Source organism: Cupressus sempervirens, chromosome 5 (genome assembly GCF_028749045.1).
Source record: "Cupressus sempervirens isolate cs-2001-9-10 chromosome 5, ASM2874904v1, whole genome shotgun sequence".
In the NCBI taxonomy this organism is placed as follows: Eukaryota; Viridiplantae; Streptophyta; class Pinopsida; order Cupressales; family Cupressaceae; genus Cupressus; species Cupressus sempervirens.
This window is the reverse complement of record NC_143122.1, coordinates 585,332,388-585,620,745: the sequence shown is the minus strand read 5'-3', so window position 1 is coordinate 585,620,745 and position 288,358 is coordinate 585,332,388. Positions and strand designations below refer to the sequence as shown.

At 34.1% G+C, this 288,358-nt stretch overlaps 1 pseudogene; it reads left to right on the top strand.

The window, feature by feature from the left end:
- Window positions 1-151,771: 151,771 nt before the first annotated feature.
- On the top strand, window positions 151,772-286,395 carry LOC149557285 (uncharacterized; annotated as a pseudogene).
- The last annotated feature ends 1,963 nt before the right edge of the window (window positions 286,396-288,358 follow it).

Below are 288,358 nucleotides of genomic sequence, written 5' to 3'. Positions count from 1 at the left end.
GTATGATTTGTGGAATGGTATGGCTTTAGTTGGTGGTTTTTTTTCACATTCTCAACTTTTGCAAAAACATGAATTTTATGTTATTTTTGAGGCTATGAAGAAATCTATAGATACTTGCAATTTTATTTATTTGAAGCATACTCTGCTATCTGATCCAAGATTAATGGGTGTGCAATTGGTGGAAAGAGTTAAGTTAGTGGGCCTGGCCATGATTGTATTGCAAAAGGATTCTAATGTTTCAAAATTCATACAGTCGAATGCACCGTCAAAAAATTTACAGCCAATTGAATAGAGTTTTTGGGATTTAATTGGTGTGATTAACTATGATAGGCTTGTAGATAGTTCAAAATTTTGATTTTTCTTGGGAATTATTTTAGGTGGATTTGGATTTTATGTTCATGGTCTAGTGCTTGTTTGGGTAGGATTGAAAGGCAACATTTCTAAAGGTCCCTTTCAAGTTATGTCACCATCAACTCGTGTTATCTCTTATATGTTGCAGCTTTAATGTCTAAGTACTTCATGCCAAAGCTATTGTATCCAAATTTTGTAGAAGTTTAGATTTGGTTATCTTTAGGGGTATACTATTGGGTGATAACCCTTTGTAATTGCTTGCTCATAATATATAAATATATGTAAACATTAGGGATGATGCTAGGTTTTTCCACTAATTCATTCCCAGTTGACCTCTTTGAATCAGATTAATAAATATTATAGTGGCTAGAAACTTTTGCCTAAAAAATAAAAATAAAAAGTAGTGTTCCTACTCCTTCCATTCTTGCAATAGGGGAAATTTTTTTCCCATAGTCTAGTCCTTCTTATGCATAACCTTTGTAGACTAGTCTAGCCTTGTTTCTTGTTATCTCACCATTCTCATCAAGTTTGTTTCTAAAGACCCATTTGGTACCAATTACACTCTTATCAGCTAGTCTAGGAACTAGGGTCTAAGTTTTTTTCTTCTCAATTTGATCTATCGACTCTTTCATAGCTTTGTGTCAATTATCATCTTATAGTGCATCTTTTACTATTTTTGGTTCAATCTTGCTCAGTAGACATGATTCATTCTTTAGTCTATTTCTTGTCATTGGTCTAGCTTTCTTGTCACCAATTATTTGTTTTGTAAGGTGATGTCTTCTCACATACCTGGATAGTCTTGGTTCTTTCCTTCTTTCCATGTTTGGTGCTTCAACTTCAAAGTCACTTCACAAATCACTATCTAGTATTTCATTATCTCTTCCATGTGTACTTATTTTAAAATTAGAATGTGCATTTTCTCCATTTTGCAACTTAGCTTCTGAATGCAGCTCGACATTCATTGGTTGTGACTCAGCTAAACTAAAATTTGTTGTTGATTCCCAACTTTATTGGCAGCTTCATCTTCAATGGACATTCCTTCATAGAAGTATACAAAAGATCTATAATCATCTGGTTTCTTGGATTCATCAACTTGGACCTCTACATGCTCATCAAAACTTACATTTGAACTCTCTATAATCTTATTAGTGTTAGTATTCAAACACTTATATGCTTTAATTTTAGTGGAGTATCCAAGGAATATGCCTTCATCACTCTTTGCATCAAGCTTTCCATTTTGATTATCTTTAAGAATATAGTATTTGCAACCAAACACTTTGAAATGTTTTACATTAGGTGAGTGACAATACCATTGTATGCCTAAAATGTGGGCACACTTCTATGAGTCATTATATCCAAGATTTCTCAAAAGTGAGGTCTCGAATGGCAACTCATAGCTCTCTATTCATGGAGTGCAAGGGTTTGCAATGGAGGCCCTTAGTTTGACCTAGTTCAAGCCCATGCAAGTACACCATGAAATGAGAGATTCAAAGAGGAAAAGCAAGAGTGCTAGTCTCAATGATCATCACATATTTATGAAAATGAAGATGCAAGCTAATCTAAATGATAACAATGAAAAACAAAGAAAGATCTAATCTATGAATGCAACATCTAAGCTAACATGAAAATTAAAGTATGGATCATGATGATGGAAGCCATGCATGCAAGAGAGAATGAGACCAGAAGATAAAAGTTCTCCACAAAAACTTTAATATTCAAAACTCCCAAGAAAGTCATGTTATTTGTACCCTTTTTGGTCATGAGTCATCTCGTTATGGTGTCATTTACTCATACATTCATGATGGAATTATAACTGAAACCTTTAATCAATTTGATCATAAAAACCTTATTCAAAATGCCTCATGCCATTCCCTTATCTCTGGTGATTTGTATAGGAAGGGTCTAGATGGAACACTTCTTAGATGCTTAGAAAAGGATGAATCGAATCAAGCATTAGTTGACATCCATGAGGGTATCTATGGGGGACATTCTAATGGTCTTCCCATGGCTTGAAGATTTCTTAGGGCAGGATACTATTGGCCCACAATGCAGATTGATGTAGTAGCTTTTGCAAAGTCATGTGAAAAATGTCAAAAAAATGGTAACCTGATACATAATCCAAGTAGGGAGCTCATTCCTTCTATTTATCATTGGTCATTTCAGCGTTGGGCCTTTGATCTTGTTGGGAAAATTCATCCCAACTCATCATCTAGATGCAAGTTTATTATCACTGCCATTGATTATTTCACGAAATGGGTAGAAGCTGTCCCACTTTCTGTTGCCTCGGGTAAGGTAGTTTCTCTATTTATTTTGAATCATATTATCTGTAGATATCGAGTGCCTTTTGAGATTATCACTGATAATGGAGGTCAGTTTAAAAATAAGGAACTTAAGAAACTCTGTAAGAAGTTCAAGATAAAACAACATTGGTCCTCTATTTATTTCCCGCAAGGAAATGGTCAAGCAGAAGCATCAAAAAAACCATTCTTAAAATCTTGCATAGAACAGTTCATAAGAATGGTAGAGATTGGCATTGACAAATAAATCTAGCTTTGTGGGCCTATAGAACGAGTATTCTCACTCCTACTAGGGCTACTCCTTTTTCCCTTACATATGGGGCTAAAGCAGTGTTACCTTTAGAGGTTGAGATTCCTTCACTTAGAGTTTCCCTCAAAGGTCTAGTTTTAGATAAAGACTACCATTCCATGAAACTTCAAGAGTTAGAACTTCTAGATGAGAAATAAAAAGCATCATTTGACCATATGAGGGTCTATCAAAAGTGTATGTTGAAAGCATTTAACAAAAAGGTTCACCCTAGAGAGTTCCAAGTGGGAGATCTTGTCCTATTTGTGAATCATAAGAATCAATAGAATAGAGATCAAAAGGGTAAGTTTGAACCTAATTGGCTTGGACCTTACATTATCATAGTAGCTTTTTGTTTTGGTGCTTATTTGCTATTTACAATAGAGGGAGAGGAGCTCCCTGATCCTATAAATGTCTTGCACTTGAAGAAGTTCTATCCATAATGCCCATTCTATCTAGGGGCATCTTTGTATATATTTATTGATTCCGAAAAAATGAAAAAAGATGATATATTTTAAAAATTAAAAAAAAATTGATATATTTCAAAAATCCAAAAAAATGATATATTGTGAAAATTTTGAACATTGAAAAATGTCTTCAAAAAAATGATCATCTTAGTGACAACCTAGCAATAGGTGCTTTGATGTACCTCCAAAAAAAATTATATATTCCAAAAATCAAGAAAAATTCAAAAGTTCAAAAAAAAAAAAACTAATAAATAGAAAAAGTTCCTTGGTGAAAACTTCGAAATAGGCGCCTTGGTAGCAAAAAATACAAAAAAATATAAAAAGTCCTGAAAAAAATAAAAAATAAAAAATATCCAAGTGGGGAAAACTTGAAAATGGGTGCTACTTGAGGCTTTTGCACCCTTATTTCTTAGCGCATGTCCTCGATACTCAGTCTTTCTCCAACATGCCTTGTCCTTGTTGCCTTGGTTTGGAATTGGTCTTTGTCTAGGGGGCATAACTATGTTAGCTTTGATCTCTTGGATGTGTTAGTCTTTAGGACACCTCACAAATGGTGTTTTTCAACACCATCCCAATTGTATTTTTCAATACAATTGTTGAAATCAAGTGTTTTTCAACACTTATTGGTTTGGTCTTACCCAGTATCATCATGTGATCTTCCCTTCCTAAAAGCATTTGATCCTTATCCTCAGAACTTAGTATCAGTTAACACACTTAAATTTTAAACGCAACACTTAATGCCTGACTTATGCCATGATTTTTTCTTTGTGTGCTGTCTATTATTGATTTTTGTTGAGTGTCCTTGTCTGATAAGTCTCTCTATGATGCATCACTAGAGGACTTGGGGCATGGGACATGTTTTTATTTGTTTTTTTCTTGCAGGCGTGGTCTTGAAACTCTAGAGTGTCTCTTGTTGTCCCCTCAGAACACTTAGGAGATTTGAGGCATCATCCTTGATTGTTTTTGCATAACCGTTCTTATGGTCATCTTGGCATCCATGCCTTGATGTGAACATGGTTTTGCTACATTCAATTGGGTAAGCTAACATTGAAGTCATCTTGACCTTTATATCTTTGATGCTTATGTTAGAATCTTTCCACATTCCAATCTGATATAAATTACATTCATATCTCTATAGTTGCACTTGTGACTAGTGTTGATTGTGTGATTTTGCAATGCCCATTAATAATGGCCCAATGATGAAAATAAGTTCTTTTACATTCTCTAATGAATGATGAACACAAAAATCCTATGTTACAGTTGCTATTTTTCAAGTACACCTTTCCATTTTCATGTAGCTTGCATTATTAGACTTCATGTTAGTTTGCATTTTTAGGTTGCATTATGAGTTTGAGAGGGTTCACCCTTCATCTTTATTGTGTACTTTTAATCAACTATGGTCATGTTTTGATCTTCATTTCCTTATCCTCTTTCATGATCTCAATCAAAATTTCTATCTTAAACAGTTGATTGATTTTGGGGCATTTTATTTTCTTCTTTCTATTTCTTTCTATATCTTTCAAACTTTTATCTTCCATTTTCTTTTTCACCACTTCTTTTCTTCTAAATCACCTTTGGGGAATAATATTTCATGCTTGATGGTCTACCTTGGTTCTATGATTCTTATATCTTTCATCTTACATCAAGAATCTTATCTTTTGTTCAATTTGATCAAATTTATCAATTTGTTATTTCTCCTCTATCTCATTTCAATTTCGATCACAAGGGGGCAGTAATTATCAAATTCAATCTTTGATTCAATTTTATCAATTTTATCCTTGACTTTTTCGAGTCAAAATTTATTTGTATTCTTTTTCCTGATGTGTTCCTGATTCAACCCCACATTTGGGTTGTTTTGTGATCCCAAATTGACCTCACACTTCAATTTCTTTCTTTGACTACATGTGTTCCCAAATCGATCACACATTAGTCAAAGAGGGGCACCAAAAATGTGTGCCTAAAATGTGGGTACTCTTCTATGAGTCATTATATTCAAGATTTCTCAAAAATGAGGTCTCAAATGGTGACTCATAGCTCCCTATTCATGGAGTGTAGGTGTTTGTAATGAAGGCCCTTAGTCTGACTTAATTTGTGCCCATGCAAGTACACCACAAGACAAGAGATTCAATGATCTAATATGCATGCAAATGGAAATGAAAAACTAATCTAAATGATAACAATGCAAAACAATGCAAGAAATGAAATCTAATCTATGAAAAGAAATAACAATGCAGATCTAATCTATGAAAGCAAGATCTAATGTATCAATGCAAGATCTAAGCTAACATGAAAATCAAAGTATGGATCATGATGATGGAAGCCATGCATGCAAGAGAGAATGAGACAAGAAAATAGAAGTTCTCCACAAAAGCTTTAATATTCAAAACTCCTTCTTCACATATCACTCTCCAAACTTGCAACATAACAATAGCATAATGATGAGTGTCTCCAAAATGAGGAGAGGGCTCTCCCTTATAAAGAAGATTGGATGATCTAGATTGAGAGGAAAAAGATTTAATCAAGAGTGGAGAAATAATGATCCATGTGAAATAAAGATCCACCAATGAGAAAAGTGGAGTGGTTGAGAAGAAAGTGGAGAGAGGATGAAGATAAGTCCCATATTAAGTGTAGATAAAATATTTATTTAATTTTTTTATTTGTTTGAACTCCTTTTTCATCAAAAAGAGATTTAAGTGGGATATTTTATTTAATTAAAAGGGAGAAAGTTCTTTTAATTAAATAGAAAATATTTAATTAAATTAAAAGAGGGGTTTTTCTCTTAATTAATTAAATGTAGATGAATTATTTAATTAAAAGAGAGGTTTTCTTTTAATTAAATGGGAACTTATTTTATTTAATTAAAAGAGAGCAAGTTCTTTTAATTAAATAATACTTAGGATAAAATGATCAACCTTAGAAATTTAAAATTGATTTGAATTGATTTAATAAAATATTGCAAACCATTGATTCAAGAAATTTGATAATTGATAAATTAAATAATGGGGCCCATAGTCTAGGTGACCATTTTAGGGTGCATACATTTACCCCTCTTTGACTAATGTGTGATTGATTTGGGAACACATGTAGTCAAAGAAAGAAATTGAAGTGTGAGATCTTTTTAGGATCACAAAACAACCCAAATGTGTGGTCTAATCGCAAACACATCAGGACAAAGAATACAAATAAATTTTGACTTGAAAAAGTCAAGGATAAAATTAATAAAAATAAATCAAAGATTGAATTTGATAATTACTGCCCCCTTGTGATCGAAATCATAATGAGATAGAGGAGAAACAATGAATTGATAAATTTGATCAATTCAAACAAAAGATAAGGTTCTTGATGTAAGATGAAAGATATAAGAATCATAGAACCAAGGAAGATCATCAAGCATGAAATATTATGCCCCAAAGGTGATTTAAAATAAAAGAAGTGGGGAAAAAGAAAATGGAAGATAGAAGTTTGAAAGATATAGAAAGAAATAGAAAGATGAAAAGAAAATGCCCCAAAATCAATCAACTATTTAAGATAGAAATTTCTATTAAGATCATGAAAGAAGATAAGGAAATGAAGATCAAAACATGACCATAGTTGATTAAAAGTCCACAATAAAGATGAATGAAGAACCCTATCAAACTCATAACGCAACCTAAAAATGCAAACTAACATGAAGCCTAAAAATGCAAGCTACATGAAAATGCAATGGTGTACTTGCAAAAGAGAAACTGTAACATAGGATTTTGTGTTCATCATTCATTAGAGAATGTAAAAGAACTTATTTTCATCATTGGGCCATTATTAATAGACATAAAAAAATCACACAATTATCAATAGTCACAAGTGCAACTATGAAGATATGAATGTAATTTAGATCGGATTGGAATGTGGAAAGATTCTAACATAAGAATCAAAGACATAAAGGTCAAGATGACTTCTATGTTAGCTTACCCAATTTAATGTAGCAAAACCATGCTCACATCAAGGCATAGATGCCAAGATGACCATAAGAATGGTTGTGCAAAAACAATCAAGGATGATGCCTCAAATCTCCTAAGTGTTTCAAGGGGACAATAAGAGACAATCTAAAGTTTGAAGACCACACCCACAAGCAAAAAAAAAATAAAAACATGCCCCATGCCCCAAGTCCTCTAGTGATGCATCATGGAGAGACTTATCAGACATGGACACTCAAAAAAAATAAAAAATAGTTAGTACACAAAGAAAAAATCATGACATAAGTCAAGCATTAAGTGTTGCATTTAAAATTTAAGTGTGTTAACTGATACTAAGTTTTGAGAATAAGTATCAAATGCTTGCAGGAAGGGAAGATCACATGATGATACTGGGTAAGACCAAACCAATAAGTGTTGAAAAAAACTCGATGTGAACTATTGTATTGAAAAATACAATTGGGGTGGTGTTGAAAAACACCGTTTGCGAGGTGTCCTAAAGACTAACACATCCAAGAGACCAAAGCTAACATAGTTATGCCCCCTAGAAAAAGACTAATTTCAAACCAAGGCAACAAGGACAAGGGATAATGGAGAAAGGCTAACTATCAAGGACATGCGCTAAGAAATAGGGGTGAAAAGGCCTCAAGTAGCACCCGTTTCCAAGTTTTCACCACTTGGATTTTTTTATTTTTTATTTTTTTCAGGACTTTTTATAATTTTTTTGTATTTTTTGCTACCAAGGTGCCTGTTTCCAGGTTTTCACCAAGGCACTTTTTCTTTTATTTTTTTTCATTTTTTGAACTTTTGAATTTTTTGTATTTTTGGAATATATAATTTTTTTTTGAGATACATTAAAGCATCTATTTCTAGGTTGTCACTAAAATGATCATTTTTTCAGGACATTTTTCAATGTTTAGAATTTTAACAATATATTATTTTTTTGGATTTTTGAAATATATCAATTTTAAAATTTTTTTTTTGAAATATATCATTTTTTTGTATTTTTTCAAGATCAATAAATATATATAAATAATATACAATGCCCCAAAACAAAAACAAGGACCAAACTCTCAAGCATGATCACATCGTGCAGTCCCAATGTTTAGCAAGGTAGAGGACATGATGGAGCAACACGCTGATGAATATTATGGATAAGGAAGGAGTGTATGAAGCAAGTGAAAGTGATCTTCAAGGATTGACTCCTCAGGAGTACCCAAGCTAGGGAAAAATAGTCATGTAAAGAACATTTGGACAAGAAATGAAAGGCCAGTATAGGATAATTCAAGAAAGCATAATGTAAAAGTGGGAAAGATGCAATCTAAAGGAGTAGACATGTAAAGAGACTTCATAGCATCGTATTTTACTCTATTTTATTAGATCAAGATCAAAGGGGTAAATATTTCAAATGGGAAAAGGGTAGCAAAAGACTAGAACAAATGGAGGAAAATATATATAAAGGCTAAACATGAAAGGAATGAAAACAAGATCATCATAAGATAGCTCACAAAATAGCCAAATGTTTGTCTATAGGTCAACATTGTCAAGATCAAAGAGAGAAGATGAAATGGATGAAAGATGTAGAAAAACTACGCATGATGCCCAATTGTTAGGTTTTCATCATGGTACTTATCCAAGATGCCACAAGGGAGTGGTTTTCACCATAGGATGAATTTATTTCTCTTACTTTTGCTACCAAGGTGCCTAATTACTAGGTTTTCACCAAGGCACATTTTCAAAATTTTCATTTTTTTTTCTTTCTTTTTTTTTTCAATTTTTTCAATTTTTTTGAAGTTTTTTGGAATAAGTCAAACTTTTGAGATAATGCTCCTTGAAATTTTAAACCATGACATGCAAAGGAGTTGAAATGATATGCTCAAAGATGCTGATAGGGAAAGGAAGAGGTAAGACAAAAATGGAAGATATGGCTTTATGGAAAGTGAGTAATATTGGAAGATGGAAATGAAGGAAAGATCAACATCAACACACACCTTGAAGGGTGGTGAAAGGATGAAGAAAATGTGAATGAAGGAATATGGTGAGTGGATAGATGAGGTTGCAATTCAAGCACATGGAATGGAAGAATTCTTATGGAAGAAGATGAAGTGGACCTATTTGAAAGCTTGAATGTCAACTTCAATTGTTGTTCAACATTAGACTCTCTCAAGAGAGAATTTGGAATCCATATAGCCATAGGCATCTTTTTCATTTCTTTTTGATGACTTAGAGATAATATCTTCAATGATGGATTTTGGAACCCATACTTGTCTTATAATTTTTTTCTTAGATATCTCTTTTGATTTTATGCCTCCATGTCAATTAGAGGAGACATGGTGTTCTTCTTTTTTATATGAATTCTTGAATTGCTTCTTTTTATTGTATTGAACATTTAGGTTACTTCCAAAAGACTTGGGACTTGTGGAAGAAGAAGGATTATATGCCTGGTTTAGGTGAGTGGGTGGATGAAAAGGATTCAAGGATATGTGTCTATGTTGATCTTGAGGATAGATAGGAGTAGAAGGGACATAAGGACCAAGGATGGATGATGAATTGAGAGAGTTGAGAGGGGAAAGTGAAGGGACATAAGGAACCAAGATGGAAGGAATACATGAAGAATTTAGTATTGATGGGGGAGGTCCAAGGATGGATGTGGAAGATGCAAAAGGGTAATCAATAAGTTCATTAACATCTATATAACAATCAAGGGTGAGCATTAGGATTTCCAATAGGATCATGAACATCTTGAATAGGAGCAACTTCTTTGATAGGAGTACTTGAATCTTGAGAAGACTTAGGAAGAGTAGAAAATGGAATAGAACATGGTGTGGTAGAACAAGAAGATGGAAGACTTTGATCTTGACAAGGATCTTTGGATAACATAAGCATAGAATTGTTCTCTTGATTTTCAATAAGCTCAACATTGGAAGTAACAACATAATTTTTAATAACCTTAATGGAAGTATCATCTTTGGAAGGAGCAAGTGTACTAATGTCATTTTTATTATCAATAATCTCAATGGTGCAAGCAGTATCTTGATCTTGTTTAGGAGAAGACTTAAGACATGGTGGAATGAATGAGAAATGGCATAAGGGATCAAAAGAACCACGAAATGTATCAGAGACATCATGAAAATAATTGGATGACATGGAGACTTCTTGATTTTGATCTTTCTTTATATTCTGTTCTTTATCATTTTTAGAGTCCTCTTGACATGAAGCCACTCCTAAGGAGAAGGAAGCATGTTGGAATCGTATGGAAGACTTTGGAATAGATGATGAAGGACTAGCTAAAGTAGGCATTATAGTGCATGAAGGCTTAGGATCTTTAGGTTTAGCATTATCAAAAGTATTTGCAGCTAAGTGAAGGTTAGCTTGAGTTTCTTTAAGAAGTAGCCATTGAGGATAACTATAGGGAACTGCATGAAAAACATTAGGATCTTTATTGGATTAAGGATTTGTAGAATATTTGAGAGACTTAGAATCTTTAGGAGATTTATGGATAGTGGAGGAAGTAGAAGGTGGAAGAGAACCATCATGAGACAAAGGTTCAACATTAACATGATCTTGCTCAAGAGTGTAATCTTTATTTTCAACATGATGATTTTGAGAAGGAAAACTCTTGTGGCATTGATGTTTTATTTCAGCTATAAAAAATGCTTTCTCTTCTTCAAAAAATGCAAATTTATCATTTAGGTATTGTTCAAAAAATTTATCAATATTATTTTCAATATTTGAGTCATATAGATTACCATCAATATCTATATGTGACTCATCCCCTTTAAGCACAAGCATAGGACTAGGAGGACTTTTAGGATGCATAGGAATATAATAGTCATTGTCATCATAATCATTTTCAATATAGGCATTATAGATAGGCATATCACAAGACTTTTCATATTGTTCATTATGGTCTATCTCAATAAGAGGAATACGATTCTTGGTAGACGTAGAAGAAGAATGATATTGTGAAGAAGAGGTAGGTGAAGACCTACATGAATGATATTTAGAAGAATCATCATAAGACTTGGAATATGAAGAATAAGAATGAGAATGATATTTAGAAGAATCATGATAAGACTTAGAGGATGAAGAATGTGAATGATATTTAGAAGAATCATGATAAGACTTAGAAGGTGAAGAATGTGAATGATATTTAGAAGAATCATGATAAGTCTTAGAAGATGAAGAATGTGAAGGATATTTAGAAGAATCATGATAAGACTTAGAAGATGAAGAATTTGAAGGATATTTAGAAGAATTGTGATAAAACTTAAAAGATGAAGAATTTGAATGATATTTAAAAGAATCATAGTCAGACTTGGAAGATAAGGAATATTTGGAAGAAGGATATTGTGATTTGATCTTGCACATGATCCTAGAAAAGGTGTCTGATTTATCCACTTTTTAAATAATTTTTGTTGCAATGTCAACATCCATGTATCTATTGGAGTGACAACACTTCTCAAATTCAAGAAGGAGGTGGATTTCATCTGAGCTCAAATAAGGATCCCTAAAAAGATATCCAAGATCCATGGTTCTAGAAGAAGAAGAATCAAGCATGAAAGAAGAGAAAGAATGAATAGAAGAAGGTAGACTATATGATAATAAGAGGAAAATAATCAAGAAGACATGAAGAAGAGGAAGAATGGAAATGAGAGATTAGAAATACATGGAAGTTGAAGAAGAAAGAAGATCAAGAGTCATTTTGGGAAATTTGATATCATTTGAATGTTGAACAACATCAATAGCACTTGTAATCAACATGAAAGAAAAGATACTAGTTGATAGGATAACCCTAAGAAATTTTGGTACCAAAATAGGACATTAAAAGCTCTCACTTGTCAAAAAGAGATGTGATAAGATAGAATTTTACAATAGGAATAAATCAGCATTTTCATAGAAGTGCCCACAACTTTGGGTGAATACCCTAGCACATATGGACTAGGAGGATGATTTACCTAAATTATAAATAATTAAAATTTATTTTTTTATAAAAGTGAATGGAAAAGAGATTACTAAGACTCTCCAAGTGTAATATCAAAGGATCCAAGTGTATATCTTTCTCAACAAGGATGGTTTCTAATTCACCAACTCCAAACAAGATCTGTTGTGAAATCAATGACTACTAATTCAAGAGGTCAAAGAACAATAACCTAAGATGCAAAAAGGCTTCTAACAATGGGGTAAGTAGCCTAATCCAAATAGGATCAATCTAGGGAGACTATAAATAATAGGATAACAAAGTTATTTGATAGTAAAGTCTCAAGTCAAGAACTTAGATTTTATTTATTTTAAATGTCCAACTAGATGTATCAATAGATTCTTAATCATGAACCAAACATGCAAGATAGAAATCAGGGATTTCAAGAAAATATCTTCAAACAATGAGCAAGGGACAAAGCAACCTTGCACATGAATTAGAATAGTGTCATAATAGAAATCTAATCCCTAAAATCACTACTGTGTATGTTCTCAAAGTGGTTTTCAATCATGCACATAGTCCTAGAAAAGAAAATTTTGTAGCACTATGGTTCTTAGTCATGTTCAACTCTGCAGCTTTTGCAATCTAGAGTGAGAAAAATCCAATCCTGGTGGACCAAGATTTTGACATATTCTGAGAATTTAATCAATCAAAGATACTAAGGAGATCTGGCAGCCCAACAAAAGACTACACCTGTGAGGATTTCTCCCACAAGGACATTTATATAGCAATTGCTACTACCATATCAAAAATGGCTATTACTGCTTGAGGTACCATCAACATGGTTGACCCAATAAAGGGAATGTCCACTTTGGTTTAACCCTCTCTAACCAAGGTAGACTCACAAAGTTCTACTACATGGAGACTTGGTTTGGATTCAAGGGCTCCAAGTTTTTGATGTGCCCAAAAGAGAATAGAGCATACTCCTCCAGCCTCTTCACCTTATCCAAACATAGCAAACAAGATTATTTGACATGCTAATTTGAAATCAGCTCACCAACTATTTAGAAAACCCAAAAACAAACACCACCAATCTTAAAAGAGAAAAGACTAATTGATGTTGAGGACAAATCCAAGCAGAATAGTGAAATAATAACAAATATCCTTCCCTACCTACAAGGAGATCTATCATCAAGAGGAGCTCCACATGTAAAGTAAGTGAATGAAGCTCAATCTCTCAAGATCTCTCAAATAGTGTTCATAGGGCCTAATTACTATGTGAAGCAAAAATACATGAAAGCAAATCTAGATCCAATTTTAAAGCTCCAAATGAAGTGTGAATCTATGAAAGCATATAAAAACACTTAAGCTAAACACATGAGATGTTCATTTTGTTGGGTGATGCAATCATAAGCCTCAAGAGCAATACCTGCCACATATATACCAAGAAGCTCCCACTGCAAAAGATAATGTCAAATCTATAACCAATCCACTCAACAAATTTCAAAGAAGTGAATCCATGTAGCATCAAGGACATCCACAATACATAAACTGATATCCTACAAGAACAACTCTCATAACAAGTCTCCAATGCTCTCCCAAGTTTACCACAACCAACAAAGGAAAGAGAAAGAAATAACCATGTCATCTCTCACATGACATACATGAGAACAAACCAGTGATCACAATCTCTAACCAATGTCAAATCCAATGTAGGCAAAACTAAACATCCAAGAAGATAACCAAGACCAGAGAAACCATGCAAACCATAACCTGTGTCATGTCCTTCTACACACACCTCTAGATGTAAACTGTGCAAGTATGATCTCCTCCATAAAACCCCAACAAGAAGCCTCAACAACACCCAAACCATACCATATAACTAATCATGGATGTAAGCCTCTCACAAGAAGATCAAACTCAATGAAACCATTCCTAAACCAAGGAATAACCATTCCTAATCCAAGGAAAATGCCCAATATAAAACAATCTCCCAAAATCAACCAGAATAATAACATATGCACATGGAGATAACCAATGCTAAACCATCTCTCAAATGAACCCTCCAAAACTAACTCATGTACCATAGCTCAAGATCCATATCCATGAAAGACAAGCATAAATATAATGCAACTGAGAGAAAATAATGGGCTATACCTCTCAAGTAGCAAACTGCCGAGTAGACCAAGAGTGGAGAATGAGAATGCTCATCAAGATACCCAAGTCTCCAACCAAGACTCTTTTAAGAACAATCTCCTCTCAAGTCCAATCAGGTGACTACCCCTCAGACTTTCTACTGAAACCATCAACCATCCCAACAAATACTTCTCTAATCTAAGAGAAATCAGCGTCACCACCGTCTCTAAGTATCCATAAGCACCTATAACCAATCAATCCATGCCAACTCCAAATGCAACATAGCAATATCATGAAGTATCCAGCTTATGATCAGTGTACTCAATACCAAGAAACTAAACCAAGATCAATGTCAAAGTTCCAACCATGGCCTCAGGAACATAAACATGACAACATGATCTTACCATCTCAACTAAAGAGATAACATGCTCCATATGAACACACCATAACATGTCACAACTCTAAACACGTATCAAGAGTATACCATGACATAATAATAAAACCATCCTCACACCAAGGATAACATGCCAAATAAAAGCATAAACCACACCTTTGGCAAGAACCCTGTGAGTCCTCAAGATGCAACCATCTCCACACACCATGAAGAAAACCATCTCCACACACCATGAAGATAACAAGTGCACCGTGCAAATGTCAAAGACGCTTCTACAGCAACAGGATCTAAGACAAACCTCCAACATCTACAAACACTCAATGTATCAATGCCAACAACTCCCACTCAACCGTGGTACCAAGTCACCTATGGCATCATAAAATCCATCTCCTACTTGAAGATCCAAACCAAACTAGGAACTAATCCTGCACTGTCACCCCATCACTGTCACAAGCTCTCACTAAACCGTGTCTCTAAGCTATCCATGACATCATGATGAAAATACCATCCTATAACCATGAGAATCAACCAAGGCATCAAACCATCAAAGAAATCAAAGTGCACATCATGAGCTCCTCAAAAGAAACTAAATAACCATGATCCTCAACCAAGAAGATATACCACCATAACTGATCAGAAATCCAAGCTAATGAACATCAAGGATGTACTTGTATATCCAATCATGGCATGCCAAAATCCATGGCACCATGATCACATCCATGAATCAAGCATCTGGCTCTCAATATGTCCAACCTGTCAGCATAGTCAACTACAATCCTCTGCCATGACTGTACCTGGTAACAACATCTCATCCCTTCTATATGAAGAAAATAGTAAATCATGTGACTTAGGGGATAGACAACCCAAATACAAGCCACCAATCTGAATATGCATCAATAATGAAAGATCAATGGGCAAAGACAACCCATAACCAAGCTATAAATGCAACTTGTAAGTATGGACTACTTACAACACTGCACACCTTGTAAACCCAACAAGTCATCATGCATATCCAAACCAAACACTGATAACCATATCATCATGAGACCAATCTGAAATATGAACTGAGAATACAATGACATCAAATCTTAAATCTCCAATGCCATAAAATCACAATGTTACCATAGTTAAAATATACCTATAAACTATTCAGATCAATATATCAACAAATAAATCATGCCAAACTTGCACCAAATCTAAACCAATTTGTAGAGCTCTCCAAGAGCTTTTCGTTGACTACTCGAAGTCCAAAATCTGACTCCATATGCCCAAGTTATGCCCTAATCCGTGCTTAAAATAAATAACATCTGACTTTAGGGCTCTTAAAACCTGACAAAATTTTAAAATCATAGAACCAAACCTACACCATCTTGTAGTACTCTGAATTAGCTTTCTAACGCTTATAAGAACTCTGAAATCCGATATTCTAAGAGAAAGTTATGGCCATTTTACTAAGACAGTCTTTTTACCATTTTCAGTATGATTTTTCATTTTTTATTATTTTTCAGTGACGAAAATTTCGACGGGATTAAATTTGACGGCCATCATGGGCTGAAACCAAAAAACTCTTTCATTTCCTCTTAACATGGCCAAACTAGGGCATAGTATATATCAAAATTTATGGAAATGTCGACTCGGATCTAATGGTGAGGTCTGTTTTTGCCCAGGAGGTCATTTCTGCATGCTACCCCCCAAAACCTTCATTTAAATGAAACATCCGAAAAAATATTTTTGTCCAACAATTTCACATGCCCAAATATTTTAACATCCCATCATAATAGCAAATCCAAAGTCCTCAGATCTGCAATAATTATTCATATATCTTGCCCCTTTTTTTTGTCCTCTCATGCATTCCCATGGATTCAATCTAGGGTTACAATAATAAAAACCATAGCTCTGATACCACTTGTAAGGAAACTTGGCAATAAAGAATATAATTATTTCCACATAACCCATAATAGATCTAAAATAAACATGGAATTAAAATCCACATGCAAAAGAATAGAAAACATACCCAAAAAATTGTGACACAAGATATACCCTGGGAAACCCTCATTGAGGGAAAAAACCCAGCGTCCAAAAGCATCCATCATCATGTATTACTTAGCAAAAATACCATTTCCATACAACCATGGAAGCCTTCACGGCCATAGCCACAACCGAGCAAACTATGTGAACAAGCATGAATCCACACATCCCATGTCATGCTTTCAACCTTCAAAAATGCTCCCTTGGCTAACCTGTCAAGCCTTGTCCCGCTTGACTCTTGCCTTTTGTCTTCTCCTTGTCACTTTTTTTCACTCTATACAACAACTACCCTTGTGGCTGCTTATATAGTAGCAAGTCCCACAAAACCACTAAGTGGTATTACATAAACCATGTGCTAAAACCATGTGCTACCTAACCCACTGACCCCACATTTAATATTGGGCATTTAATTCTTTTCCCCAATATTAAATAATTACATAAAATATTATCACAATGTTACAATACAACTCATCAAGAATATTCTATGGGAATCTTTACATGTTGCACGTCCATCTAGGTACAACATTACATAATAAAAATAATAATAAAATAACAATATTATGCAATGTGTGCAACACCCATTATCTCAACACATTTTAGTTCCAAATATAAATAATTTAGAGTTCAAATAAAATACCTAGTAATCCTTGCAATGTGTCTTTTCTTTTTTGTACCTTTTGTTTACGCTTGAGGGCTTGCTTGCAACGAACAAAGCGACAAACAAAACAAGCAAACACAAGATATGCAATATATGTCCAACTCATGAAAACTAGGGTTAGCTCTAAAAATTTGAATTTTAAGACTGATAATAATCAGTAACCCAAATAAAATCCCACATCATGCATTGATTCATTGTAAAAATGAAATGCAAACTATTCATTAAATGCCTTTTTTTTTCAATTGATTTTTTAACCTAGTCATAAAGATTGGATCTAAATGATATGAATTCGGATTCAAAAGTCAAAATATAGAAAAGTAACCCCAATAAAATTTTAGAGGGCTTTCTAAAAATGCAAGAATTTTGAAAAAATCTTTTAATTTGTGCCCTAGGGAGTCATTTTATCAAAATAGACCAGTTTTTATAAATTGAAATATTGACCCCTAATATGACCTCTAAAATCAAAACACAAAAAACAAACTCTATTTAAAATTTAGAGAGATTTTTGAAACTATAATTTTTTTCTAAAAATGTGCTAATTTATTCCCAAAAATGAATTTTTACGAAAAATCAAGGAAATATCATAAAAAGTAAAAAGTGTTTCGAAAAATCCTGAAAATTGGACCAAAGATTTTCGGATATATCTTCACCTTCAAAAAAAAAATTTAGATCAAAATACCTAGCCATTTGAAAGATATGATTAAATATTTCAAATCTAGGGTTTCTTTGAGTCTACAAATAGATATGGATAAAAACCAGCAAGAAAAGGTGAGTTGCCCCACGATGGGCACCAAAAATGTATGACTAAAATGTGGGCACACCTCTATGAGTCATTATATTCAAGATTTCTCAAAAATGAGGTATCGAATGGCAACTCATAGCTCCCTATTCATGGAGTGCAGGGGTTTGTAATGAAGGCCCTCAGTCTAACCTAGTTTGTGCCCATGAAAGTACACCACGAAACAAGAGATTCAATGATCTAATATGCATGAAAATGGAAATGAAAAACTAATCTAAATGATAGCAATGCAAAACAATGCAAGAAATGAAATCTAATCTATGAAAAGAAATAACAATGCAAATCTAATCTATGAAAACAAGATCTAATCTATCAATGCAAGATCTAAGCTAACATGAAAATCAAAGTATGGATCATGATAATGGAAGCCATGCATGCAAGAGAGAATGAGACAAGAAGATAGAAGTTCTTCACAAAATCTTTAATATTTAAAACTCCTTCTTCAAAAATCACTCTCCAAACCTGCAACATAACAATAGCATAATAATGGGTGTCTCCAAAATGAGGAGAGGGCTCTCCCTTATAAAGAAGATTGGATGATCTAGATTGAGAGGAAAAATATTTCATCAAGGGTGGATAAATAATGATCCATGTGAAATAAAGATCCACCAATGAGAAAAGTGGAGTGGTTGAGAAGAAAGTGGAGAGAGGATGAAGATAAGTCCCATATTAGGTGTAGATAAAAGATTTATTTAATTTTTTTATTTATTTTAACTCCTTTTTCATCAAAAAGAGATTTAAGTGGGATATTTTATTTAATTAAAAGGGAGCAAGTTCTTTTAATTAAATAAGAAATATTTAATTAAATTAAAAGAGGGGTTTTTCTCTTAATTAATTAAATATAAATGAATTATTTAATTAAAAAAGAGGTTTTCTTTTAATTAAACAGAGACTTGTTTTATTTAATTAAAAGAGAGAAAGTTCTTTTAATTAAATAAGACTTAGGATAAAATGATCAACCTTAGAAATAAAACAAATTGAATTTGATCAAGAAAATTGATTTGAATTGATTTAATAAAATATTACAAACCATTGATTCAAGAACTTTGATAATTGATAAATTAAATAATGGGGCCCATAGTCTAGGCAACCATTTTAGGGTGCATACAACCATAATTCAAAAGGTGTTGCATTTGTTCCTTTGTTAACTTGTACTCAATTTAGGGTGTAAATAATAGTACTTACAACTTCTCTCTAGTACTTCTAAGAAACATTTTTCTCTATCATTAATATTCTGGCACAGTCTATCACTAATATATTCCTTCTTTCTACAATCTCATTCTATAGGAGAGTTCTTGGTGCTGATGTTTGGCTTTTGATACCTTTATCATTGGAAACTATCTCAAATTATTTTGATGTAAACTCTCCTCCTTTGTTTGATCTTAGGCACTTTAGACTCTTTCCTATTTCCTTCTCAACCCTAGCCAAATACCACTTAAACATTTGAAATGCATTAGATTTTTTCTTCAAGAATGTGGTAGCCATCATCCTAGAATAGTCATTCAAAAATAGCATTATGTATCTATCTCCTTGGTAGGTTTGCACTTCTATTGGGCCCCATAAGTCAGTATGCACTAACTCTAGTACTTCTTTGGAAGTGTAGTCTTTGTTTTTGAAACTTGACTTGGTCATCTTTCCTAGTTGACATTTTTGCACATTGTATTTTCAAACTTCTTTAGCTTAGGAAAACCTTTGACATTCTTCTTTTTGTTGATGCTAATCAAATTGTCAAAGTTAACATGACATAGCTTTTTATGCCATAACCAAACATCATCAAGTCTAACAATAAGACAAGTTGCATCTTCCATATCTAGGTAAAATAGATTACTCCTATTTTGTTCACCTTTTCCTATTAGATTTCCATCAGTATCATAGATTTTGGCAATTTTGTTTCCAAATTCTACTCTGCAGCCTATATTGCCTAATTGTGATACACTCGACAAATTTTAGTTCAATCCTTCAACATAGTATGCATTATCACATGAAATTTTCTCTGTAAGTTTAATAGAATCTTTTCCTTTGATTTAGCATGGAGGATCATTTTCAAATCTAACACTATTTCCATCATACCAGGTAAAGGTAATAAACTTTCTTTTGTCTCTTGTCATGTAATGTGAGCATTCACTATCTATGATCCACTTGAAATTCTTGTTCACACTGATTACCAATTTTTTTGCCTCATCTTTATTTCATTCATCCTTCATGGCTACATAGACTACCTCATCATCATTTTTAGTAGAATCTTCTTCAACAATGTATCACCTTTTTCCTTTGTCCTTGTAATCTCTGCTATCATCTTCTCTTTTGTTCTTGTACTTGTTTCCTTCTTTTTAGTTCTTCTTCTATGTACACCTTGCAGCAATATGCCCTACTTTATTGCAATTAAAACAAATGATAAGAAGCTTACCTTTAAATTTACCTTTGCCTCTATGAAATCTTCTAACCAATAATGCTTCCAATTGTTTCACATCTTCCTCATTTGTGATGTTGTCATTGGATGCATGTTTTCCTTTTCTACTCTTCTTCTTTGATTTTACCTCCTCAGTATCTTTCAATGATAGCTTAGCCTTAAAAGAAGATTCAAGATTCTCAAGTCTATAGTTATCATAATTGGACAAATCAAAAATAGTGAGTCTCCCTACTATTCCTTCAAAAGTTAATTGATTTCTTGGGACTCACCTTAGCTCTTAGATGGTTGAAACTCTAATAGCATAATAGGGAGAAAGTTTCTTAAGTATTTTAAATTAACAGTATCATCTTCCAAATGACCACCCAAATTTCTTATTGCACTTGCCACTTCTTTCATTCTGGAGGCATATTGAGCAACATTCTTACCTTCCTCCATTTTTATGTCATCAAAATTTCCTCTAAGGATTTCTCTCTTTGATCTTTGAACATTCTAATCTCCCCCATAGATATTTGATAGGGATTTCCACATCTTGAATGTAGAATCATCCTTTGATGTCATCAAATTCAACATAGTTGATTGTAGAGGCAATCTCCATCATTTCTTGATTATCCTCTTTCCTTTTCTTGAAATCATCTATAGTAAGGGCTCTAGTTGGATCTACATGTTCCACTCCAATTGAGGTTTTTGCATATTCACCTATTGATCCAAGGTGTAATTCCATTAAGCTTTTCCATGCAACCAAGTTATCTCTATTGAAATTGGGAACTTCTCTCTTGGACATCTTGATCTTCTTGCTTCTAGTACCTTGAAACTAAATCAACAGATGGCTCTGATACCAATTGTTAGAAATGCTTTAGAATAATTGAGAGGGGGGAGGAAAATTAATTATTCAAGGTCAAAATGTCCAATTAAAACTTTTTAATCAAGTAAAGTGAGCCTATTAAACTATTCATGCATTCAAGCTTAAACTTTCCTACTTAGCAAGTTACTATAAATCAACATTCAAGCATAACACATAAAAGATCAACACATAACATAGTGATTTATGTGTAAAACCAATTTGGGAAAAACCACTAGTAACATGCTACTCAATTCCCACTCTTCTGAAGTGATGCCCTATGAAAGGCCTGCCTTATTAAAGGCTATAACACACTATTAAATGTAACATGGTTAAAGGATTTTAAAAATCTTGTTAGAAGTGCACCTAGTTAGAGGACTTTAGAACATTCACTTGGAATGTCACCCTATTAAAAGATTTACAACTAGTTGTAAAAAAACCTTAGTCCATAGAATTTCTACCCTAACTGATACAATTATTAGAGAGTAACCATAAGGGATTTTGACCTGATTACAATTCACAACTTATCTTGCAGATTTTATATTACAATTTAGCTCATAACATTTCTTGGCTTATAGTCTTTGCAGCTCTGATAGCTTGTCCTCCTTTCAAACTTTATCTCCTTGAGTCTCCATGCTTGTTATACCAGTGCAATCTCTATATGATCACTTATCAAAGCAAAGTCTTTGTGCTTTGTTCTTCCTTCTCCTTGACGCCTTCTCCTTGACACCCTTCAACCACTTCAAAATTTGGCATTCCAACAACCCTAGTTGCTTGGCCTATGAATCTTTAAATAGAAGTCTAGAATTGGTTTTCCCGCTCGATTCTTCCCTCCTTTAATTCTATTTTGAATGGATTAAGTAGGATTCATTGAATCTAACCCACATCTTTTTCCTTCTAGAAAAATCATGAAGAATCCTCTTGAATTCACTCAAAAGTGGTTTACATAAAATTCTATGCCACCAGCTCATCATCCTTATCCTCCATCTAGTTCACAAAATTCATGGCAACAAACTTGTTAGCTAAGATTTGGAAAATCTTTGACTTTTCCAATAATGCAACAAGTTAGCACTATTGAAATTCTAGTGCTTGACACCTATTACTTTTCTCGGCACTTAAATATGCTTGACTCCTTCTATATCACTTGGCACACACTAAATTTTTATTTTCTCAGTACTAATTGAGAATCTACTTGGCTAGAACTAGCTTGCTCAGCACTCACTAATGAACTTAGTTAAGCTTTGTAGAAAACCTTGTTACAAATTACTCTTCCAATGTTTCTAAGTGTGACCAACCTCTATATCTTCAACTATGTTATCAATACATCATTTTACCATTTCTTTAATTGATCCTTTCTCTTCATTACAAAACCATAAATCAACCTTTCCCTTAGGTACTCTTGTTACATCTTGTTGGTTAAATCCTCTTCATCAATCAACTAAGTGGAAGTACATGGATCTTATAAGAAATTGTCATTCTAGAAAATAGTAGGTTTGACATCAATGACAAAAAAATGATTAAAAGAACTCTTCAACAACAATCTTCTTTCTTTCAAAAAATCTCCCTCTTTGATAGTATTCATTTCAATCAAATTTCTAACATCCCTTGCTCTTCCTTTTCCTCTTTCCCAATCCAACCTACATGACACCAAAACAAAAATCAATTGCAAAAATCCAAAGCTAAAGATCCAAAACAAAAAATGGATGCATCAAGCCATGGAAGAGAAGAAGAACCTAAAATAATGGAATTCCTTAGCTATAGGCCTAGGACTCAACATATGTCAATTGATCTGCACAAAGCCAAAATGGGAAAAGTTCGAATACTCACAGGAAAATTTTTGAATGTATTACTTGACGTGCAAATGAAACCCTAATTTTTCTACTGCCCACACTCATATCTTTAGTAATATAATACAATAAAATATTTTGGTCAAAAATTTTGGTACAAAAATAAGTGCAAATGTTCTAGTGAATGGATTTTACAACTTTGCAACTTAATTTTTTTGGAATATAATCTTATAGCACACGAATTTAAAAGCTTAACTTAGGGATATAGACATTTATATGTATAACCAAAGTTTTAGCATGTCCTTTTTCAAACTTGTAAACCAAAACCCTAATGACACTAAAAAATATTATCGTCTAAGTAAAATGAAGTTATCATTTTCTCTTTGGAACTGATGATAACCTATGAAACCTTAATCATCAAAAACTTACATCTTTTAGATTTTTAGAAGAGATCAAAATTTTAAATTTAGTGAAAATATAGGCTATCAGTGACTCTATCTAGGGATAATGAATAGCTAGAATTCTTGTAAGAATCTAGAATTTCTAGAAGAGTAGACCACCTTCTTGGTAAAACATGACAACATTTAGAGAGAAATGCCTGACAAGGGAGGGAGACAGAAAGAATAAACAAAAATAATAAGGTTGTACAAGTTTTATAGAATATACAAAACCCTAAACTAATATTCATGGAATTTTTTTACCTTTAATAGAAGTACTACTTCAAGAATTATCCATGAACTAGAAATTCAAGAATATCTTCAAATAGTTCTTTTATGAAATAGGAATCATTGCCCTAGTTCTCATGAATCAAATATGGAACTAACCAAATAGGATAACTTTTTTGATCTTTGTGTTTATCTTCTTGCCTAGCATTCCAAAGAAACACCAGATCCTCTAGTTTAAGTTTTCTTTCTATTGTCTTCTTGTCAAATAAGTGCTTCACCTAGACCTACAACTTAACATTTCCAGGAGAAGCATGTCTCCTAGTTTCATCCAGTTGTACAATATCATCCGTACTTATGGACATTTCATCAATGGTATCTTCATCATGTTTTTGGACAAAAATTTACATCCCACTTTAACTATTTTAGGGAAATATAGCTTTTATTCGATATACTAAATCAAATGGTGCACACCTTATGGCCTTATTTATTGTTACACTTTCTAGTAGGGATTGCTTCTACCCATTTTGTGAAATAATGAGTTGCTACCAAAATCCAAGAATGTCCTCCACTCAATTTATTTTCAATTTCACTTATAAGATAAATTTCCCATTGTTGAAATGGTGTTTGCACCTCTACTAGTCTCAATGGTAGATTACTAGAGAATTTAGTTTACCCGTGAAACTCTGACAAACATCACATGTTCTTACAAGCTCATGCATATCCTTAAAAATAGCAGTCCATGAAAATCCTTCTCTAATAACCTTATGAAATCTTGTCTTAACCATGTAGTGGCCTCCACATATTCCACCATGCATCTCATTCAAGATTATTATTGAATGTTCTTCATCAATACACTTAACTAGCACACCCTTCATATCTCTCTACCATATTTCCCTCTAATGATAACATACCTAATAGCTTGAAATTTTAAGGCTCTCTTCTTATTATCACTCAAATCTAGTGGAGATTTCATATATTTTAAGTAAAATTGTATTCCTTTGTACTAATCATAGGCATCCATGTCACATATTTCACTTTTACAATCATCATTAAGCCAGTTTATTTGGTTTCCTTAAAAATTAGCTTCTACCATTAGCTTAACAAGTCCATGCCCTCTTACCAAATTGGTAATTTTGATATCTATGCTAAATTACTTGATCCTATTGATCTATCTACATCTTCTCCCTAAGACTTTTTGTTGCAAGAATATATCTTTCACTACAGTGCTACAAAAGAAATCACGGTGGCTCCCATTAAATAACATGCAAATTCTTTTATAGCCTTAACCAATGCATAAGCCTATTTTTATGTTAATATCATACTTTAACTCTATAGCCTACAAAGACTTACTAAGAAAAGCCACAGGTTGTTCAAATCCATCTTCGCTCTTCTATAACAAAATTCCAGCAACATCATGAAATGAGGCAAAAGAGAAAAATATGGATTGTATTGGAATAATTAGGAGCCCTTAAGATAGGAGCATCCTTTATTGAATGCTTTATCTTTTGAAAATCCCTACTTGGTTCATCATCCCATTTGATTTCACAACCTTTCTTTAACATCTTCAAAATGGGTCTACTTAGCAAAATTTGTAACAAATCTCTTGAGAAAATCAATCTTCCTAAAGAAATATTGGTTACCTTTCACATTCTTAGGGTTCCAATAGCCTCTACCCTCTCTGGGTCTATCCCTATTCCTTTGTTTCCAAAAAAATGACCTAATAATATACCTTTAGTGATTCCAAAAGCACATTTTCTTGGGTTCAAAGAAATGTAATATTCAATATCTCTAGTAAATACCTTTGCTAGATGTATACAGTGGTCATTCTCTTTCTTTGAATATGTTGTTATATCATCTTGGTATACCAAGAGAAACTTGTCAATGATATCTACAAAATCCACATCCATGGCTCTCTAGAAAGTAGCACTACCATTGGTCCAACCAAACGACATGCTACTATAGATATATGTTCCCAAGTTGTTGTAAATGTAGTCTTGTACTATTTTGATTCTTTGAAAACCACCTAATTGTACCCAGAGAAACCATCCATCATGGGTATCAATTAAGATCTAGTGATTATCTACAAAATAGCTTCCATATTAGGAAAACCATAATTATACTTTAGTGAAGAGATGCTCAAATTTCTAAAATCAGCACATAATCTTATGTCACCATTTTTCTTTCTCACAAGAACCAAATTTGACACCCAAGAAGAATTTCCAATTGGCTTCATGATCCTTGCATCCATCAACTTTATCAACTCTTCTTACATTTTTGGTGTTGGAGTTAGATTGATGGTCCTCTATTTCTGTCTAAAACGTCTAGCACCTTCTTTCAATGGGATTTCATGCTGGAAGAGATCCTCTCTATAGGCCTTTAAATTATCATATGATTGGGCAAGTACATGTTTGTATTTCTTCAATAAATAAATCAAAATCTTCCTCATCTTAGGAGATAGCTTCCTTCCTATATACACCTTCTTAGGTTCTTCTTTGGTTCCAAGGTTTATCTCTTCTAAATCATTTGCATCATGCTCTTTATAATTTGTTCTAGATCTATCACAGTTGTCAAAAATAGTTTCTAACAAAACCAATCCCTTAGGAATCTTTTCTCTTTTCAATTCAACAAGTTCTTCACCTAAAATGGTATACTTGCGATTTATTATTTCCAGAAGTGTTGCATAATCAATCTCTTGTCACCATAGCTTTAGCAATTTACATACTAAACACCATGGAGAATCATCTCTCATGTTAATAAAGTCCTTTTGAATGGTATTGAGGGTATTTTTCTCACTAGTATTCTTTGCAAGAGGAACAATAGGTTTCCAATCCTTCTATTGGGTATTGTAGGGATAGTTTTACATCCTATTTTGTTTGTTGAAATTGTTGAACTATGATTTATCACTAGTATTTTTCATTAATAATATTTCTAGTTGGATGATTTATATTGTTCAACAAGTTCAAAATTTGATCCATCTTATCCTCTGCCTTCTTATTTGCAATAAGCTTATTACTTTCCTTTTTGTTGTTGTGATGGTTAAAAAGTTTTGGACCATCTCTTCATCCTAGCTTTCTAGAAGCTTTCCTATTATTCTCAATATTTAGATATATTCTGAAAGCATCTATTAATTCTTTAGGATGTTTATCCCTCAAGATGTAAACCATCTTACAATCAAAAGCATTCAAATATGTTGTAAGATAGACACTTTCCTCAAATCTCATCACTTGGAACAACTTGTACATTCCCTTTTCAAATATGACATTAGGATGAAATCTAGATTCATTTTATTTTTTCTTTAAATAATTGAATTCATTCAATGGTTATGTGGAGGATCATGGTGTACCAAAAAGTAGTGATGCAAAAAAAGGTAATCCTGAGATGCCTCAAAGCATTTCAAAATCTATTAAAACCTTTTTCCCGCTCATCCTGATACTAAACAAAAACAATTAATACCTTAATAAGACCTACTACATCTTTTGATACCAAACATATATGGTCAACTTTAAAAACATCTCAAAAATGTGTTTGTGGCCTATTCTTGTGTGCTTTTTACTTCAAACATGTAGCTGATGACTTTTTCTTTCACAAAAATTTGATGAAATGAAAAGGATTTCTTAATAATGGTTTTAGTTTTCCATAAATGTATGGTTTGTCAAATTACAGGTTCAGTAAATAATTATTACTTATTTTCTAATGAAATTATGTATAAAGTGTTGATTGACACACTACTTGAAAAACAGCTATAACATTCAAATGGTATACATTTTTGAAATCCAAAAGATGCATCACATTCGAAGCTTATTCTACTATAACAAAAAATTTATAAAAAAAAAAAAATTGCAAAGTTTTGAATTAGTTAAGGTGGCTAGAGACAAGAAATTTTTTTTTCCAAAAATACTAATGTACAAAATTAATAATAATTTATTTATTTAAAATAAAAATGCACAAAAATATGTGTCAAATCTAGGCATGAGTCTACTTCTATCTAGAATATTATTTTAAAATGGTATCATTTTATTTTGATTAAGGTAGCCAGATAGATGTGTACTTATTTTTTTTTTGTACTATTACATTAAAATTTAAAATTTTGACCAATAATTTTTATTTTTTCTCATAAGAGCTAGTAGTTTAGAAACTAAATTCAATTTCCTAGAGATTCTTTTCTCTTAGCTTTTTGATACACAGCGTATAACAAATAGAAAATTTCATGTTAACTTGACATAACCCTGATTTGTTAATTTTTTATTGTCACTTAAGAAAATAGTTTGGTTGACTGTGATCTTGTACATACCCCAATATAAAACTAGCATTAGTATTATCCCCATATTTCTCCTTGAAACACTTTTCAAAATCATCCCAAGAACTAATATTGTCCTTAGGTAATCTCCTATACCAATCCCTAGCATCTTCTATGAGAGAATGTACATAAAACTTCATAAACACATATTCATGTTTAACTTCATAATCATTCAACATGTCTTTAATTTTTCTAAGGCATTCTTCACAACTGATAGCATTATTTCCTAAAAAATTAGCATCCTTATCTCTCAAATCATTTGGGACAGGGTTTGGATGACTAGGGATCCATAGGAAAGACATTTGTTTATATATTTTCATATAAATAGGTTTCTTTGTGAAACCTACTATGCTTGTAGAACTAGGTCCAACAACTTGACTTAAACATTCATTTTTCCTAGCTGCCCCTAGCTTTTTGCACTATTATGGTAGAAGAAGAAGATGGGCCAGATTGAGAAGTAGTGACATTTCTCATTGTAGGACCATGAGGAGTACTAGAAGGCATTCTTAATGAAGGATGACCCTAACTTGTATTCAAACCAAAGGCAGATTTTAGAAATTCAATTGTGTTCTTCATTTATGTTGATTAAGCTTCATTCTCCACCTTGTCAAGTTCTTTACCAAAATCTTCAGACTCCTTATCCTTTTCCAATTCTAAATGTATATTAGACATGGTAGGGGCATTTTTGGGTACAACAATTGGTTCATTTATCATAACACCAGTTACCTTTTTCTTACCCTTATCAATAGCTTTGTTGGTAAGATCTGTTATATTACCATCAATTTTATCCCCAATGGGTTTATATGGATGGATGTATACAAGCACAAGACCCCCATTCTCTTGTATAGTTCACTCACACTCTTCAACTTTAAATTTAATTTCCCCAATATTTTTAAAAATATCTAAATGTAAAGAAGTAGACTTATCTTCAAACTTCTTATTTTATTCTTTTAATGAAACCATTCTTCTAAGAAGGTTTTCTTTCTCAATCAAAGAATTCATAGTAATTTTCTCTTTCTCCTTTTCCAAATGTATGATTTTGGTATCTTCTTCAACAACTTTCTTCCTAAGTGCTTCTACTTCTATTAGTACTATTAGCCATTTTTTCCCTTCTACCAAAAAAACTGAACACTTGAGTGGCAAATATGTCTAATGGTTAATTGAACTTTTCAAATTTGAATTATCTTGCATACCTTAAAGGAATGAAAAAGCCTTGGTATTTTCCTTATATCCCTTAGTTTTTTAAGACTACTACATTTTCATGTTATATCTTATAAACATTCCAAGTTGGGGCAGCATGATTACTTCTTCATCACCTAGTCATAGGTTGTTAACACTTAATACTCAAATAGGCCGTGAAGGTGTGAAATGGTTAAATCTTTAGTTAGTGCATCTTTAGAGAATTTCATGCTAGCTATTAGTAACTATTTGTGAGGATGTGAGAGGCATAGACATCTTCTGTTGACTTTTTCTCGACCGTTAGATCTTATTGGATCAACGGCTAGCATATGCACACTTTTTGAAAGTGTATCATCTTTAGCCACTACATGGAAATGAAAAGCTGCTGTGTGGACTTGTGTGGAAATGATGATGCCTAATTGGTCAAAAGTGTAGATTATGTCAAATTTCTTCTACCTTTCTCGATCATCAGATCTTGTTGGATTGATAGTTGACATATGGGTTCTTTCAAAAGGTGTAGAATGTTTAACCAATCCAAGATTATGCTACTTGGACATATTTCACATGTGGCACATTCTAGGAAGGATTGAAGCTTAATAGGAAATGGTAAGACCAATTTTCTAATGAATTTCATAGATTAATTGATCAAGCTAAAGTGTTTTCATTTGACATGTCTCTTTCAAAGTAGCTAATGATATTCAAGTGGTAATGTTGTGATCATCCTTTGGATTGCATAGTCATAATGGATTAAGGGGTGATCATGGTTAATGCCTCAATACAATGAATGCCAAGTTGTTCATTGGTTTTCAAGGTTAATTTTTTACTTTAGGTAAGTTGCAATAGTGCGTATATGGAATAAAAGGTGTTCCAAAGTTTGAATAGTTGCACCATTGCGAGGCATGAAATGTTAATGGTTAATCTATTTTTGAAGGAATTATTGTCACAAAATCTTGCACCCTTACCTAAAGTTATAACCTAAAAGAAACCTTCTGAAACATAGAAACAATATTTAACTTGTGGGACTTGAACAACTAGTTTGAGTCTTTGGAGAAGGTTGGTTTTCTTACTATCAGGGTGAACCTAACTAGTTCTTTAGAGGAAAAGGGAGAAGAAATTCATGAAAGAAAACTACCTATTCTAATCTAAGAGAAGGTGATACACCAAATAATATGTTAAACCTTATCTCTGGCTAATAATGCATAGTTCATCAATATAACCTCAAAATATATAGATTCAATTATTGCAAAAGCTTTTCAACAATATGTTGTTTGGAAACCAAAAGAATTCTATAAGGAAGAGATTTCATTCTATATCATTCCAAGGACAAGTAGATACAATCATATAGTTAAAAAATAAAGGCAATAGATTAACACAAGGCAAGAAGGTATTGCATAGTATATTAATGGAAGAATGAGATACAATGGAGGAGTATATTAACTCAAGGTCAAAGAAAATTATAGTACTAGAGAATAGAATTCAATGCTATAGAATTATAGAAAGGATGAACCCTTGGAAAAGGTCCAAACCTTTTTTTATAGTTCAAGAATAACTAAGAAAATTCTACTAGAAGCCAAAATCAACCAATGTCATTAAGGTTGTAGAGAAAACTTATTGCAAATACAAAGAGATTTGATCAGATGCACACCCATATATAGAAATCTAATCCCTATGCACATATTCAAACTTGGAAGGGATAGAAACAATGGCCATAACTAAAAGATTGGGTAGATAGATAACCCAAAGTAGCAAGAGGACATAAAATAAATTCACTAGGAATGGGAAACACAAAATAATAGATGTAAATGATCAAGAAGATTGGTCTGGTCATCAAAGAGTCACTTGTTATGTGTTTTTAGTCATTGCTAAATCAAATATGTTAGCAAGTCACACAAAATCAATTGTCCAATCTACCATGTGGCCCAATGATATTAAAAGATTTTTTTAGCTCACCCCAACATTCAAACTTACATTGATCCATGCCTTTTCCCTAGTTGTAGCTTCACAACCTTTATCTTCATTATCCATCTTAACTTGAAAAGCCATGACACCATCAACTAAATGCTATCAAAATTCTATAACTTGACATCACATTATTCCTTTAAATATTGTGACTTTGCAACTGAATGATTTTAACCCTTCTAACTATGTGATGATGTGAGATCAAAGAATTGCCTTGGTTGCATCCTCATAGCCTAAAATTGACATAGCATAAAATTCCTATGACCTTGCAAAATATGAACTTATCTGTCTATTGGATGTATTACTGCATCATCTCAACTTAAAATTTGACCTCACTACTTCACCCTACAATGATATTGGGATAATGATATTGTGACATGCGAAATGGTGGGCTAGGTATATGTGTTCCCTTTATTGCTTGGTCACTTGAGTTAAGGTCTTACTTAGGGTTTAAGTTGTGAAGTAGAAAATGCCTTAATTCATGGCTTTGCATGGTTAAATTGTTAACTCATGGTTTGGGTTATGGGACCATGAATGCCTTCATCACATAATTTTTGGGGTTTATAGCCAGTGAAGGAATCAAGTTGTAAAGTAATGATATACATGGAAACACATCATTGCAAGGTTAAGTAGTGATCTTAAACTTTAAGTTGCAATGTTGTGGTAATACATCTAATAGATAGTTAAGTTCATTTTCACAAGCTTGCAAGCATTTTATGCTATCTCAATTTTAGGTTATGAGGATGCAACTAGGAAAATTCAATGATCTTGCATCATCACATGGTTAGAAGGTTTTTAAGCCTAAACTACACTGATGATGAAAAGGGTTAAAATCATGTAGTCAAAAGGTCATGACAATTAAGTGAATAATGTGTTGTTAAACTATGAAATGATGATAAATAGTTAGTTTGATGGTGTCACATCTTTGTAAGGTTAAAATGGCCAATGAAGATAAAAGTGGTGAAGTTGAGACTAAGGTAAATGCATGAGTCAACATAAGTTTAAATGTTGGGGTGAGCTGAAAAAATGTTTTAATATCATTGGGCAATGTGGTAGGTTGGAGAATTGATTTTGTTTGACTTGCTAACATATCTAATTTTGAAATGATAAAAAACACATAACTAGTGGCTCTTTAATGGCCAGTTTGATTTTCTTGATTCTCTACAACTACTATTTTGTATTCCCCATGCCTAGTGAATGTATCTTATGTCCTCCTACTAATTTTGGTTATTATCTACCCAATATTTCAATTATAGCCACTATTTCTATCCCTTCCAAGGTTGAATATGTGTATAAGGATCAAAATTCTACATATGGGTGTGCACCTGATCAAATCTCTTGAGATTTGCAATCATTGTTCCATGCAACCTTAACAGCAATGGTTGGATTTTGGCTTGTGGTAGAAGTTTCTTAGTTACACTTAAACTATAAAAGTATGTTTTGGACCCTTTCCAAGGGTTGATCTTTTCTCAAATTCCATAGCATTGTATTATATGCTCTATGATGGGGACACAACCCAAGAACAGAATGGAACCAACAGAAAGGGAAAATTATATTAACTGAGAAAATAAGCTAGTACAAATAGTGCAGAGAAAATAAACTTCAAAACATGCCCTAAGGCTTACAATAGCATAAATCTGGAGAATATTTCTCCTTTTAGCACCCCCTCTCAAACTCCACTCCGAACTGCCTTTTACAATGCCAGAAATCTCCTTAAATAGACCCCAGAGGGTTAAGGACTAGGAGTACATTCTAGAAAGTGCTAGTAGGTATCCACCGATGAAATAGAAGGTTTCGAAAGCTGCGTTAGAAGTTGGTGCAAATCTAGAAGAATCCAAAAACGGTAACCGAACTTTCGGGAGGCATAACTTTTCAACCGTAGCTCCGATTGACGAACCGTTTACATTTTCAAAAAGCTCTCGAAGTGCTCTATAGCCCTATGGACAAGCTTTGCTCATCCCCCATTTTTGACCCTTTTCGAGGTCATTTAATGCCCAAAACCTGACTTTGAATCATTCTTAGGAGGTCTCCAAAACTCGAAAAACTGCAATAACTTTCAAACCGTGGGGCCTATTGACCTGATTCCTTTTCTAGAATGCTCTAAATCATGATTACATTCATCTGGATAATTCACACCTTCTAGTTTACCAAAATGATGGCCCAAATACATGCTCCTATTTTTTTGGGGGATTTTCAAATGCACTGATAGTTGAACTATGAGAGTTGGAACCTTTATTTGAGCCAAATGGGTATCCAAAAAAGTAAAGACATGAAACAGAAACTAAGTCTAAGTACATTTTTTGGGTGACATAGGATTGCCCTTATACCTCTAGATGCTCCTGCATCACTCTACTACTATAATTTTCTTTTCCTCTAAGTTAACATGTACTCCTCTATCATATCTCTTTCTTTCATTAATATATTGTGCAATACCTGCTTTCCTTGTGCTAATATATTGTCTTTATTTTTCAACTATATGATTGTATCTACTTGGCATTGAACAATATAGATTGATTTCTCTTCCTTATAGCATTATTTTGGTTCCTAATATACATATATTTGTTGAGTTAAGCAAGGATTGAATTTGTATATTTTCAAGTTATATTGATGAACTATGCATTCTTAAGCATGTTGTAATGTGGAGCCTAATTAGACTTAGATGTTTATTCGATGCAATTTTCCTCCAGATTATTTCTTCCTTATATTGTAAAAGGAATCAACTACTATTTTTCTATTATTCTAGCCCTAATTTTGTAAGGGGAAAAAGCTTGTATAAAAAGGCTTAGGGTTAGGGATTTCATTATGAATGTTGATATTGTGGCTTCTATCAATGGTATTGAGCTATAAGGGATTATAGATTGTAATTAAGTTGTCATCACTAGATAATAATAATATTAGACTTGGTATTGGTGGATGTTTCCTAGGGATTGGGTGAGCCATGTTGAATCTTGGTGTCTTGTGTTCTCTTTCATTCAATCTACTATTTTTTGGTATTGGTTATATTTTCATGTAACTATTATTTTTGTCTAAGGTTAATCCTAATAAGTGGTATCAAAGCCAAAAAGTTGTCATTTTTTATTTAGTTAGACTATCATCTTTTTTTTTTGTGATCCTTTGCAGAAAGGTCTCATGCTTGAGTGGGACCAATGGCAGATGCGAATAAGCTAAGGGTTGACAAGTTTAATAGGTAGAACTTTCAATTATGGAAAATGAAAATGGGGGACTATCTTTATTAGAAGGATTTATGGAAGCCATTGGAAAGAAAATCCAAGAATTAGGGATCTATGACAAATGACAACTAGGATCTTTTCGAAAGAAAGGCACTTGGAAGCATTTAATTATGCCTAGCACCATTCATAGCATTTAATATTATAAAAAGAGAAGACAATAGAAGAATTGATGCAAACCATAGCAAAACTATATGAAAAACCATTGGCATCGAACAAGGAATTTCTCATGAAGTGTTTACTTAATATGGAAATTGCAAAAGGTGGATCTATTGTAGATCATTGAAATGAGTTTAATACAATTACTAGCCAATTATCTTCTATGGGTATCAATTTTTATGAAGAAATTAGGGTTCTCTTGATTTTATGTGCTTTTCCTAAAGCATAGAATGGCTTGGTAATGACTATGAGTAATTATGTTTCTAGATCTAGTACCCTAAAATATGATGATTTGATTAGTTTGAATGCACAAAGTAGAGGTAAAATGACTAAGAGGAAATAATTTTGGAAATCATGGAAAATCAAGAGAAAAGTCAAAGGGGAAGAGGTTTCAATGTAGAGGACTAAGAGATTGTTGGTACTATGAGAAATCTAGGCATAAGAAGAAAGATTGTTGGACTCGAAAGAATAATGAAGGAGATAAACCAAAAGGGAACAAGGAGGAAAATGTGGTAAGTAAAAAATCTAAAGAGGATGCTTTGCCCCAATCTTTAGAAAGTTTTTATTATTCATGGATTTTAGATTCTGGTGCTTCATTTCATGCTACACCTCATAAAGGTTATTTCATTGATTATGTCCAAGGGGATTTTGGGCTTGTTTATTTGGGGTATAATGAACCCTATCAAATTGTTGGAAAGGGAAAAATAAGATTAAGTTGCAGAATGGGAATCATCAGCTACTACATGATGTAAGACATGTTCCAAGGCTGAGTAGGAATTCAATTTTAATTGAGAAACTCAGTGATGAGGGTTGTGTAGTTACTTTTAATGATAAAAATTTGAAGGTTGCAAAAGGTTCTCTTGTAGTAGTAAAAGGTGTGAAAATAGGAACCTTACATCTTTGTACATGTCATATTGTTCCTTCTACTTTGATTGTTTCACTCAGAAACCATTACTATAGTTGAGCAGGGAGAACAAATAGCTATTGTAGATTATAATACAATGTTGTGGCACAATAGACTTGGGCACATGAGTGAGAAAGGAATGAAATTACTTCATTGAAAGAATGTTTTACTATGTTTGAAATGTGTTAATATGGATTTCTATGAAAGTTGTGTGTATGGAAAACAAAAGAGAGTGAGTTTTGTGAAGATTGGGAAGGAAAATAAAAGTGAGAGATTACAACTTGTGCATATAGACATATGGGGACCAACTCAAGTATCTTCCATTGATGGCTCTCATTATTATGTTACATTTATTGATGATGCAACTAGAAATATATGGATTTATTTTCTTAGATAGAAATCTAATGTATTTCAAACTTTTAAGAAACAAAAATGCTTGGTTGAAAATGAGACTAGAAAGAAATTAAAATGTCCTAGATCTAATAATGGTGGTGAGTATTGCAGTCATGAATTTGAAGAGTATTTCTCTTCTAATGGTATTTATAGATAGAAAACTATTCAAAGGACTCCATAGGAAAATGGAGTGGTTGAACAAATGAACAAGACTATAATGGAGCGTACAACAAGCATGAGGTTGAATGTAGGGTTTCCCGTAAACATGTGAGTGGAGGTTGTTAATACTACTTTATATTTGATTAATAGAGCTCCCTCTACACCTTTGGGTTGTGATACTCTAGAAGAAGCATGGAATAGTAAGAAGGCAAGTTTTTTATTTTTTCAGAATCTTTGGTTCAGAAGCATTTGCTCATATAGATTCTAAAAATAGAACCAAGTTAGAAGCTAATCTGAAGAAATGTATATTTGTAGGATATAGCATTAATGAATTTGGTTATAGGCTTTGGGATTTTGAAATTCATAAAATTATAAGTACGGATGTCATATTCAATGAGAAGGTGTTGTACAAAGATCTATTGCAGCAACATGAGAAGAAATATAAATGATTATGTAGTGCTAGATGATACTCTAAAAGTTGATGTTCCAACAATTCCTCATGATGTGCAACAATTGCAACAACAAATACCACACACTCCGCTGAATGTTAGATAGTCAACAAGGATGATTAAACCTTTGAAAATATTTGCTCCTTCCTTGTATTCTATTTTACTTACTAATGATGGTGAACCTAAATGTTATGATGAAGTTGTGTAGGTGGATACAAAGATTCAATGAGAGTCTACAATGAAAGAAAAAATTGACTCTTTGTTGAAAATGGGATTTATGCAAGTTGTCTATAGGTAAAAAGGCTTTACAAATTAAGTGGGTCTATAGGTTGAAAGAAGAGGATGGAAGTAAGAAAAAATTTAAAGCCATGTTAGTTGTAAAAGGATTTGGAAAGAAAAAAGGCATCAATTTAATGAGATATTCTCTTTTATTGTTAAAATGACTTCTATTCATACTATTTAAAGTATTGTGGCCATTGAAGATCTAAATTTGGAGTAGCTTGATGTTAAAATAGCCTTCCTTCATTGTGATTTGGATTAAGAGATATATATGGCTCAACCATAGGGATTTGAGGTAAAGGTAAGGAAAAATTACTGTGCAAATTGAAGAAAATTTCATATGGCATGAAGCAAACACCTCGACAATGGTATCTGAAATCTGATAGTTTTATGCATGAACATATATATAGCAGGTGTCATTCAGATTTTTTTTTTATTTTAAGAGGTTGGATGATGAAAACTACATTATTTTATATTTATATGTTGATGATATGCTTGTAGTTGTGTCTAGCATGGATTATATTAAGGGGTTGAAATGCCAATTAGCACACACATTTGCTATGAAGGATTTGGGGGCATAAAAAAAAAATCCTTGGTATGAAGATTTGCAAAGATAAGAAGAAAAATAAATTGAAATTATCATAGGCTAATTATATTGAGAAGGTGTTGCAACATTTCTCTATAGAGAAAGCTAAAGTTGTTAGCACACCTTTACCTAGTTATTTGAAGTTGACTAAGGAGATGTGTCCTGGAAAATAAGAAGAGAAGAAAAATATGTCTAAGGTACCTTATACTTCAGCTGTAGTAAGCTTGATGTATGCTATGGTATGTACTAGGCTACATATTGCACATGCAGTGAGAGTTGTTAGTAGGTATATGAGTCATCTAGGGCTTGAGCATTGCAATATAATTAAATGGATTCTCGAATATTTGAGAGGAACATCCAATAAGTGTTTACACTTTGAGGGCTCTACAACTAATTTACAAGGCTATGTTTCCTTAGATTTGGTAGGGGATATTGACACTAGGTGGAGTACTATAGGTTATGTATTTATTATTGGTGGTGCAACTGTGAGCTGGGTTTCTAGGTTACAAAAGGTTATTGCTTTATCCACTATAGAGGTAGATTATGTTGCTACTACAAAGGAAGCTAAGGAGATGATATGGCTTTAGTTCTTCTTGGTAGAATTTGGTCACCCTTAGAATGATAATTATTTGTTTACAGATAGTCAAAGTGTCATTCATCTTGTAAAGAATTCAGCTTTGCATTCAAAGTCAAAACACATACCATTATACCATTTCATTCGGTCAATTTTGGATGATTGATAGTTAAAGCTGGAGAAGATACATACAAATGATAATCCTATAGATATTTTTACAAAGGTTGTGACAAGGGAGAAGCTAAATTCCTCTTCAACTTCAATTGGTCTTCTAGACTGGATAGAATAAAAGAAAAATAGAGTCCATGGTGGTTTGATATTATAGTGGGAGCTACCAGTTTAGCAGTACTATTATTAGTCTCCAAGTGGGTGGTTATTATTGTGGAGTCTGATTAGTCTCCAAGTGGAATTTTGTTGTGGTGTGGAGCCTAATCAGACTCAAAGGTTTATTCAACACGATTTTCCTCTAGATTATTTCTATGTGGGTTTAGGGGCAGAGCCCCCAAGATGGAGTCAAGGGGCAATGCCCCTTTAGGGTCTTGGGGTAGTGCCTCATGTGCACTTCCTATCATAGTACATGGTGGGTCAAGGGGTAACACCCTCATAGGGGGTCTTCAAGGGTAATTCCCTCGAAGATAAAAAATCCCTTATATTGTAAAAGGCATCGACTACTTTTTTCTATTATTCTAGCCCTAATTTGTAAGTGGCAAAAGCTTGTATAAAAAAGCTTAGGGTTAGGGATTTCATTATGAATGGTGATATTTTAGCTTCTTGTGTTAGTATTAAGCTATAAGGGATTATCAATTGTAATCAAGTTGTAATCATCAGATAATAATAATATTGGAATTTTTGTTGGTGGACATAGCCCAAGGATTGGGTGAACCACCTTAAATCTTGGTGTCTTGTGTCCTCTTTTATGTGATCTACTATTTTCTGGTATTGGTTATATTTGCATGTAACAATTATTTATGTCTAAGGTTAATCCTAACAAAGTAGAGATAAGGTTGCACATAGTCTTTGTTGTATCACCTATTAGATTAGAATGCATTGTTTTATTCCATGCATTACTTCTCCCTTTTCCTCTCAAGAACTAGTTAGTTACATCCTAATATTAAGGAAACTGACCTTCTCTTGAGGCTCAATCTTTTTGTTTAAGTCCCACAACTTGAAGATTATTTCCATGTTTCATAAGGTTGCCTTTAGTGAAAAACTTTAGGCAAGGGTGTAAGCTTTTGTGACAACAGTTTTTGGCATGCTCGATGGCACTAATATTGATGCATTCTATGTTTACTAGTGTCAAAGAAGATAAATTCAAATATATGCTCTAGAGATAGTGTTTCTCTTAGTGTCTCAAGCCTTCAAGAGGTTCATTTTACAAGTACTTTGCAACACTACTCTACTAATACATCTAGTTTCAGACTAAAGTTGTTTTGATTCATGCCCAAGGCTCACACAAGAGAATCTTCTAGAGGTAACTTCCAATATATTGAGCTTTCATTCTCAAACCCCAGAAAGAAAAAAGATAGTCAATCTATCACCAGTCAGGAGTACTAAAGATGTACATACACCTACAAGATCCATCTCTACCCCTGCTACTATTAGATCACAACCTAGAATACCATCTTCCCATATAAATAGATCACTTATTTATATGGCTAGAGTTAATGATTTTTCCACCTTAAATGGTGGAAGTCCCCTCCAATTAGCTCAAAGACATGATATTCTAGTTTCTACGCTTAAAAGTATACCTAAATTTACCAGTAAAACCTCCATTTCTCCCTTAGAACACATTCAAGAATTTTCAACTATCTGCAACATACATGGTGTTGTAGAAGATGACATTGTTGTTAGGTTGCTAGCTTCATCTTTGAAAGAGAAGGCCATATAGTGGTATAGAGGTTTGGCTCCAAACTCTATTACTGATTGGGATGGGTTAGGAGATGGGTTTTCTAAACACTTTGAAGATAAGAGTGATCATCTATCACTCTTGAAGAAGCTAACAAGTATCAAGAGGGAACCCTAGGCATACTTGACTAATTTTAATTATAGATTTTAGAAAACATGGGATAGAATACCCAATGTAGTTATTCCTTCTTTTGGTAATTCTTTCTTGTATTATCTTACAAGCTTTAATAGTGATATTGCTACCACTCTACAACTCATGGGAGGAGGCACTTTGCCTAATGCCTATGCAACTTCTATGAGGGAAAATAATATATTGATACAAGGAGAAAAATTAGCTCCAAGGCCTCCAAAACCTTTCTTCCTATATATCCCCAATCATTGGCCCACAGTAGCCTCTATCCCTACTTCCTCTACAAGCCAACATCTTTCTCTAGCCCTAGTAGCTTCCAAATCTTCTAGTGAGTATGCAGAGTTGAGAGATATGATGCAATCCTTGATGTTGAGTAATCAAAAATTGGAAGACCAGGGCTCAAAGATAGGAAAGAAATTGTAGGATCAAGAAAAGAAGTTGGAGGACAATTTCTCAATAGTCTAGAACATAAGAAACAATGTAGTGGCCTTGGAAAGGTAGCAAACTAAAAATGTTAGGCCTCCCCAACATCATTTTCAAAACCCCACATATAATAGGTCTATTGGAAATATCTCTTTCACAAATATAAACCCAAATCTAGTGAAGATGTTAGTTCCTAGAAATAATCTTGCTTAGGACCAAGACTTTTTTCCCTCATACAATTATTCATATAGTCATTGCATGTGCCAAAAAGTAGAATCATACCTAACTTTAACCACTCAAGACCAAGAATTAGGACAACAATATAATTCCCTTGTGCTACTAATATTTTCCATTTGTAGTACCAAGGTGATTATTCTTTCATGAACCATTAACGAGGAAAATATTGCCATAGTTATCAGGATGCTATAGCTCACAACACCAAAAGGAAGAGAAGAGCTATTGAGGATGTTATCCCTTGTCCACCTAATCAAGATTCAACTTTAGGAGTTTCTCCTCATGCTCCAATAATGAATACATAACCAAGTGTAGCTACCCAACATTAGCAAGACACAAATAGAGGGAAGCCCAATAAATCTCAGCTTGCTCATGTTCAGTCATTTTCCCTTGCAGTCCTTATAGCTCCAATCAAAGTAGTTGGTATTCCTCTTAGAATTGTGGATCAAATGAAGAGGACCAATTTTATTGTCCCTGTGTCAGATGTTGTTACTACTATACCATCACAAAGGGTTCTACTACAATAGGAGCCAGAAACCATGAGGGTGGAAGATTGGTAACCTACTTCAAAAGATGCTATAAGAATAGTGTAGCCAAGAAAAGATGGAGAATAAAGTAAGAAAAGAAGACCTCTTCCTTTCTATGTATCTTTAATCATCAGAGATAAACTAGTTCATAATTGCATGATTAATTCAAGGGATAGTAGTTATGTAATGCCTAGGTGTGTAGCTAACCTCATGGGTATCAAATATGAGCCAATGATTAGAGATGTGTTCCAGTTATATGGAAGCTCTATCAAGATAGTAGGAATCTTGAAAAATGTAGAAATGGCATTGCCTATTTGCCCTAGTTTTACTATTATAGAAGATATATCAGTAGTTTAGGTCAAACCACATTTTTCAATCTATCCTTCTAGAGACATTACTACACAAGTAGGTGGCTATATTTCATGTGATTGGTCTTACATATTTTTTAGAACAAGGTATGGAACAAAATCTTCCATAAGAGAAGAGCCTCTAGCCCTCAATTATATAGAGACCAATACTCCAAGTCCCATCAATATGGAATGCACTATCCATGAGATAGATGATAAAGACATGGCCCAAGATCCTGCTACTTCTTTGGTAGAAGTGTCTGACTATCACTTGGATGAGTAGGCCACTGCTTATAAATCTGACCTAGTGCAAGAGGCTAGGGAGGCAAGTCTTGGAACCTATTGCATTCTTGAGGAAGATGCTTCTATTCCAAATCTCATGAGGATAAAAGAAAATACAAGTGGATTTTGGAGTTTGTTCTTTGATGGATCAAGGAATAAAAATGTTTCAGGTGCTGGTGTCATGCTTATTTCCCTGAATTGGAGAAATATTATTTCTTGTATAGACTCCAATTTAGTTATGCCAATAATGTGTTAGAATATGAAGCACTAATTTAGGGCCATCAATTGGCACAAATGAGAGGCATTCAATCTTTGAAGGTATATGGGTACAGTGAGTTGGTTGTTCATCAAGTTAGAAATCAAAATATTACAAATTAAAACATTCTCAAATCATGAAAGCATATGATATGGGATTTTCTTGAGAGCTTTCAAGCATTCAACATCTAGAGGATAATTAGAAGAGGAAATAAACATGCTAATAGGCTCACAAAAATTTCTCCTTCTTATGATTTACTGGAGCATGTTTAGGTTGAAAAGGAGCAACACATCAGAGTTGTTGTAAGGCCTACAATCCTAGACAACAATACCAATTGGCATGTTTTTTTACTCGATGTGAAAATTGTCAATTTTCTACAAAGTAAGGTAGAATTCTTAGAGAGGAACCAATCCCAATTACAAGGCTATTATGGTGATCAAATCATTAACCTTAGCTCTAACAAGTTTCCCAAGGGTTTAATCACCTTGGAGAGTATCTTCAATATTGATGATTAGGCTAGGAGCAAAAGTATTAATTTGGTTGCCAAAAAAGATGATCACATACCAGTTGTTGTTGTTAAGGGGAGGACTCTCAATATGGGAGAGGTATATTCTAAAATTGAATAAGAAAATTTTGTTCATCTATCTCAGGAGTTTTATGGTATATTTTCTTGGACATATGATGATTTAAATGGTTTTGACCCAAGTTTATATTTGAATGATAATGCCAAACCTATTAGAAAAAAACAAAGGCCAATATAATTTTTTCTATTAAGCATTCCTCTTGGGTAGCTAACCGTGTTCCTATCAGGAAGAGGAGTGGGGAGATTAGACTATGTGTAGATTTTAGAGATCTGAACAAGTTCTCTCTCAAATATCACCATCTTCTCCTTTATGTGGAACATATATTATCCAGAGTTAGTGGTGCAAAAATATGTTATTTCTTGGATGGGTTTTTAGGTTACAACCAAGTATGTTAGAAGCAATAGTCCACAAAGTTAACTGGCTAGGGGGGGGCGGGGTGGTGGTCTATTATCCATCAATTAAAACACTTGTTTTGTTCGAAAAAAGTTAACTATTCAACCAAAGTAAATAGAAACCATACAAAGATGTACATAAAAAATTACACCAGATATGTTGACTACGGAAACCCTTGATCAGAGGGAAAACCCTAGTGGGAATGATGCCCATAAGATAATGTAATAATATGAATATTCCTTGTTAGAGGATGGAACCTATTAGGAGTCTATAAGAATATTTAGTATCATAAGTCCATATTAGGAGACTTTGAATCCTTGTTAGGAGATTCCAACCCTATTAACAGTTGTGCCAACTATGTTAGGAGTTGTAGTACAATGTATGCAAGAAGAGCCCACTACCAAAACATGCAATTTCAACTACAAGAAGAGCTCATTGCTCAAACAAATAGTTTACTAGTATTTCCTTCTTTCCTTGTTCTTTCCTCTATCCTATCAATTGAACCAATCTCTATTAGACCTTGTAGACTAGGTCACAAACCTCAAATCCAAATACCAAACCATGGATTTCTTAGCAAAATCTTGGCAATGAAGATTCCTTCACTTCTACACTACTCTACTCAACTTCACATTTCACACTCTCTACTACTTTCCAAACGTTCAGAATTCACATGTGCATGCCATGATAAAGGAAAATATCCTTCCTTTAGACCAAGTTCGTTAAACAATTCTTTGAGTTGACTATTAGTCCTACTAAATTAATTATTATAAGACGACATTAAGAATGCATTACACTTAGCAATAACACAAATCTTCTGCCTTGCAACTTGTAAAAAATTTCATATATGCAAAATTATGATGAGTGAGATTACCCACATCATCCTCAACATGTCTTCTCCATGTCCTCAAACTTGATCCTCAAGTTATGAACTTTGTTAAGAGATATAACAAGTTTACTAGAACATGCCTCTGTAAACTCTATCTTAGAACATATATCACCAAAACTTACATAACTTCTTCTAGTCTTATCTTTTTGCTTCTAATGTTAACTACATATGCCAAATACTTAGAAGTATCTCCCATAACCTTGGCTGGTTATCATGCTCAACTTGTCATCTGTATCAACTTGATCTTTGTGTTGGTCTTATGTCAGATACCATAAAAGACATCAAACATACTATTTTGACATCAATGGAAAACTCATTCATGAATGTAACATATCATCATCAAACCAATCTTTCAAAAATCTCTCCAATCTTCCAACAATCTCCACCTTTGGCATTGATGGCAACATAGATGAAAAAAATCTAGATCCAAGAATACCAATGAAAGATAGTCAATCTTCAAATTCTTTTCATTAATCATACTCCCCCATTGATATACCTCAATGTGCTCTATACCAAACTGTTATTCTACATATTGTGCTTATGCCAAACATCTTCCTCAACATACTACCAAACTTCTATTCTTAGCATAATACTTCTCCCCATTTAGCACAATGTTTTTCATGCCAAACTTATCCCCCATTAACATCAATGTCAATGGTTTCTGGAACCAATATCTCTACATCAAACTCTATATCCAATTGATACTTATTCAACTCAGATGCCCAAATACATTGTTTACAATAATATCAATCAAGAGTCCTAGATGACTCTATCCATCACAGATCCTTCCCCATATAGGAAGCATCAACATCTAGTCTAGAAAAAAATGGTGCTTTGTTAGCCTAGACTAATGCATTCTTGGATATTATAATCTAATGTAGGAAGGGACATAACCCTAAGCATACCTCAAAAATACTCAAAAGTCTCTTTGGGAAGAGGCTTAGTGAATATATCTACAATCTTCTCTTTTGTGCTTACATACTCTAATTTGATTTCTTTTTCTGCAACTTTTTCTCTCAACATATGATACTTAATAGAAATGTGCTTTGTCTTTGAATGCAACACTAGATTCTTAGACATATTTAATATGCTGGTGTTGTCACAATGTATAACAATAGGTTCATTGATTTTTGTCCTTATATCCTTCAGCATCTGTTTCATCCAAATGACTTGATTAAAATCATTTGCTGCTACAACATACTCTACTTCTTCTATACTTTGATATGTGCAATCCTACTTCTTGCTTAACCATAAAACCAATCTTCTTCCAAGAAATAAGGCTTCTCCTCTAGTGCTTTTTTTGTCATCCATATTGCCTATACAATCTACATTGGTATAAGCACTTAGAGTAAAGTCATTAGCTTTGTCATACCATAATCCAAATTTTGAAGTTCTTTTCAAATATCTAAATATCCTTTTTACTACTACATTAAGTGCTTCTCTAGGATCATCTTGGAATGTTGCAACAATTCCAACTACATTTTCTATATCCAACCTTGTGTAAGTTAGATATTGCAATATTGCAATCATAGATTTGTGCTTCTTCTGCTCAATAGTACGTGTCTCATCCTTTGTAGATAACTTGTGTCCAGTTACCATAGGTGTTCCAATATGTTTAAATGTTTCCAAAGAAAATATTTTTCATAAATCCTTTATGTATTTAGTCTATGAAATAAAAATTCCTTCTTTATTCTGTACTATCTACTTTCCTAGGAAATATTTCATTTCTACTATCATATTTATTTCAAATTCTTTCTTCATTTCTTCTATAATTTTTTTTCTTTCTTCATCATTGCCTCAAAATATAATGTCATCAACAAATATTACAAAAATCATCAAACCATCATCAATTTCTTTCCAATACAAGTTGCTATCTACCATACCTTTTCTATATCTGAGCTTTGTCAAATATTTGTCTAACCTTGCATGCTAGGTTATGGGCACTTGCTTAAATCCATACAATGATTTCCTTAGTTTGGATACAATATTCTTGTCATCTATTAGAGGATATCCTTCAGGCTACTCAATGTATACCACTTCTTCAAGTTCTCCATTCAGAAATGTTGACTTGACATCCATCTAATATACTTTGAATTTCTTTTGTGTTGCATAGGCTAAAAATAGTCTTATTGCTTCTATTGTAGGCACTAGAGCATAAGTCTCCTCATAATCTATCCCTTCTTGCTATGAGTAACCTTTTCATACCAATTTTTCTTTATTTCTTACAACTTCTCTTTGTTCATTCATCTTTTTCTTGAATAACCATTTGGTTCCTATCACATTCTTGTTTCTTGGTCTAGGGATCAATTCCCATGTTCCATTCTTTTCTATCTGATCCAATTGCTCTTTCATGGCTTATTTCTAGTAATCATCTTTGCATGCTTCATCTACATTTTTTGGTTCAACTTGAGATATCAAGCATAGTTCTTCATTTACTTTGCTTCTTATCATCACACCTTTTTCTTTGCTTCTAATGATGTGTTCAAATGGGTGATTCTTTATGATGTTCTTTCCTAAATTAGGAGTTTCTATCTCAACTCTTGGTTCTCCTTCATTCTAAAAATCATTGTTATTCTCAAGAAATATTTCATCATTTCTTGGCTTAGTAACAACATCATCATTTGAATTGTAATAAACTATTCTCTCTTGTATTCTAAACTTCTCTTCAATTCTCACATTTGTAGTTTCCATAATAGTCTTAGCTGTCTAATTATAATATCTTTAAGCCTTTCTTTTTAATGAATAACCAAGAAACATACCTTCATCACTTCTAGCATCAAAATTACCAATATCATCATCTCTCTTTGTGTAACACTTAATTCCAAATATTATGAAATACCTACCTATAGGTGAGTGACCAAATCACAATTTATAGGGTGTCTTGTTTGTATCCTTTGTGAGTTGTACTCTATTCATAGTGTATACTACTATATTCACAACTTCTCTCCAAAATGCCTTGGATACATCTTTCTTTGCCAACATAGCTCTTATAGCTTCAATAATATAGTTGTTCCTTCTTTCTACAATGTCATTTTATTCATGGGTTCTTAGAGTTGATAGTTTTCTTTTAATTCCATTTTCTTCAAAACATGTTAAACTCATTTGAAGTAAATTCTCCTCCTCTATCTAATCTTAAACATTTAATCTTCATACAAGATTCATTCTTAACTCTATTTTTGAATATCTTAAACTTGTCAAATGCCTTAGATTTCTCTTTAAGAAATGCAACCCACATCATTCTAGAAAAATCATCAACTAGAATCATAAGATACATTTCACCATAAAATCCTCTAGTCTTTGTAGGACCACTAAGATCTATGTGTACAATCTCTGACTTCACTGTAGTGGTAAACCTTTTTCTAGGAAAACAAGTTTTCTTATGTTTTTCCAAAACACACTCCTTGCAAATTATGTTAGTAGGATTTTCAATATTGGGTAAATCTCTAACAAAAAATATTCTACTTGTCCTCACAATATTATCAAAGTTCATATGATAGAATCTCTTATGCCATAACCAACCATCATCTACCTTTGCAACCAAGTATGTCATTTTAGTAGGATTCAACTAAAATACATTACCTCTAGATTTAATTCCTATTCCAATTAACTTTACATCTTTATCTTTGATCACACATGTCTTTTCTGAGAATTGTAATTGATAAAATTTATCTACTAGTTGTCCAATAGTCAAAATATTTTTCTTTAAACCATCAACAAAGTATACATCCTTAGTATTAGTTTTACCATCAAGAGTTATAGATCCAATACCTTTTACTTGGCATGCAACATTGTTTTCAACTCTAACAATTCCTCCATCCTAACTTTTGAAGTCAACAAACTTGTTCATGTCACCAGTCATATGATGTGAGCAACTACTATCAATTATCCAAGTAGATTTCTTCTCAACCTGTGATACCAAAGCTACCTTCTCTAGAATTTCTTCTTTAGTTGCCACAAATCCAATTTCATCATCAGTAGTGCTCAATTTCTTGTTCATTAGAATCATAATCTTTATTTGTATACAAACAATCTCTATCTTTTCTAGGTTATGAATTCCCTTATACTTTTTCTCCCTTTTAGGACACTTAGATGCATAATGACCATATTCATCACAAGTTCAACATCTAAAGATTTTATTACCTCCTTTTTTTATTCTTACCACAAGGGCTACTACTTCATCGATATTTGTGTCTTCTTTGGATCTATTGTTGCTAGCAAAATCTCCTCTAGTACTTGTGCTCCTTGATAGATTAGGTTGAATACTTAAGGCACTAAAAGTTATCTCTATTTTAGTCAATTCTTGGGACTATCTAAGTTCATTCTAAACTCCTTCAAGTAATCCAAGCAATGTTTATTTTGTGAAATCTTTTGTGCATGATACCAATAACTGTATCATTTGAACTGTTAACTTGAATGGTGGTATTAGAGTCTTACATCTATATGTTCTTACAGATTCATCTTCCATCATCTTGGCATCTTGAAATGCACAAATCCAATTTTTTAGCCTCAACTTCTTAGAGTTTTCATCACCTTCAAAACTATTTTCCAAAGCTTTCCAAATAAAATGTGAAGTAGCAAGTGATTTTACTGGATTGTACTCAATTTTAGGAAGTGCAGTCAATAGTACTTCTCTAGCTCTCATGTCACATATTAAAAATATCTCTTTCTACCTTGATGCAAGTTTCCAAGTCCTTTTCTTCAATGATTGTCTTCACTATTTCTGTCAAGATTTAATATCCCAAACCAATACACAAAAAATTTAGCTTCATCTTTTCTTTCCAACTATTATAATTTGTTCCATGAAACTTCAGACTATCTTTCTTGAACATGTTCACCATGGATCTCATAAAGTTGTTAAAAAATTTCTTCAAGGACTTGAAGCTTTGATACCAATTGTTAGAAGCAATAGACCATCAAGATAACTAAGAGGGGGCAGGGGTGAATCTATTATCCAACAACTAAAACATTTATCTTCTTCAAACAAACTTAACCATTCAACCAAAGTAAATAGCAACCTTACAAAGATGTGCATAAATAATTACACTAGATATGTTGACTAGGGAAACCCTTGATTAGAGGGAAAACCCTAGAGGGAATGATGAGCACAAGATAATGTACTAATATGAATATTCCTTGTTAGAGGGTGAGACCTATGAGGACTCTATTACAACACTTAGTACAATGATTCATTGTTAGGAGACTATAAATCCCTGTTAGGAGATTCCAACCATGTTAAGAGTTGTACCAACCTTATTAGGAGTTGTAGTACAATGAATGCAAGAAGATCCCACTATCCAAACATGCAATTTCAACTACAAGAAGAGCTCACTACTCAAATAAATGGTTTTCTATTATTTTCTTCTTGCCTATCAATTGGACCAATCACTATTAGACCTTGTAGACTAGGTCACAAACCTAAAATCCAAATACCAAACCCTAGATTGCTCATAAAAATGTCAACAATGAAGTTTCCTTCTCTTCTGTACCATTTCTCTCAACTTTTCATTTCACACTCTCAGTTATTTTCTAAACATCCAAAATTCACATATGTCCATGCAATGATAAAGGAAAATATCTTCTACTTCTAACATTAACTGCAAATGCTAGATACTACGAAGTATCTCCCATAACCTCTAGTGGTTATCATGCTCAATTAGTCATTTGTATCAACTTGATCTTTGCACTGTTCTTCTATTAGATACCATAGAAGACATCAAACATTCTATATTGACATCAATGATAAAATTAGTCATGAAAGAAACATATCATCACCAAACCAATCTTCCGACAATCTCTCCAATCTTTGAACAAAGTATTGGTTCAAGAGTCTAATAGATATAAGACAACTTTTAAAACTAAGTGGGGAACCTATGTGTGTAGTAAAATTCCCTTTGGGTTAACTAATGTAGGTGCCACCTTCCAAAAGGAAATGGAGATGGCTTCCAAGAATATTCTTGAAATATTTGTGGTGGTCTACCTTGATAATATCATAGTATATTTAAAGAAAGTGATAGACCATTCTGGCCATCTAAAGAAATTTTTTATCAAGTGTGGAGAATATGGTGTATCCCTAAACCCATGTAAGTGTGTGTTTTCCACTAATGAAGGGAAATTTATAGGACATTATTTTTCCAAGGATTTTCTAACCATCAATCAAGAGAGAATGAAGCCAATACTTGCTCTTTCACCTCCTAGTCATAAGAAAGAGTAGCATAGCTTCCTTGGTAGAATTTTCTTTGTGAGAAGGTTTATCCCTAATCTTGCTACAATGGTCAAGAATCTCACAACCATGCTAAATAAGAACATGGTGTTCACCTAGACAAGTGATGAAAGAGCAATTTTTGAAGAGACCAAGGCATCAATAGGATTAGTTGCCACCCTTATCGACCCCAATTTTGATAAGGACTTCATTTTCTACACCCTAGGGAGTCGAGCATCTCAAAAATTTTGACTCAATTAAATGATACAAATGAAGAACAACCTATATATTTTTTAGTGAAGGGCTAAAGGACTATGAGGATAAATATAGCTATGTTGAAAAGTAAGCTCTTGCAATCATAAGAGCTCTAAATAAATTTAGGCATCTTTTGTCTCACAAGAAAGTCCAACTATTGGTCCCTGATGCAAGTGTAAAGGACTTCCTCCTTAGAAAGGATATCAATGAGAAGAGAGTTGGGTGGATAACCAAGCTCATGGAATATGATGTTGATATCCAAATCACAAAGCTTTTTAGGGAAGAAGAGTTTTGTAGACATATAATTTCATCTTAGGAGATGATTGAGGAGGTTACACTAGTATTGATAGATGATAAACCCATAGGAGATGAAAATCTAAACAATTGGATGCAATACATGACAACCTTCTTGTTAGGAGAAGGATATCAACAAGGGTTAAGCAAGACCAAAAGAAGATAATACATATTACAATCATCCCTTTTTTCCTAGTGGATGTGATTCTATTTAAGAAGGATCTAAATGGGGCCTTTCTAAGATGTATCAACCTAATCAAACAAATTGGATAGTTAAATAATTTCATGATGGCCCTGATGGTGGCCAATTCTCATCTAGAACAATAGCTATGAAGGTTATGGGACCCAATTATTATTGCCCAGGTCTCTTCCATGACTATTATAGTTATATAAGAAAATGCAAGAAGTGTGCTTTCTCTTCAGGGAAAGAGAGATTAGAAGTTCTTCCCATGCTTCCTATTTAGGTTGATCAACTATTTTCCCAATGGGGGATAGATTTTATTGGTCTAATCAATCCACTTTCTAGCTTTGATCAAAAGTGGATATTAGCTGCAACTAATTATTTTATAAGGTGGATAGAAGAAGTAGCCTTGAAAGATTCCATAGAAGCCTCAATAGTGGAATTCCTTAATTGAATTGTTACTAGGTTTGTTACTCCTTCAAAAATACTATTAAACAATTCTAAGTCCTTTGTTGGGGCCCATATTTTCTCTTGGGTAGTTGATTATGGAAAATATTTGAGTACATCCTCAAATTACTATCCCAAAGGAAATGAATTGGTCGAGTCCTCTAATAAGAAATTTATTAGAATCATGAAGAGGAAATTTGAAGACAACAAAACGTGTTGGCATTTGAAACTAAGAACAATCCTTTGGGCTGATAGAATCACTCATAAGAGGGCTATTGGGAATTCTCCTTTCATGTTAGTTTATGGAAGGGAAGAAAGACTTCCTTTCTCACTTGAGCTTCTTTCCATAGAGTTAGCTCATTAATTGGAGCTAACTCAAGTTGATGCCATGACTATTAGAATGGAAGAATTAATGGAATTAGAAGAGAAAAGGCATCAAGCTATGAAGAGTCTTCAAATATATCAATAGTACATCAAGAGACATTTTGACAAAAAAGAAAAAGTAAGGGTTTTCATAGAGGGAGACCTTGCCCTCAAGTGGGATGCAAGTAGAGACAAGACAAGCATGCATTCCAAGTTTGATGCTATATGAAGTCACCCTTATGTTATCACCAGTTGCAAAGAGGCCAATGCCTTCCAATTATCCAGGCCTAATGGTGATGTTCTGCCCATTCCAATTAATGGAATTTACCTCAAATCCTAGTTCTAGAGAGGGTTAGGGTTTTCTATACATATTAAGTAGTAATTATTTTTTGTAATAGGTATATGAACACATATCCTTTCTTCTGGAGATCGCATATTTTTAGTTTGCAATTACAGAGGAGGTGGATTTTTCTTTTGTTTTGTAGTAGCAGAGGTTGCAGTTCTTCAATTTTTTAGTTTTTTTTGTGTGTCTATAGCCCAATGGATTCTTAAGGCCACTAATCTCATGCCTAATAGGCTGGCATCCCCCTTGAGTCACCAAAATTGTTAGCCATTTTTGTCCTCTCACCAAAAAGTTTGAATTCTTGAGTGACAAATATGTCTAACGGTCAATTGACCTTTTGAAATTTGAATTACCCTACATATCTTAAATCCTTAGTCTTGTCCTTATATCCCTAATTTTTCCAAGAACTATTATATTTTCATGTTATATCTTATGAACATTTCAAGTTGTGATCATGTGATTACTCCTTCATTGCCCACTCACAAAGTATTAGCACTTAACACTCAAGTAGACCACAAAGGTGTGAACTGGTGAAATCTTCAGTCAGCACCTCTTTGGAGAATTTCATGCTAGGTATCTGTAATTATTTGTGAGGATGAAAGAGGCATAGACACCCTCTAATGAGTTTTTCACAACCATCAAATCCTATTCAATTAATGGTTGTCATATGCACACTTTCTTAAAGTGCATGATCTTTAGCCATTACAAAGAAATGATGGGCTGCCACATGGAGTGGGCTAGAGCAAGTATGTGGGATGAAAAATGGATGTATTAGAGGGAATTCAATGATGATGCCCAATTGGTCAAAAGAACAGACTATGTCAAATTTTTCTACCTTTCGTCAGATCTTGTTGGATTGATAGTCGGCACATGCACAACTTTTGAAGGTGCAAAATGTTTAACCAATGAGGGATTATGCTAGTTGGACATGTCTACTTAAGGGCCTAGATGGTGGATTAGGATTAGAAGAAGGAAAACTTAGGGGATGACATGTGGCATATTCTAGGAAGGATCAAAGCTCAGTAGGAAATGGTGGGACAAGTTTTCAAATGAATTACATATATTAATTGATAAAACTAATATGTTTTCATTCGACATATCTCTTTTGAAGGAGAAAATGATATTCAAATAGTGATTTTGAGATCCTCCTTTGGATAGCACAATCATAATGAATTAATGGGTAATCATGGTTAAGGCCATGACATAGTGAATACCTTTGTTTGTTGGTTTGCAGAGTTAAATTTTCAACTCTAGGTTAAAGTGTGTATAGTGCGTATATGTATTGCAAGGTATTCGAAAGTTTCAATGGTCAAATAATTTAAAGGCATGAAATGTTAATGGTTAATCTAATTTCTAAGGAATCATTTATTGGATAATGCAAAAAAATTTAGTTGAAGGATTCTTTTGAAAAGATTTAAAAACCTCAAGTTACAGAAGTCAAGGGCAACTTTCAATTTAATCTCAATCATCAGATTTTGTTAGATTGATAGCTAATGTATGTGCACTTTTGGAAGGTGCAAGGTATTTAACCAAAGTGGGATAATGATATAGTGACACATGAAATGGTAGGCCAGGGATATGAGTTACATTCATTGCTTGGTCGCTAGAGTTAAGTTCTTACTCAAGGTTTTAGTTGCAAAGTAGAAAATACCTTCATTCACAACTTTTCAAGGTTAAATCATTAACCCATGGTTAAGGTGATGGGGACACAAACACCTCCATCACATTATTAGTGAGGCTTATGCCCAATTAAGGAATTAAGTTGTGAAGAAACAATATGCATGGAAACACATCATCACAAGGTTAAGTCGTGAGGCTAAATTTTAAGTTGCAATATTGTGGTAATACATCGAATAGATAGTTAAATTCATTTTTGAAAGGTCACATGCATTTTATGCTATGTCAATTTTAGGCTATGAGGATTTGACAAAGGTAATTCACTGATCTTACATCATTGTGTGGTTAGAAGGATGGTATGCCTAAACCATGGTGATGGTGCAAAGGGTTAAAATCATGTATTTAATTAAGAGAATAACATGATGTCAAGATGTGAAATGGTGATAAAAAGTTAGTTTGATGGTGTCACAACTTTGCAAGGTTAAAATGGCTAATGAAGATAAAGGTGGTGAAACTGCGACTAAGGAAAAGGCATCAGTCAACATAAGTTTGAATATGGAGGTTAGGTGACAAATTTTTTTAATATCATTGGTCCATGTTAAAGGTTGGATAGTTGATTTTGTTTGACTTGCTGACATATCTGATTTAGCAATAGTAAAAAATACATAATCAATAGCTCTTTAATGGCTAGATAGATCTTCTTCATTGTTTGCAACTACTATTTTGTGTTCCCCATGCCTGGTGAATGTATCTTATGTCCTCCTATTGCTTTGGGTTATCTATCTACCCAATCCTTTAGTTATGGCCATCATTTCTATTCCTTCAAAGGTTCAATATGCACATAGGGATCAAATTTTTGCATATGGTTATGCACCTGATCAGATTTCTTTAGAGTTATAGTGATTGTTCTCTGCAACCTTAATGGAAGTGGTTAAATTTTGGCTTCCAATAGAAGTTTCTTAGTTATGCTTGAACTCTAAAAGAAATTTTTGGACCCTTTCCAAGGGTTGATCATTTCTTTGATTCTATAGTATTGTATTATATGGTTTGCTATAGTAATTTCCTTTTCCTTTGAGTTAATATGCTCCTTTATTGAATCTCTTTCTTCCATTAATGTATTGTACAACACCTTCTAGCCTTGTGTTAATGTATTGTCTTTATTTTTCAACTGTCTAATTGTATCTATTTAGTTTTTGAATGATATAGAGTGAAGTCTCTTCCTTATAGAATTCTTTTTTTTTCTTATTGTACATATAATTGTTGAGTTAAACAAGGATTGAATCTATATATTTCAAAGTTACATTTATGACTTGTGCATTCTTAAGGAAAGATAAGGTTGAACATACTATTTATTATATCACCTTCTCTTAGATTAGAATAGGTAGTTTTCTTTCATGCATTCCTTCTCCCTATTCCTCTCAAGAACTAGTTAGGTGCATCTTGATAGTAAGGAAATTGGCCTTCTTCGAAGATTCAATCTCATTGTTCAAGTCCAACAACTTGGAGATTGTTTCCATGTTTTGTAGGGTTTCCTTTAGGTTAAAAATTTAGGTAAGGGTGCAAGATTTTGTGACAATAAGTAGATCATCATGGTCTATAATTGTTGTCTTTTATTTCGTGAGATCACTTTGGTCGATGATATTTCTCTCAATAAGGAACATGTGTAGGGTGAGATCTACTTGACTAAACACTCATAGATCTCACATGCTAATTTAATCCTCCTAAATCACCTGATCTAAAGGCATTATCTCCCATGGATGATAGCATTTTATTTTGGTAAACTTTTTCCTTTTGTTGAAAAAATGTTGTAAAGAGCCCACCCAGAAGCCTCATATTCTCAAACTCAGAACTATGGGATGAGATTTCCTTTTCCACTATAGGTTGCTAATGGGGATTATCTATAAGCTTTCACATATGAATAGACTCTCCTTTCTCCTTAGGCCAATTTTTCCTACCATTATTTGTTGTTATGTGGAGCCTAATCAAACTCAAAGGCTTATTTGGCATGGTTTCCCTCCAGATAATTTCTATGGTGGTTTGAGGGTAGTACCCCCAAGACAGGGTCAAGGATCAGCTCCACAACAAGGTCTTGGGGCAGCACCCTAGGTGTGCTCATTGTCATAGTACAAGGTGGGGTCTAGAGGAAAAAAAGCTTGTATAAAAAGGCTTAATGTTAGGGATCTTCATAAGGTGTGATGCCAAAATTGGTTCTTGTGGTAGTATTGATCTGTAAGGGATAACAGATTGTAATTAGGTTGTAATCATTGGACCATAATAATATTGGACTTGTTGGTGGATGTAGCCTAGGGATTGGGTGAACCATGCTAAATCTTAGTGTCTTGTATTCTCTTTTATGTGATCTATTTTCTAGTATTGGTTATATTTACATGTAACTATTATTTCAATCAGTGGTTGATCTTAACAAGTGGTATTAGAGCTATTTAGTCCTCATTTTTTTTAGCCAAACCGTCATAATTTTAAAAAAATAAAAATTTAGCAATCCTCTATAGGAATTTCTCATAGTCGAGTGGAAGTCTCATAGTTGAGTGGGAGCAATGGCAGACGAGGGTAAGCTAAAGGTGGAGAAGTTTAATGGGTAGAACTTTTGGTTATAGAAGATGCAAATGAAGGACTATCTTTATCAGAAGGATTTATGGAAGCTATTGGAAGGAAAATCAAAGAAACAAGGAACTATGTTTGATGAGGACTGGGAGATTTTAGATAGAAAGGCAATTGGAAGAATTCAATTATGCTTTGCACCATTAGTGACATTTAACATTACAAAAATGAAGATGATGGAAACCATAGCGAAATTGTATGAAAAGCCCTTGGCTTCAAAAAAGGTATTTCTCATAAAGTGTTTATTTAATATGAAAATGGTAGAATGTGGATCTATTGTAAATCAATTAAATAAGTTTAATACTATTACTAGTTAGTTATCTTCAATGGGTATTAATTTTGATGAAGAAATTAGAGCTCTCTTGATTTTATGTTCTTTGCCTAAAAGCTAGAATGGCTTGGTAATGGCTATGAGTAATCGTATTTTTGGATCTAATACCCTAAAATTTGATGATGTGATCAATGTTATTTTGAGTGAGGAAACTCATAAGAAATCCTCAGGTGGATCTACAACAGGAAGTGTTGTGAATGCACAAAGTAGAGCTAGAATTATTGAGAGAAGAAATAATTCTATAAATCATGGGAAATCAAGAGGAAAGTCAAAGGGGAAGAGGTCTAAATCCAAAAGATTGAGAGATTTTTGGTACTGTGGTAAAACAAGGCATAAGAAGAAATACTACTAGACTCAAAAGAACAATGAGAGAGATAAACTAGAAGGGAACAAGGAGGCAAATGTGGTGAGTAACAAATCCCAAGAGGATTCTTTGATTTTGTCTTTAGAAAGTGTTGATGATTCATAAGTTTTAGATTCTAGTGCTTCATTTCATGCTACACCTCATAGAGGTTATTTCATTGATTATGTCCAAGAGGATTTTGGGCTTGTTTATTTGGGGGATAATGAACCTTTTCATATCATTGGAAAGGGAAAGTTAAGATTATGTTTCAAAATGAGAATCATTGGCTCTTACATGAGGTAAGACATGTTCCAAGGCTAAGTAGGAATTTAATTTTATTTGGGTAATTTAGTGATGAGGGATGCATAGTTACTTTTAATGATAAAAATTGGAAGGTTTCAAAAGGTTCCCTCATAGTACCAAAAGGTGTGAAAGTAGGAACCTTATATCTTTGTATAGATTATATTTTTTTGTCTACTTTGATTGTTTTAGAGAAAAATGAATGTTTAGGAATCGTTGTTGCAATTGAGCAAGGATAAAAAATAGTTGCTATAGCTTTGATACAGGGCTATTGCACAATAGACTTGTACACATGAGTGAAAAAGGTATGAAAGTACTACATTCAAATAAAGTTTTACCAAGTTTGAAATGTGTCAATATGGATTTTTGTGAAAGTTGTGTGTATGGAAAAGAAAAGAGAGTAAGTTTTGTGAAGACCGGGAAGGAAAATAAAAGTGAGAAATTAGAGCTTGCACATACAGATTTATGGAGACTAGCTCAAGTATCTTTGTTAGTTGCTCTCATTATTATGTTACATTTATTGATGATGCAACTAGAAAAGTATGGGTTTATTTCCTTAGACATAAATCTGATGTTTTTCAAACTTTTAAGAAATGGAAATGCTTGGTTGAAAATGAGAATGGAAAGAAATTAAAATTTCTCAGATTTAATAATGTTGGTCTCAGATTGGTTTTGAGGATTGAGTGTCAACACACTTAACCAATTTTTAAGATGATGTTGATTATAACATAGAAGCCGAGCTACCATGTATGTTGAGCTAGAGAATTTATTAGGTGCTGAGTGAACTTCAAATGCTGAGTCACTATAAGATGTTGAGAAAAGTTCAAGTGTAGATTGATAAGTGATGCTAAGTCGCTATAAGGTGTCAAGCAAACTATAGATGCCAACCAAAACAAAATTGCTACAGGAGCTAAGTGAGATAGAATTTCTATATGTGCCAAGTATCAACAATTAGTAAGTGTTGAGTAACTCAGAATCCTCATCTAATTTTGTGCCTTTACAAACTCATATGTAAACCATTTTTTGAGAAGAATTAGGATGAATCTTGAAGGATCTTGAAGATAAGATCAAATCTTTTGCATTACCTATGTACTCAGCATGCCACCAATAAGAAAAATGGAGAAGTCATGCAACCACTAGGAAAAGTGCAAGAATTGAGTGAGAAATGAAGAGTAAATATTGATCTTAGAGTCAAACCTTACCCTAAGTCTTTGAAGCCTTTAAAAGGAGGATGAAACCCCATTATATATGTGCATGTGAGACGTGTATTGGTAAATTACAGTGAAGTGTAGATGGGTGTAAAGACCTAGAGAAGAGAAGAGCAACATTACACAATTCAGTTGATTGAGAACATAGTATCAAATTTTCAAAGAGTGACATATTAGATCAAGTAAGGATCAGAATAGATAGAGCAAAATGAGTATCTAGAATCAGTAGTTAGGGATTGGAAGTCATTAGGTAAAGAGATTGTACCATACATTCTAACAATTGTATTGTGAGAATGGAAATCCTATGTTGATAGGTTGGCTTAGCAGCTATATTGGTTTAGCAACCATATTGTAGATCCTTTAACTAGGTCACTTTTAATAGGGTGTAAAGTCTTTAATAGGATAGGCATTTCATAAGGTAGACCATTGGAAGTGGTCAAACTTTGTAACTTTGAATAGTTACATATGTTGTAGTGATACTTTGTGGGTGTCATCCCCGCCCTACTTGTACCTTCTCCTTTTGGAGGGTTTCTGGGTTACCAAATCTTGTGTTATCTATTTTCATGCATGTATTTACTTTCATGTTTATTAGATGAATTAGATGCATGTGAATATTTTTAGTTAAAAGGTTTTGAAATGCTTATTGTTAGTTACTTATGATTCAACCCCCCTCTTAGAAGTAAATCTTTCCACCTATGAATTCCAACAATTGGTATTAGAGCCAAGTTCTCACAAGAAGGAGCCTTATATATTGAAGTAAAGATCTAGAAATGGAAGCCTAGAAACTTGGGAAGATCATAGAGAATCAGGAAATTGATATACAACTTGCTTTACATGCTTTGGAAGAAGTTAGAGAAGAATTGGGAAAATCCTTAAAGAGAAGAAGAGAGATTGCCATAGCTAAGAATAATACACAATACAAGGAGATTGAAACCTTAAAAATATTTACAAATGGAGATTCCAAAGAGTTTTATGCAACAATAGTAGACTTAATGGAGAAAAATAGAGCTCAAATAGAAGAAATAAGAATACTCAACCTTGAACAAGAGTCACAAGCCATGATGCTTTGTGAGATGACTGAATAGAAGAAAAGAGCCTTTGAAGATAAGGCTATGCTAGAAGATGACAAGGGAAATCTTGCCAACATAATAGAAGAAAAATCAATTAATCTTACAAGAATTTCAAACATGCAACTAGACACCCTAAGCTAGATGATGAATGCACATCATGAACTGAATGTCAAAGACATTGAGATCTCTACACTGAATATGCAAAATGAACAACTACAAAATGACCTAAAAAGAGAAAAGGAGATTATAGAGAGCTTCAAGAAACCTAATGAATCCATTAAGTACTTTGAGAAACTATTGAAATCACCAAGGGCTTGCAATGATACTTCGGGACTAGGATACACCAACACTGAATAAGGAGAGTCATTCAAGACTATAGAAGAAAGGAGTAACAAAGGTAAGAAAACTAAACCTACTTGTCATTTTTGTGGTAAAAAGGGACATACCTCTAATATATGTAGGAGTAAGAATGCTCATCAAAATGACAAACCCAAGAATGTAAGTCATTATCATAAGTGCAACAAGCAAGGGCATCAAGCACATAACTATAGGACTAAGACTATAAGAACACCAAGATTTAAAGGACACTACTACAATTGCAAGAAGTATTGTCATAGAGCTTTTTAATGTAGATCAAAGCTTGTGTGGATACCTAATCAACCAACAAGAGGAAATAACCATGGACATGACTACAATTTCCACTATAACACTAGGTATAGCTGTCATTACTATCAAGAATATGGATACATTCCTAAAAATTACATAAGGAAACATTTTAGAGGAAACTATAGTAGATGACTGAGTCAAACCACATGTTTTAGTTACTTCAAGACTGGTCATATAAGCAAGAATTGCCCAACAAGGTCAAAGGGACCAACTCAAAGAACAAAAAAGGTAAAGAGAAGGTAGATGTTGAACACATCAAAGGAGTAATGAATAAGACATGGAAGAAGAAAGATGAGTGCAGCACATCAAATGAATGGATCACTTCACCTAATAGGTCAAGTGGTCACACTTCATCAAAATAAGCAAACATAAGGCATGAGGGACTGATTTACAAACCTTTATCATACATTAGTTCCTAAATAAGAAAATCCTAAAAGGAAGATATGAGCATGATTAGAGATGCAAAGTTAAAATTTCAAGATTTCATTAGTGTTATCAAATTTCCCTTAGATGCCAAGTAAAGGATACTCCTGTGGAAGCTGAGTGGTGGAAAGCCAATGGAAGTTGAGTGGATAGTTGTAAACACACTAAGCATTAAATGCAATGAAAATAGTGTATATGATCATGTTTTTAATCATTTTTCTTCATCACAAATGAAGAGAAAAGATCAAAATGAGTGCAGAGTGACCTCATAGTAGAGAATCTAGTGTTTAATAAGATCTCAACAACATTTCAACACAATTTCATCAATTCCAAGGTATTTATGTTTGTGCCGAGCTATGCAGTTTCATATTCTCTTTGTGTGCAAACCCTAGATCACATAAATAGCTTCTAGCTCTAGGAAAACTCATGAGAAGAAACCATTTGAGGTCCAACTATTGTCTAATGAAGTGAAACAACCTAATTTTTGCCAAATACTAGAAGTAGCATATAAAAATGATCTAGCTAGAGCCCTATCTATTGTACCCCCTAAGGTAGTTATGGTTCAAGACATTAGGAGATGTTAAAATTGTAAGATTGGAGCCATAGGAGACATGGAAATGAGGGAAGCATATCAAAAATTGTTTGAAAATGGAGTGTTGAAAGAAGAATACCATGTTGTTGAAAAGAAGGGTTGGAAATGAGGCCTAGAATTCCCTGTGGACAATATTCAAGACTGAATGGATTAGGCTAGTGCTTAAAAAAATCCATGATGGAATCTTATGTCTAGAGGATGGTCTAATGAAAATCACAAAGAGAATTGTACATAGAGTGATAGGGTACCCAACCCTAGTTCGTCCAAAGATCATTAGGAATGATTATAAGGAGGCAATTGAGAAAAATACTAGTGATTAGTGGAACAAGAGAGGGATGAAAATTGATACCATTCAAGGCCCTCTTGTTGACTTTGTTGTTAGGGTTATTGCACACAAATTCTACTAATCCAAAAAACTTAATAGTGTGCCTTGCATTGCAGTGGATGTAGGCTACAAATTGGTGAAAAAGGATCATACTTATGATCTTACAGAACTGCAACTACAACAAATTAATGAAAATTTAGCTGCAATCAGGATAACCAAGGGAGCCCAATGCAAATTTAGTGCTATTTTGATTTGTATATTCTTTTATGTGCAGAATGAGTTCCCTTCCTTTGTTAAAGTAGCGTGGAAAGAAAATAGGTCAATAATAGCTCAAGTTAATGAATACATAGAGGAGATGTGAGCTAATTTTGAGACTCTTATGACTAGCTATTTTGAAGACTTCAAGAATAAAATGAAGCAAAGGATAAGAATTCTAGTTTCTTTGGTAGAGAAACATGTAAATGATGTATGTTTCCTTGTAGATATTGACTATATATATATATATACAAACTACCATACCAAGAGTGAGATGGTTAAGAACTCTTGGCTATGAAATACATATAGATGAAGCATTAGTAGCAATAACAACATTATTAGTTGAAGAAGTGGACAAGAGTGCACCACATTTTTGAACCTATGATGTGTTCAGGTAAAAAGTGGATATGGAGTTGAAGACTACCTCCACATTGAAGAAGAAAGATACACTTGTTAAGAAGTTAAAGTCCAAATTTGGTGAAGGCATGGCAAAAGAAGAAGAAGGTGAAGAAGCTAATGATGATGAAGAGGAACAAGGTTAGGAACCACTTGCTTTAACCCAAGGTATGGGGGAGGATGCTAAAGAAGAGGAAGCTACTAAGTAGGAAGCACCTAAGGCTGAGCCAAAGAAAAGAAAGGCACAAAAATAGCTAGTTGCACAGCCAAATGGGAAGAAAAAGGAAACAAAGCCAAGCCCAGCCAAGCCAACTACAAGGGCAGGTACTAGGGCAACAACCCAAGTGGCAAAAGAATAGGAGAAGAAAAAACCAACAGAGCAAGGAGGGCCTAAAAAACCAAAGAAGAGAAGAAAATATGTTGCACCCCTTGAATCAGATGAAAAAAGATAGAGTTTGATGAAGATCAATTCAGATTGGTAAGACATTCTACCAAGTCTAAATTGGAAAGTGTTTGCAATAACATTAGAGATAATGTAGATCTAACTAGTCTAAAGACCATTGATTTTAACAATTTGTCAAGGGAACAATAAACATAGTGGAAAAGTCCATCTACATTATGATGGCTAAGTTCAAGACCACCCCACTTGAACTAGACAATTCAATTTCAAAGGAGGTAAGCTCCATTGTAGAGAATAAATGACATTACTACCTTTAAATGGAAAAGGAAATAAGGGAGTCTACATTGGCTTATGTAATGATAGACCTAAGTAAAGGTCAAATAACTAAGGCTAGTAAGAAACATGAGAGAAAATTTGCATCCAAATACAAATCATTTAGAATTTTGTAGAATCAAATTGAAGATGTTGTGCAAAAGTCCACATAGATGTGGAAATTAATTTATGGATTGACTATAGTAAAGGAAGGGTAGGAAGAAACCTTTGAAGGGAGAAATGATGAAGAAGAAGAGGAAAATGAGAAATAGGAGGAAGTAGAGAAAGAAAAGTAAGAGGAAACAATGGAGAAGACACAAGGTGAAGAGGCAATATGTGAAGAGCACCAGCCAGAACAGAGTGTCCAAGATGTCCAACTACCACAACCAAGTCCTCCACATACAACACCTACAAAAACTATAATTTTCAAGGATGTTCCTAACACCTCAGGTAAGAATATCAATCCATTGACTATAGAGGATCTCAAAAAGATCCTTCACCAAACCACACTGCAATCAAAACTATGCACAAATCCTATTTTGGTGAGTGTGGAAGAGTTACAGAAGGTTGTAGCAGAGATCACTAGGGAGAAGGTGAAAACACAAGAACTACCTTCACAACCTCCCATAGCTATAGAAGATCAACTAGAAGAGCAAGAAGCACAAGATAGAACTGCTAAGGTTGATCATATAGTCATAGTAACAACAACTACCAAGGAGGCAATAAAGGAACAAATAGGACAAGATGTTCCTACAACACAAATCCAAGGTGCACCTCCTCAAATCATCATTATTGTTGAAGGTAGTAGAGAGGAAGAGAAAGAAGAGGATAAAACCCCTAAGGAATAGGAGGCAATATAGACATTGGTAAAGTTGCCTACCTCAGGGACTCCTACCAAAGATACAAGCATTGATGCAGTACCACTACAAATTTTAGCACTAGGCTCAAGCTCCACCAAGGTTGCAAGGGTACTTCACTATGGAGACCCTACACTTGATGAGGAAATAGTCATACCTACTTATGACTCTAGGAAAATGAACCTAGCATAGATAAATGAAGTGTTAGAGGCACTGGAGAGAAGGAAAAAACAAGAGATACTCATAAATGAGTATAGACAGAATCAAGAACTTGTGGAAATCAAAGATATATTCCTTGATGCATTTAGCTTGCCAGTACCTAATGAAACACAAGCCATCATAGAGAAATTGTCCAACATAGTGGACCAGGTGCAAAATGAAGACCTTGACACATATGTTAAGTTATTAGAATGGTCTAAAAAGAAGTTTCAAATGAAAGTTAATGAGAAAATATCAAGTGAAATAGAACTTTCAAAAGTTGAATTGGCTAAGAAGGTTGATAAAGTCAAAATAGTTCTTGAGAATATATTCTCGTTGTACTCTAAATTGTGTGACTCATCATATTTCACACAAGAAACTAACCAAATGATTCTGAGCTTGGAATGAAATCTTAATATTTCTACCACAAAGCTACCCAAAGATCTAGCTCAAAGTAAGAAGCATTTTGCAACTATGCTTCACACCTAGAAAGAGTTAGATGTATTAATAGTAGAAGAGGCCAATGTCAAGGAAAATTTGATAGAGGTTCAATGAGCCATTACCCCACATTTAGAAGTAACCCAAAAGGAAATGGCCTATGTAGAAAATGTTCTAAATAAAGACCCTAATCTTTCTACTACATCTCGTAGCATAGAAAACCATCTAGCACAAATCAAATAGTTTATTAAATTATGATACTTTATTTCCTTAAATAAGTCCCCTAGACTTGACATGATCAAATAGGTTATTTTATTTAAATTTTAGATTTCATCTATTTAGGTTCTAGTGTACATTCCTCATAGTAGAATAATTAACCATTGAAAATAGTATATTATTTTAATAAGAGCTCTTGAGGAGCTAGAGTCCCTGCCTTTGTGTAAAATATGTTTTAGATTTCTATATTGAAAGTCTCTACGGATCTATAAATAGATAGCTAGTAAATATTATATTTATAAAATCATATTATTAATAACACAATGTCAATATTAAGACTTTAACAAATATCATATAACAAGAAATTTACCATTCAATTAAGACACTAAATGATCTAAAGAAATTTAGAAGTACTCCACAAGGAAATGGCCTATGTAGAAAATGTTCTAAAGAAAGACCCTAATCTTTCTACACTAGAAGGCCTAGTACATCTCACAGTAGAGACAACCATCCAACACAAATCACTAGAAATTTCTTTAGACAAATTGGATTCTTCTTTGAAGATGATCATTGAGGTAAAAAAAACATTTTTGGCTAAATATTCAATTCAGTCTTAGGACACTTTGACATAAGTGTCAAAAAGGGAGAGATATTTATTATTGAATGGGGGAGATGTAAATAAAAAGGGGGAGAAATTACATTTTACATTCTTTGAAGAAGGTAATAAAGAATGGTAATGAAGATTATCCAAAGGGGGAGATATTCAAATTTTGAAGAAGTAATAAGGGAATATAGCCAAAAGGATGCAAAAACTGCAAGAAGATGTAAAAGGGGGAGTAGAAACAAAGTCATTGTACAATCAAAGTAGATACAGAGAATAGACAAGGAAAAGAGTATCAAATACATCAGCATGAGACAAATTCATCACAAGAATATTTGGTTACAGGAATGGAATTTTGGTTATAGACTTGGTACATCAACTCAGGGGGAGTTACAAGATTTTGAGGTATACAAATTTTTGAAAGTCTGGTACTTATACTGAATAGAATGTGTAGTACACTCAAATATATCAAATTCATAATGCTTAGTTAAGTGTTTTTGCCACTCATGTCAAAGGGGGAGATTGTTGGTCTCAGATTGGTTTTGACAATTGAGTGTCAACACACTTAACCAATTCTTAAGATAATGTCGAGTATAATATAGAAACTAAGCTACAATGTGTGCCAAGCTAGAGAATTCAATAGGTGCTAAGTGAACTTCAGATGCTAAGTCATTAGAAGTTGCTGAGCAAAGTTCAAGTGCTAAGTGATAAGTGATGCTGAGTCACTATAAGGTGCCTAGCAAAGTATAGATGCTGAGCGAAATAGAATTGCTATAGGAGTTGAGTGAGATAGAATTTCTATATGTGCCAAGCATCAGCAATTAGTAAGTACTGAGTAACCTAGAATTAGCATATGAGTTTGTGCCTTCACAAAATCAGATGTAAACTATTTTTTGAGATGATTTAGGATGATTCTCAAAGGATCTTGAAGATAAGATTGAATCTTTTGCATTACCTATGTAATCAACATGCAACCAATAAGAAAAATGGAGAAGGTATGCAACCAATAGGAAAAGTGTAAGAATTGAGTAGGAAATAAAGAGGAAATATTGATCGTAGATTCATACCTAAGCCTAAGTCTCTAAAGCCTTCGAAAGGAGGATAAAACCCCATTGTATTTGAATGTGTGGGAAGCGTATGGGTGAATTATAGAAAATTGTAGAAGGGCATAAATACTTAGAGAAGATTAAAGTAGCATTGTAGAATCCAGTTGATTGAGAACAGAGTATCAGAGTTTCAAAGAGTAACATATCAGATCAAGCAAGGATTAGAATAGATGGAGTAAAACAAGGATCTAGAATCAACAATTAGGTATTGTAAGTCATCAAGTCAAGACATTCTACCATACATTCTAAGCATTTTATTGTGAGAATGGGAATCCTATGTTGATAGGTTGGCTTAGTAGCTATATTAGTTTAGCAACCATATTGTAGATCCTTAATAGGATTGTAAATCCTTTAACAGGGTAACATTCTAAGTGAATGTTTGTAAATCCTTTAACCAAGTCACTTTTAATAGGGTGTAAAGTCTTTAAATGATAGGCCTTTAATAGGGCAAACCATTGGAAGTGGTCAAACTTTGTAACCTTGAACAGTTACATATTGCTACAGTGATACTTTGTGGGTGTCATCCACACCCCAGTTTTACCTTCTCATTTTGGAGGGTTTCTTGGTTACTAAATCTTGTTTTATCTATTTTCATACATGTCTTTACTTGCATGTTTATTAGATGAATTAGATGCATGTGAATGTTTTTAGTTAAAAGGTTTTGAAATGGTTAAAGTTAGTTACTTCAGATTCACCCCCCCTCTTAGAAGTAAATCTTCCCACCTATAAATTCCAACATATTGTAGTCATGAATTTAAAGATTATTTCTCTGCTAATGGTATTTTTAGATAGAAAACTATTCTAAGGACTCTACAAGAAAATGGAGTGGTTGAACACATGTATAAGACTATAATGGAGCACATAAGAAGCATGAGGCTGCATGTAGGGTTGCTATATTTGATTAATAGAGGTCCCTTTACTCCTTTGGGCTTTGGTATTCTAGAGGAAGCATGGAATGGTAAGAAGGTGAGTTATTCTTTTCTTAGAACCTTTGGTTGTGAAGCATTTTCTCACGTATATTTTGAAAATAGAACCAAGCTGGAATCTAAGTCAAAGAAAGGTGTATTTGTTGGATATGGAATTAATGAATTTGGTTATAGGCTTTGGGAATCTAAAAATCATAAAATTGTAAGAAGTAGGGATGTCATATTCAAGGAGAAAATGTTGTACAAAGACCTATTACATCAACATGAAAAGAAAAAAGATGATTATGTAGTGTTGGATGATACTCCAAAAGCTGATGTTCTAGTAGTTCCTCATAATGTGCAACAACTACAACAACAAATACCACACACCCCAATTCAGGTTAGAAGATCAACAAAGATCAATAGACCTCTAGAAAGATTCTCTCCTTCCTTGTATTCTATTTTTTCTACTAATGCTAGTGAACCTAAATGTTATGATGAAGTTGTGCAAGTGGATCAAAGATTCAGTGGGAGTCTACAATGAAAGAAGAAATGGAATCTTTTCTGAAAAATAAGACATGGGATCTATGCATGTTGCCTATAGGTAAAAAGACATTATAGAATAAGTGGATTTACATGACGAAAGAAGAGGATGGAGATAAGAAATGATTTAAAGCCAGGTTAGTTGTAAAAGGATTTGAATAGAAAAAAGGAATTGATTTTGATGAGATATTCTCTTCTATTATTAAAATGACTTATATTCATACTATTTTTAAGTATTGTGGATACGGAAGATTTTCATTTAGAGCAGCTTGATGTTAAAATAACCTTGCTTCATGGTGATTTGGATGAAGAGATATATATGGTACAAGCACAAGGATTTGATATCAAAAGTAAGGAGAACTTAGTGTGCAAATTGAAGAAAAGTTTATATGGCTTGAAACAAGCACCTCGAAAATGATATAAGAAATTTGATAGGTTTATACATGAGCATGGATATAGTAGGTGTCATTTTGATCATTGTGTTTATTTTGAGAGGTTGGATGATGATAGCTACATTATTTTATGTTTATATGTTAATGATATGCTTGTAGCTAGGTCTAACATGGATCACATTAAGGGGTTGAAATGCCAATTAGCACATGCATTTGCTATGAAGGATTTGGGGGAAGAAAAATAAATCCTTGGTATGAAGATTTGTAGAGATAGGAAGAATAGGAAATTGACATTATCTTAGGCTAATTATATTGAGAAGGTGTTGCAACGTTTCTCTATGGAGAAAGCTAAAGTTTTCAACACACCTTTATGTGGTCATTTGAAGTTGACTAAGAAGATGTGTCCCAATACAAGAAGAGGAGGTTAAGATGTCTAAGGTACCTTATGCTTCACCTATAGGAATATTGATGTATGCTATGGTATGTACAAGGCCAGGCATTGCACATGCAAGAGGAGTTGTTAGCATTGTACCATTTGAAAATTATAGTTACAATTGATAAAGTTATATACCTTTGCTTCAGAGAGCTCAAATAATGGAAATAAAGTATTTCCAAAGGTGCAAGCTCAACTCCCCCCCACCGCACCCCCCCTTCCCTATGTGGATGATGTTGTCAAGTAAAGGATAGTTAAATACATACATATATACATGGTTAAGTACTACCTAACTATGTCCAAGGTGTCTGTACACTAAAGGCATACTCCACATACTAGGCTTCCTACTTACCCATATACATGGGATCAAGACCCTTGAACTACTCATCGTAACAAACATGTAGTTTTGGTTTCTAATTGTTTTGATGTAGTTTTATTACTATAACCACTAGTGATATTTACTCACCTAATACAACTATTTTCCATCATACACCAAATTAGGAAAATAAGGAAATTTTCTATAATTACAATCATGTAATACCATAGTGCATGGTTTAGAGGTAATGTCATTGTGGCAGTGAGAATAACTTCAGTGAAGAGTTGAGTGGAAGGAGTGTAAGTTGGCTTGTCACTTAGCATGGGTTAAATGAGTTTTATTTTTTTATTATTTGGAACCACTTCAAACACCTATGCTAGAGTTACACCATAATGTGAAGTTGATTTTAGATATTAAAAAAAAAATGACATAAATCATTCCCAATATTATATACACACATAAATCTTTTTGTTGTGCTATGATCTCTCTATTTGTATACATATATATATATATATATATATATATATATATATATATATATATATATATATATATATATATATATATATATATATATATATATATATATATATATATATATATATATATATATATATATATATATATATATATATATATATATATATATATATATATATATACATACAACAATCAGAAGGACACAACAACAAAATCCTAGATCTCCACTGATCTCCATAATCCACAAGAAACTTTTTTTGCAATTTTAGAAGGTCAATAGTTAGAGTTTTGTGTAGAAAACAAATACAATTTTAAGATCTCCTTACAGTTTTATAGTAGGTACATGCTTATATTATGAAAATTTGTATTTTTGCTTCCTAGAAAAGGTGCTAATTAGTTTGAGGTGTGTAAGTTAAACTTGAATTACTTTTGTTTTTTTTTGTGTCTTCTGGTTACCCTAATTTGTGCTTAGGGTTTTAATTGAAATGGAGTCTCCTTCCTAATCCCCATAGTGGAAAACCCTAATTTTTGTTGTGTAGAAGGGGTATAGGATGGAGATGAATGTTTTAGTTTTTATGTTCAAAAAACCCACTTGCTTGGAGAACCTAGTTCACAGGAAAGTAATTAGAGATAATGTAAGAGATGAAGCCACCTCATATGTTTTAAACAGATGCCAAATTGCATATTCATATAGTTCCCTATAGTCAAAATTCTTATGAAAGGATGAATTGCAAGACCAATTAGTTACAATGATAGATTCCTTATATAACAATTAGAAATGAAAACACATTAAATTTTCCTTCTTAGATCTCTTGAAAGTGTTGTCTTGCTTGGGGAATAAACAATTTGGTCTTCTTAGCTTTTTGTGACAACCCATACACATATCTTGTGTCTTTTTAACATCTTTGATTGTGTGATGAAAAAAATAATGAACTTTATGCCTTGAGTCCACAATATATATCTCATGTGTACCACTATCAACTTGAGCACAAACATAGTAAGACTCAACCATGTTATTGAGTTCATGTGAAATGGATGCTACCTCATGATCAAAACTATTTTTACAAAAAATAGAATAAATGCCATGCCTTGGTTACATGTTTTCAACATATGTAATGGGCTAGGACATGATTTTAATTTGATCCATTTTCTAATTGATGTGAAGTCTCAATGGTGTACTATGTGCCTCGTCTTGATCCAAGGTTTTTTTAATTATTTAGGGATACCACATGATGATTGATTTTTACATTAATTTTGATGAGTTATATTTCACAATTTATGAATGATTATCATAAAGTAAAATTATCATGTTAGGAAGACAATAAAAAATTTAATAAAAAACCTGATAATCCAAAAGATAGAGTCATAACAAGGGCAAAAGAAATGATCATGATTCCAATTATACATCTAAAGGAGGTTTGAATATTCACAAAATAGAATAGTGGCTTACTGGTTGGCTAAGAAATGAGATACTAGCATTTGTGTTCAGATTAAATGTCACAAGTAAGGTTTTTTTTGTAATCTCAGGAAATTGTTTTATAGAATTCTATGTTCTCTTCACCATTAGACATCCAATTTCCAAGAGAGGTTCCAAATTTCCTTTGTCATCTCATATTGTAAATAATTGTAGCCTTTGTCTCTCTAGATTTTGTGTTTAAATAGGCCACATTTCAATACCATATTTTTATAGTTTGTAACTTTCCATTTGAAGGAGTTGATAATGCTATTTTTTCTTCCATTTAAAGATATTTAAGTTTTATAAAGGTCTCTTACATATGTGCATAGGTTAAAAATAGGTTGCTACATTGGTTTAATGGGTAGTGCATGTTAGTATTCTCTTTTATTGGAGTCATCCAAGTGAATTTATTTTTTAACAATGTCCTATGTATTTGGAAAAATTATTTATCTTGAAGGCTTAGTGTGTCATTTACTCAAAGATATTATAAATATTTTTTTTTGTTTTGTGCCTGTATTGGCTCAGATCACTTTCCTCTAACCTTTGCAAGAAAACCTTTTTCTAGAAAGGTTAACAACCCCTTAAAGTTTGAAATAATGTGGTTGGCTCATATAAATCTTGAAAAATTCATACATGAATGGTGAAACATTAAACTTGAAGGAACAAATATGTTCAAAGTGGAAAAGAAACATGGACATGTAAAAGAAAGGATCAAAATTTGGAATAAGGAAGTCATTGGAGACATATTCTAAATGAAAGTAGAACCAAAAATGATCTTAAAATTATGTAGGATCAAATTTTAGAAGAGGGCTACACAAATTTTTTAATAAATTATGGGAATAACATTCTAGTCAGGTATGCTATTATAACATCTATAGAGTAAATATTCTAAAGGAAAAGATCAACAAATTTATGGTTGAAGGCCAATGATAGAAATATTGAATATTTCCATATGATATCTCTTAAGAATAAGGTAAAAAATAGAATAAATATCATTCAACATGACAAAGAAAAGTTAGATAAGGATCAAGATATCAAGGAAGAAAAGGTGGGGTATTTTGCTAATCTTCTATTGATTGATAATAATTTGAACTCTCTTGATCAAAATGATCTTATCACATATATTCCTTCTAGAATTGATGATATTTTGAATAAATCTCTTAGTTATATCCTATCATCCAAATTAATTAAGGAAGCAACCTTCTCATTTCAAGGAGAGAAGTCCCTTGGGTTGGGTGCTTTCCCTATTCTCTTTCTCTACAATTTTTGGTATATTATTTCTAAGAAAATCTCTAATTTTGTCAAAGAATTATTTGGCACTCAATCTCTACTAAATGACATGAATTGTACATTTATTCTCCTTATCTAGAATCAACCAAGACCTAATTTTGTTGACCGATTTAACACAATTATCCTTTGTAACTTTTTATAGAATATTATTTCTACAATCCTAACTTTAAGGTTCTTCGCTCTTCTCCCTAAAATTAGCTATGTTGATGAAATTGGTTTTGTTGTTAGAAGAAAAAATTGGGATTCAATAATTACTATCCATGAGAACATCTACTCACTAGAAGTCTCAAACAAACAAGGTCTTTTAATGAAATTGGATATTTCAAAATCTTGTGATAGACAAAGTTTTAAAGGTTTTTGGTTTCAGATAGAAATTCATTAAATTGTTTTTCTCTACTTCATCTACTATTGTGCTGGTGAATGACATGTCTTCTAATTTCTTCAAAGCTTTATGTAGTATCAAAAAAGGTAACACCATTTATCCTATCTTCTTTTATATCATGTTGGAACCTTTCGGCAGATGTATTGGAAGATTTACTAAGGATGGACAGATTTAGGGTCTTCAATATATATTTTTTTTTTTCCGTTATTCCCGCAAGAAATTTTTTGATGACACTATCATGATGTGAATGGATTTTGTCAAAGAGGCAAAAAAATTAAGATTTCTCTTTCTTCTTATACTTAATTCTATGAGCCAAGTTATCAATTGGACAAAAACTATCATTTTCTTCAACAATAATCCAGAAGAGAGACAAAAACAAATATCTAAAATCCTTGATTGTAAGATATATTTCTTCCCTTTTCCTATCTTGGTCCCCAATTAGGGATCAAGCCTTTTAATTCTTTTTGGAATTAAATTATTGATGAAATTAATAGCAATTTGACTAGTTAGAAAGGAACCCTTTTAAGTCAAGCCAGGAAAATCCAAATTTTGAAGTCTATTCACCACAATATGTATGTGTATGCATAAAGAATTTTCTCGATTCTTCCTCAGTATGCTAAGATAATTTAAAAATCTAAGGGAATTTTCTTTGGATGGACATGAAGGAGAAGGTTCTTTCTTGTTAGTGTCTTAGGAAAATACATGCCAACCAATTAAGAATTGATATATTGGCATCAACACTACCAAAATGATAAACAAATCTCTTCTCTTTGAACAAATTTAGAGAATATTTGAAGAGGAAAAAGAATGGAACTCTTTAATTAAGAAAAGATATGTCTTTGCAGCTCCTAACTTTGAGGATTACCTCTATTTAGATGTTTGGATTTATGGTTGCTAGATCTAGAATAGTATCCACAGAGATAAGAACATGTTATGTAAGGAAAAATATGGAATCTTGGTAATGGAAGGAGGTTCAAGTTTAGGAATGATAGTTGGATTTGGATAATCCTATTTTTGAAGATCTTATCTTCTTCCAACATGCAAAAAAATGCAAGAACTTACTAGGGATTGAAGTTAGAAACTACTAGAGAAACAATGAATGAATTATACTTAAGGATGTGAATCCTAGTCTTCCTCTTATTAACTAAAATCCAAATTCCTATTTTACCAGATTAAGTCTTAATCATAATATGTTCTGCAATCACAATTTTGATGGAAGTTTCTTTGTTTCCTCTATTTTATCTATCAATATTAAAGACATTGAGAGTTAATTTTGGTCTAAAGCTTGGATTAACTCTCTAATTCCTAAAATAAATATCTTTTACTAGTTGTAATTCCAAAATAAGTTATTGACTACTAAAAATTTATTCAAGGAAGACTTTAATCTTCATAATCTATCATGGGCAATATATATGATTTTGTCATTTTTTTGAATCAAATATGTTTGGAATCCTATTCTTTAGCCCAATTGGCCTTATGTGGGAAAATATTACTTACTTTTACCTTAATGAAATTCATGAATCCTTTTCATGAGTTTTCTATGTCTGCTCATTGCTCGGGATGCTTTGTTCAACAATCTTGGAATAACATTTTAAACCACATTAAAGGTACTATAGTGTCTCATTTGATTTGTTGAATCAATTTTCACATTTTAAGGTAAGTTTACATTTCAAGCCTCAAGGTCATTTTAATTAAGGAAATTTAGATCTTTTCTAGTCTTAGGTCTAAAAAATTTCATGGTCTCCTTTATATTTCATGGTCTAACAGATTCTGTCAACTGCAAGCCTATTAGATTTTTTCATTCATGTAAATATCATGAAAGTTTATAGCCAATCCCTAGAGTTTGGTGAACCATCATTAGTTTTATTATTTATTTCAAAACCCAAATCTATCATTATAGGCATTTTAATATATTCTAATAATAGTTATATGCCAAAGAGATTCAACCTCATTCAAGGGTATCTCTAATGGCTAGTCTATAAAGACACTAGAGATGTGGATAAATAATGGAAATTTGGTTCCTTATCAAGTGAGATTTCACTCAATAGACCTCTTGATGGGATTTTTGGTCTATGGGAAAATTCAATTTTTGAGAAGCTAGGCATAGCCTATAGCTAGGTAAATAAGATATGAAGGATAGAACCTTTAGCTTGGGCTTCCAAATAGCATGATTCATGAAATAATAATTTCCTCCTAGATAATGTGACAAATGTACTTAAGAATATACAAGAGTACAAGATGGAGAAAAAATGAACTTGGTTGAAAAAAAGATAAGCCTTGCAAATTATTTTCTAAAAACCCTTACCTTCAATGATGCTATAAAATTCTTTGTGAAGATTCCCTCCCTCCCACACTTTTCCATGTAAAATAATAAAGTTTGACTTTTTTTTGTTCATATCCCCAACAACATCAAAATTTTGATGCTAAACTTAGCTGGCATGAAAATTTTGACTTTATTGGGATCATATTTTAAAAAATAAAATTTGACAAGCCAAATTGTCCAGCCATCAAGAATTTTGGTAAAAAATGACCCCTAAATGCACTAGAGTCCTAATAATGTGTTTTTTACCTATTTTTGTGTATTTTTTTACTTCAAACATGTAGATGACAACTTTATTTTCACCAAAATTTGATAGAATGACAAGTGTTTCTTAAGAATGTTCTTAGCTTTCCATAAATGTAAGCTTTGTCAAATTACAAGTTTAGTAAGCAATTATTATTTATTTTCTAATGGAGTTAAGTATAAAGTGTTGACTATCACTCTACTTGAAAAACAATTGTAACTTTCAAATCATACAACATTTTGGAAATCCAAAAGATGCATCACATTTTATGTTTCTTCTATTATAAGGAAAATTAAAGGAAAATTAAATTTTGTAGATTTTTGAATTAGTTAATGTTGTCAGACACAAGTTTTTTATTCCAAAAATACTAAAGTAGAAAATTAATAATTATTTATTTATTTAGATTAAAAATACCCAAATTAACATGTCACATCTAGGCATTAGTCTACTTATTATATCTAGAATATAATAAAAAAATATTATCATTTAAATTTTATTAAGGTGGTCATAAATATGTTTACTTCTTATTTTGTCCTAAAAATTTTGTACTATTGCATTAACATTCAAAGATTTGACCAAACAATTTATATTTTTATTTGGATAAGGCCTAATGGTTTAGAAACTCAATTCAATTTCCTAGGGATTATTTTCACTCAACTTTTTGATATAAAGTTTATAACAAGTAGAAAAGTACATGATAAGTCAAGATAACTCTAATTTGTCAATTTTTTTTTATGACTAGTCCTTTTCTATTAATAAATAATATACTAAGACTATAATTCACAAAAAGGGCCAGGGGATACAATATCACCTCCTGAGAGTTCACATGGCTGAAGCCAAAAATATTAACTATTCATAAAAAAAAACATATAAAGGCTCAGGTTGCTAAAGCAGTGCCTACTAAGGGAGGTGGCTCATCTTATCATGGAAACACGAATCATCCTTAGGATTGGGAGGTACACAATGAATAATCTAGCCATTAGCACCATTAGTGGCTTGGTCAACATCCTTCATATTAGATCAGGGAGGTGAAATGACCAATTCCAAGTGAAAAGGCCATTTCCTAGAAACTACTCACTAAGTGCTATGAGGAGGAGCCAAGGACTAGCTAGTACCACCATGGAGTGGGAACACTGAGTGGCACCTCCATCCATCATCACCACCACTAAGAAAGTAGTGACAAAATTTTTGGGAATGTAGAGTATGCGAGTGGTAGCTTGAAGAGTTGTGCCTCTAGCGGTGGCCTCTAGATGTTGAGGTATCAACCAAGGCATCTAGAGGTACCTTGGCAATAGTACAAGGGGCATTGCCTTGGAGAAGCTCTTGAAGGTGGGCCACCTCCAAGGCCACCTTGTTTACCTATAGTTGAATCTGCACGATTACATTATTACAAATGCACAATTTAGTGTACATAGCAATATTAATATCAAGAAAAAATGTGAGTGAAAAGAACAACATTTCTATCTTTCTATAGAGTGAAGAAAATCTCCATCCTAAAGTTATGCCAAATCTGGGTAAATTTTTTAGGGATCCTAGCGAAATCACCCAAAATAGCCATGTGCCAAGAAAAGGGTTTAGGTCAAAATGAAATTAAAAAATCATGAATCTAGTTGCAATAATTTTGAGTGCATCTAAAAAACTAGAAAATATGTAGGAAGGACTCTAGTTGGCCACGTAAAGGACACCTAGGATCTGGAACCCCAATATGCTTGATCTAAGACCCAAGGGGAAGACCTTGAAAAATTAGGCACCAAGAAAAATGGGCAATCTTGGGTTCTATAATAGCACTAAAAATAGTGTCAAAGCACTTTGTCCATTGAGAAAGAGAAGTTTACAAATGCCATCTCTGATTGAGCATATCCACCATCGATAGATGCGGAGAAAGACATCTATAATCCAGCCTTAGTTTGTAACTAGTGAAATGAGTGGCAAGATACCACTTCCAATCAATCCACCAAGGTCTGATAGACTGAATACCCACTTTATGAATTAAGTTCCCTAGAGTTGCACAAAGCAATAAGTCAAATTTTTTCCAATCTAAATGGGCAAGACAACACCAGACTTCCATATCTTTCCAAGATCTGAAACTCATGGAAACCCTAGAGAAAATATCTTTAGGAGTCTTGATGCCTCATTTGAAAAAATGCAAAGCACTAGCACCTTGATTCTTAGCAAGAGGAGTACCCTAGATGGCAAACATGGGAGACCACCAAATGTTCTACTTGTTTGAAGAGATTCCATCACAAACCTAATCACCAAATCAGTTCCAAGCTTTCCATATGCTTTTGATAACAAAAGAGCCCTATATGAGCATGGATTCTCACATGATGAGAAGGGTGTGAAAGCCAATCCCCTTCCATATAGGCCCATCAATGAGAAATCTGGAAGAAATGCAATGCCTAACCAAAAGCTTCAAGGCTTCATCTCTAGCAATGGCATGAATAATCTATTTAGCACATAGAGCAAGGCCTTGCTTCTATGTGGAGAGAAGATCAAGGCCTCCAGACTCTTTGGAGACTACAAAAATCCCAAGCAACTCTATGAAAGCCATGATGATCAAAACTAGAGGCCTAGAGAAAATCATGGAGCAATCCCTCTAATTTCTAATAGGAGGCTTTTGTAGGAGCTCAACAAGAAGAATAATAGACATGTGTAGCTGCAAGGACTTTCAATAAAATTTTGAATTTTCCTGCAAGAGAAATTAGTTTTGTAAGCCAATAATCCAACTCCTAATTAATCTTGGCAAGCACTACATTCCACAGATCCACTATTGATGCTTGAAAGGAAAAATGAATGCCTAGAAAGTGGAAGATCTCCTTGTGAGCTACCCATTTCCATTCAAATTGGTTCATCCAAGATGGTGCTAAAAAAAAAGACTGGTGATAATAGAGCACTTTATGCCACTGAATAGCAAAGCTAGAGGCTTGACAAAAAGTGTCAAGACAATTTAAGGCATTATTGATGTTTTTTCATCCTCCAAAAGAGTGAGAAAGGAATCATCAACAAAATTACCATTGACCAACTTGAAAGAGGATTCTAGCAAACAAATGCCTTGAACCAAACTAGAAGACATAGAGTGGGATAGCAAATAGCCAAAACCTTCAGTGGCAAGAACATAAAGTGCTAGAGCTAGAGGAAAACCTTGCCTAAAAGCTCAAAGGCATTAGATTGGGAGCTATTGATGGTAATGTAAGAATTAAGATTTCTAAAAAGCATCTTCACTGACTAGAGAAAATTGGGACCAAAACCAAGAGCTTGGACCATAGCTAAAATGAAAGGTCATTCAATGTAGTCATAGGCTTTTGCAAAATAAATTTTCAAAAAAATAACCAGCTACTTGGACTTGTGAGCCAACTCCATTCCTTCCTAGATAGCAATAATGTTGTCAAGAATATATCTGGACTTGATAATTCTAGTTTTCTCAAGCCACACAATTAAAGACAAGAGGTGGCTAATTTTGAGAGAAATTTCCTTAGAAATAATCTTACATGACACATTCAAAAGGGTAATAGGAAACCAATTGCAAATATCCTCTAGATCTTTGGCTTTAGGTATGAATTTAATGTTTCATTTGTTGATAATAGCTCCTAGACTTTAGAATGATAGGCTTCAAGATAAACTTTATGTAGATTAGGACTGATATATTCCTAGAGGTTTTTGTAAAATTAATAAGGGAACCCATCACACCCAAGGGACTTATCATCTGCCATGGACAAAACCACCTCTTTAAAGTCTTAAAGGGTAAGAAGTTACTCACAAAAAGCATGTTGCTCAACTACTAGGCAGTTTGGAGTGTTGGTCTGACTTTTTATGTAGTAAAAATTTTCAGTTAAATCATAGAAAAGTCAAATGTTCTATGCCTAAGTGAAACATAGGGTTTTGGATAAACCATCTATAAGAAATAATCGCCATATAAACCCTATATCATCTCTATTCATAAATTTTCGGGCGCAAAATTTTGAATTTTCAAAAGGGACGAATATGCTGTCATATTCCTTTTCCTTTCTCCCGGGTTACCTTTCTTCCTATTTGTCCCAACCGTTGGATCCGATTAGATCTACCATTGGCTTTACCTCGCTATTGAGAGTTGCATGCTCATTAAGTATAGCGAGATAACGAGTATTGAGTATTTTAAGTGGTGGGACCATAAAGTGAAGATGCGGCGATCGGAGATTTGCTTATGAAATGTTTTATTGTGCAGGTACACTTTGCAATTCACCATCCAAAAAAAAACAAAGGATAGGGACCCACTAGAATATCTGACATCAAAGCCGGAATGTTGATTTTTCTGGAAGTTCCGCCACCTCGCTATCGGAAAATTCAGACACTTCACCGTTAGCGAAGTAGCAAGGCCACGTAAAAATCTGAAAATGATGACATTGCATCTTGCTTGTATCATAATTACACCAGGTGGCATGACCAGTCATAAATACCGTTGTCAGAATCAGTTTTAATTAACAGAAGTAATTACTGGGTAACCCTTGCATTTTCCAGCACGGAATCCTTTTAAGTGCCGGAGCTCGCTACCTCGCTATCGGAAAATTCAAGTGCTTCACCGTTAGCGAGTTAGCGAGGCCCTGTAAAATGGCAAAAGATCGGTAAGATCTTTGATGACGTGTAATGACAGATGACTATGATAAATTTTGACATGTGCCAACTATGCAAAGATCCAATTCTCATTAATACCTATCTGACTGAATGTACAAGAAATCTTGAACGTCAGCTTGAAGTGGATCAACGGAGCTCGCTACCTCGCTATGAAGAGTTGCAAGGGAGATAATTATAGTGACATAGCGAGTTGGGCCTGCCGCCTTCTTTCTTAAGAAGCCCTGTAGCGTATCTTTCGATCATTTCTTGATCTGATCAACGATTGTCGCCGCTTCGCCATGGCAAGGTGCTTGTTCTTTATGCATAACGAAGTAGCGACATGCTGACACATGTTCTCCGTCGTCAGTGGGTCTAAATATAAGCACCATCAAAAGAAAGAATTCTATACGTGGCAAGTTCTCATTGGGTAAAATAACTGACATGGCAAATATAACTCCTAGTTGTTCTCTCTGTACCACATGATCGTAGGATCTTTGAAGATCGACGGTGCAGTTTTAAATGAAAAATGTAGTGCCACTCTCTGTATTAATTAGACAAGAAAGCTTCATCCATGAGGAAAAACAGAGTATAATACAGAGAGATTTCATCAGTTTCATTTCACGCGAGAAAATATTTGAAGCCATTCTTGTGCAAAAGCCATTACTGAAAGAAAAGCGTGCCAAGGTTTGATAAAAAAAAAATTGTCAAGTTGTTTGTTCGCAAAAAATTTGCAGGAATACAGAGGAAAATTGAGACAGAATTCAAGTAAGTAAAACTACCATCATCTTCGTGAGCTTTTAAGTTTTAAAAAGATAGCCCAAGATGCCTCCTAAGAAGGGATTTACAGGTGCAATAAACTACCTGGATAGAAATGTGCATGATGATTTGCTTGAGTTACTTCCTGAATCTACTATAGAAACGGTGCAAGTTAAGAGGTTAACCTCACTGAACCCTAGGCTAAGGATAGCTGATGGATTGTATGATAAGGGTAATTGGGTCCGGGATGCTCAAACTTCTCAAACTAGTTTGAGTTTATTCAAAAAATGGTTTGCGGAAAGGAAGTTATATGCCCCTCATGCCAATATATGGAATTTTGATCTTGGGAAGCTTGTTGTCCCCAGTGTGTTTATGGATTTTGACCTGCTTGAAGCTATAGCAAAAAATTATGACCAAGCCACTAAGGTAGTGAGAAGAATGGATGGTGAGGCTTTAGTTACCATCAGTCCCGAGGAGATTAGGAAGGTTTTCAGTCTGGGACCCCTCAACATGTATCATGTGCCCATTAATTTGATAGATTTAGAAAAAGAATATATATCCAAGAGGGATGTAGTTAGACAGGGTGCACTGAAAGCCCACATAGGCCGGATTGGAGGCCTCCCAACCATAACATCATCTTCTAAAGAACCATTCAAGAAATCATGCTTTAATGCTAGGGCAGTGGAGATATATAGGACCCTGTGCAGAGTCTTCGGAGAGGGCAAAGAAGATTTTATTCTGGTGAGCTTCATGTATATGATCACCCAAATCTCCTCTTTTGGTGTGGAAATAATTTTTGATTTTGCATCTTACTTGGCAAATGAGATTTACCAGGGATTGGTGGGGATTGCACAGGGAAAGGTGGAAAAGGTTTGGGGTCAGTATTCCTTATTGATGCATATGTTTCTTTTTAAAGGGGCCACTTATTTTGGTAAAGAAATGGTTTTAAATAGAGAACAAGAAGGGGAGGCACTGCCAATCCAATTATGGAGTGCAGACATGACCTGGGAAGCAAAAAATGCTAGCTTCGTTAGATTTGATAGGCACTTTGCCTCCAAACTAAGGTGCCTCATATTGAGTGATAATCCCAGAATCCCTAAGGCATTAATGCACCTCGTTAGGCCTATGGACAAAACCCATAATCTAAAAGTTTCACATAATTGGGGAGATATTATCCCATATTCAGTCTCAACTGTCATCAGGGTCTATGGATTCAAAGGAACACCCCATGTGTTACCCTATCAGGTACCTTTAAAGGTAGGGATAGCTGAATTTTTGTGGCAGTTGGGAGGAGTGGAGGAGGCCTTTTTGCACAAAAGGGGGACAGGATCAATTTTTTCTACTTGTACTATAGCCCACCAGTTTGTGATAACTAAAGAAGGGTGGGTCTTTCTCCATAAAATTTTGGATCAATATAAGATGGCAGTGTCTCACTCTCATTTTTGTGATACAGAAGGTTTCTTTAACTCTGCCCTTAGATTTAGAATCAAGCTTCAACCAGTTCAGCATGAATTCTATTTTCCTGAAGATATAATAAGAAATGAATACTCTCTCCATGAGCAAGAAATAAAGAAAGAAAAATGGAGAGTCTATTCAAAAGTTTTGGAATTCATTAATTGTTTTGACAAAGATTTCAGTCCTCTTAGTAATGCTGCAACCAATGCAGATAAAATACATAAGCTCATGAGTACTTTCTCTGAGATAATGGAAGTAATGAATGAGAAGAAACAATATTTTATTAATTCTTTTCCAGATAAAGCCAGAGAAATTATGAGAAAATTGGGTTTCACCCCCAACATGGGAATAGGTCCACTGATGGTACGAAAGAAGACAGGATATACTATTGTTCGACAGCAGGTGCCCGTTGTACATAAAGAAAAATAGATAGTTGAATCCACTAGCACTGTCCTAGAAGAAAGACCCCCTAAACCTTCTCCCAAAAGAAGAAGAATAATAAGGGAGGAAGAATCCCCTGATGAAAGTTACTCACCTTCTCAAACCCCAATAAGAATTGAGGAAGAACAACTCACCAATGAGCAATTCGAACAAATGGGGTCACAAGGAGAAATTTTTGTTACACAAGCAGAAATTGATGAAGGGAACCCCCAGGAACCCCCTGTGCCAAGTTTTGAATTAACTATAGCAGATTTTAGAGGAAGGGAATTGGACCCTATTTTGGAACAAGCCAGTCAGCATTATTTATCTGATAACAATTTTGTAAGATCTAGGGCTTTCCATCAGTTTGCGTGGAGGGTAAACATGCACATTTTTGAGCAAAGGTGTAAGAATATGAAAACAGAACATCCAGAAATGGATGAGACCTCCATTCAAAATCTAATAAAGGAAAAAATGGTGCAAGAGTTCCAAAATATAAACCCTGATGAGGGAAGACAGATGGTAAAAAATGCTAATGTTTTATTATTGCCCAATTGGGACATTGCTGACGCATTAATTTTTAATTCTGTTTCAAATAATTTAGGACTCCAGGATCCAAATAAAGAGGAATTCTTGGGTACAACATTCAGCAATGATCAAGCTGCCCTTGTTATGTGGTCCCTGAGAAGAGGATCCAGAACTACTTCATCACAGCCTGATGATTCAGGATTAACAGGGAGTATCATTGTAAGGAGAGTTGCTGATACTTCAAATGTACAGGCAGCCCACATGAATGTGGATTATTCTAAATTTGCCTTGGCTACTGCGGAAAGAGAAGAGAGGGAAATGATTGATATGCATAATAAATATGAAATAGTGGTGGATGCCTATAACCAAGAGGTAAAAAGGAGAATTGAGTTAGAAAACAAGGTATCTCAATTAAAAAAGAAAAATGGAAAAAGGAAATGGATGAATTATTCGATAACAGAATAACAAACATCATCAGTGAGACTGGCCATTGGTTTTGGGCAAAGACAAATGAGGAGCTGGTAAAAATACAATTATATTACGCTGATATGAGAAAAGAATTTGATGATTTAGCGAAAAATGCCAATTCTTTAATAAAGATACAAAGAGAAACCCTAAGTTTTGATTGGCCAGATGATGATACTCTTAACAAATGGAAAAATCAGTTTAGTGAGCAGATGTCAGGAGACGATGACAAAGAAGATGTAAGAGTAATAGTTACTTTTGTAATCAGCAATGATGACATAGAAAATCCCCAGGTTAAAGTGAGTTTGCATGTAACAGAAGATGATACATCACTTACAGACCTTATGGGTATGTACTCTGAAGATGAAGAATGATTGTGAGATCAGATCATAACAACCAAGAAGCATAACAGAAAGGGACCCGCCAAGAATTGTTGTTGTAATTAACCTTTCTGTTATTCTTGTTTTTGTTTTTCTAAAGAAGGACACCTGTCACCTTCTTTAGCCTAAAGCTTGTTGCATCTCACATTATTTAAGTGAGATCCCAAGGCTAAAGAAGGGTCCGAATTTGGTTTTTACTAAGTATTGTGCTTAGTTCTGTTTTTGGTCCAAACATTTTGGGAAGGAAATTTATAGTATACTTTTCTCTCAAAATTTCTGAGATATAGATGAATGTAGAAAGAACTGTGCTTCTTCTCTGAAGGTCTTTCTAGGTCTATTGTAAAGGATATACCATTTTCAAAGGAAATGAATACAAATTATGAACTATCCCCATATCTGTTCTTTTTTGAATTTTGTCTCCTTTTAAATACTTAGCTACCTTGATGTTGTGTGAGTAAAAGCTTATGCAATTGATTGCAATATAGTAAGGCTGTACATCCATTTGTTATTGTTGTTAATTCAATGGATTAAATAAAGGCTCTGGTGAATGTGATGAGGTTGCTTGGGTGTTAATAAGGATTTCTGAATGATAAATTCTGGTAAGAATTGCTGATGAAAATTTGTTGCAAAGCAACAAATTAGATCTAAGAATTTATTTGACTCTGAAACCCCAATGGATTAGGCACTGATCGAAAGTATTTCAGCCAAAAGAGAAGTATATTATGACTGGCTTTTTCAAAGTACATCATAAAATCAATTTTTACTTATATTTCCTGTAAGATATTCAAAGTTGGCCAGCACTTGCCTGCATGGATTGTTTTAGCTTCATTTAGCCATTGCTGTTGGAAACATCTGCAGAGCTATAGAAGATTTCTTGGCCATATCTGTTCAAGGGATGTGTTTATCAATTCAATAAGATTTACGTATATGTTTGAGGATTTAGAGATGAGAATCAAAATGAAACTAAGAATAATTCTCATACAATTGTTCCATCTTTGAACCATCCCCGGGTACACCCGCCCTGGTTTTTACAGAGCCAAAAGAGTAAAAAACCGTCTAAAGTTTTGTTGGAGTTGGGTCCTAGTACTTTGCATATGCAAGTGATAATGAGAATTGGCTATTCTTTAGGTTGTGTATGTACTGATATCTAGGTATTAAGCCTTTTGTCACCTAGTAGTTTTAGCACTGTTAACATCATAATAAAACACCAACATGGAGTAACATAAATACACTTTCAGAGAGCTTCCTCCTAAGCAGCTGAGTTTCCCTACAAAGAAAAAATCTTCTCATAGTGATGAAAAAATGCTTATAGGATGTCAAGGAGACTAGAGAGAATAGAAGTACCTTGTTTTATTTTTTTAATCCCAAAATTGGTATGATGGGCTCGAAGAGCCTAGAAGAACTCCTTCGAAGATTTATTGCCAACCTCCAACCAATAGAGGTGAGCTTTGATTTGGGTTCCATGAATGGCATAATTATCTATAACCTATTTTTCATGGAAAATTTTAGCAATTTGAATTCACAAATCAACATCAAAAGGGTTAAGGGTGAGAGCCTTATAAGCTTTTTTGAGTGTAGAAGTAGTGGATTCATAAACCACTTTCTAAAAACTGCTATCATCCATAGATGTGTAGAAAATGAGTGGTTCTAGTAATGGCATCATTCCACCCTTGAATCTACCCTATTTGGGAATGTGGATGTGGCTCCAAATTCTAGACATGTGTATGAGCAATAGTGGAAGCATGCATTAGCACAGATGTGTTGAGGAAGAATTGTGACATGCCAACTTTCTAGATAGTTGTTTGCCATGAAATGGAAAAATAAATGGGATAGTGGTTAGATAATGTCGCATCTAGTAAGGGAATGATAGGTAAATCTCAATCCTTAAAAAAAGAGAAAAAATATTATGTAGTAATCATGGCACGATCGAGGTAGTTTAAAATGCAATCAGAGCCAACTCAAAAGTTGGACCACGTGTGCCAAAACCCCCTATGTTGGTGGTAGTTAGTATTGGGATTAAAAAGGCCCAATTTATTGTGCATGTAGTACTAGGCTTCCCTTTCCCCAACTATCCATCAAAAAGGAAAAATTCCATCTTTGTTAGAGGCCAACTCAACCATATTGAAGTCATCACAAATAACCCAAGTAGCTAGAGGTAAGTTGTCAACTAACCTGCCCCACAATTGAGATTTTTCCACAAGATCATTGGGAGCATAAACATTAATCACTCTAAAAGAATGATTGTTAATGGAAAGGAAAAGCCAAATGCTTATGTTCATGTAGTCAAAACTGTGCAAAATAATAGTAGAATGAAGATGAGGTGACAAAAGGGTAACAACATCACCTTTGCTAGCATCGTGTTGAGAGGAAAACATAATGCCATCTAGCCAAATGATGCGACATGTAGAAGAAAGCATGAAACTAGAGATCTTAACTTCTTGCATATAGAGAAAATGTAATTTTCCAAGTCTATGATAGGTGTCCTTAATAGAGTACTTTTTGGAGAGTGTTGGGGCTCAAAATTGTAGCCCAAATTTTGATCACTATTCAAGAATTAGAGCCCTATAAATGCTTTTCATGAGTTTGTACCCTGCTGTACCTTTGAGCCCTGTGAGGTGTTTCATTTTTCTAACACCCTTCTTTGAGTGCATCTACCTATCCCATGAAGTCAAATTGAGATTTTGAGCCATTTTGTGAAGTCCTATTTTGAGCAAGTGTCAAATCTATAATTTTTGCTTGTGTTAAACAGTGACAGGAGGCTATGTTTGTGATTGAATATCTTGCACCCAAAAATGTTTCATGAATGAACACTTTGGGAATGTCTAGTGTCCATACCCAAGAACCTATATTTCAGATTTTAAGTCATTTTGAGTTCATTTGACTAGGTTTTGAATCCCTCAAAGTTGGTCATTTACTGTTTCGTGCATTTGTGTAGTTGTTCACATTTCTGGGAAGCCTTGTTTGACATGTAATAACTTTGACTTAGTTGACCAAAATTCTGAAATTCCTTTTGTGTTACATTGTAAAGTTCAAAGACTTGTTATGTTTCAAGTTTTAGCTTATGACAAATCTGTTTGATCAGTTTTCAAATGTGATTCCAAATGCAATTTATAACTTTTTATTGGTGTTAGCATTTGAAGATTTGTTAGAACCCTTGTTCATGATGTCATATTTTGAAATCCATGATAGGTGAAGTGAAATGGATAGTACCACTATTTTTTCCTCTAAAAATACTCCAAGTGTGTCAGTTTGCAAGTCATAACGAATCCGTCTGCACACTTTTCTAGGTCAATTCCATTTGCAAAAAAATGTTTTTCTGCTATTGCTTCTAGTTAGCAAATCCAAGTAGCCTACTTTGACTGATCACCATTTGCACCCTAGTATTTCTCATGAGCCCAAATCCCATATTTATATTCGCCTCATGACAGAGAACCAATGCCTCGAGTTTCATTTTCCCAAGTGTCAGTTTATCCAGTTTCTAAAGTTGATTGTAAACTCAATTTGGTGCTTTCTAACATGTTTTCTTGCAGGAAGTTCTGAAAGGTCAACTTTGACAATGAATATCTTTTAACCTTGAATTCATCATGAGATGAGATTTGACATAGTAGGAGTGTGCTGAACAAAGAATCAGTGTGCCAGTTTTCAAAGCCTAGTCAGAGGTTCGGATCAGTTTTTCAAGGCCAGTCAAAGGACCTATTAGTACAAAGTGATAGTTTGCAAATTAGTGGTAAAATGGGGTTCAATTGATTAATCAATGGTCGAACTTGGTATTAATCATTTTGAGATGTTCTGAAGGTCAATTTGAGTATCAGTTGTTTGGAAATGATTTTTTTTTAGCCGAACCCACTTTGGGTCCTGACTGATTCCATCAAATCAAAAATTTGTTGTGAAGGACAAAATGACTAAAGGGTATCTTCCAAATGAGTTTTATGCCAGAGCATTTTAGCTTACAACTTTAGATGGTTAGATTATCCATCATTGTGGCTTGTTCCCATTTCAAAGAAGTTCAATAAAATGATGCTTCTCCATCCATGTCTACTATTATGCAAAGAATTATATCCTATAGTGACATTCATGGGCTAATAAGTTTCATGGAATTATGATTATCAGATGATCTATAACTCTACTAATTTCAACCACTCAAATCAGAGAAATGAAGACCAAATGTGCAATAAGATTTTGAGGTCATATTGTATCAGTAATTGAATGATAGGTCTTATTTAGCTTATCTTATGATTTTTCTATCTTGTAATGGTGACTCTATCCTAGGCAACATGTCATCCTTAAACTGTGTTTTGAAATTGATAAAGTCCCTTTAAAAGAACCACCACCCATGACATGTTTAAGATAGAAAAACCCACACTAAATATCAGGGAACTCACAGATTATTTAGAAGAAGCTGAGCATCAGAGGTAACCCATGATGGAGCATAGTGGAGGCAGAACCAAAAGAGATCATACATGTTTGAAACATGAACCAAGCTATTTGGAATGAATAAAGAGCCACCATGCACTAGAAGAAGTGAAGTCGCAACAAAAATTGCAAAGATAGGAGAGGCAATGTGGTAGCAGGCCATGCATAAAAAAGAGATCCAACATCTTGAGTAGAGGATGTCCAGTATATTTTAAAGCATCCACAAACAAAAAAAAGGGGACAACCCATGTACAAAAAAGGTAGGGGCAGCCAAAGGACCACGTGGTCATTAAAGACCCATGCAAATAAAAAATGCCTCACAAATTGAATAAGAGTAGAGCTTCACCCAATAGCTAAAAAGCAGAGCATCAATGCAAATGAGAAGGGAAAGTCAAAGAGCTCATGAAGAAAAAGCCACTTCAGCTATAGCATAATTCAAAGCATACTTGATTCAAAAGCAATAATAAGATGTCAAATTAAGATGGAGCAATGGCTTAAGGGAATAGCCTTTTGTATGAGAAGATGCTATTAAAGATGGGTAGCTGCCAAGAAATGAAGACCCCAGTCCCCACTTTAAAAGAGTTAGAGCATAAACAGAGGAATACGACCACGAAAGAAGGCATGGGTCCCCAGAGTAGTGTTATGTGGAAATCCATCAATAGTTTTTATTCCACATTCACTATGGGAGGGAAATTTTGAGCCTTTAAATACAATAACAGTCACATGATAAGTTGTGTTAAAGACACACACTTTTAAAGGAAGCTTCTTGCGCAGTGGGTCCCATGGTCAGTTGGCCTATTGGATGTAGTTAGAAACAAATTTTGAACAGACACGTAGTGAAAGTTGAAGATCTCAACAAGTATGAAGATGCCAAAAAAGTTAGAAAACCTGGCTAGTCACTACCTCGCTAGCCAAAAAATCCAAAGGTTTATGGCGAGTAACATAGTGAGTCACTGGAAAACTTCAAAACCTAATGAGACAGCAATAGGTCTGTGTGGTGATGATGTGGCACCATTAGTAATCTAGTGAATGACATATGGTGAAGTAGGTGATGATGTGGCAAGATCATAGATAGAGGAAGGAGATTGTGCCATGTGGCAGATCCAAAAGTCCTCGCTATCTAGCCAAGGATAAGTTGCTCACACAATAACATGGTGACATAGTGAGGGTAGAGGTGTTGATAACACGTGGCAGCGAGTCTCGATAGCGCTGACATGGCAGATGCAAGTTTTGACCAATAACAGAGTGCCATGTGGCAATGAGGTAGCGATGATGAGGTAGGTGTTGATTAGGCAATGACTGGGTGATGAAGGAGCAACCAGGTAGCCAATTAGGGGTTGCCACATGGTAGCCCGCGTGGCACCTAGTTGGCCCGGTGAGGAAGAAGGAAAAAATTGAAGAATAAAAAAATATTTTTAATTATTTTTTCAAAAGCATGTGCATGTTCATCACTAAAAAATGCAAAAGTGGGCATATTTTCTAAAGTATAAACTTTAGAGTTTTTAAAATTTTGAATTTTAAAATTGCAAACTAGAGTTTCATACCAGGGGGACATTTTTTCAAATTGATATTCTAGAGGATTCTGGTAGGTAAAATATGTGCTCCAATATAACACTAGAATTGGAATGAGACAAACTTTCTGAATCTAAAGTCATTTTTTGCATAGGTCCTCACTGGTTCACACTATAGACCAATTTGTAAAATTTGGGGCATTGGCAGCAGAACAAGAAAATTTGATCACTGATTATCAAAAATGGTCATGAGGTAGATATAAAGGCTTGGTGAAATTTAAAAGTGAGGAAAATCAATTTTAATCAGTTTTCTTGTATTCTTGAGGCCATTTCAACTGATTTTTACCTTTTACCTTGAGCTCACTTTTACCTCAGAATCAGTTATGATCTTTCATCATGATGTTTCTGAGATATTTGATGCCTCTGAAAGAAAATTTAAAAAGGGATCTGATAGGTAGTTGAGGAGAGAGATTAAAGAGGGTGTTTTCATGGCAAAGAGATTGAATTTCATGTGGACAGATGTCAATTGTAGATTCAATCTAGGAATTCCTTCCTCTATATCAATCTCATTCTTTCTCATTTTTTTGGTTCTCGTTTCTAAGAAGAAAAAGTTCATTGTTGTGAGACCATTGGTTCTAGTATTTTGACATGTTTCCTTGACTGTGACACCATTCTTTAGCATAATTCTCTCATGTGAACAACAATAGTGCAGATAATACAACAAGTTCTGATATGTTAGGTTTTTTCATATTTTAATTTTATGCATCTAAATGTATAGTTTCAAGGAAATGAATACATATGAGTAATAATTTCACTAGTTTCTATTCTCACAGAAGTTTGCACCCTTGTCCAAAGTTTTTACCTAAGGACAACCTTGTGAAACATGGAAACAACCTCCAAACTATGGGACTTGAACTATGAGGTTGAGTCTCTGAACAAGGCCAACTTCCTTTACTATCAGGGTGCACCTAACTACTCTTGGAGATGAAAAGGGAGAAGTAATACATGAAAGAAAATATACCTATTCTAATCGAAGGGGGTGATGCACAAAAATAGAGTGTTCAAACCAATCTCTACCCATACATGCACTATTGAACCATCATAACACGAAAAGATATACACATTTAGACTTGCTTTAATCTAACAATTGCATGCAGATCAAAAAACCCAAATGAATGACACAAGGAAAGAGAGGATTCACTTATATACCATTCATAGGCCAAAAGAGATATAGTCATGCAAGATTGCAGATCTCTACAATACACCAATGAGAGACAAATATTTCTTGCACTTTACATCAATGGCTGAAGGAGATAAGGCAGAATGTCATACAATTTAGAGGCAAAGGGAATTTACACTAAAGTTGTAGAGCAATATCAGAGAAGTCAGAGAAGGGTCAACCTTAACAAAATCTACAAAAATTGACTTTATAGCTTAGGCATAACTGAGATATTTTCCAACTAAAATTACTCTACAACCACTACCATTAAGTCCTATAGAGAATAATCATGTAGATCTAGGGAAAATCTAACCTCGGCATAGACATAAATGCAATAAAATCTTATCTTTGTTGAAATAGGGCCTTGAGAAGATAGAAACAGTGCCATTAAATAGTTTTGACCAAGTAGATGGATCAACTAGGGGGTGGAGTATTCTCTCGCATTCACTGAGTTTAGCATTCATCCAAGAGTGGTTGGCATTGATCACATGGATTAGATTGCGCAACAAAACTTGATTTCCCTCATTTCTAGCTCATGAATCAGCAGGGTCAGCAAGTCAACTAAGCTCTGCCACCAAGATGAGCCACATGGACCAATGATCTTCTTTTGTTTTGCTACTCTCCAAAGTCTCCCTACAGTTGATCATATTTCCATAACTAACTATGCCACCTCCTCAGAACCCTGACCGTGGAGGTCTCCCAACTGCCAACTCCTCTAACTATTAATGTGAATTGCAGTGTTATCTTCCTGGGCCCACAAGGACACATGTTTCTAAATCACTATCTCACTATACATATCCTCTGAGAAAATATTCATGGCAAGATAGTGACAGTCATCGATTTGAGACCAAATCAAAGATGGAGAAACTGCACAGAGTACCCTGAAGAAGTGGTGGGTCTATACTCACTATGTCACTATGAGTAAACAACTTGCAACTTTCCATAGCAAGATAGTGATCATCATTGATTCAAGATCGATCATGTGGAAGACATTTGATGGATCACTAAAGAGAAATATGGTGGGTCCCTTGTCACTATGTCACTATAGTTAAAGATTGATCATTTCCTCATAGAAACATAACAAGAAATGTTGATCTACCACCATCTAACTGCCCTAAAGGTACACCCAACCTGTCAGTCTACCAACCAATAGGAACTTAGCCTTTTTCAACCTGTTTGGTATATCTTCACTTTTTTGGTTCGCCAAGGGAAAAAGGACCCACAATAAATGTGGCAAATGCTCGCTACCTTGCTATACATAACTTTTGAGCACCTTTCCATAGTGAGTGAGTGAGTGCTATTGATTTTGCTTGATCTAACAATCATGAAAGACTTTCCATATTACTGCACTTTGCCCTTAATACTTTTGGCCAAATGAACCTACTCAGCACAACCTAGCATCCAACTGGCACCACTTTCCTTGACTTTTCCATGTTTTTAATTTTTAGATATATCGCTACCTCGCTATCGAAAAAAATCACAAACTTCCTGGTAGCAATATAGCGAGCTCTGATGGAGTCAAAAATTTTGACTTACAAATGCTAAGCAAGATGCCATTGTGTCTTGCATTTCACGGCACCTCATTATGTCACTAATGGTGAGATGCCTGAGTTTTTTGATAGCAAGATAGCAAGTGCCAAAAAACTTTTAATTTAGGTGATGTCTCTTGGCTGTTTCCACTGGGTCCCTCTCCTATTTTGATAGTACTTGCACATGGCTAGAAAGTTAGCCAAAAAAGAAATCCTAACCACCACTCCTTCACATTTTGGTCCTGCTTTATATAATTCTTAGTACTCGCTATGTCGCTATTGGAAACAACCTCACAACTTTTCATAGTGAGGTAGTGACATTCATTGATCTCACAAGATCTGATGGTAGGGAGAGTTGTGGCCAACAGAAAAAAATCATAAGGTTTTAATCATTTAATTTGGTATTTCCTAGGCATTAAAATAATACAAAATATTGAAGGTGACCATTGGGTGGCGCAAGCATTTAAATTCAAATTTTGGCAGGGGGGGCAAAAATAGTAATAGTTTCATTCTGGTTCTTGTCTCCTGTCTCAGAAATCTGTAAGTCTTATGTGGTCTTGGAACAAAGATCTAAGATCCATTTGCATCCCCTTAAGGTTGTATGTTTGATGTATTTTTCTACTAGGCCAAAGGGCCAAGTAAATGCTTGATATGTTTAACAAGGTTACTGGTTACCTGAGAAGGATATTTTGTGAGAATGAGATTTGAATGAACACCGATGTTTGAATCACAAGGTGATTAGATAGATCTGATGTCTCGGTATGCAAAATATGTCCTAATGTCACAAATGTATGTTTTGAATTCATGGAATTGCCCAATGGATTATGCACTGATCGGTTATACGATAACTTGTTATACTGCTGCATATTTGAGGTTGTGTTGAATCAACATCATTAATCAAATGTTTCCCCTTTCATGTTGAAAGGTATTCAAAGTTTAACCTGCACTTAGCTTGCCAGTTTCATGAGTCATATCATTAGCTATTTCATGCTTATGAAGTACTAGTTAAGTATAGAAGATTTAGGGGTTTTTATTTATTATTCTGGATTCTGATTATGCTCATTGCACTAGTCACATAATTTGATCCTAAGAGGTTCACCCACCTAGGTTTTGCAGAGCCTAAAGCGAAGGAGTGTAGCCTTATAGTTGGCCCTGGTTCTTCGTGAATTGTGTCTATTATTGGAGATAGCCACCCATAGATGCAATCTTACCCTATATACTTGGTTATTAAAACACTATTAAATCAGGAGTCAACAGAGAGTTCTATGAGACCTCGCACATTCTTTGATAAAAAAATTAGGAAAATTCTTCCATATCATTCTTATCCTCAAAAGAGGAGTAACTATTTTCCAAGAAGGTAGAACCTAGGTTAAACCCAGAAGGAAAATAGTCTAGACTAATGGCGCTTTGTTTCTCCTCTAGTTTCTCAACACTTCTAGGAGGACTACAAGAATGTCGTACATTCTGAGTTGCTCTAGAAGAAGCACCAAGAGGGGTATGGATAAAAACTATGGCATTATCCCTAGTGGCTTCCTTAATCCCCTATGAAATGGTAGGGTTTGAAACCTATGAAATGTTAGGGTTTGGTTTCAAAAAAATTACTTGCATCCCTAAAGTGACTGGGGTTTGCACTCCTATTGAAATAGGAGGAACCAAAATGATTGTTGCATATGACTATTTAGGAGCCAAGAGAGCCTTGCCCTTGCACCCAATAGTAGTCCATTCTTCTTTTTTCCCTTCTGCTAGTTTGGCAGGAACCTCTTTAAGCGGGGGTTTAACCCTAGGTATAACGAAAGGGAAATTGCTAGCCTTGTGTTTTGCTAACTATTACCTATAGAAAGTGTTAGGTAGGATCAAATAAAGCACCTTTTAAGAAAAGGTTTGAGCCCCAGTCTATGTTTCCATAGCATCCTTAAGATCCTTAGAAAGATCAACCTCAATGAAAATGTGTTTTCTAAGGGTGAGCATAGAAAAATTTCTCATGTCCCTTTGTGATAACTTTACTAAGAGTATTGGAAATGGACAAGGGTAAACCTGGGAACTCTACCTACACAAGAACCATAAGTTTTTTTTTCATCAGAGACAATGAAGTCTCTTGACCACCTTTGAAAAACAATTAGGGAGGAACAAACAAACCAAGGACAATTACTAAAAACCATGTCTGCCTACGATGTGTTGGCTAAGAGAAATAAAAAAATTTGGTAAGGTTTTGCATAGCATCAAGTTGGACTCCATGAGGAGTCTAGCTCCTATTAGCCCATTCTTGGAGCAGAGCTTTAGGAGGAGTACTACCCACAAAATACCCTATCAAGGTATGTTGTTCTAACCAATCACAAGCAACATCAAATTCTTGCAAAGGAAGGATAATATCAAGATTACCTCATGAAACCTTTGAGAAAAATTTGTGAGGACATTTTTTCAATGGAGGCATCATGACTTTTTGAAGTAGCAACATGAACACTAGTATCAACAACTTGGTCAGCACTGGTTGGGGCCATTATAAGATACCCTAAAAACTCCCATAGTAATTGTAGTTTGATAAGTAGAAATAATAGAAGGAAAGTTTAGATAGAGAACCATACACAAGAAAACTTAAAGATTGCATGAAACCCTACTAGAGTGAAAAAAACCCTTTTGTGCTCATTTTAGGTATACTTTGGCTCGATTTGTCATTTTTCAATGTCACTTAAGAGCATAGTTTGGTTAACCATAATCCTGCACATACCTAGTGAGTAGTGGTAGAACTTGAAGTTTCACATTTTCTCCCTTCTGAGAAGCAACATTTTCAATATGCATCACATTGATTATGTGTGTCACAAAGTCATATTTTGCATTATGGTATGAATCCTAGATGTTTAGGGCCATGATGTAGATATAGCCAAGAGCATTCATCATGCCATATAGTCCAATAACATTATCAACTCCAAACACACTATATTGGAATCATCTACTAAAAAATTCTAGAGGCATGAAGTCTTATCCTTCTTTGGAAGCTCACCCTTATCCTTCTTGGTCTTGGAGGCCTTTGCATAACCTTCCCGCTGAAGAAATTTTTTTGATTTATGAAAGTCACATTCATTTTCTCCTATTCAATAGTCCTTTTCATTGGTCCTCCAAGGTTGAATACTTCAATAAAAGTTTCTTTATCCAATTTTCATAATATACTCATGTCTTTCCTATGAACCCATGAGTGCTAGGATTATAAGACTTTATCAAGGCTTTTACTAGGCCCACATCCACTATTACCTCTAGCATAATTAAATTTTCCAAGTTTTTAATCCAAGGGTTATAGATTTATGGTTTCTCAACTCTTCTATGATAGAAATATTAGAATAGATCATTTCCTTTGGTTTTTGGCATAGTGGCATCCTAAAAAAATTGTATGCATCCTTAAAAATGTGGAAGTTCATTATTTCCACATGGGATGATCTTGTGAGAAAATACACCCATTCCAAGGTATACAAGTTGGCTAATTTTTAGGTTGATCAACACTTAGAGAATTTTCTTCCACATTGACTTGAGTGATCATCTATCCCTCTTGTTGCATCATCTATCCTTAATTCAACTACTTTAAATACTATTTATGCAACTAAATTTTTTGAAAAGTCTTAAAGAAACTTTGCTCTCAATCTTATTTTCTTTGAATTCTACGAATGTCATAATTGGAAATTTATTGCATCAGCTCTTTATTAGCAATTGAGCATGAGAACATCATTTATGGTGTATTTAAGTTAGCATATATGAAAATTCTTAAAATCCCCAAATGTGTCACAGTCTTGGATTACAATGATTGTACCAAAATCCTTTTAAAATATTTCTTGCACTTTTACAGAGAGTACCTATCCTTTTAATCATCATGAGGTTTCAATAATCACTTTCATCTTAAAATCTTATTTTTTAACCATGCAAATACTATAGATTGTTTGGCTATTTGTAGCTTCAGAAATATTATTTACCATTTGATTCTTTTGCCTATGACCATGCAAATCCCTTGGCTGCTACTACATGGGGTACCCTTATTCTTAACCATTTAAGCTAGTGACCAAACAATAACTACTTCCAAAGCCTTGTCATTACTTTGTAGCTTCTTTTCTACTCCATGCACTTAACCATGTGATTGAATGACTTCATAAATATTAGCATCTTCTTAACTACATCACATGGTCACACTTCAATCTTAACTTTATAACTTGTTTCTCCTGACCATGTGAAACCATTTAAAATTGAAAAGTCTCTTTGATGCTACCTTTTCTCTTTTTTTAAGATATTAACTACATGGTCATGCCATCAAACAACTATTTATGGACTCTTAACTATTTCACAAGCTCACCCCTTCCATTTTTAAGTTTGGATTCTAGTTTGTCTTCTTAAGCCTCTGACCTTGTGATAAAAAGATCTTTCAAAGGTTACAATTCCTTTTCACCAATTCAAAACCCTTCCTTTAATTGCACCTCTTAAATGTTAGACTATACAATCACAAAATTCACAAGGTTGTGAGTTCATTTTTCCTTTTACCTCTTAACTGCATGATTGCAAAACCAAGCATTTCTTTCCTCCTTGTTAGCACTTTTTCCAAATTTTAGTCTAATTTTATTATATGTATGCTAACCATGTGACCTTTTGAACAAAAATATATTTCACACTTATAACTGCATTGCCTAGTCACAATTAATATCTCGTGTTGTCACTTAAGCCTTCTAACCTTGTGATCAAGTATTTTGACCATCTACATTGACTATTGCTCTCTTTTTCCATTATCTTAGGATACTATACTTTTAAGGCTCCAACCATGTGATTATAGCTTGTCACTAATTTACTCCATCTTTTTAACTAGTGTGATAAGAAATTCTCCTTAGAATCCTCCACTTTTCAAATCTTTTAAATTTTAAGAGGGTTACAACTAAGTGATAACCTCCCTTCATAAAATTCTAACATCACTTTTAATAGCACAACCATGCAACTAATGCCTCCCTAACCATTTCACTCATTCACTACTTAGAATGGCCTTTTGCACAAACCAATATGACCAAGCAATCAAAGGGATTGCTAACTATTTCTTGCAATCACAACATAAAGATGCTAAGAGACAAATCAACTAACAACCATGTGATCACCTTGGTCACATGGTTACACCTTGACAAGTTTCAAAGGTCTTTTATAAGGGCTAAAACATATTATTAAATATAATGAGGATTTATAAATAAAACAAGGACATAGATTATCAACTAGGGTTTTTCTAAGGTAACTTTACACATAAAAATTTAAACCTTGATTGCACAAAGGAAAAAAATAGATTTGCACACCAAGATATTTTAGGATCCTAATAAAGTGAAAAACTAGGCCCATAGTGGCTCTATCTAGGGATAATGGATAGCCAACAACCATATAAGGATTCAAAATTTAAGTTTGAAAATACCACACACATATGTACATGATTTACAATTTTTACACAAACATAAACTACTATTCATGGAAAGAAAAGTACCTTCAACAGGAGCACTTCTTAGGAATTTTTCATGAACTAGAGATTCAAGCATATATCCTATTAAATCTTTCAAGATATATAAATCTACACCCCACGTGGACTCTATCAAGTATGGATCAAGCCAAAATAGATAAAACTTTCCATGTTTTCCTTTGTCTTCAATCCTTGCATTCCAAAGCAATACCAAATCATCATGTTTAGACATTATTGCTACTATCAACTTGTCATATAAGGCTTCACTTGAGTCTACAACTTAGCATTTCTAACAGAAGCCTCTATCCTAGTTTCATCCAATTTCATAATATCATCCATCCTAATATGTATTTCATAAATAATATCTTCATCATATTATTGTACAAACTTGAACATCCTTCTTAAATTGGTTTGGGAAATCCAACTTATATTATATATATATTAGATCAAATGGTGCGCATCCTATGTCCTTTATTGTTCCCATATCAACACATAGTGCCAATGGTAATTTAGAATCTGAACCCTTCTTGTTCTGACATAAGATCCTTTTAAGGATCTTTATTAGACCCTTATTACTTAATTTAGCCTGTCCATTTCCTTGTGGGTGGTATGGTGATGAAGTGGATCTAGAAGTGTCATATTTTTCAAGGAGAGATTTATGTTCTTCATATTTGAGACACATTTATTTATCTATGAATATTTTCTAGGGACAACCAAACCTAACAATAATGTTGTTTAGGATAAAGTCCAATAGTACTTTCCTAGTAGATTTTCTACTAGTGACTACTTCTACCCATCTTGTGAAGTAATTAGTAACTATCATAATCTAGGAATGTCTCCTACTTGATTTATTTTCAATTTCACCTATAAAATGAATTTCCCATGGTTGAAAGGTATCTTGAACATCTACTAGTGTTAATGGTAAATTACAAGAGAATTTTAGTTTACTAGTGAACCTCTGACAAGCATAATATTTTCTTACAAGCTCATATACAAAGACCAAGCCACAAAAATCTTACTCCAATCACCTTATGAGTTGTTTTCTTAGCCATGTAGTGGCCTCCACATACTCCACCATGCATTTCATTCAAGCTTGTTATTGAATGTTCTTCATCAACACACTTAAGTATCACACATTTCATATTTATCCATCATAACTACCCACTTAAAATAATATATCTAATAGATTTTAAATTTAGTGCTTTCTTCTGATTATCACTCAGCCTTGATGGAGATTTCATATATTGTAAGTAAAATATTACTTCCTTATACCAATCATAGATGTTCATCTCACACAGTTCACTTCTATAGTCATCATTAAGCTAGTTTATTTAATTTTTAGAAAAATTAGCTTCTCCCATCAACTTAGGAAGTCCATGTCCTATTACCAACTTGGTAATTTTGATATCAATGTTAAATTATTGGATCCTATTGATCCATTAAAATCTTCTCCCTAACACTTCTTGTTGCGAGAAGATATCTTTCACTATAGTGCTACAAAAGCAATCATAGTGAAGCCCATTAAATAGTTGAAAGTTCATCTTACCAATTCATTTTTGTCCCTTTCTTAAGAATTTTTGAAATAGGCCCACTAATCTTAGCAAAAATTTTTACAAACCTTCATAAGAAATTGACTTGACCATAGAAAGATTGTATACCTTTTAAATTTTTTGGGTCTAGTACCTGATCTATTTCTTCTACCCTTTCTAGATTAATCTTAACTCCATGTCTGGATACTATATGATCAATAAATTTTCCCTTTGTTACTCCAAAGGTACATTTCTTTGTATTTAATGAAACTCCATACTCCAAATCTTTTACAAAAAATTCTCTAGAAGCCTATAGTGATCTTCAGCTTTTGTGGAATAAGTTGTCAAATCATCTTGGTAAAAAACAATGAATTTATCTATTTTCTCTTTAGAAGAAACATCCATGGCTCTCTAGAATGTAGCTCCTTCATTAATTAGGCCAAAAGGCATCTAAACATATACATATGCTCCCTAAGGATTTTTAAAGGCTATCTTGAACTGCTCCTTCTCATCAATGAACACTTGGTTGTTTTTGGAAAAACCATCCATCATGGACATTAGTTTAGGACCATTTAATTACTACGACATGGCTTCAATGTTTGGCAGACCATAATTATCTTTTAGGGAAGCAATATTAAAATTTGTGAAGTTTGCACACAACCTAATGTCACCATTTTTCTCTCTAACTAGCATTAGATTAGACACCCATAAAGAATGTCTAATGTGCTTAATAATCCCCCAGCCTGATCTTCATAAGCTCTTCTTGTATGTTGGGGTCTAATGTGGGGTTAATAGGTCTTTTCTTTTGTCTAAAAGGTTTGACATTCTCTTTTAGGGGACCATGCAAAAACAAGCCTAAATTTCCTTAACAGGTAAACTAGGAACTTTCTTATTGAAGGAGAAAGAATCTTACCTTGATACATACTACCTCAAATTTGGTGATATGTCCACATGTTCAGGAAAAACCTTAACTCTGATACAACCTAACGTACTACAATGCCAAAAAATCCCTAAAGGAGATTTCCTAGCCCCCAACATGTAACCACGTAGTGGAAGAATAAATAATAACACAAGTATTTAGATCCAAACTAATGCCAATTCTTATAATATAATCATAAGATGTACATCCAACATTCTCTATTGTAATGGCTTATGGGTTATAGTCAAATACATAAATAATTACAATAGTAATTCTGCAAGAGGCCTGAAGATTCAATCCCAACTCTAGCTAGTCAAAATCTACACTCTAGTTGAAACCTCCAAGGAAGATCTCAAATTCTACTCACAAGCCCACCAATAAATCTCCTTGTTTTCCAAGTCATAGCTACTAGCCCTTCTCAAACTTTATCCAAGATCCAAGTGTAAACTGCCTCACATTTGACACTCTATTCACACACTTTGAAAATCTTTTATCACTCCACTACTCCATCTTCCATGCTCTTCTCCAAGCTACATAATAATCACAATCCTATTGTAAATTGCCTCACATTTAGTGATCTATCCATAGACTAAGGAAAAAATTGCTCTCCAACTAGTCCCCACACTCACTCCTCCTCCCAATGAATGAATAATGATAGACAAAGCCATCTACTTATACCAAACCAAACCACAAGTTAGCCACTAGCAACTTACATTAAATAAACCCTCAAGCCACAATTCGGTTTAGAAAGTTACATTAAATAAACATTGTAGCCAAAAGTTACATTTAATAATGCCACCTATTAAATGTCTTTCCCCTCTTTTCTCCATTTTTAAATTTATTTTAAATTTATTTCTTCTAATTTTCATCACCTTCTCTCTCCTCCACAATTAAATTTTTTTTTTCAAAAAAAAATGATTTTGCCATTTATTTTTTGATGTAAGATGCACTTGGATCAGACTCCCCAAGTAGATGGAAAAGTGTGTCCCACACTTTGATGCCAAAAGAAATATCTGCAACCATTTTCATCTTCAACAAAGGCTTCAACTCCATCAGGTACAATGAAGCCAATCTACACATCATCCTAATCTACATCCATCTATCAAATAGTAGATTCTTGAATATCGAATCAGCATACTCACTCCCAAGAAAAAATTGAACATAATGCTTCATTAGAAAACCCTCATCCACATTAGCAACTAGGGAATCCACACTAGCAACAAAAAACTCCATATCAAAATCAATATGTAACCCCTCAACAACATATGCCAAACTCTCAATGCCAACTATCTCCTTTCTCACAACAAGATGCTCTACAAAATACAAGTCACCATCAATAACAACTAGATCATCCACAACCAAGTGCTCTATAATCTCCATGTCAGACTCAACCAACTAATCATGCATCTAGATCTATATCCATCTATCAAACAATAGAATCTCAACTATGCAATCACCATGCTCACTCCCAAGAACAAACTGAACATAATGCTTCATCAAAAAACCGTCATCCACATTAACAACTAGTGAATCCACACCAACAAAAAAAATCTCCATATTAGAAGCAATATCTAACCCCTCAACAACTTATGCAAAACTCTCAACACCAACCATTTCATTTCTCACAACAAGATGCTCTACAACATACAAGTCACCACCAATAGCAACCATATCATCCATGATTGAGTGGTCTTCAATCTCCATGTCAGACTCAACCAACTAATCATGCATCAAGATCTACATGCATCTATCAAATAGTAGAATCTCAACTATCCAATCACCATGGTCACTCTTAGGAGAACAATGAAAATAATGCTTCATCAAAAAACCCTCATCCACATTACCAACTAGTGAATCCACACTAGTAACAAAAAAATCCATATCAGAAGCAATATGTAACCCCTCAACAACATATGCCAAACTCTCAACACCAACCATCTCATTTCTCACAACAAGATGCTCTAAAACATACAAGGCATCACCAATAGCAACTAGATCATCCATGACTAAGTGCTCTATAATCTCCATGTCAGACTCAAGCAATTGATCAAGTATCTAGATCTGCATCCATCTATTAAATAATAGAATCTCAACTATCCAATCAGCATCCTCACTCCCAAGAACAAACTTGACATGATGCTTCATCAAAAAACCCTCATCCATGTTAGCAACTAGTGAATCCACACCAGAAGCAATATGTAACCCCTCAATAACATATGCCAAACTCTCAACATCAACCATTTTCTCACAAAAAGATGCTCTAAAACATACAAGTCACCATCAATGGCAACTAGATCATCCATGATTCAGTGCTCTGCAATCTCCATGTCAAACTCAACCAACTGATCATAAAAACCAATCTCCATCCCAACATTAACAAGATTAGGAATATTCTTAGCAATAACCTCAAGTTGCTTTATAGGTTTTGTATCAAACTCCACAAAATGATCAACAAAAAAAAATTCTTCCACCTCAACCTTGTGATGTTATCTTCTCTCTCAAACAAGTCTCTTAACTAACCAGACAACTCTCTTTTGGATTGGTAGAATCCAACTCTAGTGCTATACAACTTCCTTCTATTTTTCAACTCTTTTAGAAAAATAAGAATCCACAATAGTGTCTAGATGATCTATTGTCTCATTAACCCTCCTCTCCACTATATCACAAAGATTCATAATCATCCCAGGGTCCAATAATCTCAAATCCATCTTCCAAGATTTTTGTAAATCCTTTACAATAAATCATCAACAATTCAATCTTAAAAAACATGAACAACCTTCCATTTTTGTAACCATAGATCCATTGATGCGTCCTCCCAAGGTCCTAGTGCAAACTACCTCCACTTTGGTGATCTATCTATACACTCAGGAACAACCTATTCTCTAATACCACTTGACATAGTGCAAGGAAAAAGAATCCCCAAAGGAGATATCCCAGCCCCCAACAAATAACCACACAATGGAAGAATAAATAATAAAATTGATATTTAGTTTTACAAATTCTTTAGAATAACTGAGAGAGGGAGGGGGGGGGTGTGAATCAATTATTCAAACTCCAAATCTCCAATATAAGCTTTTTACCAAGTTTAGTGAGCCCATTCAACCATTCATTCATCCAAGCTTTAACATTCCTATTTAGTAAGTTACTATAAATCAATATGCAATCATAACACATAAAAGATCAACACATAACACAGTGATTTACATGGAAATCCAATTTGGGAAAAACCACTAGTAACATGCTACTCAATTTTCACTCTTCTAAAGTGATGCCCTATGAAAGGCCTACCCTATTAAAGGCTTACAACACACTATTAAATGTGACCTTGTTAGAGGATTTATCCAATCTATTAGAAGTAGGGCTTGGTTAGAGGACTTTAGAACATTCACTTGAAATGCCACCTTGTTAAAGGATTTACAAATCGCTATTAGGCCAACATAAGTCCATAGGATCTTCTTTCTATCCCAACTAATATAATTGCTAGAGAGTAACAATTACGAGTTTTGACTTGATTACAACATACAACTCAACTTCTAGATTTTAGATCACCATTCAACTCATATCTTTGCCTAGCTGTCAGTCTTTGCAACTCTTGACAACTTTCCCTCCTTTTAATCTTAGTCTCCTTGATTCTCCATGCTCAATGTACTAGTGCAATCATCTCTTCTTGACCACTTGTAGAAGCAGAGTCTCTATCCTCTATTCTTCCTTTGCCTAGATGTCTTCTCCTTAACACCCTTCTAACCACTTCATAATTTGGCACTCCAACAACTCTTGCTCCTTGGTCTATGACTCCTTAAATAGAAGTCTTAGAGTTACTTTTCCCACTTGATTCTTCCCTCCTTTAATTTCAATTCGCATGGATTAGGTAGGATTCACTATATCTAACCCATATTATGTTTCTTCTAGAAACATCATGAAGAATCCTCTTGAATTCACTCTAAAATAGTTTACATACAATTCTATGCCACCAACCTATCATCCTTATCCTCAAAATGGTTCAAAAAATTCTAGGTAAAAACTATGTTAGCTTAGATTTGGCGAATCTTTGATTTTTCAAATAATGTAGCAGCTCGACACTATTGAAATCCTAATGCTTGACACTCTTTGCACCTAAAGTTCACTCGACACCAACTAAGATTTTTTGATGCTCAACACCTAATACTTTGCTTGGCACTTGAACTTCACTTAGCACCTAAAGATCACTTGACACACTAGATTTTCCTTTTGCTCAGCTCCAACTAAGAATTTTCTTGGCTTCAACTAGCTTGCTCGACACCCACTAATGAACTTAGTTTAAGCTTTGTAGTCAACCTTGTTACACCTTATACTTCTAATGTTTCTAAGTGTTACCAACCTCTATATCTTTGAGTATGTTATCAATACATCATTTAACCATTGTCTTAACTAATCCTAGCACTTCATTATGACATCATAACTCAACCTTTCCCTTAGGTGCTCTTGTTACATCTTGTTGATCAAATCCTCTTTGTCATTGATGGCAAGCCAAACTCATCAACCATCAGACTAAACTATTCAACCAAATGCTAACTAGATTAGAACAATAAGTCAAATGCAAAAAGGTAATTGTGTAACCATCAATTTTCACATCTCCCTCTCTTGATCTACTCTCTTCATTTCTTTACTTATATTTCCCTCTTAGCTGTTGTATCTTTTCTTACATTCTCTCCCTCTATATGCATTGCTCATCTTCTATTATTTTCTATTCTAATTAGTTTCTTCATCTTCTCCCTTAATCTTTTGATCAAATCTTTTATCCATTGAATGTTGTTAATTATTTTATGCTCTTTATCCTATTGTTGATCAATTTCTCACTACTTCTACCTTTTTAACAACAATTCCAAAGACATACTGTTACAACATCTTAATATGCAAGTGTAGAATTTGTAGGCTCTTTCAATTTCTCCCTCTATCACCTTGCTTGTGACTGATTTGTAACTTCAACACTTCAATTACTTTAAGCATGAATCCTAAACTAGGTATCCTTTGCATCAATGTGTAATATTTTAGCAATCAACTCATTTGATGCAGTGGAGTCTTGCCTTTTCTTAAGTAGCCTTGGCTAGGGGTATCACCCTTGACTTACCTCTAAGATACTCAAAAGCATGTTTAGGTAGTGCTTTTTTGAATATGCTAGCAATTTGTTCCTTTGAGCTTACATATTCCATCTTCACTTGTTTATCTTCCACCAATTCTCTTACATAGTGATACTTGATTGCAATATGCTTAGTTTTAGCATGCATTACAAGGTTCTTTGCTATGTTGATAGCAGTTGTATTATAGCAATAATGTATCATAGGCTCATTTACCTCTTCCTTCATACCTTGCAACAAATGTTTGATCTATACAATATTGGTGCAATTTATAGTAGTTGCAACATATTCAGCTTATATTGTGGACTATAAGGTACAACTTTTCTTTTTACTAGTCCATATAATTAATCTTTTTCCCAATAAAAGTGATCCTCCACTAGTGCTTTTTCTATCATCAATATTTTCTCCCCAATCTGCATCAGTGTACGCTCTCAGTTCAAAATTTTCACTCCTCTTGTAGTAAAAACCAAAGTCATCAATTCCTTTTAGATACCTTAGTATTCTCTTCACTGCCATCAGGTGATTTTCTCTTGGATTTTTAGAAAATCTTGCCACTATTACAACAACTAATGCAATGCCTAGTCTACTATGTATGACATATTGCAACATTCCAATAATTGATCTATACATTGTCTGATTCTAACTAGTTTTGAGTCTTCTAATCCAAATGTTTTGAGTATCTCCTTGATGTATTTTTATTGGGTCACAAATATGCCATGCTTCAATTGATGTACTTGCAATCCAACAAAGAATTTGATTTCTCCAAACATTGACATCTCAAACTCATGCTTCATTTGATCAGCAAAATCTTTGCATAGAGCATCTTTTCCTCCAAATATTATATCATTAACAAAGATTTATGATATAAAAATATCTTTACCTTTTTCAACCTTGATATACAAGTTGTTGTTGTCATCTATTCTCTCAAATCCTATCTTCACAATTTATTTATGTAGTCTCTCATACCATGCTCTACGAGCTTTCTTCAAGCCATAAAGTACCTTATGCAATTTGCAAACCATATGTTTGTGCTTGTAATCAACAAATCCCTCTAGTTGTTCTATATAGACTTTCTATTCTAGTATACCATTTAGAAAAGAAGACTTGATATCCATTTGGTAGACTTTGAAACCTTTCTATGCAACATATGCATGCAGTGTTTTTACTCCTTCCATTCTTACATAGGGGCAAATGTTTTCCCATAATCTAGTCCTTCTTCTTGTGCATAGCCTTTGCAAAATAATCTAGCTTTGTTTCTTGTTATCTCACCATTCTCATCAAGTTTGTTCCTAAACACCCATTTGGCATTAATTACATTCTTATCAATTGGTCTAGTAACTAATGTCCATATTTTGTTCATCTCAATTTGGTCTATCACTTCTTCCATAGCTTTATACCAATCATCATCTTGTAGTGCATCCTTCACTATTTTGGGCTCAACCTTGCTCAGAAAACATGATTCATTCCTTATTCTTTTCCTTGTCATTGCTTTGGCATCCTTGTCATGAATGATTTGATCTATAGGGTGATGTCTTCTTACATACTTGGCTAATCTTGGTTTTGTCCTTCTTTCCATGCTTGATCCTTTAGCTTCAGAGTTATTTTTCTCTTCTCCATCTAGTATTTCATCATTTCTTTCATGTTTACTATTCTTAGAATTAGAATGTGCATTTTCTACATTCTACAACTTGTCTTCTGAATGCAACTTGACATTCTCTAGCTGTGATTTGGCTGATATTGAAATTTGTTATTGATTCCCAACTTAATTGGCAGTGCTATCTTCAACAGTCACTCCTTCATAGAACTATACAAAAGATCTATAATCTTTTGATTGTTTAGTTCCATCAACCTAAACTTCTACATGCTCATCAAAATTTACATTTTCACTCTCCACAATCTTATTAGTGTTAGTATTAAAACACTTGTATGTTTTGCTTCTAGTGGAGTAACCAAGGAATATTCCTTCATCACTTTTTGCATTAAACTTTCCATTTATAGTGTCTTTAAGAATGTAGCATTTACAACTAAAGACTTTGAAATGTTTTACATTAGGTTAGTGACCATACCATAGTTCAAAAGGTGTTGCATTTGTACCTTTCTTGACTTGGACTCTATTCAATGTGTAGACTATAGTATTTACAACTTCTCTCCAGTACTTTAGAGCAACATTTTTCTCCATCATCAAGGTTCTTATATAGACTATTACTAAGCTATTCCTTTTTTTAAAAATACCATTCTGAGGTGGAGTCCTTGGTGTTGATGTTTTCCTTTTGATACCTTTATTATTGCAGAATATCTCAAATTCTTTTGATGTAAACTAACCTCCTCTATCTGACCTTAGGCATTTCAGATTCTTCCCTGTTTCCTTCTCAACTCTGGCCAAATATCACTTGAACATTTTAAATGCATTAGATTTTTTCTTGAAGAACATAGCAATCATCATCTTGGAATAGTCATCTACAAATAGCATTATGTATCTATCTCCTAGGTAACTTTGCACTTCTATTGGACCACATAAGTCTATATGGACTAGCTCTAGTACTTCTTTGGAAGTGTATGTTTTGCTTTTGAAACTAGAATTGGTCATCTTCCCTAGTTGACATTGTTTGCACATTTTGTTTTTAGGTTTATTCAGTTTGGACAACCCTCTAACCTTCTTCTTTTTGCTGATGCTAATTAGATTGTCAAAGTTAACATGACACAATCTTTTATGCCATAACCACACATCATCAATTCTAACAATAAGACAAGTTGCATCTTCCATATCTAGGTAAAACAGATTACTCTTAGATTTTTTACCTTTTCCTATTAGATTTCCATTAATTTCATAGATCTTGGCAGTTTTGTTTCCAAACTCTACTTTGCAACCTACATTGCCTAACTATGATACACTCAACAAGTTGTAGTTCAATCCTTCAACATAATATGTATTATCACATGAAATTTTCTTGGTAAGTTTAATTGAACCTTTTCCTTTGATTTGACATGGAGCATCATTACCAAATCTAACACTATTTCCATCATATTTAGTAAAGGTAATGAACTTACTCATATCTCGTGTCATGTGATGTGAGCATCCATTGTCTATGATCCACTTGTCATTCTTGTTCACACTAGTAACCAATGTTGTTGCTTCATCTTCATCTTTATCTGATTGATCCTTCATGGTCACATAGACTACATCATCATTCTCATCAAAATCTTCTTCAACAATGTAGTATCTTTTTCTTTTTTACTTGTAATCCCTGCTATCATCTTCTCTCTTGTTCTTGTACTTGTTTCCTTCTTTTTAATTCTTCTTCTATGTACACCTTGTAGCAATATGACCTACTTCATTGCAATTAAAAAATATGATAGGGAGCTTACCTTTAAATTTTCCTTTGCGTCTATGGAATCTCCTAGCCAATAGTGCTTCTAACTATTCAACATCTTCCTCATCTATGCTGCTATCACTAGATGCATGTTTTTCTTCTCTTTTTTTCTTGTTTGATGTCTCCTCATTAGTGTCTTTTATTGTTATCTTGGCCTTGAAAGAAGATTCAAGGTTCTTAGGTCTGTAGTTGTCAAAATTAGACAATTCAAATGGAGTAAGTCTTCCCACTATACCTTCAAAGGTTACTGTGTTTCCTTGTATACACCTTAGCTCTTGGATGGCTGAAACTCTAATAGCATAGATAGGGAGCAAAGTTCTTAAGTATTTTTTGTTGATAGTTTCTTCTTCCAATTGACCACCTAGACTTCTTATTGCACTTACCACTTCTTTCATTCTAGCAACATATTGAGCAGCATTTTCACCTTCCTCCATTTTCATGTCATCAAACTTTCTCTGAGGATTTCTCTCTTTGCTCTTTAGACATTATGTTTCCTCCATATATATCTATTAGGGATTTTTACATCTTGAGTGTAATGTCACTGTTGGCACTCAAAATTACAGCCCTAATTTTGAGCACTATCGAGAAATTAAGCCCTATGAAAGCTTTTTGGTGCCTATCTACCCGACTGTCGGTCTGAAGCCCAAAAGGTATTTACTATTTCTAATACCTTATATTCAGCCTCTTTATGTGGTTTTTGAAGTTAAATTGAGTTTCTGAGTCATTTGATGAAGTCCTGTTTTCAAGCATTTGTTAAATTTGCAATTATGCCCTAGTGCCAAACAGCAACAGGAGGTTGTGTTTGTTAATGAATATGTCGCACCCAAAAATGTGTCATGACTTGCCACTTTGAGATTATCTAGTGTCCATACCCAAGAACCTATGTTTCAGATTTTGAGTCATTTTGAGTTCGTTTGACTAGGTTTTGAATCCCTCGAAGTTGGTCAGTTACTATTTTAATGCTTTTCTGCTCTGCACCTAATTTTGGGAAGCCCTGTTTGACGTGTTATAACTTTTGACCAGTTTACTTAAATGTTGAAATTCCTGTTGTGTTGTATTGTAGATGTCAAAGACCTCCTATGTTTCAATTTTTAAGTCTTGACGAATTCGTTTGATCAGTTTTTGAACGTGATTGCAAATGCAATTTGTAACATTTTATTGGTGTCAGCATTTGCAGATTGATCAGTAGCCCTATTCGGGATTCTATATCTTTTAATCCATGGTTGGAAAGATCGAATGAATTGTACCACTATGTTTTTCTCTAAAAATATTACAAGTGTGCAAATTTTTAGAACTTGACGAATCTGTCTTCACACTATACCAGGTCAATTCCATTCACAAAAAATGCTTTCTGTCAATGTTTCTAGTTTGCAAAATTCCAAGTAACCCACTTTGAATGTCTGCCATTTGCGTCCTATTATTCGTCATGAGCCCAAATCAAACAGTTATACTTTCCTCATGGCAATCTACTTGTGTCCCAATTTTTAGAACCTCATGTGCCCATTCGTCCAGTTTTTTAGGTCATTTCCAAATGCAATTTCCAGCTTTCTGACTTGTTTAATTGCAGGTAATTTCAAGTGAGCAACTTCAGAGGTCGATATCTTTTGACCCTGATGTCGTCATGTGATGAGATTAGACAGACCTATTGAATGTGTCAAAGAGAGCAAGGATCCTGAGTCTCAAAGCTCTGTCAGATGTTTGAATTAGTTTTCAAAGCCAGGTAGCAGGCCTCCTGACAGAGATTTCATAGTGATGCGAAAATGATTAAAATGTGTTTTCAGTTGATGTTTCAGTGCTCAAATTTTATTCTAATCAGTTTGAGATGCTTAGTTGATCATTTTTCCCATTAGTTGTTCGGAAACAAAATTTTTTTTAGCCAGACCCACTTTGGGGCCGGACTGATTCCTTCAGACTAGTCCGAGTGTTATGGCATTAGGGAGATGCATTTTGTTATAATCAGAGGGGCATTGTTTGAATGGAAAGCATCTATGTTGTAGAGAGATATTATATAAATGAGAAAGAAGGCGTGATGCTTTATTCTTCTCCCAACTCATTGCCATACTAGGCTTGCCCATTCCTTGGTCTCTCCTATCAATACATAAAGAATCCTTGCACCACTTACAGGTCAGGGTCATTTAAAAGTGCAGATAGTTTTCCCTATAGATCTAATATTAATGTGAACATTGAAGTAGAGGATGCCATATGTGAGAGAGCAATCGTAGTGAAGGTAAAACTTAATTTGAAAACAAGTCAAGTTAGCAGCAAGCAAATGAAGAGACCACGCCAAAATATTGAAAGGCATGCAATTGAAAGTGAAGCCCATGCATTCTAATCAAAAGATAAACCACAGATCAATTTAAAAGGATTCCATGTAAATCACAAAGATTGTGCATGGTTAACAAAGAAGTCGCCAATAACCAAATTAAGTAGCTCATGCATTGAAAATGCAATCAAACAGATAAAACTGGGAACTGAGCCTCTACTGTAGCACCATACATAGCATGATGGGAGGTGTGCTAAGGTAGAAGTACCATATCGCACAACAGGCAAAAAAGATCTTTTCCGTGCATGCCAAAGTAAAAAAAATGCAAGACGAGCTTCTTCAATTTTTTTTAATTAGAGAGGAGCCATTTCTGGGCCGAGGTGGCAGTCATTAAATAGGGGCATTCACATTTTTTGAAGAAAGGAGGATGGTCTTTAAAACTCGGCCCATGAGAATTCCTTCCAACTAGTGTCATGAGATCAAGGCTCTAAGATGAAGTGTTATGTGCTGAATTTTAACGTGAATACACTAGTTGACCATATGTAAAGAACGCTGGCATGTGAAGAATATATGAAAAAGCCAAGTCTACGTAGGATAAAATGAATGACTCTACAGAGGAAGGTGACCCATGGACAGACTTGCTTGGCGTTGGAAAAGTATATGTATATGCCATTATCGTTAATGGCAATTTTCATATGATGGAAGGGTTTTTGAAAGTAATCAATTGCTTTTTCTACTGCTTTAAAGGCATCTGATTCTCATTGAACTCCTCCTCCTTTCAAAATTAATCATCACTTTTATGTGATAAACAATAGAGGATGACATCCATTCTAACATGAAATTATAGTCTGAGGAATCATCCAAGAAAAAGGTAGGATGATTGAAAGTTTCACTCCATAAATTGAGTTATCTGCAATAGGCACCATATAGCTAAGATGAAGCTATTCTTCCAAGGAGTAAAGCCTGCAACTAGAAATTGCCCAGTGCAGTATAAAGCATAGTAGCAGATTCAATGCAGGGGACTCACACATAAAAAAATTGCAGTCAACGTATCAAATGACCATGTACTCAAATAGCAAGAAGAACCTTGCGACAGTCCAGAGAAATCCACTCCAACAAAAGAGATCACCCACACATCAGTTGAGATCACGCTAAGGTGAAGACGATAGTGTCATTGACCATGCTAATTAGAGAAAGGGTTTTAAAAATTTTTGTCCCACATGTACTATGGTGGGGAGTATTCAGTTGTTCAAATACTCCGACGCTTCCTTTTTAACTTGTCTTGAGACAAAAGGCCTTTTGTGAAGGCAACCACATGCCGTTGACCCCCAATCTAACCCAAAAGGTGTTGACGTCAGCTAGATTCAAAAAAAGCACAATTTTGAAGGCAAATGCAATTAAAATTGATGATGTCAGCACAATCAAAAAATCCAAGAATCTGGCACCTCGCTACTTCGCCAGCCGAAAAATCTTGGCAACTCCAGCTAGCAAGATAGCAAGGTTGCCGAAAAGACGTAAAAATCTAGTGAGTTCCAAAGTGTTACGAGGGTTCAATAGCAGTGCTGTCAGTGAATTAGATGTTGACAAGTGGTAGTGACAGAGTGATTGGGTAGTGATGTGGTGGGCAAATGGAAGAAGCACATCAGATTGGGCCATGTGGCAGATCTGACGGTCCTTGTTACCTCGCTAAGGCAAACTTGCTCACCGATTAATATAGCGAAGTAGTGAGTGTGATGTGGCATCCATGTAGCATGTTGATGTGGCAGTGAGCTAAACCAATCAGAAGCTGACACATGTCAAGAGTGGTTAACATGGTTTGACCCGAATAGAAAGTGGTGGGGAATTTGTGAGCTTCCAAATTTTAATATTTTACTATTTCTTCCTCAAAACTGACATGCAAGACTTTTTTTTAATAAAGTTTGAACTTCTGATATAGTTTTAACTTTTGAAAGTTCATACATTTGTGAAATATTGTCATAGAGACATTAGCAGAGGCTTGAACTTCAAAGGGCTATATCTGGGTCAAGTTTTGCCCAAAATAGATGCTCTAATATACCACCAGAACTGGGAAGAGCTGAATTTTCTGATTTTGAGGTTGGTTCTTGCACAGGTGCCTCCTAGCTTGAGTTATAGCCAAAAGCATAAATTTAGGGGTTTTTCTCAATGGAACGGGTAAAAAACTAAAAATCCAATTAGGGGATCAGTAAAAATTGGTAAGAATGCGGTTGGAGTTCACATCTCTCACATTCACTCAATTTAACCCAATTTTTACCAAGTATTTCAAGGGGTAAATCAGATATTGTGGTGACTCAGCAATGTTGCATCATTTCAACAGAGATATTGTGCAAGTCAGTAACAGAAATGATGAAACAAGATTAGATTAGAATGAGAGATGGAAGAGACAGGTTTTCCAGTTGTAGGAGATTGAATTCCAAGTGGACACTTGTCATTCTAAAATCAGATCTGAGAATTCATCTAGAATATATCATTCTTTCTTTCTATCATTGTGAGGGTTCCAGTCTTTGGAGAAAAACTAGTCACTATTGAGATACCAGATTTTGGATCTAGTTTTGATATGTTCCCATACTGTGATACCACATATTTCTTCAGCAATTTCTCTGGTGTGAACAGTAGTAGGAAGATAAATACAAATAGTTCAGATCTGTTAGGTTGTTTCATGTCTTTCATTTCATGCATATGATTGTATATTTTCAAGGAAATAATGCAAAGAGCAGAAGATAATTAAGTTTCAGTTGAATCTTGTCTCAAGTCTCATTGAATTTCATTGTTTTACGATCTCTGAACAAAGAGTTTATGTCATAGTTGCAGTCCCCTAAGACTGTATGTTGTTTCATTGTTGCTGATAGTTCAAGGAATTGTGTAAATGCTTCATAGAAATCAATAGGTTTGCAGATTTATTAAGGAGGATATCAGGTAAGAACGAGATTTTAAACTAAACATAGATGTCTATTTACAAGTTAAATAGATAGATCTATATTTGAAGGTACACACATGTCTCAGATATTCATATGTATGTTTGTGATCCATGAATTTTCCCAATGGACTAGGCACTGATCAGCTATAGGGTCATTACTTTCTCACTGCTGCATATCTGAGGGTTGTTGAAATCAATATCAAAAATCAAACACTTTTCCCCTTTCATGTTGAAGAGCTATCATAGAATGCCCTCACTCAGTTTATGAATAATATAGGTTTGCACCTAGCTATTGTAGAATTTGTGTTGTTTCATAAGCCATTAGGAGATATTAGGGGTTTCAATCTGCTCATTAGATTCAGTGTATGCTTTGACAATTGGTACCATATAAAGAATCTACAAGTCTACCCGCCTAGGTTTTGCAGAGCCTGAAGTAGAAGAAGGGTCATGCCTTATAGTTGTCCTGGTGTCTAAATGGATGTGTTGATAATGGGAGTTAGCTACCCCTAGATGTGTCATATTCTCATTAGGGTAACTGGAAACGGGTAACATTTTCAAACACCAACAGTAACAATCTTTGATGTCATTATATTTTGCATAGTTGAGTATAGAGGCAATATGTAGCATTGCTTGATTGTGCTCCTTCCTTTTGCTCAAATCATATGTAGTAAGAGGTCTAGTTGGATTTACATTTTCTATTCTAATTGAGGTTTGTGCATAGTCACCAATTGATCCAAGGTGCAATTTCATCAGACTCTGTCATGCAACAAAATTGTCTTTGTTGAACTTGGGAACGTCCCTCTTGGACTTCTTAATCTTCCTACTTCTAGTACCTTGAAACTAAATTAGTAGATGGCTTTGATACCAATTGTTAGAAATGCTTTAGAATAACTGAGGGGGTGGGGGAGTGGTGAATCAATTATTCAACGTCAAAATGTCTAATTCAAAATTTTTACCAAGTGTAGCAAGCCCATTCAACCATTCATTCATCTAAGCTTTAACAATCATATTCAACAAGTTACTGTAAATCAGCATGCAATCATAACACATAAAAGATCAATACATAACATAGTGATTTATGTGGAAACCCAATTTGGGAAAAACCACCAGTAACATGCTACTCAATTCTCACTCTTCTAAAGTGATCCCCTATGAAAGACCTACCTTATCAAAGGCTTATAACACACTGTTAAATGTAACCTTGTTAGAGCATTTATCCACACTCTTAGAAGTGGTCTTGGTTAGAGGACTTTAGAATATTCACTTGGATTGCCACCTTATTAAAAGATTTAAAAATGGCTATTAGGCAAACCTATGTCCATAGGATTTTTCTTCTATCCTAACTGATACAATTGCTAGAGTGTAACAATTATGGGTTTTGACTTGATTATAGCATACAACTCAACTTGCAAATTTTAGATCACCATTTAGCTCATATCTTTGCCTTACTTTTAGTCTTTGCAACTCTTGATAGCTTGCCCTCCTTTCAATCTTAGTCTGCTAGAGTCTCCATGCTCAATGTACCAATGCCATCATCTCTTCTTGACCACTTGTAGAAGCAGAGTCTCTGTGCTCTATTCTTCCTTCATCTAGATGTCTTCTCCTTGACACCCTTCTAACCACTTCATAATTTGGTACTCTAGCAGCTCTTGTTTCTTGGTCTATGACTCCTTAAATAGAAGTCTTAGAGTTCTTTTTCCCACTTGATTCTTCCCTCCTTTAATTTCAATTTGCATGGATTAGGTAGGATTCATTGTATCTAACCCATATTATGTTTCTTCTAGAAACATCATGAAGGATCCTTCTAAATTCACTCAAAAATGGTTTACATAGAATTTTGTGCCACCAACCTATCATCCTTATCCTCCAAATAATTCACAAAATTCTAGGTAACAACTATGTCAGCTCAGATTTGGCAAATTTTCAATTTTTCAAATAATGCAATAGCTTGGCACCATTGAAATCTTGATGCTTGACACATACTGTGTTACTCAGCACCAACTTTGATTTTACTGATGCTTGACGCCTAAAGTTCACTTGGCACCAACTAAGATTTTCTAATGGTTGACACCTGCTACTTTTCTCAGCACTTGCACTTCACTCAACACCTGAAGATCACTTAGCACACACTAGATTTTCCTTTTGCTCAGCTCCAACTAAAAATTTTCTTAGCTTCAACAAGCTTGCTTGGCACCCATTGATGAACTTAGTTTAAGCTTTGCAGTCAACCTTGTTACAACTTATACTTCTAATGTTTCTAAGTGTGACTAGCCTCTATATCTTTTATGTCATCAATACATCATTTAACCATTGTATTAACTGATCCTTGCACTTCATTATGACATCATAACTCAACCTTTCCCTAGGTGTACTTGTTACATCTTGTTGATCAAATCCTCTTCATCAATCAACTAAGTTATAGTACTTAGATCTTATAAGCAATTGTCATTCCTACAAATAGCAGGTTTGACATAAATGATAAAACAATGATTGAAAACATTCTTTTAACAAAAAACTTCCTTCTTTGTAACAATCTCCCTCTTTGATCTTCAACAATGATCTTTTCAATCAGATTTTCAACAATTTAGCTCCAAAATAATGCCAATTCTTATAATATAATCATAAGATTTATATCCAACATACCTAGCTCTAAAGCCTTCCAGGTTATAGCCAAATACATAAGCAATTACAATAATATTCTATAAGATCCCTCAAGATCCAATCCCAACTCTAGCTAGTCTGGATCTACACACTGGTAGAAACCTCCAAGGAAGATCTCAAATGTGCTTGCAAGCCCACCAAGCAATCTCCTTGTTTTCCAAGCCACAGCTACTAGCCCTTCTCAAACTTTATCCAACATCCAAGTGTAAAGTGCCTCATATTTGGTGCTCTATCCACACACTCTAAAAATCTTCCCTCTTTTAGTTACTCCATCTTCCATGCTATTCTCCAAGCTAGATGATAATCATAATCCTATTGTAAATTGCCTCACATTCGGTGCTCTATCTATAGACTTAGAAAAAAATTTCTCTCTAGCTACTCTCTGTACTCACTTCTCCTCTCAATGAATGAATAATGACAAGAAAAGGCCTTCGATTTATACCAAACCAAACCACAAGTCAGCCACTAGTAAGTTATATTAAATAAACCCTCTAGCCATAAGCTACATTTAATAATGCCACCTATTAAATGCCTTTTCTCTTTCTTCTCCATTTTTAAATTTATTTTAAATTTGTCTTCTATTTTTTGTCAGTTTCTCTCTCCTCCATAAATTTTAAATTTTTTTTCCTCTTATTATTTTTTTTTCGGAAAAAAAAAAAAACAAAAACAAAAATATTTCCCCCTTTGTTTTCTGATGCAAGATGTTCCTGCATCAAAGTGTTGCAATATAGTTCCTAGCTATGGTATTTCTCTTGATTTAGGAGAAAATTCAAAATGTCTTTATCATGCTCAATACTTGCTAGTTCTTTATGCTATCAGGAATGGATGGTTTTTTCTGCATATCAATCTTTCATTAGGCTTAATGGCTACATTAGCTAGCAAATCAGCCAGTTTATTATTAGTTCTATCCATCCAAGAAATCCTAGAAGCATCAAATACTTCAATCTAATCCCAAATAACATTCATGCACTCTTTTAACCTCTTGTTCTTGGATAAATATGTCTCCTTAATTTGAGTACAACTAATTATGAATCACCAATATCATCCAATTTCTTGATATCTTGACTTGTTCCAACCTTAACCCAAATAAAAGTGCCTCATAATCTGCTAAGTGATTAGTATAAGTAAAATTTAGGGTAAATGAATATCTAAACATATTTTTCTCTAGATATATAAAGACTACTCTATCCTCTAACCCATCTTTAGAACTATCCCCATCAAAATACATAGTCCAATGATTCTAAGAATCTAGAAATTTTATTGCTTCCTATAAAACTAATGGGACCATCTCTTCAACTTCCTAAATGGTGATTTCAGATCTATAAGGATACACTTTTGTGTCTAAAAAATAAGTACAATCTATATCAATGTTATCTTCAAGCATGTGGATAATCCTTGGCTATCTATCAACTTTGATGGCTTTATCTCCTATGTGAAATGTCACAAAAGACAAGTCACATTGTAGGCTACTTCCCATTGCAATGCTCCATTTTCTTGAGAGAAACATTCCATATTGTGAAGGAATATAGACTACTAAGATAGTCAAAGTTAGGTCAACATCAAGATAGGCAACTAGTTTGAAAGGCAAGACATTAATTGTATCTATGATAGGGAATTCTCTAGCATCCATAGCTCTACATATACCCTTCTTTGTATCCACTTTCAAACCAAGAGCTTCCATGATTTTAAATAGAATGACTATATTTGTGGATCCTAAATCAATCATGCAGTTCTTCAAGGAATTTCCATTTATAATTAGGCTAAGGAAGAAAGGGACTATGTTTTCTATATAGGCTATAGAATAACTATCCAAATACATCTAAATTGTTTAGGACATGACTCCTTTGTCTTCCTTATATTTTACTACAAGTGGTACCTGCTACCTTACTGATGACTTTTTATCAATAAGATTACTATTTCCAATCCCTCCTAACCAAGAAAGGCTTTACTCTTATGTTCCTCTATCCTAAATTTTTTTGAGAAAGGAACTTTAATAGTAATTTGTGATAACATACCAATCATTTCAAGAAGATCATAAACAAAAGGTTTAAATGGATTACCTTTTGTTGCTTGTATATGAGTTATAGGCTCCTCCACTTGTCTGACACTATCAAGACTTTACTTCTTTTCTTCTGTGTTCATCTTCACTACCTCTACACCTTGAACTTGCACCTTCTATTTAGGTTCTCACTTTTTTTTCCTTAGTGTCTTTGATCTTGATTATTACTCAGTTCTCTTTTGGTTTATTATCATCATGCATCTTATGAGTTATATCGTTGATGAAAATACAAAAGGCTTTTCCAAAAGTATTGTTTACTATCTTATTTCTAAGGTTATATGTACTATGAAATTGGGCCACCATCTTTGTAGTTATTCTATTAATTTCTTCTTTGGATGGTTTCCTCAAATTCATATGTTCAACATCTAATATCATTTTTCATATCCTATTGTGAGTGCTAATTATGGCCTAATGTAATTAACCATACTTCAACACGATCATTATATGTAGAATGTATTAGAAATATTGGTGGAGCAAGTGAGAACGGAGGGATGAATCAATTACCACTAAAATAAATCCTAGATCACTTAGATGTCAATACAAATAAGATATGTATTTTGTTGTAACTCAACAAACACACGTGCACTAGGATTACACTAAAAAATTTTGAAACTCGATGAATACTAAAATATCCCGATAACTACTTAACATGAAAATCTTTAAGATATTATCTATGATTAATCCTACTTAACTTAGTTTCATACATAAATTAAATAGAATGAACACAATTGAAACCAAGATTTAATGTGGAAACCCAATTTGGGAAAAACCATCAATTGTAACTAGTTACTAATTTTCACTCTTCTGAAGTGAGCCCTATTAGGAGCCAACCTTGTTAAAGGTTAGAAAACACACTATTAGGTGTGACCCTATTAAAGGATTTAATCACCCTATTAGGAGTGACCTTGTTAGAGGTTTTTAGACAATTCAATCTAGAAATTCCACCTTGTTAGAGGATTTACAACAACTCAATTAAGGGATTTAGATCACTGCTACAATGGTTAGAAAGTAACAATAAGATGACCTAATTTCTAATGCAACTAAATTGGTGATTATAGATCTCAATTCTAGCTTGTATGTACTTGATCCTTCCTGATTGAATGTATCTTTTAAGCTCAACAAGGATATTTTTCTTGTCCTTCCAATTCTCTTCCTCTAAGCATCATTAAATCTTCTATTTTGTTCTACTCATTCAATCCTCAACTTGACCTTATATTTATATATTACATATTATCAACTTGGCTTGGATACAACATAGAATAATAAATATTCATCTCCTTAGTTGACTATAATGAACAAATAATTCAATTGAAATCAATATGCCAGAACAAGGAAATCCTTCGTTAGCCAACCTTGCTTAATAGACAATAACTAAGAAATGATTTTCCTATCTTAACCAAGTGAACTCAGGTAATACTGCATATTCAAAAAGTTCCTTTGGTAACCAAGTTAGTTCGGTTAACACTTGTTGTATCCAACATTTCCTTCATTAACTGAGTGAGCTTGGTTAACATTTAACTTCTACAAACTTTTCTTTCATGATTAAGTGAACTCAGTAGAGAATATCTTCTAAACTAGTCTAACTCTGAAATTCTCAACAAACACATAAAATAGTCTTTATTGCTCAAGTGAGCTCAGCATACACTAAATAAGAATGATACGTAACATCAAAGACAATACAAAATTAATAAAATTTTTTCAAAAATCTCCCTATTTAGCATTGATGAAAACACAACATATCATAATACAATGAAATTTAAGAGAAAGAATAAAGTAAGGAACATATCCTTAGTTTCATTCTGATTCTCATCCATGAGAACTGCCTCTGTCAATTTTAAATCCCTCTGCCTTTAGTTTCTCCCTTTCTTTTCAACATATTCTTCTAATAATAAACTTTCCTTCTTTGATATTAGACCAAGTTCTCCTTCTTCAACATCTCCCTCTTTGTCATCTCTTTAAGTGATAAAAAATTTGTGAGTTATGACAACAAACTTCTCCTTGTTTGACATCTTATGTCAAAGACAATATCTAGTGAATATCAATATACCTCATGTACTGATTCATTTTCAATGTACCTTTGTCAATACTACACCAATTGACTAATCTTCAACATGTTCTAGTTGACACATCACTAAACTTCATTTAGTGAGTTTCAAGTAGGGGAATGCCCCTAACTTAACTCTTAGATAAAAAAAATTCATCCGTAGGTAATGTCTTAGTGAATATATCTACAATATGATCTTTAGTATTCACATATTACATTATTACCTCTTTATCTTGTACCAATTCTCTCAAAAAATGATATTTTATAGAAATGTGCTTGGTTTCGGTATGCATCACATGATTCTTTGATATATTAATTGCACTAGTGTTATCAGAGAATATAACCACTAGATCCTTGATTTCTATATTCATACCTACCAATAGTTTCTTGAACCAAACAATATTTAAACAATTAATTATTGTTGCCACATATTGTGCCGTTGCTATGGACTAATAAATACAATTATGTTTCTTACATGTCAAAGAAACTAGTATTTTATCAAGAAATAATGTTCCACAACTTCTACTCTTTCTATCATCAACACTTCCTGCCTAATTAGTATCAATGAATGCTTTCAAATCTAAGTTGCCTCCTCTTTTGTACCATAAATGACATTCTTTAGGACCTTTTAGACACCTCATGATTCTCTTGATAGTCATCATGTTATTTTCTTTGGGATTTACTAAGAATCTTGCTACCATACCAACTACTAATGCAATATTAAGCTTTGTATGCACTACTTACTACAATTTTTCAATCATTGATTTGTATATGGTATGGTCTAGTTCTTTGAAATCATCATTTTTAGAAATCTTATGTCTAGTAGACATAGGTGTTCCAACTAGTTTTGATTCTTCCATTCCAAACATATTTAGTGTCTCCTCGATATATTTGGATTGAGTAATGTAGATACCATTTTTCTTCTGTTGGATCTATAATCCAACAAAGAGTTTTATCGCTCCAAACATATACATCTAAAAAAAATTTCTCATCTCTTCTAAAAATTCCTTGGATAATTCATCATTTCCTATAAATAAAGTGTCATCCACAAATATTTTTGCCAGCACAATCTTCTTGTCTAGTCCTTCTTTGATATATAGACTACCATTAGCATTTCTTCTTTGAAAACCAATCTTTATCAAATAGTTATGAAGTCTTTCATACCAAGCTCTAAGAGCTTTCTTGAGACGATACAACACTATTTTATTTGCATACCATATTTCATTTCCTAGGATCTACAAATCTTTCAGGTTGTTTAATATAAACTTCCTCAATAAGAATTCCTTTCAAGAATGTAGATTTTACATCCATTTGATAAACTTTAAATCCTTTGTGTGCTACATATGCTAGTAAGGTTCTAAAACCTTCTAATCTTGCAATAGGAGAAAAAGTCTCACCATAATCAATACCATTTCCTTGAGAATAACCTTTACATACTAACCTTGCTTTGTTCCTTGAGACTTTTCCTTCTTTATTTTTCTTATTTTTGAATACCCTCTTTGTGTCAATTACATTTTTATCCTTAGGTCTTGGAACATGTGACAAAGTCTTATTCTTCTCTATCTATCTATTTCTTAATTCATAGATTCAATCCTACATTCATTATCCAAAGCATCTTTAATATTTTGAGGTTCAAATTCAGCAAGAAAATATGTAACTTTCAATTTGTTTATTGGCATTGTTCCATTTGACTTGCCTCTAATGCTCTGATCAAGTGCATGGTGCTTTTTGACATATCTTGCTAACAAAAGTACTTTACAGTTAGAATTTATTCTACTAACTACTTCATGATCTTCTATATCAAGTTTGGATCCCATTGTCTATGACTTAGGTCTATCGGACTCAGTTTTCTCTTGTAGTAGCTTAGTAGCTCTTGACTATGACTCAAGTCCTATAGACTATGAATTGGGTTGCAATAGTTGCAACTTGGTAGCTTTTGGAGATTTTGGGGACTTGGGAGGTGAGAGTTGGATATAATTGCCTAATTGTGTATTGTCTTTGATGTTACACAAATTGCATATAAGTTGTCAGTCAGTGCTTACCAAGCTCACTTAGTCAACTAGATAGTTTTCTTTGTCTACTGAGAATTCTTGAAGATTACTCTTTGAGGACAATATCTACCGAGCTCACTTGGGCATCAAAAGAATTCAGGCAAGAAACAATGTTAACTAAGATCTCATTGTTAGTGAAGGAAATTGGATAGAGTTAGTGTTCACTAAGTTCACTCGGTTGCCAAAGGGTATTTGCAAATTTGCAGTGTTAACGAAATTTTTGTTGCTTAACACAAGAAATCATCTCAGATTCAGTGTTTATCGAGCAGGGTCATCCAATGAAGGATCTTGTTGTTTTGACATAAGAAGCTTAATTATTTTGTTTCTAGACAACTATGGTGATGATTATTGGTTATTGTGATTTGTAATTTAGTTGGCTTGGTAATCTAGATGATATAAATGAGAGGTCAAGTTGAGATTTTATTATGTATGAGAAATTTGCCAATTGAATTGAGAAAGAAAGAGTAAGAATGAACCTGAAGGATAAGCAGGTATCCTTTTGGAGTAGAAGGATCTTTACCATTTACATATTGCAATATTACCTCTTTATCTTGTACCAATTCTCTCAAAAAATGATATTTTATAGCAATGTTCTTGGTTTTGGTATGCATCTCATGATTCCTTGATATATTAATTTCACTAGTGTTATTAGATAATATAACCACTGGATCCTTGATTTCTATATTCATACCTACCAACAGTTTCTTGAACCAAATAATATTTGAAAAATTAATTGTTGTTGTCACATATTGTGCCTCTACTATGGACTAATAAATACAATTATGTTTCTGACATGTCTAAGACACTTGTATTTTACCAAGAAAGAATGTTCCACCACCTGTACTCTTATTGTCATCAACACTTCCTGCCTAATTAGTATCCATGAATGCTTTCAAATCCAAGTTGCCTCCTCTTTTGTACCATAAATGACATTCTTTAGGACCTTTCAGATACCTCCTAATACTCTTGATTGTCATCATGTTATTTTCTTTAGGATTTACTAAGAATCCTGCTACCATACCAAATACTAATGCAATATTAAGCTTTATGTGCACTACTTGCTACAATTTTTCAATCATTCATCTATATCTGGTATGGTCTAGTTCTTCAAAATCATCATTTCTATAAAGCTTATGTCTATTAGACATAGGTGTTCCAACTAGTTTTGATTCTTCCATTCAAAACATCTTTAGTATCTCCTTGATATATTTGGATTGAGTAATGTAGATACCATTTTTCTTCTGTTGGATCTGCAATCTAACAAAGATTTTTATCTCTCCAAACATAGACATCTAAAAAAAAATTCTCATCTCTTCTAAAAATTCCTTGCATAATTCATCATTTCCTATAAATAAAGTGTCACACTTAAACATTTCTGCCAATACAATCTTCTTGTCTAGTCCTTCTTTGATATACAGACTACCATTAGCATTTATTCTTTGAAAACCAATCTTTATCAAATAGTTATGAAGTCTATCATACCAAGATCTATGAGCTTTCTTGAGAAGATACAACAATCTATTTTATTTGTAGACCATATCTCATTTCCTAGGATCTACAAATCCTTCAAGTTGTTCAATATAGACTTTCCCAATTACAATTCCTTTCAAGAATGCAGATTTTACATCCATTTGATAAATTTTAAATCCTCTATGTGCTGCATATGTTAGTAAATTCCTAAAACCTTCTAATCTTGCAATTGGAGCAAAGGTTTCACCATAATCAATACCTTCTTCTTGAGAATAACCTTTACATACTAACCTTGCTTTGTTCCTTGAGACTTTTCCTTCTTTATTTTGCTTGTTTTTGAATACCCTCTTTGTGCCAATTACATTTTAATCCTTAGGTATTGGAACATGAGTCCAAGTTTTATTCTTCTCTATCCATTCTATTTCTTCATTCATAGATTCAATCCTACATTCATTATCCAATGCTTCTTTAATATTTCTAGGTTCAAATTCAGCAAGAAAACATGTACCTTTCAATTTTTTTATTGCCATTGTTCCATTTGACTTGCCTCTAATGCTCTGATTAGATGCATGGTGCTTTCTGACATACCTTGCTAACACAAGTATTTTAGATTTATAATTTATTCTACTAAATACTTCATGATCTTCTATATCAAGCTTGGGTCCCATTGTCTTTGACTTAGGTCCATTAGACTCAATTTTCTCTCACACTAGCTTAGTAGCTTTTAATTGTGACTCAGGTCCTATAGACTATGAATTGGGTTTAATAGTTGCAACTTGGTAGCTTTTGGAGATTTTGGGGACTTGGGAGGTGAGAGTTGGATACAATTTCCTAATTGTGTGTTGTCTTTGATGTTACACAAATCTCATATCAGTTGTTAGTCAATGCTTATTGAGTTCACTTAGTCAACTAGATAGTTTTCTTTGTCTACTAAGCATTCCTAAAGATTACTCTTTGAAGATAGTATCTACCGAGCTCACTCGAGCATCAAAAGAATTTAGGCAAGAAATAGTGTTAACTAAGTTCTCATGGTTAGTGAAGGAAATTGGATAGAATCAGTGTTCACCGAGTTCACTCATATGCCAAAGGGTATTTGCAAGTTTGTAGTTTTAACCAAGCTTTTTTTGCTTAACATAGGAAATCATCTCATAACCAGTTTTTATTGAGTAGGGTCATCCAATGAACGATCTTTTTATTTTGACATAAGAAGCTTAATTATTTTATTTCTAGCTAATTATGGTGATGATTATTGGTTATTGTAATTTGTAATTGAGCTGAGTTGACAATCTAGATGATATAAATGAAACGTCAAGTTGAGATTTTAGTATGTATGTGAAATTTGTCGATTGAATTGAGAAAGAAAGAGTAAGAAGGAACCTAAAGGATAAGTAGGTATCCTTATGGAGTAAAAAGGTATTATTCGATTAAGAAGGATCAAGTATGAAGCAGAATAGAGATCTATAATCAGCAATTTAGTTGCATCACAATCAAGTCATTTCATTGTTACTCTCTAACCATTGTATCGGTGTTCTAAAATCTCTTAACAAAGTTGGTTTCATAGCCAATTGTAAATCCTCTAACAAGGTGATAGTTGCATTGAATTGTTTTAAGACATCTTGCAAGGCTACTTCTTACAAAGTGATTAAATCCTCTAACTAGGTCACACCTAATAGTGTGTTTTATAACCCTTAACTAGGTTTGCTCCTAATAGGGCTCACTTCATAAGAGTGAAAATAGTAACTAGTTACATTAGTGATTTTTCTCATATTGGTTTTTCACATTAAATATTAGTGTCTCATGTGTTCATTTTATTTCTCTAATGCTTGCAAATTAATCACTATGAATGTTTAAGATCAAATAAAAGTAAATCACTCTACATTTACTGAGTTACAACATTTTTGTTTATACCAAATAAAAAAAATTTTGGTGCTTGTAGGAAAGGTTTCCAAGACCTAAGCTAAAGATCAAGATGTCTTACAAGAGAGAAATTTCAAAGCTTAATAGAGACAACTTTCTAGTATGGCAGGGACTAATGAGACTTCATCTAGCTTCTATTAGTAATTTAGTCTTGAAATACCTTGATGAAGAATACACAATTCCAACTAGTACATTCTCTATTAGAGACATTGCTGAGAAAAAGAACCATAACACCATGATGATTGATATTGCATCTACTCTTAGCTATGATGAATTTGATGATATCGAGGACTACAAAACTACATTTGGTATGTGGAACAAGCTAAAGGACATCTATGGTGGTGATGAAAATGTGAGGAGATCCAAAGCAAAAAGCCTTAGAGGACAGTTTGATCAAATGAGAATGAGAGAAGATGAAAATGTTGCCAAATATGTGGACAGAATCAAAGCTAGTGTCAGTGTAATTAAAGCATCTGGAGGAGAAATCAAGGACAAAAATATTGTAAGTAAAGTTCTTAGAACATTACTTCCTATCTATGCAATTAGAGTATCTTCTATTCAAGAAAAGAGGTGTGAGCCAAATCATGAGATAACTTTAGATAAATTAGTAGGAAGATTGACAAGTTTTGAGCTAGACAACTATGAAAATTATATTCCAGCTTCGGAGAATATTGAATCTGCATTTGAGGCCAAATTTTTACTTAAGGAGAAAGGAAAGAAAATAAGGGACATTAAGTTAGAAAGTGAAGAAGAATCAGAGGAAATTTCTAATAGTGATCTTGAAGTTTTTGAAGCTTTACTTGCAAGGAAATATTCTAGAGGTAGAGGAAAATACAAAGGTAAAGTTCTCTTAATCTATTTTTCATGTAAAAAAATTGGTCATATTGTTGCCAAGTGCCCAAACAAAGAAAGCATGGATGAGAAGAAAAGTCACAAGTGCAATGACAAGAAGGATTTCAAAAATCAAAGATGAATCTGATGAAGAAGAAGGTAAGATTGCACTTATCTCTTATTTCAGTAAAAATGAACACATGGATCATAGACAATGGATAATCACATCATATGACTGGAGACAAAACAAAGTTTGAACACTTTAAAGACTATAATGGTGGTAGTGTAAGGAATGGAAACAATGAACCTTTTTGCATAAAAGGGAAAGGCCGAATCTCATTAACCAAAGAACTTGTATGTGGGTGATCTCACAATAATGGGTTCCACTTTTTGACCAATTTTGACACTGAAATCAATATTTTTGCAACAAACGTCACGTTCAAGTGACTATATCTCCAAAACTATAAATAATTTCAAGATGACATAAACTAGTGATTTTGAGTACTTTGTTCCTACTTTGTAACCATATTTTTTAATATAAAGAAAAAAATTTATTTATTTCAAATTTTTTTATCTCCTCCGAAAAGTGGTACATATTAAAATTCAATATTTTAAAAAGTGATAGTCCGTTTGACACACATAAATTTTTTTCTAGAAATGATAATGAAGTAATTCTTTTGATGTTAGATTTGTAACATCAATATCTAGAGGATGCATTTGGTTTGATTTATTTTAGTTGAATATTGTATAGTTTATGAAGTTTTGAAGTGACATGAATCGTAATTTAGACATACATTCTGTTTGACACAGATAATTTGAAGTCAATTTATCATAAACCATTTTTTTTTTTTTTGAATAGAAAGGTATCTCAATAAGCCAGTGTCTCCATATTTTTCAAAAAAATTTTGACCTAATTTACTAATTTTCTCGAGGTGTCAAAGTTGGTTGATGTTCAATCGGTAATGAACCTATAATGAGTTAAACTCATATTTGAAAGTCTTAATGATTAAATTATGTATTAAAATTATAGTCATTAGAAAGCTTGCTCCAAGCAGCACATTTTGACATTTTTTAATTTTACAATAGGAGATCATTCTCCTGCAATTATGGCAGTCAAAAGAGCAAAAACGAAAAAAGAAAAAAAAAGGTTAAAATTTTTGTAATTTTGCATGTTCGTGCGAACATGGCGTTCGCGCTAACACGTTTACCATGTTCGCACGAATGTATGTTCACGAAAACATGCAAATCATGTTTGTGCGAACATATTTATCACATATGTTCGTGTGAACATACGAAATATGTTCGCGCGAACATGATTAAAAAAAAAAGTTCACGCAAACATATGGTAAACTCAATTTCTCATTTTTCAATTTTTTTCATTTTTGTTCGTCCCACTAAAGTGGAACCCATTATTGTGGGTTCAACCATGTGACAATGCCTATTGGGTTGAAGGACTAAAACATAATCTGTTGAATGTGGCACAACTGATTGACATTGGATTCAAGGTGGAATTCATGCATGGCAAGAGAAGACTATTGAATGACAAAGGTGATCTAATTGGATTAGGCAAACAAACAAGAGGTAACCTATTTCATCTTGATCTTGGTGATTGTTCATGTTTTATTTCTCAAATAGAAGAAATTTGGTTATGGCATAGAAGATTATGTCATGTAAACTTTGATAATATAGTCAAGATAATAAAATTCAGAAAAGTCAGAGGTATTCCTAGTTTGAAGAAACCAGATGTTGGTTTATGCAAGAATTGTCAAATTGGCAAAATGAGAAAGACTAGTTTGAAAAGAAAAAATTATTAGTCTAAAGATGTCTTGGAAATTGTGCATACTAACCTATGTGGACCCATTGGAATAGAAAGCTATAGTGGAGAAAAATTCTTTATTCTTTTTGTTGATGACTATTCCAGAATAATGATTGCTATATATCTTAGAGAGAAGTTGGAAGCATTTGAGAAATTCAAATGATCTAGCAAGAATAGAAAAGGAAGAAGGGAAAAGATTGAAATGCTTAAGATCAAACAAATGTGGTGAATTCATCTCCAATGAATTCAATAAATTTTGCATTGAAAGAGGAATCAAAAGATGAGTATCAACCCTTGGTGCTCCTGAGTAGAGTGGAATAGCTAAAAGAAGAAACAGATCCATCATGGATTGTGCAAGACTCTAATGACTGAAAAGAATGTTTCTATCAAATACTAGAATGAAACTATCAGCACTACAGTTCATACTTTGAACAAAGTACAATTGAAGACGGACTCATATAAAACTTTCTATGAATTATGGTATGGCTATAAACCCAATGTAAGTTACCTAAAAGTATTTGGAAGAAAATGCTATATGTTAAAAGAGTCTAGAAAAGGAATGTTTGATGTAAAAAGTGATGAAAGTATATTCTTAGGATATTCTTGTAGAAGTAAGGCATATAGATGTTTGAATTTGTCTACTCATAAAATCATAGAAAGTACACATGTGAGAATTGACGAGTTTGCAGAAAGGACTAAACAAGAAAGAAAAAAGGAGCCAAAAGATTACAGGAGATTTTTCTACATCCAACCTGATACATTACTAGACACATCTATCAATAAGGATGCTTCTACTACCAATTCTTCCTTAGTTACAAAGTTGTAAGAAGTTCAAACTGAGTCACAGTGACCTGAGTCACATTCTAAAGCTAGTAAGCCAATGGCTACTAAGTTTAAGCAACCAAAGTTAGAAGATGAAATTCAAAATGAAGATAGTACAATTCATTTAAAAGGTAAAGAACTTGTATTGGCCAAATATGTCAGAAGGCATCATGCACCTAATTAAATTATTGGAGATAAATTAGAAGGTACTATGACAAGAAGTAAGCTAAAAGGTACATGTTTACTTGCTAATTTTGAACCTAGAAATGTTAAAGATGCATTGTAAAATGAAAGTTGGATTGAGGCTATGAATGAAGAAATAGAAAAAATAGAGAAGAGAAAAACTTGGACTCTTGTTTGCAGGCCTAAAGATAAAAATGTGATTGCAAAAAAATGGCTATTTAGAAATAAGTTTAATGAAGATGGACAAGTTTTAAGAAACAAAGCAAGATTGGTGTGTAAAGGTTATTCTCAAGAAGAAGGAATTGATTATGGTGAGACTTTTGCTCCTATTGCAAGATTAGAAGGTGTTAGGACTCTACTTGCATATGTTGCTCATAGAGGATTTAAAGTTTATCAAATGGATGTTAAATTCATATTTCTCAATGGTATTCTCAATGAAGAAGTCTACATTGAGCAACTAGAAGGTTTTGTTGATCTAAACAAAAAGGACATGGTCTACAAATTACACAAAGCACTGTATGGTCTAAAACAAGATCCTAGAGCATGGTATGAAAGGTTACACAACTACCTTATACAAATTGGTTTTCAAAGAACTAATGATAATAGTAGTTTGCACATCAAGGAAGGACCAAATAACAAGATTCTATTGGCAAAAATATTTGTAGATGACACTCGATTTATAGGGAATGATGATCTATGCAAAGAATTTTTACAACAAATGAACAAAGAGTTTGGAATGTCCATGTTTAGTGAGATAAAAAAATTTATTGGACTTTAGATATAGCAAAGCAAGAATGGTATCTACATTACTCAATTAAGTATATAAAAGAGATACTCAAGAAATTTGGAATGGAAGATTCTAAACTAGTTGGAACCCCCATGTGTACTAGACTAAAGCTTACCAAAGATGATGATTCAAAAGTGGTAGATCAAACCTTATATAGATCAATGATTGAAAAATTATTGTATGTAGTTCATACAAAGCCTAATATTGCTTTAGTAGCTGGGATAGTGGCAAGATTCTCAGCTAAACCTAGAGAAAATTAGATGATGGAAATCAAAAGAATTTTGAGATTTATGAAAGGTATAGAAGACTATCTCTTATGGTACAAACTTGGAGGAAACTTAGACCTAAAGATATTCACTGATGCTGATTGGGCTAGAAATTTTGATGACAAAAAGAGTACAAGTGGTGGAGCATTCTTTCTTGGTAAAAGATTGGTATCTTGGACAAGCAAAAAGAAAAACTACACATCCCAATCTACATCAGAAGTAGAATATGTTGTAGTAGCAATGAATTGTTCTAATATTGTTTGGTTTAAATAGTTGTTGGAAGGCATGAAGGTTGAGATCAAAGAACCAGTTGTCATCTATTGTGATAACACTAGCACAATTAACATATCAAAGAACCCAATGATGTATTCCAAAACTAAACACATTGCCATAAAATATCATTTTGTCAGAGAATTGGTGTAGGATAAAGAAATTAGATTAGAATATGTTCACACAAAAGAATATATTGTAGACATATTCACTAAGTCATTACCTAAGGATGCATTCTTGTATCTAAGAGGTAAGCTAGGGGTCATTCTCCTATCTAAAGCTCACTAAATAAAGTTTTAGTGATGCGTCAATAGGAACTAAGTTGAAGATCAATTAGTTGAAGTAGCATAGTCAAAGAAAATATTACATATGAATTAGTACTCAAGGTACATTGATACTAATTTGGTATGTGTTGTCTTTGGCATGTGTTTTCAAAGAGGGAGAAGATTATTGTCATATCTTTCTGAAATTTGTTTATATCTTTGTAAGGGAGAAGTATATTATCATAGAAGTTATGTAATTCCTACATAGAGGGAGATTACTACATGAAAGAAGAAGGTTTTTTTTGGTAAAAATATGAGAGGGAGAAACTTTCTATTAGAGGAAGTCTTGTTTTCAAATTTCATTGTGCTATGACATGTTGTGTTGCTATCAATGCCAAAGATAGAGATTTTTGGATACAATTGCCTAATTGTGTGTTGTCTTTGATGTTACACAAATTCCATATCAGTTGTTAGTCAATGCTTACCAAGCTCACTTGGTTAGCTAGATATTTTTCTTTTTCTACTTAGTGTTCCTAAAGCTCACTCTGTGAAGATAGTATCTACCGAGCTCACTTGGGTGTCAAAAGAATTTAGGTAGAAAATAGTGTTAACTGAGTTCTCACGGTTAGCAAAGGAAATTGGATAGATTCAATGTTCACCAAGTTCACTTAGTTTCCAAAGGATATTTGTAGGTTTGTAGTATAAACCAAGCTTGTGTTGGTTAACATAGGAAATCGTCTTAGAACCAATGTTTGCTAAGAAAGGTCATCCAATGAAGGATCTTGTTGTTTTGACATAATAAGCTTAATTATTTTTGTTTCTAACTGATCATGGTGATGATTATTGGTTATTTCAATTTGTAATTGACCCAACTTGGAAATCTGGATGATATAAATGAAAGGTCAAGTTGAGATTTTAGTATGTATGCAAAATGTGCTAATTGAATTGAGAAAGAAAGAGTAAGAGAAAACTTGAAGGATAAGCAAGCATCCTTGTGGAGCAAAAATGTGTTATTCAATCAAGGACCATGTATGAAGTAGAATAAAGATTTTTAATCAGCAATTCAATTGCATCACAATCAAGTCATTTCATTGTTACTCTCTAACCATTGTAGCAGTGATCTAAAATCTCTTAATAGAGTTGGTTTAATAGACAATTTTAAATCCTCTAATAGGTTGATAGTTCCATTAAATTTTTTAAAGACCGCTTGCAAGGCCACTCCTTGTAGGGTGATTAAATACCCCTAACAAGGTCATACCTAATAGTGTATTTTGTAACCTTTAACCAAGTTGGCTCCTAACAGGGCTCACTTCAAAAGAGTGAAAAGAGTAACTAGTTACGTTGGTGGTTTTTCCCATATTGAGTTTCCACATTAAATCCTAGTGTCTCATGTGTTCATGTTATTTCTCTTATGCTTGAAAATTAATTAGTCTGAATGTTTAAGATCAACTAAAAGTAAAACACTCTGCATTTACCTAGTTATCACATTTTTGTGTATACTAAATAATAACAACAATCAATTTTATTTAACATCTAAGGGATCTATGATATATTTTAGTCTTAACTAATTCACCCCTCCCCTCTTAGTTACTCCTTCTATATTTCCAATAGTGAGGCCTCTTGAATTTCAAATATAGTTGGCATTCTATCAAGTTCATAGTAAACAAATCTTCTATAATCCTCTGGTTCTCTACTACTTTTGTCTTCACTATTTTCTGCAAATTTATCAATTCTCAAATGTGTACATTCTATGATCTTATGAGTAGTTAGATTCAAAAAATTGTGTGCTTTACTTCTATAGGAGCATCTTAGGAATATGCCTTCATCACCTTTGACATCAAATTTACCTTTCTTAGATATAATATTTGCTACCAAATACTTTCAAGTAACTTACATTGGGTTTGTAGCCATACCATAGTTCATAAGGAGTTTGATTTAAATGTTTCTTAAACTATACTTATTCAAGGTATGCACTATAGTATTGATTTCTTCCTTCTAGTATTTGACTATAACACTCTTTTCTATCATTAAGGTTCTTGCATGATCCATGATAGATCTATTCCTTCTTTTAGATATACTGCTCTACTAAGGTGTACCAGGGGTTTATACTTTTCTTTTAATTCATTTTTCAATTCAAAATTCATTGAACTAATTAGAAAAGAATTCACCACCTCTATATAATCTCAAACATTTTAGTTTATTTCCAATTTCTTTCTCTACTCTTGCGAAATACCACTGAAACTTTTCCAAAGCTTTAGATTTTTCTTTTAGATAAATTATAATCATCTTTCTAGATTAATCATCAACAAATAGAATAAAATACTTATCTCCATTGTAACTCTCTTTTCCAATAGGTCCACTTAGGTCTATATGAACCAACTCCAAGACTTCTTATTTATAGTTCTTTCTTTTGAATCTAGTCTTTCCCATCTTTCCAATTTGACAATTTTTACATAGACCCATATCAGGTTTCCTCAAACTAGGAATTTCTCTTACTCTTCTATTTTTTCTTATCTTCACTAGATTATCAAAGTTCATATGAAATAATCTTTTATTCCATAACCAACTTTCTTCTACTTGAGTAATAAAACTTGAACTTTCACTTAAATCTACATAGAATAGATTACATTTAGTCTGTTTGCCACACCCAACCATATTTCCTTTTTCACCTAGTATTTTGGTCTTCCCATTCTTGAATTCTATCTTGAATCCAATTTTATTCAAATATGCCACACTCAATATAATATGCTTTAGTCCTTCAACCTAGTAAGCATTGTCACATCTAAGTTCATTGGTTATTGAGATACAAAGTTTTCCATTTATGCAACAAGGTTCATTGTTTCAAAATATCAAGCTACCACCATCATAATGTTCCATGTGTTCAAATTTTGATTTATCATGAGTCATATGATGTGAGTAGCCACTATCAATATTGCATTTATCATTTTTCCTAACATGAGAGATAAGTGTCATTTTATCTTCATCATTAGATTCATCTTTTATAGCAATATATACCATTTCATCATCTTCATTACTATATAAATCTTTTTTTATGAATATATATTTCTTACCTTTGTCCTTGTAGTATTTGTAATTTTTGAATTCCTTTTTGCCTGTGAATTTGATGTGTTTCTTTTCATCTTTGAATTCTTAGTTTGGGTACCTAGGGGCATTGTGTCCAACTTCTTCACAAGGGAAATAGATTAAAGGAATTTTACCTTTATACTTTCCTTTGTCTTTGGGATACCTTCTTGCATGTAATGTTTTAATGGCTTCAAGATCATTGTCAAAAGTGTCTTCCTCTTTACTTTCAGATTGTTTGCTTGTAGACATTTTGGATTTCTTCTTGAGTGATACCTTGGCTTCAAATGCAGACACAAGATTGGTAGAACTGGGAATATATTTATCATGGCTATCTAGTTTAAATGTTTTCAACCTTCCAACTAGTGTATCAAATTTTATCTTACTATTTGGATAGGATCTCATTTCTTGAATAGCAAACACTCTAATTTCATCAATAGGAAGAAGGGTTCTAAGTACCTTTCTTACCACTATTACACTTGGAAAAATAAGAGGAGTAACTAAGAGAGGAGGGGTATTAGTTACTACTAAAATAAATCTATGATACCTTAGATGTTAGTACAAAAAATTAAACTAAAAACTAAATACTGCTGAAGTTTGATAAAAACATATAGAATGATGCAACTTAGTAATAACTGAATGAGCTTGATAAATGCTTAACATATAAAATTTAGATGTTATCTATGATTACCATTACTTTAACTTAGTTACAAACACATAAAATAAAATAGCATGAACACATTTGACACCAAGATTTAATGTGGAAACCCAATTTGGGAAAAACCACCAATTGCAACTAGTTACTATTTTTCTCTCTTTTGAAGTGAGCCCTGTTAGTAGCTAACCCTATTAAAGGTTACAAAACACATTGTTAGGAGAGACCTTGTTAGAGTATTTAATCACTTTTTTAGGAGTGGCCTTGTTAGATATCTTTAGACAATTTAATAGAACTGCCACCTTGTTAGAGAATATACAACACTAGTACATTTGAGACCATTTTTCGACCATTAATGGTCAAAATTTTGACCCAATTTTTGACCAAACTTCAACCAACTTCGAGCAACCCATTGGTTGGAATTTTTTTGGTCAAAATTTTGACCAATACGTTGGTCGAAAAACCTCGATTGCCATGTGCAAGTTCTAACAGGAATTGGTCAAAATTTTGACCAATAGAGGTAGAAATTTCCACCAATGAAAGTCAAAAATTTTGACTAAGAAAGGTAGAAATTTTGACCAACGAGGGTTAAAAATTTTCATGGATTAAGGTAGAAATTTTGACCAATGAAGGTCAAAAATTTTGACCAGTGAAGGTCAAAAATTTCGACCAATGAAGGTAGAAATTTTGACCAACCAAGGCCAAAAAAGTTTAACCAAAAAAGGTAGAAATTTCAACCAATAAAGGTCAAAAATTTTGACCAATGAAGGTAGAAATTTCTACCAACAGATAGGTGTAAATTTTTTTCAGGCATTCTATAAAACAATCACGTCTTGTGTATGATATGACATTTTGCATGCATATTGCACTCTCTCATCCGGCTGATGATGGATTACAGAGAGTGATTTGAAACCATGATGCTAAAATAAACTCACAATCAAATCCAAAATGAACTTGTATTAAAAATGGATTGTGGAAATCTGATATTGTTAATTTTGCATGCATGTCTACTAGGACAAATATATGTTTAAGTTGTGATTGTCCTGGTAGACATGCATGCAATTTTACCAATATCAAATTTCCACAATCCATTTGTAGTGCATGTTCATTTTGGATTTGATTGTGTGTTTTTTAGCATCATGGTTTCAGATTACTCTACGTAATCCATCATTAGCCGGATGAGAGAGAGTGTAGGATACATGCAAAATGTCATATCATATGCAAGACATGTGACTATTTTATAGAATGCCTAAAAAAAAATTTACTAGTGAGTTGGTCAAAATTTTGACCAGATAAATTTTGACCAATGGGTTGGTCAAATTTGGTCAAAAATTTGATCAATGAAGGTTGAAAAATGAACCCAAATGCACTAGTATGCTTGCCAAGTTGACTCTTTGAGTTTGGTCATCAAGTCACCCCACCAAAGTGCCTCAACAAGGTCAATCTTTAGGTCCGCTCATCAAGCTTTCTCACCAAGTTAGCTCACCATGTCACGTCTCTAAGTGGCCTTGCTAAGTTGGCTCGCCAACTTGCCCCACCAAGTTGCCACTTTAAGCCCACTCACCATGTTAGATCGCCAGGCCAACTCCTGGCCAAGTCAGCTCGCCAAGCTAACAATTGAAGTACACTCACCAAGTTGACTCTCTAAGTTTTCTCACCAAGTTTTCCCCCTAGGCCAACTCTCCAAGTCAGCTCACCAAGTCACCCCCACCCAGTCACCTCAACGAGTTGACTCATTAAGTCAGCTCACGAAGTTGACTCACCCAATGGTTTTACCACCTTGCCCCAGCAAGTGGGCTCACTCAGTGTGCTTACGAAGTTTCCCCATACAATTTCTTCTCTAATCTCACTCACCATGTAAACTCACTTGGTAGGCATGCCAATTTTTATCATCAAGTCACCCCACCAAAGCACCTTATCAAGGTTAGTCTTTAAGTACACTTAGTAGGTCAGCTCACCAAGTCACTTTGCAAAGTCGCCTCACCAAGAGGCCTCGATAAGTCAGCTCACCAACTTGCACCACCCAGTTGCCACTTTAAGTTGACTCGCCATATCAGCTTGCCAAGCCGACTCCCATAGTCAGCTCACCAAGCTGACAATTCAACTACACTCACCAAGTCTGCCCTAGGTCAACTCTTTAGGTCAGTCCACCAAGTCACCCCAACCGAGTCACCTCAATGAGTTGACTCTTTAAGTCAGCCCACCAAGTCTACTGTTCAAGTATGCATGCTAGGTCGGCTCGCCAAGCCCACCAAGTCATGTCACCAATTTGATTGTTTGAGTACACTCACAAAGTTGACTCTTTAAGGTCAGCTCACCAAGCTAGCCTACCAATTCATGCCACCAAGTCACCTCACCAAGTTGGCTTGCCCACATGTCCCACCAAGTCCCCAAGTCTGCTCGCCAAGCTGACAATTCAAGTGCACTCACCAAGTTGACTCTTTAAGTTCTCTCACCAAGCCCATCCCCTAGGTCAACTCTCCAGGTCAGCTCGCCAAGTCACTCCCACCCAGTCACCTCAATGAGTTAACTCTTTCAGTTAGCTCACCAAGTCTACTATTCAAGTACTCAAAGCACGCTCTGCCTCAACAATACTTGAATTTAGGATAGTACTCTTTCGTTGATTGCTATTGTTATTGTGTTTATATTAATGCTTTTAATATAAGGTGTACAACCCCTCCCCACTATAGATTTGAACTTTTGACCTCTTACAAGAGCACAAGTTCTCTACCATTCACAATTGGCAAAGTATCAATTCATTTTTCACTTTCTATATCATTCAAAGAATATGATATTAACATTATTTCATCATCCTAGGGCAAACAATTTGGATTATTTTCATCCTTCATCTTTTCTCCAAGCCTTTAAATCTATTCATCTCAAGGTTTGATGAATGGAGAAACTAACCTTGCCTAGTTTTTGTGTGTGCATGTCATCATTTACAATTTGATGAAGCAAATTATGTCATGCCCTTACACATCAACAACAATGATTTTAAGTGATTGTCACTATTTTTGCACCAATAGACTCAACAAGACTTTGCATAAAAGCATGCAAATCAAAAGCCAACTAATGTTGTCAATCTTCAAATGTATAGCTATGGAAATAGCATGCAAATAAGCTCAAAATGTAAAATCATAAAGTTCACCCCACATGCAATATTCTGATGTGTGCAGTTCTCTACCACTGAGTGGAACTTCGCTTATTGTCGTGACAGGCACTCATTATATTCTCTAATAGCCACAGTGAATTGTAACTCCTTGTATGTGTGCCATACAGTGCCCATTGCTTATTTTATTTCACTTGAACTCCAAATTTAACATTAATCTAAATTGCAAAAAGTATAAAACATATAGATACAATGAAAATTGACACTAGTTGATTTAAACTTGAAAAGGATGCCATCCATGTAGTCCAATGTGGTCTTCAGCTGCCAAAGAACTACATATTTAACTTTGATCTACATTACACATTATATAAAACCATAAGGTTAAAATTCCAAAAATAATACAACGATTGATTTCAGCATAAAAGATGCCACACATACAGTAACATACAACCATTCAATTTATCACCAGCTCCTGATTATGGTTTCGTGAGTTATATGTTATAGCACATTGCATTTTTATGTTGTGAAATCCTTTCTTTAATTTTTTGTGACATTAATGTAATTTTGTACTACCAACCTAATGTGTCAGTTGAACAAGATCTGGAGAGTTGGATATTAACCCGATCTTTAGAATATTTCCTTGTATACAACCTTCATTTTTACATCCCATTAGATTATACTAATTTGGATTAGAATACCCTTGAACAAACTGCATATCCTTGTGGGTTATGATTATTCCCTGAATAAGCAATCTGTACTATACTCCTTAAATATTATCTACACCAATATTTTACATACCCTTTATTAGAGACATGCATCACTGCCTCATTAATGCTCAAATCATTGCTATTATCCCGAGTCTTAGTTATTCTAAATCAAAACTACACAATAGAATTGATAATTTAAATAAAAACATCTTATTCCAGTCTCAAAATTATTATAAAAGCATTGATCAATACTTGCAATTGCAGCTCATTACTCTATATTTAAAAGTTGCACCTATATTAGGCAGAAAACAAGAAATATAGAGGCAGATTAAAATTATGATTTCACACAGAAGGGATGCCCCATTAGATGAATTCGTAGCTTTTTCATTGGCTTATATTTGGATTTTAAGATTTAACAATTGCAAGGGCATTTGAAATCAAATATTTACATGTATGAAATGTTAAGGAATCTAAGTAAGTCAGCTCTACTTATTTCTATTGAATAATTTTGAAGTAATTTATAAAAGGATCTGACAAGAGTGTCCATACAATTTCTCATCCTATGTTTAATGAAATTTAAAACCCATCCTAGCTGAGCCTCCATACCTCATATTCTTCAAATTCGTGCCCTTCAATCATGACAATGCTAGGTACAACTTTTGGACCAAGATGAAGCAAATCCTGAGCTTCTTCCCATGCCAACTTCAATTCAAATGCATCACCATTCTCCATGCAAAGTCTCTTATTCTTGGAACAAATATTGTGACTTTTTTCTTTTTTGGTGTCAACAAGGATTGACTTGAACTATCTTTGGATTTGCCTCCAGCTTTGTCACTTTTATACCAACTAAAGCTTGTGCTTGGAGTATTGACTTGACTTGTAAGAGGCTCTGCAAATGATTCTTCTTTTACATTGATTGAAGGAAGTGTATAGCCTGAAATTTTTTTTGTACTTGTAGAGTTAAGGGTGCTACTGAAAAATGGCCCAATTCCTGATGTTGATGGTTGAACTTCCTAAAATAAGAAAAGACAACATCAATGCATCAAGAAAACTATTATGTGCTCTACTTTTCTAATAGAAATATTGGAAAAGCACCCAAATGCTATTGTAATAATCAATAAAGCACACAAAATAATAATATGAAAGATTAAATTGTATAATGAACATATAACCCAATCAGACTTAAGCCAAGAAATATGACATAACCTCACATTTCATTACTTTGTAAGTCCAATAAGCAGGAAAGCCAACCTAATTTAATATAGTATCAGAAGTCTTTCGATAACCCATGACAAGGTTTCCTTCTAGATCAATCCGGCTAAATGTTACTAGTACAAAATAGGAAAAACATGTCATTTATCTAGACCAAAGCATAAAATCAAAGAAAAAAAGAGCATTGGAATCCATATTGTCACATATATGAGCTCTAAGTAATGACATCTGAACTCTACCATATTCTTGCCTATTATTTTGAGAACAAGCTGCCTATTAGATCAACTAGTATCTATTGGAGGTTTATTGAGACGACTTGTGATGACAACTTAGCACTCTGAAATTGATAGATAGTCAGCAAATAAGACAATAAGTTATACTAAAATCTGTCATAATAGCATTAGCATCAGCATATTAACAGCAGTATTTGAAATTTGAGCTTCTAATGTATTCTGATCTATCGTTCACCAAGTGCTAAAAACAAGGTCACCGAGAGATGGGGAGACTTGGAGGTCTCTGGTACTAGTACTGGTATGAAAATTTTTCAAAAATGGGAGATGGGGGGTATTTGGAGACTGCAATTTTTTTTTTTGATAGTTTGTTGAGTTTAATACTAAATACATTTTTTGAGGTCTCTGGAGACGCGAAAAGTCTCCAAAATGCATCTCCGTCTCTGAGACGTGTCTTTTAGGGGGAAGACAGGTCTCCCCGTAACCATGGGTAAAAATTATGAGTTTATCATGCTAATTCAATGTAAAAATTAACATACATATAGCAATATGGCAATATGGCAACAACGTTACTCTCTAGACCTCAAAAACTATAGCAGATCAAGGGAAACAAGAGAAAATGGCTTGCCACCCATTCATGGAGTTGCATAGACCATCAGAGTAGACCCCAATTTCAGACCTTATAGAGTTCTTAAACCATTAAAAAACAAAAACAGACTAGGGGAAAATAGAGAATTTGGCTTGCCATCCATTAATGCCATCAGAGTAGGCAGCAATTTCAGATCTTTCAGAGCTCTTAAACCATTAAAACAACAAAAGTAGATTGGCTCATCATCCATCTTTAGAGATGTATAATCCATCGGAGAAGGGTGCAAATCTGCACCTTTCTGAACTCTTTGACCCTTAAAAGCAAAAGGAAATATAGGGAAAACAGAGAAATGGGCTTAGGTACCATCCATTAAATGAGTCGCATAACACATCAGAAGAAGCCACAATTTCACACCATTGAGAGCTCTTAATCGCTCAAAAACATAGCAGAGCAAGGAAAACCAACAAAGTTGTCTTACCGTCCATTAATGGAGTTGGATAACTCATTAAAGTAGGCTGCAATTTCAGACCTTTGAGAGCTTTGGAGCCCTTAAAAAAAAAAGCACGTCATGGGAAACTAGGGAAATAGGTTTTCCATCCACCAATGGAGTTGTATAACCCATCAAATTTGGCAGAAATTTCAAACCTTTGAGAGCTCTTAAACCCCGAAAACAAAAGCGGATCAAATGAAACCAGGAAAATTGGTTAATGTCCACCAATGGATTTGTATAACCCATCAGAGTAATCTTCTTCCAACCACTTCTGAGGCAATTTGGACTAAGGCATTACTCAAAATTCATGCTAAGACTATAGGCCACTCCTATGCTTCAAATAGACTGTTGAAATTGGTGATATCAAAATGTATTTCAAAAATTCATGTTATGGGCAGCAGTAGTCGTGGATCATTTTAGACCTACCACATGCGAAGTGTCCATTTTATGTTAGTTTGAGCTTCACTTGGTTTCAAGAATACTATAATATTCTCTACTTAACAAGGCCAACCACAGGAAGGTGGAAGCTCATCTAGCCTCACCCCCCTCCCCCTAACATCAATCTAAAGTACCCATTATCATCTAATTACATACTTCATTGATTCATTCATCCATTTATGAACCATACCATTCAATCAATACAATCACATAACATTCATTAATATGATATAAAATTCATTAATACACAATACTAATCAAGACTTCATTAAGACATAACAATATTCATTAACATAAGATAAAAATCAGTATTAATACGCATCATTCATACATAATTACTTAAAACAAAGTTCTTTCATTATCCAACAAGGTTTATCAAAGAAGATTTTTAAAACATCATTTCTTCTTTTTGTTTTTATGAGCTTTTTTAAGAAAAGTGCTCATAGGAGCATCCATATCTGCATCATTCTCCTCCTCTTCTGGCACGTGTAATGTCAAATTATGATGGCTCCTTCTCTTTGCAGGAGTAGGAGGCTACTGCACTAAAGGGGGCTCTATTGCAAGAACAAGTGAATGGGATAAACTGGCATACTCTTTTTCTTTTTTTAACTATTACCAGTCTATAATTAAGTACTAGTACAACATAGCATGCATTTTTCTTACCTGACAATGCCACATCATGTACATTAACATTTTGATCCGCCGCCACGTCAACATGTTGAACACTTGGAACATGTTACACTCATTTGACATGATGTTCAACATGCTCTGAAATATTCAAAAAAATATTATCATGAGTGATGGATTCATTTTGAGCACTGCACATGAAATATGAGTCAATAAATTTGACTCAAATACTACACAGTTAAATCATGATAGAAATATCACAATATTTACTCTATGAGATTTGTTAGAACAAATGATTTATCAAAGTACAGAGTTGGAAATCATAATCAACTACCAATCAAAAGCTTAAAGATCCCTATTTTAAAATAATGAATATGTTTCAGCAACCAGAGATAATATTTAAAGTAGTGTTAGAGAAATAAGAACAAAACTACGTGAATGTTCCAAATCATATAATAAATTGCCTTGCCAATCTATAAACCTGGTTGTCATTTCTCAATAATACCCTAATTACATAATACAAGAAATGTAAACTACTATGATTTAATAAACAACAAATAGCGAAGAATATGTGAGCATAGAATATATGTTTGGATAAGACCATGCTTGGACAATAAATGGAAGGAGAACATTTCATATTTCTGATTGCATAATTAATTTCCAATAGAAAATTAATACCTCCACCACTATAATGCACATTATGGCCTTCGTCACAAGCAGGTTCTGTGGTAGGATATGAAGGCTGCAATAAAATGTTATGCACATTGTTATGTAGTCAATTTATGTTCAAAACTAATACCAAAAAAGAAAAGGATCAACTATTCAATTTCATTTACTTTTCATTTAACCAATTTACTTATGAGATATCATTTGGTGAACTAGATTCTTGGGGAAGGCTTATAGATTCTTCGCATAGGCATGCAACCATGACTTTATAGCCTTCCTTCGAGGAAAGTTTTCTATCTTCATCTGTGACCTCCACATTGAATTTTGTGCCTTGCATTTTTGGCTTAATATCATCAGTTTTGTATGTATGGTTTCACTAAACAAAATTGTTTGCAACATTATATCAAAAAAAATTATTTCATATCATTGCTCCTACTTACAACTTGAGAGTGGATATTCATATAGCCACCAGAGCCAAGTTTGTGTTGGCCAAACTTTTCTAGTCTCGCTTTTGTAGCCACGGATGTGTTCTGCAATCTATGAACAATTTCAAACATCTTAGATTATATATTTACAAATATGAATAATTAGTGCATGATTACAATGTACTTAATACTATCATGACATACCTCTTTTTGCCCTATGCTGCTTCATTACCTCTATCTTCACATAGCCTTTTCTCCTTTGCATCTTCTACTATTTCATTCCACTCCATTGGTGGAATCATAGCTGGACGATCGTACTTTGGGTTATCCTTAACAGCCCTTCTATATTGATCCCTCACAGTCTTTAAATGCTTTGCTACTCTTTTGAGAAGTAGGCCATTATCAAACATGTCTTTTCCAAATTTCTCATCAAAAGATGCAATGAGCTAATTTTTTAATTCCATGGTTTGTAAATTCCACCTTTTTAAAAACAAATAGATTGTTAGATCAATAACTTTAATATATTACAGTAAATGAAAGAAAAGAATAATTATGTAGAAATGATATGAAACTATGTACCTTTTATGTATGGTGGGTCCGAATAGTCTCAATGTCATATGAAAAAGATGATTAAAGAAAACATTATTACCTACAAAAACATAAAGGATTTATCAGTCCAAAACAAGTAATATAAAAATAAATTAAATTTACACTTTAAATAAAAACAATTTTAAAGCACCTGGAAGCTTTTGTTCTTTTAATGGAAACATAGTTTTCTTATTCAACAATAATGTCCCTTCATATGAACCAATACTAATCACATGAACTGCTCCAGGAAATGGATCAACTTCAGCAGTACTGCTCTCTGCTAGTCTGTCAACTGAAACATCATGACAATTAAAGTAGACACAAAATGAATTAAAGCATACTTATGGATATAATCAAATTGAAGAAATTGACTAGCAAAAATGTTTTTTCATTAGGTAGTCAGATTTGCAAAAATGCATAAAGTTGCATACAAAAGTTGCTGAGAACTTTTAACAATGTTGCTCGGTATTGTTTAAAAGTTTTTATTGTTTGTTTTAAGTTGGGGAATGGTTACTTGGTTGTTCCAACAGTCCTATAGGCCTCTATATATATCATGTGTGATCTTAGAAGGCGAGGGAGATCAGGTTGTAGTTGATGCTTGGACAAAATGAATAAAAAACCTCTAATTTACTAGTAATTTTGCTATTACAGTGGGTTGTACAGTTCCATACGGTACTGTTATGATTGCTATGTGTGTGGCTTAGTTGTAGGGGTGTGTTCATAATTTTTTTGGCTTTGATTTGACATAAATTCAAAAATTAGCACAAAACCTTGCCTACGTAGTACAATATATGTATGTATGTATGTAGTGTGGTGTGTGTATGCATGTGTTTGTGTGTATATGCAGGCTTTTGTAGACATCATTTAAGCACTGATATGCTACTTTGTTGTTCATCAACTTGTACAAATACATTACAAATTCTAGCAAAACAAGGTTTTACCAGTTCTAGTGGGTAGAGATGAGGATGTTTGCGTGGCCCTTGTTGTCGACAATGCAGTAGGCAATAGTGGACCAACAACCGAAGGAGGAGTTTGCACGTCATCATGAGCTGAGGAATACAATATTTTTAGCAAAGACATTTGCAATGGATAAAGATCAAATGGGATACTAGCTAGAAATGTCCACAAAAAAAAAGTAACTATTATAATGTTGATGAAAACAAACAAAGTGCTACTAACACAAAGGTTGTACGCAATGACCATCACCATGTTCACCATGTGATGTCACAAATGGCACAAATGTCTATACAAGTACACATAAAATTAGAGATCAAGATTCATAAGATAGTATAAAATATTCATATCTATTGAACTTCTATTATTTCTTTAGTCGAATTACTGCTTTCTTGCAAAGATTGGATTCTATGGCCCAATTCTATTCTCAGTGCCTCTTTCTCCTCACTTTTGTCACCCTCGATGATAATGTTAACAAGTTCATCAGTGTATATTTGCTTGATTTGTTAGGTGATGAACACAGGGTCAGTACTAAGGGCGATGTTATGTAGATATGAAGCTCATATTTCAGATTGCATTTGATCAGTGGTCATTCTAACTTTTTCCTATCATTTGTGACATTAAATATCAGTAAAATTTCATCAAAACAACTCCAAAGCCACAAAGAAAAGAACATAATAATATGACATCTATTTCTATATTAACATTAAAATTTACAATATTTAATGTTTACCTCTACTAAAGGTGTCTGAGATGGTGCATCCATATCGCACTATGAAAAAAATTAGTAAGTCTTAGAAATCAGCAATGAAATTAAAGTAATAGACTTACCAAAAAAAAAATTAATAATAAAGTAGATTTTATATGGAAATCATTTTTCTGAAGTTAAAAATTTAGTGTAACTAATGTGTATATCTAAAAAAAATTTGACATGTTCTACGTAATGTTTATATGTGCACATATGGTTTAGAAAGAAAATTTTGGTCATACAAGACCCCATCATAGTTGACATTGATCCTAGCTGGACATTTTATTGATCATCATGATCTTCATCCATGTCATCATCATCATCATCATCACCATCATCATATTTTTCACTTTGATCATCGTCGTCACCACCACCATATTCTTCGCCATCATCACCATCTTCATCGCCATCATCATCATCTTCATCACCATCATCATCATGACCATCATCGCCATGATCATGATCGTCATCAACATCATCATCATCATTATCACCATTATCATTAGCATGACCAAAATCATCACCATCTTCTTCATCTTCACCACTGGGTAACTATTGTTCCTGATAATCATTTACTTCCTCTTCTACTTCTTCAATTTCTTCTTCTTTGATCACATTATACTTTACTGGCCTTCCTCTTGGGTCATGTCTAACAACAAATGACCAACCTAGTTTCTGTGGAACACCAAAATAAAACACTTGCTCGCACTGGCTTGGAAGAACATAGGGCTCATCTTTGACTGGCTCAAATGACCTTGTATTAATCATAGTAAATCCACTATCATGTTCAATAATAGTCCTATCAGGATCATTTCGATTCAGTCGTAACCTGAACCATTTGATGACAAATAGAACTATTTTGAATGAATTAAAGTTGCACTCAAGTATATCATCCAAAATTCCATAGTATTGATTTTTAGATCGTTGATGATGTATGTCAATTCTAGATGAAATATTGGTGACCGTGAAGACAACACTTATCCCGAAATCACATGTTTTCTTCGTTTCATCTGACTTTTTTGTGTGGAATTTATAGCCATGGTAGTACATAGCTTTGTGGTGTTTGACCTACAATTATTCAAACATGTCAAGATTATTTGCATCGATCTGTGAGTTGATATTAAACTTATGTGTGATGATTAGTAATCTTATGCGTACCTTTGTATCTCTTAAGCCATATATTAGATCAAGTACCATTTGTGTAACATTGGGATCTCCATTACGATGAGCTTCTTTAACGAATGATACAACACCATCCCATGTTAATGAGCAACCATTTTCTTGAGACTACTCAATCCATACCATCATCCAATCAAGATTGTTTGCAATATACAAGTGTAGTGCATCCCACTCACGGCCAACTATAAAGAAGACAATTACACTAGTTAGAAACAACTTATATATATTGATGATGAATAATAATTATTAAACTACAAAAAAAAAAAACTTATAATTACCTCTCACCCTCCTCAATCTACCTTTCCCCCTCAGGTAATCCCCTTCAAATTTTTCATTAGAGTTGGGATCCCGAATGCGATCTACATGGATATCTGTTGCAAACTTTGGAAGATATTTAGTAATGTACACCATGGTCTGGTATATCATATATCCCTCTATCATAGAACCCTCAGGATGTGCTCTTTTTCGAACCAAGCCCTTCATAAATTTCAAGTGCCTCTCAACCATCCACATTGATCTAGCTTGTACAGGTCCACACAATTCAATCTCCTCAACTTGATGTATGAGGTAGTGTTCTTGAGCATTGAAAAGGTTGGAGGTAAACACTCTTGCATTTCACACATAAGCTGTGGAATTTTTCTCTTCCAATATTTTATATCTTTTTTGTCAATTTCTTTAGATGATAACCACCTAAAAGAGATTCAACACACAAAACCACATAAACAAGATTTCAAATAAAATTATACAATAGATTTAAGAGAAAGCTACAAATCTAAGAAAAAACACTTCTAACCTTGTGTATTTTCCAAGATCATATATAACTTGTTTAATACTGTTGTCAAACTATTGTGGAAGGGATAGAGGTAGGATGAACTGCAATCATTAAAAATGATCATTTCAATATATTATTAAATAATGCAATAGGTAGTACATTCAATCTTACAAATATACTGTAAATAGAGAACATGCCTTACCTTGACGAAGGTATGCCAATCATGTGTTTTCAACCTAGGCCCAAAATCACCTTTCTTTGATAGAAGAGTGCTTATATTTGCAGCAAATCCTGTTGGAAATTTTTTTTTTTTTATGAGTTCTTTTAATGCATCACTCTGTTACTCCATTAATAACCAAGGAAGGGCGCTTGTATTTATGTAGTCTCCATTGCTATTTTATTCAATGGAAGCTTTTAGTGCATGATTGGATTCATGAATGTCGGTACAAATTTTGGCAATTTTTTCTCTATCACGTCTTCCATCCAATAGTTTCCATAGTGTCTCTATTACATTCTTTCCAATATGCATAGCATCAAACAAATGTGCAATTGGGAGATCGTTGTAGTACGATAACCTAAACTGAGTAGGATAACTTTTCATTCCTCTAGGAAGTTGGTAATTGATGCCTTGACAACCTTCACAAGTATCAATTACAATGTTAGTAAATATAAGACAATATCAAAATACAAATTTTAAACTTTGGACAACAAATTGGATATTACCTCGACAATTTAGTCGATCATATTCCAACTTCCATAAATGAGGTGTCATTCTTCGTGGCCTTGATAATGTCTCTTCTTTCCCATTTAAAAGATGTTTAAACTCATCAAACTCATCAAACACCTACTTTCTTAAAGTTCTCGAATGACAAGATTTCATCTTCGGACCACAAACTGGACATGCAAATTTTCTATTTGTCTGAAGACCTACAAGATCATGTAGAAGTGGATCATGTACAATTATCATGCACAACTTAAACATTTGATAGTAATGTGTAAGCACTATAACAAACCAAAAATATGTGATATTAACAATATAACATACCACAAAAATGAGTTAACCCAGGGGCATCATGTATTGTCCATACAAGCATTGCATGGAATTGAAATTGCCGATGTCCTATCAGCCTAGAGATGTCATACATAGTGATGCCATTCCATAATTTCAACAACTCATCAATTAGGGGCTCAATATACACATTCATATCTTTCACTTGGTATTTACCTAGCAATTGAATGAACATAAACATTACATTATTATTATGACCATTTTCATGCACTATTTATAAATTAATTTAGATAAATATAAAATGATAAAAATACCTGGCACAATCATTGACAACATTATGTGCTCCCTCTTTATGGACATCCAAGGAGGAATGTTATTATTAATAACAAAAATAGGCCACACTGAGTAAACAGATCTCATATCTCCACATGGATTGACACCGTCCGCTGCCAACGAAAGCTTCAAATTACAAGGTTCTTCTTTAAAGTGTGACCATGTTTCTTTGATCTCTTTAAATGCAAAACCATCGGCAGGCATTCACATAATGTCATCCTGACTTCTATTGCGTGCATGGTAATCCATAAATTGTGCCAAGGTAGTGCACCTAAATAACCGTTGAAGACGTGGAATAATGGGAATGTACCAAAGAACCTTGTGAGGCACTTTTTTTGTTATTTGATCTAACCGATATCTACTACTATGACAATCAGGGCATTCTACTGCAAATTCATATTGTTTATGATATAGAATGTGATCATTGGGATATGCATGTATTGTTTGATACTTCATTCCAATCTGATCCATAATGTTAGATAATTCTTGGTACGAACGAGGAAAAATGTTTGATGGTGGTAACAAAAACTCACTAATCAACCTACAACAACAAATATGCATTGTTAATATAATGAATAGTAATTGTATGCTAACATTGAAGATGACAAAAATGACATACCTTAGCATACGTGACATTGCTACATTGGATATACCATTCATAACCTTTAAGTTCACCAACAACACTATAGCCGAGAGTAGAGTTGTTTGGGAGCCTTCGTATAAGGGCTTGTGTGCCTTCTTAAGTAAAGATATATCAAGACCATCTTCATCATCATTATCAGATTTGCTAGTACCATCATTGTGAGCCTCTTCATCACCTACCCCAATACCATCTTCTTCAATCATGTCCTCTGGCACATTATCATCTTCTTCCATGAGAGTGTTATCCTCAGCTTGGATATTCACACCTCCATGTTCCTCCAGTAGGAAATCCACATCCAGCAATGGACGAAAATCGTGGCCCCCTTCAACATGACCATGTTGCCTACAATGACTCTGGGCTATTATGATTAGAATTCTTCGAGTCTTTAAGCCTTTACACTTCTTGCAAGGACAATAAAATTTATTAGGTTTTCTTCAGAACTGAGCCCACAATGCAGTCATTGTCTCATTTTGTTCAGCGTTCATATTGTCAAGCGTGGTCTTTCTTCACAGGAAAATATATCTGCAAATACATTGGACATGTTTTGATTAATGTTTATATCTGCAAACACTAATACATTTGGTACCAAATTGCAACGGCAGTGGCGTTGCAGTTTTTTTGTCACAACCTTGTCATCGTCGCAATTGCGATGGTCTACTATTGCAATTGCGACGATGACAAGGTTGTGACAGAAAAACTACAATGGCACTGCCGTTGCAATTTGGTACCAAATTTATTAGTGACATATGGTTTTTCTTGATTAATTTTTTTAAATGTAACTAAAATGATTCTATAATTTCTAGAAGGCGTAGGTGTTTGGTATGTATAATTTCCACATGTTCAGTTGATGGTATAAATAGCTATGTAGTTCGTACTTCTAGCCATCTTAAGCTAGGCATTACTTTCTTATGTCAATCATATTGCCTGAATTGGGCATAGCAAGTCAGCAAGAACAAGGCACATCAAAATCCTTTAAGAGCACTCAAAAGTCTTGGCACTAATTGGTGGATACTTTCTGTAACAACTTGGTCATCCATTGCTATCTGGGATCTTAGTCATCCATTACTATATTAAGAAAGATATTGGCAAATATTGTAGTTTGATGTGCACCAATATGAGGAATTAGAAGATAAGGAATCACATTAAGAAGTCAAATGATATGAAGGTATCATGTCGATACTAGCGATAAATTAATTCAATCAAATAAAACATATTCATATGGAATTATTGACTAAGACCACTCTTAAAGAGGAGAGATCCACTTTTAGAGTAGGCCTCCAGTGTTCATCATTTACCTTGACATCCTAGTAGGTGCTTCCAAGTCTACCAAGACACAAACAAATATGTTGCCATGCATCCTCTTTTGAATCTAGAAATTTTGTATGAACCTAAGATCCACGATTGTTATTATGAAAAAAATGATGGAACGTTGTGGAAGCATTGAGAAAACATTTTAACATAGCTTCTTCCCCAAAAATCTCACATTGAACCTCAAATGAAGTTTGAAAAATGTCCTCTAAAAAAAATATTTGTACAAAAATAAATAAAAGAATGAAAATTTTGTCATTTAAGTGAAATGATATCACTATAACATAAATGCCTCATAAAGTCCATTTACCACTTTGTTAGGGTATTGAGTGCAAAGATGGCTTCGAAGGAAGAACTTGATGATTCAAGGTTCATCCAAAATATTAAGAAGAAGAAAATCTGCTTGGATAACATTTCGAGTTAAGAGAATGAGGGGAGTGGCGAAGGCTTAAGAAAGTCTCCATTTAGCAAAGGTAAGGCAATGGCTGCACCAAATGAAGGTGACTTTGGATCAACTGAACCATATGCCAATTGGCTTACCCTTGAAGAAGGCTCATACATTGAAGATGTAACCAATAAGCATACAGATTTCATAGATGAGGCCAATGCTATAGAAAATAGAGGGGAGGCTTTATCAAGTAGTGATGATGGATCAAACAAAAGAGTAGAAGGAAGGGAAGAATTTTTTTTCCATGTCATATTCCAAAGGAAATCTTGACCTTGATATTTTGCAAACTTCCTCTCCACACTATTCCAAATGAAAATAGTTTCTACTTCATAGCAACGTACTATTTTTGGATCTACTTACTTTCACAATCTATGGGAGCAGGGCAATGCACAAAGGTGGCTGGTGATGGAACTTTATGACAAAACCATTGGATCTTCCAAAGGTCTTGTTTTCTATGATTTCAATAGAAGACAAAGGTACAAGTAGATATTTAATGAAGACTGGAGATGTAGTGACTTGCAGTGGTGTCTAAGAGCTGGAGATGGAGGCCTCTTTGTGTATAGCTATAAGAGAAATGGGAACCTTCAAGTGGTCAATCCACTGACTATGTAGTCCCATTATATTGAAGATGTAAGACTGAACAAAGAAACCAAACTTTCATATTACATAAAATATTATAATGATGATGTGGCTGTTCATCTCAACTATGATCCAAAGACAAAAACCTATCAGGTAACCCTTATAATTGGAAATCTTTACCTTGTCAGAAGTAAGAAATTTTTTGTTCTGATTTATAAATCTATGAACAAGAGAAGGGAAATAAGAGATGCTCCCTTTGAGAAAAGAAGGTCTTATGACTATATGCCAATTGGCTTTTTACAAGTATTTTCATGCAGAACCAAAAAATCTATTGGGTTTCTAAAGATGGGACATATGTCTTTGTCTGTAATTTGAATAGAGATGGCAATATCAAGTATCTCTGGGTTCTACCAAGGACGCAAGGTGAATTGCATCAGATCTTGGGAATTTTAATGTACAATGGCATAATTATAATGGTTTGTAGTGGTGAGACATGATATCCAAATAATCTTATTTTTAATGAGCTTGATGAGCTTGGGGAGATCTGGAGATTTAAATATGAACTAACTGTAGCTTCCAAAATTTTGTTTTCTAGAATAACTATTGTAAATCTGTTAGCACTATCAACTTGATATGTGGCTAATACTTCTTTAGAACTCTCATTCTACTCTAACATTAGTGAAGCAACATAAATCCCTCTAAGCTTGGCCTTCGGCGCTACTTAAATAATAGAAGATGATGGTTCATATTATTATATGAAAAACTGGTCTTTGGTCAAGCTCCACACATTATTATTGCACCCTCATCATAGTCACCACATCAACAAAACCTTTGATTTTTGAAAATACTTCTCAAATAGAGGAGTAACTATATTGCAGATTTTGTACAGTATCATAGAAAAGTTCTAAATGCACTTATGTAGGGCCAACTTTCATGCAACATAAAATGAAGTAATGTGTAATTCGTTGTCTTAGATTCTATCATCAAGATATAGAGTTAGAATAGAAGAATTTTTTTACATCAACATTTCAAATCCCATTTTTTCATTAGTATAATATAGAGTCAGAGATAAACATTTCTAGATTGACATTTTAAATCACATTCTATCATCAGTATAACAGAGAGTTAAGGGAGAAGAATTTTTTTGCATTGACATTTCAAATCAGATGCTTGTATTACACTGGCATAAATTGAGAATCAATCATCAGAATAATAGAGAGCTTGAAAAGAAGATATGTTTTTAAATAAATATCTAAAGCCCTATTATATAACTAGGATATTACAGGGGTTGCAAATGAGAACTTTTTGCATCAATGTTTCAATTGTATTGTATTTTTTGTGTCAATACTTTGAATCATCCTCTGATTTTTCATCCAAATAATAAATCACTTTCTTCCTCTAGTCCATCATATCATCCTTCCAAAACTATCTCATAGAATATAATCCTCTTCAAATAATGTTCCAAATTTGTCACAATCATATTAATAGTCTAATGTCTTGTTATTAAGAGATACGAAAATATATGCTTGAAAATATTGTATATTATATTAGATAAACATCACAAAATGTTTAAAATGTAATTAGTTCTATGTATAAAAAGTAAATTAAAAGGAAGCACATAAGTAGTTGCACTACTTACAAATATTAAAAAAATACATTGCTTTTATTTGTGTAATCTTATAATCAAATTATAGGGGCCAAAGTATTTGATTTGTGTATTCATTTGCATTTCCTTATGGCTCAAAATATTTTTTGCTTCTGATTTCCTAAAACCATTAAGATGTTATCAAAGATTGTAAATTTCTACTTTCTCCTATCCAACTTATTTCTGATGGTTTGCAATGCTTGGTGGTGTGATGATTTTCTGCTCTATAAAGTAACTCATAACTGATCTCAATGCTTTCTAGTCAAAAAAGTTACTCTGCTTATCATGTAATTTTTAATTGCTTTTTGCAAGATAAGTCTACTCTATCTTTCTGTCTATAATGAATGCTTGAATGCCAAACAAGAATATAACATTTTTGATACGGACCTGTGAATGATTGATAAGTGCACAAAAATTGTGGGAAGTGTGCACTGTTGTACTGCCATGTTCCAACTGGGAAAAATGTGGTTGGCACACTACATTTTACACTGATTAATGGACCAACTGAATGAGATTACTTTAAAAAAATTTCTTGTCTAGGCACTAGTCTAATAGGTATCTCACAGGCAATTAAGTATTATTCTCAATACTTAAGATTAATGGAGAGTTCAGTCTGGTCTATTTTTGAGAAGGGAAAAGATTTGTTTTTTCTTTAAGGCACACCTTGATTTCCATGTCCAATACAATGGTAGATAGAACACCTGACACAGATTACCTATTGAAAACATGCAAGGACTCTCCCTTTCTCTAATTATATAGTGTTGATCATTTTCTTGCAAAAGAAGTCTGGTCCATCTTCCACTCGATGTCGAATGCTTGGATTCCAAGTAAGTGTTGATGCATTTTTTCTATTATTGTGGTTCTTCATAAAACTTACAAATAATCCTGATAATTACAAATGGGTGGGATAAAAGGGAGATACCTTCACTTCGCCTCCATGTCAGCAGGAGAAAGACAAGCAGTGTTAGGTCAAGGACACCCAAGTGACTCCTGAAGGTGAAAACCAGAAACAAGAAGAGAACTATCTCACCCTAGAGAAGCTTTAAGAAACTACAGGAGAGGCAAGAGATTATTGAACAAAGATTTGATGATGTGGCAAAGTTTGTGGTAGGGTTATGCACTCGATAACTAGGAATCTTCACCTACTTCATGCTGAAAAATAAGGCCTCACTACTACAGTGGGGGTGGACATCACTAGTTTTATATATATGTTCTTAGCTCATGATTGGTTGTAGCTATTGTTAGACAAGCGGGAGGGAAAGGAGACAAATTAGAAGAAATATCTCTTCTCTTCATTTGGGATTTTGTTATATGTTTTTTACTGCAGTACTTGGCACAAGTGGACTATGTTTGTGGTACTATATATCTCAAATGAAAATCTACACATCAAACAATATAAAATATTGACTAAAATCTTTATGAACTTAATAAATTTTAAAAATTTAAATGCATGATGTGTGACTTTAATATTTTATGGTATTTTTGCCCTTGCAGATTTCATCATATCCTTAACTAAAATAGTTTAGTAGATGACCACTATAAAACTCCCTCACCACTTTGTTAGGGTATTGAGCATAACAATCACTTGAAGGAAGAACTCCATGATTCAAGGTTCAAGCAAATGAGAAATGTCTAGTACAAAAAAGGAAAAAATTGTATAGGGTGCATATAAATATATTCAAAACAAGGCAAGAAATGTCAATCTATAAAAAAAAACTTCAACTCGCCTTTGTAACGTTGGGAAGGAGACTCTTCAACGTTTCCAACTATTATTTGATCCTTTCACGCCACCTTCTTTCTGAAATCTCTTTCAATGTGATGCTATTAAACCCTTTTTCCACATACTCCTGGCCACAAATCACAGTGGTAGAAAATGGTTCAGTGAAACACACAAGGAACATTTAATTGGAGATCCACGAGACATTCAAATTAATGCCATAATCTATGACATCAAACAATTATCACCCTGCTACATTGGAGTCATTTCACACATTTAGATCTAAGAGCCAAGTTCCCTGGTCAACCATTGTATACATTGCTTTGATTCGAGACTCATTGATACAATCTAAGCTAACTGTCATGTGAACACATTGGCATTACAGTCTAAGTATTGTGATCTACTCTTAATCAAACATTGGATTGCCAATTTTTGGCATGCACTTTAAAGTCCGACAAAATCACTTTCAAGCTTAAGCAAACAGGTGACATAAATCTCGATACTTCTTTGAAAATATTTTACTCCTGCTAACTTTGTGAATCCAATAAATTGTAGATCTCTCTCAAATCTACCAAGGTATTATCGACAATTCATTTACTTCTGGCATAAGCCTTGTCCTTCTATCAACCTTTGCATTTGCATCCAGAAAGTAATGTGCTTGAAAGATAGGTGGGTTGAAGTCCGCTCTTATAGATCCAGGAAGAGAAGATTAAATTTCCTTAGTGGGAAAAGGAATAATCCCCCAACTAGGTTTCTTATGTGCAATGGAGGCAGGCGATCAAGGAAATAATCTAACTCCTTCGACCCACTCCAGAATGTAGAAATATTGGATAATAAATCTCAACTAAACCCATCTTCCCAGAACTGCAAAAAGAAGGAGTCCCCAATGCACGAGTCTTCTAGGTCGCGCAGTAACAATAAGATTAGGGCGGAAAACATAACATTTTTTCAATTTTTTCTTAGTGTGAGCCCTTGTTGGTCAAATTTCGACCAACACGGGCTCATCTTTAACTAAAGCCATCACAATTCAACCAAAATTACCCCAAACTATCAGATGGTCGAAAGTTTTGGTCAAAAATTTGAGTGAAATGTACTAGTGCTAGACAATGTATGTTAATTATTTCCATCTGAATGAGTATGTTAATTAGAGAAGGATAACTTATCAACAAAATCAAAATGTTGAATGCAAAATATCTACACAAAAAATATCCAGCAGTATATCTACAAAAATTAGAATTGCTATAATCTGACACATTTAAACCTAGAATATACTAACTACAATTACATTCAAAATAGTGAAATATTTCAATGCATCCTTGGTCTTTTGGTGAAGTTGAAAGTTGAAATCATCCATAATGTAAAAAAGAAAATAATAAGTGATTTCCTTCTTATGATAAGTTTGAAGTACTCACATTTATTTTAGTTATCTCTAAAATCATTTATTTTCTGGAGATCTCCCTATGTTCAAATGATTTCATATGGAATGTGGGGATGCCGGCTGGCGGCCCTAAAATTCTATGGCGTTAGATATTACGGGCTTAGATGATCAGCATTAAACATTAAATGATTAAGCAATAAACGATTGAGCAAAGCCATTGGATTAAACTAAAATGTTTGTGTTTGTAATGAAGAAAAGAAACATGCACCCACATGCTTCGACTAATTATGTACCAACAAATGCTTTGGTAACTTAGCACTACCACATGTATTACAAAGGTGACATTATTTGTGATTTTCTTGGTTTGTTCAAGGGATTTCAAATAGAGATGAAATATATGCATACAATACCTAGGTTAGTTATGGAGAAGTATACAGATATAAATTTCTTTATGGTTGAAACTAATTTGGCATGTATGGAGGTTATTGATCCTAGAGAGATATTTATTCACCATTCTTGGTTATGAGGTTAGCCAAGAATTTCTTGAAAAACATGCTGAGGTTATGTTGGTCTCACCTAGAGATAAGGAAGCATAAAAATGGGGGACTTATAACGAGAAATTTAGACAAGGGAATAATTATACAAATGATCTAGAAAAATGAAGGTAGAGAAATTTGTGGAAAATATTAGAAAAAAGGAGGGCATTATCAAAGAATAATGGGAAGTGATGAAGAAGGGAAGCAAAGTTTCAATAAAGGTTCAATTGGGAAGCACAAGCATAAAACCAATCAAGGACAACATTACGAAGAGTGTAGAGGTGGTAGACACACCTGATATTTTGGCAATAAAAGTTGAGGTTACTCCTCAACCTCACAAGGTTACAAGGAGATCGAACTCCTCCTACTGCTAAGCTAGAAAAACTAGCTAAATAGGGACCTACAAGAGCTACAAGGAAGAAGGAAAAGGCATAATGATACAGGGGCATCCGAAGATTCCAATTATTTTCAAGATCCGGGATTCTAATGCACTTTAAATGATTATTTTAATAATGTTGGGATGAGTCTTAGTTTTATATAGTTAATTTAATGATGTAATTGGGGGTTATAAGTTAAGAGTTTCGAATAAACTCCAAGATACTTTACTAGTATCTTTAATATATTTAGAATTATAATGAGTTGGGTGTGGGAAGTTAAAAGTCAGTTTTAAGAATTAGTTATTGGGTTACCTTCTTTTGAATATCTTTAGATATATGTAATTAAAGAAACCCGAGAGGGATATATATAATTTTTTTGAATAGTAGTAGTATGAGAAGATTTGGGAATCAAGGAAAGTGGAGAAACAATGTAATCAAGAATGGAATAATGGTAGAATTTAAATCTGTTCAGATCTTTTGTTTCTTCATTGTTCTTATGCACATTTCTATGTTCTTAAATTTTTGAATCATCATAGATGGAGTAAACAAATTTTATGGAACTATATTGTATTCAAAACCTGCGCTAATTGCTATTTGGTTTGAAGATACTAAAGCTATCTATAATTTCTCTATTCTTACCTTGGAGGCTGGTCATGATGAGTATGAAATGGTTTAACAATAGTTTAAAAGAGAGTTGTGATTGAAGTCATCACCAATTACAATACAATTTCAAAGATCTCAATTTTGTTTTGCTCCAAGTCAATTCTTGGTATCAGTTATTGGTTTCAAGAAGTTAAATGTTTGAATATGAAATTGGGGTATGCTTTATGATACCGATTTCTTTTTCAAGATTTGGTTTTAGTTCTACATCAGATTTAAATAGTCCCAATTTTAGAACAATAGTAGTCTAGGTTGATTTGAGATCATAAGAGTGTTGTTATCTAATGAAAGAGGATTCTATACACATATTAAAAGAGACAAAACCCATGACTACATTGGCAAGGGTCTGTAACTTTATCAGCATTAAGTGATCTGGTGTGAATGCCACAAGCATCAATGTGAAGAGGTTCAAACTTGTGAGCACATTGGATAAACAAGGGTACAATTGATGTAGATAAGTTTTATTTGTGAATAGAATCTGTATTGAAGAAAATGGGGTACATAATTGTTGTATTAGTTTACACAAACTCTAGCATAGTTTTAATTGTGTGAATTATTTTGAACTGTCTCTTTTCTATAATTTTGTCATTCTTTCACCCATTGGCTAAATGGTTTCTTGAAGACTCTACAAGCTTAATTTTTATGAAAACAATTAAAAGTGAAACATAGGGAAAAGAGGCACTGAATAATTGAGGATCTATAGTCAAAAGAGAAGCCAGTATAGTGGGGCCACCAGTATCACAATTTCTTGAAGGCTTGTTCAAACTGGAAGATTCTCATTTTATGGATATGTGTTGAATAGATATTATTATGTAATTGTGAGAAGCAAAGAATCCATTATCAGCTATCTCAATAGCTTTTTGCATTATGATGTAGGTGATGGATGCTTAAACAGGGGAATAGAAATTGAACAAATGTTAGATGAACTAGCAAACTCTCTGAAAAACATTAAAGCTATGGTGATGGAAAACTGGTGCAAGCCAATGGTTGATCGCCTTTGCAGGGGATCAGCTGAATCAAAATTGGAAATCGCAAAAGCTCTTGCAAAATTTGATCTTGATGACAGTCGTAGAGAGTCATTAATTGATGCACATGTAATAGAGGCTTTAGTTGACATCCTAAAATCGAGGCAACTTGAATCAAAGCTTGCATCTCTTAAAGCTTTGGAAAACCTTTCATGCCAATCCAAAGCATCAAACCCATAGTTGGGGAATCCACCATGAAGCTAGCCAATGGCTAGAAGATCACAACTTAAAATAGAGGTGTCTAGTAGTGAAAAGAAAACTCCCAAACCAATAAACAGAACATCCATGCAAGGCATGTAAGGTGGGATCCGCTGAGGAAAATTATATGTTACAAATTCCAATCACATTGAAGATGATGTGCTAAACAACAAAAAAGAGGAGATATAACAGAGATAGAACCTTACTATTCCGGCAGAGGTTGCACTGAATCTTCCAAACAAGGCACGTAATCTTCAAACCCCTCCTCTGCATGTAATGGCACCACAAAATGTAGTATCCAACCAACATTAACTGCACATCCTTTCTTCCGGTCATGCAAGACTGAAATTAGGTGCGGCAAAGACTTCTTTTCAACTTTGGGAAAGTGCAAGTCCGTGTTGGTCAAAATTTCAACCAACGCGGACTTCTAGTTAAAAAAATTATATACGTTGGCACGGCAAAGACCTTGTTTTTAATTTCGGTAAAGTGTAAGTTCATGTTGGTCAAAATTTTGACCAACACGAGCTTCTAGTTAAAAATATATATATACATTGCCTGCATAAAACAACCAATTTGACCCCATTTTTTAGATGGTTGAAAATTTTGGTCTAAAAATGGGGTCAAATGTACTAGTGCAAATAGCTATTAAGCCAACTCTATTATGAGATCTAGATCACTACTACAATGGTTAGAGAGTAAAAATGAGATGACCTGATTTGAATGCAACTTAATTTCTAATTAGAGCTCTCTATTCTAGCTTGTACTTGATCCTTCCTGATTGAATATAGCTTTTCTACTTTATCCTTCAAATTTGCTTCCTCTTCTCATCATTAAATTTTCAATAGCATCTTCATACTTGTACATCCACACTTTGAAATCATGACTTGACCTTATACTTATATCTTCCACTTTGTCAAGTTAGCTTAAATACAACTTAGAATGATTAATATTCATTACCTGAATCGGCTGGAATCAATAAATAAATCAATTCAGCTTAATATGCCAAAATATGAAAATCCTTCATTAGTTGACTTAGCTTGGTAGAAACTAACTTAGAAGCAATTTTCTTTGTTAACCAACAAAAGCACAATTAATACTACAAACTTGCAAAGATCCTTTGGCAATTGAGTGAGCTTGGTTAGCACTGGTTCCATTCAACTTTCCTTCATTAACCAAGTGAGCTCGGTTAATCCTCATCTTTTTGAATACTTTCCTTTGATGCCCAAGTGAACTCGATAGACACCACCTTCTAAATTAGGCAATCTTAAGAGCACTCAGTAGACACATAAAACTATCTTTACTAACCAAGTGAGCTCAACATATACTAACTAATAATGATATGACATTTGTGTAACATCAAGGACAATACATAATTAGTCAATTGTATCTAACAATCTCCCTCTTTGTCATTGATGGCAACACAACATGTCATAGCACAATGAAATTTTGGATTTAGAGCTAAGAACTCACTCTTACAATATGAGCTCTTCCTTTCACTAGATTCTTTCTCTATCTACAGCAACTTCTACCAAGTTCATTCAAAACTTTCTCCCTCTTACAATAAACTTCTCATTCTTTGGAAAACTTTCCCCTCTTTAGTTTTTTAGTTCCTTACTTTATTTTGGCTCAAAAATTTCTTAGAGATATGATAGTAAAATTGTTGCTCATTGACAAAAAATGTTAAAGACAATAATTTTGTTAATACTAATGTACCTTAGGCACTGATTTATTTGCAATATGCCTTTTCCAATTCTACACCAACTGATTGATCTTCAACTCAGCTCTTGTTGATGCATTACTAAACTTTATTTAGTGAACTTCAGATAGAGAAATAAATTGTAGCTTACCTCTAAGATAAAAAAATGCATCCTTAGGTAATGGTTTAGTGAATATGTCTACAATTTGTTCCTTTGTATTAACATATTCCAATTTGACTTCTTTCTCTTGTACTAACTCTCTTAAGAAGTGATATTTTATAGCAATGTTCTATTTTTTAGTATGCATCACCAGATTCTTTGATATATTGATTGCATTTGTGTTATCACAGTATATGATTATTGGATCCTTGATCTCTATCTTAATTCCTTTCAACAATTGTTTGAACCAAACAATGTTAGAAAAATTAACTAGTGCTACCACATGTTCTACCTGTAGTGTGGATTGGGATGCCCAATTTTGCTTTGTGCTTGTCCAAGGCACTAGTCTTTTATCAAGAAAGAATGCTCCCCCACTAGTGTTTTTTCTGCCATCAATACTTCTTTCCCAACTATATCAGTAAATAACTTCAAGTCTAAATTGCCTCCAAGTTTGTACCATAAGAAATACTCTTCAATACCTTTTAGATATCTCATGATTCTCCTGATTGCCATCATGTGATTTTCCTTAGGATTTGCTGAGAATCTTGTCACTATTCCAACTGCTAGAGAAATATCAAGCCTTGTATGTACTACATACTACAATTTTCCAATCATTGATCTATATCTAGTCTGATCTACTTCTTTAGAATCATCATTTTTGGAGAGCTTATTTCTAGTAGACATAGGGGTGCCAACTAGTCTTGAATCTTCCATTCCAAACCTTTTTCGTATCTCCTTGATATACTTAGAATGAGTGATGTAGATACCAATTTCTTTTCTATCGTATCTACAATCTAACAAATAATTTTATCTCACCAAACATAGACACTTCAAACTCTTTACTCATTTCTTTTGAAAATGTTTTGCACAAGTCATCGTTTGCAGTAAATAAAGTATCATCTACAAATATTTTTGTCAACACAATCTTCTTGCCTAGTCCTTCCTTGATATACAGACTACGGTTATTATTTTTCCTTTGAAAGCCAATATGTACAAATTAATTATGAATTCTTTCATACCAAGCTCTAGAAGCTTGCTTGAGACCATATAATGCTTTGTGTAACTTGGAAACCATGTCTCTTTTGCTAGGATCTAAAAAACCTTATGGTTATTCAATGTAGACTTTCTCATCAAGAACTCCATTTAAGAATGTAGATTTAACATCCATTTGATACACTTTAAATCCTTTATATGTTGCATATGCTAGTAAAGTTCTAACAGCTTCTAGTCTTGCCATAGAAGCAAAAGTCTCACCATAATTAATACCTTCTTCTTGAGAATAACCTTTGCACATCAATCTTTCTTTTTTTCTTGAAACATTTCCATCTTCATTCAACTTATTTTTGAATGCCCACTTTATTCTTTTCTATCTATTCTATCTCTTCATTCATTGCTTCAATTAATTTTTCATTTTTCAGAGCAATCTTAACATTTCTTGGTTCAAATTCAACAAGTAAACATGTACCTTTTAATTTTCTTCTTTTTATTGTTCTATCTGATTTGTCTCCAATGATCTGATCAGGTGCTTGATGCCTTCTAACATATCTTGCTAACATAGGCTCTTTGGGATTTGAATGAGTTCCACTATCTTCATCATGAATTTTAGTTTCAAGCTTGGGTCCTTTTGTTTGTGACTTGGGTCCTTCAGACTTAGTTCGAACTAGCTCGGTAGCCTCTGTCTATGACTCAGGACTCAATATCTATTGGAGATTTTAGGGACTTAGGAGTTGAAGCTTCCTTTCTTTGAGATATATTTCATAGGGTATTAGGTTCATAGCAAACAAACCTTCTATAATCTTCTAGCTTCTTGTTGCTTTCTTCTTCACTCTTTTCTACAAACTCATCAATTCTAACATGTGCACTTTCTATAATTTTATGAGTAGAAAAACTTAGACATTTGTATTCTTTTATTCTATAGGAGTATCTAAGAAATATTCCTTCATCACTTTTTACATCAAATTTTCCTTTTCTAGACTCTGTAAAGATATAACATTTACTGCTAAACACTTTTAAGTAACTTACATTAGGCGTGTACCCATACCATAGCTGAGAAGGATTTTTCTTTGAGTCTTTCTTCAAATATAATATCTTCAAGGTATGATTTATAGTTCTGATGGCTTCCTTCTAGTATTTGAGAGCAACATTCTTTTCAATCATCAGGTTTCTTGCACAATCCATGATAGATTTGTTTCTTCTTTTAGCTATATCATTCTGTTGTGGTGTACCAAGAGTTGATACATGTCCATTGATTCCTCTTTCAATGCAAAAATTATTGAATTCATTGGAGATGAATTCACCACCTCTATCTAATCTTAAACATTTCAACCTCTTCCTAATTTCTTTTTCTACTCTTGCCAGATATCACCTTAATTTTTGAAAGGCTTCTAATTTTTCTTTTAGATACATTACAATCATAATTATAGAATAGTCATCAACAAAAAGAATGAAAAAAAATTCTCCATTGTAGCTCTCTATACCAATAGGCCCACATAAGTTTGTATGAATAATTTCGAAGACTTCTTTTGATTGATACTTTTTTCTTTTGAAACTAGTCTTTCCCATCTTACCAATTTGGCAATTCTTGCATAGTCTCATATCAGGTTTCTTCAAACTAGGAATACCTCTTACTCTTCTATGTTTTCTTATCTTAACCAGATTATCAAATTTTAAATGAGATAGTCTTCTACACCATAACCAACTTTCTTCTACTTGAGGAATAAAACATCAATGATCATTGAGATCAAGATAAAATAGATTACCTTTTGTTTGCTTGCTAGATCTAACCAAATTTCCCTTTCCATCTACTAGTTTGTCCTATCCATTCATGAATTCTACATTAAATCCAATTTTATTCAATTATTCTACACTTAGTATATTATTATTTAGTCCCTCAACCAAATAAGCATTGTCACATACAATTTCTTTAGCCAATGAAAGACATCCTTTTCCTTTTATGTTACAAGGTTCATTATTTCCAAATCTCACACTACCTCCATCATAATATTCTATATGCTCAAATTTTATTTTGTCTCCAATCATATGATTTGAATATCCACTAACAATAATCCATATATAATTTTTACTAACATGAGATATAAGTTCCATCTTATCTCCTTCATTATCAAATTCATCTTTCACAACAATATATACCATTTCATCTTCATCGTTATTAGAATCTTTAGCTATAAAACAAGATTTCATACCTTTTTTTTTGGTAGCTCTTGTAGTTCTTGGAATCCTTCCTACCTTTGTGCTTATTTCTTTTCTTTTCATCTTTTATTTCCTTATTTGGACACCTAGCAACAATGTGACCAACTTCTTCATAGGAAAAGTAGATAAGAGGAACTTTACCTTTGTATTTTCCTCTTCCTTTGGAATGCTTCCTTGCAAGTAGGACATCAAAAACTTCAAGATCAGTGTTTGAACTTTGTTCTAATGTTCCTTATTCTTCAATTCCTAATTGACTAGACTTTGATTTCTTACCCTTTTATTTGAGTGAGAGTTTAGCTTTAAAAGTAGATTCAATAACCTTTGAACTAGGAACATAGTTATAAAAGTTATCTAACTCAAAATATATCAATCTTCCAACTAGAGCATCCAAAGATATCTTATTATTTGGATCACATCTAATTTCTTGAATAGTAGATACTCTAATTTCATAAATAGGAAGAAGAGTTCTAAGTACCTTTCTTACTACTATTTTCTCTTTAATGTCTCCTCCATAGGCTTTGATTGCACTTACACTTGCTTTGATCCTTTCCACATATTTTGCAATGTTCTCATCTTCTCTCATTTTCATTTGATCAAAATGACCTCTAAGAACTTCACCCTTATCTCGTCTTAGATTGACATCTCCTCCATATATATCTTTTAGTTTGATCCACATCTCATGAGTTATCTTGCAATCTTTGACTTCATCAAATTTAGCATAACTAAGATCAGATGCAATATTAATCATCATGATGTTATGATTCTTCTTTTAGCAATATCTTCAACTAATAATGTTCTAGTGTGAGTCTAGTATTTAGTATCAAGATACTTGCATCCTGAGTCACTGGTAGTAGCCAAGTGTAACCTCATAATTCTTTTCCATGTTGCAAAATTGTCTCTATTTAGCTTGGGGATCTCTCTTTTGTAAGACATCCTGATCTTTAGCTTAAGTCCCTAAAACCTTCTTTGCAAGCACCAAAATCTCTAATACCAATTATTGGAAATATAAGAGGAATAACTAAGAGTGGAGGGGTGAATCAGTTACTACTAAAATAAATCTTATATCCCTTAGATGTCAGTACAAAAATGTAAACAGAAAATTAAATACTATTGAAGCTTAGTAAATACATAGAGAATGTTGTAACTCGGTAGTGACTCAATAAGCTTAGTAAATTCTTAACGTGTAAACTTTAGTTGTTATCTATGATTACCATTACTTTAACTTAGTTGTAAATACATAAAAGAAAATAGCATGAACACATTTAACACTAGGATTTAATTTGAAAACCTAATTTGGGAAAAACCACCAATTGCAACTAGTTACTATTTTTCACTCTTCTAAAGTGAGCCCTGTTAGGAGCCAACCCTGTTAAAGCTTATAAAACATGTTGTTAGGTGTGACCCCATTAGAAGATTTAATCACCTTATTAGGAATGGACTTGTTAGAGGTCTCTAGAGAAGTCAATATAACTGGCACCTCATTAAAGGATTTGCGAATAGCTATTAAGCCTACTTTGTTAAGAGATTTAGATCACTTCTAGAATGGTTAAAGAGTAACAACAAGATGACCTAATTTAAATGTAACTTAATTACTGATTATAGATCTCTATTTTGGCTTGTGTTTGATCCTTCCTAATTGAATATAGCTTTTCTACTCCATAAGGATATTTTTTTTATCATTCAAATTTTCTTCCTCTTCTCATCATGAAACCTTCAATAAAATCTTCATACTTTCACATCCACACTTTGAAATCACAACTTCAACTTATACTTATATTGTCCACTTTATCAAGTAAACTCAAATATGACTTAGAATAATTAATATTCATCACCTTAGTCTGCTGGAATCAATAAATAAATCAATTAAGATTAATATTCCAAAATAAGAAAATCCTTCACTAGATGACCCAGCTTAGTAGAAACTAACTCAGAAGTGAAATCCTTTGTTAACCAACAGAAGCTCATTTAACTCTACAAACTTGTGAAGATCCTTTGGAAACTAAGTGATCTCAATTAGCATTAGTTCCATCCAACTTTCCTTCATTAACTGAGTGAGATCAGTTAATACATAACTTCTGTATACTTTCCCTTGATGCCCAAGTAAACTTGGTAGACACTACCTTCTAAACTAGGCAATCTTAGGAATGCTTGGTGGACACAGAAAACTATCTTTACTACCTGATTGAGCTCAACATATACTAACTAATAATTATATGAAATTTGTGTAACATTAAAGAAAATACAAAATGAGTCAATCATATCCAACTTTTTACATCATTTTAATTATTCCTCTAGAGGCTTTTATAGCACTATCCCTAGATTTGATTCTATCAACATATTTTGCAATGCTTTCATCTTCTCTTATTTTTATTTGATTAAACTATCCTCGAAAGATTTATACCTTATCTCTTTTTACATTATAGTCACCTCCATAGATATTCTTTAGTTTGGTCCACATTTTATGAGCAGTAGCACATCCTTTGACTTCATCAAATCAAGCATAGTTGAGAGTTGATGCTATATCAATTGTCATGACATTATGATTTTTATTTTCTACAATTTCCTCTATAGATATTGTACTAGTAGAAGCCTTATAAGAAACTTTTAAGTACTTCAAACTTGAATCAATGATTTTTTCTAGATGCAACTTGATAAGTTCTTGCCATGATACAAAGTTGTCTCTGTTCAACTTGGAAATCTCTCTTCTATAAGACATCCTAATCTTTAGCTGAGGTCCTTGAAACCTTATTTGCAAGTACCAAGAAGCTCAGATACCAATTGTTCAAAATATAAGAGGAGTAATTGTGAGGGGAGGGGTGAATCAATTACCACTAAAATAAATCCCAAATCCCCTAGATGTCAATACAAATAGAGATTGTATTCTGTTGCAACTTGGAAAACACACATTTACTAGGCCTATACTAGAAAATGTTGTAACTTACTGAATAATAAAATAACTTGGTAACTGATTAACATTAAAACATTTAAGATATTATCTGTGATTAATCTTACTTAACTTAGTTGCATACATAAAATAAATAGCATGAACAAAATTGACACCAAGATTTAACGTGGAAACCCAATTTGAGAAAAAACACCAATTGCAATTAGTTACTAATTTTTATTCTTCTGAAGTAAGCGATGTTAGGAGACAACCCTATTAAAAATTACAAAACACACTGTTAGGTGTGAACCTCTTAGAGGATTTAATAACCCTATTAGGAGTGGGCTTGTTAGAGGTCTTTAGATAATATAATCTAGAAATGCCACCTTCTTAGAGGATTTATAAATAGATGTTAAGCCAAGTTGGTTAAGAGATTTAGATCACTACTACAATGGTTAGAGAGTAACAATGAGATGACTTGATTTGAATACAACTTAATTGCTTATTACAAATCTTAATTCTATCTTGTATACTTCATCCTTCCTAATCAAAGGTATTGTTGTAGCCCAACAAGGATATTCTGCTTATCCTTCCAATTTGCTTCCTCTAAGAATCATTAAATCTACTATGTCATTCCACACATTCAATAATCAACTTGACCTTATATTTATATCTTTCATATTATCAAGTTAGCTTGAATAAAACTTAGAATAATAAATATTCATCTCCTTAGTTAGCTAGAACCAAAAAATAATTCAATTAAACTCAATATGCAAAAACAAAAGAAATCTTTCATTTATCGACCCTACTCAGTAGACACCAACTTAGAAACTATTTTCCTATGTTAACCAAGTGAACTCGAATAACATTGCATATTCACAAAGTTCCTTTTGTAACCAAGTTAGCTAAGTTAACACTAGATCCATCCAACATTTCCTTTATTAACTGAGTGACCTTGATTAACACTCAACTTCCACAAACTTTCCTTTGATGACTTAGTGAATTTAGTAGAAACTATCTTCTAAACTAGCAAAACTCTAGAATGCTCAATAGACACAAGAAAAGGTCTTCATCATTCGAGTGAGCTTGACATACATTGACTAGAAATGATATGACATTTTGTGTAACATCAAAGACAATACATAATTAATCAATTATTTTCAATAGAATTATCCTGAAATGAATATGGGATGGTTTATCTGAAATAATGCAACAAGTCGATCTATTGCCTCCTAAGTAGATTGATTTTTCTATTCACGCTCAGATTGAGAAGCTAGAAACTAGACATCTAGAATGAAAGATTTTATCTATATGATATGCAAGATTAAACTATATGAGATACAAATTAATTTTTAAAAAAAGAGAGAATTTTTATCTAAAGGAATGTATTATTAAACTAGATGGGATTAAGATGCAAGAATAATAAAATGATGAGTGCAAGTGTTTGAGTCAACAATTCAGCATAGGTTCAATACTATTTATTTGCAACCCCTAAAATGAGGAATTGAGTGTTTCTTAAATAGAATTCTAGAATTGACCAATGGTCAAGATTAATTTGGATGAATGTTTGAGATTGGAAATGAGATTTAGTTAGAATGGAAAATTCCTTCTGTAAATGAAGTTAACTAATTCACTTTTGAGTGTGTAAAAGAGCTAACTAATTCAATTCCTTTTCCAATTCCAATTCACTTGAACTTTCCAATTCTTAACTAAAGAGAGAATTTAGAGAGTATATTTAATTTAATAAAATTGAAGGTGAGCTCATAAATGAATAATCTTAATTAATCGAATATTTAAACTCAATAATTAAAATGAGGATGCATTTAATTAAATAAAATACGTTTAATTCCTTAATGTGTATTTTAGCCAAAGGGATAAATTTAATTTAATCAAAGTGGTAGGACTAAGAATTAAATTAAATTGATTAATAGGTTACCTTTGCTAATTTGATTAGACTTAGGAATTAAATAAAGTATATGATTAATGTAGATTAAGGATTTTCTGTATTTGACACTTAGGTCAAGTAGCAATTATGAAAATTTGGATTTCTTAGTAAAATAAGACTTAGGATTGATTAAATAGACAAGAATTGTTTTAGCATGGCAATGTGCCAATTTTGGGGTATTACACTTGCCCCTCTTTGAATGAATTTGTGAGCAACATGTTTATTCAAAGAAATTAGAAGTATGAAGCATAGATCAAGAAATGAGATTGGTTCCAAAATTGATGAAACAAAGACCAATTGATAAGCTTTTTAAGATTATCTCCAGAACAAAGCTTATCCTTAGGGAATCTAGGTAGAACACCTAGGTACTGAAATTGATAAGCTTTTTAAGGTTATCTTCAGAGTGAAGCTTAACCTTAGAGAATCTAGATAGAAAACCTAGATACCAATATGAAAGATTTATTTCTTATCAAACTTCATATAATTGTTCCAAGAATGCAACTCAATTCTCAAGAGTCTAGCTTAGACCATCTCAATACTTGTCCATTAGAAGATGACAAGATTAATCAAACTTCATAGAATTATCCCTAGAACTAGGCTTAACCCTCAAGAGTTAGGTTTAGACTATCTTGATACCTATCATTGAAAAGTGACTGAATGTGCAAACTTAGAGTTGTCCCTAGAACAAGGCTTAATTCTCAGAAAGAGTTAGGATTTTCTCTAGAAGGAAGCTTAACCATTAGCAAGAGTTTGGAATTATCTCCAAAATGTAGCTTAATCCCCAAGAGTCCAGATAAAACACTTGAATACTAGTCCATTAAAGAGATAACAAGATCTATCATGAGTAGTAGAATCTTCCCCATAATGAGGCTTGATCTTGAGGAGTCAGGGTTAGACTATCCCGATACCTATCCATTGAACTCTAACAAGAACTATTATAAGATTGATTTATTGATCAAAATATAAGATAGATAAAATATGATGCTAAATAGAGTGAAACAAGATGCCCTAAGTTATGAGATGTCCCAAGTGATGAGAACATAAGATTTAGATTGAGTTGAAGAAAGTTTTGAAAGCTTCAATAATGGAGTCATCCTACCCCCTTGGGAATGAAATCTAAAGATAACACACCAGAATAGTGATGAAAAGTAGTATATTGAAAGATAATGAAGAAATCTAAGGTTTAAAAGAATATAGAAGAGATTAAAAGGATTTGAAGAAAATTTGAAGTCAATTTGAAGCAATTTTGAGGTTTGAAAGACCAAGTTTTCCCAAAGTCAATTTTTTCTAGAAATTTTGGAAATTTTGAAGAAAATGTGATTTGAAAATATTCCAAGATTCAAAAAGTATTAGAAAAGTGGATTGCACAAGTCATGTTAGTCCCAAAATTTTAAAATGCAATTTTTTGCTCTTAAAGTGTGTCATATTTCAAATTTGATCTTGAAAATGAGTTCAGAGCAACCAAATTAGCCAACAAGGTGATTTTCACATTGATTGGAGGACTTTGAAAAATTAGGTCAAAACCTATATAAGGGCCCAAAAGGTCTTTTTCAATTTATTTGTGCATTTTGTAGTTTGTGAAGAAGGAGCTCTAAAGAGAAAATGGTGGTCCTCATGCATTTGCATTGATTCAAGTATTTTAGCTAACACAACTGACCAATGGAGTATGACTCTTTCGTGAGTCATTAATTACCTACTTTGCATTTCAAATTTTTGCACTTTTTAGTCATTTTCTTAGTGTTTTTAGGGTTTTCGTAAGAAAACTACCGTGTAGTTTTGCATGAGGACTTTTTTCTCATGCGAACTTGAATCTTCTTTTGTGCAAGGAAGTACCAAAATGGTACTTATTCATTGTAGGTACTAGGTTTCCTCATACGAGAGATTCCCATCTGTCATGTGAGAGACCTTAAATGTGTTTGTTTTTATTCTTACTATTGTGATTTTTCTTGTGCAAAGAAATGAAATCTTTCTTGATAAAGTGAAAGTTCATGCAAGAAAATGAAATCTTGCATGAAAATCTCGTGTTATGTGCAATTTTTTTTTTGAAATTTTGATTTTTCATGTTGCTTCAGACTTTCATTCATCATATTGCATGTTTGATATTGATCATGCTCATGTTGTTTTCATGTTTGTAGGTTATCTTTCATGATGTTGCCTTCAAATTGCACTGTCCTCCTTTTGGAGCATTGATTTTCTAATTAGATGTTGTGAAGATGGCAGCATTGACTTCCTCAACCTTCTACATCTTTGTCATAATCCCACATTAGTAGTGAACTATGACTTATTGACTACCCTTTTAGAGAGTTTCCATTTAGAGATGAACAGTTTTCACCTACCATTGGGAGAGATGACCATCACCCCAAAGGACATATATAGAATTCTACAAATATCATTCTATGGGCCATGAGTGGTGTATAACACACAACCACGACCAAGTATAGTGGCACTGAGGGCCATCCTTCAGGAGGATCTCATCATGGGTCAAGCCATCACATGAGATGATGTAGTGCATACATATTGTCCCAACCATAGGTTTGCAATAGTGCTCAAAGTATTCATTAGTTTCTTTCTGATGCTTGATAGAGTTATCATGGATTTGAATGTGGATGGGGATGGATGCTAAAATAGATGTTAGATGAGCTAGTATGCTTTAGATGGGGTGAATGTATTCTAGCCCACATGTACCACAAGATGCACAAGATTATCTATCATGAGAGGAAGAGCATGGTTGTAGGGGTCTATGTTCTTCATGTTAGAAACAATAGTCCACCAATATAAGTAGAGGGGGTGAATAAGTTATATGATAGTTTAAAAAATTTATCCTCTTAAAAAATCTTGACCATTCAAGCAAATTATTCAATGACCATAAAGAAATGCACATAAACAATTACACCAGATATGTTGACTAGGGAAACCCTTGATTAGAGGGAAAATCCTGGTGGTAATGATGCCCACAAAATAATGTACTAATATGAATATTCCTTGTTAGAGGATGGACCCTGTTAGGAGTCTATTACAACATTTAGTACAAAGAGTCCCTATTAGGAGACTTTGAATCCCTCTTAGGAGATTCCAACCCTGTTAGGACTTGTGCCAACCCTATTAGGAGTTGTGGAAGGTAGCTGAACCCAAAGTCCAGATAGCTTCATGATCAAATCAATGAACCCACTATCCAATTGACCTTGGTACTATTCCTTTTAGAATAATAGATGTGTAACAAGCTTCCACTTCTTCCTCTATCTAGTACATTAGACTCCTTCACCTTTAGATCATGCAATCAGATCTAGAACTCTGAACTCAATAACAATAACCCTTAAGGTCACTTATATGCATAGATAAATCACTATGCTATTGTATCTCTTTGTTGCTTAGTAATTCACAAGTCCTCTCTACTCATCTATATGTAAAACAAGGAAAACATCTTTCCTTTATACCATGCTTAATAATAAATCCTTGAGTCTACTTTCCACACATTAATTAAATTAAATAGACATTTACTTAATGTTGTCGGCTCATAGTTATACACAAACTTTCACACGTGCAACTTTCATACATGCGCACTCTCTAACATCATCAACGGTTAGTAAACTATCTCTAGTTCACTGCACAACCCTTCACTAAAATTGTAATTAACTATAGCAGTCATGTAATAGGAATTACTTTCCTAATACTTTGTTTACATGTAGTTCTTTCTAGATCAACCATATCTTTCATACACTGTCAATTTAGGTTCTGGACACTTACCCTTGTAAAAAATCCACAATGTAGTATGCAATGGTAACTACACATCATCAAATAAGTAATATAATGTTCTCAATATAGAAATCATTGCCAATCTTTTACAAACTTATTATTATATTTTCATCAATAACAAATACAGTTATAAATACATCATATCAATATTCTACAATGCTCCCCCATAGCTTCAACATTTATGCTAACAATCTCCCCCTTTGGCATTGATGGCAACATAGATGAAAAAATATAGTTCCAAGAATACCAACAAGTCTTTTCAAATCCTCTTCATCAATCAAATCTTGCTTCATGCAAATCCTTTATTGTAATACTTCTCCTCCATAGTACAATGTTTTTCATGCCATACTTCTCCCCCATTGACATCAATGTCAAAGATAGTACACAAATGGTTAAATTTTCTTGAACATTCAATAATTTATTAGCATGACCACATGCCGCTCTATTGCTTTACAACTTTGTCTATAAATCCATAAAAAACTCAAGTGTCTAAAGACACTATTGTATACCAATTACCAATTACCAAGAGTCTTTTGTTGACTCTGTTCATCATAGATACTCCCCCATTGAGGAAGCATCAACATTCAGTCTAGTCTATCAATGGTGCTCTATTCCTTGGACTAATGCACTTTTGCATCTTTTATTCTTAAATAGGTAGGGGTATAACCCCAAACATACCTCTTAGGTACTCAAATGCATCCTTTGGTAAAGCCTTTGTGAAAGTGTCTGCAATCTATTCCTTAGTGTTAATGTACTCTAGTTTGATTTCTTTCTCTGTAATTTTCTCTTTCAACACATGGTACTTTATAGACATGTGCTTAGTCTTAAAATACAAAATAGGATTCTTAGACATGTTAACTATGCTTGTATTATCATAGTAAGTAATAACAGATTCTTTAAATGTAATTCCAATATCCTTCATTTTCTACTTCATCCATATAACTTGATTATAGTTTTTTTTTGCTACAACATAATTTGCCTATATAGTACTTTGTGAAGTACAATCTTGTTTTTTGCTTAGGAAAGAAACCAATCTTCCACCAAGAAGGAATGCTCCTCTACTAGTGCTTTTTCTATCATCTGTATCTCCAACCCAGTCAACATTAGTATAAGTGCATAGGGTAAAATCATTACTTCTATCATACCAAATGCCATAATCCAATGTTCCTTTCAAATATCTAAATATTCTTTAGGATCACTGTAAAATGTTGTGATAATTCCAACTGCATTTGCTATATTAGGTCTACTATGAGTTAGATACTGCAATCCTCCAATCATAGAAATGTACTTCTTTTGTTCAATAGTTGGTGTCTCATCCTTACTTGATAACTTGTGACCAATTACCATACGAGTTCCAATAGGTTTGCAATTTCTTAGTCCAAATATTTTCAGCAAATCTTTCAAATACTCGATCTAAGAAATAAAGATTCCTTCTTTGTTTTGAACAACTTGCAATCATAAGAAAAAATTCATTTCCCCTATCATGCTCATCTCAAATTCATTCTTCATATCTTTTGAGAATTTGTTATTGGCTTCATCATTTCCTCCAAAAATGATGTCATCAGCAAATACAATGATTATAAAAAAACCATTTTATATTTCTTTCAAGTACAAGTTGCTATCTATTGTTCCTGTACAAAATCCAAGCTTTGCTAAGTATTTATCTAACTTTGTATACTAGGTTCTAGGTGTTGCTTCAATCCATACAAGGCTTTCTTTATTCTGCAAACCATATCCTTCTCTTCTGACAACAAAAAACCTTTTGGCTGCTCAGTATAAACTTCTTCTTCAAGTTCTCCTTTTAAGAACACTGACTTAACATCCATCTGATAAACCTTGAAGTTTTTGTTTATTGCATATGCTAAGAACCTTTAGACTACTTCCATTCTTGCTACAGGTGCATATGTTTTCTCATAATCAATTCCTTCTTATTGAGAATAGCCTTTGCATACCGGTGTTTCTTTTTTTCTTATTACTTCTCCTTGTTCATTTATTTTGTTTCTAAATACCCATTTTGTGCTAATCACATTTTTGTCCTTAGGTCTAGGGGCTAGTTCCCATGTGTCATTCTTTATTAGCTATTGAAGTTCTTCTTCTATTGCTTTCATCCAGTGATCATCCTTGATTGCTTCGTCTATGCTTTTTTGTTCTACTTGAGATATTAGTCATAGTTCTTCATTTATCCTAGTTCTTTTCATTACCCCTTTTTCTTTACTTCCTATTATCTAATTAGCAGGATGATTTCTTATCACATTCTTATTTAGGGTAGGAGTTGCTGTAGACACCTAAAAACCTTTAGAAAATAAAGTATTTTTATTTTCTGAAAAAATCCTGATGACATCATCATTTATTAATTAATTAATTATTTAATTAATTAATTAATTTTTATGCCATTAAATCACTTTATCTTAATTAAAAATATTTAATTAAGGAATCCCTCCCAAAAATGTTTGAATCTTATTTAAACATTATTTCCTTATTTATTAATTATTTAATTAATAAATTGACCAAAAAATCCAAAATAAATAAAAATTTTATTTTTTGCCCAAAACATGGCCAATTTTCTTAAGACCACTAACCTCTTCCAAAATCTTCTAATCCTTCTTTAATTTTAATTAAAGGCTAATCCTATCATTTCCTACCCCTAATCCCAACTCAAAATATTTAATTAAGATTAAATATTAATCCTCATGTTTATTAAAAAAGTTTTAATAAATATCTCCTCAACCCAAACCCTTGAAATAAATAAAACTTTATTTATTTCCTAAAAATCTAATTTATCCTCATGCTAAGAAGTTCTAGACTCTTCTAGAAAGTCTTCATCCTCATCCTAGGAAATTCTAGACTATTCTAGAAAGTCTTTATCCTCATCCAAAGTCTAGACTCTTCTAGAAGATGTCTTTAAACCTAATCCTAATCCCCTCCTAACCTTGTCACGTTCCCTAAACATGGCTTAAAACTTACTAACCCAAGCCAGAGTTAACAAATATCTCCTCCTTCACCCACCCTCATTAAATGCCATCCACTTGCCTATCCCTAAGCTAATCCTAAACCATCCTAATCCATCCTCTAATCATTTGCACAAGCCTAAGCAAGCTTAAAACCCTCCTAATCAAGTCCAAGTCGAAATTGCTCTCATCACCCTCAAAATATCTCAACCATAAAATTTTATGAAGCCCACTAGGCCATAAATGACTCTTCTAAGCCCTTTTATTGCTCTTACAAGTCATTATGAGGGTCTTTATGAAGATTTTATCCCTTGAGCCTCCTTTGTTGACTCATCCTTCCCCTTTCCTCCATTCTCTCACCATGTGACATGTGTCACTCCTTGATTGATTGTAAGGAAGCACAATCCATGTGCTCTCCTCTCATTCAATCTTAGCCTTCTATAAGCTTTTTCACATCCTTGCATCCTAGCCCTTGATCCCTCAAGCCCTTTGCCTATTTAAGGAATCCTCTCCCAAGTCATTTTAACACAATCCATGAAGTAAAGTTATAATGCTATTTTGAGAGCCAAATCCATACTAAAGCCATCTATCCACACCAAAAATCCACAATCATCCATTGAAGCCTTTGGAAGCATATTGAGCATACATCCTATCCATTTAGATAAAACTACTCAACAAGAGAGCTTCTTATTGAGAGAGTCCATTAATGGCTCATATTCTCAATTGAGAGCTCATCTTAGTCTATCTTGAAGTTTATGAATTTTTTTTAGTTTGTAGAAGCTTTATTTAAATTTGGTTTCTATTAGCATACTAACATTGCTCATATACATTTTGGCACGCCCGGTGGGACCCCGCATGGGTCATCTTCATTAGCTTTTTTAGTCAAGTTTTGTATGTCATTTGCTAATTTTGGCTAATTTTACTTGTTTTTGTGATTGGTAGGATTGTATAAATTGGTTTTGTAGGTCCACATGAGCATGAAGAAGACAAAGGAACTCATAATCTATCTCATAGTGTTTGAAGATTTTTCAAGCTTATAGGTGGACAAAGAACTTGGAATTCTTCTTCCTCTTCTTGTCTATATTCTTCTTATTCCATCTACTTCTTCTTCTTCTTCTTCTTGTGGGAGATCTTGGCCATTTTTTTTTAAGGAAGAAAAATCATACACACTTCTTTTTAGTGCTTAAAATGAACCCCCAAATCATACTTAAATCCATTAAAAAATTAAAAATTTGCAAAAAAGAAAAAATCTTTTAACAAGTGAAACTAAACCAATCTAATCATTTGCATCCTTGCAACATCAAGGTTTTAGATGCATTCATGCAAAGTTAGGAACACTTAATTTTTGAGAATTTAAAAAGAACTTCAAGTTTCCATTTCAAAAGGTTCAAAATCAACACTAAGTGCACACTAAAATCTAAATCAAACTCAAAGCATCAATCAAGGATAAAATGAACCTCATTTGCAAATATGTTAAAGTTCTTTTAAAAATCTCATGAAAACTAAGAGTCCTAAATGGTTGCCAAAATTGTCCTAAAAAGCTTTGTTATTTGTTCCAAACAAATGTCTTGTTGCAAAATCTTGAATGTTTCTTAGGTTTTTCATGCATCAAAACAATCTAGGAATATCATTTTTGGGCTTAAAACATGCAAACTAGAACACAAAATCTTGAATGAAAAGAAAAGTCCAAAGAGTCATTTTCACTTTTGAGTCTAAAAACAATCTTGAATGATCTAAGGTTAGAACAAAGCACTTCAAAGTTCTTAAAACAACACACAAAATCCCAATCGTGAATGCTCAAAGGAAAAAACTTGAATGTTTAATCACTTGTCTTTGAATGCATGTTGTTAAAATCACTCTTGAGTGCCATGTATTAAAATCAAAGTTTTTTATTTTTATGAATGCATGATTAAAACAACAAATCCAATCTTGAATGTCATAGATCAAATAATCATCTTTTGGAGCATAAAAAGAATCTACATTTTTGTAATCTTTTAAGTTATAAAAACAAATAAAAATGCTTTGAGTGAGTTTGTCGTTGGACTCACCCTCTTTAATCACCCATCAATTTAACCATTGGTTGCAATCTTAGTGCCATATATGGGGATGGGTCCACCTAAGAGGGTGTTAAGTGCTCCACACAAATCAAACTCCACTCACTTGGGTTTTTAGTGGTTTTTCTAAGTTAGAAAATTCCTTGAATGCGCACTAATCTAGCTCACACTTAATTTGGGCATAAAAATTGGACAAATCTTGACGTGGAGGGCCTCCGGGTGCACGCTTGAAATCGAATCTCACACACTTTTGTTTTGGGCTTAAAATAAACTCACACTCAATCTTGAATGCCTTAAAGAAAAATCAATCGATACTTGACGTGGAGGGCCTCCGGGCGCACGGGTTTACCTTCTAGTTGACCCTAACTCTTCTTCTTGTTCGCATTCTTTGATCAATTTTATTTTTTTCGACACTTCAAAGTTGGAATAAACATTGTATCATAAACATGAGTTCTTGCAAAGTCTAGATCATAAAACTTAAGCATTAGTTGGTAAAAGAACAAGCGTGTTTTTTAGCCCAAGATCATCCAAGTCTTCTCTCCCCTTGTCGTCTTTCGAGGCCATCTTGGGTGCATAAGATTAGGATCCAAAATCTTGTCTTAGCTTTTTAGGAGGCCTGCTTGGGGATTTCATCACCCCTTGGGACAACCTCAACTCCAGCGTTTCGACGGAGTATAAAGATTTTGAGGTGAATCCAAAGACACCTCTCTTGGGATCAAAATTTTGTCACTCGGGCTAAGCCTCAAGGAACTTTATACCCTTGAGAAGTGAAAGAGGAGAAGTGGGTTACCACTCCTTTGAGCTGTGTGACATCTTTTTGGTTTCATCTACGGATTTGGGCCTCACGTACCTTGTGTATATTGAGGACTCCCTAGCTAAACCAAATTTCATCCTTGTAGAAAGCTTCCTAGGATGTTGGTGTGTTTGACGTGCTTGCTCCAAAATTTTGTCTGCTTGTTTGTTCATAGCTTTTGAATGAATTTTTTCCAACTTTGGTCAAAATTCCAAAAAAGAAGAAATCTCCTAGCTCAAGGCATACTTAGCATAGTCACTGCCTTATCAGAAAATCATCCAAGCTCCCCCGCTGCAACCGAATCTATCTAGTTCTTTGCCTTAGAACAATCCCAAATCCAAAGTCCATCCAAATCATCCCCCCAACCAGCTAGCAACCCAATCCAAAATCACCCAAGCCTTTAAATAGTTGTTGTCACTTTGCTAGATTTTGCTATCCAATCAATCCGACCAATCAACCAATCTCACCAAGGTTATCCCTTTGATAGAGCTTTGTCTAGGGTAATCTAGCTTTGTCACTGGTTATCCCTCATCACCTTGAGCTAAAGGTTGGGATCCACAAGTGGTCAATCTTGTGTCATGCCCATAGGATCATTAGTCTATCCTTAATTTGACACAATCTCCACCAATCCAGCGCATAGGAAAGCAAAACTCTCACTTTTTGACAGCATGCCCTTGAAGTCTTCCATCCACAGGAAAGCCAAAAATCTCTAGCCAATCCTCCTTAGGTCTATCATACAACTTTGAATCTCCCTAAGAAATCCTTCATCAACCAATCTAAAATCTGTGCTTAACCCAAATCCAACCATGAGCTTCCATGTTCATCCATACACAAGACCCCATCCCCATCAAACTCATCATCAAAGCATGAAGTACCAATCCTATCATGATGTGTTTGGTTGCATTGTCCTTGCTCCCACCACCTCCTATTCCAATGATGATGAAAATCTTGTTGACTATGACGGGTATATTGAAATCCTTAGAAACATTCCCCCAAGCATCTCCCAAAATCCAAGAGTTATTCCAAACTATCTAGTCATGCCATCTGATATTCCAGCTTCCCCTCCATCACCCAATCAACCAAGCTTCCAATCTTCCACCCCCATCACACTAGCTATTCCTATCAATCCACCTCCACCTTTGACACATGAGTCTCCAAGGAATCTCCTAGAGGAAATACAAGAAAAGTTGCCTCAAACAGTTGATAAGCCATGTCATCTAATCCAACCATGTGAAGTAGTCAGTGATGAAGCTTCCCCATCTATAATATCACCTCCATCTCCCATAGCTATCATCCCCATACCATCCATCAAATTTCTTAAAATCCTTCCACTTCCCACAAGCATCAAAATCCCACCACCTATCAAATCCCTCCAAATCCTATCCACATCGCCTCCAAGCATTTCCCAAATCTCTCGTAATGACCCTTATGCATCCATCTTCTACTCACCCATCTCCACTACTGAATCCCCCATCTATCCATCCGCTACCTTTGAAGAATCCATCCCTTCACCTCCTATCGCACCATCCACTCCAAACCAATCCTATCAAGATCCTGCCCAAAAGCATGTTGACATCCCCCAAAGCATAAATGAAGATATCATCGTACCATGTCTTCCATCCATAGTGTAGTCACCATCTTCTCCATCTCCAAAAGCTCAAGCCATATCTCCTCCACTACAAGATATCTTGTCATCCCACCAGCTACATCAAGATCCTATCCTTCCATCTCCCCCGCTCCATGCTTCCATCTTACCACCTATCCAAGCTATTCCACCATCTATAATCTACCCTTTCAGTTCACTTACATTCATCCATGGTGGCCCTCTCTCAGTAGAAGAATTAAGAACAGTATCTCCCCATTGCAATACACCTAATAAATCACTTCTACCATTTTTTGCAAGCAAAAAGTTTCCTCAGCTTGTTCAAATGCTCAATCGATGGCATTATCAAGGTCAAGGTTTAGGACCACAAGAGCAAGGAATCAAAGAGCCTATTATTGCACAAAAAAAAATCTAGGATTTCATGGTCTTGGATATGTATCCAAAGGCTCACCATCTAAAGGTGTTGGTACACCACACCCCCAAACCAAGCCTATCTCCAAGCCCACCATGCCAGCCTCCCATCACTCCTTCAAGAAATCTTATGTCATCCCCCCTCCACCATCTTTGCAACCCAAAACAACCTACCATATCCCCCCTTCATCTGCTAAATCCATTTTGGGTCCCTATGTCCCAAAATCTACCATCCTCCATCCTCCTATTAGCCATCATAAAAATCCTATTCCATCCATTCCTATGCAAGATCAACAAAGGCACATATCAAGGCACATCATCCATCATCATCCCCCTACATGCTCTTTCATATCCTCTCCATCTCACAAAGCTTCTAACCATCTTCCCAAAACTTACCACAACAATGTAAATGCCAACTTCAAAATGCATAAAGCTAAAAATCCACATCCTAGGCAATCATATGTCTATTCTAAAAGACATACTCCAAAAAGGCAAAATCCAATCAAAGAATGCAAAACAATGCAAAAGCCTATGAAAAGAAAATCCAAAACCATGTGGATCCCTAAGAAAAAAGTTGAAACCCAATGCATAATGGCATCCACCATTGCTAATCCCCCATCTAGTGACTCATGTCCCCCATCTCCTAACTCCATCTTGGGTGCCTATATCCCCAAGCACGCTTCCACAAATCCTCCATCACACCCGCATCTACCATCTATCCCTCATATGCTCTTTTCACACCCATCCCAACATGTGCCAATGTTTCTCTTGCAAGCATCCCCATCTCATGCTCCTTTCTAGAATTTTCATCCCTCCATCTCCTACCATCAATCCCATCTAATCCGATATATTGCATAAATCACACATCCGATGTACCAACAGCTAGCAACAAAATTGAACATTCCAATAGCCAGTGAAAAATCCCAAAAAAGCCAAAATAGCTAAAGAAAGCCAAAATCATTCCAGCTAAGTCCAAAGTCAAAAAGTAAAAAAAAAAAGCGTCCACTAGTGAAAACTTGGCAATTCAAGCGCCTTGGACAAGTACCATGATGAAAACTTGGCAAACAAGCATCATTTGTAATCTAGCCATCCCCAGCTTAGCCTATCATCCTCATGCTTTTGGTCACATCTTGCCATCTAGCTTCATCTTCCAATTTATCCACCTATCTTTCATCCTCCAGCTTTTATCTATCACTATCCACCTATCTTTCATCCTCCAGCTTTTATCTATCACTATCCACTTATCTTCTGCAACCTCACCCCATCATCCTAGCTATCATCCATCTCCCTAGTGCCTTCTCCCTTTCCATCCTAGCTTGAATCCTATCACATCCATTGTAAGGCCTCCTTCCACATGTTATCTTCTAATTGGGGGCACTATATTCCTTGGAGATCTTGTCTTGTCCATCCTACCTTGTCGTTGGTACCTAGCTCTAGGCTATCCTCATGCAAACCCAATGTCATCTCTTTATATCCATCATAATCCTAGCTATCTACCATCCTATCCAACCATCTCATCCAGTTCCTCTAGCTATCCTTGGTCACAAAATCTCTTATCATCATTGGATGCATCCTGCCAAATCCATATCTTTTGCTATCACCCCACCCTTAGCTTTCGCATCTTGCACAACATCAAGCCATCCCACTATCCTATCATCCTAAACTTTTTCCTTCTTGTAACTATCTTGGTCAGCTTTAGTTTGTAACATATCTTGGTCCGTCAGCTTGTACATCCTCTTTAGCTTAGTACCATTGTATCTATGCAGCGTTCGTGTCAGTTCATCCTTGATCAACATCTTGCACCCATCACACATCTTGGTTAGCTATTCCAACACATCCTTTAGCTAAATTTCCTGTCACCAAATTGTTATCTTTCTTAGTTCAGCTTGCCAGATGCACCACTCATCCCAATCCACCAACTTAGGTGCTCTCCGATAGGTCCTTGTAGGATATCGCTTCCCTCAAGTCTAATCTTGGTCCGTTAGTACCTCGTCCTACCCATCTTGTTGGCAAACGGTTCTCTTTTGGATTTTTCACTTTCTTTTGATTTGGGATCTTCCCTTTTGGTTCTTGAAGTATCTTTTCCAAGCAATCTCCTTGTTCCCTCCTCAAGGTTGCCACGATATTCCATATCATGGTATGCTGCGAATGGGGCAATTAGAGCGTAAGGTCTTGATCAGGTCTTTCGTTTATTTTTCCTTTCTGCTTGTGGGTTCTCCAGTGTCGTTTCCATGCTGCTTCCTCTAGGATTCATGTGTGATGTTGGGGCAATCCTTGCATGTTTTTTTTGAGTCAGTTCGTCAATCCTCTAGACGGTTGGTGAAAAGGCCTTGATGTTCTTGGTAACCTTGGCAATTAACCAATAGTCCTATAGCAAATCTAGTTCTCAACTACATGGTGGTACTTCTCTTTGAAGTATCCCCCCGCTCAAAAAGCTTCAATGGTTTTCCTTCATCTCCATTACCCTCCATCCATATCTAGCATCCGTCTCTCCTACCCCATCTTATGCATCAGTATCTCTTTGAATCACTCATCACTATTAGCTTTAGGGATCCACAATCCTATTCTTAGGGATCCACCAATCCAAATCAATCCACCAAGCCTCATCTTTCGAGATCCACAATCCTAGTCCTAGGGATCTCCGAAACCCATCTTCCACCAATCTGACTCTTTGAAATCCTGTTGTATCAGCTTTATAATCCCCTCATCCATATCCCTATCTTGGATTCCTTTTTATAGCGCTCCGCTCCTTCATCCTCTGCAATCCTTGAGATCTTAAGCTTGCTTCCTCTTGTGCCTCTGATTCTCCTTTATCATTCTCCCATAGTGAGAGTTTGAGCTAATTCAGCCCCTTCTCTTTGCCAATCTGAGTTTCCTTGTTCATCTGAGATTATTTTACTTTTCAAGAAGCCATCGAGCCTCGCTTTCTCTCCCCGCCGCCTTCTTGAGGGGGCATCTCGTAGTCCATTCTCTCCTCTTCTGCTCTAGCCTTGGGACTCTTATGTTCTTATCTTTCATGCCATGCCACTTGCGGCATCACATCAAAAAGGGGCAAAATGTAGACACCTAAAAACCTTTAGAAAATAAAGTATTTTTATTTTCTGAAAAAGTCCTGATGACATCATCATTTATTAATTAATTGTTTATTTAATTAATTAATTAATTTTTATGCCATTAAATCCCTTTATCTTAATTAAAAATATTTAATTAAGGAATCCCTCCCAAGAATGTTTAAATCTTATTTAAACATTATTTCCTTATTTATTAATTATTTAATTAATAAATTGACCAAAAAATCCAAAATAAATAAAAAATTTATTTTTTGTCCAAAACTTGGCCAATTTTTTTAAGACCACTAAACTCTTCCAAAATCTTCTAATCCTTCTTTAATTTTAATTAAAGGCTAATCCTATCATTTCCTACCCCTAATCCCAACTCAAAATATTTAATTAAGATTAAATATTAATCCTCATGTTTATTAAAAAAGTTTTAATAAATATCTCCTCAACCCAAACCCTTGAAATAAATAAAACTTTATTTATTTCCTAAAAATCTAATTTATCCTCATCCTAAGAAGTTCTAGACTCTTCTAGAAAGTCTTCATCCTCATCCTAGGAAATTCTATACTATTCTAGAAAGTCTTTATCCTCATCCAAAGTCTAGACTCTTCTAGAAGATGTCTTTAAACCTAATCTTAATCCCCTCCTAACCTTGTCACATTCCCTAAACATGGCTTAAAACTTACTAACCCAAGCCAAAGTTAACAAATATCTCCTCCTTCACCCACCCTCATTAAATGCCATCCACTTGCCTATCCCTAAGCTAATCCTAAACCATCCTAATCCATCCTCTAATCATTTGCACAAGCCTAAGCAAGATTAAAACCCTCCTAATCAAGTCCAAGTCGAAATTGCTCTCATCACCCTCAAAATATCTCAACCATAAAACTTTATGAAGCCCACTAGGCCATAAATGACTCTTCCAAGCCCTTTTATTACTCTTACAAGTCATTATGAGGGCCTTTATGAAGATTTTATCCCTTGAGCCTCCTTTTTTGACTCATCCTTCCCCTTTCCTCCATCCTCTCACCATGTGACATGTGTCACTCCCTGATTGATTGTAAGGAAGCACAATCGATGTGCTCTCCTCTCATGCAATCTGAGCCTTCTATAAGCTTTTTCACATCCTTGCATCCTAGCCCTTGATCCCTCAAGCCCTTTGCCTATTTAAAGAATCCTCTCCCAAGTCATTTTAACACAATCCATGAAGTAAAGTTATAATTCTATTTTGAGAGCCAAATCCATACTACAGCCATCTATCCACACCAAAAATCCACAATCATCCATTGAAGCCTTTGGAAGCATATTGAGCATACATCTTATCCATTTAGATAAAGCTACTCAACAAGAGAGCTTCTTATTGATAGAGTCCATTAATGGCTCATATTCTCAATTGAGAGTTCATCTTAGTCTATCTTGAAGTTTATGAATTTTGTTTAGTTTGTAGAAGCTTTATTTAAATTTGGTTTCTATTAGCATACTAACATTGCTCATATATAGTTGCTACTTCAATTCTTATTTTAGGTACTACACTATGTTCTTCTCTTACTTCTTCAATTTGCACATTATTTTGTAAGTCATTTTTATTCTTGAGAAATAATTCATTACATCTATTGGTCATCCTAGAATAATCATCTCAGTCAAAGTTATAATCCATCACTTTCTCTCTGGTTCCAAGCTTTTCATCTATGCTCACATTTGTGCACTCTACTATAGTTTTTGTTCTATAGTTGAAACATTTGTAAGATTACCTTTTAATGAATAGCCAAGAAACATACCTTCATCACTCCTTGGATCAAACTTACCAATATTAACATCTCTTTTAATGTAGCATTTGCTTCCAAATATTCTAAAATATTTGACCGATGGTGAGTATTCGAACCATAACTCATAAGCTATTTTCTCCATAACTTTTTTGATATATACTTTTTTTAGAGTGTATACTATTGTATTGACTACTTCTCTCTAGAAAGCCTTTGGTACATCATTTTTGAATAACATAGCTCTTGTTGCTTCAAAAATTTATCTATTTCTTCTTTCAACAGTTCCATTCTACTTAGATGTATGGGGTGAACATAGCTATCTCTTGATTCCATGCTCGTCATAGTAGATATTGAATTCTCTAGAGGTGAATTCTCCTCCTCTACTAGATCTTAAGCTCCAGATTCATTCTCTACTTTGTTCTTGAATATCCTAAATTTCTCAAATGCCTCTGATTTTTCTTTAAGAAAGGATACCTACATCATTCTAGTAAAATCATCAACAAAAATCATAAAATATCTCTCTCCATAGAATCCTCTTGTTCCTACAAGACTACTCAAATCTATATGAACCAATTCTAGCTTTTGTGTAGTACCAAACTGCTTGTTGGGAAAAGAAAATTTCTTTTGCTTAGCCAAGATACATTCCTTACAAATAGTGTCAATTGGCTTAGTGATCTTAGATAAATCTCTCATAGCAAGCATACTACTAGCTTTCACAATGTTATCAAATTTTATGTGACAAAATCTTTTGTGCCATAATCAATTGTTCTCATTTTAGCTACTAAACATGTAATTTCAATGGTGTTTAACTAAAATACATTACTTCTAGTTTTTGTGCTAGTACCAAGCAATTTTCCCTCCTTGTCCTTAATGATGCATGTGCCATTACCAAACTATAATTGGTAAACTTTGTCCATAAGTTGTCCAACAATTAAAAAGTTATGTCTTAGTCCATTAATAGAATAAACATCATTAGCATTTGTTTTACCATCAAGTGTGATAGATCCAATTCAAATAATGTGATAGGCTGCATTGTTCCCTACTCTAACAATTCCTCCATCATGGCTTCTAAATTTGACAAATTTTCTAATATCACCAGTCATGTGATGGTAACAACCACTATCAATGATCCAATCCTTCATCTCAACTTGTGAAATCAACACATTTTATTCTCTGATTTTTCTATCAAGATCATCCTCCTTTATAGATATGAATCCTAATTCATCTTCACTTTTCTTTTGATCAAATTCTTATTCTTCATCTTCATTGGCATATAAATGATTTCTAGGTCTTCTAGGTTTGAATTTTCTCTTATACTTTCTTTCTCTTTGAGGATACTTAGATGCATAATGACCATATTCATCCAACATTTAAAGATATTCTTACCATCTTTTTCTCTTTCCACAAGAAGAGCCACTCATTCCTAGATTTTTCCTCAATAGACTTGTTGCTACTAGCAATGTCTCCTTGTGCTTTTGTCTTCCTTGCTAGACCAAGTTTAGTTTTAAATTCACTAAATTTTGTCTCAACTTTTGCTAATTCTCTAGATTATTTTACATCCAATTTTCAACTTCCAATCTACAAAGCAATGTTTCTTTTGTGAAATTAGTAGTATAGGGCATCATCACCTAAATCATCTATGTTATTGTCTTAAAAGGTGGTGTCAGAATTTTCAAGATTTTCCATATTACTTCATCATCAAACTTCTTTCCACCAAGAGATGTGATTCCTACAATAATATCGGATATTTTGCCAATATAGTTTCTTATAGATTCATCTTCCATCAATTTAGCATCTTGGAATTTATCACCCTCATAATTAGCTTCTATGGTTTTCCAAATTTTATGATATGTCTTGAGTTGTTTTACCTGGCTATACTCACTCTCAAGTAGAGTTGACAATAGTTCTTCTCTTGCCCTTATGTTGCACATAAACACTTCTCTTTGTTCCTTGGTACAACATTCAAGATTGTGTTCTTCTGCAATGTTTTGAGATGCCTTGGTTACAAGCCAATATCATTGACCCATACATAAAAGATGAGTCTTCAGTTTATCCTTCCAGCTATCATAATTTGTGCCATCAAATCTTGAGCTTTCCTTTCTGAACATGTTCACCATGGATCTCCCAAACTTGTTAAACTTTTTCTTCAAGGACCTGATGCTCTAATACTAATTGTTAGAAATAATAGTCCACCAATATAACTGAGAGGGGGGTGCTAAATTAGTTATATGATAGTTTAAAACATTTATCCTCTTAAACAATATTGACCATTCAACCAAAGTAAAAATAACCATAAAAGAGATGCACATAAATAGTTACACCAGATATGTTGACTAGAAAAACCCTTGGTTAGAGGGAAAAGCCCAGTGGGAATGATGCCCACAAAATTATATACGTATATGGATATTCATTTTTAGAGGATGGACCCTATTAGGAGTCTATTACAAGATTTAGTACAAAGAGTCCCTATTAAGAGACTTTGAATCCTTGTTAGGTGATTCCAACCCTATTAGAAGTTGTGGAAGGTAGCTAAACCCACTATCCAAACAACTTTAGAATTAGATGAACAAACCCACTACCCAATTGACCTCGGTACTATTCCTTTTAGAATAATAGATGTGTAACAAGCTTCCACTTCTTCCTCTATCCAATATGTCAAACTCCTTCACCTTTAGATCATGCAATCAGATATGGAACTCTAAACTTAGTAACAATAACCCTTAAGGTCACTTATATGCATAGGTAAATCACTTTGTTGTTGTATCACTTTGCTGCTTAGTAATTCGTAAGTCTTCTCTACTCATATATATGTAAAACAAGGAAAACATCTTTCCTTTATACCATGCTTAGTAATAAATCCTTGAGTCAGCTTTCCACACATTCATTAAATGAAATACACATTTAATTAATGTTGTTGGGTTACAGTTATACACAAATTTTCACACATGTGACTTCCATACATGTGCACTATCTTACATCATAAATAGTTACTAAACTATATCTAGTTCATTGCACAACCCTTGACTACAATTGTAAAAAACTATAGCAATCATGCAATAGGAACAAATTTTGTAATAATATGTCTCCATATGGTTCTCTATAGAACAACCATATCTTCTATACACTATTGATTCAGGTTCTATGTACTTACCCTTGTAACAAATAAACAATGTAGTATGTGCTAGTAGGTGCGCATTATCACATAAGTAATATAATGTTCTCAATATAGAAATCATAGTCTGATACTCTATCAGTCTTTTACAAACTTATTATTATGTTTTCATCAATGATAAACATAGTTATAAATACATCATATCAATGTTTTGCAATGCTCTCCATAGCATCAGCATTCATGCTAACACTTCAAGTGTGGGCATGGGAGCCCTTGCCCATGGAGAGGCCTATTTATGCTATTCAGAGATAGGACCATGAGCCCTATATGTTCATATATCATGGATACATGACCCAAATAGCTCTGGGTAACACTAAATAGTGGAGAGCTTAGTTGGATAACCTAGTAGTGATAGTGTGGTAGCCATGGAGAGATACTAAGGTGTAGGATGATGTTGGAGTGGAGCTTGGCCACATGTTTGCCTCTCAACCAATAATTGGTCATTCCATATCTATCATTGAGAGGTTTCCCTTGACTCATGTGTGGTGATAGTATAGTCCACCAAATGATATTTCATAGGAGTACTACACATATGTGCAATTTTCCTTAGAAGTGGAGAGAGGATGGTCAGTTAGACTAGACTAGGATAGATCCATGATTGATATGCACTCCATTATTGAGATTTAGTGGGCTTACTTGGTATAAATAGTAGATAGGGGGATGATTCCAACATATCAAGAACATTTTTTGAGTCATCCTTTCCCTTAGTTTATAAATCTAGTGGGGATGGTGGTGCTGGTACAGCTAGTGTAGGAACCATAAAAAGGTGATAGTAGACACCATAGTAGTAGCAGAGACCTAGATAGTACACAATAGACGATCATGTTCCTCCTCAAAGAATGGGAGATGATGTAGGTGTAGGTGGTAGTGGGTCTAGGTAGAGACATCTATGAGGTGAGATGGGCACTTTAGATGCCATTGGTGGAAATACACAAAGACAACATGTAGATGAGTAGCCAGCAAAGCATGCTAAGCCTAGAGAGCATGATGAGGAGATGTAGGATCAACTTATACTGAATCCACACTAGGATGCCTTGAGGAGGACATGAGAATGACTGAGAGTGGCACAATGATAGCTAGATGAGATGTTATTGTAGACACCTAAAATTGTCCAAAACCCATTTCATGACCAATTAAATAAATATTTATTATTTATTTAATTCCCCTACTTTTAATTAAATAAATATTGCATTTATTTAAGTATTTTCTCCTTTCCTTGATTTAAATAAACTAAGGTTCATTCAAATCCTAACCTATTCCTACTTGCATCTAACCCCTTTCACTTTAATTAAGTATGTCATTTACTTAATTAATTCCCTCCTAACCCCCCTTGGAATTAAATGTTGAATTTAATCCTATTTGAGCACATGGCTCCTAACTTTAACCCTCACCAAACCTCACTATCCTACCTAAACCATCTTGCTAAACCTAGCCACTTCCTTAATCATGCTTTCTTTTCCTAATCACCAAGCTAATCTCCTTTTAATCCTAAGTGTGTGCTCACACATGTGTGAGGAATCCTCACACATGTGTGAGAGATGTTCACACTTTCCTCATCCCTCATGTCTTGGATGCCTCTTGCACACTTGTCCTCTTGCATGAGAGTCAAGGTGTCTCACATATGTGTGAGAAGCCATGCCTTCTCCTACCTCTTGCACACTTGTCCTTTTGCATGAGAATCAAGTTGTCTCACACATGTGTGAGAAGCCATGCTTTTCACACCTCATTGATCATGTCACCATCAAATGTTGCTCACACACATGTGAGCATATTGCCCCCTTTGAATTGGTCAAAACCCTAATCCATGTGGAGTCTACTTGGCCTCCACCTCATGGACACCTCATCGATCCTAGGAGATCCTAGCCCTTCATCTTGCATTCAATCTCAACCATCTGTTGCATCCATTTTCCTATAAATGGAGAGCCCTCTCCTCATTTTCACAAGAACCATCTACCTTATTGTTATGCTGCTAGATTTGTGAGCAACCACATCCCATAATGTGAAATCATCAATCACTTGATGGTTTCATGAGGTTTGCATTGGTGTTATTTTCAATAGTTTAATGCTCTTTTTATTTCATGTTATCTTTTTTTACATGTTATCTTGTATATTTTGAGGTTTGCATAATCATGTAGGAATATGCATTAGTTTCTTAGTGTTATTCCTCTTATTAAATTTTTATGCAATATAGTTATTATAGCTGATAGTGTAAGATGTGCACCTAGGGAACTGAGATAGGATGATCTAGTATCTCTATAAAGAGCTAGAGCAATATTGGGATGAAACTCAATTGCAGATTGCCTATGTAGCATACTACATTGTGGTGGTTCTTTAGGTGTCAAAGTAGATTACTATATTCTCAGAGTATGCTAGAGCATTAGATGCCATGTGGTGACTAGTGAGACTAGATGCCCCTCCTCATCCTCCTCCTGCACCTAGGGATGAAGGTGAAGGGGAGCAGTTAGATTCTCTCTTCTGATTTTGTTCTAACTATGTAGCAATTGATTTTCCAATATCATTTTGTATCATTTTGAGATAAAAAACAATCAAGTAGCATTCATGTTTGTACTAATGTACACTTGACTCCATATATATATATATGAGATCTTTTAATTCATGTATCTTCACATGTGTCACCTTTTTTATTAAAGTTTGTTGTACTTGAGATCTTAATGCTATGATTGATTAAATAAAAATTAAATATGATATATGAATGTAGTGTAGATGATATTAACATGGAAGTGTGTGTATGAAATGCAAAATGTGAATGAAATGACATCTCATGCAGGTTTCAAGCTTTATTGATAATGACAAGTATCTTGTGAAGATTGAGAGGATGAACCAAAGAACTGAATGCTTGAGTAGTCATGAAGAAACATGATACTTTGAAGAAACTAATAAGCCCTCATGTCGAAGGATAGAAGTAAAGAATTGATTGAACCATGTGCTTATGCAATGTAGCCCTATGCTAGATGAAACTCTAAGTCTAGTTATTGAGCTCATAAAATTATCATCGCTAAGTGTTTTACTAAACCCACAAATGTCATACAATTTCCACTGACATTGCAATCATGAGAAGGTGAATATGACACATCTTATTTTTTTTAGGGACTAAATGTAAGCATTCAAGGGAAAAGGAGCCATAATAACTAGAACATTTGTCCATTTTGATATATCAAGAAAACACAATAATTAGAACATAAATGCTAGGATAACCAAAAAACTTTCTTGCATGAAGACACACTAAATACATAAGAGATCCTTCATATGGTAAGTAATCACTAATTATTCTATTTCCAATGACCTTTGCATTTGTAACCTAAGATAGAAGTGTACTAAGTATACTCATAGTGACCTGTATATTCACTAAGTAAGATGGGTATGAGTATTTACTGTAGCATAGAGAATTCACTCAAACAAGCAAGGAAAAGAACAAAATTCAATGAAGAATCCATATAAAATGAGTCAAGGTACACACAACCATCCAATACTAGATAGAGGATTTTATAGTGGACACCCCTTTTATATGGATGCTTCAAATCATTGGAACTAGACCAATAAATAGAAAGCAAAGAAAAGATCATGCCCCCAATCCTCACTTCTCTAGTCAAAAGAGACATCATGGAGTTTCTCAAAGGGAAATGATAAATTGAAAGAAAAAGAAAAAAAATAGCTCATCATATCTCAAACAAGTTTAATGTATTGAGTTCAGTTTCTATGTTATAGGATAAATGTCAAGTGTCATTGTTTAGAACATATATGCAAAAAATCTCTTTAATGGGGTGAAGATAGTAGATATACTAAATTAGGAAAATTAGTGACTAACATCATACAGAAATCTTGATTGATAAGAATCTCAATAAGAAATTAAGTGACATTAGACAAATGTAGTTAGAACAACTAGTGACTGAAGCTTAAGAGATTTTCCTTGAGAGGGACCTCTATAGTAAAGAGAGTGATAGTAGGTAGATGTGGTTATAAGATTTGGTGACTAATAGAAGAGAGATCTTCTTTATGACAAATCTATGGAGTGACACAAGAAACAATAGGTAGATGCAATTAGAACAACTAGTGACTGGTGTGAAGGATATCTTATTTGAGAGAAATGTATGAATTGAAAAAAGTGATAGTAGGTAGACATAGTTAGAAGTACAAATGGTGACTAATGAAAAAGAGATACCTATGACATTATAGAGTGTTTCCTCCAAGTTATAACAAGATTCAATCCATGAATGCATGAGAAAAAGAAACAAACTAAAGAAGGAAAACAATTGTACAAGAGCTAGAAGATGTTCTATGAGAGGTACTTGTGTACCAAGTTTTCAACCTTCTTAGTAGACATTCTTTTCTTTTTCCTACCAGGAAGCCTATTTGCTAGGTTTTCATCAATGGCTCTTTTTTTTTGTTTTTCAAGTTTTTGTTCTTTTTCTTTTTTTTCTTTTCTTGTATTTTTTTCACTTTTTTTTGTATTACCAAGGTCCCTATTGCAAGTTTTTCACCAAGATAATGATTTTTTTAGGACTTTTAAGTATGTAAAAAGAGCTTTTAAAAGCATGTCAACTGTAGAACCTCTTTAGATGAATAGTGTTGATCATCTCCTCAAGTGATTTTCTCGTAGTTTTTGAAAGTTGGTAAGCACTGGATCCAAACACTGTAGTAACTATGTATGGACCAAGCTAGTTGGGTTCAAACTTTCCTTTTTGTACCCATTTTTGTTGATTTTTAGGGTTCTCCCTTAGGATGACATTACCCACCTGGAATTCATTTGGCTTGACTTTCTTGTTGTAGGTCTTAGACATGCATTTATCATAAGCACAAAGATGATCACATGCCAGTTGTTGATGTTCATCTATCAATTCTAACTCTTGAAGATGAGATGTTTTGTAGTCATCATCAGTAATGAGACATTTCATGGAGATTCTTGAAGTAGGAATCTCAACCTTAATTGGAAGCACAACATCTATTCCATATACCAAAGCAAAGGGTTTTGTTCCCATTGGGGTTCTGCTACTATTTTTGTAAGCCCATGAAGCTAGATTAACTTGAAGGTGCTAGCCCCTTCTAGGTTTGTTAGGGAATTCTAAATTTTTTGCACAACTCTTTAAGATCCATGTTTTTTAATTGTCCTCCATTGTGAATAATGATGGAGGATGGTAAACCATACATTCATATGATGTAACTCATAATCAATAGAGCTATACTTTTTCTATTTTCTATAGAGAGAGGGATGAGCTCTACCCATTTAGTAGTTTGTAGCTATAATAATAAACTTATGCCCATTTGAAGAATATAGGTGAATCTAACCCACTAGATCAAATGCCCATTATTGAAATGGCTAGAACATGGTATATGGAATTATCTCCTTGGCTAGAGCACAAATTAGATTTCCATAGAGTTGGCATTATTTGTAGGAATTGGCACATTTGATTTCCTTTTGCTCCATATTCAGCCAATAGTAACCAACTCTAATAAGTTTATGAACTAGTTTCAAGTCGTTAGAGTGAAATCTAAAAATGTGCATTTGGACTCATCATGTTCTAGAAACCTAAGAAGTGTTCTATCCAAACCTCTCCTAAACAAGTAGTCAGTAATAATAATGTACAATGAAGCACTACAGATAAGGTGACATTTTTTGTTCCAGGTTATATTGTCTAGAAATATTTGGTCATGTAGGTAAGAGTATATATGATGGTAGCAAGATGAGTCATGTCCTACAATAAAATAGATCATTCAAGATTTAGGGGAATTATAGGAAGGGTAGAGTAATTTCTAAACTAGGAATTCATGTCAAAGATCATTCTTAGGTGTCTATAACATGGAAGCAAGAGTAGCCATTGCATCAACCATTTTGTTGTCCGTCCAAGGAATTTTTTGAAAAGTGACATGAGCAAAGTATTTCTATAGATCATATACCATTTTCTTATAGGGTATCAACTTCTCATCCTTTTTCTAACACATATCATTGACCTAGTTTATTATGAGTTTTGAATCACCAAAGATATTCAATTTTTCTACACTCGATTCAACTGCAATCTTCATGTCATTGATTAATGCTTCATATTCTACAATATTTTTTTCTTAATGAGACAAAATCTTGTTGGCCTTAGGAAATGAATACTTTTGTGGTGTTATGAATAAGAGTCCAACATTGGATCCTTGTTGTGTAAAGGAACCATCAAAGAACATCAACCAAGTTTGATGTGTTAGCATTAAAATGGACTGATCAAGAAAGTCAATGTTTAGCAGATGAAGACTTTCCATTGGTGCCTTTGCTAATTGATCAAAAATTGCCTATCCTTTAATAGTCTTTCTTTCAACTTAGGTGATATCAAATTTACTCAGTATGATGACCCATTTTTTGAACCTTCATGTTAGTTTCACCTTGCTAAGTATGTACTTAAATAGATCAATCTTAGGAACTAGTCACATAGTATGAGCAAGCATATAGGGTCTCAACTTTTGGGAAGAAAAGACCATTGCCAAGAAAGGCTTCTCAATGATGTTGTAGTTCATTTCATAAGAAATCAATGTGTGATTTAGATAGTAGATAGCTTGTTCCTTATTATCATTGTCCTCCTAAGCTAGCAAGATACCAAGAGGTATTTATGTTGCTGAGATGTACAAAAAGAGAGGCTTCCCATAGATAGGAGGCATCAGGATCAGTGGGTTAGCAAGGTAGTTCTTTATCTATGTTGAACTTTGAGCATAATCTTTATTCTAGTCATATTTTATGCCTTTATGAAGAGTCTTAGTAAAAGAGAGTGATCTATCTACCAACTGTGAGATGAATCTATGAATGGATTGAAGTCTTCCTTGCAATCCCCTCATTTGATTAATATTACAAGGTGGAGGCATGTCCATGATTTCTTGAACTTTCTCTAGATCTACCTCATTTTCTTTTGCAGAGACAATATAGCCAAGTAGTTACCTAGAAGTTACACCAAATGCACATTTCTTGGGGTTAAGTCTAAGACTAAACTTCTCCATATGATCCAGGGTGGGTCCTAGATCTTGAAGGTGAGTTTTGTCTTGTGTACTCTTAACCAAGGGGTCATTGACATAGTCCTCCATAGTCTTATGAATCATATCATATAAGATGGTTGTAACTACCCTTTGATACGTGGCACCAAATTTTTTTAGACTAAATGACATCACATTCCAATAGAAGGTTCCCCATGCACAAGTGAAAGCAATTTTGATATGATTATAACTAGAAAACCTATCCATGAGTGAGTATATTTCATATCCACTATCATATACATGTTGGGGAGTGGATAATCATCTTTTAGACATGTTAAATTTAGATCTCAAAAATCTATACAAAGTTAGATACACCTATCATGTTTGGAGATTGGAACAATGTTTGATATCCATTTAACATAGTCAATAGCATAGATGAAACCAACATTTAGAAGCTTTTCCAATTTAGCTTTAAAAATTAATGCAACATGAGGATGGATTTTCTTAAGCTTCTATTTGACTAATTTTATTCATAGTGCAATAGACAAATGGTGCATTATGAGATCAAGATCTAATCTTGGCATGTCTGAGTATGTCCATGCAAAATTTATCTTTTTCTTTTGAAAGAAGGCAATAAATTCCTCTTTCTCTTCTACACATAAAGACTATCCAAGGTGTATCATGTGAGACTATTTCTCTATTGCTAGGTTGATCATGTTGGAAGATTGGTTTGGGGATGATATTTTACATTCATGACTAAGTTTTTCATTGATGTCAACATAGCATGTTTGATATCTTTTGTGGTATCTGATAGAAGAATAGCGGAAATATCAAGTTGATACAAAAATCTAGTTGAGCATGATAACAACTCAATGTTATGGGAGATACTTCTAAGTATCAAGCATATATAGCTAACATTAGAAGTAGAAAGGATAAGTCTAGAAGAAGTTATGTAAGTTTTGGCGATATCTATTCTAAGATAGAGTTTACAGAGGCATGTTCTAGTAAAATTTTTATATCTCTTAGCAAAGTTGATATCTTGAAGATCAAGGTTGAGGGCATGGAGAATATATTTTGAAGGTAACATGGCTAAAATCGCTCATCATAATTTTGTGTGTACAAAAAGTTATTCAAGTTGCAAGGTAGAAGATTTGTGTTATTGCCAAGTGTAATGTGTTCTTAATGTGGTCCTATAATAATTAATTGAGAAGGACTAAGAGCTAACTCAAGGAATTTTTTAATGCACTTGGTATAAAGGAATGATATTTTCATGTATGATGGTATAGACATATGCAAACTGTAAATGTTCAAAAAGTAGCAGAGAGTGTGAAATGCAAAGTGGAGCAGAGTAGCATGAAAGTGAAGGAAACTCCATTGCCAAGGTTTTGCTAAGTGATCCAAGGTTTGTGACTTGATCTACAAGGTTTGATAATGATCTGTCTAGTTGATAGGATATAGGAAAGAACAAGGAAACAAGAAAGTAATAGTAAACTATTTTTTTGAGTAGTGAGCTCTTCTTGTAGTTGAAATTTCATATTTGGACAATGGGATATTCCTTTTGTTGGCATTCTAGTCATGCTTATTTCAATTCCTACTGAGTTCTACAATTGTTACCAAGTCCTTTGGATAGATTTTAGTTTGCACCAAGCAGTTACTACTATGGTGATGATCAATAGTTTAAACCAAGAATCTTAGTGTATGTTGAGTTTACTAGTACAAAACAATTTGTGTAGTGCTTATCAAGTTTGAATTTTATGTGATGCAAATATAGTGTTAATTGAGCTAATAAGTGTTAACCAAGTAACTTAGTTTATACCAAGCTTGTTGTGATAGCATTGACTAAGCTATCTAGTGTGAATCAAATGATTCAATTTATATGTCAAATTTCACGATATTCGTTGAGTCACCAGTGCAAACCAAGTTCAAGACTACTTGGAAGTGATTAGTATGGACTGAGCTTCTATGTATACCAAGTGAATAATATTACTGAGCATTGACAGTGGATGTCAAGTATCATAACCTCACCAAGTCAATCTTCAAAACTTGAGTTTCTACACTTTGGCCAACTTTGTAATATTTGTGTAAACTTGTATTGTGGCCAACTTTGTAATTTTGTAATTAGATTGGTATATATGTAATGTATTGTATCACATTGAAATTAATGAATGGAAGTATGAAGAGAAGAGTAGAAGAGTGAATTACATAGGCTATGACAATATAAGGAGAAAAAAAAATTCATCTATCACAACAAGGTGATTTTAACACTTAGAGAAATCTGATTCAACAAACCAATTTGTAGATCAGTGACTACTTCATCCTAATAGGTGGATCAATCAAATCCTTTAAAAAGGTAGGCCTAACAGTCTCGTATAAAACTCTTTACCAAGCACATACTTCATTATATGTTTGTAAATCCCTTTGCAAGGTGGATCTAGCAATCCTTATTGCTCCTAATAGAGAAGATCATCAAAAGTGGTGATTGTAATCCCTAATAGGCCAACTTTATACTATAGTAATAAAGCTTGTGGGTGTCATCCCCACCCCAATTTTAATTTCTATTTGGAAGATTTTTGGGTCACCAAATTGTGTGTGAAAAGTGTTATGCATGCTTTAATGTTTCCAGTTTCTCATGAATGCAATTAAATAAGAGTACTCATGAAGGACTAATTAATAACTAAGGATTAAGCTTTATTAGTTACTGATTCATCCCTCCCCTCTTAGTAACTTAGCTTTTCATAATATTTCTAGCACTTACATACATTATACTAAAACTCCTAACAATATTGGCACAACCCTTAATAGGGTTGGAATCTCCTAACAAGGATTCAAAGTCTTCTAATAGGGACTCATTGTACTAAATGTTGTAATGGAGTCCTAACAGGATTCATCCTCTAACAAGGAAATATTTATATTAGTAAATCATCTTGTGGTCATTATTCCCACCATGGTTTTTCCTTTGATCAAGGATTTCCCTAGTCAACATATCTAGAGTAATTGTTTATGTGCATCTTTGTATGGCTTCTATTTACTTTGATTGAATGGTTAAGTTTGTTTGAAGAAGATGAGTGCTTTAATTGTTGGATAATTGATTAATCCCCCCCACCCCCCCTACCCCCCTCTATTTATCTTGGCGGACTATTGTTTCTAAAAATTTGTATTCAGAGCTTTAGGTCCTTGAAGTAAAAGCTTGACAACTTTGAGAGATCCATGGTGAACATGTTCAGGAAAGATAGTCTGAATTTTGATGGAAAAAATTATGATAGCTAGAAAGAAAAGATGAAGATATATTTGTTATCTATGGGTATGAGATATTGGATCTTGACAAAAACAATGAAGAAAAACAATGGAGAAAAGGACTTGGAAACTTGCATCAAGGTAGAAAGAGATCTTTTCATATGTGACATGAGAGCTAGAGAAGTAATATTGACTACACTTCCTAAAATTGAGTACAATCAGGTAAAATCACACACTACTTCACATTTGATTTGGAAAGCTTTGGGAAATAGTTTTGAAGGTGATGGACACTCTAAGAAGCTGAGGCTAAAAAATTTGATTTGTGCATGTCAAGATGCTAAGATGATGAAAGATGAATATGTAAGAATATATATAGTTAGGAAATCAAAAATTAATATAGCTATTAAAGCCCAAGGAGTAACCAAGGATGATGATTAAGATATATGGAAGTTATTGAAGACTCTAACACCACCATTCAAGCCAGGAATTTAGATGATACAATTGTTGATATAATGAACCAATTATTTCACAAAGTAAACATTACTTGGAAGAATTGAAATAGTTAAGAATGAACTTAGATAGTCTAAAGAATTGACCAAAATAGAGACAACTTTCAGTACCTTTAGTATTTGACCTAACCTATCAAGGCTCACAAGTGCTAGAGGAGATTTTTCTAGTAGTAGCAAATCTGAAGAAGACAGAAAGATTGATGAAGCGATAGCGCTTCTGGTAAGAAGAGAAAAGGGAGGTAAGAGAATATTTAGCTATTGGACTTGTGATGAATATGATCATTGCACATCTAAATGTCCTAAAAGGGGGAAAAAATTATAAGGGAAATCATAAGCCTAGAAAAGATAGAGATTGTTTGTATGCAATTAGAGATTATGATTCTGATAAAAAAGCATTGAGTGTTGGAATACTTTAGAATAACTAAGAGGGTGGGGGGGAGGGTGAATTAGTTATCCAAGGTCTAGATGTATAAATAAAAAATTTCATAGCTTAGTGAACCCATAAACATTCATACCCATGCATACAGCCATTGGATTGTGCAGTCACTAAAACTTGTATGTTACTATTGAATCAACTTACAAAAATGTAAAGCATTAAACATAATAGACTCATCAACACACTTGACACAATTATTTATGTGAAAACCCAACTTGGGAAAAAACTACCAATAACATGCTACTTCTTTTCACTCTTCTGAAGTGATGCCCTGTGAAAGGCCAACCCTATTAAAGGTTACAATACACACTATTACATGTTACCTAGTTAAGGGATTTCAATCACCCTATTAGAATGAGCCTTTTTAGAGGACTTTAGGCCATTCACTTGGAATGACACTCGGTTAAAGTATTTACAAATGACTGTTAGGTCAACCTTAATCCAAAGGATTTACTCTAGACTGATACAATTGTTAGAGAGTAATAGTAGAGCTTTGATCTAAAGCAACTTAAAAATTCTCTTACAAATTATAGATCTCTATTCAGTCCTCCATTCTACTTAGTCTTCATACTTTGCAGCTCTGATAACTTGTTCACCTTTCAAGCATTCATCTCCTTAAGCCTTCTTGCTTAACATGCCATTGCAGACTCTTCTCTAAGGTCACATGATGAAGAAAAACCCTTAACTCCTTTCCTTCTTTAGGTTACCATACATTAAAACTTTTCTTAATGACTAGCCATTCCTATAAATAGGAAATTAGGATATTTTCCTAATCATTTTCCATTGTCCAATCTAGAGCTCAGATGGATTAGGTAGGATACAATGTATCTACCCCATATCTCATATCTCTTCTAGAAAATTCTCCTAGAATCTACTTGAGTTCACCTAAAAATAGTTTACCTCAAATTTTGCTCCATGAGCTCATCATCCTTATCTTCCTCCTAGTTCACAAGTTTCAAGAAAAAAAACTTGTAATCTCAGATTCAATGAATTTTTGATATTTAAAATTATGTAGTAGCTTGGCATTAACAACCTTCTGATGCTCATCACATATTGTCTTTCTTAGCATCCACTATGAAATAACTCAACATCAACTAAACTTTCTTGGCATCAACTATCATGCTCGACATTCACTATAATTTTCTTTCACTCAGATCTAACTAACTTTCTACTCAACTTGCATTGATTTTGCTTGGCACCTACTACCCACTTGGTCAAGCTTAGTAGACAAACATTTTATAAATTTTTCTTCTAACCTTTGTTAGTGTAGCTAGAATTTGTAACCTTAATTAGATTATTAATACATCACATTATCACTGTCTTAATTGATCCTTGTACTTCATTACATAATCAAAACTCAACCTTTCCTCTAGGTTCTTTTTGTTACATCTTATTGATCAAATCCCATTCATCAATCAACTAAGTGATCATACTTGAATCTGATAAGCAATTATCTTACCAAAAAATAGTAGGTTTGACATTAGTGACAAAAAAATGATTGAAACATAGTCTTCTTCAACAATATCCCACTTTCAATAATTTCTTTTAACAATTATCTTTTCAATCGAATCTCAACATTGAGTGCTAGTGATGGTGGTAATTAAAGAAGAAATTCTAGAGAAGGTAGATTTGGTATCATAGATTGAGAAGAAATATAATTGGATAACTGATAGTGGTTGTTCACATCACATGACTAGTGACATAAACAAGTTTGTTGACTTCAAATTCAAGATGGAGGAATTGTTAGAGTTGGAAATAATGCAGCATGCCAAGTAAAAGGTATTAGATCTATAACTCTTGATGGTAAAACTATTACTAAGGATGTATCTTTGTTGATGGTTTAAAGAACAATATTTTGACTGTTGGACAACTGGTAAACAAAGGTTATTTATTGCAATTCTCATAAAAGACATGCATTATTAGAGATAAAGATGGAAAGGTAATTGGAATAGGAACCAGATCTAGAGGCAATGTATTTTTGTTGAATCCTACTAAAATGACATTCTTGGTTGCAAAGGTAGATGATAGTTGGTTATGGTATAAGAGATTCTATTATATCAACTTTGATAGTATTGTGAGAAAAAGTATAATGTTTGTTGTTAAAGATTTGAAGAGGATTATAAAGCCTACTAAAACAATTTGCAAGGAGTGTGTTTTGGCAAAACATAACAAAACTTCTTTTCCTAGCTAAAAGTTTACCACTATAGTGAAGTTGGAGATTGTACACATAGATCTCAATTGTCCTAAAAATACTAGAGGACTTTATGTTGAAAGGTATTTTATGATTCTAGTTGATTATTTTTCTCAGATGATGTGTTTCGCATTTCTTAAAGATAAATATGGGGCATTTGACAACTTCAAGATATTTAAGAATAGAGTTAAGAATGAATCTGGTATGAAGATTAAATTTTTAAGATCAAATAGAGGAGGAGAATTTACTTCAAATGAGTTTAACATTTTTTGTGAAGAAAATAGAATTGAAAGACAACTATCAACTTCGAAAACCCTTGAATAGAATGGCATTGTAGAAAGAAGGAACAAGTCTATTACTAAAGTTGCAAGAGCTATGTTAGCAGAGAATGATGTGTCCAAGACATTTTTAAGAGAAGTTTTGAATATAGTAGTGTATACTATGAACAGAGTGTGAGTCAAGAAGGACACAAATAAGACACCTTATAAACTATGGTTTGGGCACTCACCTATAGTTAGGTATTTTAGAATATTTGGAAGTAAGTGTTACATAAATAGAGATGACGATATTGGTAAGTTTGATCCTAGAAGTGATGAAGGTATGTTTCTTGGTTATTCATTGAAAAGAAAGTCTTACAAATGTTATAATTAGAGAATGAAGACTATTATGGAAAGTGCAAATATGAGAATTGATGAGAAGTTCAGAGTACAATAGAGAATAGTTGATTACAATTTAGATGATGATGTTGTTGCTAAGCCAAGAAATGATGAGGTATTTCTTGAGACTAACAATGATTCTCAGAATGAAGGAGAACCAAGGTAGGAACAAAGCTCAAAATCTTCAATAGAACCAAGAGTTGAGATAGCAGCTCCTACTTTAGGAAAGAACATGATAAATAATCACCCATCTAAATAGATCATCAAAAGCAAAGACAACAGTGTGATGACAAGAAGAAAAGTAAATGAAGAAATATGCTTGATATCTCAAGTTGAACCAAAAAATGTAGATGAAGCATGCAAAGATAATTATTGGAAACAAGCCATGAAAGAGGAATTAGATTAGATAGAAAAGTATGGAACATAGGAATTGGTCCCTAAACAAGCAAACAAGAATGTGATAGGAACCAAATGGGTATTCAAGAACAAGATGAATGAACAAGGAGAAGTTGTAAGAAAAAAGAATGATCGGTATGTAAAGGTTACTCATAGCAAGAAGGAATATATTATGAGGAGACTTATGCTCCAATGGCTAGAATAGAAGAAGTAAGACTATTTTTAGCCTATGTAACACAAAAGAAATTCAAAGTATATCAGATGGATGTCAAATCAACATTTCTAAATGGAGAACTTGAAGAAGAGGTATATGTTAAGTAGCCTAAAGGATATCTTTTAACTGATGACAAGGATATTGTAAGAAAACTAAGGAAAGTATTGTATGGATTGAAGTGAGCACCCAGAACCTAGTATGCAAGGTTAGGCAAAAATTTGAAAAAGCTCAAATATAGAAAAGGTATGGTAGATAGAAATCTATATTGGAAAGAAATTGATGATAGTTTGATGATTTTGGTAATATTTGTTGATGACATTATATTTCGAGGCAATGATGAAGAAAGAAAAAAGTTTGCAAAAGAAATGAAGAAAGAATTTGGAATAAACTTATGATAGGAGAAATGAAATATTTCCTAGAACTACATATAGTATAGAATAGAGAAGTAATCTTTATTTCTCAGACTAAGTACTTAAAGGATTTAATGAAATGGTTTGGTTTGGAAACATGTAAACTTGTTGGAATACCTATGGTAATTGGACACAAGTTATCTACAAAGGATAAGACACCTACTATTGAACAGAAGAAGTACATATCTATGATTAAAATATTGCAATATCTAACTCACAAAAGGTTAGATCTAGAAAATGTAGTTGGAGTTGTTAAAAGATTCTAGGCTGATCCCATAGAAGTACATTATGAAGCAATAAAAGGGATATTTAAATAACTAAAACGAACTTCAAAATTTGGATTATGTTATGACAAAGCTAATGACTTTACTCTAAGTGCTTATACTAATGCAAACTAGGTAGGCAGTATGGATGACATAAAGAGAATTAGTGGAGGAGCATTTTTTCTTGGAGGAAGATTGGTTTCTTGGTTAAGAAAGAAGAAAGATTGCACATCTCAAAGTATAGCAGAAGCAGAGTATGTTGCAGCAACAAATAATTGCAATCAAGTTATTTGGATGAAATAGATGTTAAAGGATATAAGGATAGAAATTAGTGAACCTATTATTATACATTGTGGCAACACAAGCACAATAAATATGTCAAAGAATCTAGTGTTGCATTTGAAGACTAATCAAACTTCTATTAAGTATCATATGTTGAAAGAAAAAGTTGCAAAAAAAAAATTAGATTAGAGTATGTAGGCACAAACTTAGAGAAGATTATAGATATATTCACTACAGACTTTTGAGTATTTGTGAGGTATTTTTAGGGTTATGCCTCTTCCTACATCAAAGTAAAAGATGCAAGAATGCATCAATCTAGGGTAATAGAGCACCATTGTTTGTATGGATTGGATGCTGATGCTTCCTGTATGGGGGAGTATATGTGATGGATAGAGTCATCAAGGACTCTTGATATTATTGTAGACAATGTCTTTTGACACTCGAGCTAAATAAGTATTAGTTGAATATAGAGTTTGATATAGAGATATTAGTTGCAGAAACCTTTGACATTGATGTCAATGGGGGAGAATTTTGGCATGAAAAACATTATGCTAAATGGGGAGAAGTATTATGCTAAGAAGAGAAGTTTGGAAATATGTTGAGGAAGATGTTCGACATAAGCACAATTTGAGGAATAATAGTTTGGTATAGAGCACATTGAGGTATATCAATGGGGGACTATGAGTAATGAAAATAATTTAAAAATGGATAGTCTTTTGTTGGTATTCTTGGAACTTGATGTTTTTCATCCACGTTGCCATCAATGCCAAAGGGGAATATTGTTGGAAGATTGGTTTGATGATGATATGTTACATTCATGACTGAGTTTTTCATTGATGTTAACATAGACTATTTGATGTCTTCTATAGTATCTGATAGAAGAACAATGTAAAGATCAAGTTGATACAGAAAACTAGTTGAGCATGATAACCACTCGAGGTTATGGGAGATACTTTTAAGTATTTGGCATATGCAGTTAATTTTACAAGTAGAAAGGATACATCTAGAAGAAGTTATGTAAATTTTGGTGGTATCTATTATGAGATAGAGTTTACAGAGGTATGCTATGGTAAACTTTTCATTATCTCTTAGAAAAGTTGATATCTTGAGGATCGAGGTTGAGGACATGGAGAAGACATGTTAAGGATGATGTGGTTAAGCTTGATCATCATAATTTTCTATGTATAGAAAGTTATTCAAGTTGCAAAGAAGAAGATTTGTGTTATCACTAAGTGTAAAATGTTCTTAATGTGGTTCTATAATAATTAATTGAGAGGGACTAATAGCTGACTCAAGGAATTGTTCAGTGGACTTGGTATAAAGGAAAGATATTTTCCTTTATCATGGCATGGAGATATGCAAACTGTGAATATTTGTAAAGTAGCACATAGTGTTAAATGTAAAGTTGAGTAGAGTAGTGTAAAATAAAGGAAACTCCATTGTTAAGGTTTTGTTGAGTGATTCAAGGTTTGGTATTCAAATCTAAGTTTAAACACCTAGTCTACAAGGTCTAATAGTGATTGGTCCCATTGATAGGACAAAGGAAAGAACAAGGAAAGAAGAAAATAATAATAAACTATTTGTTTTAGTAGTGAGCTCTTCTTGTAGTTGAAATTGCATGTTTGGGTATTAGCCTATTCTTGCATACATTTTACTACAACTCCTAATAGGGTTGGCACAAATCTTAATAGGGTTGGAATCTCCTAATAGGGATTCAAAGCCTCCTACTAGGAACTCATTGTACTAAATGTTGTAATAGACTCCTAATAGGGTCCATACTCTAAGAAGTAATATTTATATTAGTACATCACCTTGTGGGCATCATTGCCACCAAGGTTTTCCCTTTTATCAAGGGTTTACCTAGTCATTATATTTGGTGTAATTATTTAGGTACATCTTTGAAAGGTTACTATTTACTTTGGTTGAATGATTAAGTTCGTTTGAAGAAGATAAGTATTTTAATTGTTGCAGAACTAATTCCCTCCCCCCCCCCCCCTTCTCTTAGTTATCTTGGTAGACTATTGTTTCTAATAGATTAGAAATGTTGGCTCTATCAACACTGATGATCTCTCATGAAAATTAATATGAAATGCATCAAATATCTCATCCTTAGGTGTCTCAATGAGGTTTTCACCTTTGGATACATCTTTTATTTTTAATATTTTAGGTTCCAATATTGCGAAAATGTGGTTTTCACCATCGAACCTTCTATTTATTTTTCTTTTTATTTTGTGACTAAATTATTTGATATCATCTTTAGTCATGTTGACACTCTATTCACATGTGGAGGAAATTAATGATTTGATAATGTTTAAGTAGCAAGCAAGAGCATAGTCATTCTGAAATGTAGGGACTTCGCTAGATGCATTAAAATTCCAATCTATGAGCTAAAGATAAGTGAGTGAGAGTGATGTTGTATGTTCTATGGCATTTATAGTATAGTCATCAAATGCTTGGACAAGTAATTCAAGACCTAGAGTGACTTGGTCCATAGGTGTGTTTGAATGATTTTTAGTTCTAACAACATTAATCAAAAACTCATTGACACTAGTAGGATGAGACTCATCCAACCTAACCCTAGATGATTCACTTAGTTCAAGCTGATTTTCATACACATGAACTTGATCTATATCTTTGTTTGTAGTTTTTTTCTGAGAGAGAGTCAAATTCATACTCTCAAGACATTATGCTACATGGAGACAACTAATAAAATTTCCCAATGGTAACCGGGACCCATTCTCCTTCATCATCTAGATTTTTACAAAGTCACTCAATGACTAAAGTATGACTTGACTCTCCTTATTCCTATTGAATATAGGGAGAATCAGTACTGTTGTTAGAAGAATCACTATCAACATCTACAATGCTAATATGTGGTACAAAATCATTATATTCTATAAAGAATTTAGCAAGATCAAAAGAAATTGGATAAAGATAAATATTCTAAACATCAGAATCATCCTCATGATTTTTTGACTCATTTTGTGACTCACGTTCAGATGAACTCTTAAATTTTGGTATAAATTTGTTAATCCCTAGATGAAAGGAGGTCTTTTTCAAGCCTATTCCTATTGTATCTTGAGACCTTATAGCTATTATTTTTACAAGATCAATAAAGCCATTGTCATTACATCCAATTGGACCATTCCTTTTTTAGCAAAAGTGTTTCATGAGTTTAAGACTTGGATCATACTTTTTAGGAGTAATCTCATGAGATTGTTCTATGAGATCCATTGGAGTCTCCTATCTGTATATCCATGCAATGATGGCTTTATCTTCATCTTCCCCCTCTAGAGGCATAGTGGCTTTGAAAAATGTAACATTGAACTTATTCCAAGGTGATAGCACAAAATTTCTCTTTACTTTAAATGGTGCCACATAATGACAGGAAGACTGGGGAAGAGATCTAAAAGATAAAACAAGTTCTATGTGATATTCACCCATCCTAGTTTCTTTCAACTTGAAGGACTTCTTGATATTTTCCAACTTATAATCATGATGATTTGTAGATTCCTTATTAGCAGGTACAAAGTTGTAACTAGTATTAGCATGTATAATGACTTCAAAGCTATGGAATAGAAACTTGATGCATTGATGGTACATCAAAGGCATGGCTTTCATCTCATGTATTCATGGTCTCACTAGAAAGATATTGTATGCTAATGGAATATCAAGGACTTAAAAAGTAACATCTCTTTCTATAGGACCAACATGAAGATCCAACACAATAATACCTATGGATTTACACTTGACTTCATCATATGCCTTGATGACTATTGAGGATAGCCCAATTTCTTGAGAAAAGTAGAAGTGTAGATGTTTAAACTAGCTCCATTTTCAATGAGCACATGAAGGACACACTTTTAATGTATCATAACTTCAATGTGAAATGGTTTGTTATGCAAATGAATCAGTGAATTGTCATCCTCTTTAGAAAAGGATAAGTAATGAGGCAAAGTCAGGTGGCCCACCATAGATTGAAACCTATCAAGATCAATATCTTTAGGTATGTTTACCTCATTGAGGGATTTGTTGAGAATCTTCCTATGACCAAGTGATATTTTGAGAAATTCAAAGATCTTTATTTGAGCACTTATACATTGCAATTGGTCAAGGATACTATAACTGGTAACCACAAAAGATGTTGCAATTTTTGTACCTTTTCAAAATGGACCAAAAAGAGGTTTTTCTTTGTATTGATTTAACTCAAGAGCAGAAGGCATAGGGCGTTTAAGTACTTTATTTGTACAAGAATGCATAAAAAAATTGGAACAAGATTGTGATGGTTCTTTGCTAGAAGTACTAGATGTGAAACCTCTTAAGATAAATGGCATCTTGGGTATCATGTTGTCTTGTTTTCCCTTAATCATGATGACATTACAATATTCAAAATCACAATGACACCATTTTATCACATCATCGTCATTGGTGTATGTATACTTAACCTTGTTATGGGCTTTCTATTTATATTTTTCTCCTTTCTAATAATGTGGAAATGGCTCCTTAAAAGCCCTGTGGTCCAAATTCTTATTATTTCCATCCACAACAATTTCACCATTGTCAATTAGGTCTTGAACTCTATGACATAGGTTGATTCAATTATTCATATGAACGAGAATTATCCAATGGAGAAATAATCTTATTTTGTAGCAAGGTCTTGTAGGCCACCTCCAAAGTTTGACCAAGAGGTGTATACTCTCATTTTTGGTATGTAACCCAAGACAAGTTCTTCATTTTGTTTCCAAATGTCTTGTTATTAGGAGGAAGTTTGTCAACACTTATATATGCATTGAGATTGTATTTGAGACTAAAAGTTGTTTTGATAGGTTTAGGAGTAATGTTATCAACTATTCCATCATGTACCACCTCTTCATTCTTCTTCACATACTTGGATTTATACTTACTAGAGGCTGATCCTTTCCTACTATCTTTTTCAAGGGTTATTTTGCACTTTTTTACCGTAAATTCCTCTATTCAAATAGCTTGTGTAACCATATCTTTAAAGGTGTGTGGACCTTGTATTTGAACTTTATACCCAAAGTTAGGTAAAATATTATCCATGAAAATTTCAAATTTTTCCATATTAGGAATCTTTCACAAGTATTTAGTGTACAATTGTCACCACCACTAAAGAAATATGAGGAAAAGTTCCCCAACTTTTTGTTTGAGGTTACGCAAGTCATGTATGCTAACTAAATGTTGTATGTTGTGTGAGTACTACTTAAGAAATAGGTTATCAATCTCATTAAACATTTTGATACCATAACTTGACCAATTAGACTCTATGGGAATAAACACATAAGATATATTTCATTGTGCATGAATTACATAGACAAAGCACTGAGTTCCCTCAAATAATCTTGGGGATAATATGTTTCAAAGTATTTTTCATACATAGGCAACTCAAATCCTCTTGGAAAGGAGGCATGTCTAAGCTCTTGTCAAAAGGAAATGGAAAAAGAGTGTCTAGGTTGTATGTTTCATTAGTTTATCCTTGTCATGCATCATTTGGGCCAACTATTCTTGCATGATCTTTAGTTCTTTTTTAACTTGGATTTTTTTGTTTCTTCTTCATGTATGATGATTATTTCAACTTTAAAATGATGAGGTATTTTTTCTCCTTCTTGAGTGAGTTTGAGAAAGCATTTCTCTTTCTCTTCATTAAGCAAGATCTCCATTACTTTCTGAAAGTTTTTATCCTTGCAGAAATTTTCTATCTTTATGAGGCATTTCTTCAATTTACTCATTCTCATCAATGTAATGTTCTTTTTGTATTTCATTTCTTTGGTGATCTTGTCCTCTACTATTTTCTTTGTTTCCTTGGTCTTGATCAACCATTCTAGGAGTGTCGTAAGTTTTAGTGCATGTTGGTTGAAAAGGTCTTTTGAATGAGAATTTAGTTGTTTTGTTTAGAGATGTAGTGTTTTGCTAGTTTTAGGATTCTCTTGATACAAGGGATTCCTTGATTGCTGAAAGTTTATGGAAAATGTTCTTTGAACATGAGGTGGTCTAATAGGTAAAAGAGATCATCAAGACTTCTCACTAGATTCATGGGATTTAGACAATATATAAATTGGGAAGCAACCTCTACAATGATTTTAACCCCTAGCTCTACCTCATCTAAGTCTATGGGGAGGAAACATGTAGTCATAGAAAATGACTTGAAACAAAGTCTTAACAAGGATTAGAAAAGAATTTTGTCTCAAATTGAGATAAGTGTGTTATATATATTGGTATGAATAGTTTGAGAAATGGCTAGAACAACCAAGAGTTATGATGAACATGAGAAAGAAAAATAAGACAAACAAGTGAGGAGACTAGTTCATGTGTAGAAGCAAGTTGTCAACTAAGAAAGAAGTTGGAGTTGACATTATTGCAGACATAGGAATGACCAAGTGTTTCATATAAAAATTAGACTTGGATCAGGTTTTGAATAGGGAGCTCAAAATAGATCATTTTTTTTGACAAATTTGAACATACTCACACGAGGAAATGACTCCAGGGAAAGGTAACACAAAGAGATACTGAGAAACTACCTCTAGTAGAGCAATTTTGATAGTCTTAGGAAAAACCATAGCATGAACATTCATAAACAAGCATGCAAGTAAGTAAAATGGACTAGGAAAATTTTAGAACAACAATTTTAGACTTGTTTTCTTGCATGAGAATATGGGTAAAGTTGTGTGAGTTTTTCACAAATTGGTCAAAAAGGAAAATTCTAGCATTAAAGGATAGTGTTTGGAAATATTTCACATGAAGATTCACAGACAATTGAGCGATGAAATTTAGAGGACCCCATGAGGAAATGCAAGTAGATAGTTTTCTTGTGTGAATTTTTGTAGAACTAAACATGAGAAAAGGACCAAAATGGTAGGTTTTGACTGAACTTGAAGATATTTTCAATGGATTTTATAGTTTCTAAATAGAGGAATAACAATGTTTATAAGTTTTAGGTAGATATCAGTATTGTTTTTAGATTTTGGACATCATTTTGGTTTCTAAGTACATATTTGTTTTCACACATGAGAAGCAAGCAATAGTTACAAACAATCCAATTGAGACAAAGCAACTCAGAGGGACGGGGAAGTCTTTACCTATTGTTTGTTTGGAAGACTTGGACAAGTTTAAAGACTCAAAAAAGAAACTCTTTATCCCTATAATGAGAAATGGTAGAGGAAGAAAAACCTTTGTCTCAAAACTTATGTACATGCATTCACCTCACATAGCCATGTCACTCCACTAGATGGTGCCCAAATTTTTGGTGTATTCCAAGGACTTAATAACATATATGTTGAATGAGAACCCTTGTGGAAGGGGTAAAGTGCATATACCACCTTCCAACATCTAGGTGCATGCCTATGGTGAGTATTTATAGGAGAGATTCATCCCCCTCCTTGCACAAGGATTATGCCTCCTTTCAGAGGTGAACCAAGTAGAAAATATCTAAAAGTTTTTACTTGGATTCCATAGACTTTAATTCCAAATGGCTTTGTGAATGAAGTTGAGGCCAACAACCCACACCAACATCTAACAGGGCACACACTTGACAAGAAATACTAGGGATGGTGTTGTCCAATGCAATAGATATAGCCTCTTATTGATATGTGATATCAAAAATAGAGAGGAAGAAATTAGCATGGCTTTGGAGTCTTTCTCTCTACAAAACTTCTTTATTGTAGTGATTTGGAATCACCAAAGAAAGGTGTTTGCTCACTTGAGTCATTCCTAGAGGTTGGATCACTCCAGCAGGGCCTTTAAAAATTGACTCGGGCTATTGGTTCAAATCTAAGGGTCAAAGTTTTTTATTTTCCCAAAAGGAAAAAGAGCATACTCCTCTACCTCATTCCTTACCCAAACACATAGAACATGTTCATAAGTGAGTTAGCTTATCAATCCCAACTTGTCTTTTCTCAATATTTTTATTTCCTAAAAGGAAGTCATCATCTCTTTATAAACAAATTCATATAGGAGAACCACTAGCCTACTTGCCTCCCTTAGTTGCTATCTTCCAAAGGCATCTAGGTTTCTTATTTACTCTTGGGCATTACTTCCAAGTAGCAAAGATCAAACACCCATATTCCTTTTTCTAGAGCCCTACAAAGTTCACAAGCCCTATTAAACTATGTATGTAAGAAAGTAGTAAAAAGACACAACCTTTAAGTAGGTTTGGATATATTCTTTGACATGAAATTCTTTGATTAATCTTCCTACAATCAAATTGTCAGTACTATTTGTGAGTTTGTAATAGGGTTTCTTTGACAAGTGATCTAAACACCACTATTAGGCTATTTAAAATTAGAAACTAAAAACAAAATGCTTTAGAAATAAATATCATATTTAATCATCATGATAAAAACAAAATTATCTAGAAACAAAAATTCATTTTTCTTATGCCAAGTTTTGCGTGATGTTTTACAACCCTACGTAAGAAAATGATGTGTACATATAAGAAATGGTGTAATTATACACTTTTTTGCACAAAAAAGTGTAGAACAAGTAGCAAAACTTTAGTTTCTTCACATGAGAATGAGTTTTCTTGTGTAAGAAACAAAGGAACTATATAGATAGAAACAATAGAACATGAAAACTTTAATAAATAAACTATAGATGAGGCCAAAAAATTAATTTCATGGGCCCCGTGATGGGCTCCTAAAATGTGAGTGTTAATTATGACCTAATGTAATTAACCACACTTCAACATCATCATTATATGCAAATTCATCTTAGAATGAGCATGGGATTGTTCATCTAAAATAATTCGACAAGTTGATCTATTTCCTTCTAACTAGATTGATTTTGCTATTTACTCTCAAATCAAGAAGCTAGTAAGCAAACATCTAGAATGAAGGATTTTATCTATAAAATATGCATATCCAAACTATATAAGATGCAAATTAATCTAGAAATAAAGAGAACATTTTAATCTAAATGAATGTATTATTAACATAGATGGGATTAATATACAAGAATAATAAAGTGACTAGCGCAAGTATTTGAGTCAACAATTCAACATCAGTTTGATACTATTCATTTGTAACCCCTAAAATGAGGAATTGTGGGTTTCTTAAATAGAACTCTAGATATGATCAATGATCAAGATCAATTTGGAGGAATGCTTGAGATTGGAAATGAGATTGAGTTAGAATGGAAAATTCATTGTGAAAAGGAAGTTAACTAATTCGCTTCTAACTGTGAGAAAGAGCTGACTAATTCAATTCCATTTCCAATTCTAGTACACTCAGAGTTTCCAATTATGAATTGAAGAGGGAATTTGGAGAGTATATTTAATTTAATAAAATTGAAGGTGACCTAATAAATGAATAATCTTAATTAATTGAATATTTAAACTTAATTATTAAAATGATGATACATTTAATTAAATCAAATATATTTAATTCCTTAATGTGTATTTTAGCCATGTAGGGGTAAATTTAATTTGATTAAAGTTCTAGAACTCATAATTAAATTAAACTGATTAGTAGGTTTACCTTTTCTAATTTTATTAGACTTAGGAATTAAATAAAGTATATGATTAATGTAGATTAGGTATTTTTTGCATTTGACACTTAAGTCAAGTAGCAATTATTAGAATCAAGATTGGCTAGTAAAACAATACTTAAGATTGTTTAAATAGACTAGAATTGGTTTAGCGTGACAATGTGCCAATTTTGGGGTATTACACCTACCATTATTTTGATCTTCATGATCTAAAAATTCTTGTTGATGATGCAATTGATATAGGCTTCTCTAATTACTGAGATTAATATTACATTCTTCTAGATCATATTCTTCATCATTGTCACATAAATTATTCATATTACATTCTATATCCTCATGGATCTTCTCTTACTCTCCTTCTACAAGCTAAGTTTGCTAATTTGCAAAAAATGATTGGACAACAATACAATAGTCAAAAGAGTGAGGGGATTGGAAAATAATACACCAAGGCATGTCCATCACATTTATAGAATTCATCTATAATGGATCTAGTCTACCTTTATCATTTGGGCTTTGATCATGGTTAGGAATGTGCTTGCCATCTTTTCACTATGTGCTATAGTGATAGTTTTGCATTCTAGTTTGCCTATTATAATTGTTCTTCAGTTGAGCCTTCTTATCAAGATTTGGCTTATTTGTATGGCTCATTGATGGGTTCAAACTCTTAAGCATATTCAAAAATTGATCCACATTTTCATCCTCGGGCTTGTATGCTATAATATGCTTATCATCTATTTCCCCTAGGGTAAAATAATTTTGGATCATCTCTCCTTCTTGGCTTACTAGATGCTCTACTATTACTTTGAATGTTGACAACAATTTTAAAAGAATCCCTTAATATCCTAGGATCTTTATCTCTTAGAATATAAGCATCTTTCTATCAAAGGCATTGAAATATGTAGTGAGACACACATTCTAACCTAATCTCATAACTTGAAATAATTTACATATTCCCTTCTAAAATCTTATGCTAAAATCAAATCTTGATTCATTCTATTTTTTCTTAATATTATTAAACTTGTTCAACATGAAACTTGCATTTTGTTGTCACCATATTGTTCTTTGAAATTTTTTAGTAAATTATCCCAAGAACCAATACTATCATTAGGAAATATTCTGAGCCAATCCCTTGATCCTTAGTAAGTGAGAGCATAAAAAAATTCATGACTACATCCTCATGCTCTACTTCATAGTCATTTAGCATATCAATGAATTTTCTGAGATACTCCTCACTAGTTATAGCATTATTTCTTTAGATTTTAGTGACCTTATCCCTCAAGTCATTGGAAATTAGATGGGGAAAGCTAGGGATACCTAAAAAGATCATTTTTGTATATATTTCCATATAAGTAGGTCTCTTCTAGAAACCTAAGAAATTTGAGGTGCTTGGTTCAGCTCCTTGGGTCTGTGTAGGGATTTGAACTTTTTGGGTTATAGAAATTTAGATAGTAGTTGTGGAAGAGGAAGCTAGTATTAATTGGAAAAGAACTTTGGCTATTTATAATAGGTCCACAATTTGGAACCTAAGGTATGGCTTGGGTAGGCTGATTAGGACAAGATGTTAAACCAAGGGTATATTTGAGAAAATGTATCTTCCTCCTTGCCTCTATAACTTCAATCTCATTTTCAAATTTCTCTAGCTCTTTAGCCAGATCTTCCCTTTCTTTCTTTTCTCTTTCCAACTCTCAGTCAATTTTTGATATGATAGGGTTGTTGGAGGAAACTTTGGGCTCACTGATTTGTATCTATACAACCTTTTTTTTTCTTTATCAGGGTTCTTATGGTCAGATCTATGACATTTTATTCAATAGGTTTATAGGGCTAGATTTGGGAAATAGCATGTCCTTCATTCTCTCTTAGAAGACATTCTTGGTCTTGGATCTTTTACCTTATCTCTCTGGACATATCCAAATACATTTGAATGTAGAGTCAAAGATTTATCGTCCAACTTTATAGCTTCCATCCTTCTAAGAAAAGCTTCTCTCTCTATGTGTGCATTCATGGTAATTTCTCCTTTTTATTTTTCCAAATAAATGCATTTGAAATATTCTTCAATAACCTTATTTTTTAATATCTCAATTTCTAACAACAATTCATCAAGGTTTGCTAAAGTGGTCTCTGAATCTACTGTATCATCTAAATCTACAAGCTTCCTCTCAATGTATGAAATTTGTCTAGGATTTGGTCTAGTATTTAGAGTAGTTTTATATCCCCACCCTTGGTTTACTTCTTTTGAAACATTAGACCTAAAAGAGATGTCTCCTAAAAAAGAGACTTTTTTTCTTGATATATTCTATATTCAGGTAATAGGGTATTAAACATTTCACCTAAGAGTCTAGTATTATCAAATTCATAGTTTAGAGATGAAGATTCTATTTCCATTATTAATTGATATTGTGAATGTATAGAGACACTATCTATAGGATTCTATGTGTGGTTGGGATCTTTCTTCTTCTTTATATGGTTCTTCCTAGCCACATGAGGTACTTCTATGTAGAGAGGCACTTCTAGATTGGCCCCCATGTATGCCCTTGTAAGTTTCCTTCTGTCTTCCATTTGAAATAATCACTTAAAATGTATAACACTATTTAACAAACCTTTGACCAAACCACCACCACATGAAGGGAAAAAATAATATGGCTTGAAGATAGAAAAATATAACGGGAAAATATTTTTTTGTATCAATCTAGCACAAGGTCCCAACACAAAATGACTTCATATGATGTACTTGGAAACGTAAACTCTATCTTGCATACAAGGCAGTATTTACACACAAAACATGTCATGTACTTCCTGTTACATTGAGATTGTTTTGAATTCTCAAGGTTTGTCTATTAAAGTGAGCCAATATGAGCACAAGCAAGATAAAACTAGAAATATGACTACTAACATATAATTTATACTACAAACACCAAATTTTAAACAATGAATTTCTTTACTTATTCTCTAGAAAAGCCATCATTTTGGTGGTGTTTAAATCTATAGATTTAAATAATACTAGAATACAAATAGAGGAGATAAATATCGATTAGCTACTTCCCATTTGTGAAAAAAACCTAATTGAATCTAGACTAACTAATGAAGCAATGGTGTTGCTTCACTTTAGGCTCTGCTAACCAAGGTATGCTTACCTAGGATTTAAACACCTTTGCATAATTTTATACTACACATCCCTTAAAGAAGATTGTTTTTCCTAATCTTGTTGGAATTGAAATCAGCTATTGAATTATAGCAGCTAAGTACAAACCCAAAAGCTATTACAATAAGTGAATGACCAACATATAATTCTCTATCACAAGCTTCAGATAATGATTTGATTTAAAATTATTTGTGTTACTGCATGATTACTTCAATTTATACCCTAACTAATACCTAGTTCCTTATCAATTATTATACAGAGCTATATCAGTAAATTTTGATCTATTTAAGTGACTCACAACCAAATATGTCATTTGGATACCCTAAATCCCATTCTTATGATATCCCTTCCATATTCTTAGAAATCCTATCAAATCACATATGCACCTAGTTCCTTGAAATAAAAGCAATAATGAACCAATATACAACATATCCAAGTTGCATTAAATGAAATGAACTTTGTTCATTTAATCTCAAAATGACAAATATATGAGAATAGAGATAGAACTTAAGGACATAGATATTCAATAATTTCCCTTCTATATTAATCTTCTTGAGAATGATACATGTATTTGATAGAAGACTCAAAATATAACTTAGGATTTGACAAGTATTTCATTCATTCATTGACCATGTTCTTGAAATACAAACTTGAAACAACATAAAATGAACACAAGAAATTGGACCGAATACAAAATAGCATTATCACTAAAAGAAAATAGAATTCAAATCCTCACTTCACATCTTCAAAGTGATTTTATAGGAACCCAAATTGCAATAAGCTCTAGATGGGAGGACAAGTGTTCATAGTCCAATTACAGATTTTTTTATACATGTGACAAAATTGTTATAAACAAAATATAGGAGAGAGTCAAAATTTTGAGTAGGTATCAGTTCTAATTTTGAGGATCAACTCTTTAATTTATAATAGGAGTACACCCAAAATAGGTGAAGTGGAAAGATAAGGTATCTCTATCAAGTAGTTGTCCTCCCTCTTAATATTCTATTAACTCATGTGCCTGCTTAGTCACTATTCTAGATGGTAAGGCTTTAATTCTAGCTATGACCTCCCAGATGGAAATGTTAGTATCAATATCTGGCCAAGTGGCATCTTTGATTATATTTAGCTCATCAAGGAACTTGCTCCATTTTGTATCTATTATTTCCTTTACCTCTATAGTAACCTTTCCCATTTCTATTGCTATTTTGTAAAATAGATCAATCATGTCAAACAGTGATGTGACATCTATCTCATTATTGTAATAGCTACAAACCTTGCATGTGTCAAAATGCCATCAAAAGAGGAAGACTAGTCTTGTCATTCATTTACATTTCTACTTTCATTAACAATGCTATGCCCAAAATTTAGGCTCCATGTGGTAATTGTCTTGTATCTATCTTTCAACTTGTCTCTCTCTTAAGTAAGAAGGTCAATCTGTTCAAGAGCTTCTTCAAGATTCTTCTTCAACTATTCCATATTCATTGGGATCTTACTTAATCTTTTAATCCTCTTCAAGGTAACTGCAATCTAATAACAATTGTTAGAAATAGATAATATTGAGAGTGGGGGGTGAATCAGTATTCTACAAACTTTTGCCCACAACTGAATATTGTTAACTAATTTATAACTTGCATATGAAATTAAACCAACAATGCTGAATAGTAAATATAACCATATATATGGAGAACTCATAACATCATTATTTTATAACTAGGGAAGCCTTGGCCAAGGGAAAACCCTAGTGGGGATGATACCCACTAGATGATTAACTAAACAATAGAATCTGGTTAAGGATATTGACCCTGTTAGGAGTCTATGAACTACATATAGTGTCTGAATCCTTTTCAGAGGACTAGGCCTTTCTATAACCCTCAAGTTAATTAGGACTAGTAGATCAATTATAATGTAAGCAAGAAGAGTACCCTAACATGCAATTATACAATTTAGATCCTTCATAGTATAGATATACATACAATACTTGCTTGCTGATATAATTTGCACTTTTCTTGACCTTTATATCAGATTTCTCATCACATGAGCATTGCAAATGATTTGCATAATAGTTTTCATGTCACATATAATCATGCAACTTCCACAATATCTGTGCATCACATTTATTCGCTATGCAGTACACTTCCACACTATTTGCGCAACATAAGATCTTTACTTATACCTTGTGCATTCACAAATTGTTGTTCAGTCAGCTTCAATATCTTCACATGCTTGGCATAATATAAATTCATACAACTCTATTTTTTGCTATGCTCTATTGTGCACTGTTAACTACTAGCATAGGTATACTTAATGTAACTTGCATCATACTGACTGTACACACTTGTACACATCATCATGAAAAAGTTATGAACCTTCCTTAACTGTGTATAAGCTTAACTCTCTACTCATCATCTATATTGTTAAGATTTGTACACTATAGTCCTGCAAACTATCTAATGCTTAGACAATTTTATTTCTTTGAATGCATAAATAAAATGTTGAGTATATGTTGCCATAAATGACAACCATTGATACATCTAACTAACTATACTACCAACACTTTACACATTTATTATGTCTGGCCAAGAAGTTTCATCTTCTAGGTGTCAAAATTTCCTTCATCTAACTAGGGACTATCATTTCTAAAATGACTCGCTATTGATCTCCCAAATTTTCTAAGCTTTCTCTTCAAGGACCTAATGTTTTGATACCAATTGTTAGAATACATAGTCCACCAATATAACTGAGATGGTGGGGGTAGGTTGGTTTGAATAGTTATCACATTATTATCACAATTATCAACCTTCATCAAACTTAACCATGTGAACAATATAATCAAAAACCATAACAAGATACTCATGAATAATAACACAAGATATGTTAACTAGGGAAACCCTTGATAGGAGGGAAAACCCTGGTGGGTATTATATTGACAAGATGATGTACTAATATAAATATTCCTTGTTAGAGGATGAACCCTGTTAGGATTCTATAAGAAAATTCAATACTTATTAATCCTTGTTAGGAGACTTTGAATCCTATTAGGAGATTTTAACCCTGTTAGGAGTTGTAGAAAGTAGATGGACCCACTATCCAAACAGATTCAAGTGAAAGACCAATGAACCCACTCTCCAAATGATTTTGTATTATTCCTTCCACAATAATATAATTAAATTGTGCTTCCTTCCTCTTTCTTTGTCTTATCAACCAAACCTCTGTTCCTTCTGATCTTGTAACCAGATCAAAAATATCACATCCAATAATCCCTTGAATCACTTACTCACATTCGCCAAAAAATCTACTCTTTTTCACATGTCACATAGAACATACACTCAACACCTTTTATAAATAAGGAAAACATCTTTTCTTTATAATGTATCTTCAAAATAATTCCTTGAGTCAGACTTGAGGCTTTCCCAATTAATTATAATAATCTAATTAATTAATTTGTAATTACAATAGCACTATGAGCTCACAGTCTATACAACTTCTTACACATGTGACTTTAGGACCTGTGCACTTGCTAATGTTACCATCAGAGTGTCCTCTATCACTTGCTAATTGTGAATCACCAAAATATATATCTACTAGACGATATAATAGGATCATTAGAAACTTCTTTCCATGTACTCTATCTTTATATTGCTCTATGTAAATCACTTATAGCTTCCTATTGCCCCTAATTTTTGAATTTCCATGGTTAATCACTTATTTTCATCTTTGCTTTCCAAAATTTTCCTTTTGAGTTATGCATAATTCCATCTCCCAAGATATTGTTCTATCTTAGCCATAAAAGTCAAACCTCATTATAAATTCCTTTTGAAAGTTCTTTTGAACCACTTTGAAACTCTATGAACCTTGGTTCAAAGTAGTTCAAAGGTATTCAACCAATGTTTTTTTTGCCTAGCTTTTGATCTTGTAGGTGGGACCTATCAAGTGTGTCACTGGCTTTCTTTTGAACGACTTTGAACCTCATTGAAGCTTAGTTCAAATTAGTTTGAAGTAGTTCTGACACTAAGAATTGATACTCAAGAATGTTATTGGCGTTTGACAAGACAACTATCTCTAAGATGTGAGAAATGACATCATAATGATTATGTAATCATCTTCTCTGAGTCATTATCACTAGGTATGAGTGATGAGTTGGCAATGTAAGTGGAAAAGGGTAAATCTTTCAATTGGAAGCTAAATCATGTTGTCAAGAGAATAATAATGATTGTGAGGACACTTTCCTCAAGCAAGTATTTAATGAAGAAGTAGTGTAACTCCTTGAAGCTTACATACTAGTCTTCAATAATATTGACATAAAAACCTCATCATTCACTAGTAATTTCTCCAGTATGATAGCCTCATTTCAAAACCAAGTCTAAAACTCATTTTTTTTATTCTACTTTGTGGTAAATCAAGAACTAAGTAGCTAGAAAAGAAGGGAAGTGTTCTAATTTTTTTAGTAGATTATAGGTGTGAGTTGAAAAATCTCTCTTTTATTCTTATGTATTATGGAGCACCACTCCTGTGAGCATCACCTAGATCTAATGAGTGCTAACTATTCCATTTATTCTCATGAGAGATGGATTCATGATGAATCACTACTCATGAAACATGGGTCAATGAGTTTTACTCAAAATCACACAATTAAATCATGATAGCAATATCACAATTTGACTTGCTACAGAAACTATCTTCTACTTATCAATTAATGAAGTTAAGAGGCTTTCTAATGATTGGTTCATAAGTCACAAAACTTGGTGAAGGTTTTTCAAATGGTGTTGCAAGCTTTGGTTTTAACCATGGATGAAACTTCATAGTTAAGCACGCTCAGGCTGGAGTAGTACTAGGATGGGTGTCCTCCTAGGAAATCCCAATGCTTCACCCCTATGACCATCACCTAAATCCAATGAGTGCTAAGTTTTCCATTTATTCTCATGAGAGATGTATTCATGTCAAATCACTACTCATGAAACATGGGTCAATGAGTTTGACTCCAAATCACATAGTTAAATCCTAATAGCATTATCACAATTTGACTTGCCATGAAACTGTCTCCTACTTATCAATTGATGAGATTAAGAGGCTTTCTAATGAATGGTTCATAAGGTACAACACTTGGTGAAGGTTTTTTGAATGGGGTTGAAAGCTTTGGGTTTAACCATAAAGGAAACTTCGTAGTTAAGTGTGCTCAGGCTGGAGTAGTATTGGGATGGGTGACTTCACGGGAAGTCCCAGTGCTTCACCCCTATGAAAATCACCTAGATCCAATTAGTACTAAGTGTTCCATTTATTCTCATGAGATATTTATTCATTTTGAATCACTACTCATGAAACATGGCTCAATGAGTTTGACTCAAAATCACAGAGTTAAATCCTGATAACAATATCACAATTTGACTTAATGTGGAAACTATCTCCTACTTATCAATTGATGAGCATAAGAGGCTTTCTAATGAATGGTTCATAAGGCACAATATTTTTTGATTTTTTTCAAATGGTTTTGTAATCTTTTGGTTTAACCATGTAAGAAACTCCATAGTTAAGCACCCTTAGGCTAGAGTAGCACTAGGATTGGTGACCTCCTAAGAAGTCCTGGTGATTCACCCCTATGAGCATCACCTAGGTCCAATGAGTATTAAGTGTTCCATTTATTCTCATGAGAGAAGGATTCATGTTGAATCACTACTCATGAAACATGGGTCAATGAGTTTGACTCAAAATCACACAGTTAAATCCTAATAGCAATATCACAATTTGACTTTTTGTGGAAACTATCTCCTACTTATCAATCCAAATAATGTTTAGACCAAGCAAGGTGATGACCGTGATAAATAACATAGCTATACAACAACATACTTGGACTATGGTAATTACATTGGTTGCATATCTTAGATACAACCTTTTGAAAATGTGATAAAAATCAAAGGTCCAAATAACCAATGTGCAGTTACCACAAGAAGGACTTGAATAAGGCCATTTGTGCCTACCCCATTAGGACCATAGTACAATATCCTAGAATACCTTTGGAACATGTCAACCCAAATCTCTATCTTATATATTATGTGCACTAGTCCACTCTACAAGGAAAACCTTAATAGTTCGCTTAATTACTCTTGTGTCCCTACTAATACCAATGCCACAGAATTTTAGAACTTGGTAGGCCATCTCTCTGCATCATGCACATTTTCCTTCAAAACCTTTAACATCCTAGCTATTGAGCCAGATTATATCCTTCCACTCAGCATAGTCATCATGGTTTCTAAACTTTTTGTCAAAATGGGCATGATAGATAATGAATCGGTCTTAAATTTGTATACTTTAAAGTTCATGAAACAAGTAGGATACACTAAGGTAGATATCATAAATAAAGTCATCACTGTCAAAAGCCTATGAGAACTTGGAGTAAACCACTGAAGGAACCATCTTTCTACCAATCAAAGTTGGCCCCGCTACTCAAGAAACTATCTATCATGTAGTTGATCTTAACGTACCTTTGAACATGCTCCTCGAGTGTCTATGGATTCATGCTATAAATTTAATCCCCTCCACATATCATCTGTGCATCATACTTCCACATCATGGGTGTACTAAGATTAACATCCATACTGATCCCAAAACCTCTTTCTAATTTCAATGTGGTAGAAGCATCCTATGATGACCATTACCATAGAATCAAGATTGGCAATACAATGGCTAGCTCCTACAATACTTAATTCAAATACCATCTTAGCCTCCATACTCTCCATCGTTAAGATCAACTACCAAGGTTGTAATGAATAAAATCTCTTAGATGCCTTTGTTGTTAGATTTCTACCTCTTGACCTAGATAATTAGGGGAGCCTAACCTATCAAGAGCCAAAGCTAGATAGAACTCCCCAACTCAAACAACTTGGGCCCACCAAATTTGTTACCAATGGGATCCTCAATGAAGAGGAATTAACCCTTGATCTTAGTATATAGTTATACAAGGACCCACCTCCAAAGTGTAAAGAGCTCATTGACTATTTTAGACAAACCATTCTACTACACAGTGGGATTATCAAGGAGGTGGCCTAGGACATTAAGAATTAGGCATCAGACAACCAATAGAGGCATACAAAGAGGAAAAGAAGAAAGGACTAGGCTATGGACTCCCTATAACTGGGGGCACTACTAAAAATGGTCATGCCTTTTTAAACATCCAAAGACATCCCTAAGGAAATTGAGAATAAATCCTATGATAATATTTTCCTTGACAAAATTATCTTAGGAACCTTTGTTCTCTATGAACTATCCATCAACCTCATAGATGTCCCCCTCACTCATCCCAAACTCATTTATTGGGGCCAACCAAGTGTTATCCATGTCAATAAGTTTTCTATAGAGCATGTGCTCTTCAAATTCTTCAAAGTTTAAAACCACACATAAAACCACCACTACAATAAACTTATGTCTACAAATTAGACCCAAAGAGTTACTTTAGGAAGGATGAAATTTCTACTCAAAAAAATGATTAAAAGAAGGAAAATAAAAATCAAACAAGAAAAGAAAAGCTATCCTCTAGTAAAAACTCTTCTAGAGCACCATCAGATCATTCAAAAAATGAAATAAAGATAAAGGAAATATACAACAGTGAAAACCTCTTTAAGGAACCTAAAGATGTATATTTCTTCATTCCCCAATAAGATCATAGGCTTGTAGTTTTATCAATCCTGACTGGGGACACCAAACCTGTCAACATCAATCTAATAGAGACATCAAGGTTTACATACAATGCAACATCCTTACAACTAGAACAAGAAGATCTTCTCATTGAGGTACTTTGAGAAAACATTGGTCAAGTTGCATGGTCTTATCAAGAAATTCTAAGACTAGATCCTAAATTAGTAGTACACCATTTGGTAGTAGATATAAAGGTGTAACTAGTCAAGAACAAACTCCAAAAAATGCAGCCCAAAGTTTCTCTACTGGTCAAAGTGGATTTAGAAAAGATGCTAGATGAGAAGATTATCTGCCCAATTGATTATTCCAATTTGATATTTAACATGGTCTTAGTCACCAAGCCCACTAGTGATATCAGAATCTACACTAATTTTAGGGACCTCAATAAGGCTTGTCTCAAAGATGATTTCCCTTTACCAAATATAGACATGATTGTTGACCTCACAAAAAGCCACAAACTATTGTTGCTTGTGGATGGTTTTTCTAGGTATAATTAGATACAAATAGTAGAAGAAGATCAACATAAGAAATCATTCTATTGGAATTACAATAGGAAAGGTTAACTTCTAAGGGGTGTGAATCAATAGTTTAAACTTTGACCCATAGAGACATTCACCACACGTCCATCTCATACATTCAATAAGTAAACTAAAATACCATGTAAAACATGTACATTTAAATCATGTAAACAAGTAAACATTCACACATATATGATTACCCAAAAAACCTCTAATGAGAAGGTAAAACTAGGGTGGAGATGACATCCACAAATCTTCACTACTGCAGTGATCTACATGATCTACCCTGTGAAAGGTTTTCCCTATTAAAGTCTTACAAGTACTATTAGGTCTTACCCTATTAAAGGATTTCAACACTAAGTTAGAATTGTGCCTTGTTAAATGACTTTAACTCACAATTAAGTATGGACCTTGTTAGAGGATTTCAATATAGCCTTTTAGGACTATCCTATTAAGAGATTTAACCAATTCAGCTATTAGAATGACTTAGCATTGATTCTGCAATTAGCACTCTATTTCTTGATGATAGATCACCTTCAAATTGATATATTCCTAATCCTTCTTGATCAGATGTATCTTTGTTGTATGCTATTCCCTTCCTCTATTCTCCTTTAACTTATTTTCAAATGCAATTTCATTTCACAATTCCTTAGCCACCGCAAATGCTTTTCTTGCACATGCAAACTTCTCTCTTCACTCCTTCCACACTCATGAAGTTTAGGGTTTGTTCTCCTTATGAAGATCTAGGTGACTTACGGTTAAGTATGAATCAATGGTTGTGATTCATCCATTTTGCTACTTAAACCTTCCCTTTATCTAATTGGATGCATGTAATTTATAAGGATTCCAACTTAAGATTCATCCTTATCTCCAAAATATTGTAATTCAATCTTTAAGTTGGCTAAAAAATGGTTTACATAGTAGTTTGTGCCATTATAAACAACTATGACAAAACTATGTTACTCAACGTTTGAAGTCTATGATGCTTAGCATATATTGATTTCTATATAAGGACTCGACATCTAAATGAATCAGCATGTACTACTTGCTTGGCTCTTGTATCAATTAGCATACATTGTCTACTTAGCACTTGAGTGACTTGGCACTCACTGTGGACTCAGTACTCACTATGGACTCAACATGCTCTATCTTATACATGTTGTGCTTTGCATGTACTACTTGTTTGGCATAACTAAGTAAATGAATTGAGTGTATAGATACTCACTTGTCAAAACCAATCTGAGATCAACAATCTCACCCTTTGACATGAGTGTCAAAAACATTTGGTCATGCATTAATATCCTTATTCTTACGAGCATAACATATCCCTTATTTAGCTATTGTACAAAATTTTAAAATATCAAAATTTTGTAACAACTTATACGTCAAAATTTGATAACTCCATCTGAGTTGATTGATCTATTCTAAATTTAAAATTATGCACTCCTACTGAGTAGATATGCTTCAACTAATACTCTTTCATTCCATGCTATTTTTGTTGTTCTTTTCTTTCTCCCCCATGCTCTTACTCTATTTTAGCTTAACTTTCTCCCTCTTTTTGGTTACTTTCTCCTCCTTTGGTTAGCTTCTTTTATTTCTCTTTCTCCCCCTTTTCTTATTCTCCTCATTTTTTACATTGATGTCAATGGGCTATACACTAATAGTGCATTTTTCAAAAAAAAATTTATGGACCTCTTGTATAATCTTAAGAGTTGCATCCCAATTTTCACAAGCTACATCCAAGGATTTAATTTGGGTAGCTAGCTCAATAGCAAGGTGGACTAGTCCATCTAATGTAGAAATATTGGGGTCTTTCTTCATAAGAGTTTTTGCATAGCCTAACTCCTTGTGCAAAATCTCCATGTGTGGAGTCATGTGGTTTGGATGCCGATTAGTTTAGCCCTTATGTTGACTTCTTCTATAGATAATGCTACTAACTGAATCTGGGTTTGCAATAAATTTCTGAAATGTTTTTCAATTTTAGTTAGAGTCATGGACATTTTAGCTCTCGATGACTACATGTTACTCTCCAAGCTCAAGATGTGATTCCTTATTTCTTGAGTGAAGAGTGTGGGGTTGCACAATTTGGTGTATAGTGAGAAAATATTCTCAAGTACCTTCTTCACACTTTCTACCTTAGTTGTCAATGCAACATGTGTAAGTTTCATGTCACCTAATATTTTCTAATTCACTTTACATTGAAATCTCTTTTCACACCATTCTAGGTCTGCATCACTTAGATTTTCCTCTATACTTTTCAATTGTTCAATTAGTAGCTTTGTTTCATCTAGAGTAGGTAGACTAAATGCATCTAGGAAGATGTCTTTAATATCAAGAAAAGCTTACTTCTACCTATGCTCCCTTTTGAGTAGTTTTTGATGTTTCTTTCTGGCCAAGGCTTCTTGTAGTATACCCATCTTCTCTATTTTCATTGTGTCATAATCATATTTTGGTAAAACAATCTCTTCATCTAGGCTTACATTTTCATATATTACTACCTCTTTTGACTTTGATTAACTTGGCTAAGTACAAAAAATTAAAAAGGTGTTGTATCTATGCTCAACTTCTAAAGAGTATGAATGGAAGGAGTGTCTAATTATGGTAAAGTTACCAAGGTTTGGATTTCTATTTGCTCCTTTAGCTTGGGTGTCAACTTAGTCTATTTAGGCTTGTCCTTTTCTGTCACAATGCTTTGAATTACACCTTGAACTTGTGGTGGAGATGCAAATAAGTCTATCTAACCTATTTGACTCTATATATTAGTAGTGGCTTGAGTTTCCACTTTATCTACTTCAACTATATCAACCTTTCTTAGTGTAATTTATGGTATTTTTTCTAAAGGTTGTACATTAGTTAATTAAGGGATGATGGTAGATGGTTCTTGTATATAAACCTCTTCCCTTGTAGTGTTAGTCATTGATTTCTATATTTCATCTACACTCACTAGTATAAGTTTGTCACACAATTTTGTCTATAGTGTAGTTTGATCAAGTATCTTTTTCAAATCTTCCTTTGTTAGGGGGTTGATGTTCTAACCAGTGAGATTAGAAACATCCTTTACTATTACTACTTTAGTATTTACAATTGTTTTTTGCTAAGGGATAACATTTGGCAATTGTGTGTCTTGTAAACTTTGTTCTTGTTACTACTCTACCTTAGTTGTTTCCTAGTCATCTACATGCATTTCAATACCTCTCCAAATTGTGCCTTCATTGTTGTCATCTTTTTCATCATCTTTAACCTCAATAGGCTCATGTGCACCTACTTTTACTATAGCTAATCCATATGTGACTTTACATATCTATGTGGATTTCTTTGCAACATCTTCAATATTGTTCTGTAATATGTTGAAGGCTCTATATTTGGGTACAAAAATGATAGCATATTTTTTCATGGATTTAGCAATTTGTGTCTTACTAAGTTTAGGCATAACTTCAGCAAGGGATGTCTCCTTGATTTGTCTTTCTAGGTTCACATAATAATGCCATTTTTTCTCAACTCTTTCATATAAACTTTTAGGCATAGAGTTAACAATCTCTAGTGGAGCTTTGTTAAAATTTGTCATCATGGTATATGTTTCCTCCTCCACTTGGTTCTTTTCAAATTTTCCAAGATTATCAAAATCAAGGTGAGAAAATCCTAACAAATCTACATTATTCTTAATATTCTCACAAAGGTTGTCTAAATTTGAAGATGGATTGTGACTCACCACTTGGAATTGGCTATTGTCATCAGATTTTGTTCTTTCTTCAATAGATTTAGCTTAAGCAATGTACTTTCTTCATGGTCTTTTCAATGCTCCTCCTCCCTAATCTATAGGTTTGGCTTTCTCTTTACCCTTGAATGCAGTGACACATACACTAGCCCTTGTGGTAGGTGTGGTAGGTTTGAGTTGGCTTGGTTTAGCAGTTTTCTTAGACCTTGTCACTAGTTGAGCCTTAGCCTGTCTCTTCTTCTTATCAGTAGGAGTAGGTTCTTCCTTGTCTTCTTCTTCCTCGACACCTTCTAAAATTTTTGCTTCTTCCTCTCATTGATCTTCTACCATTCCTTATGTTAATGCAAGTGGTTCATGGATCTAGGTGTCTTCTTCCTCTTTCTCCTCTTCCTATTTGGCACCTTCCCCAAATTTAGCTTTCAACTTCTTCACCAACATCTCCTTCTTGATGATAGATGTAGTTTTAATTCCATGGTAATCTTAGATTTAGCCATCACATAATTACAAAATGTTTTGGAATCTTTATCTATATCTTCTGCAAGTAATGTTGTTATTGTTGTAGAGGCCTCATCTACATTTATTTCATAGCTTAGTGGCCTTAGCCATCTAACCCTTGGAGTTGCTATTTCAACAAAAGTATAATCAACATCAATTGGGAAACAAACATCATCATAATGCTTTTCCACTAATGATACTAGAATCCTCAATCTTTTCTTCATAGATTTCTTGAAGTCCTCAAAGTAACTGGTCATTACTAACTCAAAATTTTCACCTAGACGTTCAATGAATTCTTCTAATTATATTGCCACTAACCTATTCGTTTTCCATGCCATAGTGCCAAACATAGTAAATATGTTTTGAACATAGAAGAAGATACATACCAATATAGATCCAAATTTGCATTGAGCACTCTTTTTCTTCCTTATTTCTCCTAGGTTTTCAATCAATTGTTGTAGTTGTAACTTGACAAGGTAATATTTATGATCCTTCTTAACAATCTTGTAATAAACATCTACTACAATATAGGGTACACTATTCAATCTTCTTGATTGATAAAACATATGTGCAATTGCCCCTACTATAAAATCTATCAATGGATCTGTGATGGTATCAATTGTCATTCCCCTCTTATTCCATATAGCTCCTATATTCTTCTCAATAACCTCTTTGGATCAACTCCTCATAGCCTTAGGCTGATCTAGGGTTGGATACCCTATTACCCTATGGATTAAACTTTTTGTGATTTTGATAGGCCCATTGTGTAACCATAGTGAACTATCATGAATCCTACTCAATACAATCCTAATCCACTCGGTTTTAAAAACATTTGGGAAATCTAGGGCATGAGTTAACCTCTTCTTCTCTACAATTTCAAATTATTTCCTTAATACACCATTTTCACATAGTATATCATATGCTTGTCTAATGTCCATGTCTCCAATACTCCCAATATTATAGTTGTAACATCTTATGACATCTTGAACCATTAAAATTTTTGGTGGTATAATGGATAATGCACCAGAGGGGTCTTTTTTATATACAATATTCGGTATGGCCTTAAAATTTGGTTGTTTGACCTTATTGCTAACCAATTGAAATTTCAAAACTTCTTTACACTCTACTTCTTTTTCCCTTGAAGAACTAGATGCTAATATATGAAACTAGGGTTTATGAAAATAGAAACCATGTAGCTCAACATATGATAAATACCTTGCAAGATCTAATAAAATGGTGTTGAATAGCTGTTCACGTCTTCTACAATCACTTCAAATGATTTTCTTGATCACCTCTAGTTCATCTTTCTCTTTCTTGATTTTGAAATGATGTAAAATGATTTGAAATAAATCAAATACCCTTTTGAAATCCTATAATTAATGTTGAGTGCTTACATAGTTGTAAGCTTGGCATCAACCAATTTCCAGCTCACTTGGCCTCCTCTAATCTTTCACTTAGCAATCATAGGAAACTTTTCATGGTCAACAATAACATGAAAATTTTTTTAAAAATCTTTCATTCCTGATAACATCGTGCATCTTTATTCATGCTTATGTATACTTTTTAGTACTAAATCCTTTGGAACTAATGTATGATATAACTTTTGAGTATCAGTCCCACATACCTCTTGATTACTTAGTTTGATGAGATGTAATTACCTGACCCATTGGATGAAGTGATCCCTTCTCCACTTGATGTGTTGTAATTCTCTTTTTTCTTCCATGTCTTGGTCATTTCATTTCTAACATTTTCAACATCTTCCTTGCCTTTTCCTTTATTGAACTCACAACTTCATGCCTTTGACCTTGTTAGACAATATCGATTGATGTGACCAATATTCAAACAGCTCAAACATGTGGTTTGACTCAACCACCTTTTGTAGTCACTTCTAGAGTGTGTTCTAATACAATTCTCAAGAACATATTCATAATCTTGATAATAATGATAGCTATATCTTGTATTATAATCCCAATTATAAGAGTTTTCATTGTTGTTTACCTTTCTTTTCCTATTTGATGACCACATGGGTTTAAATCTACACTCAAAAGCTCTATGTTCATAATTCTAATAGTTATAACAATATCCTTCAAATCTTTGAGTGTGCATGGTCTTAGTTCTACATTCATGTAAATGATGAACTTGTTTGTTGCACTTATGGTAGTGAACCATGCTCTTATGCTTGACATTTTGAGTTATAATCTTGCTCCTACACACATTAGTAGTATGTCCTTTCTTACCACAATTATGGAAAGTAGGTTTGGAATTATTACCTTTTTTGTTCCTTTCTTTAGCACTTTTGGATGATTCTTCTTCTTAAATAATTGTATATCCCAGTCTAGATGTATCATTATTGGATCTAGGGGATCTCATTTATTGAAACTTTCAGCAAATTCCTTTTCCATTTTTAGGTCATTTTTCAATTGCTCATTATACGAATTCAATGTTTTTATCTTAATGTCCTTGACATTCAATTCATAGTTGGCATTCATCATTTGACTTATAGTGTCAAATTACATGTTAGAAATCCTCACTAGCTCTGATGATTTCTCTTCCAGTCTGTTCGTCAAAAATCTTTTGTCTTCTTCAATCATGGTTTTGTCTTTCATAGCTTTCTTTTTCTATTTAGTTACCCCACATAGTAGTATGGCTTGTGATTCTTGCTCTAAGTTGAGATTTCTAATTTCTTCATCTTGGGCTCTATTCTTTTCCATTAGATCTATAACCTCTACATCAAATTCATTGGAGTCTCCATTAGTAAATAGTTTAGTAGTGTCCATCTCTTTGTATTGTGTGTCATTTTCCTCAATATCAATTTCCTTCCTTCTCTTTAAAGGTTATGTTGACATATTAGTCAAGTTTTTTATTAGTGACAACACTTATTTAGATTTTGTATGGCTACCAAATCTCCTAGACTAATTCTAGTTTCCACTGAGTATTAGAGTGGTTACCAAGGGAATTTAGTTAGTGTGAAGTGCAACAATTCAAATCAAGCATAATTAGGCAATGTGAAGTCTAGCATTTCAACCCAAGCAGTTCAATAATTACCAAGCTTTGCAGTTTCTACTGAGTTTATAGTTCATGGAATATAAAGCTAGTGTTAACTAAGTTGTATGATGATTAGTGTTTACTAAGTGATTTAGTTTATGATAAGTGACACAATATTTACCAAGTCACCAATGCAGACCAAGTTTGAGACTACAATATGCAAAGAGAAACCAAAATTTTAGGGCAAGTGTCACAAATGCAAGAAACAGGGTCACAAGGCAACAAATTGTAGAACTAAGTCATTCAATCTAGTAGAGCAAATTATGAAAGCAATATTTGGTTGAGACTACAACACTTGGTGTAGATGTCATTATTGTGGAAAATACAAATACATTGGCATGAATTGTGTTAAACATCACACAAGGAAAAGAGATACCACTATAAAATGTTTTACTTGTATCAAACTTGGTCATCTAGCTAAGAATAACATGAATATAGGTAGAGTTGAAGATGAAAAGAAAGCTAAAGAAGATAACATTTGTAAGAAAATGAGGTAGCAGTGGATTCCTAAATCTACCAAGGATGCTAGTTCAAGTAATGATGGTCATGCCACTCAAGAAGTGGGTGACTCCACCATTTTAAACTAGGTTTCCAAATGAGAACTAGAACTATGTTATCAATATCACATCCAAACAATTCCAATTGAAAGCTGACAAAGATCCAAATCAGTATTCAAGATACAAAGGGATCACTAAGAAAGACCAGTATTAGTTATAACCAAGCTACCTTCTTTACTAAGTAAGGTCATGTCATAGACTCTACCAAGAAAGGTCAAGTAATAACTCACACATGGTTACTGAGTCATGAAGCTTTCACTGAGTAATCAATTGAATAGTGGATGATATGTTGTCATGCATACTGTTAAGCATAATTTCAACTAGGATATCAACCTAGCTACCTTTTTACTAAGCATTAATGGCAAATTTTTAACAAAAAGCATGAAATTGAATTCATTTTTCACTATAAAATCTAGGTGCTATTGCGAAGAAGAAAATTTTAGTGCGATCAAGTGACTTCAAGAAAATTTGCAGCAAGGTTTTCAAGGTTTTGATAATTTATCGAGTAATCATGGCATCCAACAGCAACAGTAGCAAAGCAAAGAAAGGGTCTGAGATGTTGGTCCGAGGAGTCAAGTGGAAAGCACCAGACTTCAAACTTATGCCTATGATCATAGAAACCCTTAACCCAAGCAGAGCTCAATTGCAAATTCCTTCATAGGTACTCCTCATTAATGACATTTGAACTCATTTCAAGTGTTCTATTCAGGAAATTGGACCCTAGAAATGGATGATGCCCTAGGTGAATTATGTGTTAATGGAGTTGTCAAACTTAAGCATAAACATTTGGAAGACAAAGGTTTGACCCACATTCCTCACATGCCCCAAGGTTTTCAAATCAAATGGATTAGATACATTCTAAGCTAGGTGCATAATGGTCAGCTATGGCTTGAGAAAATAGTTTTGATCACCAAGAAAATGATTCATTACATTATTGGCCTCTCCATGATTAGTAAAGCCAAAACCACCAAAACCCCAGGTTAGGCTAAGCTAGAAAAGAAAACCCTAGCCAAGTGGAATGGTAGAGGCATGAAAATTAATAGCATAATTGATGTAGACCTGAAATTTGAGATACATGTGATAGCTCACAAGATATATAGTTCAAGCCACATCAATAGTGTATCATGTGAAGCTATGGACTTAGCCTAGAAAGCTGTGAAGAATAATTTGTCTTATGACTTGGAAAATCTATTATGGAAAAAATTCAATAAGAACATGGAGATTATTTGAACTTCCAAGAACAATCCCTGCAAATTTGGCTCTTTCTTGACTTCTTTCTTTTTCTATGTTCAGAAGTTCTTCCCATCCAAAGGAACAGTAGTATGCAGGAAAGATGTGCCCATACTATACCAAACTAATGAGTACATTGTAGAAATGGGAGAGATTTTTGTTAGTATTATGTATAATTACTTTGAACCTTTCAAGGAGAAAATGAATTAAAAATTTAGAATACCTCAGAAGCTGGTAGAAGATTACAAAGATGATATATGTTTCATGGTAGACTATGACAAAGTCTACATTCAGGTAGTAAAACCCAAAATTGTATGGGTAAAACCTCTTCCCTATGAGGTGGATATAGATGAAGAAAAGGACATAATTGAAGCTCTGATTAATGAACCTATTGATCCAAAGGCATCACACTTTGGAACATATGATGAGGCAAAGGCAAGGATAGAGCTAGAGATAAAGCTCCCACAAGTGGTTAACAAAGGTAAGAGGAGGATAGCAAAACTAAAATCAAGCACACCTCTTATGTTAATAAATGGAAAAGGAAAAGATATAGATTAAGAGGTAGAGGATGAGTCTACAAAGGAAGAAGAACCCTTGAATAAGAAAGGAAAGGTTATTATCACCAAGCCACCTAAGCCATCCACCACATTTTTTACAAGGAGGTCTAGGAAGAAAGGTAGTGATATTGTCTCTAGAAAACCTCCTCCCACCTTCCAAGAAAAATTGAAATAGTTGGAAGAAGGTGTAAGCATAACCAAATTCAAATCCTTGAAGTATGAAACTAGGTCAGAGGCAGAAAAGAAATAGGTTGAAGAACTGTTGTTAACCAAAATGGGAAAATGGAAGTATTCGCTAGATCGGATAGCCTCTCAAATCTCTAATGAATTATTAGAGAAAAGTAAGCCAAGATGGGACCTTGCAATGCAAAAAGGAAAAGATATTTATGCACAAAACTTGAGGCAATTGTTGTCTAGCATGATAGATGTTGAGGTAAAAGAGTCCTTAAAGAAAAATGAAGATAAGATGACTCTTAAGTTTTAATACTTGTTTAATTTTCATCAAGGATAAAGAGCATGTGGTTAAGAATGCCACATGCATGTGGAAGAATTTTTATCATTTTCATAAACAAAGTGAATTACCATTAGAAGTTAAGGATGATGATAGTGATGATGAGGAAGAAGAAACTAACATTGAGCCCACATATTTTGACAATGAGGAAGTTGAAGAAGATAAAGAGGAAGGGGCTATTGAGGAAGAAAAAGAAGATGATGAGGAGACTGACCCTATGAAGATAGCAGCCATAGTCATTGCCTCACTTCATCACTCTCCAATAAAACTAGCAACCATATCAAGCTTGAAGATAGCTTCAACAAGTTTGATTGTGGAAACTATAGGTACTTCAAATGTCCAATCACTCTTCACCCCCACACAACTTAGCACATCATTGACAAAAGTGACTACCACTTCATCTACCAAGTTACAGCCTCCCTCTTCTTCAACTCCCAAGTTGCAGTCATTAGCAATGAGAATAGTGGCTTCTACAATTTTGAGCTCTTCAGCAGTAAGTACTTCAATTTTGGATTCTATAGTTTTGTCTACTTTAGTTTTGGATGTAGCAAGAATTCATATTAGTTTTCCATCAACTAGTACTAAATCAATTTTCATAGCATGTCCTAGTATATCTACAATTGTTTCCATCTTAAATTCAAAGGCATTAAGTACAAGGATAGTTGAACCCAAGGTTCAATCAAGTAGAAGAATTTTGACTAGAGGAAAGGAGATAGAAGAGGATATAGACTAAGATGATAAACTAGAAATTCCCAAATAGGACTTTGATAATCTCACTATGGATGAAATGCATATAGCTGGTCAACTCCTCCAAAAGAAGGCAAAGCAGAAGAGATTGAGAGAGGAGAGAGATAGAGAATATAAAATTATAGATGATGCCAAGAACATTTTGTGTGAGGCAATAGGTATTGAGATAGATTCTTCTCAACCTATTTAGTTGCAATTAGAAGAGGCAGTCCAAAAGTTTAATGAGGACTCTAGTGGTAAAGATAAGTTAATTGAGAAAGTAGAAAATAAATTTGATAATAAAGTGCTTGAGCACATTGCTTAGCAAATTGCCATTCAACAAGTTGAGCTTTCCTCAGTTTTGGCCAATCTTGAAACTTCTTGCACTAATGTGACATCACTTTTTGTGAAGCTATGTGATGTTACTAAGTTCACAAAGGAAATAAAGAGAAAACTAAAAAAGATTGACGAGGATCTGAAAGCCAGTGTATAGCAATTGCAACTTGACTCTAGTTTGAGATTTGTACATCATATGAAGATCAGATTTCTATCAGACATGTAGACAAAGTTATTGAGAAAAGAAGAAAGGATCTAGTCTACATTGATAGATATTTGAAATATGATCCTTCCTATCATGGATACAATGAAGAAACACATTATTTACTCAAAAACCTTGATCCATGACAATAACTTCTCTATTGCAAATCACATGATAGAACTTTCTGTAGAAGTTCAAATTTCTCTCCATACATGCAAGATTTTGCAAGAGAATTTAGATCAAACTCTAGCACTTATTCTTAAGGTACATTCTAATTTTCTATCTCATATTGGTGTCTCCATGTAAATAAGTTCTAAATAAATCTTTGGCATTATTTTCAAAAAGGGGGAGAGACTATGTATAGTGAGACATTATGTATATTGTATGGGGGAGAATCATGCAAAAGGAGAAAATGTATATAGCAAAGGAGAATTTTGTTGATATGTTGTATAGTATACTATATATACTTGCAAACAAAAATTTATAAAAATCTCAAAATAGTATATTCTACCAAGCTAGTATCACATGGTGATGTATATATGTTTTGGCCAATAAAGGTTTTTGTCACTAATGCCAAAGGGGGAGATTGTTGACATATCAATCAAGTTTTTTATTAGTGAAAACACTTATTCAAATTTTGTATGGCTATAGCATCTCTTGGACTAATTCCAATTTCTATGAAATGTTCCAGTGGTTACTGGCTTTGTAGTTTCTACTGAGTTTATAGCTCATAGAATATAAAGCTATTGTTAACCAGTTTTTATGATGATTAGTGTTTACCGAGTCATTCAATTTATGACAAGTGACACAGTATTTATGGAGGCACTAGTGTAGACCAAGTTCGAGACTAATTTGAGGTGATTAGTATGGACCAAGCTTCTACTTCTACTAAAACCATGATGATGTTGAGTAATGATAGTGGATGTTGTGTATCAAAACTTCACCAAGTCAGTCTTCAGAACCTGAGTTTCTTCATATGGGCTAACTTTGCAATATTGGTGTTAACTTGTATATTGGTTGACTTTGTTACTATGTAAATTGGATTGTTATATATGTAATGTATTGTAAGCCTTAACAGGCCAACTTTATGTTGCAGTATTGAAGTTTTGTGGGTATCATCCCCACCCTAGCTTTACTTTCTATTTAGAAGGTTTTTTGGGTCACCAAATTATTGTGTTCAAGTGATATGAATGTTCTATGTTTTCAGTTTCTCATGCATAAAATTAGATCAATAAATTATAATTGTTATATTGCTATAAAGTGCTAAATTTGATAAAGTTTTAGAGGTTACTAATTCCCCCCTCCCCTCTTAGTAACCTAGCATAGTCTTGAAATTTCCAATATTCTTAACTTCTTCTCTTGCTTCATTCACTTGATATAGAATGAGTTGTATTTCAATCCCCTAATTATCAATGATGTTTCCCAACTTGTATACTTCCATTTCCAAGATCTTTCCTTAAAGGTACAAAGCATCTCTTTTAGAGACAAAGCCCTAATACCAATTGTTGGAATTACAATAGGAAAGGTACACTTCTAAGGGGGGGTGAATCAGTAGTTTAAACTTTGACCCATAAAAAAATTAACCACATATCCATCTCATATGTTCAATAAGTAAATTGACATACTATGCAAAACATGCACAGCTAAATCATTTAAACAAGAAAACATTTACATATATATGACACCTGATATGATTACCCAAAAACCCTCCAGTTAGAAGGTAAAATTGGGGTGGGGATGACACCTACAAATCTTCACTACTACGTTAATAAAGTGTATCCAATAAAGGTTACAATGTTTGATCATGAAAAATGATCTACCCTATGAAAGGTTTGCCCTATTAAAGGCTTACAAAGACTGTTAGGTCTTAGCCTATTAAAGGATTTCAACACCCTGTTAGAAATGTGCCTTGTTAAAGGACTTTAACTCACAATTAAGTAAGCACCTTGTTAGAGGATTTCAATACAGCTTGTTAGGACTACTCTATTAAGAGATTTAACTGATTCACCTATTAGAATGACTTAGCATTGATCCTAATATGAGCACTCTATTACTTGATGATAGGTCACCTCTAAATTGATATATTCTTGATCCTTCTCTATTAGATGTCTCTCTACTATATGTTATTCCCATCCTTTGTTCTCCTTTAACTAATTTTGTAATGCAATTTTAATTCACAATTCCTTAGCCACCATGAATGCTCTATTTTCACCTTCAAACTTCTCTCTTCACTCCTTCCACACTCATATGAAGTTTAGGGTTTGTCCTTCTTAAGAAGATCTAGGTGACTTAGGGTTAGGTATGAATCAATGGTTGTGATTCATTCATTTTTCTATGTAAACCTTCCCTTTATCTGATAGGATGAATTTAATTCATAGGGATTCCAACTTAAAATTTGTCCTTATCTCCAAAATATTTTAATTCAATCTTTAAGTTGGCTCAAAAATGGTTTATATAGTAGTTTGTGCCATTACAAACAACTATGACAAAATTGTGTTACTAGGCATTTGAAGTCTCTAATGCTCAACATATATTAATTCCTATACTATGACTTGGCATCTAAATGACTTAGCATGCACTTCTTGCTCAGCTCCTACATCACTTAGCATACAACGTCTACTTGTTAGTTGAGTGACTCAAAATTCACTATGGACTCAGCATGCTCTATCTTTTAAATGTTGTGCTCGGCATGTACTACTTGTTTAACTTGAACTAAATAAATGACTTAAGTGTATAGACACTCACTTGTCAAAACTAATCTTAAATCAACACATTCACCATCCCTTGAGGAACCTTTTGTTAAAACATGATATCATTTGGTTTAAATAACATAGGGACCACCTATCAATGAGCTATGATGGTCATCTTCCATAACTTCATGCATAAAACCCTTGAATATTATGTCAATGAAATCTTGGTCAAATATATTAATACCATGGATCACCTACCTCACCTAGAAGAAGTGTTTGATCAATGGAAAAAAATATCGCGTCATGCTCAACCCAAGAAATGTGTCTTTAGCATCACATATGGAAAGCTCCTAGGTTTTATTGTATCAAGGTGTAGCATATAGATTGACCCCTAGAAGGTCAAAGCCATCATGTATATGCCTCCTCCTGAAACATTGTGATAGCTTCACTCCCTCCAAGAAAAATTGCAATCTGTCAATTATTCATCTCACTACTAGCAGATAAATGCTATCCATTCACACATTTTTTTACAAATATCAGAGTTTTAAATGGGATCCTATATGTTATCATAGCTCTGAGAAGATCAAGAAGTATTTGGCTAACTTGCCTATGTTGGTTCTGCCAATTGTCAAGGGATCATTGATATTATACATAACAACTACCCCAACATCATTAGGCACACTTCTAGGACAACTTGATGACCATGGGGAAGGAATCCCTTTCTACTACATCATCCTCACTCTAGTTGGTTATGTTCTTAATTACATACCTATGGAAAATACTTTTTTAGATATGGTTTTTGCCTCTCAAAAGCTCCACCATTACATGTTGATTCATAGTATGTAACTTATCTCCAAGATTGATCCTTTGAAATAAATGTTATCACACACAACACTCATAGGTCACCTAGCAAAATGGGTCATGCTTCTTATTGAACTTGACATCTAATATGTTGATATAAAGGCAATCAAGAGACAAGCTATAATAGATCATTTTTTTGATGCACCCTTAGTCATTAATCACCCTCTAGTGATGGAGTTTTCTGATGAACATCATTGCATGACAGAGGAATAATCATCATGTAGGGTATATTTTGATGGATCTTATACTTCCCATGGCTTTGGAGTAGATATATTTTTGGTCACCCCTCAAGGCCACAACATTCCCAAGTCTTTCAAACTTTAGTTCTAGCACACAAACAACATATCAAAGTATGAGGCTCTTATTGCAGGAGTCAAGATAGTAATTGAATGGAACATCATAGAGCTATAATTATTTGGCAATTCACAACTGATCATTAGGCAAGTCCTTGAAAACTACCAAACAAAGGATAACAAAATCCAACCTTACAAAGAATCAATCGATCATTTAAAGAAACATTTCACTCAGATCCAATTTATGTAAGCGCCAAGGTTGCAAAACAAGGCTACAGATGCCATGGTTATTATCAATTCACTCTTGGAGATCCTTCAGGAAGATACATGGTATGAATTCTTAGTCAAGAATCTATATGAGCCCACATATGAGAATGATGAATTAACATAGGTATGTGTCTTGGTTGGTCTCCAATCTCTGTGGTACCATGAAATTCACACTTATCTAAAAAATGATATCATGTCTCCTCATCTCACATGAACCCAGTGCCAAACCTCATTTGCAAAGCATGTTGCTACACTATCATATCCAACACCCTATATTTTCAAGGTTATCATGATACTCTCTCAATTTTTAGACCAAAACAAGGTGGCAATGCCTCTCAAAGAGGTATGTGTTGGACTTTGTGGTCCTCACACAAGTGGTATAATCTTAGCTAGACAAATATTCAAAGTTGGATACTACTAGCCTATAATTAAAGATGATGCTTGTGAACTTGTCAAAACATGTCTACCTTGTCAACAACATGCAAATCTAATGCAAGCTCTAGCTCAAGATCTTCAAGCAATTAAAATACCATAGTCATTTTCATGTTGAGGGTTCAACCTTTTTGGTGTTATTGTACCCCTTTCTTTAGAAGGCCACAAATGTATTATCACTGCAATGGATATTTTCACCAATTGGGTGGAGGCAGTCCCACTTGTAACTCCAACATGAGTTTAAGGATCTAAGTTCATCCTCTATCACATTATCTACCACTTCAATACCCCTACTACTATTTTTACAGACCATGGAGGTAGCTTTGAAAACCTTGATATGGAAGAATTGTGCACTTCCCTCCATATTCATCACCATTTTTCAAGCACATACTTTCCACATGGTAATGGTTAGGCTGAGACAACTAAAAAAACCCTACTTAAAATCCTCAAGAAATTTTTCAATGATTTCAACCATGATTGGCATCTAGAAATCAACCCAGCCCTATGGGCTTAGCACACCTTATTCAATACATTCACATACACAACTCCGTACTCCCTAGTCTATGGCCCCAAAGCAGTCTTGTCTATTGAGGTTGAAATCCCATCCTTTCCCATCTCTTTATGAGGACAAATATCAAATGAGGATTACCAAGTAGCCCAACTCACACAATTAGACCTACTTGATAAAAAAAGGAAACAACCTTATGACCCCCTCACAATTTACCGGAATAGGATCGAAGGCAACTTCAACAAAATGGTTCACCCATAGAAATTTCAAGTAAATGACATGGTCCATTACTAAATTTAGGCATGAATTGTGATGGGAGATCATCACAATTATGATAATAACCCATCGCCCAACTGACATCAGCCAAAATTGGCTCTTGTTGAATGGGCTTCCAACTTATGTTGTTGGAAACTATGACAACAAGGTCTGTCATCACAATTGAGATGCTGACAGGTGTCATAAATTGGGCTTTCATTCTAGCAAACCTTTCATTTTCATCATAAGCATTATGATGGAAATATATCGAACACACAATCTCAATTGTGACATTTGTGTGACAGTAATGTTATGGGTCCCACAGCAAGCCATCAAAAACCTTCATCACAATTGTGACAAACATGCGGTAGGAATGTTGTGGGATCACTAGCCAGCCATCACAATTGTAACATCATGTTTTATTAATTAAAAAAGAAAATTCTAGCAAACATTGAATAGCTATGATGAAATCATAGGTTAATATTGAGCTTCACTTGGTTTCATGAATAGTTTAATATTCTCTACTAATCAGGGGTAAGCATGTAAAGGTGGAAATTCATTTGGTGCAACCCTCCCCCCCTGCCCCCCACATCTATATTCCCTATTAACATATAAAATATTAAAGAAATGATCAATTCTTAAAGTACAAAAAAATGTTCCAGACCTATTAAAGTGACATCGCATTCCCATCTTCTAGTGCATGTCATTTTTTCATCACATCCAAAATAAGCTTCTTGCACTCTGAATCAAGAATGCATGTGCAACTACATTCTTTATGGATGGACAATAGGCGGAGCTGAAAAAATGCAACATGATTACATTTATTTAATAGATCTATTAAGTTTTTAAAATTATAAACCATCATCATTAGCAATGGTTGTGATGGGCTATAACTTAAAATATCTAATTAGAGACCTCTAATGAAAATAAAAACTTGTTGCATTTTTCAGTTGCACCTGATGTTGTATGCATATGAATTGACATTTCATATTGAACTATGGTGTCCTTCTGCATTTCCTAAAATCAAGAGATTCACACAATCATACAATCATAGGTTAATTTTGAGCTTCACTTGGTTTTGAGAATAGTTTAATATTATCTACTAATTAAGGCCACCCACATGAAGGTGAAATCTCATTTGCACCTGCCCCCCCTCCCCCCAACATATAAATTCCCTGTTAACATCTAAAATCTTTAAGAAAGGATCAATCTTTAAAGTACTTGGAATGTCCTCATCACCTCCTACTACTCTTAGGGGAAGTCCATCTTCATTTCTCATAGGCAATTCATCACACAAGTACATCCAGGAATGTCCTTATCACCTCATGCATAGAATGAAACCAATATTAGAAAATGGCCCCTAGAAAATAATAGTTCAAGTGAAATAAACACATGAAAAATGAGAGAGAGAAAGACGAATATACTTATCAATAATCGGTGCCATTGCATCTATGGCCATGCTACCTGTTGAGTGAGTTTTTTTGTTTTTTTGTTGTGCCAAGATCTCTCTATTGATATAAATACATATACACATAATATAAATATACATATGTATGTATATATGTGTGTGTGTGTGTGTGTGTCTATGTATGTATGTATGTATGTATGTATACATATACAGAGATCATAAGGGCATGGCAATGAGATACAAAGATCACAAGGGCACAATAACCAATTCAGTGAGTTTTATTGTTTTTATGTTGTGCCAAGATCTCTCTATTTAGAAACATGCAAATGGGGAATTCTTAATGTCATGTTTTCTTTTCTTTTTTGTTTATAATCCATAATCCACAATCCACAAGATCTCTATACTGATGCCCAAATTAACTTCAATACCCAAATAATCAGCAAGTAGACCAATTTAACTGGGTTATAGCTTGGGTATGTACTATTCCCATTTATTATATGGTTGCAATATTGGAGGAAACATTTTTTTCAAAAGTGTCAGTAGGTTATGTATCAGTGGCCTAATTTCAATGAAGTAACAAAGTGGTTTTAGGGTGGAAAGGACTATTTCACCTTGAGCTTCTTATTAATGAGAGGATAAGAAGTTAGCTAAATGCAGCCCTTGAAATGATAAATCAACATGTAGAAGGTACAACTATGGAACAACATGTAGCTAGAGAGAATGTAAGCTATCTTAGGCTAACGGAGTAGCACCAATTTGAGGCACTTTAGCATCAACAGGTAGAAGTAACATATGCTCAACAATAAGCCTCAACTTCCATGGGCAGTGGGATTCACCTGAATAATTCCATGGGTGCACCTTAGTTAAGTTTGAAGGAAGTGATTATAATATATGCACAAGAAAATGACATCCAATTTTTCCCTGCAATAGGACACAGACATGATTATCTTTAGGTTTATGGCTTTGGAATTCTCAGTATCTATCTAAATTCTATAACTCAATAATTTCTTGCATCATTGGAGTAGCTAGTTGAGATGCACTATAATTGAAGTGGAGGAAATTATTGATAAACCACACATATAATGATGAGCAAACTTGAAAAGCTAAATGTTGAAATGCTGAAATGAAAGCTATCAAGGATCAAACACCTATGGCTGAGTTACAACACAATATGAAGTTGATTTTAGATATAAAAAGGAAAAAAGAAAACCTGAGATAAATCATTCCCAATTTTGTTTTCACAACTCAAATGTTCTCACATGACTTGAGCTAAAAACCTAATTACTGCATGCAAAATTCAAGAATAAAATATGATTATGTCCCCAACAGAGAATTTTAATACAATTTTTTTGGATTCCACTTAGTACTGTGCTAATAAATTCAAGAAATTCTACTACCATGCAAATTAGCTTACATTGATTCCAAATATTAGGCCCTAACAAAAATCTAAAGGTAAATTGCTATCAAAGAGTTTTCTAAAAACAAGCAAGAGTACATATTTAGAATGAACATAGATATTGGAAACAATAAAGAAATGTATAATCCTCTTATACATAATCATAATTATGTTAGAGATGAACTCAAGAAATTGAACAATATAGAAGGTTCTTAGGAATATATTCTAGCCAACTTGGGTAATTTGATGAGAGGGTTCTACAAGGGAATGAGCCTCATGAGTTAACATATAATGTCTTAAAATAGTTAATTGATACCTAACTATGTCCAAGACATCTGCACACTGGAGGCATACTCCACCTACCAGGCTGCCTACATATCTGTATCCATAGGATCAAGGGCCTTAAACTACTCACTCTAACGAATATGTAGTTTTGGTTTCTAATTGTTTTGATGTAGTTGTCTTCCTATAACCACTAGTGAGCTTTACTCACCTAATAGAACTCTTCACCATCATAAACCCACTTAGAAAAATTAGGTAGTTTTTTATAATTACAATACTATAATACCTTGGTGCAACCTTTGTGTTGTAGTTTATAGTTAATGTAAGGTTAACCTATATATGTCTTAACTCACTCCTTGTATAGTTCAAGTGAAATAAACACATGAAAAATGAGAGAGAGGAAAGACGAATCTACTTACGAATAGGTGTTGCCATTGTATCTATGACCATGCTACCTATTAACTGAGCTTTATTATTTTTCTATTGTGCCAAGATCTCCTTGTTTATATACATAGATACATACATATACACATATACATATACATATGTATATATACACACACATACATACATATATATACAGAGATCACAAAGGCACAACAATGAGATGTAGAGATCACAAGGGCACGAGAATGAAATACAATGATCACAAGGGCACATACATACTTACATATATATACATACACATATACATATATATACATTCACACATACATATATACATATATACATATATATACATACACACACACACACACATGCATACATTAATGCATGTATGTATGTATGTATATACAAAGAGATATCTTTTAACATGCTAAGTGACTTACCTAAAGATCCTCCACAAAAATAATGCAAACTAGGAAAAATGGGAAGAATTTGCAAGAAATTTTACAAAAACATATCATATCGGATATTTATGAAAGAGACAAGCCATAATCCAGGTAAATGGATCTAGTTAATGATTAGTTGGATTGATATATATGTATATTTAACTAGGTTATGGCTTCTACAAGAGAATGAGCCTCATGATTATGGAATTTACATAGAGGTGTTAGGCAGTCATTATGCACGAGCTCAACAGCAAGAATCCATTGCACAATTCCTCTCTTGAAAAGCTAATCTTTTGGGATCAACTCCAAGGTTCAGTATTTGTCTTGTGATGTACCAAAATTTTCTCAGTTGAAGATAAATGTGTTTTTTCACGAGGAGGCCTTTGTTGGTTCTATTATGATCTTGGAATGAAGTAAATCTATTTGTTTTCTCAAAATCACACACAAAAGAACAATTTTTTTTTAATTTCTAGTTTTTCAAAGAATGCAATTCTAATAGTGCAACTAAAATGAGTTCCTATTCTAACAAGAGTTAGCAAAGAAAATAATGAAACTAAAAGAAAATAACATGAAATTGAAATAACCTAAAATTGAAATCCTAAATAGACATAAACTACAAAAAATAACATGCTGCGACTTAAACTTTTAAAGAAATCGATGGGAAACCAATGAAAATAGGAGCAGTGCTTCCTAGAATCCACTGATGTAATCATTAGTGAGAAACTTTAACAATCATATGATGTTTCATTGTTCATCAAATCACAAGGCCATGGAAAGTGCGCTCATGTGAGACAAAAATTTATGCAGGCACAATTTCATGATCTTTTCTTAAGCTCGATATGTCACCAGAATTCATAAATCTGTAGCAAACACTAAAACTAAGAGATCACACAACCAGAAACAATGCAATAAACCTTTGGCTTAATCACAATCCCATGAATAAAATTCACAAAATAATGACACATTTAGGCAAGAATCGCTACATTCCAAATGTGAGCACCAAAAGTATAATTTTATTGCATAATAACGACCTTGTTACATTATACAATGGGGTATTTATAAGAAATTGTCTCCTCAATTTGTGTTGAGAGTGAGAGGTATCTTCATGCAATAAAATGATTTTAAAAAATTAAAAACAAACTAAATATATACAAACTAACAATTAATCTAGTTCTTAGAGGGACTCCATCCATATTTTATTCATTAATTGGATGCATGAGCCCTTTACATGTCAAACATAGAAAAACCATTATAGAGAAAGTAAAAGGAAACCTTTAGTCAAAGTAAGAGTGTCTGGAGGTGCCAAAATAGAAGCTAGTCCTTCACTAGGGGTGTGTCAAAGTTAAACTATCATCAAAATGCATTTTTGATGCATGGAAAGTGCTATTTTTGGAACAAGTAGTTAACTGTTAGTGCACCTCTAAATTGCAGAGCTGCAGAGCTGTAGATCTGTGGATCTTAACAAGGTCAAAATCTTAAAATTTTGCTAAGTGTCAAAATTGAAATTTTGGCATCTAGGTTTTGTTCTTCTTCATCCCAAAGCTATGCTTGGATTTTTGTCCTTGAATTTCTCTATCATCTCAATAATCTTAGCCACATCTAAAAGATCTAAAGCCTCATATTTATCTTTTACCTTCTATTTGTAGTTGTCCACCTCAATTCAAGTCTTCGCAAAATCTCTAAGTTTGGTATCTAACTCTAACAAGGCTTCTTCTATCCTGAAGGCTTGTCAAATATCCTCATCATTAGTAGCCTCCACAAAAATATTCCTAAAATTCTACACTAATGTCTCTACAAGTAACAATTTCTCTCATTCCTCATCTTCAAAAATATCCAAGCATGCATCACTATAGTGTCTTTCTGCTTCCAAAATTCACTCTCAATCTTGGTCCTTGAGTCAATGAATCTCTTCATCTAATGTTTCCATTACTTTATTTCTTTCTGCTACTTTCTCTATCCAATCATCAATCAAAACCTAATATCTTTGGCCCTTTTATGGCTTGTAGAGTCTACAAATCCTTACTCCAAGCCCATACCTCATCCATCATACTGAAGCCCTACTTCAAAATTGCCATGATCTTATTCACATTCTCCTACGTAGCATACAATAACTTCAAATTCCTTGTGCTGATGGTAATATCTTTCTCCTTAAAACTTGCTCACCACTCCTAAAAAATGGATCAAGTTGCACACCACCCCCTTCTCTAAGTATAGTGTTCAAAGTATGCTCAAGACGTTCATGATCAAGAGGACCAATGACCTCAGCTAGATATCCCTTTAGGATCTCTACTTGCCTTCGAAGTGCTTGGAGTTCAATATCCTCTTGTTCCATGTATTTGAGGACCTCTTTGACTCCCATAGTCATAATTTGTTGGGCTAAATCTTGTGTAGGACTTCCCAAAATAACATCCTTTAAGTCATAATCTTTGAGGCTAAGGCCTTCTACATCTATGCCTTCAGGAGGGAGAGCCACTTGTGCAAATAAATCCTAGTTCCATATGGTGGTGACAAATGCCAATGGTGGCACCTCATGTGATGGAGACTTAGGTTTGTTCAAGATCTCTACAATGTCACAAATTTCTTCCTTTGAAGCACAAAATTGAGGCTTAGTACTCCTCATTATCTATTTTCAAATCTATCTAGGGATGCCTCCTGTTGAGGACTTTGCTCTTGATGATGAAGGGGTATGTTCTACTACTTCCTTCCCTTTGTTTCTCTTGCTGGGAGTTGTATCCTATTGGGAGGGCTCTTCTTGTGTAGCCTCAATCTCAGTAGACCCTATAGCCTGAACCTCAGTGTCTTTGGAAAGTGGTTCAAAATATTTGACCATTTTTCTTTCTTACACTCCACTGATCGCCATTTTCTCTGCTCGCTCCTCTAATGATGACTCCTTATGAACTTGTTCCTCCTTAGAACTCTGAGGTGGAGGAGTCACCAAGCCCTATTATACCATTGTAACTCAAGGTGGACATGAAGGAGTAAGATCAAGACCCTTTGTATCTGGAAACATTTTCATCTAGTCCACTTGTTGAGGTTCACTTGTAGGGGTGTCCCTGATCTTATCCCCAATCAACTCTGTAACTATGAGCATGAAATCAAAATCTAACATTGAGAAAACATAATCACTTTCTTCACTCTAGTCATCTACCCACTGATGTACTTCATCTTCTAAAGAAAAGAGCTCTAATGGTTTTGCTTGAGTGGATGGTGGCATAGCCATGGAACTCTTTCTTCTTTGTAATTCTATGGCTCTTGCTAACCAAGTTCTTCCCTATAGGGGTACTTGTTCCTCCTCTTCCTTCTTTGATATGATTTCTTCTTCTTCATCTCCCTCCAGAATGGTTTTGGAGATAGCTGGATTAGGCACTAATCTTCTATTGATCCTTTGCCTTTTCTTCATCTAAATCTTAATCCTTTTCTTCTATTTATTGGAGGTAGAAGGAGAAGCTGGCTCTTCTTACATAGGAGGAATGGATTATTGTGGAATCTCTCCCTCTTTTAGTTGGCTAGACATAACAGAAGGCAACTAAGGTTCATTGTAGACATGGGTAGCTCTAGTATCTTGAGACCCTTGTGGACTTTGTTGTTCCTATTGAGGAGGGGCTTTTTCTATTTGAATCCTCTGAGGAGAGGTCTTGTTTCTTTTGTTATTTCCCTTCCTTTCAAGAGGATGATAATATCCAACTGAGTGATCAAGTTGGTACACTATTTCTAGCCTAATAGGAAACTGAGCTACAAAGGTAGGAATTGTTACTTTCCTTCCTCTACCCCTTTCTTGATCCAATCCTTTTTCATTCTAATGGCATGCCTTTCTTGATGAATAATATCATCCCCTTCTTCCCTATCAATCTTTGCATTCAAAATAGGCCTTTCACAAATTTTGTCAATGTTGGATAGGGGATCAAATAACTCCTTAGAAACTTGTTGTTTTATCTCATTAGGGATGTTCAACTAGAGATCCTTTTCTACTAGATATAAAGTCATCCTACAATAGTCCCTAATTTAGACATCATAGTTGTTTATGGCATTCATCTAGTGATCTTCAACAACATCCTCATGATGGAAGTTTATTCCTGCCAAACTTTATAGTCACCATCGCGAGTGTGTGTGTTTAAAATGTTAATGCACTACCATATGAGTAGTGTTAATGCTACAGGTGCATGTTTGAAATGTTATGGTGCCCCCTGTGTGGGCAGTGTTACAGCCGCATAGTGAATGTTATGTTAACACTGCGAGCCATTTTGGGCATTGCTTTCCCTTGTGCTATCACCAAAAACCCTATAATGAAACATGAATAAAAAACATGATGAGTACTTGGGGTTTCTTGGGTCAGATTTTTATAACCCCACATTGGTTCGGGTGCATGGCGCACACTCTGCCAATGTGCACACACACATGTGTGATGAATTTATTATTATTATTATTATTTTGGCATTTTAATTTTTTTCAAATTTTCCTAATGTTTTTGTGTTTTCAAAAAAAAATCTAATGTTTTTGTGTTTTTTAAAATTTTCCTAATGTTTTTGTGTTTTTCAAATTTTCTTAATGTTTTTTATGTTTTCAAACTTTTTGACAACTCTAAGACTTCTAACTCTAATAAAATATCTTCTCCCGACTCTCAAACTATGAGTCCTTGACTCAAAAAAAAATGTAACGGGTCCCCATTCCTAGCGAGGAATGGGGAATGTGTTGTGGACACCAAAAAAAAAGCCCCAAAAAAAGGAAGAAATGACCAAGGCATTTCTTCATCACTAAACATTCTTCCAACGCTGGTCAAACACCAACCAAAGTTTGAATAGCTCGAGCACCTTTCAAGTGATTTAGCAATCCAAATCTCAGAATTTGAAACCTTCAAGCTCAGTGTGTGCATTGTTTATTTGTTCCCTTTGATGCCTTAGGATTTTGTCTATTAGAGTTTTCTAACAACTCAATATAATCTTCCAACCCTCCTGACCCATTCATTTAGAATCTCCACGAAGTCTTTTCATCGATCAATTGCTTGACCCAATGAGAGAATCAGTTCGAGGGCTCTTAGTGGGATGCCACATTCTTTTAATTTTCTTGGCCATTTGAATAATTTCTCCTTGTCATTCAAAATGTTACTTTTGATGAAACAATACTTGGAATCCAAGATACTTTTTTTTGAGAATTTCTCTTTTGTCATCTTAGATATTTAGAATCCTTCAGTCTTAACATCGTCTTTTCTTTTTTCTTTTTCTTTTTTCTGTATCCTGACTACGCTTAAACTGTATAGCCAGGACATTGGTGTTGTTTCTTGGATTCAATCTCTTTTGAACCCCCTTTGCATTCCTCTTTTAGAACATTTTTTTAAGAAACTCTCATGTCACTCAATGATCTTAGCAATCTTTTGAGCAGACGCCTCCTATTTGAACCAGTTGAAGTTTGGATCATCTCTCATCATCTTTGACTTCAATTCAACAACACCCAAAACAATCATTTTTTTAAAAAAATTTGCATCGTGCTAAGAACTTTGTGGTCTAGGCTTCTGATTTCCAAACTTAAAGTCCCCTATTTCCACAAGAAATGTTAATTGCTTGGTTGGCATAAGACACACAATCGTCCAAATATTTTCACAAAGAATTACCTCTTCCCAAAATCAGAACCAAGGAGTGGTTAGTAAAATTTTGAGAGAAAATCTCAAGTACACCTTACCCTCTAGAACTAATGCAACTTGTAAAGGAAACACACAACTAAAAGAAAACATGCAACATGAAAGCAAACACACTTGCATAATTTTGTTTTAAAAAAAAATCTAAGCTAAATGCAAAAATAAAATCTAACTAATTTTTTTTTTCTTTTTAATGTCTTTTAGGCTTAAAAAATTGCCCATTTATGGGCAAGGGAATAAATTCCCCCTATAAGGAACTAAGCCTAGAAGTGTTTTCTCCCAAAATTTCTATTATTTGATAAGGGCTCGTCCATAAGCATTGAAACTTAGTATGATTGCCCAACTTTTCTTTTGCCGTATCCCATAGTAGAACAAGGTCAGAAATCCTGAATGACTTTATCATGGCTCTCTTTTCAAACCATCTTTTCACAATAGCTAGATGTTCAGCCATGTGCTCCAATGCAGCTATTCATTTTTCATCCATCTCTAAAGGATTCATCAATCTGATTTGTACTTTGTCAGCATCTTCAGTATACTCACTCATGAATTTCAAAATGAGAATTTCTGGGATTAAGTGGGAACACTGGTTCTTGTCTGTAGATGAGAAAATATAGAGAAGTCTCGAGGCATTTTTGACTCTCACTCGATCATTCCATAAGGCATATTTGAGTTGCATATGCCAATCCCTTAGATTCTCCTTCAACAATTGTCTTATTACCATAATCAAGTTCTTGTTTCTAGATTCTACTACCCCATTTCCTTGCGGGTAGTAATTTGAAGAGAACTTGATAATGACTTGATTTTCGGATTCCCACTGGGTCAAGAATGTAGATACAAAAGTAGACCCAGTATCACACACAAGGGTGAATGGCATTCCAAGCCTACTAACAATATGTTCTTCCAAGAAGTCTGTCACTACCTTAGCAATGCAATTTCTGAATATTTCTACTTATGTCCATCATGTGTAGCAATCTGTAGCTGTGAGAATAAATGCATGTCCATTTGATGATGGTGGGTTGGTCAAACCAATGAAATCTAACCCCCACTTTGCGAAGGGGCGTATCTACTACATAGGTTGTAAGGGCATTGCCAGAGTCCTTTCTCTGTTGGCACCAATTTGACAGATATGGCAAGAGCATACATGCTTGAATGTGTCCTTGAATATAGAGGGCCAAAAATAACCCGATCTTAGAATCATATGGGTCGTTGCTTCTACTGAGCCATGTCCTATACCATACTTATCATGAAAGTGTTCCAAGACTTCCTTTGCTTCCTCATACCTTAAACACTTCAGATAAATCCCTTCATACTTTCTCTTGTATAACTTGTTGTCATGCAACATGTAAGATTCACACTTCATTTTAGGTCCCCTACATTGTGAACTATTCATCCACTTTGGTCATTGGTCTTATAAGAGATAATAAAAAATTTATTGATACCAAACATCTATTACCACTCCCTAATTAATATCAATTTTTTATACAACCATCTTCTTTTGATCATCCTTATCTGTTTCATTGTAAAACTTGAATTCCTTTTCATTACCATCCTAGTTGTCAGCTATCATTTTTGACAACTCTTAACCTCTGACTAATCTCATAGATTGAATTTCAAGATCAAATTCTTGAAGTATGGCCATCCACTTTCCTCTCCTTTCATCGAGTTCATTCTTCATCAAGAGAATCTTTACTACTAGATCAGGTATAATTGCATACATCTTGCTTCTTAGTATGTAATGATGGAATTTCTTTATCACCTTGATCAACACAAAGGATTGTTTATCAAAGTTTGAATAATTCAACTCTACATTCTTAAAAGGACAACTCATAAAAGTAATTGGTCTTTCATCTTCCTTTTCCCTTTTTGTGTCAGGATCCCTGCACAAGAGTGTTTGGAAGTAAAGGAATAGATCTTAAAAGGTAACTTGTAATCAAGACTCACTAGGACTGGGACTGTAGAAATGCCCTTCTTGATATCTGTAGACACCTAAAAACCTTTAAAAAATAAAGTATTTTTATTTTCTGAAAAATTCCTAATGACATCATCATTTATTAATTAATTAATTATTTAATTAATTTATTTATTTTTATGCCATTAAATCCATTTATCTTAATTTAAAATATTTAATTAAGAAATCCCTCCCAAAAATGTTTAAATCTTATTTAAACATTATTTCTTTATTTATTAATTATTTAATTAATAAATTGACCAAAAAACCCAAAATAAATAAAAAAATTATTTTTTGCCCAAAACTTGGCCAATTTTCTTAAGACCACTAATCTCTTCCAAAATCTTCTAATCCTTCTTTAATTTCGATTAAAGGCTAATCCCATCATTTCCTACCCCTAATCCCAACTCAAAATATTTAATTAAGATTAAATATTAATCCTCATGTTTATTAAAAAACTTTTAATAAATATCTCCTCAACCCAAACCCTTGAAATAAATAAAACTTTATTTATTTCCTAAAAATCTAATTTATCCTCATCCTAAGAAGTTCTAGACTCTTCTAGAAAGTCTTCATCCTCATCCTAGGAAGTTCTAGACTATTCTAGAAAGTCTTTATCCTCATCCAAAGTCTAGACTCTTCTAGAAGATGTCTTTAAACCTAATCCTAATCCCCTCCTAACCTTGTCACATTCTCTAAACATGGGTTAAGACTTACTAACCCAAGCCAAAGTTAACAAATATCTCCTCCTTCACCCACCCTCATTAAATGTCATCCACTTGCCTATCCCTAAGCTAATCCTAAACCATCCTAATCCATCCTCTAATCATTTGCACAATCCTAAGCAAGCTTAAAACCTTCCTAATCAAGCCCAAGTCAAAATTCCTCTCATCTCCCTCAAAATGTCCCAACCATAAAACTTTATGAAGCCCACTAGGCCATAAATGACTCTTCCAAGCCCTTTTATTGCTCTTACAAGCCATTATGAGGGTCTTTATGAAGATTTTATCCCTTGAGCCTCCTTTGTTGACTCATCCTTCCCCTTTCCTCCATCCTCTCACCCTGTGACATGTGTCATTGCCTGATTGGCTGTAAGGAAGCACAATCCATGTGCTCTGTTCTCATGCAATCTGAGCCCTCCATGAGCTTTCTCCCATCCTTGCATCCTAGCCCTTGATCCCTCAAGCCATTTGCCTATTTAAGGAATCCTCTCCCAAGCCATTTTAACACAATCCATGAAGTAAAGTCATAATTCGATTTTAAGAAGCCATTTTACATCAAAACCATACACTCAAACCCAAATTCCAACTCCATTTGAAGCCCTTTTTGAAGCATAAAAGCTTGAGCATACATCCTATCTATTTAGACAAAGCTACTCAACAAGAGAGCTTCTTATTGAGAGAGTCCATTAATGGCTCATATTCTCAATTGAGAGCTCATCTTAGTCTATCTTGAAGTTTATGAATTTTTTTTAGTTTGTAGAAGCTTTATTTAAATTTGGTTTCTATTAGCATACTAACATTGCTCATATACATTTTGGCACACCCAGTGGGACCTTGCATGGGTCATCTTCATTAGCTTTTTTAGTCAAGTTTTGTATGTCATTTATTAATTTTGGCTAATTTTACTTTTTTTTTGTCATTAGTAGGATTGTATAAATTGGTTTTGTAGGTCCACATGAGCATGAAGAAGACAAAGTAACTCATAGTCTATCTCATAGTGTTTGCAAATTTTTCAAGCTTATAGGTGGACAAAGCACTTGGAATTCTTCTCCTCTTCTTGTATATATTCTTCTTATTCCATCTACTTCTTCTTCTTCTTGTGGGAGATCTTGACCATTTTTTTTAAGGAAGAAAAATCATACACACTTCTTTTTAGTGCTTAAAATGAACCCCCAAATCATACTTAAATCCATTAAAAAAATAAAAATTTGCGAAAAAGTAAAAACTCTTTTAACAAGTGAAACTAAACCAATCCAATCATTTGCATCCTTGCAACATCAAGGTTTTAGATGCATTCATGCAAAGTTAGGAACACTTCATTTTTGAGAATTTAAAAAGAATTTCAAGTTTCCATTTCAAAAGGTTCAAAATCAACATTAAGTAGACACTAAAATCTAAATCAAACTCAAAGCATCAATCAAGGATAAAATGAACCTCATTTGCAAATATTTTAAAGTTCTTTTAAAAATCTCATGAAAACTAAGAGTCCTAAATGGTTGCCAAAATTGTCCTTAAAGCTTTTTTATTTGTTCCAAACAAATGTCTTGTTGCAAAATCTTAAATGTTGCTTAGGTTTTTCATGCATCAAAACAACCTAGGAATATCATTTTTTGGCTTAAAACATGCAAACTAGAACACAAAATCTTGAATGAAAACCAAAGTCCAAAGAGTCATTTTCACTTTTGAGTCCAAAACAATCTTGAATGATCTAAGGTTAAAAATAAGCACTTCAAAGTTCTTAAAACAACACACAAAATCTCAATCTTGAATGCTCAAAGGAAAAAACTTGAATGTTTAATCACTTGTCTTTGAATGCATGTTGCTAAAATCACTCTCGAGTGCCATGGATTAAAATCAAGTTTTTTTTTTTTTATGAATGAATGATTAAAATAACAAATCCAATCTTGAATGCCATAGATCAAATAATCATCTTTTGGGGCATAAAAAGAATCCACATTTTTTGAAATCTTCTAAGTTATAAAAATTAATAAAGACACTTTGAGTAAGTTTGTAGTTGGACTCACCCTCTTTAATCACCCATCAATTTAACCATTGGTTACAATCTCAGCGTCATCTATGGGGATGGGTCTACCTAAGAGGGTGTTAAGTGCTCCACAAAGATCAAACTCCACTCACTTGGGTCTTTAGTGGTTTTTCTATGTTAGAAAATTCCTTGAATGCGCATTAATCTCACTCACACTTCATTTGGGCATAAAAATTGGACAAATCTTGACGTGGAGGGCCTCTGGGCGTGCGCTTGGAAATCGAGTTTCACACATCTTGGTATTGGGCTTAAAACAAACTCACACTCAATCTTGAATGCCTAACAATCAATGAACATTGCATGGTTTGGATGCATTTTCAATGACGCTTGCATTTCTTATTTTGACGATCTCTCGACTTCGATTATGCTAACGACGCTGTCAAATTGGAATGAACATTGTATGCCATAATCACAAGTGTCTTCAATCATAGCTTACAAAATCTAAATCATCAATTGGAATGAACACATGTCTTTTAAAACCAAGATCATGTATGTGATCTTGTTTTACACTTTTTAGGAGGCCTTCTTGGGGATTTCATCACCCCTTGGGATGACTTCAACTCCAGAATTCTAACGGAGTATAAGAATCAGGAGGTGAATCGAAGGACACTTCTCTAGGGATCAAGATTTTGTCACTCGGGCTAAGCCTCAAGGAACTTTATACCCTTAAGAAGTGAAAGAGGAGAAGTGGGTTACCACTCCTCTCAGCTGTGTGACATATTTTTGGTTTCATCTATGGATTTGGCACTCACATACCTTGCGTATATTGAGGACTCCCTAGCTATAAAAAATTTCATCCTTGTAGAAAGCTTCCTAGGATGTTGGTGTGTTTGACGTGCTTTCTCCAAAAAAAAAATTTGCTTGTTTGTTCATAGTGTTGGAGTTGTAAAAATTACTAAAACTACTAAGAAACAAAATGATTAATACCAAAATGATAGTACATACACAATCTAAAGACCAACCTATTCTTATTAAAAATGGCATATGTAAGGTATTTGGACCCAACTTCAACAAAATCACAAATGGTTTTCTACTCTTTTGGCTCTGCAAAACCAGAGTAGGTGTACCCAGGGATGGTTCAAAAGTGAAACAACTGTATGAGGATTATTCTTAGTTTCATTCTGATTCTCATTTCAAGATCCTCAAACATATACATAATTCTTACTAACTTGATAAACGCATCCCATAAATAGATATGGCCAAGAAGTCTTCTATAGATCTACAGATGTTTTCAACAACAATGGCTAACTGAAGCTAAAACATTCCATGCAGACAAGTGTTGGCCAACTTTGAAGATCTATAGGAAATATAAGTAAAATTTGATTTGATGATGCATTTGAAAAACCATTTGTAAGATATTTCTCCTTTAGCTGAAATAACTTGATCAGTGCCTAATCCATTGGGGTTAAAAGTCTATAGCAAATTCTTAGATCTAATTTGTTGCCTTACAACAAATTCTATCAGCAATTCTTATCAGAACTTATCATTCAAAAATTCTTTTCAATACTTAAGGAATCTTATCACATTGATCAAAGCCTTTATTTAATTCATTGAATTAACAGCAATGATAAATGGATATACAACCTAATTAGATTGCATTCAATTGTACAAGCTTTTACTCATACCACATCAAGGTAGCTAAGTATTTAAAAGGAGACAAAATTCAAAAAGAACTGATATGGGGACAATTCATAAGTTGTATTCATTTCATTTGAAAATGGTATATCCTTTACAATAGACTCAAAATGGCCTTCAGAAAGAAACACAGCTCATTCAATATTCATGTATTCTTAGAGAATTTGCAAAAAAATACATTACAAACTTGCTTTCAGAATTTGGACCAAAAACCAAACTAAGCACAATACTTAGAAGAAATAGAATTCAAACCATTCTTTAGCCTTGGAATCTCACTTAAATAGTGTGAGATGCAACAAGCTTCAGGCTAAAGAGAGTGACATGTGTCCCCTAAAAGATATTGACGAATGTCTGTAGTAAAAGACGAAAAACAAATAACAGAAAAGTTAACACATCAAACCATCCTGGGTGGGTCCCTTTCTGTAAGGAAGTAGAAGGATGTTCAACTGACAACTACAGAAGAAGTCTTACAAGCTCAGAGAGGGATCAAATTAAGTGATGATGACCAAGCCCTTGTTTTTTGGTCCATAGACAAGAGAGAAAGTACCAGGATGCATGAGTTTCCCACTCCAGAACATACTGGTACATTGACAGTATACAGGGCTGGTGAGGTAAGTAGTAAACAAGTAATGGGAATGGCTTCAGAAATGCTAAAATTGGGTGGTGTTGTATCTGGACAAGAAGAAGATAAGTTTTCCCAACTCAATGCTAGGTTTGAAGAAGTTTTGAAGGCATATGAGGAAAGGGGTATACGGATACAATCATTGGAAAACAAAATGTCTCAAATGGAGAGGATACTGGGGAAAAGAAAAATGGGAGAATCCAGTGCACCTACAATTGCATACCCTTCATAGCCATTGGTTGGATCTGGATCAAACCCTATTATTGAAATACCTGACACCCCTGAAAGGCCCCAATTCTATACTACAGAGGAATTTCAAGAAGAAAAAACAAAATTGCATGAGTTGCAGATAGAATTGAGAAATCAATATGAAGAAAAATTAAAGTAGGGTGTAATATATCTTAGGGATAAAATACAATGGTCAAATTTTTTTTGATCAGTTGACAAGACTTGTAGCCCTCATGGATGAGTTGAATAGGGATAGGGATAAACTGACTCTTCTTGCACAGAAATGGAGGGAGAGAAATAATGATATTACAATCATATGTATATCTGCAGTCCAAATGCCTTATCATCAAGTTGAGAAGATTTTTGATTTATTAAATAAGCTTGTGGGATTCTAGGGCTATCTCCTCTTAAAAGCAGTCTAAGCTTTGATGCAAAATACCTGTCAAATCTTACATAACTAGCATCAGTGGCCTCTGAAGTCATATCCACACTCCATAATTGCACTAGATTTCTTTTTGCATCCTTTGTGGTTTCTAACTCCATACCTTTGGAGAAGAAAGTATACCCTTTGTATAAAAATACATGCATCATCAATGAATACCAACAGAATGATTTGTTTACTTTCCCCTTTGCTATTCCAACTAGACCATTGTGAATCTCTTTTGCTAGGAAAGTGGCAAAATCTAGAATGGTACTCATTCCAAATTGAAGGGTTTGAGCAATTATAAGGACCACAGAACCTGGAATTTGATCACCCTCATCTATCCCCAAGATCTTGCAAAGAGAAAAATATAGTGCTTGAGCTCTCAGATTGAAATGTCTTCTTAAAATTGGCTCTGGAGTACTGGCTATGATCACAAGCAAATTTCCAACCCTAGCAGCATGCTCCTGTAGTGGCCCTATTCTCAAGTACACTCATTGTGCATTATATCTAACTTGGAAATCATCTAGATCAATGATTTCATGCACAGCGTGGTTAGGGTTTAGGTTGAAAACCTCATACAACAATTCAGGGAAAACCCTAAAAAAGTTGACCCCTAAATGATTTTTTACCCACCCTGTGATAGGATCATACGTCTTTGCCAGGTCCATCAATAAATCACTATCAAAGAAGACACTAGGGACTACTAATTTTCCAATGTCAAATTCTCATACATTCCTCATAAGAGTGTCCAGTTTTTGCTCTGAAAACCATTTCTTAAACAACTCCAAACCTCCCATGGAAACCTGGGCATCCCTTATCCAATTAGCTTTGTCATAAAATCCTCCTGCCACAACCAATCTAGGGTTTTTTGGAATGAGCTCCCTTCTCTTAGTTATTTCATGCACTGATAAGGGGAATTGTTTGACAAAATCATCATGCACTGAACGTTTTAGATAATCTTTTTGTCCAGTAAACTCTTTTCAGGGCTGCATTTTTAATGAAACTTTGGAAAATTCACAACAGCTGATGCTTCAAATTTTACTCAGACAGTCACAGAGCACTTACCCTCCAGAAATCGTACTTCTGCACTATATGATGTCTTCTGCAATTTTATTGGATTATTAACCAAGAAATTCTATGCCTTAGCTCTGAAATCTTGAATGCCCTTTTCTTTCTGTGCTTTGGTGATTCATTAATGGTGAAATCATGGGTTCTTTTTATGAATTAAAACTGCACGCACCAGGTCTGGATCACATTTACTCTCAATAACCGTTGCCTGTAATTTGCACTCAAATTTGAATCCCATCTGTAGATTTTATCAGATCACACGGTCCTGATTTAAAAATAACAAGTCTTTACAATCTTTTTTGAAAAATGCTATGTGTCACCACTGTGCTTCCCCGCAGTACTTAAAAACCTACATCTTTATTATGCGGGGATGTGTCAACCGTCGATCAAGAAAAGATCGATGATTGAAATAATCCATTTCGTATCAACGACCAGCTATCTATACTGAATAATAGGAAACTGCCATATTAGCTCATACTATCTAACAACACTTCACGCCAATGGATACCGTATCTTCTTTTGAGCAAGCAAGTGTTTGACATAATCACAGACACGTGTCACTACTGTGCTTCCCCGCATTACTTAAAAAATTGCATCTTTATTATGCGGGGATGCGTCAACCATTGATCAAGATAGGATCAATGGTGATACTGCTTCTCATTCCTTAAGCAACCAAAAACCCTTCTGTGCATACCTAGCATTACACGTCATCAGTCGTTTGCAGTGTAGCATACTAAAATACAAATACCTAACCCCACTTTGCCACACATCACCATTGTGCTTCCCCGCATTACTTAAAAACCTACATCTTTATTATGTGGGGATGCGTCAATCGTTGATCAAGACAAGATCAACGATGATACTGCTTCGTAAGGAATCTTTATAGCTCTGCCAATGAATCCACCAATGATATCGCAAAAAAAAAAACATGTGCAAAGTACTAACAAATCTGAGTGGCATACTGGATCTCATAAAACATCAGGGGCTACGTGTCATCATCGCGCTTCCCCACATTAGTTAAAAACCTACAACTCTATTATGTGGGGATGCACTCACCCTTGATCTTTGATAGATCAACGGTGATTGAAAAACACTTCAACTTGGCATCCTTTCAAACAGAATATCGCAATTAAAGGTACACGAAGGGTTTTCAAAAGGCATTCTGACATAAATAAAATATTAGGATAAAAAGCCCCACCAGAATATTTGAAGAAAATACCTTTTTTTTAAATTTGAAAATGAGGGCACCACAAAACAAAAACATAACTGATTTTTCACCCAAATATCAGAAAATTTCCTATACTATGAAAAATCACACCAATAGTGGCTCTGTCTGGGGATGATAGACTACCTGAGTCTATAAAAGAATTCAAAATCTCTGGGAGAGTAGACCACATATTTGGTAAGATGAAAACTTCTTCAAAGAGCACAAAGCAACACATAAAAACAAGGAACCAGACTACACAAGGATATTTACAAGGATTTATAGAAAGCACAAAATGTACAAAACAACAGGAAAACCTAAAACTACTGTTCATGGAAGAAAATAAGTATTTTTCAAGAAAAATACCTCTTCAAGAACTGTCCATGAATTGGAAATTCAAGAATATTGTAAAATATATCTTTGAGTACATAAGAATCTTCACCCCAAGTATTTTCAATGAGATATGGGCCTAACCAAATAGGATCAAATTTGCCATGTTTTCCTTTATCTTCAATTTTGGCATTCCACATTAAGACTAAATCTCCATTTTCAAATTTTCTACTTACAGTTCTTTTATCATAGAATGTCTTGACTCGCAATTGCAACTTTTGGTTCCTTAAAGATGCTTCTCTTCTTGTTTCGGTCAGTCCTACTAATTCATCCATTCTTTCTTGCATTTCATCTGTAGTATCTTCATCATATAACTGGATGTAATTATATAGTCCCATCAAGTTATTCTGAGGCATTCTGGCTTGAATCCCATACACTAAATCAAATGGAGCTACACCAATTACTTTCTTTACAGTTACTCTGTCAGCCCATATTGCCAACTGTAACCTAGAATCCTATGCCTTTTTATTATCATCCAAGGTTCTCTTAATGACCTTCAACAGGCTCTTATTTGTGGACTTAGCTTGTCCATTCCCTTGTGGATGATATGGAGTAGATGATGACCTTTTCATTCCATATTTGTCACAAAACTTGATGAACTCCTCAGATCTGAAGCACATAGCATTATCTATGACAATTCTCTGTGGACATCCAAATCTAGAAATAATATTATTCAATAGGAAATTATTTACCACTTTACTTGTTGCATTTCTTGTTGGGATAGCCTCTACCCATTTTGTAAAGTAGTCAATGGGAGCCAGAATCCAAGAATAGCCAGTGCTAGACTTGGGGAAAATCTCTCCTATGAAGTCCAGACCCCATTGTTGAAAAGGTGCTTGAATCTCCACTGGCTTTAATGGATTATTTCCTGAGAATTTCAGCTTTCTAGCAAACCTCTGATAAGGATCACATTTCCTAACTATAACTTGAGCATCCTTGAATAGAGAAGGCCACCAAAATCCAGCTCTCATTATCTTATGTGCAGTAGTTTTGGCCATGTAGTGTCCACCACATACTCCAGCATGCATTTCTTTCAAAACCTCTTTTGCCTTTTCTTTATCAACACACTTCAATAGAATTCTCTCAAAATTTCTCCACCATAGGTTATTTTGGACAATTACATACCTGATGACTTGCAATTTAGTATTCCTCTTTTCATTGTCAGATAGATGGGGAGGAGCTTCCATATGTTGCAAGTAATATATGACATTGGTGTACCAATCACATTGGTCCATGTCACATAAGTCAGCTCTGAGATCATCATTTACCAGATTTATCTGATTAGCCTCTAGATTAGTTTCAGCCATGAGTTTGGCCAAACCTTGACCTCTTACTAATTTTTTTATTTGTATATCAATGTTAAATTCCTGGATTCTATTGATCCACCTATACCTCTTGCCTGAAACTTCCTGTTGAAAGAATATATCCTTGACTGCAGCACTAGGTACAAAAGCGATAATAGTAGCACCTACCAAGTAGCTTCTGAAAGCTTTTACAGCCTTTACCAAAGCATATGCTTGCTTTTCATTTATTTCATACTTTAGTTCAGCAGGCTGTAGTGACTTGTTGAAAAAGGCAATAGGCTGCTCATATCCTTCTTGATTTTTCTGTAATAAGACTAGATCTACAGTATGGAATGATGCAAAAGATAAAATATGCATGGGCTTTGCATAATCTGGGGTCCTCAATACTCGAGCATTCTTTATTGTAGTTTTTATATCTTAGGATTCTTGTGAAGATTCACCATTCCAATCTATAACGGCTCCTTTCTTGAGCATCTTTGAGATGGGTCTACTGATTTCAGCAAAATTGGTAACAAATCTCCTCAGAAAATTGACTTGGCCAAAAAAGAACTGAATCCCTTTCACATTTTTTGGTTTAGGGACTTTGTCAATAGCTACTACCCTTTCAGGATCTATTTTTACCCCATCCTTAGACACTATGTGTCCTAATAATTTTCCTTCTTTGACCCTGAATGTGCATTTCTTTGGGTTTAAAGATACTCCATATTCCAGGACTTTTATAAAGATTTTTTCCAAATGTTTGCAGTGATCTTCAGCCTTATTAGAATACGCTGTGAGATCATCCTGATACACAACCATAAATTTGTCAATATACTAATGGAATGCTACATCCATGGCTCTTTGGAAGGTAGCTCCTACATTAATCAAGCCAAAAGGCATCCTCACATACACATATGTTCCCCAAGGGGTTGTGAAGGCTATCTTGAACTGTTCACTTTCTTTTACTAGAACTTGATTATATCCAAAAAAACCATCCATCATTGACATCAATTCAGAGCCAGTCACTTGCTGTAACATGGCTTCCATATTAGGTAAGACATAATTTTCTTTCAGAGATGCAATTTTTAAATTTCTAAAATCAACACAAAGCCTAATATCTCCATTCTTCTTCCTGACAGGAACCAAGTTTGAAACCCATGTGGAATGCCTGATTGGTTTGATTATCCCACCATCTCTCAGTTTTGTCAATTCTTCTTGCATTTTTGGGGCAAGGGTAGGATTGATTGGCCTCTATTTTTGCCGAAAAGGTCTTACATTTTCCTTCAATGGTATGACATGCTGGAAAAGATCCTCCCTGTAAGCCTTAAGGTCATCATATGACCAAGCAAAAACATGTCTGTATTTTCTAAGTAGGTCAATCAATGTGTTCCTGATTTCAACAGGCAGATTTTGGCCAATATAGACCCTTTTTGGAATTTCATTAGTACCCAAGTTTATTTCTTCTAACTCTTGGGGTTTTGGGTCATTTACTCCTGATTTTACTTTGTCTTGGCTATCAAAAATATTTTCCAAGACTACTAACCCCTTCGGCATCTTATTTGTTTTCAACTGCATTATTTCTTGACCAAAAATGGTTTCCTTTCCATTTATGGTTTCAATCAGTCCACTGCAATCCATCTCCTAATCGTGGTACTTGTCTTCATTTAACAAAAAATTTGTAATATCTTTGTCATCTTCGAAAACCTGCCAATTTTCAATTTTGTTAGGTATGGAAGGTCTATTTTGCACCTCAATCTGGGAAATTCCTGCAAATGATATTTATTTTGGCTTGACTGCTACATTTGCCAAAAGATCAGCCATCTTGTTTTGGGTACTATCTCTCCATGAGATCCCAAATGCATCAAAGAATTCTATCTGATCCCAGACTGCATTTCTATATTATTTCAATCTCCTATTCTTGGATGAGTAGGTTCCTTTGATCTGAGAGATAATTAGTTTAGAATCCCCTATAACACATAATTTATTAATTTTATGATGTATGGCAACTTTGAGCCCTAGTAGCAATGCTTCATACTCTGCAATATTATTAGTGCAGGCAAGCTTCAAGGTGAATGAATACCTAAAAGTTTTATTTTGAGGGGACACAAAGACTACACCTGCCCCTGCACCCTCTTTAGAACTAGCCCCATCAAAGAACATTGTCCATAATTTCAGTGAATTCATGCAACATTCAACTTCATTTTTGATGATAGTAGGTAAATTTTCAACTTCCTGAATAATTAATTCAGCCTTGAAAGCATTAATCCCAGTATCTAGGAAACAAGTGGTATCTTTGTCAATTTCTTCACCTAAGATGTGGTTAACCCTTGGTTCCCTATTTACCCTGATAGCTTTGTCCCCTATATGAAAAGTGGCATAAGTAAGATCACATTGTAGGCTTCTCCCCATGGCAGCACTCCATTTTCTGGAAAGTAACATTCTGTAGTGTGGAGGTATATCTACCACAAGGACAGACATGGTCAATTCTACTTCAGGATATGCAGCCAGTTTGAATGGTAAGGCATTTATAGTACCTATGACTGGGACTTCCCTAGCATCCATCCCTTTGCATCTGCCCTGCTTCGTATCCACCTTCAATCCTAATGCTTCCATTACTTTGAAAGGCATTATAGTGTTGGAAGCTCCTAAGTCTATCATGCAATTTTTTAAGGTCTTCCCCTTTATGATTAGACTGAGGAAAAAAGGATCAATATCTTCTATGAATGCCACTAAGGAATCATCTAGAAACATTTGAGGAATCTGGGATATGATACCACTGTCCTCTATTACTAATGGGGTCTGTTGGGACATAGTTTGATCTACAATAATATTATTGTTTGCTATTCCACCCAACCATGACAAAGCCTTATTCTTATGCTCTTCAATTCTAAAAAGTTCAGACAAGGGCACTTTTACAGTAATTTGAGATAACATGGATATCATATCAACAGGTTCAACCATAGTAGGTTTTACAATAGTACCTAGAATCAGAGTCTTTTGATTAGTAGGCACCACATTTTTCTTTATAACATCTGGTTCTGACTTCTTTGGTTGCACAACTGGTTTTGTTGCTTCACTTATCTAAAATTGAACCTTCTTCTTTGGTTCCCATTTCTTACCCTTGTTCTCCTTGATTTTAGGCAAATCTACATTGTCTTTCTTGTCTTGATCATTCATCTTATGAGTGATGTCTTTGATGAATACACTAGATGGCCTTCCTGCATCATTATTTATTGCTCTATTTCTCAAATTATAATTACTATGGACTTGTGAAATCATTTCGGCTGTAATTCTGTCAATTTCCTCCTTGGAGGGCATTCTTAAACTTGTGAGACCTATATCAGAAAATGTACTGCATACCTTATCTGTATCATACCCTTCATCATCTAAAAGTACTTGCTGATGATGTAGCTAGTAAGCAATTCTCTGGCTAGTAACATCATTTTCAGGCTCTTCTGAATCAGAATCTATCAAATCATCACATATACTCACCATATTGTAGCTTATATCGTCATGGCTTTTCTCTTCAGTTTCTTCTTCAGCTTGCACTCCTTGGGCTTGGGCAAATGACTGAGCAATAGCACAATAATTAGCAGAATGAGGTGATTGGCATATAATGCACCATGGTACATCATCATTCATATTTACAGTGTTCCTTTGCAGGGGGTCTGGAGTACCCTTATCCTTCACATTTTGGGTCTGGTTGGGAACTGGTTTACCATCTTTCCACTGAGTGGTATAAAGGTAATTCTGCATCCTAGGCTGCCTATTTAAATTGTTGTTATTCACAGGGGGTCTTTCAGCAACATTCGGCTTATTGAAACTAGTGGGATTCATCTTCTTGAGCATTTCTAAAACCTAACCTATAGTAGGTTCTTCGAGCTTTTTTCCTATAGGAGTTTTGCCACCCTCCCTTTTATTATTGTTCTTAGGATTAAAAAGCTTGGGATCATCCCTCCTACCTAGTTTACCAGATGCCTTTCTATTATTCTCTATATTTACTGCAACTCTATAGGCATCTCTCAAAGTTTTAGGATCTTTATCCCTCAATTGATAAGCCATTTTTCTATCAAAAGCATTGAAATAGGTTGTGAGACAGACATCTTCATTTAACCTCATGAATTGAAAAAGTTTGTACATACCTTTTTGGAATCTCACATTGAAATCAAATGTGGACTCATTTGGATTCTTCTTGATATTGTTGAACTCATTCAACATGAATCCTGCATTGGTATTCTCCCCATATTTCTCTTTAAACAACTTCTCCAAATCACTCCATGAGGTAATACTGTCATCAGGAAAGCTCCTGAACCAATCCCTTGCATCCTCTGTTAGTGAATGCACCAACAATTTCATTACCATGTCTTCATGTTCAACTTCATAATCATTCAACATGTCAATGAAAATCCTCAAATGCTCTTCACCAATAACAGCATTATTTCCAGAAAACTTAACCACTTTATCCCTTAAATCAAATGATATGGGATGGGGGGCACTAGGAATACAAGCAAATGATATCTGTCTATACTTTTCCAGGTATATAGGTTTCTTCTAGAAACCAGGAACATTTGAGGTACTAGCTATATTAGCTTGACTCATTGGAGCGGCTTGGGACTGTTGTGGTGGGACAAATGGGACTTCGGTGCCAATAGTGGAAGATGAGGTAGGAGCAGATTGGGGTATTCCCTGAGTTGAATTTGTGGGAGCACTAATTGGTGCAGGATTTGTAGGTGGGATAGACAAATTGGGCCATGAAGCCAATGCAGAATTAGACTTTATGAATTGGATTTTCCTTCTAGTTTCTGCAGCTTGAGCTTCATTCTCAACCTTCTCAAGCTCTTTTGCAAGATCTTCCCTTTCTTTTCGAGCCTTCTCAAGATCTAGATCTAACTTTGACATGGAGGGTTGTATAGGTTTGCTTGGTATAGCTTGAGGCTCATTTATTTGGATTCCTATAGCCTTGCGTTTCCCTTTAACTGGAGCTTTTGCAGTGGGCTCTATAGGATCAACTTGAATAGTTTTATAGGCTTGAACTTGAGCAATAATTGGTTCTTGCCTTTGATTTAGGTGTTTCTCCTATTCTTGCACTTTAGCTCTCAGATTATCAACATCTCCAAAAACATCCTTATGGAGAGTTGTGGTATTCTCTTCTAATTTTTGATTTTGCTCTTTCAAAGTAGCCATCCTTCTTAGCAGAGCATCTCTTTCTATTATGGCATCTAAGGTGGATTTCTCCTTCTCTTTTTAAAGATGAATGCATTTAGCTTCTTCCTCACCAATCCATTTCTTTAAAAAATTTATCTTAGAGTGCACTTCTTTAGGGTCTGCAGAAGTTGCCTCAGAATCAACAGGGTCATCTAGATCTATAAGGTTTGGTTCTACATATGGGGCTACTCTGGGATTAAAATGATTATCAGATGAACTCCTAAATCCTAGCCTATAATTCATATATGCTACAGGATCTGGTCTTAATGAAGCAATTCCCATAGTAGACATGTCCTTGTCTTGAAAAACTCTCTCATCTGGTAATGGGGTACTGAAAATGCCTCCTAAGAGTCTTGTAGTTTTGGATTCAAAGCTAAGCGAAGAAGACTCTCTTCCTATTACTGGTTGATAATGGGAATTGATGAATGCATTACCTCTGAGTTTCCAAGTGGGATTTGGATCTATCTTTTTCTTATTTTGGTTCTTCCTACCACCTTGGGGTAAATCAGTATACATTGATACATCAGGATTGGCTCTCATGTAAGCTCTTGTGTTTTTTCTCTTGTCAGCCATATTCACCTTTTGTTACAATAAGCACTAGCTTCAAAACCTTGACTAAGTCGCCACCCTATTTTGGGAAAATATATAATGACACTTTAGCTGACCAAAGGAAAATAATACACAAGTAGGAACAAAAATATATGGCATAGATAGACCAATCACTAATGTAGTAAGACTGCAACTCTTGCTTGTTAGATAAGACACTTGGATAGGCTGGGTGCGTCAGTGTGTAACAAAGGTACTTGGGCTCTATCTTCTTTAAATTCTCAAGGTTTGACACTAAAAGATTCCCTTATAACCACGGGAAAAACATAGATCATATGACACACACGTACACAGCAGGACCAAAGAAAAATGCAGTATCATATGACACACACGTACATAGCAGGACCAAAGAAAAATGCAGTACTTTTCACAGATGTGTTGGACAATTCCCCAGCAGAGTCACCATTTTGTTGGAGTTTTAAAAAGTACTAAAACTACTAAGCGAAAAAATTCTTAATACCAAAATGACAGTACATACACAATCTAAAGACCAGCCTATTCTTATTAACAATGGCATACGTAAGGTATTTGGACCCAACTTCAACAAAACCACAAATGGTTTTCTACTCTTTTGGCTCTGCAAAACTAGGGTGGGTGTACCCAGGGATGGTTCAAAACTGAAACAACTGTATGAGGATTATTCTTAGTTTCATTCTGATTCTCATTTCAAGATCCTCAAACATATACATAATTCTTACTAACTTGATAAACACATCCCATAAACAGATATGGCCAAGAAGTCTTCTATAGATTTGCAGATGTTTTCAACAACAATGGCTAACTGAAGCTAAAACATTCCATGCAGACAAGTGCTGGCCAACTTTGAAGATCTATAGGAAATAAAAGTAAAATTTGATTTGATGATGCATTTGAAAAACCATTTGTAAGATATTTCTCCTTTAGCTGAAATAACTTGATCAATGCCTAATCCATTGGGGTTCAGAGTCTATAGCAAATTCTTAGATCTAATTTGTTGCCTTACAAAAAATTCTATCAGCAATTCTTATCAGAACTTATCATTCAAAAATCCTTTTCAATACTTAAGGAATCTTATCACATTGATCAAAGCCTTTATTTAATCCATTTAATTAATAGCAATGATAAATGGATTTACAACCTAATTAGATTGCATTCAATTGCACAAGCTTTTACTCATACCATATCAAGGTAGCTAAGTATTTAAAAGGAGACAATATTCAGAAAGAACTGATATGGGGATAGTTCATAAGTTGTATTCATTTCCTTTGAAAATGGTATATACTTTACAATAGACTCAGAATGGCCTTCAAAAAGAAACACAACTCATTCAATATTCATGTATTCTCAGAGAATTTGCAGAAAAATACATTACAAACTTGCTTTCAGAATTTGGACCAAAAACTAGACTAAGGACAATACTTAGAAGAAATAGAATTTCGACCACTCTTTAGCCTTGACATCTCACTTAAATAGTGTGAGATGCAACAAGCTTTGGGCTAAAGAGAGTGACATGTGTCCCCTAAAAGATACTAACGAATGTCTGTAGTAAAAGACAAAAAACAAATAACAGAAAAGTTAACACATCAAACCATCCTGGGTGGGTCCCTTTCTGTTATACTTCTCATTTGTTTTAACAAGAAGATAGGATCTGATTCTCCAATTATTCTTCATCCTCAGAGTAAATAGCCATGAGGTTTGAAAGTGATGTATCATCTTCAGTTACCTGTAAATTTACTTCAACCTGGGGATTTTCCATGTCCTCATTATTAACTACGAGGGCGACTTTTACTTTTACATTTTCCTCCTCATCATCTTCTGACATTTGTTCTAGAAACTGATCTTTCCATTTATTAAAAGCATCATCATCTGGCTAATCAAATCTTAGAGCTTCTCTTTGTATCATTATTAAAGAATTTGCATTTTCTTCTCAATCATCAAATTCTTTCCTCATAGCAGTATAAAATAACTATATTTTTACTAGCTCTTCATTTGTCTTTACCCAGAACCAGTGGCTAGTTTCACTCATGACTTTTATTATTCTTTCATTGAATAACTCATCCATCTCCCTTTTCCACTTTTCTTTTTCTTTTATTGTATCAACAGATTCTAAAGCACAAGGAAATAGGGTGAATTTTTCAGCAATATATTGGAAAAAATAGAGTGTTAATCTTCTCTGTAAAGAATCTCTTTCATCATCAAAATTCTCTAGCTTATTTAATAAATCAAAAATCTTCTCAACTTGATGATAAGGCATTTGGACTGCAGATATACATATGATTGTAATATCATTATTTCTCTCCCTCCATTTCTATGCAAGAAGAGTTAGTTTATCCTTATCCCTATTCAACTCATCCATAAGGGCTGCAATTCTTGTCAACTAATCAAAAAAAAGTTGACCATTGTATTTTATCCCTCAGATATATTACACCCTACTTTAATTTTTCTTCGTATTGATTTCTCAATTCTATCTGTAACTCATGCAATTTTGTTTTTTCTTCTTCAAATTCCTCTGCAGTATAGAATTGGGGCCTTTCAAGGGTGTCAGGTATTTCAATAATAGGGTTTGATCTAGATCCAACCAATGGTTGTGAAGGGTATGCAATTGTAGGTGCACTGCATTCTCCCATTTTTCTTTTCCCTAGTATCCTCTCCATTTGAGACATTTTTTTTTCCAATGATTGTATCCGTATACCCCTTTCCTCGTATGCCTTCAAAACTTCTTCAAACCTAGCATTAAGTTGGGAAAACTTATCTTCTTCTTGTCCAGATACAACACCACCCAATTTTAGCATTTCTGAAGCCATTCCAATTACTTTTTTACTACTTACCTCACCAGATCTGGATACTGTCAATGTACCAGTATGTTCTGCAGTGGGAAACTCATGCATCCTGGTACTTTCTCTCTTATCTATGGACCACAAAACAAGGGCTTGGTGGTCATCACTAAATTTGATCTCTCTATGAGCTTGTAAGACTTCTTCAGCAGTTTTCAGTTGAACATCCTTCTGCTTCCTTACTGAATCAAAAACAATAGCATTTTCTATATCCCATTCTGGCAGAAGGAGAACTCCTGATTGTCTAACTATTTGCCTTCTAGCTTCAGGAGTGAACCGAGCAAAATCACTCAAAAACTTTGATTTTACCTCTTCCTTGATAACCGGGTCAAATTTATTTGGTTGCTCAGCCTTGATCTTCTCATAGGCTTTCTCAAAATTCTTTATATTTAATCTCCATAAAAACTGAGCAAAAGCTCTAGATCATACAAAATTTTCATCATTAATAAATCTTTCAGAAGCCTGGGCAACAATTGGATCAATTTCCTTACCTTGGTAATCAGCAATGGTCAAGACCAAGGAAGGTGTAGGAGGTTCTTGTGGCTCTCCAACATCCAGGTCTGTAGAAGTGACAATCACATCCCCATCTCCTACCATTTGTCTAAGCTGTTCCTTTAGAGATGCCTCATCATCTATTTGGATTCGAGACTGGCTTGGGGAGTATTGTTCTTTTTGAGAAGAAGAAGACCCCTGCTCCAATTTTCATCTTTTTGGAGAGCTGGCTGTAGATGGACTTCTCGGCCTTGGCTTCTCATGAGTGGGTACTTGTTGCACACTCTGAACCATGACATAACCTGCCCTTTTTTGCAATGTATATTGGCCAGGAGTTACTACATTTTTACCACTCATTCTTCTTTGTATTTCTGCTGCCTTGTCTGGGTGTGCCTTAATAAATATATCTTTCTTTTCATTCATAGTCTAAATTATTATAGCAAAATTATTCATTAATGCATGTATTTTATCTCCCCAGTATGTCTTATCTTTCAATGGGTTGTATTGGGGTCAAAAGCATTAATGAATTCTAGGTTTTTACTAAAAAGTATCCATTTCTCTTTCCTTAATTCTTGCTCCTCCAATGTGAAAATATTTTATATTATATCTTCCAGATAGTAAACCCGATGTACCATATGGGAACCTCTCATCCTTTCTCTTAATAGATCATAGAATCCTTCAGGGTCAATGAATCTGGCGTGAGATTCTGCCATGTTATATTTATTCAAAAACAAATTTAAATGCTTCCACCCCTTTTTAACAAAAAAAAAATCATGCACTACAGTAACCATTGGACAGAAAGTGCCCTTCTTGACCAATTCCCTCTCATCTATAGTAGCTATCTACCATAAGAGCTCGGCTATCCCTATCTTCAAAGGTACATGAAAAGGTAACACATGAGGTTTTCCTAAGAAACCATAAACTCTTATTACTATTGAAACATTGTAGGGAATTATATCCCCCCAGTTGTGACTGACAAGTAGCCCTTTAGCATGGTCCTTGGGTCTAATCAATTCTAATAATGCTTGTGGGATTCTAGGGCTATCTCCTCTTAAAAGAAATCTAAGCTTTGATACAAAATACCTATCAAATCTTACATAACTAGCATCAGTAGCCTCTGAAGTCATATCCACACTCCATAATTGCATTGGATTTCTTTCTCCATCCTTTGTGGTTTCTAACTCCGTACCTTTGGAGAAGAAAGTATGTCCTTTGTATAAACATACATGCTTCGTCAATGAATACCAATAGAATGGTTTTTTTACTTTCCCCTTTGCTATTCCAACCAGACCATTGTGAATCTCTTTTGCTAGGAAAGTGGCAAAATCCAGAATGGTACTCATTCCAAATTGAAGGGTTTGAGCAATTAGAAGAACCAGAGAACCTATAATTTGATCACCCTCATCTATCCCCAAGATCTTGCAAAGAGAAAAATATAGTGCTTGAGCTCTCAGATTGAAATGTCTTCTTAACAATGGCTCTGGAGTTCTGGCTATGATCACAGGCAAATTTCCAACCCTAGCAGCATGCTCCTGTAGTGGCCCTATTCTCAAGTACACTTGTTGTACATTATATCTAACTTAGAAATCATCCAGATCAATGATTTCATGCACAGCGTGGTTAGGGTTTAGGTTGAAAACCTCACTGAACAATTCAGGGAAAACCCTAAAAAGGTTGACCCCTAAATGATTTTTTACCCCCCCTGTGATAGGATCATACCTCTTTTCCAGGTCCATCGATAAATCACTATCAAAGAAGACACTAGGGACTACTAATTTTCCAATGTCAAATTCCCATACATTGCTCATAGGAGTGTCCAGTTTTCGCTCTGAAAACCATTTCTTAAACAACTCCAAACCTCCCATGGAAACCTAGGCATCCCTTATCCAATTAGCTTTGTTCAAGAAAATCATCATGCACTGAACGTTTTAGATAATCTTTTTGTCCAGTAAACTCTTTTCGGGGTAGCATTTTTAATGAAACTTTGGAAAATTCACAACAGCTGATGCTTCAAATTTTACTCAGATAGTCACAGAGCACTTACCCGCCAGAAATCGCACTTCTTCACTATATGATGTCTTCTACAATTTTATTGGATTATTAATCGAGAAATTTCGTGCCTTAGTTCTAAAATCTTGAACGCCCTTTTCTTTCTGTGCTTTGGTGATTCATTAATGGTGAAATCATGGGTTTTTTTATGAATTAAAACCGCACGTACCAGGTCTGGATCACATTTACTCTCAGTAACCGTTGCCTGCAATTTGCACTCAAATTTGAATCCCATCCATAGATTTTATCAGATCGTACGATCCTGATTTCAAAATAACAAGGCTTTACAGTCTTTTTTGAAAAATGCTACATGTCACCACTATGCTTCCTCACATTACTTAAAAACCTACATCTTTATTATGCAGGGATGTGTCAACCGTCAATCAAGACAAGATCGATGATCAAAATAATCCATTTCATATTAATGACCAGCTATCTGTACTGACCAATAGGAAACTGCCATACTAGCTCATACTGTCTGACAACACTTCACGCCAGCTGATACCGTATCTTCTTTTGAGAAGGCAAGTGTTTGATGTCATCACAAACACGTGTCACCACTGCGCTTCCCTGCATTACTTTAAAAACTGCATCTTTATTATGCGGGGATGCATCAACTGTTGATCAAGACAGGATCAACGGTGATACTGCTTCTCATTCATTAAGCAACCAAAAACCCATCTGTGCATACCTAGCATTACACGTCATCAGTCATTTGCAGTGTAGCATACTGAAATATAAATAGCTGACCCCACTTTGCCACACATCACCATTGCGCTTCCCCACATTACTTAAAATCCTGCATCTTTATTATGTGGGGATGCATCAACCATTGATCAAGACAAGATCAACGGTGATACTGCTTGGTAAGTAATCTTCATAGCTCTGCCAATGAATCCACCAATGATATTGCGGAAAAACAAAACATGTGCAAAGTACTGACAAATCTGACATACAAGAGCTTTTGCGACATACTGGATCTCATAAAACATCAGGGGATACATGTCATCATCATGCTTCCCTACATTACTTAAAAACCTACAACTCTATTATGTGGGGATGCACTGACCCTTGATCTCTGATAGATCAACGGTGATTGAAAAACACTTCAAATTGGCATCCTTTCAAATGAAATATTGCAATTAAAGGTACACGAAGGGTTTTCAAAAGGCATTCTGACGTAAATAAATTATTAGGATAAAAATCCCCGCTAAAATATTTGAAGAAAATACCTTTTTTTTAAATTTGAAAATGAGGGCACCACAAAACAAAAACATAACTGATTTTTCACCCAAATATCAGAAAATTTCCTATACTATGAAAAATCACACCAACACATAGCTTTTGAATGAATGTTTGCCAACTTTGGTCAAAATCCCAAAAAAGTAGAAATCTCCCAGCTCAAGGCATACTTAGCGTAGTTACTGCCTCATCAGAAAATCACCCAAGCTCCCCCACTGCAACCGAATCTATCTAGTTCCTTGCTTTAGAACAATCCCAAATCCAAAGTCTCTCCAAATCATCCCCCCCAGCTAGCTAGCAACCCAATCCAAAATCACACGCAAGCCTTTAGGGAGTTGTTGTCATTTATGCTAGAATTTTCTATCCAATAAATCCGACCAATCCACCAGCCTTGATCCAGGGGATGAAAATTGCTGAAAAATAAAATGTCCCCAATGCTCCAAGAATCAACATCATTACAAGTGTTCACAATTTTGACTCCAACATAACTTGAACGATCAAAATTGGAGTTCAAGTGCAAAAATTATGACTGGTCAAAATTTGGTCAAACTGGGACCAAAGGTCATAAAAGGGTGAAAAAATAATCATCTCAAAGGTATTTGACAATGGATTCCAAATGAAAGAGCTCATCAAAAGCTTTCCAATGGCGTTCGTTTCATCAAGAACGGAGATCGGATATAAAAGTTATGATGGTTTCAAATTCCAGTAAAAGTATGGATTTTGATGACATCAGCATGACATCACAAAATCATAAAGAGAGGGAAAACATTCAAATTTGAATTAAAATAGCTATTTAATTCGAATTAAAGGAATGAGATAATGGGAGTTGAACTCCTAACCATTGGCCTCCAAAATTTAAGGCCAACCAATGGGCTATTTATGGCATATCTAATATTAAGGGAAGAGTTGTTATCTATTCATAACAAATCCGCCCAAGCTTATTTAATTAGGGGTATTTGTTGAAAACAAACCCTTAATTTTGGTGTCAAATCATATCCAAATAATGGTAAAAGGGGTAAATTCGAAATATGTAACCAAAATGGGGGATTTTGTTAGTTAATTGTTTTAGCCCATTTTTGGCTAAATTTGATGTATAAAATGGGGGTAGTAGGCTTTGGAAAGGCATCCAGGTGATGAGAAGGATATTATGATTTTGGAGACTTGATGATTATTCCTGCACATTAGAGAGTAATGTTGTAATTGTGCTTGAAGGGAAGATCTTGAACACTTGTAATTGATTTTGGAGCAAATCGGATTGGTCCCTCTATTGGAGCAGGACCCAGAGATGTAGTCCGACCCGCGGATGAACTCCGTTATCAATCGTGTTTTGCCTTATGTCTCTCTACTCTCTTTCTTTCAGTCATTACCTTTTTATGCTTTGTTCATTTCAGCATTTAAGTTGTGTTAATTTACTAATTAACGCTTTGAAATTTTACTTTATGAAATAATGTTAAGCATTCCTCTGTAATAGTCCTAGATTTTAATCAGATCAAGCCTCACCAAGGTTATCCCTTTGACAGAGCTTTGTCTAGGGTAATCTAGCTTTGTCACGTGTTATCGCTCATCACCTTGAGCTAAATGTTGGGATCCACAAGTGGTCAATCTCGTGTCATGCCCATAGGATCATTAGTCTATCCTTAATTTGACACAATCTCCACCAATCCAGCGCATAGGAAAGCAAAACTCACTTTTTGACAGCATGCCCTTGAATTCTTCCATCCACAGTAAAGCCAAAAATCTCTAGCCAATCCTCCTTAGGTCTGTCATACAGCTTTGACTCTCCCTAGGAAATCCTTCATTAGCCAATCCAAAATTTGTGTTTAATCCAAATCTAACCATGAGCTTCCGTGTTCATCCATATGCAAGACCCCATCCCCATTTGACTCATCATCAAAACATGAAATCCCAAACCTATCATGATGTGTTCAGTCATATTGTCCTTGCTCCTGCCACCTTTTATTCCAATGATGATGAAAATCTTGTTGACTATGACGGCTATATTGAAAGCCTTAGAAACATTCCCCCAAGCATCCCACAAAATCCATGCATTCTTCCAAACTATCTAGTCATGCCATCTGATATCCCAGCTTCTCCTCCATCACCCAATCAACCAAGCTTCCAATCTTCCACCCCCATCACACTAGCTATTCCTATCAATCCACCTCCACCTCCGACACACGAGTCTCCAAGGAATCTCCTAGAGGAAATACAAGAAAAGTCGCCTCTAGCAGTCGATAAGCCATGTCATCTAATCCAACCATGTGAAGTAGTTAGTAATGAAGGTTCCCCATCTATAATATCACCTCCATCTCCCATAGCTATCATCCCCATACCATCCATCAAGTTGCTTAAAATCCTTCCACTTCTCGCAAGCATCAAAATCCCACCATCTATCAAAACCCTCCAAATCCTATCCACATCACCTCCAAGCATTTCCCAAATCTTCCATAATGACCCTTATGCATCCATCTTCTAATCACCCATCTCCACTACTGAATCTCCCATCTATCCATTTGCTGCCTTTGAAGAGTCCATCCCTTCACCTCCTATCACACCATCCACTCCAAACCAATCCTATCAAGATCCTGCCCAAAAGCATGTTGAAATCCGCCAAAGCATAAATGAAGATATCATCATACCATGTCTTCCATCCATAGTGTAGTCACTATCCCCTCCATCTCTAAAACCTCAAGCCATACCTCCTCTACTGCAGGATATCTTTTCATCCCATCAGCTAAATCAAGATCCTATCCTACCATCTCCTCCACTCCATGCTTCCATCTTACCACCTATCCAAGCTAATTCACCATCTATAATATACCCTCTTGGTTCACTTACATTCATCCATAGTGGCCTCCTCTCAGCAGAAGAATTAAGAATAGTATCTCCCTATTGTAGTACATTTGATAAAGCACTTCCACCATTTTCTGTAAGCAATAAGTATCCTCAGCTAGTTCAAATGCTCAATCGATGGCATTATCAAGGTCAAGGTTTAGGACCACAAGAGCAAGGAATCAGAAAGCCTATTATTGCACAAAAAAATCTAGGATTTCATGGTCTTGGATATATATCCAAAGGCTCACCATCTAAAGGTGTTGGTACACCACACCCCCAAACCAAGCCTATCTCCAAACCCCCCATGCCAGCCTCCCATCACTCCTTCAAGAAATCTTATGTCATCCCCCCTCCACCATCTTTGCAATATAAAACAACCTACCATATTCCCTCCTTCATCCGCTAAATCCATTTTGGGTCCCTATGTCCCAAAATCTACCATCCTCCATCCTCATATCAGCCATCATTCAAATCCTATTCCCTCCATTCCTATGCAAGATCAGCAAAGGCACATATCGAGGCATATCATCCATCATCATCCCCCTACACGCTCTCCCATATCCTCTCCATCTCACAAAGCTTCTCCTAACCATCTTCCCAAAGGTTACCACAATAATGTAAATGCCAACTTCAAAATGCATAAAGCTAAAAATCCACATCCTAGGAAATCATATGTCTATTCTAAAAGACATACTCCAAAAAGGAAAAATCCAATCAAAGAATGCAAAACAATGCAAAAGCCTATGAAAAGAAAATCCAAAACCATGTGGATCCCAAAGAAAAAAGTTGAAACCCAATGCATAATGGCATCCACCATTGCTAATCCCCCATCTAGTGACTCATGTCCCCCATCTCCTAACTCCATCTTGGGTGCCTATATCCCCAAGTACGCTTCCACAAATCCTCCATCACACTCGCATCTACCATCTATTCCCCATCTGCTCTTTTCACACCCGTCCCAGCATGTGCCAATGTTGATCCTACAAGCATCTCCATCTCATGCTCCTTTCCAGCCTTTTCATCCCTCCATCTCCTACCATCAATCCCATCTAATCTGATCTATTGCATAAATCACACATATGGTGTACCAACAGCTAGCAACAAAATTGAACATTCCAATAGCCAGTCAAAAATTCCAAAAAAGCCAAAAATAGCTGAAGAAAGAAAAAATCATTCTAGCTAAGTCCAAAGTCAAAAAGTCAAAAAGTCAAAAAATAAATAAAGAAAAATAAAGTGTCCACTGGTGAAAACTTGGCAATTCAAGTGCCTTGGACAAGTACCATGATGAAAACTTGGCAAACAAGCATCATGTGTAATCTAGCCATCCCCAGCTTAGCCTATCATCCTCATGCTTTTGGTCGCATCTTGACATTCAACTCCATCTTCCAATCTATACACCTATCCTCCATCCTCCAGCTTCCATCTCACACCATCCACTAATCTTCTACAGCTTCAGCCAATCATCCCAGCTATCATCCATCTCCCTAGCGCCTTCTGCTTTTCCATCCTAGCTTGAATCCTATCACATCCATCGTAAGACCTCCTTCCACATGTCATCTTCTGATTGGGGCCACTCTATTCCTTGGAGATCTTGTCTTGTCCATCCTCCCTTGTCATTAGTATCCTGCTCTAGGCTATCCTCATGCAAATCCAATGTCATCCTCTCATTAGCCATTCACTCTAGCACCATCTATCCATTCAGCTACCACCAACCTTAGCATTGTCCCCATCATCATCATTGGATGCATCTTGTCAAATCCATATCTTTCATTATCACCTCATCCTTAGGTTCTGCCTCTTGCACCAAATTGAGCCATCCTGCTATCCTCGCATCCTGAGCTTTTTATCCATCTGTATCATACCTATCATTGGTCTGTTAGCTTGTACCATATCTTGATTAGCCCACTTGTAAATATCTTGGTCCGTCAGCTTGTACATCCTCTTTAGCTTAGTACCATTGTATCTATCCAACTTTTGTGTCAGTTCCTCCTTGATCAGCATCTTGCACACATCGCACAACCCTTGGTTAGCTATCCCAATGCATCCTTTAGCTAGATCTCCTGTCACCAAAGTGTTATCCTTCTTAGTTCAGCTTGCTAGATGCATCACTTATCCAGATCCATTAGCTTAGGTTCTTTTTGATAGATCCTTGTAGGATATAGCTTTCATCATGACTGATCTTGGTCTGTTAGTACCTCATCCTACCCATCTCATTGGCAAACAATCCTCTTTTGGATTTTCACTTTCTTTTGATTTGGAATCTTCCCTTTTGGGTCTTAAAGTATCTTTTCCAAGAAATCTTTTTGTTCCCTCCTCAAGGTTACCATGATCTTCCATATCATGGTAAACTACGAATGCGGCAATCAGAGCGTAAGGTCTTGATCATGTCTTTTGCTTGTTTTCTTTTCTACTTGTGGGTTACCCAGTGTCGTTTCCACACTACTTCCTCTAGGATTCATGTGTGATACTAGGGCAATCCTTACGTGTTTGTTTTGAGTCAGTTCGTCAGTCCTCTGGATAGGTGGTGAAAAGGCCTTGATGTTCTTGGTAACCTTGGCAATTAACAATTAGTCCTATAGCAAATCTAGTGCTCAACTACATGGTGGTACTTCTCTTTGAAGTATCCCCCCGCTCAAAAAGCTTCAATGGTTTTCCTTCATCTCCATTATCCCCCATCCATATCCAACATCTGTCTCTCCTACCCCAGCTTATGCATCAATATCTCTTTGAATCACTCCTCACCTTTAGCTTTAGGGATCCACAATCCTAGTCTTAGGGATCCACCAATCCAAATCAATCCACCAAGCCTCATCTTTCGAGATCCACAATCCTAGTCCTAGGGATCTCTGAAACCCATCTTCTGCCAATCTGACTCTTTGAAATCTTGTTGCATCAGCCTTTTAATCCCCTCATCCATCTCCCCATCCTGGATTCCTTTTTATAGCGCTCCACTCCTTCATCCTCCACCTTCCCTAAAGTCTTAAGCTTGCTTCCTCTTGTGCATCTGATTCTCCTTTATCATTCTCCCATAGTGAGAGTTTGAGCTAATTCAGCCCCTTCTCTTTGACAATCTGAGTTTCCTTGCTCATCCGATATTCTTGTACTTTTCAAGAAGCCATCGAGCCTCGCTTTCTCTCCCCGCCACCTTCTTGAGGGGGCATCTCACAGTCCATTCTCTCCTCTTCTTCTCTAGCCTTGGGCATCTTATTTTCTTATCTTTGATGCCATGCCACTTGCGGCATCACATCAAAGAGGGGCAAAATGTAGACACCTAAAAACCTTTAGAAAATAAAGTATTTTTATTTTCTGAAAAATTCCTAATGACATCATCATTTATTAATTAATTAATTATTTAGTTAATTTATTTATTTTTATGCCATTAAATCCCTTTATTTTAATTAAAAATATTCAATTAAGGAACCCCTCCCAAAAATGTTTAAATCTTATTTAAACATTATTTCCTTATTTATTAATTATTTAATTAATAAATTGACCAAAAAACCCAAAATAAATATAAAAATTATTTTTTGCCCAAAACTTGACCAATTTCCTTAAGACCACTAACCTCTTCCAAAATCTTCTAATCCTTCTTTAATTTCGATTAAAGGCTAATCCCATCATTTCCTACCCCTAATCCCAACTCAAAATATTTAATTAAGATTAAATATTAATCCTCATGTTTATTAAAAAAAAATTAATAAATATCTCCTCAACCCAAACCCTTGAAATAAATAAAACTTTATTTATTTCTTAAAAATCTAATTTATCGTCATCCTAGGAAGTTCTAGACTCTTCTAGAAAGTCTTCATCCTCATCCTAGGAAGTTCTAGACTATTCTAGAAAGTCTTTATCCTCATCCAAAGTCTAGACTCTTCTAGAAGATGTCTTTAAACCTAATCCTAATCCCCTCCTAACCTTGTCACATTCTCTAAACATGGGTTAAGACTTACTAACCCAAGCCAAAGTTAACAAATATCTCCTCCTTCACCCACCCTCATTAAATGCCATCCACTTGCCTATCCCTAAGCTAATCCTAAACCATCCTAATCCATCCTCTAATCATTTTCACAATCCTAAGCAAGCTTAAAACCTTCCTAATCAAGCCCAAGTCGAAATTCCTCTCATCTCCCTCAAAATATCCCAACCATAAAACTTTATGAAGCCCACTAGGCCATAAATGACTCTTCCAAGCCGTTTTATTGCTCTTACAAGCCATTATGAGGGTCTTTATGAAGATTTTATCCCTTGAGCCCCCTTTGTTGACTCGTCCTTCCCCTTTCCTCCATCCTCTCACCCTATGACATGTGTCACTCCCTAATTGGTTGTAAGGAAGCACAATCCATGTGCTCTCTTCTCATGCAATCTGAGCCCTCCATGAGCTTTTTCCCATCCTTGCATCCTAGCCCTTGATCCCTCAAGCCCTTTGCCTATTTAAGGAATCCTCTCCCAAGCCATTTTAACACAATCCATGAAGTAAAGTCATAATGCCATTTTAAGAAGCCATTTTACATCAAAACCATACACTCACACCCAAATTCTAACTCCATTTGAAGCCCTTTTTGAAGCATAAAAGCTTGAGCATACATCCTATCTATTTAGACAAAGCTACTCAACAAGAGAGATTCTTATTGAGAGAGTCCATTAATGGCTCATATTCTCAATTGAGAGCTCATCTTAGTCTATCTTGAAGTTTATGAATTTTTTTTAGTTTGTAGAAGCTTTATTTAAATTTGTTTTCTATTAGCATACTAACATTGTTCATATACAATATCTTCAAATGACTTCTTTGTCTCAAGCACCTATTCTGTTGTAGCCCCCTTTTTGAGTAAATTGTTAAGGGGATGAACTATCTCTACAAATCCACTTATGAACTTTCATACAAAATTTATCTTACCAAAGAAAGACTTCAATTCCTTCCAACTATGTGGAGCTGCTAACTTCAAAATGGATTCAACTCTATTTGGATCAATGGAGCTTCTGGCTTCAAAAATAACATGTCCTAGGAGCTTTCCTTTAGTAATGCCAAATGAACATTTCTTGGGATTGAGAGATATATCGTATTTACAACATCTATTAAATACCTATCTTAGATCAACAATGTGGGTACTTTGATCTTTTGAAAATACAGTCAAATCATCCATGTAGATGAGTATACATCTATTAATCAATCCTTTGAAAGCTTCACAGATTGCTCGTTGAAATGTAGCTCCTAGATTAATTAGTCCAAAGGGTATTCTTCTATAGGCAAAAGTTACCCACTTAGTTGTGAAAGCCATCTTTGGCCTATCTTCTTCATCAACCATCACCTGATTATATCCTAAATATCCATCTAGGAAAGACATCATTTTTGAACTGTTTAAAATTTGCAGGACCTCATCAAGTGATGGTAGAGGATAATTGTCTTTCTGGGATGCTAGATTCAATTATGAAAGTCAAAACAAAGATGAATCTCTCCAGTCTTCTTTCACACTAGAACCAAATTTTCCACCCATGTGGAATGGTGGATAGGAAATATGATCTTAGCATCCAAGTAACTTCTTTACTTCTTTCATGATCAATGGTTCAATAAGAGGATTTAGCGATCTTTGTCTTTGTCAAAATGGTTTGGCATCTCATTTCAGTGGGATGTCATGTGTGATAATCTTAGGATCATAAGTCTTCATCTCTTCATAGCTCCAAGAAATGACATCCTTATACTCAGTGGGTAATTTGAGTATGTCTTCCCTTTCGTGTGAGCTATACTCTTTTCCTATCTATACCATTCTTGGTTCTTCATCAATACCCAAATTGTATGAGTCACATTCTTTGATTCCCTTTTCTTGGGTTACCCTTCTATTGAGTGCTAATTCATCATGATCAAAGATACATTCAAGTTCAACTATTCCCTTTGGAATAGTGTTAGTTTCTAAATTCAGAATCCCATCTTCATCTTCAAGCCCATCATCTTTAGGCTTGTCATCTAGTGTATCATTAATCTCTTGTCCCTAAAAATGGTAACTACACATGATCAACTCAAGTATATGTTGATCATCTTGAAGGACCTAAAAGTTTGTGATATTGTCAAGAGTGGATGGAACAGAAACCAATTCCACTGAAAATATTTTCAACTTGGTTCTTTCAACTAGTTGTAAAGCACTTGCTTAAATGGCAAGAGCATCTACTACCATGTTCTTTCTTCTTGGAATAGATTTGATGTTTAAAGCTTCAAAGTCATCCAATATATCCCATACCCTTTTTCTGTAAGCAAGTAATCTTTTATCATTGCAAGAGTATATGGATTTTACTTTTCATATAACCAATTGAGAATCCCTTTTGATTATGAGAGTTGTGACTCCTTTCTCTAGCACAAAAAGAAGTCCTCAAATTCATGCCTCATATTCTGTAGCATTGTTATTACATCTAAACTATAATCAATATGTAGCATAGAAAGACCTACCTTTTGGGTTGACTAATTTGATACCTACACCCACTCCCATTTTGCACTTGGAACCATCGAAGTGGAGTGTCCAAATTGCATTTTCCTTGGGTTTTCTAACTTTATGCTTATTTCTCCTTAACTTCTCTTTCACTTGAACCTTGAATGATTATTTCTTAGGAACCCATTGTAACTTTCCTTGTGTAGGACTTGATGATTTCCCTTCATAATCAATGGATAGAGGAAGTGTATGCATTTCTCGTTTATCTTGAATTTCCCCTATCAGTCCTTTGATTTCTTCAACTTTAGGTTCAGGATGAATGACTACTGAATTGCATCCTTTACCTTTCACATATCGTCTTCTTCTTTGGATTTTAATCATCCCTAAAGGATTTTAATCTTCAATTTCCTCTTCAATCTCTTCAACAAGGTTGGATGAGTTCATTGAATTTTTAGACCAAAATTTTCAACCATCTATTAAAATGGGGCCAAATTCATCAGATTATGCAAGGAAATACATCTTTTTTTTAAATCCATGCCCATGTTGGTCAAAATTTTGACCAACACGGGCTTGATAATGTTAAAATAAAAAAAATTTGATTTCATGTGAAGATAAATGTGTGCTTGTTGAGTGGGAAAAGTAAAAGGTCTTTGCAGTGTGAAGGCAGTAGACATTGGCATCAACTTGGGCACCATATTAGCACATAGAGTCCCTCCTTCTGTTATCTACAGCCTAGGGACAACATGATTCTGATTCATGTGTGCTCTTCAAGTGTCCTTTATCATGTTGATTGGGGTTCTATTGATCTCTCTATTGAGGAAAAACATACAAATAAGGAGTCACAATGGAAGCTCGAAGATGACTTTGACAATTTCACATCTACTAAAGCCACTAATCTGGCACAGCCCCTTGTGGATGCCCATATGCCTTTTAAGATCCACATCATCAAGGATCACAATATGAAGGAGTATCTCTATTTGGAGGTCAAGACGCTTGGCCTTAGTGTACTTATAATGGGGATTTGAGGATTTGGGGCTTTCAGGAGGAACTCAAAGGGCAGGCTTGGTAGCTCATTAGCAACTACTGTGTTCACCACTCCATCTATCCTATTGTAGTTATCAGGTATCCTGATGTGGAGAAGGAGTGTAATCTTTTTGAAGTGTAGCCCACCAAGCTGCTGAAGGATTTTGAGTTGGAGATGAGGTTGTGCCCGATGAGGATGAGGCGAATGAAGTTCATTCATAGCTAATTTTCTAGCTTTTTAGTTTTGAAATTTTGTGCTTTTGATTTACTGTGCTATTTTGTATTGTGATTTGTGTGGAGTTGACTTTGTGTGTAAGGTTTTTTATTGGATAAGTTAAAGAGTCGGCTTTTAATTTTGTTGTTTTTCCAATAATTATTTATAAATTCTGGTGCTTTTGGTCCAAGTTAGGGTTTTAGTGTTGTTGTTTTAGGGCTCTTAGAGATGTTTTGGTTTAAGCTAGGGGTTTTGGGAGGTTGGTTTTGTAGTAGGGTTTATGGTGATTGTTTTTGGCATATGGTTGTATGCTTTACAGGTTTGGATGAATGCCATGCTATCATGTATGCTATAAATAGGATTGGTTAGATTTAGAATCAGTTTGGACAAGGTAAAGTACAATGGGTATAATTTTTTTTTGTCTAAATCATGAAAAACCTAGTGTACGTTTCATGCAATGGGTACAATTTTTTCAAAAACTTGCAAAGTTGATTTTTGGTGTAGGGTATAGTGAGATTATCTAAAAAAATTTTGGGTGTTTTGTCATGATTTTCGGTTATGAGTGGTGTAACTATAATTGTTTATTTTAGTGTCATCATATGAGATCACTAGTACATTTCCTTAATTTATTTGGAAGTATTACTAAAATCATAGCTCCTTATTAATTGTAGTAATACATATGCAATTTTGTTGAGTGATCTCTAAAGCTAGATTATGTTTGTTGTATGCCCTATGACAGCTAATTTTCTTGATGTGGTTAAACTTGTTTGTAATAGCCCCAATCAAATTCATGATCAATAGTGCCATATCAATTTTATTTGTCTTTGTAGTCTATTTATTGACACAGGAATAAATACCTATCTCGACGAGGAAAGAGAAATGTGACTTGTGATCTCTAACTATCATCTTATGAACCTCAATCACTTATGTATGATGTCCAATAGGATCCACTTGTTGCTAGAACACTTGGGCATCTTCTATGGTGCTCTACAAAACCCAACCACTCTGACATAAGTGAGTTTTGAATTGGATTTTCCAATTGCCCTAGTTTTTAGCTGAAATATTGCCTCCATTCATTCTTGCTTGCACAAATAAAAGCATCAAATAATATCTCTTTTGGCTTTCTAATCAGTTTGTTTCATCTAATTTTTCATTACCTAATTTATCTTTTTTATTTACAATACATCCATCTCATTATACTTTATACAATTGTCTTGTTTGTAACGAGGATTTTGAGGTGTCCACAGGTAAACACTTTTGATAGCAAGGTTTTCGTGAATACGACTATATCTTTTTCTTCTATTATAAGAACAAGGTGGTGGTTGTATATTTTTTTTTGTCTCATGACTTTTGCAAGATATAATGCGATGCATATTTAACAAGCTACATGGGCTCAAGTGAGCATGAGGACAAATGTTTAAAATGTTCACCTTGCATTAAACAAATTTTATGACAATAAAATTTACATTTTGCTTGATAACAAGATTCCCAAAAGAATAACGTGTATAATAGTTGCAATGTCATTGAAAGTGGTGCATAACACCAATTTTAAACTTTAAAAGTGCCTAAAGTGGTGCATAGACAATTTTGAAAAGAATCTTTGTTGCCGCTCACCAGTTATATAAGCCAGTGGTTTTAATGATCTGAACTTTGCAAGCATACTACACTCAATGAATTGTTCTAAGTTGAGAACCACACAATGCATGCAGGTGGAGGGTACTTAGTCAACTTGATGATAAAGGCTTATAAGGATTAAACACATCCTTAATAGGATTGAGATGTGCATGCTAATCTTTTCCTTGGATTTTTTACTCGATTTTGAGCTTAGGATATGTGCTAAATATTTCACACAATGTTCTAGTTTTCTTTGATTACTAGCACGTTTTCCTTTTCTTATCTCCTATGAATGATAAGTGTCAATTTTAGCAAAATGTATTCCTATTTGTAGAAGCATATCCTTTATGTGCTGAA